The sequence below is a fragment of the Odocoileus virginianus genome, chromosome 23, assembly GCF_023699985.2.
Source record: "Odocoileus virginianus isolate 20LAN1187 ecotype Illinois chromosome 23, Ovbor_1.2, whole genome shotgun sequence".
In the NCBI taxonomy this organism is placed as follows: domain Eukaryota; kingdom Metazoa; phylum Chordata; class Mammalia; order Artiodactyla; family Cervidae; genus Odocoileus; species Odocoileus virginianus.
In genome coordinates this window covers 29,553,873-29,810,949 of record NC_069696.1, presented here as the reverse complement: position 1 = coordinate 29,810,949, position 257,077 = coordinate 29,553,873, and the positions used below count along the sequence as shown (strand labels likewise).

Below are 257,077 nucleotides of genomic sequence, written 5' to 3'. Positions count from 1 at the left end.
AGATAGGTGTTAGCTCTTCTCTAAATTTTTGGTAGAATTCAGCTGTGAAGCCATCTGGTCCTGGGCTTTTGTTTGCTGGAAGATTTCTGATTACAGTTTCGATTTCCTTGCTTGTGATCGTTTTGTTAAGATCTTCTATTTCTTCCTGGTTCAGTTTTGGAAAGTTATACTTCTCTAAGAACTTGTCCATTTCTTCCAAGTTGTCCATTTTATTGGCATAGAGCTGCTGGTAGTAGTCTCTTATGATCCTTTGTATTTCAGTGTTGTCTGTTGTGATCTCTCCATTTTCATTTCTAATTTTGTTAATTTGGTTCTTCTCCCTTTGTTTCTTAATGAGTCTTGCTAATGGTTTGTCAATTTTGTTTATTTTTTCAAAAAACCAGCTTTTAGCTTTGTTGATTTTTGCTATGATCTCTTTAGTTTCTTTTGCATTTATTTCTGCCCTAATTTTTAAGATTTCTTTCCTTCTACTAACCCTGGGGTTTTTCATTTCTTCCTCCTCTAGTTGCTTTAGGTGTAGAGTTAGGTTATTTATTTGACTTTTTTCTTGTTTCTTGAGGTAGGCCTGTAATGCTATGAACCTTGCCCTTTCCACTGCTTTTACAGTGTCCCATAGGTTTTGGGTTGTTATGTTTTCATTTTCATTTGTTTCTATGCATATTTTGATTTCTTTTTTGATTTCTTCTATGATTTGTTGGTTATTCAGAAGCGTGTTGTTTAGCCTCCATATGTTTGAATTTTTAATAATTTTTTTCCTGTAATTGAGATCTAATCTTACTGCACTGTGGTCAGAAAAGATGACTGGAATGATTTCAATCTTTTTGAATTTACCAAGACTAGATTTATGGCCCAGGATGTGATCTATTCTGGAGAAGGTTCCGTGTGCACTTGAGAAAAAGGTGAATTTGATTGTTTTGGGGTGAAACGTCCTATAGATGTCAATTAGGTCTAGCTGGTCCATTGTGTCCATTAAAGTTTGTGTTTCCTTGTTTATTTTCTGTTTAGTTGATCTATCCATAGTTGTGAGTGGGGTATTAAAGTCTCCTACTATTATTGTGTTACTATTAATTTCCTCTTTCATACTCGTTAGCGTTTGCCTTACATATTGCAGTGCTCCTATGTTGGGTGCATATATATTTATAATTGTTATATCTTCTTCTTGGATTGATCCTTTGATCATTATGTAGTGTCCATCTTTGTCTCTTTTCACAGACTTAATTTGAAAGTCTATTTTATCTGATATGAGTATTGCGACTCCTGCTTTCTTTTGGTCTCCGTTTGCGTGGAATATTTTTTTCCAGCCCTTCACTTTTAGTCTGTATGTGTCCCTTGCTTTGAGGTGGGTCTCTTGTAGACAGCATATATAGGGGTCTTGCTTTTGTATCCATTCAGCCAGCCTTTGTCTTTTGGTTGGGGCATTCAACCCATTTACATTTAAGGTAATTATTGATAGGTATGGTCCATTGCCATTTATTTTGTTGTTTGGGGTTCACGTTTATACCACCTTTCTGTGTTTCCTGTCTAGAGAAGATCCTTTAGCATTTGTTGAAGAGCTGGTTTGGTGGTGCTGAATTCTCTCAGCTGTCTGTAAAGCTTTTGAGTTCTCCTTCATATCTGAATGAGATCCTTGCTGGGTAGAGTAATCTAGGTTGTAGGTTATTCTCTTTCATTACTTTAAGTATGTCCTGCCATTCCCTTCTGGCCTGAAGGGTTTCTATTGATAGATCAGCTGTTATCCTTATGGGAATCCCTTTGTGTGTTATTTGTGGTTTCTCCCTTGCTGCTTTTAATATTTGTTCTTTGTGTTTGATCTTTGTTAATTTGATTAACATGTATTTTGGGGTGTTTCACCTTGGATTTCTCCTGTTTGGGACTCTCTGGGTTTCTTGGACCTGTGTAACTATTTCCCTCCCCATTTTAGGGGAGTTTTCAGTTATTATCTCCTCGAGTATTTTCTCATGGCCTTTCTTTTTGTCTTCTTCTTCTGGGACTCCTATGATTCGAATGTTGGGGCGTTTCACATTGTCCCAGAGGTCCCTGAAGTTGTCCTCAATTCTTTTGATTCTTTTTTCTTTTTTCCTCTCTGCTTCATTTATTTCCACCATTTTATCTTCTACCTCACTTATCCTATCTTCTGTCTCTGTTATTCTACTGTTGGTTCCACTGTCGCTTCCTTCTCCCCATGCCCTCAATCTTTCCCAGCATCAGAGTCTTTTCCAGTGAGTTGACTCTTTGCATCAGGTGGCCAAAGTATCAGAGTTTCAACTTTATTGTGGAGGTTTCACCCAGTGGGTGAGGTTGGATGATTGGCTTGTCAAGGTTTCCTGCTTAGGGAAACTTGCATTGGTGTTCTAGTGCGCGGAACTGGATTTCTTCTCTCTGGAGTGCAATGGAGTGTCCAGTAGTGAGTTTTGAGGTGGGTCTATGTGTTAGGTGTGACTTTGGGCAGCCTGTATGTTGACACTCAGGGCTATGCTCCTGCATTGCTAGAGAATTTGCGTGGTATGTCTTGTTCTGGAACTTACTGGCTCTTGGGTGGTGGTTGGTTTCAGTGTAGGTATGGAGGCTTTTGGATGATGTCTTATTACTTAATGTTCCCTGTAGTCAGGAGTTTTCTGGTGTTCTCAGGTTTTGGGCTTAAGTCTCCTGCCTCTGGATTTCAGTCTTATTCTTCCAGTAGTCTCAAGACTTCTCCAACTATACAGCACTGATAATAAAACTTCTAGGTTAATGGTGAAAAGATTCTCCACCGTGAGGGACTCCCAGAGAGGTTCACAGAGTTACATGAAGAAGAGGAGAGGGAGGAAGGAGATAGAGATGAGCAGGAGAAAAAGGGGACTCAAGAGGAGAGAGACAGATCTACCCAGTTATCTGTTCCCTAAGTGTTCTCCGTAGCCCAGACACCCACAGAGATTCACAGAATTGGATTGGGAAGAGAAGGGGGAGGGAGGAAATAGAGGTGATCTGAGGGAGAAAACAGAGAGTCAAAAGTGGGAGAGAGTAATCAACACACTCCTGAGTAAAAATGGTACTGAATATTGGATTCTTAAATGTCCAATATTGATATCAAATACTGAAAAACAAAGATTAAAAATCTATAGAAGAGGTTAGACTCTTAAAAATACAATATTAAAAACAAAAACAAAAAAACTTTTAGAAATATATATGAAGTTTGGTTTAAAAATGGGGCCCCCCTTTTTTTTTTTGCAAGGCTATAGTGAAATGAAAATGAAAATTAAGGAGTAATAGAGGACTTTAAAAGAAAATAAGAGAAAAGAATAAAAAAAGAAAAAAACTGTTTTCCTAATTAAATAAATAGTAAAAATATATGAAAATGAAAGTTGAGGAGTAATAGGGAATTTTAAAAGAAAAAAAGAGAAAAAATAAAAAATGAAAAGAAAAAAAATTTTTTAATTAAAAAAAAAAAGTAAAAATATATCTAGGAATTTCTCTGGAGTTGTTGCTGTCAGTGTGGGTTCAGTTCAGTTTCAGATAGCTCCTCATTCCAGCTTACACTTCTAGATATCTATAGGCCCCTTCGGGTGTAGTCGGTGTTACCTACAGGGATTTTAATCTGTTGCACTGGTCACTTCTGAAGCGGTTCCCTTTGTTTATTTGGCTTCTGTTTGCCGGTCTCTTCAGTGTCTAATTTCCGCCCTGACACAGGCGGGCTGAGGTGGTCTCTTGTTCAGGTTCGCTTGTTCAGTGGTGCTGCGGGGAGGGAGGGCGCTGCAGACAAATGTCACTGGCGTGTGTGGGGAGCACTCACAGTGTTCCGGCCACACTGGGTTTGCCCCGCTCACGGGTGTGTGCTTTCCCTGTCTACACTGCTCAGGCTCCCGGCTGCTCTATAGGGGGCAGGCCCTGCGTTGCGTGCGGTTCCAGTTTTCGGGTCATCCACAAAAGCATGGACTCGGTTGGGCCTGCATTTTGTGCCTTCCGCACCCGAGCAGCTCAGGCAGCCAGGAGCTTCCGGGGTGCACTCTCCCGGGTGCAGTGCGCCTTCTCCCCTCCGCGGTCCCAGCCTCAGTTCCTGCGCGCCAGTCGAGTGCGTGCGCCTTATGTCTGTTCTGGGGAGCTGGCCTCTAGCCGCAACCCTCCAGGCGAAGGTTGACCATCCAGAATCTCAGGAATTCTTTGGTTAGAGACTGGTAGCCTTTTTGCAGTTTGGTAGGGGTGCTGTCTCTGGGGCTAAGTTTGCCTCTTTCCCCTCCCCCCTGCCTCCTGCCTCTGGCAGGGATGGGCCGGTCTGACGCCGGCTAGCTCTTCTCTGGGATCGATCAGTCCCTGTGTTCTGCCGGCAGTGTGTTCGGGCAGGTTAATTTTCTCTCTCTCTCTTGCTATCCCACAGTTTAAGTTGCTGTCTCACTTTAGCTCCCTCTGATTGCCCTCAGGGCATTCAGGCCCCGTCCTTACCCTAAGCAAAGCACTTGCTGATGGTGGATGCGGGCGTCTGGGGTACTTTTCTGCTGGGAGTTGCTTTTAGGCATGTAATCTGTGGGTTTTATTTATTTTTCCTCCCAGTTACGTTGCCCTCCGAGATTCGAAAACTTCCCCCAGACCCGCCAGTGGGAGGGTTTCCTGGTGTTTGGAAACTTCCTCTATTACAACTTCCTTCCCGGGACGGGTCTCCATCCCTAGCTCTTTGTCTCTCTTTTTATCTTTTATATTTTGTCCTACCTCCTTTTGAAGACGATGAGCTGCTTTTCTAGGCGCCTGATGTCTCCTGCTAGCAGTCAAAAGTTGTTTTGTGAAGTTTGCTCAGCGTTCAAATGTTCTTTTGATGAATTTGTAGGGGAGAAAGTGGTCTCCGGTCCTATTCCTTCGCCATCTTAGCTCCTCCGCCCCGGCTTTTGCAGTTTATGCTTTGGAAGTCTCAGATGTCCAAGTGGACTCGCCTGCCAGGATCAACTCACCTGCCTTAGAGGTGCACCTCCAGGGCTGCTTACACCCAGTCATGTGTCAAAAGAATTTTCCCTCTGCTGACTCTCTTCCTCAGATTCCTTTTTGTTTCACTTCCGTGTATTTATTTCTTTTCTTGGACAAATCAATTCATCTGTCCACATTCTAACTTGTGATTTGGGCCATTTCTCTTTCCATTCCTGTGTCCAGGAACTAGTGGATAAAGGACAGTGGTGTGCTGGTAAAAATGTTTAACAGCTGGCTCATCCAGTGGCACAGTGGCTGATTTTCAGCATCTACTAACTTCTGTGGTATAAATATGTGAATATGGCCAATGATGAGCTACCAGTGTAGACTCCCGACTGCAAAAGGCCCTGGTGAGCGAATGGAGTGGCCACAACACACAGCTGGTCCTGGACCGAGACGCAGGTCTCGGCTTTGTAAGTGAAAGAACACTCTGTGTATTCCTGGGTCCTTAGGAAAGAGTGGTTGGGCCACATTTTTTCTACACTGTGGTCCAGGAAGTCATGTGTAATGGGCTTTCAGGTGTCACTTCCGCAGAATGCACATAGTGGATGATTTACTCCTCACCGGTGGCAGCAATAATTGCAATAACTGAGAATCCGACTCCGTTTTCTGCTCCCTTGGTGATCTCGGAGAATGATGAGGACCAATCTTCCATTGGATGAAGATGACATTGGATGACCGACAAGGTCCATCTAGTCAATGCTATGGTTTTTCCAGTAATCATGTATGGATGTGAGAGTTGGACTATAAAGAAAGCTGAGCACCAAAGAATTGATGCTTTTGAAGTGTGGTGTTGGAGAAGACTCTTGAGAGTCCCTTGGACTGCAAGGAGATCCAACCAGTCCATCCTAAAGGAGATCAGTCCTGGGTGTTCATTGGTAGGACTGATGTTGAAGCTGAAGCTCCAGTACTTTGGCCACCTGATGTGAAGAGCTGACTCATTTGAAAAGCCCCTGATGCTGGGAAAGATTGAGGGCAGGAGAAGGGGATGACAGAGGATGAGATAGTTGGATGGCATCACTGACTCAATGGACATGGGTTTGGGTGGACTCCGGGAGTTGGTGATGGACAGGTGTGCTGCAGTTCATGGGACTGCAAAGAGTCGGACACGATTTTGAGTGACGGAACTGAATTGACAGACAAAGAATATGGCCTACTAGGCTTTGTTGTTTCTGTATTTGCCTATTTGTGAGCACAAGTCAATTAAGACAATATTTTGTGCTCACTGGGAAGGAGAACAGCTCTTTAAGATATGACCAGAGAGCTTTTGTGTTTCTGTATTGACTTTTGATCTGTGAATGAGAACTGAAGTTACAAATTCTCTGATACCTGTGTGTCTGTCATTAAGAACAGCTTTTACCTCTTTTGACAGAAGGCAAAATACTAGTAAACTAGATTTTAAATAACTAATACATTAAATTACAGTGTCTTTAAAAAGGAATATGGAGCAATTCTGTGAAAGACTAAATCTGCCAAAACTCACACTTGGAAAAAAAAGAAACCAATATGAAAAGTTCTGTATCTATTAAAGAAACTGAATAAATAATAATCTTCCAAAATAGAAAATGATATATCCAGATGGGATCATTGGTTAATTCTTCCATACATTTAAGGAAAAAAATATACCAATTCTCTACAAGCTTCTTCAATGTAAAAACAGAGAGAATACTTCCTAACTCATTCTATGAGGCCTGATTATCTTAATACCAAAACCAGACAAAGATATTACAAGAAAAGAAATTCTCAGGCCAGTATCTCTCATGAAATAGATGCAAAAGCCCTCAACAAAATCAAATCCAAAAAAAGTATAGAAAGAATTACATACCACAACCAAGTAGTATTCAGCCTGATAAAAACTGACTGATACAACATTTGAAAATCAATTAATATGATCCATTACATCAATAAACTAAGGAATAAAAATCACATTATCATACCAATAGATGCAGAAAACATATTTGAAAACATTCAATAACTATTCATGAGGAAAAAAAAACCTCTCAGTAAACTAGGGAGAGAGGAAGAGAGGTGACCTTTCTCAACTTGATAAAGACTATCCACAAAATATCTCAAGATAGCATTGTACTTAACCATGAGAAACATGAATCTGATTAAATAAAATCTATATTTTAAGGCAAAACAAGAAAAACATTAAACATAAAATTTCCTATCTTTGTTTGCTTGGGCCTCCTCCCTCTCTAATATACAGTATACATATTATATATATTACACATTAACCAGAGCTCCTCAACATTGGGAGAGACTGCTCAACCATAAAGATCAACGTTTTTTCTTTCTTCTGACGCTAGAAATGTAACTTCTTAAAAGAACAGTATTCTTTACCAGATCTTAAGGGGTCATGGTGATTTGCTGCTTGCTTTGTACTGCTTATCTGAACAATGTATCCTTGGTAAACTATCTGTACATCATTTTGATATACTATCATTTGTCTCAAAAACCGATATAACTGTGCCTTTGACTTCTAACAGGAGAACAGTTCTCAGAGCTTTGAGCATTTGCTTCCAGGATTATAATCCTTAGCTTGATTTGAATAAAAATCCTTTTTCTTTTTCTCCTTAACTTGATGGCTAACTGAATTTTTGTTGACAAAACTTTCCCAGATACAAAGCAAGAACCCCCTCTCACCACTCCTTTCCAACATATTACTAGAAGCCCTTGATAATGCAATGTGTCAAGAAAAGGAAATAGAAAGCATACAGATTGGGAAGGAAGACATAAAATGGTCTTTGTTTGCAGATGACATGATCGTCTACATAGAAAAAAAAAAAAAATACACCACCTCCCCCTCCCCCCAAATTCCTGGAACAAATAAATATTCTAGCAAGATTTCAGGACATAAGGTTAATATAAAAAAAGTAAATAGCTTTCCTATATACAACAATAAACAAATTAAATTTGGAATTTAACCATGATACTATTTATATTGATACCATACCAAAATGAAGTACTTAGGTATAAATCTAACAGGAGATAGACAAGATCTATATAAGAAGGACTATAAAACTCTGATGAATAAAATCAAAGAACTAAGGGATTTCCTCAGTGGTCCAGAGGTTAAGACTCTGCTCTTCCAATGTCGGGGATGAGGTTTCAATCCTCAGTCTGGGGACTAAGATCCTGCATGCTGCATAGTGCAGCCACACACACACACACACAAAATCAAATAACTAAATAAATAGGGATAGATTCTATGTTCTTGGATCTGAAGTTTCAGTACTTCAGATCTGTTCTTCCCAACCTGATCTATAGATTGGATGCAATCCTAACCAAAACACCAGCAAGTTATTTTATTTATATTGACAACATGATTCTAAAGATCATATGGAGAAGCATAAGACTTAGAATAGCCAAGGCAACACTGAAGGAGAAGATTGAAGATGGAGGATTAACACTACCTGACTTTAAGACTTACTATAAAGCTACAGTAATCAAGATAGTGTGATACTGGCAAAAGGATAGATTGGTGGAGCAGAATAGATAGCCCAGAAATAGACCCCCACAAATACAGTCAGTTGATCTTCAACAAAAGAACAAAGGCAATACAATGGAGCAAAGACAGTCTCTTCAACAATGGTGATGGAACACTGCATACACATGTAAACAATATGAATCTAGACACAGATCTTGTATTTTTCATGAAAATTAACTCAAAATGGATCATAGACCTGAATGTAAAACACAAAACTATAAAAACTCCTAGAAGAAAAGGTAGGAGAAACGTTAGACTTATATTTCGGTATGGTGATGACGTTTTCAATACAATACCAAAGGCACAAACTGTGAGAGAAGAAATTGATAAACTCAGTTCATTTCAGTCTCTCAGTCATGTCTGACTGTTTGTGACCCAATGAACTGCAACACACCAGGCTTCCCTGTCTATCACCAACTCCCGGAGTTTACCCAAACTCATGTCCACTGTGTCAGTGATGCCATCCAACCATCTCATCCTCTGTCATCCCCTTCTCCTCCTGCCCTCAATCTTTCCCAGCATCAGGGGCTTTTCAAACGAGTCAGTTTTTCACATCAGTTGGCCAAAGTACTGGAGTTTCAGCTTCAACATCAGTCCTTCCAATGAACACCCAGGACTGATCTCCTTTAGGATGGACTGATTGGAGCTCCTTGCAGTCCAAGGGACTCTCAAGAGTCTTCTCCAACACCACACTTCAAAAGCATCAATTCTTTGGTGCTCAGCTTTCTTTATAGTCCAACTCTCACATCCATACATGATTACTGGAAAAACCACAGCCTTGACCAGACAGACCTTTGTTGACAAAGTAATGTCTCTGCTTTTTAATATGCTGTCTAGGTTTGTCATAGCTTTCCTTCCAAGGAGCAAGTGTCTTTTAATTTCATGGCTACAATCACCATCCGCAGTGATTTTGGAGCCCAAAAAAATGAAGTCTGACAGTTTCCACTGTCTTCTCATCTATTTCCCATGAGGTGATGGGACCAGATGCCATGATCTTAGTTTTCTGAATGTTAAGCTTTAAGCCAACTTTTTCACTCTCCTCTTTCACTTTCATCAAGAGGCTCTTTAGTTGTTCTTCACTTTCTGCCATAAGGGTGGTGTCATCTGCATATCTGAGGTTATTGATATTTCTCCCAGCAATCTTGATTCCAGTTTGTGCTTCTTCCAGCCCAGAGTTTCTCATGATGTACTCTGCATATAAGTTAAATAAACAGGGTGACAATATACGGCTTTGACATACTCTTCCTATGTGGAACCAGTCTGTTGTACCATGTCCAGTTCTAACTGTTGCTTCCTGACCTGCGTACAGGTTTCTCAAGAGGCAGGTCAGGTGGTCTGGTATTCCCATATCATTCAGAATTTTCCACAGTTTATTGTGATCCACACAGTCAAAGGCTTTGGCATAGTCAGTAAAGCAGAAATAGATATTTTTTTGGAACTCTCTTGCTTTTTCGATGATCCAGCAGATGTTGGCAATTTGATCTCTGGTTCCTCTGCCTTTTCTAAAACCAGATTGAACATTGATAAACTGGACTTCATGAAAATTAAAAGCTTTTGCTCTATGAAAGACACAGTCAAGAAAATGAGAAGACAGATCACAGACTAGGAGAAAATGTTTGCAAAAGACACAGTTTGATAAGGGGCATATCCAAAATACACAGAGAACCCGTAAAACTCAACAATAGAAACCAACAACCTAATTAATAAATGGGCTTCCCTGACGGCTCAGTGGATAAAGGAATCCTCCTGTAATGCGGGAGACCTGGGTTCGATCCCTGGGTTAGGAAGTTTCCCTAGAGGAGGGCATGGCAACCCACTCTAGTATTCTTGCCTGGAGAATCCCCATGGACAGAGGAGGCTGGCAGGCTGCAGTCCATGGGGTCACAAAGAGTTGGACACAACTGAGCGACTAAGCACACAGCAATTAATAAATGATCAAAGACCTTAACAGACTCTTCATCTAAAAAGATGCTCCACATTATATGTCATCATATAGCTCTAAACATGTGATCCAGTAATTGCTCTCCTTGGTATTTATCCAAAGGAGATGAAAACTTATATCTACACAGAAATCTGCACATGGATTTTTATTAGCATCTTTTTTCAGAATTGCCAAAACTTGGAAGCAATCACAATGTCTTCAGTGGGTGAATGGATAAACTGTGGGACATTCAGAAGGGCTTCCCTAAATTGGTCAACAGGTAAAGAATCTGCCTCTATGCAGAAGACACGGGAGATGAGAGTTCAATCCCTGGGTCGAGAAGCTCTCCTGGAGGAGGAAACAGCAACCCACTCCTGTATTCTTGACTGGAGAATCCCATGGACAGAGGAGCCTGGCAGGCTACAGTCCCTGGGGTCACAAAGAGTCGGACATGATTGAGCATGCATGCAACAACAACATTCAAATAATGGAATATTATTCAGTGCTAAAAACAAATGGGCGCTTCCCAGGTGCAAGAGACACAGAAGACATGGGTTTGATCTCTAGGTCAGGAAGATCCCATGCAAAAGGAAATGGCAACCCACTTCAGTATTCTTGCCTGGAGAATCCCATGGACAGAGGAGCCTGGCAGGCTACAGTCCATGGGGTCACAAAGAGTCAGACAGGACAGAAATGACTGAGCACACCCAAAAACAAATGAGCTATCAAATCATGAAAAGAAATAGGGAAATCTTAAATACATGTTACCAAGTGAAAGAAATCAGTCTGAAAAGGCTTCATAATATATGATTGCAACTCTGTGGCATTTGGGAAAAGGCAAGGAGATGGAGACAAAAAAGAGATCAGAGGTCTGGTGAGGAGAGAAGGAAAATCAAGTGGAGGAGGCAGGGAGATACAAATAAGCAGAGGACAGATGATTTTTAGGGCAGTGACAATATTCTGTGTGATATGATAATGATGTATATATGTCATTATTCGTTTGTCTAAACGGATAGAATGAATAAAACCATAACTGAACCCTTGGATAAACTATGGACTTATGAACACTGGGTGGTTATTATGTGTCAATGTAGGTTTGAAAGTGAAAGTGAAAGTTGCTAAGTTGTATCCGACTCTTTGTGACCCCATGGACTACACAGACCAGGGAATTCTCCAGGCCAGAATACTGGAGTGGGTAGCCATTCCCTGCTCCAGGGAATCTTCCCAACCCAGGCATCAAACCCAGGTCTCCCGCATCGCAGGCGGATTCTTCACCAGCTGAGCCACAAGGGAAGCCCAACTGTAATTTTATCATTTGTTCAAATAAAAAAAGCACAATTCCAATAATTGATGTCGATAAGGGGGAGGTTATGTATACAAAGGGGAAGTGGATATAAGGAGAGCTCTGTACCTTCTCAATTTTATTGTAAACCAAAAACTTCTCTGAGGAAATAAAGTTTTTCAAAATTCCGAGACCTGTTTTTGTTGGCTTTCAGAGAATAGAAAGGGCTAATATATGTCTAATATCCCCAAACTTTCTTGAAAATAAAAAAATGGAACTTTTAATGCAGTGCTCTGTGAGTGCCAATTTTTCAGGAAAAAAAGAAACTCTCATAGAAAGTTCTGCTCTGAAACATTTTGATACAAGAAGCCAAATTCAAAACATCATGTGAATCCTTGGACAGGTCTAGTTTAATCATTTTGGTTTAAAAATAACATTAATGACATTGTGACCAAAATAGCAGAGTAGGAAGACTCTAGGCTTACCCCCTCCCACAGGTATACCAGAATTATAGCTATTTACGGAGCAACTAGTGACGAGAAAGACTGGAAGACTAGGAAACAAGATCTGCCACTAAAGACATAAAGAAGGAACCACAGTGAGAGGGTAGGAGGTACAGAGATGCCACTTAGTCAAGACCCACACCCGTGTGGGCAATCCACAAATAAGGGGATGATTACTATTGCAGAGTTTCTCCCCAAAGAACAAGGGCTGGAGCTCCACACTGGCTCCCCAGCCTGGGCGTCCTGCAGTGAGATGAGCCCCCAGAACACTTGGCTTTGATGCCAGCAAGGCTTACTTTGGGGAGAGCCAGAGGGCTGTGGAAAATACAGACTGCACTCTTAAAAGGTGTACACAAAATCTCACACGCCCTGGAACACAGGGCAGAGCAGTAATTTGAAAGGAGCCTTGATCAGACTTACCTGCTGATCTTGAGGAGTCTTTTGGAGAGGCAGGAGGCAACTGGAGCTCACCTGGGGAACAAGGATACTAGTAGCAGCTATTTGGGAGCTCATTCTACCGGGAGGATACTGGTGCTGGCAAGCATCCTTCCCCTGCTCAATCGCGCTGGGACTCAGCCCCGCCCAGCAGCCTGTCTACACCACTACTGCAACATGTCAGGCCATGCAACTAGCTAGGCAGGGACACTGGTCAATGGATGAACAGGCTGGCCCCCTTAAGACCCCCGGCACCCATAGCTTCCCCAGAACCCAGCGCTTTACTCGAGAGAGCCCGGACCTGTCTGCACACACTAGTGTGCATGTGCTAAGTCACTTCAGTCATGTTGGACTCTTTGAAAACTTATGGACTGCAGCCCACCAGGCTCCTCTGTCCAGGGGTATTCTCTAGGCAAGAATACTGGAGTGCGTTGCCATGCCCTCCTTCAGGGGATCTTTGCTACCCAGGGATCAAACTTGAGTCTCCTGCATTGCAGGTGGATTCTTTACTGCTGGGCCACTTGGGAAGCCCCCACAGACCAGGGGGTGAGCGCTAAGCCTGAGTCCAACCTCACCCAGCAGAGGGAAGGCCCCAGCTCCAGGACACCTTGGGCTCTGCAGCGAGAGACCCCAGGGCTTGCCTCTACCCATCAGCAGGCAGACACCAGTACCCAGAACCCTTGAACCCTTCAACTACACACCCCAGGATCTAGCATCGCTCATCAGTGGGCTGACTGCAGCAATGGGATGCACATCACTAATCATCAAATGCAAATAAAAAACCACAATGAGATATCACCTCACGCCTGTCAGAATGGCTTTTATCAAAGAGGTAACAAATAAGTGTTGGTGAGGATGTGGAAAAAAGGGAATCCTTTAGTACTGCTTGTGGAAAAGTAAATTGACATGGCCAGTCTCTGAAACACAGTATAGAGATTCCTCAATTATTAAAAACAGAAATACCATATGATCCAGCAATCCCACTCCTGGGTATTTATCTGAAGAAAACAAAAACACTGATTCAAAAAAAAATATGCAGCCTCATGTGTATTGCTACATCATTTACAATAGCCAAGATATAGATATAACCTAAATGCTCACTACAGATGAATGGATAAAGAAGTTATGGTTTATTAACCATATGGTTTAATTATGGTTTATTTTATTTAAGTTATAGTTTATTAAAAAGTGGAATATTAGCCATTAAAAAAAATGAAATCTTGCCATTTGCAACAACATGGGTGGACCTAGAGGACATTATGCGAAATAAGTAAAGCAGAGAAAAACAAATACTGCATGATTTCACTTATATGGAACCTAAAAAAGAATACAAATGAGCAAACATAAAAATATAGAAACAAAGCTATTAGATGCAGAGAGAAAAACAGGTGGTTGCCATGGGGGATTGCTTTGTGGGGAGGAAATTGGTAGTTGAGATTAATAGGTACAAACTTCCAATTGCAAAATAAATGAGTCACAGGTATGAAATGCACAGTGTGGGGAATATAGTCAGTCACTATGTAATATCTTTGTATGGTGGCACACGGTAATTAGACTTCATGATGTTACCATTTTGAAATGTGCATGCTGTGCTATGCTTAGTCGCTGAGTTGTGTCCAACTCTTTGCGACCCCATGGACTGTAGCTCTCCAGGCTTTTCTGTTCATGGGATTCTCTAGGCAAGAATACTGGAGTGGGTTGCCATGCCCTCCTCCAGGGGATCTTCCCAACCCAGGGATCAAACCCAGGTCTCCTGCATTGCAGGCAGATTGTTTACTGTCTGAGCCACCAGGGGAGCCCAAGATTGGAGTGGGTAGCCTATCCCTTCTCCAGGCATCTTCCAGACCCAGGAATGGAACTGGGGTCTCCTGCATTGCAGGCAGATTCTTTACCAGCTGAGCAACCAGGGAAGCCCTTTGAAATATATAAAAACATCAAATCACTATGTTGTGAACAGGAACTACCATAATGCTGAAGGTTGGTTATACTTCAAAAGCAAACAAAAGCAAAGAAACCTGGTGGTCCAGTGGTTAAGAATCTGTCTTGCAATGCAGGGGATACAAGTTCAATCCCTGGTGTGGGAACTAGGATTCCACATGTCACAGAGCAACTAAACCCCTGCACCACAACTACTGAAGCTCATGCAGTTTGGAGCCCGCAAGTCACAGCTAGAGAGTCTGAGTGCCACACGAAAGATCCCGCATGCTGCAGCTAAGACCTGGCATAGCCAAATAGATAAATATTTAAACAGACAAACCCGTAAAAGAGACCAGACTTGTAGTTATCAGAGGCAGAGGTTGGGGGGAGGGGAGGGGGAGAATTGGATGAAGGCAAAGTGTACAAACTTTCAGATATAAGATAAATCAGTATTTGGGATGCAATATATATAATGATACATGTAATGAACACTGCTGTATGTTATGTATGAAAGTTGTTAAGAAAGGAAATCCCAAGAGTTCTCATCACAAGGAAAAAAATTGTTTCCTATATCTTATTTTTGTATCTATAGGACATGATGATGTTCACTAAATTTATTATGATAATCATTTCATTTTTTATGTAAGTCAAATTATTATATGGTACACCTTAAACGTATAGAATGTTATATCAATTATACCTCAATAAAACTGGAAGATAAATAAATAAAAGTAATAATATGTCTTTTCTCCAATTTTACCAGTGTGGGGTGTAACACAAGTGTCTAATTTTTATAAAAGCAAGATTGACTTTCTAATAGTTAATCTAAGCTTCCTAAAATTCTTGTACTATTTACAGATTAGGTAGATTAACTTTATTCTTACGTAATGCTTACAACCACTGAAAATACAAAATAATGTGATCAGTGATATTGAGTTATAATACCAAGAAACACTTTCATATCAATAGCAGTTATATTTTGTAATGTGTTAGAATAAGCATAATATCCAAAATTCTTAGTTAACATAACATTTAAACTAATATTAAATTGAGTTAACTAATGTATAATCTTTGGACAGCTGGACAATTTCTAAGTAAAATAAAATATTGAAATATTGATCACAAAATATAATTTTGGAAAGCAACACTTACTATTGCATCTTATTTTCACATGAGGTAGAATGACTATAACTTTCCATTCAGTGCACTTCAGTCACTCAGTCATGTCTAATTCTGTGCGACCCCATGGACTGCAGGACGCCAGGATTCCCAACACATCACCAACTCCCAGAGCTTGCTCAAACTCATGTCCATCGAATTGGTGATGCCATCCAACCATTTCATTCTCTGTCATCCACTTCTCCTTCCGCCTTCCATTTTTCCCAGCATCAGGGTCTTTTCCAACGAGTCAACTCTTTGCATCAAGTGGCCAAAGTATTGGAGTTTCAGCTTCAGCATCAGTCCTTCCAATGAACATTCAGGACTGATTTCCCTTAGGATTTAGGAGAAGGGAGAGGGAATGGCAAGCGGCTTCAGTATTCTTGCCTTGAGAACCTCATGAACAGTAACTTTGCATTATGTTCATGTAGGTGTGCTCAAGTTTTAAAAAAGTATAAAAGCACTATGTCTGATGATATGGAGTCATATTATGTGTGCTCATGAGCTTTGTTTTAATACTAAAATGTTTATTTATGACAAGTAATTCTAAATTACCTTTTCCCTACTACCAGTTCTTTCTGTAAAGGAAGAAGATGGAGTAAGAGGACCGGATTAACCCTCCTGTCTTAAATAACTAAAACACTGGGAAAATTTGTATGTAACAGTGGTTTTCAGGCATTGAACAGTAGAGGGTATGCTGTGGGTTTGCAGTGGGTTCCTCCCCTCTGTTCAGCAAACGTTCTAAAATGGGAAAGACTAAAGATCTCTTCAAGAAAATTGGAGCTATCAAGAGAATACTTTGCACAAAGGTGGGCATGAAAAAGAACAGAAACCAGAAGGACCTAACAGAAGCAGAAGATATTAAGAAGAGGTAGCAAGAAAACATGGAAAAACTATGCAGAAAAGGTCTAAATGACCCAGATAATCATAATTCTGTGGTCACTCACCTGGAGTCAGACATCCTGGAGAGTGAAGCTAAGTGGGACTTAGGAAGTATTAATATGAACAAAGCCAGTGAAGGTGACGGAATTTCAGCTGAGATATATCAAATCCTAAAAGATGGTGCTGTTAAAGTGCTGTACTCAACATGTCAGCAAATTTGAATAGCTCACAGTGGCCATAGGAATGGAAAAGATCAGTTTTTATTTTAATTCCAAAGGAGGGCAATGCCGAAGAATGTTCAAACTACTGTATAATTGCACTCATTTCACATGGTAGCAAGATTATGCTCAAAACTCTTCAAGCTAGGCTTCAGCAGTATGTGAACCAAGAATTTCTATATGTGTAAGTTGGGTTTCAAAGAGGTAGAGGAACTAGAGATAAAATTGCCAACATTAGTTGAATCATGGAGAAAGCAAGGGAATTCCAGAAAAACATCTACTTCTGCTTCATTGACTACACTAAAGCCTTTGAGTGTGTGAGTCACAACAAACTGTGGAAAATTTTTCAAGAGATGGGAATACCAGACCACCTTACTTGTCTCCTGAGAAAACTGTATGTGGTTCAGGAAGCAATTGTTAGAACCAGACATGACAACTGATTGGTTCAAAACTGGAAAAGGAGTACAAAGCTGTATATATTGTCACTCTGCTTATTTAACTTATGTGCAGAGTACATCATATGAAATGCCAGGTTGGATAAATCACAAGCTGGAATCAAGATTGCAAGGAGAAATATCAACAACCTCAGATATGCAGATGATAACACTCTAAATGGCAGAAAATGAAGTGGAACCAAAGAGCTTCTTGATGAAGGTAAAAGGAGAGAGAAAACACTAGCTTAAAACTCAACATTCAAAAAACTGAAATCATGGCATCTGGTCCCATCACTTCATGACAAATAGAAGGGGAAAAAGTGGAAGCAGTAACAGATTTATTTTCTTGGGCTCCAGAATCACTGCAGATAGTTACTGCAGCCATGAAATTAAAAGATGCTTGTTCTTGCAAGGGAAGCTATGACAAAACTAGACAGCATATTAAAAAGCAGGGACATCACTTTGCTGAAAAAGTCTGTATAGTCAAAGCCATGGTTTTTCCAGTAGTCATGTATGGATGTGAGAGATGGACCATAAAGAAGGCTAAGCATCAAAGAATTTATGCCTTCAAATTGTGGTGCTGGAGAAGACTCCTAAGAGTCCCTTGGATCGAAAGGAGATCAAACCCGTCAATCTTACAGGAAATCAACCCTAAATATTCAATGGAAGGACTGATGCTGAAGCTGACTCATTGGAAAAGACCCTGATGCTAGGAAAGACTGAAGGCAAAAGCAGAAAGGGGTGGCAGAGGATGAGATGGTTAGATAGCATCACTAATTCAATGGACATGAATTTGAGCAAAGTCTGTGAGATAGTGGAGGACAGGGGAGCCTGGCGTGCTACAGTCCATGGGGTCACAAAGAATCAGACACAACTGGCAACTGAACAACAACAACAACAGCAGCATCACACCTGTATAAGGAGACTACTCAAAGCTGGGGAAGAATCATCCGACATGAGTAGGCAGGACGAGCAGGGAACATCATACAGAGCCTAGAAGAGCTGTCATTCCCTCCAGCCAGAGTGGAAAACCTTGTAATACATGGGACGTTACATATAGTACTCAGAAGAATATTGCCTCATAGTGGGAAAAAAATCAGCCTTCCTTAAATTCTTTTCTGGTGCCATATCACAAAGATTTAGAAATACAAAACAACATTGTCTAAGCAGGCATAATTGATATGTTGTGAAGACATACAAGAATGACTTGAACCTAAGTTGACGTTCTCTAAGCAAGATCTTTAGAACTGCCAATAAATTTGTTTGCCTGAAGTAGAAAGCATTTGGGTAGTGGTGAGTTAGTGAAAAGTGCTTTATGTTACAGGAAAACACACCACAGAATATATATTTTTAAAAAATGAAGAAAGTTAGAAGAAATTAAAGGCAATAATCATAGTTAATATTTATTGTTTACTATGTGGTAAGTACTAGTCTAATTTGTATCAGCTTTTTTATTCCTTGTGAAAGCCATGGAGTTTTTAATTACCATTTTATAGGTAAGGAAAATAAGGTCAAGATATGTTAATATATTTAAATGTCACCCAGTTAAGAAGGTAATATCCAGCTAAGAGATGATGAGGGTTTGAAATAAGGCAGTCTAAAGAGTATGAAGAGCAAAAGACAAATTTGAGAAATAATAAATAGAAAAGTTTATAAAATTATAAATAATTAAATTGGCAGAGAGTGAAGGAAAAGTAGGATCTGAAGCTGACTTGGCTATCATTTGGGTTACTAATTAAAGAGTACTGCGATAAGAAAGATAGGCTATACAATGGGACTTCCCTGGTGGTCTAGTGGCTAAGACTCCACACTTCCAATGGAGGGGGCGAGAGTTCAATCTCTGATTGAGGAACTGAGATCCCACATGCCTTGAAGTATAGCCAAAAAGTAAAAATTTAAAGAAAAGAAAGAGACATAGGAAATATGAGAGGAGCCTACAAAGCATGCATCATATGGGAAACGTGTATATGTGCTTGAGAAAAGGATTTTATTGAGAAAAGGATTTGAGAGAAAATATAAGTTCATGATACATAAAATAAAAATTTCTTACGGAGTTGGAGAGGAGATACCTTTGGTTCAAACACATGGGAATGAATGTACATCCAAAATATGAGTACAGTTCTTGAGTCAGGTGGTACTGAAGTATAGGTGTTATTGAAGCCAAGAAATGCTTTCAAGAGTAGTAATAAAATACTTGACTAATAGAGGCAAAGCAAAAAAGATATGTAATTATCTCACATAACAAAAAATTTGAAGGTAGGTGATTCCACCTTTGGCAAGGTGGTTCAACGATGTTATCCACAGCCCAGTATTTGCTGTCTCTCTCTGCCTTCCCATCCTCAATTTATTAGTTTCGGACTTTGGGCTTGTCACTCATGCTTGCAGGATGGCTGTTGGCAGCTCCCTGAAACATGATATATAAATGGCATTTAAAACAGGAAAAGAACAGAGTGACACCAGCAAGGACTTCTTGCCTGATTTTTTTTTCCCAATCAGAAGGTGAGCCCTTTAGAAGCCCCTCCAATAACTTCCCCTTAAGTCTCGTTGGTTAGAACTTGATTCCCTGGGCATCCCTAGCTCAAGAGAGTGTGGGGAAACGGGTCTATAGCAAAATAATATGAGATCATCATTACTCCCTGAGATTAATTATCATCCACTCCCCCCAAGACTAGGCATATTATGTACCACCACCCTAGTTAGAAGAAGAAAGGGAAGAGAAGTGACCTCTTGGCAGATAACCTAGCAATATCAGTTAAAGGGTAGATGAACTCACCCATGGAGCAGCTTTAAAATGAATGAGAAGCAGGACTTCCCTGGTGATCCAGTGATTTAGACTTCGCCTTCCAATGGAGGGGTGCGGGTTCGATCCCTGGGTGGGGAGCTCAGATCCCACATGCCTCTCTGTCAAAAAAAACCACAAAACATAAAACAGAAGCAATATTGCAACAAATTTGATAAAGATTTTTAAAAGTCTGAATTTTAAAAAAAGTCTTAAAAAAAATAAAATAAGAAGGTCCAGTAGTTAAAAAAAATTGTCCAGTGGTTAAGACTCTGAGCTTCCAATGCAGGGGCCACTGGGTTCCATTCCTGGTCAGGAAACTAAGATCCTACATGCTGTGCAGCATGGCCAAAAATACAAATAAACAAACTTAAACAAAATGAATGAGAAAAGCATTGAGGAGAGAGGATAAAACCCAGAGGGAGGACAGTATCTGAAAACCTTTTAAGAGGTAGAAGAGAACAGAAAGGGGTTGAGAAGGAGCAGTCTGAAAGGTAGTCACCGGGCTAACACCATGCTAGCCAATTAGCCATCACAGAGGTGATGGCTCACTGTCTTCTCGTGATGTGCCCTAGGCTGGGGGGCTGTCCTGTGTATTGTAAGATGTTTGGCAGCAGCCCTGGTCTGTGCCATTAGCTTCCAGTAGCAATTCTCCTCACAGCCCCCATTCCCCATCTCTGCTTTCAGTTGAGAACCACTAGTCTACACAGCAAGAACACACTTCAGGAAAGACTACAAAGGGACAATTAAAATGGATCTTGAAAACTGGATATCATTTAGATAAATTTGTCTGTGGTGGGGGAGAATTTCAAGTAACACTGTGCAAGCACAGTGATGGAAGATTTCAGGTGTCCTTGCCACACAGCACATATTCTTGTCTGGCACATATGAGAGCACGTGAGTGCAAGTTACATTCTTCAGAGTAGGGAAAAATCTCATCAGAACCAAGGGTTAAGAAGATTCTTTGCCTTCTGTGCATTTGGTGGATTGTAGCAGAGAGATTAAAGCTAGGAATAACAGTAATGCAAGGTGAAGGCATAATAAACAACAAAATAATGGCAATGAGAGTGGGAACAGAAGGAGGAGGGCTATGAGAGGTCTTGTAAAAATAGAACTGGGAAGACTTAGTGATAACTGGATGTGAGAGGCTTGTGTCTTTCCTTCCTACTTTAAATGTTATCGGTGAAGACATGAAGGGCTTCTTTGGTGGTTCAGCAATAAAGAATCTACCAGACAATGCAGGAGAATCGGATTCGATCCCTGGGTTGGGAAGATCCCTTAGAGGAGGAAATGGCAACTCACCCCAGTATCTTGCCTGGGAAATCCCATGGAGACAGCCGAACCTGGAGGGCTACGTTTCCTGGGGTCACAAAGAATTGGACTTGACTTAGTGACAAAACAATAACAACATGAAGATGTGAATTATATTGAAATTTGCAGCCTGGATGACTGGGAGAGTGTTGATGGCTTCGGTGGAGAGAAGGAAGACAGCAGGACAAACAAGTTTAAGAAGGAGGATTGTGTGCTTGGCTTTGGACCAACTGGGCTTGAAATAATAGTGATGAACCAGCTATGGTGGTGGGTTAGTTGCTAAGTTGTACCCAACTCTTGCGACCCCATGGACTGTAGCCTGCCAGGCACCTCTGTCCATAGGTTTCTCCAGGCAAGAATACTGGAGTGGGTTGCCATTTCCTTCTCTGCTGGGAGCCAGCACACGAAATCCCTGAAGTCCTGAACTGCCTTGCTTGTCAGGTCCTCTCTTCATGACCTTGTCATGGGTGGGATCTCGTGTGTGTGGGGTCCAGTCTCAGCAGGATCCAGGGGTACCCTCAGGATGAACGGCGCTGGCGAGAGAGAGAGAGAGAGAGAGAGAGAGAGAGAGAGAGAGAGAGAGAGAGAGAGAGAAAGAGAGAGAGAGAGAGAGAGAGAGAGAGAGAGAGATCAGAATGGGGATGTGCAGCAGAGTCTGATAAATCTTTATTTTTTACCGTAGCTTTTATATTCTAAGTTAGTACATTTTTAAGGGGAAGATAGTTTAATGTTACATCAGCTTGTCCTACACAAAACCAGGGTGTTTTCTGCATACTTCTTTGTGAGAGTCTCGTACTTTATCTTCTGGCCTTGGGGCCGATTGACATTTTATGACCTAGGTGAATGCAAAGCTGTTTTACGTAATCTATTCTTTGTTGAACACAAAGGTCAGTCCTTTTGCAGAAGTTATCAGTTAAATTTATCTAAAAGGTTTACCACACAAAGACTCTGCAGCTCTGGTGAGGCAGCCCCTGTTTAGCATTCCTGGTTAAAATGAACAATTCTAAACTCTTATTTTTCTAAATCTTTAACTATAACCACTTATAGAATAATATTTTTGTGTTCTCTAATAGGGCTTCCTCACCCCCCGAAGGGCTCTGTGCCTATTAGGGCCTTTATGTGATCAGGTTCTTTATGCTGTTTTATGATTAGGGTATTATGAGCAGTCATGCATATTAGTACCGAGGGCATAAACCTATTTGCCAAACAAACTAAAATGCCAGCAAAGGACTTTAAATTGAAACACTCCTTTTATCCTGGATAATCTTATAGGATACCGCCGTCCAGGGGACATATTGATTAAAGTTCTAAGTTGATTCTGTTTGGAAAGAGATCTGGCAAGGCTGTCTACCTGTGTCACAGAAATTAGGGAGTAGTCTAATATAGCAAGCATCAGAAAGACAGATGTCATCTTTAAGGTGAGCACCGGGGCAGCTTTTCGAAATCCGTGAAGTCCTGATCTGTCTTGCTTGTCAGGTCTTCTCCTCATGACCTTGTCATGGTTGGGATCTCGTGTGCTGGCTCCTGGCACTTCTCCAGGGGATCTTCCTGACCCAGGAATTGAACCCAGACTGAGCTATGAGGGAAACTATGGGCTTTTGGAAATAAAGTCTGGAGATCAGGAGAGAATCTGAGAATTTGAGGCATAGTTTTGGAGATGATCAGACTAGAAGTGACAATTGAGACACCTAGGAAGAGGGTGTCAGGGCCAAGTTAAGGTGGGATAGCTATCTTGCCTACATCTAGAAGGCAGGAGAAGAAAGAAGTATTATCATAATTGGGGGGAAAGGACCTGCTGGAGAGACTGGAGAGGGTCCAGGGTAGCCTACTATCTTGGAAGGAAAGAGTTTCAAGGGAAAAGTAGCCAATTTTGTGAGTCAGGGTGAGAAGCGCCCTGAGACATGATAGAAAGCTAACAGAAAGATTTACAACATCCTTTCAAGACAGATGGGTGTTAGCTTATTTTTAAAGGATTCAGAAGAAGGATTCCATAAATTCCCTCTTGGTATTCTTTTCTTGGTTAAGATACTACTTTAAGATTCTAGAATTTCTTTTCTTGCACCTTCAGTCCGTATTCTTCACTTATTCCTTATGGGAAATGATTGGCTATTACTTACTCTAAGTGATTGGGATTGAAGGAGTCACAGGAGATCTGTGGAGCAAACAGAGTGGGCCTCCAGTGATGGGCACTGTACATGTAATAACTCATTTCTCTCTTAAAACATACCTCCAAGGTGGGTACTCCTTTTTTTGTATTAGTGATGTTAAAAAATGAAATTGAGTTTCCACGAGATTAAATAACTTCATGAACAGTTATACATTACAAATTAGTGAAGCTGGGGATACAAATTCAGATCTGGTTCTAAAGCCAGTGCTTTTCCCTAATTTGTGTTGGGCTTCCCTGATAGTTGAGTTGGTAAAGAATCCGCTTTCTATGCAAGAGACGGTTCAATCCCTGGGTTGGGAAGATCCCCTGGAGAAGGGAAAGGCTACCCACTCCAGTATTCTGGCTTGGACAATTCCCTGGACTGTATAGTCCATGGGGTTGCAAAGAGTTGGACACAACTTAGCAGCTTTCACTTTGTTTGATAACTATTCATGAAAAAGTGCCTTTTGTTGTTCACTTGCTAAGTTGTGTCTGACTCTTTGTGACCCCATGAACTGAAGCCTGCTAGGCTCCTCTGTCCTTGGGATTTACCAAGGAAAGAAACTGGAGTGGGTTGCCATTTCCTTCTCCAGAGGATCTTCCCAACCCAGGGATCGAACCCACATCTCCTGCATTGCAGGCAAGCCATCAGGGAAGCCTTCTCTTAACTTAGTTTAGAGATACAGAGTTAGGCTTGAGTCTGTTTGCTCCATGAGGGACAAGAATAAAGAATCAGATCAAGGGGCTTCCCTGGTGGTCCAGTGGCTAAGACTTCTCTCTCCCAAAGCAGGGGGCCTGGTTTCCATCCCTGGTCAGGGAATTAGATCTCACATGCTACAACTAAAGATCCTGCAAGCTGCAACTAAATTCCAGCACAGCCAAATAAATAAATATTTTAAAAAGTAAGCTAACTTATTAAAGAAGAAGAATCAGATCAAAAGAAAGTGTAAAGGAGTTGTAAAACTCTATCTTGTCCTGGGACAGTTGACCCGCAGAGTATTAATTTATTTAGGAACAGCTGGGGTTACTACATCTTCCATGTTGAATAAGAAATCCTCATTGAGCCCTATCTGTCTTTGGTTATCAATACCCGTGGGCACACATCATCTAACTTGGTACCCCTCCTTCAATTTTGATTGGGCTGGCCAATACTCTCTGATACAATGAGTCTAATTTCGCATGGAATTTAGATTCTAGCATGTGTGGTGGCTCAGTCTGTAGAGAATCTGCTTGCAATGCACAAGACCTGTGTTCGTTCCCTGATCTGGGAGAATTCCATAGAACAGAGGAGCCTGGCAGGCTACAGTCCATGAGGTTGCAAGGAGTTGAACACAGCTGAGCAACTAACACTTTCACTTTCATGTATATAAAAAAGTAAAAGTAGGCACTTCCCTGGTGACGCAGTGATAAAGAATCCACCTGCCAGTGCAGGAGACACAGGCTCAATCCCTGATCAGGGAGGATCCGAGATCTTAGTTGTCTTGGAGCAACTAAGCCTGTGTGCCACAACTTACGGACCCTGTTCTCTAGAGCCCAAGAATCCCAATGACTGAGCCCATTCACCACAACTATTGAAGCCCACTCATCCTAGAAGCCTGTGCTCTGTAACGAGAGAAGCCATTGAAGTGAGGACCTGCACACTGCACCTAGAGAGTAGCCTACACTCACCATAACTAGCGAAAACCCCAGCGCAGCCATGAAGAGTCAGCATAGCCAAAAATAAATAAATAAATAAAATGTTTTATTAAAAAAAAATTGAAGAAGACTAAAAGTAAATCCATTGAGTTCAATTTTTCCTGGAAAATTTCTTAAACTTCCCATGAAGTATAGTATAAATGAATTTTTGAGTATTAAATTTAGTGTAGGTATACACATATTATATATATATATATATTTTTTTTTTTTTTTTCCAGTAGTCATGTATGAATGTGAGAGTTGGACTATAAAGAAAGCTGAGTGCCGAAGAATTGATGCTTTTGAACTGTGGTGGAGAAGACTCTTGAGAGTCCCTTGGACTGCAAGGAGATTCAACCAGTCCATCCTAAAGGAGATCAGTCCTGGGTGTTCATTGGAAGGACTGACATTGAAGCTGAAGCTCCAATACTTTGGCCATCCGATTCAAAGAGCTGACTCATTGGAAAAGACCCTGATGCTGGGAAAGATTGAAGGTGGGAGGAGAAGGGGTTGACAGAAGGGGAGATGGTTGGATGGCATCACCGACTCAATGGACGTGAGTTTGAGTAAGCTCCAGGAGTTGGTGATGGACAAGGAGGCCTGGTGTACTGCATTCCATGGGGTTACAGAGTGTCCTATAAGACTGAGTGACTGAACTGACTGACTGACTGATACACATATAATAGTTGCAGGTATTAGAGGGAATATAAAAAAAGATAAAACCTTGTAGTAACTTTCATTTTGAAAACTAGAGGAGTCTTTTTCTGAATTTGTAGAGTAGAATTCTAGAGTAGATGTGCTTCTACTTTTTTTTTAAAATACTTATTTATTGATCTTATTTTACTTGGGAAGATCTTATGCACTGCAGGCTTCTCTCTATTTGTGGCTCACTGGCTCCAGAGCACTTGGGCTCAGTAGTTTTAGCAGTCAGGCTTAGTTGCTCTGCGGCATGTGGGATCTTAGTTCCATGACCAGAGTTTGAAACCCTGCATTGCAAAGTGGATTCTTAACCACTGGACCACCAAGGAAGTCCCCCTCTATTCTTTATGACAGAAAGCATCATTATTTTCGCTAGTTCTTCTGAACCACATCCCAGAAATTGAGAAAATGTGACTTTTCTTTCCTCTAAAGAAGATTTAGTAAGATACATGAGAGAAATTCTGCAGATACATAGCTGGCATGTAATCTTCATAACAAATTCAATAGTAGATTTTTTAATAACACTGATGACAAAATGGAGCTGGGTTTCTGGGACTCTGAAGTCCCCTTCAAAGTTAGCATCTTTGGAGACTGCTAGAAATTCTATCTCTTCTTCAAGTTCAGCAAAAACAAAAATAAACCAAAAAAAAAAACCACTGTCTATGAATACAGATATGGACTACATTAAGTTTGAAGAATCCAACTTCCTTCGATATCTTTTAACTGTAACTTTCTTGAGTCACTGACAGAATGACAGTCTTGGCTGATGATGACATTCTTCATTAGAGAACAGAAATTTTGGTGTCCGGGAGGGAAGTTTGGGAAACGTGTGCATGTTACAGTGAGGGAGATCTGTGGGACCCTCCTCTCAACCCCAGAGGGAAACGGGAGAACAAACACAGCCACAGCCGGATGGTTCTCAGGTCCTTCCGTGGATGTTAATTCCCCCAATTCCTCTTTCGCTTTACTTCTAGCTTCCCTTTGCCTTTATACCACCTTCTCTCTTCCTTCATTGCTGAAAGAATCCTTTCATGGGAAAGTCATTGGATCTAGATGTCATTGCCAGGCATGGTTCAGAATCTGCTTGTTAATTCGTTCAGGTCTGTCACCCCATCACTCTCTACCACCTTCCCATGCTTTATTTCTTCTCATAAAGTTTTCTCCTAGCTACCTGATTTCTTAAAAAATACCTTCATTGAGATGTAATTCACCTCACACAATTTACCTTTTTAAAGAGTATAGTAGTAGTGTTAGTTGCTCAGTTGTGTCCGACTCTTTGCGATCCCATACACTGTAGCCCGCTAGGCTCCTCTGTCCATGGGATTCTCCAGGCAAGAATACTGGAGTGGATTGCCATTCCCTTCTCTAGAGGATCTTCCCAACCCAGGGATCGAACCCAGATCTCCTGCGTTACAGGCAGATTCTTGACCATTTGAGCTACAGGGAAGACCTACTTAAAGAGTATAATTCTATTTTATTATATTCACAGAGTGGTACAACCCTCACCACAATATAATTTTAGAGCATTTTCATCATCACCACAAAATACTCAATACCCATTAGCCGTGACTCTCTATTTCCCCATCCTTTCACCCCAGATTAGCAATAATCGTCTATTTTCTGTCCTATTCCAGATATTTCAGACAAATGGAATCACGATTGGTGATCATTTGTGACTGGCTTCCTTCACTTTGTGTAATGTTTCCAAGGTTAAATGCAGCATGCATCAGTAGTTCATTTGTTTTTATTACCAAATAATATTCTGTTGTGTGAATATACCACATTTTATTTATCCATTCAGCAGTTGATGGACATTTTGCTACTTGATTTATGTTCATACAATTTAATCATTCATTCACCTAACCAAATTTAGCTAAGCATCCACACACACATTTGTGTTGAACACCCCCTCTCCAGGGTGATCGATATGATCTCGGGTGGCCTCGGCCTGCGATGGCTTGGAGTGGGGCTTGGGTTCCCAGCTGTAGATTGAGGCGGGGTTGCAGCGGGGAGAGCACCAGATCCTAGCCACTAGACCAGTGGTTAGTGACAAGGGCCCTGACTCTTTGGCTTTGCAGAAAAGAATTCCCACAAAGATGGAAAGTAATGAACCAAATAGAGGGGAAAAAAAGTAAAATACTTGTGGATAGCCACACAGGTGGACACCAAGAGTGTTGCTGAGTCGCATCCTTGTGGCAGTTTGAATTACTTTTATGTGGTACTTCTTCTGGGTTTCCTTTGGCCAATCATTCTGATTTGCCTGGTTCACAGTCTACATTTGGTATATCTCAGGATCCTCCCATGTGTGCAGACGCATCTCTTAGCCAAAATGGATTTTACTGAAAAGGCATATGTGTAGAACATCCCTTGACATACTCCCCCTTTGACCTTCAAGGAACCTTTTCTGTACTTGTGTGGTTGGGGAGATCTCCTGACTTCGAGAAAAGAAATATGTGGTGGTCTGGGCAGGGCCCAGCCTCCTCCCTAAATTGTCCTGCTCATTCTAGAGTTTCAGTTCATGGGGGGTAAATCTTCAGTTGCTTGATGCTGTGGGGTGGGGAGGTATCTGCTTCCTGCCTCACATTAGCTTTAGGAGATGACTACCACAAAGGATCCACCCTCAGGAATCTCATAATCTAATGATGTAACACCGTGTATGCATGCTCAGTCGCTATCCTGTCCCGACTCTTTGCCACCCCGCGGACGGCAGCCTGCCAGGCTCCACTGTCCATGGGATTTCCCAGACAAGAACATCCATGCAAACAAATAATTAAAATAAGGGATATGGACAAAGCGCGGTGCACAGACAAGGGCTCAATTCTGCCTGAGAGATTCAGCTTTGATTTCATAGTAAAGACTTCAGCTGATCGTTACAAAAACGGGAAGTTGCCTGATTGACAGAGTGAGTTGCGGTCAACGAGAAGGGCATTTAAGCAAAAATCCTGGAGCCTGACCTGAGAGCTGGAGAAGTAGCAATGCTGGAGCTTTCCTATAGAAGACAAGAGAGGACCCAGAGAGGATGAACTGGTCAAGCAGGCAATGTTCAAATCAGAAAGAATTTCACATGTTCAGTCAATCAATTAAAATGATTTTCCCAGGTACAAAAGAAATTGACCAAAAATAAAAAAGCTTGAGCAGGGACTGTGGGACTAGAGGAAGGGGGTGGGAGAAATAGAGATTGGGCAAACTCTCAAAAACCATGCATGTGCTACTTACTATGCAAAAAACAACATATAAATTTTTCTGTTTTAGATGTCGGGGATCCACTGTATAAGTTTGGGCAGGAAAGTTGCTCTGGGGAGAGTCGGAAGTCAGGTGGGCAGGCGGCTCAGGAGGGAACGGCAATCAAGGTCTGTGATCTGTTTTGTTTTGTTTCCTCCTCCTTGACATGCTACATTTTCACATCAAAGATACACACACGCCCAGGCACTAATCCAAGGGTAATGTGTTTGAAACGCTAGCATCTTCCTCTAACCCCAGGGGTGAGCTGAGCGTTGGATAAGGGTCTGAGCTGGGTGCCGGGGAGGAATTTTCGTGTTGGGAGAAACGCTACCCTCTGGGGGCAGTGTGGGGGAAACACAGCCTCAAGACTCTTCCTGCTGATGCAATCTGCAGGAGAGCCAGCAGACTCCGCTGCCCGGGCCAGTCTGCGACGCGCCCGCCACGTGTGCCCGCCGCCACCCCGGCCGCCTCCCCAGACCCGCGCTGCCCGGAGCGCCCGGGACGCAGCGCCTCTGCCTCGGCTCACCTCTAGCTGCTGTGTTCGAGCTCTGGCCCCACGATGAAGGTAACCGCTTATGATTTCTGACTGTACTTGTACAACGAATTGAGCCCGCGATTCCTCAGACTGAGTTGGCAGACAGGGGATGGAGGAAGAACTGCCTGGGTTGTTGCCATGCAAACGCTTGCAGCATCTTCCTTATCAGTGAAGCTCGGACCGGACCTTCCCTTCATTTTTCTCTTCAGGTTTCGGCTCAACCCCTCACAGGATGTGCCGCCTCAAGGTTTTTCACAGCTTATTTGTGAACCGAGATGAAAGGCAGCACGCAGCTCCATCCCCTGCCTGTTTTGAAGTCCGGAAAGGGAGAGGAAGCTCTTGTCAATTTCTGAGATGCACAGGAGGTGGGGGATTTTGAAGAGGTCTGGGGGTGTCACTGGCAGTACATGGCGGTTTCTTGCTGGCTGTAAGTTAAAAAGGTTCAGAACTAGGTGACAGTGGGAGATGGAAGGAAGCTGTTCCATCTCTATTAAAAACAGAAGTCTCCTCTTATTCTGTTCCTTGTGGAAATTCAAGCTTCTAGAAGTTACAAATCATCAAATAAGCCTAAGGGCATTATTTTTTTCATTCAAGAGCACCCTAGTGACTTTTATTCTTATGCTAATCAAGGATAAAGCACCTAGTTGCTTATTACTTAGGAAGGTGTAGAAATGAACCCTTTTAAGAGTTCTGTTTTCCCACGTTGGAAAACTGCAATTATTTTTAAAACTGAAGAGTAGCTTTTTTTTTTTTTTAAAGAAAAGCAAAGCATGGGCAAGTACTATTGCTATCCAATATCCTGGAAGTAGGCAAGTCCTATATACAGTCTGAACTTTGAGGAGAAAAAAGGCCACAGTTCAGAGTTTCCTAGGAGAGCGTTAAGTACAGTTGCTAACTGGGCTTATCCACAACCCATCCCAGTCTACAACTGTGCTTACAAGAAAGGATGTATCAATGGTGTCTTTTCACCGAACAAAAATCTCCACTATGATCAAGCAGTAAATGAATGGAAAATGTAGTTCTGTATTAAAAGGGATCATGCAAATGTGCTGTGTCAAAAAAAGTCTCTAGAGATTTCTGACTTGCTCATGTCTGTCAATTTCAGATGAAAAATATACTGAGTATCGAATTAGTGAGTAAAAGGAGAAAATTATGAGGATAAACAGTCTTGCTTTTCAGCTTTCCCCTATCCCAGGTGGAATTTAGTGGATTATGCATTTTTGTAAGTTCATGGGTGCTTTAGCATGAATACAAAACCCTCGGCCCTTTACACAGGAAACTGGAGGATCTCTTCAAGTAGTCTCATCTCTGTTTTCTTACATTTTACTAAGATTAAGAAAGAAATGATTATGTGTCCTAGGCGTGGTCTAAGGCGTATGTAAGTTTCCTTTAAGTTGTTTTGATTATTTCAAAAACCTTTCTACTCACCTTTTCCCTCAGTGTTTCTATCATAATCATCCTTTAAAAAAATGTGATTTGCACATGGCACCATGATAAGATCTGCAGTGCTTCTGCAGCTGCTTAATCACTCAGTCGTGTCCGACTCTTTGCCACCCCATGGACTGTAGCCCACCAGACTCCTCAGTCCATGGGATTTGCCAGTCAAGAACACTGGAGTGGGTTGTCATTTCCTTCTCCAGGGGATCGTCCCAACCCAGGGATAGAACCCGTATCTCCTGTTTGGCAGGCGAATTCTTTACCACGGAGCCACCTGGGAAGCCCTTGATAAGTTCTGTCCTCAGATAATTTTCCAGACAGAGTCTTGCCTGGGAGCTGTTATTTTAAGATGGACACATATAGAACAAGCAACTGAGAAAAACTGCACATACATCGAATAAGATGTGTATAAAAGTGGGAAGTACCTATTATAATTTACTGAATGAAAGTGGAGATGACGCGTATCTAAAAGGACAGAGACAAGAAGTTTTTGTCAGGGGTGCATAATTAAGTGAAGGAAGAGGGCTGTTTGTGTGTGTGCAGGGGGCCAAACAAGAGGCCTGGCAGGGAGTGGGTGGGGATTCACATTCCAGACACAGGATGTGGCCCCTCAGGCCAGGCTCAGAGAAGTGCAGCTAGTTAAGCAGCCTAACAAAAGGGCCTTGGTAGAACCTGAGGTGGTGAGAAAAAAAGAAAAAGCAAGAACAAAGGATGAGGGTTTCATTTTGGCCAGTATTTCATTTAGTGAGTCTCTGTAATAAATAATTTCTTCTGATTTTAGAACTATAGAGAGAAAGGAAGGTGAGTTAAAACTTCCATTTGTCAGGTGAACATAGAGGGATCGGGTGGAGAGGGAGGTGGGAGGGGGGATCGGGATGGGAATACATGTAAATCCATGGCTTATTCATGTCAATGTATGACAAAAACCACTACAATATTGTAAAGTAATTAGCCTCCAACTAATGAAAATAAATGGGAAAAAAAACTTCCATTTGTAATGCAAGAATTTCTCTTGCTTGTTGGGTCATTGAATCTAAGAAGGTCTAAATATTTGAAATGGGCTTAAAATCTTGTGAAAGAAAGCTGAAAATAGTTGATTATTACAGAGATTTATGCGAAGAATTAAAATCAAGTTATGGTTTCTTTCAGTAATTGTGTATCTCCCAATTATTTTCATAATTTCAGATGTTACCTCTTAGTTCAGGTCAGGACTTTTAGCTCTATAGAGGAGGAAAAATAATTCTCCCTCTATACTTCTCAATTCTTGGCTGAACTGTTGTTTAGTCACTGAGTTGTGTCCGACTTTTTTGAGACCCCATGGACTGTAGCCCACCAGGCTCCTCCATCCCTGAGATTTCCCAGGCAAGAATACTGAAGTGGGTTGTCCTTTCCTCCTCTAGATCTTCCCAGCCCAGGGATTGAACCAGTATCTCCTGCTTTGGCAGGCGGATTCTTTACCACAGAGCCACCAGAGAAGCCCTCTTGGCTGAAACATCCCCATAATAAAACACAGATTAATGGGGGAGGCGTCAGGGGGAGCAAGTTTAATAACATGTATACCTCCTGTGTACATCGAAGATATCCAGGAAAACTTGAGTAACTCCTTGAAATGATCCAAGCTACCACTTTAAATATCATCTTCAGCTAAAGACTAAAGAAAGATATTGAGGTTTGGGGCAAGCTAGTTATGGGAGGTTATCAAACAATGCACAGAAAACAGGAATAAACTGCATGTTTAAGTCAGTACCTTCTCCTTGTTAAGAGTTCCTAGAGATTTTATTATCCTTCCTTTCCTGATACAGAGAGGGAGACACCCTTCCAAATGGAGATTTCCCTTATAAATGCAACTTCTACTCTGTTTTCAGATATTCTTTTGTATCTACAGCTTTTCAAAAATGATCAGCTCAAAATCGCCCTTATGCTAAAGCGGCATATTTTGGAGGTGATCTATTCTGCTCCCCTTAAGTGCATTATTTCTGATGTCAAGATAATAGACCAGGGAAGGGTTGACCTAAAACAAATAGACTGCAGCAAATATTTCTCTGACACAGATGGGTTTATTTGGAGGTCAGCAGAGAATTAAAATTTGGGGTCTCAGCAATCCCACTCCTGGGCATACACACCGAGGAAGCCAGATCTGAAAGAGACACATGCACCCCAATGTTCATCGCAGCACTGTTTATAATAGCCAGGACATGGAAGCAACCTAGATGCCCATCAGCAGATGAATGGATAAGGAAGTTATGGTACATATACACTATGGAATATTACTCAGCCATTAAAAAGAATTCATTTGAATCAGTTCTAATGAGATGGATGAATCTGGAGCCCATTATACAGAGTGAAGTAAGCCAGAAAGATAAAGACCAATACAGTATACTAACGCATATATATGGAATTTAAAAAGATGCTAACGATAACCCTATATACAAAACAGAAGAAGAGACACAGATGTACAGAACAGACTCTGGGACTCTGTGGGAGAAGGGGAGGGTGGGATATTCTGAGAGAATAGCATTGAAACAATTATACTATCAAGGGTGAAACAGATCACCAGCCCAGGTTGGATGCATGAGACAAGTGCTCAGGGCTGGTGCACTGGGAAGACCCAGAGGGATGGGATGGAGAAGGAGGTGGGAGGGGGGATCGGGATGGGGAACACATGTAAATCCATGGCTGATTCATGTCAATGTATGTCAAAAACCATTACAATATTGTAAAGTAATTAGCCTCCAACTAATAAAAATAAATGAAAAAATAAATAAATAAAAACCACACTGAGATACTATCCCTCAGAGAAATGCTTTTTCACGGGAGTAAATATGCTTGAAAGGCACTTTTGTTAGGGCTATTATTTTAACTTCTTTAATAGGCATTTCTGTAATAAATTGCATGTTTGAATGCTCATTCAAAAGAAAAGAAAAGAAAAGAAAATTTGGGGTCTGTAAGGCTATGGTTTTTCCAGTGGTCTTGTATGGATGTGAGGGTTAGACTGTGGAGAAAGCTGAGCGCCGAAAAATTGATACTTTTGAACTATGGTGTTGAAGACTCTTGAGAGTCCCTTGGAATGCAAGGAGATCCAACCAGTCCATCCTAAAGGAGATCAGTCCTGGGTGTTCATTGGAAGGACTGATCCTGAAGCTGAAACTCCAGTACTTTGGCCACCTCATGCGAAGAGTTGATTCATTGGAAAAGACCCTGATGCTGGGAGGGATTGGAGGCAGGAGGAGAAGGGGATGACAGAGGATGAGATGGCTGGATGGCATCACCAACTTGATGGGCATGAGTTTGAGTAAACTCCGGGAGTTGGTGATGGACAGGGAGGCCCCGTGCTGTGATTCATGGGGTCGCAAAGAGTCAGACATGACTGAGTGCGGACACGACTGAGTGACTGAACTGAACTGAACTGAACCAAGGCCAGGCACACACAGCAAGTCTCTGCATATCAAGGGGAGAAGTCTTTACAGAGAGGAAGTGGACATTGGGAGGGCCATAATAAACAGAGTCTGGCTTTTCAGTGAGTTGTTGCTGGAGTCTTTCTTCCTCTCTTTGGACTCTGCCGATCGTGGGTCTGGGGCTACAGAATTCCCTTTTCTGTTCTCCTGGATCATTTAGTTAAAGTTTTAAATATTTTTAAAGAAGGGCACATCTGGATAGTATAAACTGGGAGGTCTAGGGTTATGAGTAAGCTATTTCTGTGCATAAATGAAGAATTATTTCTAAACTGTGGGTACCTCGCATGTTTGGTTTAGTTATATCTCTGGGGGTTTCAGGTTGTCTGATTCTCAGTGGGGGTAAGGAGATGAAAATGAAGGGCTTTCTCTAGCTTATTTTAGGCTTGGCAACTGTTATGTCTCTTACAGATGCCACTCTAGACAAACCTAGTGGAATGGTCAGCCTTATAATGCCCGAGGGGATTTGGTTACCATATTAGAATGAGAATCTGGTAACTTCCAAGATGGACGTTATTATCCCAGGCATCTTCTACTTTCTATATAATACTATCATTCTTTCTGAGCACAGGAGGAAACTGTGGCCAATCTGCTCATTTTACAGTTGTATACATGGCAGTCTTTGTGTCGTAACTTTATCCCCTTAACAGCTGTCCAAATGCTCTAAACATTTAAAGTGACATATGGTAAAAATTGCTACTGATGGGCTTTCCTGAGCCTCTGTAGCCCATTTGGTAATACATGTCAGTGGCCATTCAACTAAAATTGGACACTGTATGACATCAACTTAAGGTGCAACATGCTTTAAATGTTTTAAAATGGAGTATTGGGGATGCTCTGATTCTTAAACCTAACTTTGCAATTGCAAACATTCTTATCAGAAGATCTAGTCTATGACTGACAGTATCAACGGTGAGTATGAAGCCAAAGCAGAAAGTCTTTTCTATCACACACAATGGTTTATGTGTCAACTGCACCTGTGCTTCTCATTTGTCTTTCAAGTCTACAGGCTGAATTACCTCTAGGAATTGAGTATTTATATCCTTAAAATAACTTAGAAATTAGATCAGTTTATTAATATAGCATAGCATATACATATTTTCCTATTGTCATATATAGGCCATGCCCTTTTTGTAGGAAAAACCATTTTGCAAAATATTTCTCTCATGTTCAGTGATTAATGGGAGAAAGAAAATGTTAAAGAAAGAGATAATTATACCCTGGAAATATAGGGAAAAGGTCAAGAAGAGAGGAAAAAGGAAGACAAGTTAAAAAAAAAATAGAGGAAATTACATTGCAATAAGCAAAGGTCTGGAAGAGTTGTACTGAAAACATGTGATTCTTTGTGGTTGAAAAATTGTGAAATATTTGTAAAATTTGGCTAGTTATATTAACAGCTCTATTTTTCATCTGAAAAAACTAATTCATTGGTTTTTTTTATTTTGCTATGTGGATCTGAATATGTGACCAATTGCATATAGAGTCTAACCCCTTGTCTGAGAAATGATTTTGCTATTTTGACTGGAAATGGTTAAGAATTCTAGGACATGAAAGTTCAAATTCTGACTCCTTATAAATCTTGATAGAAGGGGCACCTGTTGGGATGTTCTAGGCCAAACATGTCATGAATGTCTCTTACGTGACCAACAAAAACCTTCATGGAATTTGGATGTAAGGCCAAGTATAGATTTGCACACGGGGCTCACTCAGCAGTTGTTAACATTCCATCACTATGGTAAAGCAGTTTTGCCCAGTACCTTTCATTTCATTTTAGCTGACTTAGATTCGGAGTTGTATTGTTTGGATTTTAGTGCTAGATATTAGTGCAGGAATCTGTAATGACAATGAATGTTTCTTTGAACTTTGAACATAAAAGATAGAGTTAAAATGGAGTTGCAAGGTCTGCTTGGGAAAGCATAATAATGCATTATGGGGAATTTCATGGTTGGTGAATGGTCTGTATACTTGCAAGGTTAGTTTTGATGTTTATAGAGGAAACACATCCAGGTTTTGAGAAGGACTTCTTTGCTTAACAAACGTAGAGATGCTTTATATTTCTGAATGCTATATAAGTTACATAACATTGAATTATAACCTCAAAATCTTCATATGAGGAAAGCATGACAATTATATTGTTAACTCCTACTTCACAGATAAGGAAAATGAAGATCAGAAAACTTACTTAAATTGTTTAAGACCATAAATAGCACAACATGATGAGGAACTAGATATTTTGACTCCTAGTCCAGTGTGCTGTCTCCTTCACTGGTGTTCTAATCCTCGGGTCTCACACCACTTTATAAATCTTAGAAGAATGTACAATCTCTCACAACAAAAAGTACAAATATATATAGGCACAAAACTTTATATTTAAATTATTTGTTGTTAAAATCAGGACAGTGTAGTCCATATAGCATGGGAGACTGGTGGAAAATGCTGAAATAGCCTAGTTTTTACAGCAGTGGAGAGCTATTGGCTCTTGCTCCTGTAATCAGCTAGAAATATAAGCAAGAGCTCCATACTGCTCTTTGAATATCAAACGTATCTGCCTCTAGGGACGTCCCTGGTGGTCCAGTGGCTAAGAGTCTGAGCTCCCAATACATGGGTCCCAGGTTCCATCCCTGGTCAGGGAACTAGATCCCACATGCTGCAGCTAAGTGTTTGATGTCACAACTAAAAGATCTTGCATGCTGCAACGAAGATGAAAGATCTTGGATGCCACAATTAAGACCTGGCAAAGCCAAATAAATAAATCAATTTTTCTTAAAAAGGAAAATGTCTGCCTTTAGACCAAACAGAAAGACAACCAATATTTTCTTTGTTTTTTAACCGTACATGTTATCAGTTTCTGCTTTCTCTTTTATTTCATAAAAGCCCAAGGTGTAGAGTGTAGGAGAGGAAAACACATTTTCTTCTATCTTTTAGGTTCATTTCTTGGTGTTTTGCAAATGAGGCTGACAAAAGACAGTGTTAAGAAGAGGAGAACCGTTGATTATCTCTGCAGCTTGCATACATACAGGAGAAACTCAGTGATGACTAACTCACAGGGTGGTCAGAATGTGGGCTTACATAACATCCTAAGAACGAAAAACACCTTTGTAGAGAACTGATGAGACAAAGGAAAACGTTTTAGATTTCCAAAGGCAGCCATCTGTGGGGAGGTAAATATACAAGGGATGCTAATGGGGGTAAGATTTGTTTGTTCAGGTCCATCTCAGTACTGACTTTCTGACTCTTTTGTGGCTGTAAAGCTTCAGCAGGAGAGGAGACTTTGGGCAGTCCTCATTTCTCAGAAGTTTCTACTTTTAGTCAGTGAAAGGGAGGCTCCAGGGAGGCTTCCTGCTGTGTCTGTTGGCTCTCTTGTGCCTTCAGCTTAAAATACCGCTTATCCCAAAGTGGCATATTTTGGGATGTCATATTTTGATCCGCTACAATGGTCAAGAGCAAAACTTAATTCATGGAAGCTACACCCTAATTTATTTGATCTTCATCTCATTTTGAAGTGTATACATGGCCATTTTATTAAACAGGGCTAATACATAATTTCTTAGTAGAGTTCAGTAGTTTGGGGTGCTTAGGTTTCCCATTTCATTAATACCTTCCTGCCCAAAGGGAACATGGCTGTGTTGCTACCAGATGACCCCTGCCTTAGCATATTTGGCCCAAGTCCAACCATCTTTCATTTCTTTCTTATTCTCTCATCCCCCTCACCCCGTTACATTCCAATCAGATACCATATTCTACAGATTCTATTTTATTTGTTTCTATATGTTCGCTCTTTCCCACTGCTGGTGTAACAACGATTTATGCTCTCATTATTTCCTGCTTAAATTATTTCGAAAGTCTTTCAGTTGGTCTCAAGATTAATTTTTAAAAATTTTCCTAAGGCATTGTTTTGATTATGTCACTCCCTCACTCAAAATACCTCTATGACTTTCCCACTGTCTATGGAATTTAACTTAGTGCATGAAGTCTTTTTCTAATCTGTCCTCTCTTTTATGTGTACGTGCTCCTCCAGTCATAGTGGAAGATTCACTATTCTTCAAGATGAGCTTTCACATTTCCATATATTCAGGTCTAACTCCTTCCTTCCTGGACTTTGCTGGTGGTCCAGTGGTTAAGAGTCTGCCTGCCAATGCAGGAGACACTGGTTTGATCCCTGGTCTGGGAAGATTCCACATGCAGAGCAGCTAAGCCCATGCACCACAACTACTCAGCCTTGCTCTAGAGCCCAGAAGCCACAACTACTGAACCTGAGTGCTCTAGAGCCTTATCCCAAAGTGGCATATTTTGGGATACCATATTTTGATCCTCTACAATAGTCAAGAGCAGAACTTAATTCATGGAAGCTGCACCCTAATTTATTTGATCTTCATCTCATTTTGAAGTGTATACATGGCCATTTCATTAAACAGGGTTAGTACATAATTTCTTAGTAGAGTTTAGTAGTTTGGGGTGCTTAGGTTTCCCATTTCATTAATAACTTCCTGCCCAAAGTGAACATCTAGTGTGTCTCCACAACTAGAGACACCACTGCAATGAAAAGCAAGTGTACCACAACTAGAGCATAGCCCCCACTCACCTCAACTAGAGAAAGCCCGTGCACAGAAATAAAGATCCAGTGGAGAAAGAAATGGCAACCCACTCCAGTACTCTCGCCAGGAGGAGCCTGGTGGGCTACAGTCCGTGAGGTTGCAAAGAGTCGGACACAACTGAGTGACTTCAGTTTCACCACCCCAGTATTCTTGCCTGGAGAATCCCAGGGACAGAGAAGCCTGGTGGGCTGCAGTCCATGGGGTCGCACAGTCGGACATGACTGCAGTGACTTAGCATCAGCAGCAGCCAAAATTAAAGTAAATAATTTTCAAAAAAAATTCCTTCCTTCCCATTTATACCTTCTTCCCATCTGTCCCCTCCATGATGCCACCCATCATGTGGCTCACCCCCATGTTCTCATGTGACTTGTTTTACAGTGGAGTGTAAAACAGTGACTTGTTTTACAGTGGAATAAGAACATGACAGATGGGAAGGTTAAGAGTAGAGTCTCCTTTTGGAGTCAGGAAATAAGATATTGATCATATCCTACAATCTCTGCACTCACCTTTGCTCTCTTGCGTGAACCCTGTACCATCAGTGGTGCTTTTACAGATACTGGTTGAGCTAAATCAACATCCTCTTTCTGGACTTCCTAGATTCAGATTCATTGATTCTGTTTTATATTTCTTTGTTTTCAAACTGTAGATACATTTTTTCCACATCAGAATTTATTTGATGTCAGAACTGTAATTGACTACCAAAATATAGAGGGTTATAAAAACACAGACAACAGTAAACTCATGTTTTAATGCCTATTGTCAGATTCATTTCATACAGCTACTGAATGTTTTTAGACTGTCAGTGGTGAAACTGAACACAGATTGTAAGCATACATTGAAAACATTTCTGGAAAAGTTCATTCAAAAAGATGCTACATAACAATGTGAACTGGACCCACGAAAATCATAAGAAACAAACTCAATAATGCCAGTTCACTAAAGCACTACTGCCTTCAGATTTAGGCAGTATGTAAAGAGAAAGGGTCCCTGCCACACCCCAAGGAACTGACTTAGAATTTAGAACAAAGTCATGTGTCTAGGAATGTTAACTAGTTCCAGTACTGTTTAACATGGGGATTTTTTGTTGTTGCAAACAAAGCAGTTTTTAAGCAAACTAATTAATGCATACGCTGGCAAACAAATCCAACAAAAGAGGCAGTTAGAGGCAGTGTTCATTGAACACTGGAATTTTGAAAGAAAAAAACCTCTTAGGTCATCTTAGGCATTTACTTCTGCTAAATAAGGACTGTTTTAAGTTTATTTTTCGAGCTTTCAATTCTGTTCCACGCAAATACCTCAAGAACCAAGACTTCTCAAATCTTGTGTGAACAATTTTGCCACTTACTATAGTCACCATTTAAAAGTTTCCTGAAAATAAATAAATAAATAAATAAAAGTTTCCTGAAAATTAACTTATTTTTCTTTTCTTTTGGGTCTGTATTCTATTTGCTCTAAGTAGTAGTGTAAGTAATTTAATGAATATGTGGATATTGTACGTCAATAATGTTTATGCTACTTTAATTATTTCATGCTTGCCTCTTACATTAACATTGTATCTGAAAACAAAACAAAAAAACATTGTGTCTGCTAGTCCACCAGGCAACCAACTACCTTTCCTCCTCTTGATGATGTTCTTAGAACATTTATTCACAGTAGCCTATTGGTCTACAATTTGATGTTAAAAGAAAACATTTTGATGCTGGGAATGAGGGGTCCTTTGCAACCACATGAACTTAACTACACACTGAGATAGATTTAATAGTTCAACATCATTGTTAATGTTTAATTAGAAGTGACTTGTATTTACTTGTACCTGTGTGAAATGACATCCAAACCAGAGAATTTACTGCAGCACTGTTTGTAATAACAAAAGATTGGCAGTCACCCACATATCCAACAGATGTAAAAAAGAATGAGGTTTAAAAAAAAAAACAAACACAAAAACTAGTGGAGGGAAGAATGAGTAAGCTCTCTATATACAGATTAAAGGAAAATCTCCATGATCCTTTTAACTGTGTACATTTCTATATTTGAAAAAGTCTGATCAGAGATGTCAAGGGAGGATTTACAGTGGAGGTGATGTTTGAGCAGAAGCAGGAGAGAAGGCCAGCCGAACAAGGAAGTAGGAGCATTTTAGGCACATACATGGTCGACTTCCCACCCAACCCCAGACTTCTGGACCTAGATTCAATCACCCATTCCTTTGCTGTAAAAGACCATGAGGAAATGTGTGCCTGGCCTCTCTTCCAGACCACTGGTAAATACAGGGCCCCATGTACCCAACATTCTCAAGGAATGAACTATGAGAACTCACAACACTGGCAACCCAGGGACTAGTTAAATTCACCACATCACACTTTGCTCACAGTGTCTCCATTCTTCACTATCCCCTGATGCTCTCGGTTTTCTCTCGTCTCAACCCTCACTAGAACCTCCCACCCAAACTTGTCCACAGGACCCTTTACAGCTCAGTATTAGCACCGCCCCCCGGCTCCTTCCTTAAATGCTTCCACCCCTCCAGCCCTCAGGTGAGGTCACTTCCGTCACCTGCGGAGGGGGCTCACTTTCTGTACTCTCTTCTCTCTCGAGTTAGAAGGGGTTGATCTCCTTCACCCTGCCCATTCTGTCCCCACATCAGACTTCTCCTAAAATACTCTCTCCACTGCTCAGTCCAGCAATCTGTGCCATCTCTTTCTGCCTCTTAACTATCACATGCTCTCAAACTTAGCCACTGAAGATTTTAGCAATCGCTCCTGATTCTCTCTTCCATCCTAACTCCTGTTTTCTCATATTATTTCAAGGTTCATGGATGGCCCATTCCCTTTTCTTGCATCTCATTTCCATTAATACACAATATTCCTCATAATCCACCCATACCTATGGTCATATCCCAGACTTTTAAATGACATTTAATTATACCAAGTCCCATCAATTATTTTTGGTTCAAGATACATCTTACATCTCTGCAGTTCTCTCCATTTTAGCTGCCATGTGCCCAGTTCAAGCCACTCTCTCTAGTCAATGGGCTTATATTATATGGGTATATAATATATGTGGGTATATATATATAATAAATGGATATTAAGTGGGTAAATACTAATAGGTTTCTATTTCTGTTCACCTCTAGCTTATCCACACCCCCACCCCAGTCTGTTCTCCACCAAGCCAAGTGATCACAACTGTCATTGGCTTAAAAAGCTCCTCAACTCTTCCTCTTATGCTTTGACTAAAAGTCAAAGTCTCCCCCATGCTCTAGAAGGCACCAGAAGTTCTGATCCCTCTTACCTCTGCAGCCTTACTTCATCTTTCCAGCTTCCTTCACCGCCACCCCCCCCCCCCCCAAACTTTTCTTCAGGGCTGATCCTTTTGCCTTGGAGTCCTTCCCCCTGCTCCCCATCAAGCTAGCTCCTTACCACCCTGCCAGCCTCAGACTGAATGTCACTACCTCACAGCTGATCTTATGATCCTCTGTGATTCCAAGTCCTTTAGAGCACTAATTGCAATTTACAGTTATTTATGGGTGTGATTGGGCTTCTCAGGTGGCTCAGTGGGTAAAGAATCTGCCTGCAATGCAGGAGATGCAGGAGACTCAGGTGTGGAAAGATCCCCTGGAGGAGGGCATGGCAACCCACTCCAGTATTCTCACCTGGAGAATCCCATGAACAGAGTAGCCTGACTGGCTAAAGTCCGTAGGATCTCAAAGAGTTGGACATGCCTGAAGCAACTGAGCACGCATACACCCGTGCATGCGTGTGATTATCTGTTAGGTTTGGGGATTGATCTCTGATGTACTCTCCCACTAGATCGTACATTCCTTCAGGACAGCATATCCAGTTTTTTGCCACTGTGCAAACACATGTTATCCAATACTTGGCCTAGGATAGGTGGTTGATAAGTGTGGTGGGCTGAATAATGGACTCTCAGTGATGCCCATGGCTTAATCCCCGGAAACTTTTATGGTAAAGGAAATTTTGTGACTAAGTTATAGATTTTGAGATGGAGAGCTTATCTTTGATTTTCTGGCTCAGATCAATTTAATTGCAAAGGTCTTTACAAGAAGAAGGCAGGAGACTCACAGGAAGAGATGAGACAATGGAAGCAGAGGTTAGGGGGAAAGAGGGACAAGGGAGGGAGAGAGAAAGAGTGAGATTTGAAGATGCTAGACTGCTTGCTCTGAAGATGGAAAAGGGGCCTTGAGCCAAGGAATATAGGCGGCTTCTAGAAGGTTGAAAAGCAAGGAAACAAATTCTGTACCTTAACTTGGAGGGGCTTCCCTGGTAGCTCAGCTGGTAAAGAATCTGCCTACAATGCAGGAGACCCTGGTTCGATTCCTGGGTCAGGAAGAGGCACTGGAGAAGGGCTAAGTTACCCACTCCAGTATTCTTGGGCTCCCCTGGTGGCTCGAATAGTAAAGAATCTGCCTGCAATGCAGGAGACCTGGGTTTGATATCTGGGTTGGGAATATCCCCTGGAGAATTTGACTAGTATCTAAATTCTGGAGAAGGGAAAAGCTGCCCACACCAGTATTCTGGCCTTGAGAATTCCATGGACTCTATAGTCCATGGGGTCACAAAGAGTTGGACAGAACTGAGCAACTTTCACTTCATTTCACTTCACTTAACTTGGAACTCTGACCTCCAGAATTCTTCGATAATAAAGTTCTGTTATTTTTAAGCCACAAACTTCATGGTAATTTGTTACAGCAACAACAGAAAATGAATATGAATTTTGGTACTGACTGTAACAAATACCTGAAAATAAGGAAGTGGCTTTGAATTGGGCATTGGACAGAGGATGGAAGAAATCCGAGGATCACAGAAAGAAAAGCCTAGATTGTCTTGAACCGATTATTGTTGGAAATATGGATGTTAAAAGCACTACTGATGAGGGCTCTGAGAGTATTGGGGAAGACATTCAAGGAAACTAGAGGAAATCCTTATGATATAGCAGAAGAAAGCTTAGTGGACTTGTGGGTTATAGCTATATGAAAACAGAACTTGGAAGTGGTTTAACTGAGATTTAGTTGAGATTTCTAAGCAACGGTCTGAAGGTTTCTTCTTTCTGATTATAAATAATAAAATGCAAGAGGAAAGAGAAAAGTTGAGGGGGAAACTGTTAAGCCCCAAGGAGGCAGCTTTTGATTGTTTAGAAAGTTATCAGACTCTCCAGATTATAAAGTAAGATGCTCACACGAGGAGATTCACCATTAGGAAAGCCTGCTTTGGTGAGGCAGCTGAGGCTGAGTTACGAGATTACAGCAACATGCAAGGAGAGGTGATGATGCTTGGATTATTGGGAGTGGTGGTGGTGTGAGGTGTGAAAAAAGACGGGATGAGTTGATTTTATTGGGACTTTGTTTAGGGTCCATTTGGACCTTAAGTGGAAACGGATGCTATACTCTTATGGTGCTCCCTTTCCTGGCCACCTGAACTGTCTGGCCTCTCTGTAAACCCTCTCTGGAATGTTCTGTCTTAGTGTCGCTTGGGACCAAATTATCATTTTTTGCTTGTATGCACTCTGGATTTCTCCTTGGATTAAAGGTCCAGTGAAGAGTGATCTCTAGCTTCTTGTTCTTCCCCTGCCACTCCACCAATGAGTCTTCTGGGTGCCCTTTAGGGAACTCACTGGATCCACTTGGCCCAAGACACAGTCACCATCACCCCCATTTCACCCTGGGCTCAGACCAGAGGATGAGGCCACCTTGTCCTCAGTCCTTGTGTAGCAGATGAGTTAATACCGACTTAACAGGATTAGACAAAACAATGGAAACAGTGACAGACTTTATTTTCTTGGGCTCCAAAATCACTGCAGATGGTGACTGCAAGCCATTAAATTAAGACACTTACTCCTTAGAAAAAAACCTATGACCAACCTAGACAGCATATCAAAAAGCAAAGACATTACTTTGCCAACAAAGATCCATCTAGTCAAAGCTTTGGTTTTTCCAGTAGTCATATATGGATGTGAGAATTGGATCGTAAAGAAAGCTGAACACTGAAGAATTGACGCTTTTTGAACTGTGGGGTTGGAGAGGACTCTTAAGAGTCCCTTGTACTACAAGCAAATCAAACCAGTTAATCCTAAAAGAAATCAGTCCTGTATGTTCATTGGAAGGACTGATGCTGAACCTGAAGCTCCAATACTTTGGCCACCTGATGTGAAGAACTGACTCACTGGAAAAGACCCTGATGCTGGGAAAGACTGAAGGTGGGAAGAGAAGGGGATGACAGAGGATAAGATGGTTGGATGGCATCACCAACTTGATGGACATGAGTTTGAGCAAGCTCCAGGAGTTGGTGATGTGTTGGGAAGTCTGGCGTGCTGCAGTCCATAGGGTCATAGAGTCAGACATGACTGAGCAACTGAACTGAACTAACAGGATTAGAGAGAAAGGAGAGATAGTAATAAAGTGATGGAGCCACCAAATGACCCAAAGTCTGTCAGGAAGAAAGAAATCCCTTGAGCAAGAGGTCCGAAACTTAGAAGAACCAGAAACCATTGGTGCTGAAAGGAAAACAAAGTTGAGATGTGGGCAGTATCTATTTATCTGTCAGTCCTTTTTTGTTTTTCCTGGACTCCTTTTTTTCTGCCTCTCTTTTTGTTCTTGTTTCAGTCTGTGTTGGTTTCTCTACAGGCCAGCTGTAAAACTCTTTTGAAGACTTCTACTTGGCATCCTGTATCCTCTGTGTAAGGTCCCAAGATTTCTGAATCTTGTGGCTTCCTCTTTCTTCGTTTACTTCCTCGTTTGGGTGGAACATATCCCTCAGTAGTGGCCAATTGAACAGTATATGAGAGATAATGTTTTGATTCCTTGCATGCCTGAAAATGCTTTTGTTCTACTATTGCGCTAGAGTGATATTTGGTTGAGAACAGCTTTCTGAATTAGAAATGACTTTTGCATCCAAATTTTAAGGGAATTACAATATTATGTTCTAGTTTCCTGTGGCACAAAGGAGAAGTCAAGGGGCACTCTTATTTCAGATCCTTTTTATATGCAACCTCTTTTTGTTCTTTACAGAAGCATTAAGGATCTCTTATTAACTTTATGATAGGAGAAGGAAATGGCAACCCACTCCAGTATTCTTGCCTGGAAAAGTCCATGGACAGAGGAGCCTGGCGGGCTGCAGTCCATAGGGTTACATGACTGAGCATGTGTGCACGAGGGTGGAGGGAGATGGGTTGGTAGCAATAAACTGATAGAACAAAAAAAAAAAAAAACCCACAAAACTTTATGATAACATGAATCCTTATTCATCCTAGGATATTTTCTGGTCATTTATCTTTTGATAATTTCTTCTCTTCCTCTCCCTCTGTTTTACTTTCCTTAAATTCCTATCAATTTATTGTTAGCCCGCCTTGATTGATTCTCTAATTAAAAAATTTCTCCCCAAATGTCCAGTTTTAGGAGGGGGATATTTTATCAATGTTATCTCCCAAGCTTTTCCTTGAATTTTAAAATTTTAGTCTTCATATTTCTAAGATCTTTAAAGATTCTCTAATTATTAATATAATATCATGTTATTTCATGGATGAAATATCTTTTCTTTATTTCTGAGGAAATCAATTATATTTAAGCCATTTTTCTTCTACTCTCTGTATCAGCCCTCCCCCACACCTCTTATTTCTGTATTTTAGGGCAGGGGCCAAGCAGGTTGCCTTTCACGTAGGAGGCTTTCCTCAAATATTTGTTGACCAGTGGCGCCTCATTTACGTTTAATACTTAGGGCAGTAAGAAACCTCTAGGAAGCTCTGTGTACATGTTTAGGGCCTTCTCTGGTCCACTTCAAAGTTTTATGACCATGCGGGAGTGACTAGGCTATTTCATTGGAGGATTCCCAACTAGTCTTAATTCTAGCTCTGTTTTCATAGTCTTGTGTAGTTTTTTGCAGGAAGAATTATCCAACTTGCATAGGACTTCATGCCTATGTTGGGCTTCCTCGGTGACTCAGATAGTAAAGGATCCGCCTGCGATGCAGGAGACTCTGGTTTGATCTTTGGATCAGGAAGATCCCCTGGAGAAGGGAATGGCAACTCACTCCAGTATTATTGCCTGGAGAATTCCACAGACAGAGGAGCCTGGTGGGCTACAGTCCATGGGGTCGCAAAGAGTCAGACATGACTGAACGATTAACACTACATTCATAGGGAACTAAAGGTTCCATCATTTAGTGTGTGAATTTTCACATATTTTCCCAGAAAAGCGTTTAGATTCCTTCAAGCCTGAATCGCTTATGTCCCATTTCTCCAGAGAATAAATCTCTCATTTCCTACTACAATTAGGAAGTAGTTACCTGGCTGTGCTAGGTGGGTGTGGAGACCCAGAGGTAAGAGTATATGAATCTTATATGGGTGAGCTCTTACATACCAGAGCCAGAGTGTGACTCTCCCTTGGGATAACTTGGCTGACTGGTGCTGCCTGTGATGGGAGAGTCGAGAGAGGAGTCTTCAGAGGATGCAGTTTATAATTCCAGTGTTTCCTGAGGCAAAGATGCCACAGGCTATGTGGACTCTTAGGAAAACAGCCATATTAGAATCACCTGGAAAGGACCTGCTTTATACCACCTGCTTAGAGGGTGTAATGCTGGAGTCAGAGCTGCGGGGGTCCTTTCGGAGGTGAGGCAGAACATGCAGGGCAAAGATCTCCTTTGGTGATGGGGCGCGAGAAGACAGGTGTGAGAAGTATCCATAAATGCACTGTGATTTTATAAAGAGCCAGCATTTGACCATTTGCCCTGGGGGATGGGGGTGGGAGGCAATAGTAACAGTTCTAGCAAGTCTGTTCCTGTTTCCTCTTGTTCCTGGTACACATGACCCTGGGGGTTGTAGAAACAGCAGCAGGGGAGTGGAGAGAAGATAGAACAAGGAAGGTGGTAAAACAAAACAAAACAAAACAAAACAAAACGTAAAAGGCTGCATTCCACCTCCTGAGGTTGAGGTGGGGCCTGCTCAGAGAGAAACAGCTATCAATGTGATGTGAAAGTTTCATTTCAGTTCTTTCTGGGTCTTTTAAATACTTGAAAACAAGCTTGAACTCATACTTATATGTGACTGGAACACAATAGCCTGGTCATCTCCAGATGGGGAGGTAGGTTTAAGTGAGATTGAGGGTGGTGGTGAGAGAAAAATGAACTGCTTGCTGATTGTACTCTCCTGGGTTAATGCCATTGCAGTAATGGTTATGCAAATTTTTATCACAACTCCCTACTTCGGCCTCACGTTTAAAAGTCCCTGGTGCCTTTGTTCTGAGTCTTCCTGAGCTACGGGGGAAATCAGGTTTTCATTAGTGTCTCCTTTGGGCACTGTGGTTTTAGCTCTTCCTAAGTTGCAGAATTGGTAATTTCTCCACTCTTGGCTTTCTGCCTTCCAGAACAGGTTTACATCACTCAGTACTATTGCTTTGTCTCCCATGCTGTTTGCTCTGTGGATTGTACTTTAAAAAACATCTTTGAGGAACTTGCCTTGTGATCCAGTGGTTAAGACTCCGTGCTTCCACTGCGGAGATTGCAGGTTCAATCCCTGGTTGAGGAACTAAGATTCCACATGCCACACAGCGTGGCCGAAAAAACAAAAAGGACTGTTGCCTCAGTGAGTTTCTGGAAGGACTGTGCAAAAATGGTCATATGTTCCACCATGTTTAATTGGAATCTCAAGCAAATATTTTCAGGATAAATATTAATAATAACATACTCAGTTTTCCCAGTACTGCTACATAAAGCTTGTGTATATAAATCACCTTGAATTCCCCTCTTATCCCTCTATCCCCCATAACTGGATTTTTGGTCATTTCCTCATCACCAAAGAGCTGAAGCTTTTTTCAATTTGTTTTGATTTTTTTTACCTTTTTTCTTTTTTTCAGCTGTGTCACACAGCTTGCAGGATCTTAGTTGCCCAACCAGGGATTGAACCTAGGCCACAACAGTGAAAGCACTGAGTCCTAAACCACTGGACCGTCAGGAAATTCCCTATTCCTTTTTAATTCAAATTTAATCTGTGACCTGATTCTTTGAGACTGTGAATATCTCATTCTCCAGTCACTTTTATCTGATGACTTTAGCATCCCTTGAATGATCTAATTATATCACTCTCAGCTTGGGTTAGCTAGCATTCTCTTGTGAAGGAGGTTTCCTTTTCTCTCCATCTCTCTCATTGTTATTTTGAGTTATTAAGAATTGCAATATTTTTTAGGTGGGATTGAAGGCAGGAGGAGAAGGGGACGACAGAGGATGAGATGGTTGGATGGCATCACTGACTCAATGGACATGAGTTTGAATAAACTCCATGAGTTGGTGATGGACAGGGAGGCCTGGTGCCCTGCAGGCCATGGGGTAACAAAGAGTCGGACACGACTGAGCGACTGAACTGAACTGAATATTTTTTAATAAATTAAGGGCAATTTCCCCAGTCTAGGAAAGGGAGGAAATGAGACAGTAAGTTACAATATACCTGATTGAAAATAATCATGCCAACAGGTAGACCAAAAAGCCACCTATTCAAAATCAACTTGTATTTTTGTGTTTGTTTTATAATAAAATCTGACAGTGAATGAGTAAAAATTAAACAAATTGATTGGGATCCCCAGTAATTGCAGAGATGGGCATGGGCTACATAGACTGCTTTCTACTTTTGTTACCAGTCAGGTTTCCAGTAGTCATGTATGGATGTGAGAGTTGGACCAAAAAGAAGGCTGAATACTGAAGAATTGATGCTTTTGAACTGTTGTGCTGGAGAAGATTCTTTAGAGTCCCTCGGACAGCAAGGAGATCAAACCAGTCAATCCTAAAGGAAACCAGCCTTAAATATTTACTGGAAGGACTGATGCTAAAGTTGAAACTCAGAGGAGGAGCTAAGATGGCGGAGGAATAGGACGGGGAGACCACTTTCTCCCCTACAAATTCATTAAAAGAACATTTGAATGCTGAGCAAACTTCACAAAACAACTTCTGACCGCTAGCAGAAGACATCAGGCGCCCAGAAAAGCAGCCCATCATCTTCAAAAAGAGGTAGGACAAAATATAAAAGATAAAAAGAGAGACAAAAGAGCTAGGGAGAGACCCGTCCCGAAAGGGAGTCGTAATAGAGGAAGTTTCCAAACACCAGGAAACCCTCGCACTGGCGGGTCTGGGGGAAGTTTTCGAATCTCGGAGGGCAACCTAACTGAGAAGAAAAATAAATAAAACCCACAGATTACATGCCTAAAAGCAACTCCCAGCAGAAAAGTACCCCAGACGCCCACATCCACCACCAGCAAGTGGGGGCGGCATGGAGACAAGAGGGCGGCATTGCTCAGGGTAAGGACCGGGCCCCAATGCCCTGAGGGCAATCAGAGGGAGCTAATGTGAGATAGCAACTTAAACTGTGGGATAGCAAGAAAGAGAGAGAAAATTAACTGGCCCGAACACACTGCCTGCCGTTCGCAGAACAAAGGGACTGAGCAATTCCAGAGAAGAGCTAGCCGGCCCATCCCCCGCCAGAGGCAGGAGGCAGGGGGGAGGGGAAAGGGGCAAACTCGGCCCCAAAGACAGCACCCCTACCAAACTGCAAACAGGCTCCCAGTTTATAACCAAAGACTTCCTGAGATTCTGGATGGTTGACATCCGCTGTGAGGGTCGCAGCTAGAGACCAGCTCCTGAGAACAGACACAAGGCGCACGCACCCTACTGGCGCGCGCGGAAACTGAGGCTGGGACCGCGGAGGGGAGAAGGCGCACCGCACCCGGGGAGAGTGCGCGCGGCAAGCTCCTGGCTGCCTGAGCTGTTCTGGCCGGGGAAGGCACAAAACGCAGGCTCAACCGAGCCTGAGCTTTTGTGTAGGACCAAAAACTGGAACCGCACGCAACGCAGGACCCACTCCCTATAGAGCAGCCTGGAGCCTGAGCAGTGTAGACGGGGAAAGCACACACCCGTGAGCGGGGCAAACCCAGTGTGGCCAGAACACTGCGGGTCCTCCCCACACAGGCCGGTGACATTTGTCTGCAGTGCCCGTCCCTCCCCACAGCACGACTGAACAAGCGAACCTGAACAAGAGACCACCTCCGCCCGCCTGTGTCAGGGCGGAAATTAGACACTGAAGAGACCGGCAATCAGAAGCCAAACAAACAAAGGGAACCGCGTCGGAAGTGACCAGTGCAACAGATTAAAATCCCTGTAGGTAACACCGACTACACCGGAAGGGGCCTATAGATATCGAGAAGTGTAAGCTGGAATGGGAAGGTATCTGAAACTGAACCGAACCCACACTGACCACAACAGCTCCAGAGAAATTCCTAGATATAGTTTTACTTTTTTAAAAAAAATTTAAAAAAAATTCTTTTTTCTTATTTTTTCTCTTTTATTTTCTTTTAAACTTCCCTATTACTCCTCCATTACTCCTTAACTTTCATTTTCATATATTTTTACTATTTTTTTAATTAGAAAAAAATTTTTTTTCTTTTTTCTTTTTTTTCCTCTTATTTCCTTTTAAAGTCCTCTATTACTCCTCTATTACTCCTTAATTTTCATTTTCATTTCACTATAACCTTGCAAAAAAAAAAAAGGCCCTATTTTTAAACTGAACTTCATATATATTTCTAAAATTTTTTGTGTTTTTGTTTTTAATATTGTATTTTTAAGAGTCTAACCTCTACTCTAGATTTTTAATCTTTGTTTTTCAGTATTTGATATCAATTTTGGACATTTAAGAATCCAATATTCAGTACCCATTTTTACTCAGGAGTGTGTTTATTACTCTCCCACTTTTGACTCTCCGTTTTCTCCCTCAGATCACCTCTATTTCCTCCCTCCCCCTTCTCTTTCCAATCCAATTCTGTGAATCTCTGTGGGGGTCTGGGCTTCGGAGAACACTTTGGGAACAGAGAACTGTGTAGGTCTGTCTCTCTCCTCTTGAGTCCCCTTTTTCTCCTCCTGCTCATCTCTATCTCCCTCCTCCCTCTCCTGTTCTTCATGTAACTCTGTGAACCTCTCTGGGTGTCCCTCATGATGGAGAATCTTTTCACCATTAACCTAGAAGTTTTATTATCAGTGCTGTATAGTTGAAGAAGTCTTGAGACTACTGGAAGAAAAAGACTGAAATCCAGAGGCAGGAGACATAAGCCCAAAACCTGAGAACACCAGAAAACTCCTGACTACAAGGAACATTAAGTGATAAGAGACCATCCAAAAGCCTCCATACCTACACTGAAACCAACCACCACCCAAGAGCCAATAAGTTCCAGAGCAAGACATACCACGCAAATTCTCTAGCAACGCAGGAGCATAGCCCTGAGCGTCAACATACAGGCTGCTCAAAGTACACACATAGACCCATCTCAAAACTCACTACTGGACACTCTGTTGCACTCCAGAGAGAAGAAGTCCAGTTCCATGCATCAGAACACTGATGCAAGCTTCCCTAAGCAGGAAACCTTGACAAGCCAATCGTCCAACCCCATCCACTGGGTGAAACCTCCACAATAAAGTTGAAATTCTGATACTTTGGCCACCTGATGCGAAGAGCCACCTCACTGGAAAAGACTGATGCTGGGAAAGATTGAGGGCATGGGGAGAAGGAAGCGACAGTGGATGAGATGGTTGGATGGCATCACCGACTCAATGGACACGAGTTTGAGTAAACTCCGGGAGTTGGTGAAGGACAGGGAGGCCTGGCATGCTGCAGTCCATGGGGTCACAAAGAGCCAGACACTACTTATTGACTAAACGACAATGACAATCAGTCAGGTGCTCTGTGTGGTCTGAAGACCTGGGTTCTAGTACCAGCACTGCCCCTTTATAGATGTGACTTTGATCAGGGCAGTCAACCTTCCTGAGTGCAGTTCGGTTATCTCTAAAGTGAACATGAGAACTTTACTTGGATGCTTCATGCCCTTTGTCCTCAGTGACAACCTCTCTACAATTGATCAAGTCAAAAAGCATTAACAAAGTAAGCCTGGGATGGCTCATCTTGGAAAGATGTGCTGGCAAGGCTGGCCCTTGTCTTGTGTCTGGGAACTTGAATTTTCAGAGACTTATCACAATTCCCAGATCCGAGTGGGTCATTGTGCCCAAACTATTTGTACAAGCAATGTGTTTTCTGCCAAACATCTATTTCTTTCTAAGAGTCTGAAATTTGTTATGCTGGTAGAGGGTGCCTATATGGCCAGCCCCCAATACAAACCTCTGGCACTGTGTCTCTGATGAGCTTCCCTGGTGGATAAATTTCACACGGGTTGTTGCAACGTGTTGCTGGTGGAATGAAATGCATCTTGTGTGACTCTGCTGGGAGAGGACTCTTGGAAGCTTGTGCCTGGTTTTCTCTGGGCTTTGTCCCCTGTGTCTTTTCCCTTTGCGGATCATCCTGTAATAAATCACAGCTGTGAGTACTGAGTCCTGCACATCATCCTAGCTAATCATCTCACAGTTTCCAATTTTCTCATCTGTAAAATGGAAATTATAATAACAATAATATCTACCTTATAGTGTTGTTGTATGAAACATGAGTGAAATTAAGGGCCTGATGTAGGATGTATCTGATAGAGGGTGGTTGGTATTATGCAGTATGTTCATTGTTTACAGAAGGAACATCTTGTGTTTTGTGTGTGTTCATGGCTTTTTGTCAAAGTAACACTGACACACCCACTCACGTAAATTAACTCTCAAATATTAGATGACTCATTTGATGAGAACAACAGGTTCACATGCCAGCTTATAAAGACACCTGCTTCTTTCACTAAAATGTATGTGTGCATGTGGGTGTGTTTTATCACCTAACAAATGTGAAATAATTTGCGGGTTTTTTATGATCTGAATGTGTCTCCCCCCACCCCCACCCTCCAAGCATTCACATGTTGAATCCTAACTCCTAAAGGTGATAGTATTAGGAAGTGTGTCCTTTGGAAGGGGATGGAACTCTCACACTTGGTTAGTACTTTGGAAAAGAGACAGATCCCTTTCCCCTTCTGCTACATGGGACAGGACAAAAAGTCTGCATCCCCAAAGAAGGGCCTCACCAGCCATGTTGGTACCATGACTTTGGACTTCCTGCCTCCAGAACTGTGAGAAATAAATGTTTCTTGTTTATTAACTGCCCGGGCTGTGTTTTGTTGCTTTGTTAGAGCAGCCCAAATGAACTAAGACAATTTTTCTTTCCTATTCTTTCTTTTTTTCTCATGCTTTCTTTTGATGTGCCCCTGGCGATCTGTATTGTGAGCACGCATTGTGTATTCTAACAATAGAAAGTTACAGAAGTGAGGAAGGGGCATGGAATGGATTTAGAGAAGAGCTTTAGTTTATTGTGCATTATATGCTCACTCAGTCATGTCTGACTCTTTGCGACCTCATGAACTGTACCCCATCAGGCTGCTCTGTCCAAGGGATTTTCCAGGCAGAAATACTGGAGTTGCCATTTCCTCCTCCAGGAGATCTCCCAGATCCAGAGATCAGACCTGTGTCCCCACATCTCCTCCATTGCAGGCAGATCCTTTCACCACTGCGCCACCTGGGCAGCCGCTTACAGTTGACTAAGTTGTGACTAATGGAAACTATGAAAACAAAATGTACTAAGGATACATCATCAATCTCCACTCCCTCTACAACTACAGCTATTACAGAGTTTGTGCTTTGGTTGCCTTGAAGTGAAGGAGATGCTGCTGATGTCTCATTAAATAATCTGGAGACCTCCAAGGTGTGTTATATCTCTTACAATCAAGAGAGCAAACCACGGAGAACGCATCCCAGCTGGTATGTGACGTGCCTCAACACCACAAACACCCACCACACTGCATGAAAGCTGACTTTTGGGAAAAACACAAATCACACTCATTAAAGGCAGGATTCCAGAATAGTATTGGCTCTTAGCTCTTTAACTTCAGATTGAGAATGGTCTCATATTGAACATCCATCCTTGAGAACTGTTCCTTAATGCTTTGTATTTAAAACATGGTAGGGGAATTCCCTGATTGTCCAGTGGTTAGGACTCCAAGCTTTCACTGCCAAAGATGTGGGTTCAGTCCCTGGTCAGGGAACTAAGATCCTTCAAGCTTCATGGAACAGCCAGGAAAAAAATAAAATTATGTCATGCAGAAAACACATTTCACAAAATAAATAAAGAAATGAAACACGATGGGGAAATAAAACATGATGGACTTTAGAGTGAAAACTGTTTTTCTTCCTCCCTGGTCTGTCATCCAGTCAGTTTTCGTTCTGCAGACTCCAGAATTTCTACCATTGATCGTCTGTACCTTTTTTCTGGGTTAGGCCCCAGATGGTGGAATACACTCCCCAAAGAGCTCCCCTCTTTCAGTTCCTCCTGCTTCAAACCACTCTATACATGGTTGGGAGAATGATATCCCATGTAGCGGTATCACCTCACACCTTTCAGAAGGGCTGTTATCAAAAAGACATCAACTAACAAGTGTTGGTGAGAATGTGGAGAAAGGGAACCCTCATGAACCATTGGTTGGAATGCAAATCAGTGCAACAAATAGGGAAAAGATTATGGAGGCTCCTTTAAAAAAATTAAAAAATAGAACTACAATATGATCCAGCAATTGTACTTCTAGATCTTTATCTGAAAAAAATGAAAACACTAATTTGAAAAGATTTATGTACCTCTATGTTCACTGTTAGACTTCCCTGCTGGCTCAGATGGTAAAGCGTCTGTCTACAATGACAGAGACCTGGGTTCGATCCCTGGGTGGGGAAGATCTCCTGGAGAAGGAAATGGCACCCCACTCCAGTACTCTTGCCTGGAAAATCCCATGGATGGTGGAACCTGGTGGGCTGTAGTCCATGGGGTCGCTAAGTGTCGGACACGACTGAGTGACTTCCGTTTCACTTTTCACTTTCATGCATTGGAGAAGGAAATGGCAACCTACTCCAGTGTTCTTGCCTGGAGAATCCCAGGGACGGGGGAGCCTGGTGGGCTGATGTCTGTGCTGTCGCACAGAGTCGGACACGGCTGAAGCGACTTAGCAGCAGCAGCATGTTCACTGTAGCACTCTTTACAATAGCCAAGACATGGAAGCAACCTAAGTGTCCATCAGCAGAATGGATAAAGAAATTGTAGTATGTGCAGATACATATGCAATGGAATATTATTCAGCCAAAAGAAAAAAAAATGTTTCCATTTGCAACAACATGGATGGACCTTGAAGGCATTATGCAATGTAAAATTGAGTCAGACAGTGAAAGACATATACTGTATAATCTCACTCATATATGTAGAATCTAAAAACAAAGAAAGAACGAAACAAAACCAAGCTCATAGATGCAGAGAACAGATTGGTAGTTGCCAGAGATGGGTTGGCGGCTGGGCAAAATGGGTGAAGGGAGTCAAAAGGTACAATCGTCCAGTTATAAAACTAACTGTAGATATAATGTACAGCGTGATGGCTGTGGTCAACAACACTCTACTGCATAGTTGAAAGTTGCTAGGAGAGCAGATCTTGAAAGTTCTCATCAGAAGAAAAAAAATTCTGTAACTATGTATGGTGACAGATGTTAAGTAGACTGGATGCTCATTTCACACTATATGCAAATATAGAATCATTATGTTGTGCACTTGAAGCTAATATGTTATCTGTCAATTATACCTCAATTTAAAAAATATGTAAGTATAAAATACATGTGCTCACACTTTTAAAACCATCTATTTCTATGGCAGAAGGCAGAGTGGTGTGAGAAGTGCAATTCTTTACTGTTGAGCCTATTTTTATACAGTAGATGGGTGCATTATTGTAAAGTTATATTTTGTAAACTAATCATACTCAAATGCACACAGTAAATTGCTACTTAAAAGCCATCTGTGGTAAAAGTTTGCATTGTAGAAAGCCTATAATATATCTGTTTTGTAAATTGAGACTATCATATATTGGACTTACTTTAGTGGGAAAAATGTATACTGTCATCATTAGTGCAAAAGAGCTTCCATACCAATTTTTAAAAGCAGAGAAAAAACTTAACCAGACTTTTTGAAGCAAGTTTTAATCTACTTGAGAATTGCACCAAATCCAAGCATTGAAGCAGTAATGGAAAACTGGTCTTTTGCTCCAATAATCTGAGGGAAGGCTAAAAAGCCAGTGGACCTCTTAGTACAATGGTAGAAGTGCTGACCACTTAGGGTGGTCAGTTTGCCAAGAGGATTTAAGGGGCATTTGAGGTGAAACTCCCACTTCTCAGCCAAACAGCAGGACTGAGTAAAGACCACAAGTCTATTTGTAGCAAGGTGAAAGTCCTATGGTTCCTTTCATCTCTCTAAAATTAGAAATAATTTCAGTTTCACAGAGGCCAAATTTTCTCAAATATGAAGATTTAATATGAGTTGTCACCACAATAATTATAACCAACAGTGAGGGCTTACTGCGTGCCAACACAGGCCTTACATGAATTACCTCATTTAGTCCTCATGAAAACTCTATTTATTAGCATTTCACAAGTGGAAAAACTGAGACACAGAAAGGTTAAGCAACTAGACCACGCTTGCAGAGCCACTGAATCTGGCTGGCAAAGTTACTCGAGTCTTGCTTGCCTTCTGACTGCGTTATAGGGTCTGTCTATAAACTTGATAACTTTATGTTCGGAAAAAAAACAGCTCCAATATTGTCTGTTCATAAGTTTGCAAAATGCTTTAACTTATTTCCTTTTTACCTCTGTAGAGAAAGTAGCTGAGATTCAGAAATTCATGTGAGGTATACTAGAGCCTGTTATACAAAGTCAGGAAGAGAAAAACAAATATCATATATTAAAGTATATATATGGAATCTAGAAAAATGGTACTGATGAACCTATTTGCAGGGAAGAATGGGGACTCAGATATAGAGAACAGACTTGTGGACACAGTGGGGGAGGGAGAGAGTGAGGCGAATGGAGGAAGTAGTGTTGACGTGTGTGTTTTACTGTCCTGTGTAAAATAGATGGCTGGTGAGAAGTTGCTTTGTAACACAGGGAGCCCAGCCTGGCGGGCGCTCTGTGATGATCTAGAGGGGTGGGTTGGGGAAAGGGGAGGGAGGAAGAAGAGGGAGGGGATCTATGTGTAATTATGACTGATTTGCATGGTTGAACAGCAGAAACCAACACAATATTGTAAAGCAATTTTTCCCCAGTTAAAAATAAATTAAAAAAAATAAATTAATGTGAGGTTAAGAGATATTGGGTGATTTGCCCAAGGTTACAGATCTCCTAGATAAGGGAGCTAGAGGTTGAAACAAAATCCTATAATGGACTTGGAACTCATGACTTAGATTCAGAAAAAGTTCCAAGGGACATTCCTATTCAGAAATGTGTGGAAGTTAGGAGACATAGGCAAAATATCTTGTAAACAGGTAAAGGTTTACAAGGTTCATTATATCTATGACAGGGAGCTTTAACAAACAGCCTCTTTAAAATCTTTTTTTTCTTTAATGCCTAACACAATTGAGTTTACTTAGGTATCTGTATTCTACTTTTTTCTCCCCTCCTTATATGCATGTTTGTGTAAAACATATCAGCTTATTTGTCCATTATTTTTGATTGTCACAGTAAGTTTTGTTAACATCCATTATATCATTTTTAAAATTTAAACAAAAACCTGGTGGATTTATACATTTAATCAGTTTATTCAGAAGATATTTTTTGAGGTTCACATAGTTGTCTGGCTGTGCACTAATCACTGGAAATCCAAAAGAGAGCGAAGTCACTGCCCAGACGAGAGAAAACTGGTGAAGTGTCATACGTCTCTAATAAATGTAGGTTAAACTAGCATCTTCCAACTGGGGGCCCAGGAAGACTTTCCAAAACAGCACCAGAGACAATTAACTTTCAGATCCTCAGCCTTTATTTAAGTCTTTCCCAAGTTCTGCCTGAAGGAACAGGAATTGCCTGCACCTGAGGAGCAAGCAGCTTGTTGGTTCTCTTTTTCCACCTCCCTTCTCACAACAGCCCTTCTCCCATGCTACAAAAGAAAAGCTTTTCTTTCGTTCACTCCAAATCACCCAGCAAACCACAGGAGCATGAAGAAGTGGACAGTTCAGATGATTGTGTCAATAAAGCCATTTAAACTTAAGTCACCATAAACCTACTGCAGGGCTTCACTTCTTTGTCTTATTGCTGTTTTTCACTCTGAATGGAGAATGGCATCAGAAGCAGGAAGTTTTGGAACTTACCTGGTAGCTCAGCGGTTAAGACTTTGCATGTTCAATGCAAGGGACGTGGGTTCAATTCCTCGTTGGGGAACTAGGTTCCTGTTGCATGTCGGAAACAAAAAAAGGGAGCAGGAAGTTTTGGTGTGTGTAGTGATAGTCTGAATTTGGACCATGTTTAAGACCGGGAGTTTGTGATGGACAGGGAGGCCTGGCGTGCTGCAATTCATGGGGTTGCAAAGAGTCGGACACGACTGGGCGACTGAACTGGACTGAACTGAACTAAGATCGAGGCAGCAGAAGCAATGACAACGTTGAAAGGGCTTGCCTCTTCCATCCCCTGACTCTGTTTACTGAATCATCTGGGCTGGCGAGGAACAATTGAAGAAAGTAGGCCACTGTTTTTCCAGGTGACAGACACACATGTCTGTCTTTTAATCTCTCCACTTTAAAATTAGAGGATTTGAGGTTTATAAAAAGCCTGCTGTAAATGACAGATGTCCAAGGCGCGCCCTTGGCCTTTTCACCTTGAGAAAGCTTGACAGCCTCACATTCCACTTGTTTGCATTTCTCTTGTATACTCGAATGATCTCAAAGAGCAGGTGGTGATAAGTGCCCTGTTGACAGTTCTGAGAGGGAAAGGCACTTCTTAGAGTAAAAGGGACATATCTGAAAGAAGCTAGTATTTTGTATTTTCTTGAACATATGTTATACTCACAGGAAAGGTACTTTCATTTACTTTTTCCAAGCATTCACTGTATTCCAAAATATCTAATTTTCCTCTGCTTTGTATCTTTTGCTTAGGTCAATCATCAACCACTTCTCATTTTTTCCTATTTACCTATGTATTTATTAAAAGTAGTTTATCTTAATGGGAGTATGTTGTGGATTCTACTGTAATTAGTACTTAAGAATCATGACTAAAACTTAATACATCTACCTTGGTCGTGATCCAAGCAAGGCCTTTTCTTTCTGCTGTTAATTTCCTCAAGGTAGATTAACTTGTGCTCTTAAAAAAGGGAGCAGCTGCTTTTGGTGGAAAACAAAATGTTCTCTAAAACAATCCAGGATATAATACCTTGGATTTTAACAAGCAAACCTCATTTATTTAGGATTAATTTCTCCGTCTCAGAAGTTGATGTGTGGTGCTATTTCTGTAAAATGCAAAATGATAAGCGTAATTGTTTCCAAACATGAAATGAAATTTCTAATCTTTCTGCCTGGAATCTTTAGGTGTCTGTTTCTCCATCCACCTGTCGCTCCTTTTTTATAGTATGTGGAGGTGACCCTATTTGCCATGCTAGGGGTTTCTTCTGTGTATCAAGGAAAGTGAAAAGAGCCAGTGAGAGTGAGGGGAAGGGCAGGAAGGGTGAGAAAGCAAGAACTTCAGGATATGCAGAACCCACTGAGGGGTCTGCACTCTGTCTGCAAGCCCAGTGATGGTCAAGTGGGTGTGCACACCCACAATGTGGACAGAGACAAGTAGGGTGTCAGAAGCATTGATTATGTTTTCTCTAACATCTAGGAAAAAGTGAAATTGTACTAACATTTAATCCACATGGATTGACATGGGCACCCTCTATTCTGTCCATCAGATGGTCATACTGTCACCAACTTTGAGCAGTGAGTGTCCTGAGGGAAGGGGGAGAGACTCGTGTGTAGCCTCAAGGATTCACCCTCTTTCAGCAGAGTGGGTTGTAACTGGCAATTTATATGAGCTGGGTTAAGGGGTTTTGCTGTGTGGATCATAACAAACTGTGGAAAAATCTTAAAGAAATGGGAATGCCAGACCACCTGACCTGCCTCCTGAGAAACCTGCACATAAGTCAAGAAGCAACAGTTAGAACTGGACATGGAACAAAGGATTGGTTCCAAATTGCAAAAGGAGTACATCAAGGCTATTTGTTGTCACTCTGCTTATTTAACTTATATGCAGAGTATATCATGCAAAATGCTGGGGGGTGGGGGGGGGATGAAGCACAAACTGGAATCAAGATTGTCAGGAGAAATAGCAATAACCTCAGATATGCAGATGACACCACTCTTATGGCAGAAAGCGAAGAAGAACTGAAGAGCCTCTTGATGAAAGTGAAAGAGGAGAGTGAAAAAGCTGGCTAAAAACTCAACATTCAAAAAACGAAGAACATGGCATCTGGTCCCATTACTTCATGGCAAATAAATGGGGAAACAGTGGAAATGGTGGCTGACTTTATTTTCTTGGGCTCCAAAACACTGCAGATGGTGACTGCAGCCATGAAATTAAAAGATGCTTGCTCCTTGGAAGAAAAGCTATGACCAACCTAGAGAGCATATTAAAAAGCAGAGACATTACTTTGCCAACAAAGGTCCATCTAGTCAAAGCTTTGGTTTTTCCAGTAGTTATGTATGGATGTAACAGTTGGACCATAAAGAAAGCTGAGCACCAAAGAATTGATGATTTTGAACTGTGGTGTTGGAGAAGACTCTTGAGAGTCCCTTGGAGTGCAAGGAGATCCAACCCATCAATCCTAAAGGAAATCAGTCCTGAATGTTCATTGGAAGGACTGATGCTGAAGCTGAAGCTCCAATTCTTTGGCCACCTGATGTGAAGAACTGATTCATTGGAAAAGACCCTGATGCTGGGAAGGATTGAAAGCAGGAGGAGAAGGGGATGACAGAGGACGAGATGGTTGGATGGTATCACCAACTAGATGGACATGAGTTTGGGCAAGCTCCAGGAGTTGGTAAGGACAGGGAAGCCTGGTGTGCTTCAGTCCATGGGGTTGCAAAGAGTCGGACACACTGAGCGACTGAACTGAACTGAACTGAAGGGGCTGTGCAGACAGACTATGTCAGCCAGTGTTCATTGAAGATCCTTGAGAAAGGGACAACGAACTTGAAAAGATTTCTGCAAACAGAAGAAAACAAACACAAACAAAAGTCAATGCATATATCATAAAAGAGCCTACAAATAATAAATTCTGGAGAGGATGTGGAGAGAAGGGAATGCTCCCACACTGTTGATGGGAATGTATGGAGCTTCCATAAGATACTGAAAATAGATTTACATTTGATCCAGCAACCTCATCCTGCATATATCCAAAAGAGATTTAAAAAAATAATAATTTGAAAAGATATATGCACCCCAGTGTTTATAACAGTACTATTTACAATAGCTAAGACATGGAAACAACTCAAGTGCCCATCAACAGACAATTGGTTTAAAAAGATGTGGATATATATATATATATATATAGATACATATATATACACACACAATGGAATATTACTCAGTCATAAAAAGAACAAAAGCTTGTCATTTGCAGCAACATGGATGAATCTAGAGATTTTCTTACTAAATGAAGTAAGACAGAGAAAGACAAAGATTATATAATATCACTTATATATGGAATCTAAAAAATAATCAAATACTTATTTACAAAACAGAAACTGACTCACAGACATAGAAATCAAACTTATGGCTACCAAAGGGGAAAAGGAAGGGGCAGGGATAAATTAGGATTACAGAATTAACAGATATACCCCACCATATATAAAATAAACAACAAAGATTTACTGTACAGCATAGAAACTATATTCAATATCTTGATATAATTTATAAGGGAAAATAATCTGAAACTGTATACCTGAATCTAACACAATATTTTAATAAATCAACTCAGATGGTAAAAAATCTGCCTGCAATGAAGGAGACTCAGTTTCGATCCCTGGGTCAGGAAAATGCCCTGGAGTAGGAAAGGCAACCCACTTCTGTATGCTTGCCTGGAGAATTCTGTGGACAGAGGAGCCTGGCGGGCCACAGTACATGGGGTCACAAAGAGTCAGACACGACTGAGTGACTAACACTAACTACCATAGTTAAATTTAGAAAAATAATAAAGTATTAGTGATATAAAAATAAGGAAATAGCAAAATCAAAACAGCACTATTTTTCCAATTCTTATTACAACTTCTCCATTATCCATATTCCAAGATAGAAATATTGATGATTTAATCAGAATTAACAAACAGTGGAGCACAGAATTGTGGTATCATCAAGAAGACTATTTGAAAGGGAATTCTATCAACTGTCATTATTGATTACTTAGCCTTTCTGTATATTTGGCCTTTAACCAAGGATAGTAGAAGAAAACAACCATAGTTCAGAAAACATTTTAAAATGCTAATTATTTCATGTTTATCTCATCTTTTTTATCCCTATTTTTGTGTATGACATTATGTATTAAGTTATTTTCATAAATAACTATATAAATATATGTTAGGCTCGCATGCTGTTTTGGTTAACACTGTTATATAACCAATTACCCCACAACTCTGTTGCTTAAAATAATGTTTTACCATCTCTCACAGTCTGTAAATTATCTGGGCTCAGTAGAGTAAGGCTTTTTTTTTTTTTTTTAACTTTTATTTTATATTGTAGTTGATTAACAATATATTCATTTCAGATGTACAACAAAGTGATTCACTTATATATATACATGTATATGTATATACACATACATTTGAACTCTTCAAATTCTTTTCCCATTTAGGTTGTTACATAATATTGAGTAGAGTTCCCTGTGCTATACAATCCATCCTTGTTGGTTGTCCATTTTAAACATAGCAGCGTGTACCTGTCAATCTCAAACTCTCTAACTATCCCTCCCTTCAACCCTTCTCCCCTAGTAAGCATAAGTTTGTTCTCTAAGTCTGCAGCAGCAGAGCAGTTTGCAAAGGGTGTGTGCAGCAGCCTCAAAATGTAGTGTGGTTGGCTTTTATGGGTTGGGTAATTTCATAGGCTAATAAAAGACTAAGAATTTCATAGGAGGATTATTCCAATGATTTTGGGGAAGGGATGGAGATTTCCAGGAACTGGGCCACCACCCACTTTCTGATCTTTTGACATGCCTTGAAACTGTCTCTCTGGGTGTGTCATTTAGCTTGCTGATTGAGGATCAAGTCAAGTTGACTTGTCTGCCATCTTGGATCCATTTGATTCTAATCAGTTTATGTTGTGTCCTTGAGCTATGTCATTCTTTCAAAAGTTAGACCCTGCCCTCTTTCCTCCTGTTTCATCCCTCCCTCAGAGATTTTACTCCCATATTCTTATGGGAACCTGAAGGATGATGGTCCATCATCTATAATTGCTTCAAGAAGAGCAGAGTAGTTTTAACCTGAGGTTTCTCATGTGGTTTGAGTCATCTGAATGCTCAACAGGGCTGGATGCTCCAGATGATGATCCCACAGCTGACAGCTGATGCTGGATGCTGGCTGGGAGCTCATCTGGGACTGTTGATTAGTGAGCCTTACAGCATGGTGGCTGGGTTCCAGGTGCGGGAGTCCCAAGCACCTTCCAAGAGGAAGATGCAGAAGATTCCAGGCCAGTTACAGTACATGCCTAAAACAGGAGCAGCATCATTTCTCTATTTCTGTCCTATTCTATTGGTTAAAAACAATCACAGATTCAAAAGGGTGGAGGGGGGGGTGGAATTCCGCTGCTTGATGGGGTTGAGCAGAAGAGCATATACATGGGAGAAAATGTTGTGGCTAATATTTGGAAAACATAACCTACCACACATGCTGCAATTTTTACTGATGCGTTTATGGTCATGAAACCTAGAGCCACTGGAACAAGACACAGTTGTAGGTGAGATCACAACCTTGTGGACAAATTGACTTAACTAACAGCTGTTTCATCCTGGGAAACTTAAGTAATGTCTCTGAATCACTAAAAATCCAGAAAGTAGAACCTATGGTGGTGTGTGGGGGAGAGGGGTGAAGGGGGCTCTTTGGAATATTAGATGAGAAAATGTGTACCCAAAGTATTCCAGAACCACACTTGGGTCCACTGGCCCATGTATGGTACAGTCAGTCTACTGACACCAGGTTGTGGTGAAGGAAAGTTCAATGTTTATTGCAGGGCACCAAGCAAGGAGTCCAGGACAGCTAGTGCTCAAAGCACCCAAGTTCCCTGGTGGGTTTCAGCAAAGCCTTTCTAAAGTCCAGGTCAGGGAGAGATGTTCAAGGCTATGTGATCAGCTGGTGCACAATAATGATGGATTGATAGTGAAGTAATAGGGGTTCACAGCATCAATCTTTAGGAACCGACAGGTCTGGGAACTACATGCTCATGATTGTCAATTATTAACTTCTCCTATTTGGTGGTGGCTTTAGCCTCTGTAAAACAACTTGACATATGCGTTAGATACGATTATCTAGGTACTTCAGAGAGGAGCTAAAGCAGAGAATATGGGGGAGGGGTCTCTCTCGGGAAGGCCCCAGCAGGTCTTCATTGGGTTACAAAGTACCCAGAACATTGTAACTGGCTCAACCGGCAGCAGATATCATTATGGTTTTGAATTGGGGAGTGACTGATTTAGAAAAAGCTTTTCAGAGCGAGCACTTTGATGACAGCATGGTGGATGTAGGAAAGCAGGAGGAGATGGGAGGTCAAAAATGGAGGGGGTGGGGGTACCTCTTGTGAGACTGTGGCCAGAAGAGAGGGGCAGCGATGAAGGAGAGAAGCTGGGGGAGAAGAGTAATATGCAACCCAATGAAGAGCATCCTCCACTTGTTGAAAATGGAGAATAGTCCATGCACAGCAATGAAGACCCAGTGTTCCTAAAAATAAATTTTAAAAGAAAAAGGATAGTTTTTTAAAAAAATAGCTCTTTTCAGACTCGAAAGAGGTTAGTCATTTGCTCAAGATCATAGAGCTGATAAGTGATAAAGCCAGGATACCAACCCTCAGCTATGATCAAACGTTTACAATGCTCCCAAACTGCACTAAGACCAGAGCCACACATGGCTATTTAAATGAAATGCAAATGAATGAAAATTAAGCAAAATTAAAACTTCAATTTCTTAGGCACACTAACCACATTTCAACTGTTCAATATCCACACATGACTTGGCACAGAGACAGAATGTTTCCATCATCACATTGGAAAGCATTGATCCAATCCCTTAATAATCATAATACGTTGAAAGCCCATAGGATGGCTGGTTAAGAGAAGAGATGAAATAGTGGAAGAGAAGAGAGGAAAAGGAAGGAGAAAGAATTTAGAACAGTTTTATGGAGAAAGAAGCCTAGATCTATCGATAGAGTAGCCCTGTTACATTTGTAAACTTTAGTAGTTAAAATTTCAAAATATATTAAAGACACACTTTTAAAAAATTTGAGAGCTGCAATTCAACAGATAGTAAAGTCTCATTTGTGTGCCTGGTATTGGTTGAGGGGAGATTGCTAGGCAAACAAAATGGACACACTTTCCCATCATCAAAAGTAGAGTAACTTTAATCAAATAATTAGAATAAAGCATGACAGTTATTTTGTAGTAGAAAGAATTCTGTAGAAATAAATAGCCAGGGGCTCATGTAGCCTAGATAGGGCTCAAGGATCTTTCCCCAAGGAAGTGCTAATAAGTAATTTGAGAAAGGAAATGTTTCAGGGAAGAGAGTGGGGTGTGAGAGGATGGTCACTTCCCGGGTCACATCTGAGTGCCTCAGATGGCTGCCAAGTCTGAGTTCTTGGCTTCACACAGGAAAGAACTCAAGAGTGAGCTATAGTAAAGTGAAAGAAGGTTTATACAGGGAAGAAACACACTGTATAGACAGAGTGTGGGCCAACTCAGGAGGCTAGAGAGGTGCCAGGGTATAGGGTTATCAGGTTTTATAGGGGTGGTTAACTCCATTTTCTTGGGCTCCAAAATCACTGTGCATGGTGACTGCAGCCTTGAAATTAAAAGACACTTGCTCCTTGGAAGGAAAACTATGGCAAAACTAGACAGCATATTAAAAAGCAGAGCCATCACTTTGATGACAAAGGTCTGTGTAGTCAAAGCCATGGTTTTTCCAGTAGTCATGTACAGATGTGAGAGTTGGACCATAAAGAAGTCTGAGTGTTGAAGAATTGATGCTTTTGAACTGTGATGCTGAAGAAGACTCTTGAGAGTCCCTTGGAGACCAAGGAGATCAAACCAGTCAATCCTAAAGGAAATCAGTCCTGAATATTCATTGGAAGGACTGAAGCTGAAGCTCCAATGCTTTGGTTACCTGATGCGAAGAGCCAACTCATTGGAAAAGGACCCTGATGCTGGGAAAGATTGAGGGCAGGAGGAGAAGGGGAACACAGAGGATGAGATGGTTGGATCACATCATCAACTCAATGGACTTGAGTTTGAGCAAACTCCAGGAGATCGTGAAGGACAGGGACTCCTTGTGCCCTGCAGTCCATGGGGTCACAAAGAGTTGGACACGACTTAGCAACTGAACAACAATAAAAATTTCATAGGCTAATGAGTGGGAGGAGTAATTCCAGCTTTTTTTGGGAAGGGGTGAGGATTTCCAGGAATGGGACCACCATCCACTTTTGATGTTTATGGTCATTGTACCTGTGGGTGTGTCATTTAGCATACTAATGTGTTACAATGATCCAGATAACCCGATGTTGTGATCACTCACTTCCAGCCAGACACCCTGGAATGCAAAGTCAAGTGGGCCTTAGGAAGCATCACTATGAATAAAGCTAGTGGAGGAGATGGAATTCCAGTCGAGCTATTTCAAATCCTAAAAGATGATACTGTTAAAGTGCTGCACTCAATATGCCAGCAAATTTGGAAAACTCAGCAGTGGCCACAGGACTGGAAAAGGTCAGTTTTCATTCTAATCCCAAAGAAGGGCAATGCCAAAGAATGTTCAAATTACTGGACAATGGCACTCATCTCACACGCTAGCAAAGTAATGCTCAAAATTCTCCAAGCCAGGCTTCAACAGTACATGAACTATGAACTTCCAGATGTTCAAGCTGGATTTAGAAGAGCCAGAGGAACCAGAGATCAAATTGCCAATATCCGCTGGTGGTGATAGTTTAGTTGCTAAGTCATGTCTGACTCTTGTGACCCCATGGACTATAGCCTGCCAGGTCCCTCTGTCCATGGGATTCTCCAGGCAAGAATACTGGAGTGGGTTGCCATTTCCTTCTCCAGGGGATCTTCCTGACCCAGGAATCGAACCTGGCACTCCTGCACTGCAGGCAAATTCTTACCAACTGAGCTATGAGGAAAGCCCATTGTCCGTTAGATCATTGAAAAAGCAAGAGAGTTCCAAAAAAACATCTGCTTTAATGAGTACGCCAAAGTCTTTGACTGTGTGGATCACAACAAACTATGGAAAATTCTTAAAGAGATGGGAATACCAGACTACCTTACTTGCCTCCTGAGAAATCTGTATGTAGGTTAAGAAGCAACAGTTAGAACTGGACATGGAACAACAGACTATTTCCAAATAGTACATCAAGGCTGTATATTGTCACCCTGCTTATTTAACTTATATGCAGAGTACATCATGAGAAATGCAGGGCTGAATGAAGCACAAGCTAGAATCAAGATTGCCAGGAGAAATTTCAGTAACCTCAGATATGCAGATGACACCACTGTTATGGCAGAAAGCGATGAAGAACTAAAGAGCCTCTTGATGAAAGTGAAAGAGGAGAGTGAAAAAGTTGGCTTAAAACTCAACATAATGGCATCTGGTCCCATCACTTCATGGCAAACATGGAAGATGTTTGCCATGGGGAAACAATGGAAACAGTGAGAGACTTTATTTTTGGGGGCTCCAAAATCACTGCAGATGGTGACTGCAGCCATGAAATTAAAAGATGCTTGCTCCTTGGTTATGACCAACCTAAACAGCATATTAAAAAGCAGAGACATTATTTTGCCACCACAGGTCTGTCTAGTCAAAGCTATGGTTTTTCCAGCAGTCATGTATAGATGTTAGAGTTGGACTATAAAGAAAGCTGAGTGCCAAAGAATTGATGCTTTTAAACTGTGGTGTTGGAGAAGACTCTTGAGAGTCCCTTCGACAGCAAAGAGATCCAACCAGTCCATCCTGAAGGAAATCAGTCCTGAATATTCATTGAAAGGACTGATGTTGAAGCTGAAACTCCAATACTTTGGCCACCTGATGTGAAGAGCTGACTCATTTGAAAAGACCCTGATGCTGGGAAAGATTGAAGGTGGGAAGAGAAGGAGATGACAGGAGGAGATGTTTGGATAGCATCACCAACTCAATGGACATGAGTTTGAGTAAACTCCAGGAATTGGTGATGGACAGGGAAGCCTGGCGTGCTGCAGTCCACGGGGTTGCAAAGAGTCGGACACAACTGAGTGACTGAACTTAACTGAACTGAGAGCCCCTTGGACATTTAGGGGATCAAGCCAGTCAATCTTAGGGAAATCAACCCTGAATACGCATTGGAAGGACTGATGCTGAAGCTGAGACTCCAGTATTTTGGTCATCTGATAATGAGCACCTGACTCATTGGAAAAGTCCCTGATGTTGGGAAAGATTGAGGGCAGAAGGAGAAGTGGGCATCAGAGGATGAGATGGCTGGATTGCATCACCCATGCAATGGGCATGAACTTGGACAAACTTCGGGAGATGGTGAGGGACAGAGAGGCCTGGTATGCTACAGTCCATGGGCTCACAAAGAGTTGGACACGACTAGGCAACTGAACAACAACAAACTCTCTAAGGCACTACCAATGGCCGCTCCCTGGTTGGCTTTTTGCCTACCCTCCCAGGCTCACCTTAGCTGGATCACCCTCCTTGGGTGTCTCCTTCAGCCCTCATCTTTTTTTTTTTTAATTTTATTTATTTATTTTTGGCTATGCTGGATCTTCATTGCTGAAAGGGCTTTTTTCTAGTTGCAGAGGCTACTCTTTGGTTGCTGTGCTTGAGTTTCTCACTGTGGTGGCTTCTCTTGTGGAACATGGGCTCTAAACCACAGGCTCAGTAATTGTGGCAGGCAGGCTTAGTTGCTCTGAGGCATGTGCTATCTTCTCAGATTGGGGACTGAACCAGTATCTATCTCCTGCATTGGCAGGAGAATTCTTTCTGGCTGAGCCTCCAGGGAAGCCCACCCTCTTTTGTAAGCTCCACATTCCTTCCCATTTTAGAGATGTCTTTTCTGCCTGGAACTCACTTTCATCCCTGACCGTTCTTCATCCTTTCTTCCTGTAGTTGAATTTTTTTATCTTTCCTTAAGGATTCCTTGCTGGACCTTTCTAAGTCAGTTACATCTCATTATTAGAGGCTCTTAAGCACAGGTTGCACTAGCCACATATGCAATTTCACATTTGCAGGGATTAGTTAATACTTTTAAATACAGGTAACATTTTTCTATTTGGCTGGGGACAATGCTAGATTACAGGATGGAGGTGTGCTCACACTGCATCTCCAGCACTTAGCCCAGGGCAGGCACAAATGTTACACACTTAATGAATATTTTAGACTTTTGATTGTAAGCACATTACTGATCACGAGAGAGTCAGACTGAAAAAAATTGTATTTAGAAGTCATCAGCATATAGGTGGAGCCATAAAAATGCTCATGAAGCAAAACCATTGGGTTGAGCAAAATGAAGGCTACTAGGAACCTTGCTTAGGTGGAATAATTGAAGAGAAGTCAAATTATAGTCACTTGAAAAGGAAGGAAGTAGCAGCAGTTAATACAGATGGTGATTGCCCACCAGAGTCTGGCTCTGAACGGGAGGAAAGAGGAAAGGTCAGGGGGGCCCTGTAGTAATTCTTTAATAACATCATTCTTGTATGATACAGGCTATCTTGGATGAATAGGGAGGATTTACAGGTCACTTAAAGGTCACTTACAGGTCATTGCTTAAAATGGCAAGGAAATCGGAGCTGTTTAGTATCTACCTATAAAACAGTAATAACAGGCTTTGAATGAATAGTAAGGTATAGACATTTGTGCTCAGTTGCTCAGTGGTGTCCAACTCCTTGTGACCCTATGGACTGTAGCCTGCCAGGCTCCTATGTCCATGGGATTCTCCAGGCAAGGATACTGGAGTGGGTTGCCATTTCCTTCTCCAGGGGATCTTCCCCATCTTTGGACCCAGGAATAGAATCTGGTCTCCTGTGGTTCCTGCATTGGCAGGCAGATTCTTTACTGCTCAGCCACCTGGGAATCCCCATACACATTTAAACCAGACTTTTGAATGCAAATAATTTGTAACTCTTTCAACTAAGCATTTCATATTTTTCTGCTTGGGGTAGGAGTACACTTAATTTATATTTTCTTTCAATAGTTCAACAGTATCCTTGAGTATACTTAACCTATATTTTCTTTTAATTGTCAAAAGTATACTTGAGTATACTTAATCTGTATTTTCTTTCAATTGTTCAATTTTACATCTGTTTAACAAGAGACTGTGGTTGCCAGTGACATGTGACCTGTTAGGGCTCCACCCCAGCATAAGAGGCTTTTCTATGTCTAGTACCAAGGGGAGAGAGGAAGGGAGAAGTGTATGTAATTTCTGGGCGATAAGATTACAGCCATATTGACTTCAGGGCTGTATAAAATCAATTCTAAAACCAGACTGGGTTTAACCACCCTCCCACGTTCTAAGATCAAATCAGCGCAAGTCACCACTTCCTATTCCTTTAAAAGCCCAGAAAGGCTCATAATTTAGTCTGACATTGCTCCAGGAGCACACGGCAGACCATAGCCATTACATTCGTCCGTTTCCTTTTCCGATGTCACTTTTCCAGCTCCGTTTCTAAATGTTTTTTATCACACGCCAACATCAAAAAACTGTCAAAGCCGCTTGGTTAGGAGCTCGTGGTCTACTTTGCCTGAAACCGATGGATGGGGGGTGGAGGGGTGGTTAAGTGGGTCTAAGTGGCCTTGAGGTCTTTGGGCAGAAAAAGGTCTTAGGGGCTGTGAGCCTAGCAGCCCTTTAACACCCCAAGTTTGCAAATCCGACTTGGAGTTTGCAAACCGGACTTGGTTGGTGGTGAAAAGAAATCTAAAGCCCGGATTCACGTTCTCCTTCAGTTTGCGCGTTGGGGGTCAGTGGCAGATAACTGCCCAGGAATAACGGGCAATCCCAGTTGTTAGCTCCCCGGGCAGGAGGGGTGGAGGGAAGCAGAAACTGCCTTTTGTGGGGTTGTGAAAGGAAAATCTGTCCTAAAGAAAATTAATTTCCCAGAGGTGGCTTCCCCCGGGCAGAGGGGCGTTTCCAGGCCCACCGTGCGGTTGTTTGGTAAATAAGAATGTTTGCTCAGTGCCGGCTCCCGGAGAGGCGTTCCTGCACTCTCTTGCCCAGGGGGCTGGGACTAGGGCTTGGAGATTCCCCTCTGGAGGATCAGACAGTTTCTCCCCCAGGCATGATGGAGGGGCTGCGCTGTTCCCTGCGCCTGGTGGCCGGGGCACCCGGGCGGTGGCGGCCGGTTCCGCGCGGTGAGTGCGCTGGGGCTTGGCCGCGCCGCCCGCTTTCTCGTGGAGCCGGGTGCAGCGTGTCGCCGCCGCTCTCTGCTGCCGCGCGCCCCGGGAGGCTCCCGATGGCCAGCCCGCCCCCCGCCGCCGCGGCCCTCGCCCCTCAGGTACCCAGACCACAGGCTTTCTCGGGGGTGGGAGTAGGAATAGGGGTGGGGCAGACTGGACCCCAGGCTCTCGGAGGTCCACGGGCCTGGTCGGGCGCGCAGCTGCTGTTGCCCGCACCATCCTGCCTCGCCTTGCACCACCATTCTGTCTCCATCCGGGAGTCTCCTCTTTCCCCATCCCTTCCCCAAATCTAGAGTCCCAGTCTGCGAACGCCTCGGAGAGGCCCCCGCCAGCCAGATCTGAAAGTCCCGCCGGTGACCTGCTCCGGAGCGAGGCGCGGACGGCCACCGGGAACGTGAGGGTCGCCATGGAATCCGCTTTGGTGGAAGAGGTGGGGGCTGGGTGGGGGGAGCAGAGGGAACGGAATTTTTGGGCTGCCAGAACTGACAGCCACGTCCTGCGTGCCTTCGCCACCCGAAAATATTTTGTCCGTAGCTTTTTGCCTCCCTGAATCCTTTTCTTCCTCCTCTTTCCCCTAGTGATGTAGCAGATTAGGTTTTTTTTTTTTTGAAGGTCAGTACCTTTTCCTGTTTGACCTGTTTCCATTGCGTCCTTAAGTGTTTTTAAAATTTTACGCCCTCATTCCATGAGTTCTGTCCTTAACGGGTGTCCTTGCGCCTGCATTGGAGGACCCTACCCGTGGAGGAAATGGTTCACTCTGGTCCCCATCGCTTTTCCAGGCTTGCTATTGTGCGCCCATGATCGACAAGACCACGAGGCTGAGTGCGCCCAGGAGATTTCTCTGTTAATGGCTTTAAGCCCTAATCTAGACTATTTCCTCGGATAATAGGGAGACGATTACTTTCTTGTTCTTTGCTGGTGAACCCTGGCGCAGCAGGGCGAATCTGGAATTTAACCAGTCTGCTCGAAGCCAGCGGTGAAGGAAAAAAACAGCCGCGACCTCCGACAGGGCAGAAAGAGAAGGACAGCTCTCGCAGGACGCTCTCCTTTGGGGCTAGTGCCTGGGTGTTTGATCCTCTTTTTCCTGTTTGCTTGGGGACCAGACCCGAGCGCAGCCAAGGGTGTGATGGTGAGTGATATTGATTACCCCAGACCCCAGTGAGACACCTAGTTTTACTTAATGGATTTAATTCTTCTTTAAGGACTGCAATAATGGATGCTCCGCAGAAGGTACTGGAGAAGGCGGATCCAAAGAGGCGGTGGAGACTTTCAAGGTAAGTTACTTGCCAGAGGCTAAGTGAAACGGCAGTCCAGTTGAATACAGCCATTTCTTGTTGAGATTTGGGGCAGTTTTCTCAGCACAGGTTTATACAATAATTTAAATAACCTTCCATGCTTTTTAAATTCCACTCTTCTGGGGAAAAAGTCGTATGGGGAGCAGTGTAGGACAGTCGTATAAAATTACCGGGCAGTTAATTGCTTATTTCATGAATTATAAAAGTTTTCTTGGAAAATAACCAGTTCATGACTTTCACCTTGAGGTTTATCTGATTATATAATACTTTTAACCCTTCACCCTATTTGTGGAAAAAGCTAAACTCATTTGTTTCCTCTTTAAGCAGCAGCTAATATTTTACAGTAAAAATAAAAATGGTTGTATTTCCTTCATTTCTCTCTAAATTCTGGGGTTTATATATATTAAATAACCTCCTCACAGAGGAATAGTGAGAAGCAAGAGAGAAAGAATCCTGTAAAGTATTTTTAAAAATCATAAGAACATAAAGGTAAGGTTTATTATCATTTTCTCCTTAATTCATTATCTCCACCTGCTCTATTCCTCCAGGCCATGGAGATTTTTTCCTCCATGACTTTTCTTTTTTCCTCCTTCTGTTCTTCTGCTGCCTGTTTCAGTCACTGTCAATTGTCATCCATAGCACAGAATGTCCTAATGATCTCACATCCTGGCAGGGTTCAGAGACGGATGAGACTTGCTCATCAATTTCAAACATACCCAGCTCTTACTATGTGCCGGGGACTGTGCTAGGCATTGGAAATTCAAAGATAAATTTAATGTAAGATCCCCACTCTCAGGTTTTTTTAAAAATCAAAATATGATATAGTTATTTCCTTACTAAAATGTTTGTGAATTTTATTTGTTTGTGTTATTCTTTGTCCTTTAAAGATAGTGTCCTCTAACCCAACAGTCGATATACTCTGCTAGTCTATGAAAACTAAGTTCTCATACATTTTAGAGATGTAGATGTTGAGTTATGGATCCTTGAAAGAATGAAATAAAAAGGATTCCTACTTGATAATCTCTAAAGGTCATCTTATATAGTAAATTCTTCACAGGCTATAGATAAATGAAAAAATTTCCCAAAAAACTTTTATACTTTTATCCATAGAAGAAGTGTTTGTAAAGTGAAGGGTTAATTCATCATGTAAATAATCTCTTTGTTAATTTAAATTTCTATATTTTAGATTATAGTTAAGGAGAGTGTATTGATATTCTCCAGGCCAGAATACTGGAGTGGGTAGCCTTTCTCTTCTCCAGGGGATATTCCCAACCCAGGAATCCAACCAGGGTCTCCTGCATTGCATGCAGATTATTTACCAACTGAGCTATCAGGGAAGCCCATTGATATTCTATACTTATGTGTTTGCATATCAAAACATCAGTGGTAATGGTGGTTGGATTCACAGTGCAATGTGATGAGGCAAATGAAAAATGAAACGTAATTTGTGGGGGAAAAAAATAGTGGATTTTACAGTACTCTGATGACTTTGGACTTTTTCTATCTCCTTCTTGATCACCTCATTTATAACTTTAAATTGCCTTGATCTCTCATGGATAGTTTTCATATTGTATCCCTTCTCCCATTTTGATACAGTCATTTTATTTTATTTATTTTTAAAATTTTTATCTTATATTGGAGTATAGCTGATTAACAATGCTGTGATAGTTTCAGGTGGACTGCAGAAGGACTCATTCATACATATACATGTTGATCCAGTAATTTTAAAGTAAGGAAACCATTTTCCGAGAGTCCGGTAATGAGGTGCCTTATTACTGGGAAGTCCTAGGGAATCTTTCTGTGGACTCCAGGGTCATCTTCATTTCAAGGAGGTCAACTGTCTGTTTCCTTCCCGTCCCTCTGCTTCCACAGCCCAAATTCTCTCCACAGCCCTAACTCTCCCATCCGCACAACTTCCTTATTAGATTTTTTAAAAGTGTCTCTCCTCCTCCTAAGTTGCTTCAGTTGTGTCTCTAAATGATAACAAATGTAGCACCCATGGCTTTCTAAGAAAAGCAAGACAGATGCCCTTGTTTTAAAGTTATGCAATTTCTAAGGGCTTCCCAGGTAGCACAATGATAAAGAATCTACCTGCCAATACAGGAGACGCAAGAGACACAGGTTTGATACCTGGGTCAGGAAGATCCGCTGGAGGAAGAAATGGCAACACATTCTAGTATTCTTGCCTGGAAAGTCCTGACAGGTGTAATCCAGAGATAGCCTTTGAAAGTTTAAGTGCCAACTCAGAGAAGTACTGATGGCAATTGGATGTTGCTTGAATTCAGAGCTAATAATAGCCCTCAGGGGCTCTTAACCTAGTTGCACTAGCCTGGTGCATGCTTCCCCATCCCGGAGCAAATGGTTCCCTAACTACACATTTTGCATCAAAATGTTTTTTAATATGCTCTATTTTTGTCATATTTCATGTCGTTTCACAGCCCAGTCATTGTGGCCTTCCAGATTTTTCCACAAGCATATGGTTTGAGACATCCTGACTTTGAAATCATTGGAGAACATTGGAGCATTAGGAAGAGACATAATAATCATGAAGGAGAAAATAATGGGTTACAAATATTGTTATCCTATCCATCTTTAGAAGGGAACTATAGGACAAAGATGGCTTCTAAAGAACCCTGATAAAAATTGTGCATAAAGTTAGTTTCTTTTACATGAGTGCTCTTTTCCTCTTTGATCTGTACTTCACATCTACTCAAACCAGTCACACACCTGCATATTGCCTGCTTACTTTTTAAAAAAATTTTTTAATTTTTTCCATTTATTTTTATTAGTTGGAGGCTAATTACTTTACAATATTGTAGTGGCTTTTGTCATACATTGAAATGAATCAGCTATGGATTTACATGTATTCCTCATCCTGATCCCCCCTTACCTCCCTCTCTACCCGATCCCTCTGGGTCTTCCCAGTGCACCAGGCCCGAGCACTTGTCTCATGCATCCAGCCTGGGCTGGTGATCTGTTTCACCCTAGATAGCATACATGTTTCGATGCTGTCCTTTCGAAACATCCCACCCTCGCCTTCTCCCACAGAGTCCAAAAGTCTGTTCTGTACATCTGTGTCTCTTTTTCTGTTGTGCATATAGGGTTATCGTTACCATCTTTCTAAATTCCATATATATGTGTTAGTATACTGTATTGGTCTTTATCTTTCTGGCTTACTTCGCTCTGTATAATGGGCTCCAGATTCATCCATCTCATTAGAACTGATTCAAATGAATTCTTTTTAATGGCTGAGCAATATTCCATGGTGTGTATGTACCATAGCTTCCTTATCCATTCGTCTGCTGATGGTCATCTAGGTTGCTTCCATGTCCTGGCTATTATAAACAGTGCTGTAATGAACATTGGGGTGCACGTGTCTCTTTCAGATCAGGTTTCCTTGGTGTCTATGCCCAGAAGTGGGATTGCTGGGTCATATGGCAGTTCTATTTCCAGTATTTTAAGAAATCTCCACACTATTCTCCATAGCGCTGTACTAGTTTGCATTCCCACCAACAGTGTAAGAGGGTTCCCTTTTCTCCACACCCTCTCCAGCATTTATTGCTTGTAGACTTTTGGATAGCAGCCATCCTGATTGGCGTGTAATGGTACCTCATTGTGGTTTTGATTTGCATTTCTCTGATAATGAGTGATGTTGAGCATCTTTTCATGTGTTTTTTAGCCATGTGTATGTCTTCTTCGGAGAAATGTCTGTTTAGTCCTTTGGCCCATTTTTTGATTGGGTCATTTATTTTTCTGGAATTGAGCTGGAGGAGTTGCTTGTATATTTTTTGAGATTAATCTTTTGTTGCTTCATTTGCTATTATTTTCTCCCAATCTGAGGGCTGTCTTTTCACCTTGCTTATAGTTTTCTTTGTTGTGCAAAAGCTTTTAAGTTTCATTAGGTCCCATTTGTTTATTTTTGCTTTTATTTCGTATATTCTGGGAGGTGGATCATAGAGGATCCTGCTGTGATTTATGTTGGAGAGTGTTTTGCCTATGTTCTCCTCTAGGCGTTTTATAGTTTCTGGTCTTACCTTTAGATCTTTAATCCATTTTGAGTTTATTTTTTGTGTATGGTGTTAGAAAGTGTTCTAGTTTCATTCTTTTACAAGTGGTTGACCAGTTTTCCCAGCACCACTTGTTAAAGAGGTTGTCTTTTTTCCATTGTATATCCTTGCCTCCTTTGTCGAAGATAAGGTGTCCATAGGTTCGTGGATTCATCTCTGGGCTTTCTATTCTGTTCCATTGATCTATATTTCTGTCTTTGTGCCATCACCATACTGTCTTGATGACTGTGGCTTTGTAGTATAGTCTGAAGTCAGGCAGGTTGATTCCTCCAGTTCCATTCTTCTTTCTCAAGATTACTTTGGCTATTCGAGGTTTTTTGTATTTCCATACAAATTGTGAAATTATTTGTTCTAGTTCTGTGAAAAATACCGTTGGTACTTGATAGGGATTGCATTGAATCTATAGATTGCTTTGGGTAGTATAGCCATTTTGACAATATTGATTCTTCCAATCCATGAACATGGTATATTTCTCCATCTGTTTGTGTCCTCTTTGATTTCTTTCATCAGTGTTTGATAGTTTTCTATGTATAGGTCTTTTGTTTCTTTAGGTAGATATACTCCTAAGTATTTTATTCTTTTTGTTGCAATGGTGAGTGGAATTGTTTCCTTAATTTCTCTTTCTGTTTTCTCATTGTTAGTGTATAGGAATGCAAGGGATTTCTGTGTGTTAATTTTATATCCTGCAACTTTACTATATTCGTTCGTTAGCTCTAGTAATTTTCTGGTAGTCTTTAGGGTTTTCTATGTAGAGGATCATGTCATCTGCAAACAGCAAGAGTTTCATGTCTTCTTTTCCTATCTGGATTCCTTTTGCTTCTTTTTCTGCTCTGATTGCTGTGGCCAAAACTTCCAAAACTATGTTGAATAGTAGTGGTGAGAATGGGCACCCTTGTCTTGTCCTGATTTTATGGGAAATGCTTTCAATTTTTCACCATTGAGGGTAATGCTTGCTGTGGGTCTGTCATATACAGCTTTTATTATGCTGAGGTATGTTCCTTCTATTCCTGCTTTCTGGAGAGTTTTATTTATTTATTTATTTATTTTTGTGTGAGTAATAAAGTTTTATTAAAGTATAAAGGAGATAGAGAAGGCTTCTGACATAAGCATCAGAAGGGGGCAAAAGAGTACCCCATTTGCTACTGTTAGCAATAGAGTTATATACTCTCCAATGAACCCAAAGAATATCTCGAGGTTGTAAAGACCTCACCAGACCTACTCCCATAATTTACATTTTAAGATAACAGAGTTGGCCAGAAGGTTTAATCCAAAGATTGTCCTCAGTCAGGATACATCCTTGTAAAGACCAGACCTACTCCCATAATTTACATTTTAAGATAACAGAATTAGCCAGAGGGTTTAATCCAAAGACTGTCCTCAGGCAGGATACATTATTGTTATATAATCCTAAGAAATGTAGAGGAAAAAAAGTAAAAACGTTTGTCCTTTCTTCCTCCTTGAATATCCCGGACCTCTCTCTCCTTGGGGACCCCTAGACTTCTTATCAACCTGCCTAGGAAATGACTCTCATTCCCCCTTTTCTTTTAGGGGAATTATGTTGCCTAGGGAAAAGGGGTGTCATTCTCATTCCATAACTGCTTCCGAGCTGACAAGGGGCGTTGTCCCTAAATTGGTGAGGCAACATATTCTCCCAATCCTCATAGTGAGGATGTCTGATCCAGGGGCCCCATGTAATAGTCAGAGGAGGCTGTGGCACTCATAGGAGCTCGGACAACTATTTTGTAAATTAAAAGCTTTTAGACGGTTAGAAAACCCCATTATACAGTTATAGATGTAAGGCAAAATAGTCATTAAACCAAGTTAAAATCAAAAGTCACATTATGTCCATAGTTACATCAGTGTATTTTAAGGTTGTTAAATGTCATCAGTTTAAGAAGAGGCATCACATGTGATTGTTGAAGGTATTTGCAGACTTGGAGAAAGTCCTTTCCTTGAAGTGGAGATGTCCACCATGGGATGCCTTTCACGATGAAGAAGGGAGTGGTCCACAGACCCAGCAGTTAGACTGTGGAATGCAGCATAGGAGTGAGCCCAGGACAGGAAGGCATTGTCTTGAGGATCAAACGGCAGACTCAGGATTTCTGGAGTCAGCAGAAGTAGGCTCACATAGATTATCAGGCCCATCTTGTCCTGAAGGATCCCGGACGAGCCCCCAAGATGAAAGGTTGTTGCTGAACGATGAGATGCGGGATTCTTGGCCTCTGGAGGAGATGAATTCAATCCAGGGACAGAGACAAGGCTGGATCGCTCAGAGCTTTTGTGTAATAAAGTTTTATTAAAGTATAAAGGAGATAGAGAAGGCTTCTGACATAGGCATCAGAAGGGGGCAAAAGAGTATCCCTGGAAAGTTTTAACCATAAATGGATGTTGAATTTTGTCAAAGACTTTTTCTGTACCTATTGAGATAACCATATGGTTTTTATCTTTCAATTTGTTAATGTGGTGTATTACATTGATTGATTTGCGGATATTAAAGAATCCTTGCATTCCTGGGATAAAGCCCACTTGGTCATGATGTATGATTTTTTTAATACGTTGTTGGATTCTGTTTGCTAGAATTTTGTTAAGGATTTTTGCATCTATGTTCATCAGTGATATTGGACTGTATTTTTTTTTGTGGCATCTTTGTCTGGCTTTGGAATTAGGGTGATGGCCTCATAGAATGAGTTTGGAAGTTTCCCTTCTTCTGCAATTTTCTGGAAGAGTTTGAGTAAGATAGGTGTTAGCTCTTCTCTAAATTTTTGGTAGAATTCAGCTGTGAAGCCATCTGGTCCTGGGCTTTTGTTTGCTGGAAGATTTCTGATTACAGTTTCGATTTCCTTGCTTGTGATGGGTCTGTTAAGATCTTCTATTTCTTTCTGGTTCGGTTTTGGAAAGTTATACTTTTCTAAGAATTTGTTCATTTCTTCCAAGTTGTCTGTTTTATTGGCATAGAGCTGCTGGTAGTAGTCTCTTATGATCCTTTTTATTTCAGTGTTGTCTGTTGTGATCTCTCCATTTTCATTTCGAATTTTGTTAATTTGGTTCTTCTCCCTTTGTTTCTTAATGAGTCTTCCTAACGGTTTGTCAATTTTGTTTAGTTTTTCAAAAAACCAGCTTTTAGCTTTGTTGATTTTTGCTATGGTCTCTTTAGTTTCTTTTGCATTTATTTCTGCCCTAATTTTTAAGATTTCTTTCCTTCTACTCACCCTGGGGTTTTTCATTTCTTCCTTCTCTAGTTGCTTTAGGTGTAGAGTTAGGTTATTTGTTTGACTTTTTTCTTGTTTCTTGAGATGAGCCTGTAATGCTATGAATCTTCCCCTTCGCACTGCTTTTACAGTGTCCCATAGGTTTTGGGTTGTTGTGTTTTCATTTTCATTCATTTCTATGAATATTTTGATTTCTTTTTTGATTTCTTCTAAGATTTGTTGGTTATTCAGAAGCGTGTTATTTAGCCTCCATATGTTTGAATTTTTAATAATTTTTTTCCTGTAATTGAGATCTAATCTTACTGCACTGTAGTCAGAAAAGATGACTGGAATGATTTCAGTTTTTCTGAATTTCCCAAGGCTAGGTTTATGGCCCAGGATGTGATCTATTCTGGAGAAGGTTCTGTGTGCACTTGAGAAAAAGGTGAAGTTGATTGCTTTGGGGTGAAATGTCCTATAGATATCAATTAGGTCTAGCTGGTCCATTGTGTCATTTAAAGTTTGTGTTTCCTTGTTAATTTTCTGTTTAGTTGATCTATCCATAGGTGTGAGTGGGGTATTAAAGTCTCCCACTATTATTGTGTTACTATTAATTTCCTCTTTCATACTCATTAGCGTTTGCCTTACATATTGCGGTGCTCCTATGTTGGGTGCACATATATTTATAATTGTTATATCTTCTTGGATTGATCTTTTGATCATTATGTAGTGTCCTTCTTTGTCTCTTTTCACAGCCTTTATTTTAAAGTCTATTTTATCTGATATGAGTATTGTGACTCCTGCTTTCTTTTGGTCTCCGTTTGCATGAAATATTTTTTTCCAGCCCTTCACTTTTAGTCTGTATGTGTCTCTTGTTTTGAGGTGGGTCTCTTCTGGACAGCATATATAGGGGTCTTGTTTTTGTATCCATTCAGCCAGTCTTTGTCTTTTGGTTGGGGCATTCAACCCATTTACATTTAAGGTAATTATTGATAGGTGTGGTCCCGTTGCCATTTATTTTGTTGTTTGGGGTTCACGTTTATACCACCTTTCTGTGTTTCCTGTCTAGAGAAGATCCTTTAGTATTTGTTGAAGAGCTGGTTTGGTGGTGCTGAATTCTCTCAGCTTTTGCTTGTCTGTAAAGCTTTTGAGTTCTCCTTCATATCTGAATGAGATCCTTGCTGGGTAGAGTAATCTAGGTTGTAGGTTATTCTCTTTCATTACTTTAAGTATGGCCTGCCATTCCCTTCTGGCCTGTAGGGTTTCTGTTGATAGATCAGCTGTTATCCTTATGGGAATCCCTTTGTGTGTTATTTGTTGTTTCTCCCTTGCTGCTTTTAATATTTGTTTTTTGTGTTTGATCTTTGTTAATTTGATTAATATGTATCTTGGGGTGTTTCACCTTGGGTTTATCCTGTTGGGACTCTCTGGGTTTCTTGAACCTGTGTAACTATTTCCTTCCCCATTTTAGGGAAATTTTCAGCTACTACCTCCTGGAGTATTTTCTCATGGCCTTTCTTTTTGTCTTCTTCTTCTGGGACTCCTATGATTCGAATGTTTTGGGGCGTTTCACATTGTCCCAGAGGCCCCTGAGGTTGTCCTCATTTCTTTTGATTCTTTTTTCTTTTTTCCTCTGTGCTTCATTTATTTCCACCATTTTATCTTCTACCTCACTTATCCTATCTTCTGTGTGTGTTATTCTACTGTTGGTTTCCTCCAGAGTGTTTTTGATCTCATTTATTGCATTATTCATTTTTAATTGACTCTTTTTTATTTCTTCTAGGTCCTTATTAAACATCTCTTGCATCTTCTCAATCTTTGTCTCCAGGCTATTTATCTGTAACTCCATTTTGTTTTCAAGATTTTGGATCATTTTTATTATCATTATTCTAAATTCTTTTTCAGGTAGATTCCCTATCTCCTCCTCTTTTGTTTGACTTGGTAGGCATTTTTCATGTTCCTTTACCTGCTGGGTATTTCTCTGCCTTTTCATCTTGTTTAGATGGCTGTGTCTGGAGTGGCCTTTCTGTTTTCTGGTGGTCTGTGGTTCCTTTTTATTCTGAGGTTTCACCCAGTGGGTGGGGTTGGATGATTGGCTTGTCACGGTTTCCTGGTTAGGGGAGCTTGCGTCGGTGTTCTGGTGCATGGAACTGGATTTCTTCTCTCTGGAGTGCAATGGAGTGTCCAGTAATGAGTTTTGAGATGGGTCTATGTGTTAGGTGTGACTTTGGGCAGCCTGTATATTGATGCTCAGGGCTATGTTCATGCGTTGCTGGAGAATTTGGGTGGTATGTCTTGCTCTGGAACTTACTGGCTCTTGGGTGGTGATTGGTTTCAGTGCAGGTATGGAGGCTTTTGGATGGTCTCTTATCACTCACTGTTCCCTGTAGTCAGGAGTTTTCTGGTGTTCTCAGGTTTTGGGCTTAAGTCTCCTGCCTCTGGATTTCAGTTTTATTCTTCCAGTAGTCTCAAGACTTTCCCAACTATACAGCACTGATAATAAAACTTCTAGGTTAATGGTGAAAAGATTCTCCACTGTGAGGGACTCCCAGAGGTTCACAGAGTTACATGAAGAACAGGAGAGGGAGGAGGGAGATAGAGATGAGCAGGAGGAGAAATAGGGGGACTCACGAGGAGAGAGACAGATCTACGCAGTTGTCTGTTCCCAAAGTGTTCTCCATAGCTCAGACACCCACAAAGATTCACAGAATAGGAAAGGGAAGAGAAGGGGAAAGGAGGAAATAGAGGTGTTCTGAGGTAGAAAACGGAGATTCAAAAGTGGGAGAGAGTAATATATACACTCCTGAATAAAAATGGGTACTGAATATTGGATTCTTAACTGTCCAAAATTGATATCAAATACTGAAAAACAAAGATTAAAAATCTAGAGTAGAGTAGACTCTTAAAAATACAATATTAAAAATAAAGACAAAAACACAAAAAATTTTCAACAAGCTGCGGGCCAAGAGCCGTGACATCGGCGCCAAGGGCTTGAATGAAGAGTAGCCGCGCCACATCTTCTTGTTCTGCCCCATCCTGAGGGTGCAACGAAGCTCCCAGTCCTGGAGCCTGGAGAGCTGCCCCTTTGGAAGAAGCAGAATAAAGCAATTTTCCTTGAAGTGAGAAAAAAAAAAAAAAACACATAAATTTTAGAAATATATATGAAGTTCAATTTAAAAATAGTGCTTCTTCTTTTTTTGGGGGGGAACGTTATATTGAAATGAAAATGAAAATTAACGAGTAATAGAGGAGTAACAGAGGACTTTAAAAGAAAATCGGAGAAAAAAAAATTTTTTTTTCTAATTAGAAAAAATAGTAAAAATATATGAAAATGAAAGTTAAGGAGTAATGGGGAAGTAATAGTAGGGAAGTTTAAAAGAAAATAAAAGAGAAAAAATAAAGAAAGAAAAGAAAAAAAAGTAAAAATGTATCTAGGTATTTTCTGGAGCTGTCGCGGGTAGTGTGGGTTCGGTTCAGTTTCAGATAGCTCCTCGTTCCAGCTTACACTTCTTGATATCTATAGGCCCCTTCTGGTGTAGTCGGTGTTACCTACAGGGATTTTAATCTGTTGCGCTGGTCACTTCTGAAGTGGTTCCCTTTGTTTATTTCGCTTCTGTTTCCCAGTCTCTTCAGTGTCTAATTTCCGCCCTGACACACATGGGTGGAGGTGGTCTCTTGTTCAGGTTCGCTTGTTCAGTGGTGCTGTGAGGAGGGAGGGCGCTGCAGACAAATGTCACCGGCCTGTGTGGGGGGAGGACCCGCAGTGTTCTGGCCACACTGGGTTTGCCCCGCTCACGGGTGTGTGCTTTCCCCGTCTACACTGCTCAGGCTCCAGGCTGCTCTATATGGAGCGGGCCCTGAGTTGCGTGTGGTTCCAGTTTTCGGGTCCTCCACAAAAGTGCAGACTCGGTTGGGCCTGCGTTTTGTGCCTTCCCCGCCCGAGCAGCTCAGGCAGCCAGGAGCTTGCCGGGCACACTCTCCCCGGGTGCGGTGCGCCTTCTCCCCTCCGTGGTCCCAGCCTCAGTTTCCGCGCGCCAGTCGGGTGCATGCACCTTGTGTCTGTTCTCCGGAGCTGGCCTCTAGCCGCGACCCTCCCTGGCCTCCCGAACCTGCAGAATCTCAGGGAGTCTTTGGTTATAAACTGGGAGCCTGTTTGCAGTTTGGTGGGGGTGCCGTCTCTGGGGCCGAGTTTGCCCCTTTCCCCTTCCCGCTGCCTCCTGCCTCCAGCGGGGATGGGCCGGTCCGGCGCCGCCTAGCTCTTCTCCGGAATTGCTCAGTCTCTTTGTTCTGCGAACTGCCGGCAGTGTGCTCACGCAGGTTAATTTTCTCTCTTTCTCTTGCTATCCCACAGTTTAAGTTGCTGTCTCACGTTAGCTCCCTCCGATTGCTCTCAGGATATTCAAGCCCGGTCCTTTCCCTAAGCCCTAAGCAATGCGGCCCGCTCCTCTCCTCTCGCCTCCCCACTTGCTGGTGGCGGATGCGGGTGTCTGGGGTACTTTTCTGCTGGGAGTTGCTTTTAGGCATGTAATCTGTGGGTTTTATTTATTTTTCCTCCCAGTTAGGTTGCCCTCTGAGATTCAAAAACTTCCCCCAAACCCGCCAGTGCAAGGGTTTCCTGGTGTTTGGAAACTTCCTCTATAACGACTCCCTTCCGGGATGGGTCTCCGTCCCTAGCTCTTTTGTCTCTTTTTATCTTTTATATTTTGTCCTCCTCTTTTCGAAGATGATGGGCTGCTTTTCTGGGCGCCTGATGTCTTCTGCTAGTGGTCAGAAGTTGTTTTGTGAAGTTTGCTCAGCGTTCAAATATTCTTTTGATGAATTTGTAGGGAAGAAAGTGGTCTCCCGTCCTATTCCTCCGCCATCTTGGCTCCTTCTGCCTGCTTACTTTTGAATTTCATTCAACTGTGTCACCTCGTTGTTTAGATTTAGCTTTCTTGTTATTTTTAGTTTCCAGAATTGCAGGAATTTTTGTCAATAAAGGAAAATTGGAGTTCTTGATGAAATTCTGAAGGCACCTATTAGTGTGCTGGTTTACAAAGCTGCATGTAGGAGCAATCCTCATGTACAAATCAGAATGTTAGAGAATTGTAATTCACTTCATTAACAAATTACACGTCTTACAAGAAGATGCAGTCGTTTACTGAAAGGAAACTAATACCTGGCAATATAATCATTTATTTTTTATTTCTAGCAACTTAACTAGTATTAGCAAGTTATTACAGTAGTATTAGTTGAACTTAAAAACATAAAAAAGGCTTTGCCATTAACAGTGAGTCTCACCCATTTTGGGTGGTCTTAGAAGTATTTTGAAGAGAGGATTCAGAAGAGTATATACCAGGCCCAGATTATTATTCAAGTTGACTCTATAAGGGTTTGAAATCACGACAACAAAAAAGTCTTTTATGATGTATAGTAAGTACAGGTTTTTGTTTTTACTCTAGCAGTGTATTATGTTGAGATATCTAAAACCATGAAGATCAATCCAGGTTTAGGGAGGTTTAGAACTGAATTAGTCAAACCTATTTGATGTGATACTGTGCTAAATGAGAGGCCAATGTGATCAAGAGAAATGACTCTCTTTCCCAATTGTTTAAATCAATCCAAGGGACTTTACAGAGGAAACCAAGCATTTGGGAGAGTGAACTGTCTATATGAAGGGTTTGCATGGGTAAGGCAACTGATTGGTGGTTGGAAAGCAGAGGATACCCCAGACTACTGGGTTGGGTAGGGGTTCTAGTTTCCGCACCTACCGCTGGAGAAAAAGGGAGGGAGTTGAGACAAACTGCAGGTGCCTTATGTTCAATTTTACATGTGGAAGAAATAATGGAAAAAAAGAGGTGAGAGTGGGAAGGCATCTGTAGCCGAGTTTTATTCCTTCTGTCTCTTCCCATGTTAGACAAAGAATATACACAAGAATTCCTAAGTGCTGAGCCACTGGGCTAAGGTGTACACCCAATACAGCCCTAGAAGTGCTCAGTTGCTAAGTTGTTTCTGAATCTTTTGCAGCCCCATGGACTGTAGCCTGACAGGCTCCTCTGTCCATGGGATCTCTCCAGGCAAGAATACTGGAGTGGATTGCCTATGCCCTCCTCCAGGGGATCTTTCTGAGCCAGGGATCGAACCTGTGTCTCATGCATCTCTGTGTCTCCTGCATTGGCAACACATTCCACTGAGCCACCTGAGAAGCCTCATATACAGCCCCAGATACATTCCTTATTAACAGAACTCTGGTTTTGTTTGCAGTTCTCTGACCAACCCTGAGTGACAGACCTGCATTTCAACCTCCCCTGCAACTAAAGATATCAGTGTGATACATTTCTAACCAATAAGACATAAGGGAATTTCTGAGAATTTTTGCTTTTGCAATCAAAGGGTACAAATTTGTCTGGTATTGTCCTTTTCCTCCCCTTTCTTTGGACTTTGATTAGATCCTTGGGCTTCCCAGGTGACACTAGTGGTTAAGAGTACGCCTGCCAATGCAGGAGATGTGGGTTCAATCTCTGGGTTGGAAAGATCTCCTGGAGGAGGGGATGGCAACTCACTCCAAGATTCTTGCCTGGAGAATTCCATGGACAGAGAAACGAGGTGGGCTACAGTCCATGGGGCTGCAAAGAGTCCGACACAGCTGAAGCGACTTAGCACGCACACAATGAATTTGCTAGCAGAGGTCATCTCTGGAAAGTGTAAATGTGATTGCCAGGTAAAGGTTAGAGATTTTTACTTTTCATTTTTCTTTCCTTCTTTTAGTAGAATTTTTTGAATAAATTAAGGATGGAGAAGTCAGGAAGTAGAAAGCAATATGAATATCGGACACAGGTATCCAATTTTGAAGGAAATATTATGTGTTCCATTTTGGACATATTCACTTTGAGATGACCGAGTTCATATGATTGTGAGAGATTACGTGATTTTCTGTAAGAATTCACAGATCCATGAGATCTAAATCTCTGTTGCTGGTTCTCAGTCTTTCCTGTGACTAGCCTCTCCTGGAGAGTTTTAAACTAAAACTGATGTGGAGCCCCACTCTTGATCTCTTTTTCACTGATCTTATGGTAGGCCTTGGGCATTGGTATTTTTCTTTAAAAAAAAAAAAAAAAAAATCTTCCCAGGTAAATCAACTCAGTAGCCGATGCTGGGAACCATTGCTATTTAAGTTGATGAAATTTTCAGGAGAAATGTTATGGTATGTTTCTCAGCCCTGACTGTAGTTAGAATCCACTTGGGTACCTTAAACAAACAAACACAGTCCTGTTCCATCCCTCTGGGATTCTAGAATGGTGTCCAGCTTTGTGTTTTTAAAAATGTCCACAATTGAGTCCAACGTTTTTTCAGGATTGAGAATCTCTGATGCCAAAGGGGAAGTGTAGAGGCTCAAAGAAAAAGCTCAACATCACCCAGATTCTCTTATTTTACCAGTGAAACTCTCCTCCTCCTTTCAACTTTGCTTCTTCATGCTTCATAAAAACAGAAGGAAATTAAAACATGGTAGCCATGCCTTAATGGCTCCTTTAAATTACCAGGAATGGAGAGATAAACTCAGGTTACCTCAACTGCCAGGAATGTCTATGGTAAAGGTCCTGGGGAAATAAGAAAGATGGGGTACAATCTTGGTTGCATAGAGGCAGATATATGGAGAACTGAAATGTCAATCAGTATACAATGGGGTGGGCTTCCCAGGTGCGCTAGTGGTGAAGAACCTGCCTGCCAATGCAGGAGACTCTAGAGACACGGGTTCGATCCTTCAGGAAGATCCCCTGGAGGAGGGCATGACAACTCACTCCAGTGTCCTTGTCTGGAGAATCCCACGGACCGAGGAGCCTGGCGGGCTACAGTCTGTAGGGTCACTGAGAGTCAGACATGACTGGTGTGACTTAGCGCACATGCGCGCGCACACACACACACACACACACACACACACGATGGGGTAGTTGGTTCTCTTGGCCCCTCCCTTCCCCTACTCCGGAAGTCACAGTGCCTCTAAGGTTTTCCTGTCAATTCACTTCCCTTGCATCCTTGTCACACTGACTCTTTGCTGCTTCCTGTACCTACCATGTGCATTCCCACCTCAGGGCCTTTGCACTTGTTTCCTCTGCCTGAAGTACTTTGCCCCCAAATCTCTACATGACCTACTGTCTTCATTCAAGTCTCTGCTCAAATGTCACCTCATCAGGGAGGCCTTCCCTACCGCTTCCGTGTAAAATGAGCATTCTCTTTCCCACTCTATCCCTTTAAACTTTCCTTTTTTTCGTAGTACTGATCACTTCTTGACATCTATTTATTCCCTTACTCTTTTTTGTTTGCTTTTGCGATTGTGGTTGATTTTATTTTTTTTTTCTTTATAATTCTTTAGTCTTTTTCAAATATTTGACAAGTAACACATACTGCATTTATAATGAGGGGAAAAAGTGCCATTTGGGAAGGGATTTTACAAAAACAGTAGAAAAACATCACAAGGTAATTATGCCAGCTCTGAATTTTCCAGGTATGTTATCTATTAGCATAATAAGCCTGCCTTCTTTTTTTTTTAATGTTAAAAATCTTTTTTTTAAGTTTAGTTTAATTTTTTTAATACCAAAAACATTTTGTGTTTGATTATAGCCATTTAACAGTACTGTGATAGTTTCAGGTGAATAGCAGGACTCAGCCATACATATACATGTATCTGTTCTCCCCCAAACCCCCTCCTATCGAGACTGGCACATCCCCCTGGCCCAAATCACTTATTCTTTATACTGTTTTTCCCCTCACTAAGAGAAGAGGACTTATTTCATTCCCTGAGTTTCTTTGTGCCTGGCTCAATACAGGTACATAGTAGCTCAAAAATTGTTAGGTTAACTTGGTACTGAATTGGTTGAATGGACCTATGTTAGGGTTCTACTCTGGGCCAAGACCCCTGTGTCTGCCAGGGAGGTTCTTTTTCTGGTCAAATTTGTGCAGCCAGTAACAAAACTGAAGCTGAGCCTGGAACAGCACAAGCTTTATTCAGTGGTGACATGGGAACCCTCACAGATCAACTTTTCAACCCCAATCAGGCAAAGACACCAAATGTATAAGAGGATTGAAGTATAAGGGAGGAAACTGGAAAGGGTGGGAATTATAACATCCATGCATTTTCTGAGAATAGGAGTGTGGTTTGGACCCAGAACTGATGCAGCTCTGCTTTCCAGTTCCCGTATGTGGCTCTTCTGGCTGTTGTCATGGCAACTGTCAGCTGTCACGGCGCTACATGTCATTTAGCTAATGTATTACAATGTGTGTACAGTGAGGCCCAAGGTCTAGTGGAAGTCAAATCTTCTGCCATCTTGGTCCTAGTTAGTTTTAACCAGTTCTGCTTTTTTCCTCTTTGTAGCTTCCTCCTGAAACGTAGATAAGTTTCTGTTGGTTTCTGTTTAACAGAGGGGCAGGGGGATGATTTTGGGTAACAACCTTGGTAACTGAATGAGTAACACTTGCTCACAGAGGCTACCACTTGTCCTTGACTGGCAGCGAGTGTGGCAGAGAAGGAAGACTGAACCCTTGCCTCTTGGTATCTCCTGTGCTTGCTTAGTGCAGTGCCCACTAAGTGAGTGAATAAAAAGGCAAAATACTAAGAATAATAAAGCAGATAAGGAAGAAACAAGAGTAAGGGAAGGAAAAGAAATCACCCTACAGTTTGATATGCGGCAAAGCCATAGTCTTGTTTTTAAAAGTTTCTATGCAGATTGTTGTTGAAATACTAATGGGAGTGTTAGTTGCCCAGTCTTGTCCAACTCTTTTCTGATGGACTATAGCCCGCCAAGCTCCTCTATTCATGGAATTCTCCAGGCAAGAATACTGGAGTGGGTAGCCATTCCCTTCTCCAGGGGATCATTCTGACCAGGAATCAAACTTGGTCTCCTGCATTGTAGTTTGTTGGAAGAAAATTGTATATATTCCATTGCCTGTTGGTTTCATGGCAGGTAGGGTTACTGGAAAAACCTAGAAATCCCAAAAGGTAGAAAGACCCTGTGTGATTGGCTTCTTGTTGATTATTAACTAATGATAGAATTGATACCTAATATTAGAAATAGTAGATAGGAAGTCGAACTTCGTTTTACTTTTTTAAAAAATTAAATTGCTTTATTAAAACCACACAATTTAGAATTTTTCCTTAGTCATTTTACTTTTGAAGAACCATGCGAATCATTGGTTTTGTCTTCGAAAAAAAGAAAAAGCCGATGTCTGTTGCCTTTGCAGTGTTTAAGATGTATCCTGAAATCACGGATTAAAAACTCACCCCTTCTACTCACAGTATCTCCACCCCATTTTCATCTACTTTCATCTTTCTGTTTTTGTTGTGTATCTTACTACTCTCCCCTGTTATTAAGAAACTTTTGTTAATGGTGTTAATAAGTGAAAATTTGCATTGAGTTTGTCTTCTTGTATTGCTACAGTTCCAGGTATTTCTTAGCCCAGGATCCCCCTAGCTGCTAAAAAAAAAAAAAAAAGCTAACTAAAGCAAAAGCACAAGTGCTTCATTGTACAAGAATACTGTGAAACCATTCATGTAATAAAAAGTGTATGTTAGGATTTCATTCACTTTAAATCCTGGCCATCTTCTGGGAATGAGTCTGTCATTCATTATGGAGTGCAGCTGAAATCAACCAAATGTTATTTTCAGCATTTAAGAAAACCTTTACTGTTGTGTGTGCCAGGCACTATGCTGGGGCTGAACATTTAACTGCAAGTACTCTAGCTAGAGTTCTTATCTAAACAGTCTCAATGGACTGGCAAACTTCTTTTTTTTTTTCTAAATTTCTTTTTAATTGAAGGATGATTGGTTTACATATTGGTTTGATTTCTGCCATACATCAACATGAATTAGCCATAGGTATACATATGTTGGAGTGGTAAAGAAGACACGGGTTCGATCCCTGAGCCAGAAAGATCCCCTGGAGGGAGGGCATGGCAACCCACTCTAGTATTCTTGCCTGGAGAATCCCACGGACAAAGGAGACTGGCAGGCTACAGTCCATGGAGTCTCAAGAGTCAGACATGACTTAGCGACCAAACCACCACCACCACAGGTGATAACTGAAGCTATGGAAGTGAAAGAGACCGCCTGGCAGGCTACAGTCCAGAGGGTTACAAAGAGTCGACTCACTGAAGCGATTTAGCACCTACACATGCTGTCCTTTATGCTTTATGCTTCTTTGTAATGGAAGCTTTCTAATTGTTTTACAATAAATAATATTTTGGACCTAAATGTTACTCTAAACTTAACTGATTTTTTATTATTCATAATATATCAAACTACAAAGGTGGCTGCAAAGCAGTGAATTAACCAGATGTAACTAGGTCATTCAAAGAATAATGAGAAGAGGTGATGTTCCAAAGTGGGGGGGAATGACGACTTTGTGTGTTGAAAGAAATGAAGTCTGACCTTCCTAACAGCCTGATCACAGCCTGAACTTGTCCTTGGTTCATTTTGTGCTTAAGTCGTCTGAGTGCTCCTTCCCCTGTGGCTTGTGTCAGCTGTTCCACAGTTATGGTAAAGTTAGTGATGCTATTGTCTGGGTTCTGGATGCTTGTGTGGTGGTCATTTGTAATGGGCAAGCCGGCTGTGGAGAGCTGGTGCGACGGGGCTGTGTGAAGTTGTTTCCTATTACTCTTATTTATCTTTCTTTGCATAAGGGGTCCTTTGTTCACTGTTTCCTCAACACAGAATAGAGGATTTATATCTTAGTGTTCAATCTCCATTTCTGTTTTCAACGAGGAAAACATTTGCTTCACTCTGCTGCCTGTCTCCTACCGTGTACCCAGAGGGTTTTGGAAGCTGCTGCCAAGAATTCTTTGGGGGAGCTGGAGTATAACCATCCCAAGAGGTTCCGTTCTTAGTGACATTCTTTTTAGTTTAATAAGTCATTGTGAGTACTGCTGTTTTGATTCTGAGACCCGCCTGTCTTCTTTCCAGAATGTTCTACACAGGTCTGATGATGGAAGTGAGGAAGAGTATGTTCTTTTAGGATGATTTCACTCCATCTACTATTTCATCCCAGTTTCTAAACGTCGCTGAAAATTTTTAGTTCTGATATTTGTTTGGTAGTATACATTGCAAAGAATTGTCTTTTTTTTTGTTTTTTGGTTGCACCTTGCAGCTTCTGGGATCTTAGCTCCCAACCTAACCTCTGGACTGCCAGGGAATTCCCTACTTTGTAGAGATTTGAAACAACAGATTCTGAATGGAGGCATGGTTTTGCTTGGCTCACCAGTGTTGTTAAGTTTCTGAGTTAGTTGCCAACACTTAAACGTCAAATGATTTCACTTTTTAATGGCCAGTGACTTAAATAAATTCTTTTTACTCTCTGCTTCCTCTTTCTAGTGGATGTTCAGTTACTTTTCTTTAATGGTGCTGACTTTTTTCCCCAGGCTGAAGATCTTATAATCACACGAGCCACCGTTTTAAAGGAAAAACCAGACCCCAGTACTCTGGTTTTTGGAACGGTTTTTACGGATCATATGCTAACAGTGGAGTGGTCCTTGGAGCTTGGATGGGAGAAACCACGCATCAAACCTCTTCAAAACCTCTCACTGCATCCGGGTTCATCAGCTTTCCACTATGCTGTGGAAGTAAGTGCTTGGAAATTAATGATGGGGACATATTGGTCTTCTCTGTGTTACTAAGTAGCTTCCCCTGCTCAAAGAGCTCTAGGGCAGTGTGGGCTTTACCATATTAACTAGAGGCAATCATAAGTGTCTATAAACAGTTGGACTGAAGGTGAGTCTTAACTAATTTTTCAGATAATCTTGAATTTTTAAAATGTCAATTGGTTAGGGTGTAGAGAATAGAAATATAATGTTTTGCACATGAAACTTCTAACATTGACTTATAATATTATCAGAAAATTATTTGGAGCAAATGGGAAGGACAGTTGACAAGAAAATTAGCCATCAAAAAGCCTGTACTGTTAATAGCTCACTAAGTCACTGCTCTTAGATCTTCTAATGATTGAGAATGGATCATTAGGTACAGTATTATATTTTAATGCTAACTGCATGGTTTTATGACAGCAATAACTTGTTATGCATGTTAAGGGACATTTAATTAAATATCAGCCTTCAAGCATGAATGGAATAATTATAAGCGTTAAATATTAAACAGAAGATGCTTTCTGTGGTCCTTCTTAGGATTCACACTTAGCCAGATATACAATATACTTCCTGTTCCCTGTGTGGCTTCCCTGGTGGCTCAGTGGTAAAGAATCTGCCTGCAATATAGGAGACCCAGGTTTGATCCCTGAGTAGGTAAGATCCCCTGGAGAAGGAAATGGCAACCCACTCCAGTATTCTTGTCTGGGAAATCCATGTACAGAGACCACTGCAGACTGCTGCACTCATTTTTAATGTTTTGGGTATCTTTCCTAGAATATTGGGATTCAAGAATCAAGCAACGGTCTATTATTTAAGGGGCTGAAAGATGGAAACAGTAAATATTCATATTGATATTGATAAAATAACTATTTTTGTTTATTGAAATCCTGCAATATACCCTCTACTGGGAACCTTATATGGGTCAGCTCTTCTAATTGTTTTAAGTGAGAAAAATGTAGTTTATCATTCAGATTCTGGAGTTAAACATCCTGGGTTCAGACCCTGTCTAGAGTCATTATTTTGACCCACAAATCAACATGCATATCATCTCCTTGGACATCTTTCTCCTCCACTTATCAGCCCCATTTTTTTTTTTTTGTTTGTTTTTAGAGCTAAAACTACATGTGGTTTTCTTGATTCAAACATATATTTTGATTAAAAAAAGTGAAAATGAAAGTTGCTCAGTCATTTCTGACTCTTTGCAACCCCATGGACTATACAGTGAATTCTCTAGGCCAGAACACTAGAGTGAGTACCCTTCCCCTTCTCCCAGGGATCTTCCCAACCCATGGATCGAACCCAGGTTTCCCGCATTGCAGGCGATTCTTTATCAGTTGACCCACAAGGGAAGCTCAAGAATACTGGAGTGGGTAGCCTATCTCTTCTCCAGTGGATCTTCCCGACCGTAAATAGTGACACTTTCACATAGTAAAGGAGAGAAATGGAAGTGTGAGTAGGGAATCTGGATGAAAGAAAATGAAATTTTACAACATGTACTTCATTTTTGGGTTGAGATAAATATTTAGTGACATAACACATAATTTGAAAAAGTGGACAGCATACTATTTAATGAATTCTTATAAAGGAGTGCCCAAATAGCTACCATCCAGGCGAGGAAATGGACAGCTTGAGTATCCCAGAAGCCTTCTTTGTGCTCCTTCTATGTCATAAACCCTTCATTTTCTGGCACGTGTTATTCTTACTTTTATGATGATTTTTCTTTGCTTTTCACTTGGATTATGTGTACCTCTAACATTAAAGTTTTGCCTCTTTTTGAACTTTGTATAAGTGGAATTATATAAACATATATATTGCGTGTGTGTGCACATGCACACATATCTATTATTTGAGCTCAATATTATGTGAGATCTATCCATCCAGGACCAATCCTAATGTCTGTGGGGTCTGGGACAAAAGTAAAAACAGAGACATCCCATAGTCCACCCTGTCTGTCTATTTCAATCCTGGATATCCTGGACCACATGGGGCCTTTTGCACATGCACATAGATGCCCACTCCACCTGCAAACAGATGACCCTTGGCCATCCCTTGGACTTAGATGCAAGCACCCTAGTGATCCTGTCTGTTTTTAAGAGGATGAACCTATGGAGGCCCATTCAGACCCTGAAAATAGAATCAGGGCCATTTGGGCAGGGAATTCAGGGAATCCCTAGAACTGAATATTTGGAGTCTGTCTGGAAAAGGGTCCAGTCAACTTCTTGCTCCAAGGAGGTCACAACTGGGGGAAGATAGAGGTGAGAGGCCTTCAAAAGTGTGAAACTCAGGGCAGAGACCTGTGTTATCTGAGTCTCAGGGCGGTAGGTACCGCATCATGTGTTCCTTGTAGCAGTAGTGTTATATTATGTGAATATATTCAGTCTGTTGTTGACTTGGCACTTGTTTAGTTTCCTTCTTTGAACATTCTTGAAAATTTGTTTACATGTTTCTTTAAGTCAGCAGTTCTCCAAGTGGGGTCCATAGACCCCCTAGGCTACCCTTTGAAGAGATTGCCTAAGGTAAAACTCTTCACAGTAATACCAAGGTATTATTTTTCTTCCTCATTGTGTTGACATTTGTACCAGATAATGCTTTGCCACCCAACCTCTGTTAGTCATTATATTGTTTATTGCCGTGCATTGCAGTATAAAAAGAATGTCAGCTTTACTTAATGTTCTCAATGAAGCATAATAATGATTGAGTTTATTAAATCTTGACTCTTACATAAACATTTTATTCCGTGTGAGAAAACATCCATTTCACATGAAGCACTCTGTTGTTCTGAAATGCTATGGTTGCCTCAAGGAAAAGCCAACCGCATGATTGTTTTTGTGTTGTGAACTCAACTGGCTGCTTTCTCTACCTGGCGCCATTGTTCCTGGAAAGAACAAAGTTGTTTAAACTTCTGTGTGTTTTTTTGAAAATGAATGAAATAAGCCTGTCACTTCAAGTAAAACAATGGACTATATTTATTGGCAGTGATAAAATTCTAGCTCTCAAGTGAAAATTGGAATTTTTGGAAAATTTGTATCCACCACCCTTTCCTCCTGTTAAAGCAGCCTTATTTTGTATTATATTGGTGGTTACCAATGTTTTAATGATATTGGTGGTTTTAAAAGGAGTTACCTTTTGAAAGATCTGTGTAACTCAGGCAACCAGTATTTTTCCAAATGAGTGTTCCATGATATTACAAATTTATGTATGAGTAAAATTCATTCAAAGTGCAGGATTTCCCTGGTAGCCCAGTGGTTAAGACTCCATGCTTCCACTGCAGTGGGCGCAGGTTCGATCCCTGGTCAGCGAACTGAATCCTGCTTGCTGCAGCCATAAAATTAAAAAATAAACAATTAAAAAACAAAAATCCCTGAAGTACATTTTAAAAGGAAAAAAAAGAAAATTCAAGTGCAAGATCGGACTTTTGATGTGTCAGTTTGGTTATGTAAACTGAGGTCCCTAAAATTCCATTTTTCATTCTTTGGGGATGGACTGCAAGGACATTCTGTTGTGAGCCTTGGAGGACTTTGGGAGGCAGTGATCATTTTGTGTGTGCCTTCTTCTAGTCGTTCAATCCACACTAATCTGGGTGGAGTTTTTAGGAATTTTGCAGATGTGGTTAAAGTCCCTGATTGGTTGATTTGAAGTTATCCAGAGGGAGATTCCTGTGGGTGAGCCTGACCTCAGGACATCTGTGTAGGTCTGGCTGCTCACATGCACTCACTGTCTTGCTCTGCCTCTCCCTTCCTGAGTCAGTTGGGGATGGGCTGCAGCGCACATCTCCTGGTCCAGCCTGCTTGTGACCTTCTGTTTTTCGGTGCTTATCCTGCAGATTTTGGACTTTGCTTAGCCAGTCTCCACAGATGCTTTGGGCACTTTCTTCCAATAGATCTGTAAATGTTGTATATATTTCTCCTGCTTCTGTTTCTTCTCAGTGGAACCCTGACTGAGACCATTGGCTTTTAAGAAATTAACGGAATATAAAAACCTCATTGATGGGCTTTCAGATTCTGCGGTGCAGCTAAGCTGTAAGGGACCAGCAGTTGTCAAGTTTTAGAGGAGTATCGGAGATTAATAGCCACGATTATCTGAAAAAGTTATCAGAAGTACTTTCTTCCTCAACTGTATATCAGTATGAGACTGGATTTTCTTTGTGTACTTCACCCAAAATTTTTATTGCAGGAGACTGAATGCAGAGGCAGATAGGAGAATCCAGTTGTCTTTTGTTAAGCCAAATGTTAAAGATTGGCAATAATGTAAAACAGGACCACATTTGATATTAATCCTCTTGGAAAATACAGATAATGTGAATGAAAATATTTTAATGTCATAGTCTATTATTGTTAATGAATACAGTTTCTCACTATGGCTATGATAAATATTGATAGAATACTTTTAAAATAAAAGCTCTTTGAGATCTTTATAATTTTTAAGGGTGTGAAGGCACCTGATACCAAAAAACTTTGAGAAATACTACTTGAGGGTATATCTAGGAATGTGCTGCTGGTATTGAATATATCTTAAATTTTATGAGAAAAGAGAAACTTTTCCATAGTGACTTTACCATTTTTTTATACCCACTAGCCATGAATTAGCAAATACGTTCAATCACAACTCATCAACTTTGCCAGTTCTTATAGCCTGACTTTAAATTTTTAGCTTATTAATAAAATTGCATGTTATTGTGATATTAATTGCCACTTCTGAAGAGGTTGATCACATTTTCAAATGTTTGTCAATTGGATTTCATTTTATTTGAAGTGCCTGCTTATTTCCATCTTTTGCTCACTCTATTGTGTTGTCTTTTTGATTTGTAGAAGTACTTTATATATTTTGAGTATGGGTCCTATGTCATTTATATGTGTTTTAAATATCTTCTTCCACACTCTGACTTTTTATTCTCCCCATAAATTTTTGATGACAAGAAATAAATTTCACTTTTTGGAGAGGTGCGGGCTATGCCATGCAATTTGTGGATTATTAGTTTCCCAATCAGGGATTGAACCCAGGCCAAGGCAGTGAAACCCCAGAATTCTAACCACTAGGCCACCAGGGAACTCCACATTTCAATTTTTAAAAGTTGAATTTATCAATCTTTGCTTTAGGTTTGGTTTTGTGTCTTGTTTAAAGAGTCTTTTTCTACTCCTAGATTATGAAGACATCTTCCTGTATTATTTATTTTATCTGTGATAGTTAGGTCTTTAATTTCAGAAGTTGATTTTTGTATGAAGGAGGGGTCCAATTTTTCTTTTTTTTAAAAAATTTTTTATTTTGTTCATTTATTTTTATTAGTTGAAGGCTAATTACTTTACAATATTGTAGTGGTTTTTGCCATACATTGTCATGAATCAGCCATGGATTTACATGTGTTCCCCATCCTGATCCCCCCTCCCGCCTCCCTCCCCATCCTATCCCTCTGGGTCATCCCAGTGCACCAGCCCCGAGCACTTGTCTCATGCATCCAACCTGGGCTGGTGACCTGTTTCACTTTTTGTTTGTTTTGTTTCCCTATGGATACCCAATTGTCCCAGCACCATTAAAGAAGACTTTTTTCCTTCCAATACATCAGAGCACATCTTAGCCTGTACGTGAAGTTCTGCTTCTAGATCTCCATTTGTCTTCCATTGTCTTGTCTATCTGGATCTCTTTTGTTTCATTGTTTTGCTTATCTATCTGGGCAAAAGCCACACTGTCTTTATCTCCAAATCACTATAAGGAGGCTTTTTTTTTTTTTTTTTAAATAAGGAGTCTTAATGTCTACTAGGACAGGTCCTTCTGTTTCACTCTTCAAGAGTGCCTTGCATATTTCTTGTTCTTTTGCTTTTTCTTATAACTTAGATTCGGTTTATCATGTCAGTCAAATTTTTGTGATTCAGTTTGTTGCAAGAAAAATAAATGTCCTGACATGATTTTCATTTGGATTGCATTACATTTTATGAGTCAGTTGTGGGAGAATCGGCATCTTTATATGTATATGTATTTTAATCCTAAAGCGTTTTATTTTTTTAAACTTTTGATTTTGATTAGAGTATAGTCGATTACCAACATTGAGATAGTTTCAAGTGGGCAACTGAAGACTCAGCCCTCTCTCTCTATATATCCGTTCTCCCTTGAACTCTCCTCCCATTTGGGTTGCTGCATAACACAGAGCAACCTTACCTGCACTGTACATCAGTGCAGTCTTTATAATATTGAATCTTTCAGTCTATGACTATGAGATTGCTTTCTGCTTTAGTTAGGTCTTTAATGACTTGATAAGTTTTATATTTTCCTTATGTCATTCACTTATGTTACATTTTCCCTACCTAGGAATTGGTTTTAATTCTACCTTAAGTAGTGTTTTTATTTTTTAACTGCTGCTGTTACATGGGAATATAGTTTCTTATCTGGTTACCTTGCCTAAACAGGTAATTTCAAAAGATTATGTCAGTTTTTCTGGATTTTCTACATTTAATCTTTTCTGTGTCTCAAGATCTATGACAGTTTTTTTTCTTCTCCTAACTTTATATTTCTATTTCAGGGTTTCTCAGGTGGTGCTAGTGGTAAAGAACCCTCCTGCCAATGCAGGAGACATAAGACACGTGGGTTTGATACCTGGGTCAGAGAGATCCCCTAGAGTTATTTCATGACCCTTGCTTTTTTTTATTGGTAATATAGTATTGATTTAAAGTATTTGTAGTTACAACAGGCAATGTGTGATGGCCTCAATCTGAAAGAAAAGCTTTAAATTTTATCACTTTAATAGATAAACAACAAGGACCTACTATATAGGACAGGAAACTATATTCAATATCTTGTGATAACCTATAATGGAAAAGAGTCTGAACAAGAATATATATATATGTATATATAAAACTGAATCACTTTGCTGCATATCTAAAACTAATGCATTGTAAATCAACGATACTTTCTACAAAATTGCCATTTTGAATATATTTGTTGCCAATTTATTGAAGAAAGCCTTTATCACTTAAGGAAGATTATATTTTTCCTTAGTTATTGAGGAAATTTTATTTTTAAGTCATAAATGAATGTTCAGTTTTATCAGATGCATTTATTATATCAGTGAGATGATATATAGTTTTTTTTCACATAAGCTATTAATATAATAATCATATAATGTAATATATGATTTTCATATATTTTCTAATGTTAAACCAATGTCTATTCTTGTGATAAATCCAGCTTAGTTAGACCATTATCCTTTGTATATTTTGCATATGCATTATTCAATGACATTATCATATAACCTTTATGTAAATTTGAACCTATATCAAATGTGTACAATTTTTAAACTGAAATAAATTGAACTTTATAAAGTTACTTACCTTGTTTATTTCCGGCAGTGCTTCTTGTCTGAAAGTTTGTTTTATTATATATTTAGCAATATAACCTCACCAGCTTCATTTTTAAAAGTGTTTATATGACATTACTTTTTATGCTTTTTTGTTTCAGTTGTTACCAGCTGAATTAATCTGACAACCATATCTTTTAACCAAAGCTCTAGTCTTATTACAGTTAATAAATTAGCCACATATTTGCATTTCAACAAAACATCTCATTTTGTGCTTTTTAATTGTGCTCCAGAATTTGTATTTCTTTTCTCTGGTAAGCTTTGAGGCTCTAAGCATCTGAAGGCTCTATTTTTCATTCTCATTCAGCTTAGCATGTTTTCTAATTTCCATTATTTTTCTTCTTTAACTCACACTTAATATTAGGTAATGGGTTTCTTTTTTTCCAAAATGTGTATATCTTATGGTTATATTTTTGCTTTTGATATCTAGCTTATCTTAAACATGTGCAAAGATCATGCCTTCTGCAGGTGGCATGTGCAGGGCCTTGTGTCCACTAGGTTAGTTTGTTGTTCCTGTTGTTCAAATCATCCATATCTTTACTTTGTTTTAACCTGTTTGTTGTAGCAATCACTTAGAGAACCTGTGGTAGAAATTTCCCTTTTTAAAAAAATTTTTATTGTAGTATAGTTGATTTAAAATGTGGAGTTAGACTTTGGTCTACAACATCATGATTCAGCTATACATATACATACATTCATCCTTTTTAGATTCTCAGATAGTTTATCACACAAAAAAATTCCTATTAAAATGTTCGATTTTTCCTCTTTTCTATATATTTACCAATATGCACTGACTTCAAAAGTCTTTTCATATTTTTTTTGTGGCCTCACCCTAAGAAGGTGGCATTGCCCTAACAAGAGTCCTGAGCTGCTTGATTTCTGTGATTTGGGAGGCTGACCCACCTCCAGTCACATCTAGATATCCACTCTTCAGAGTTCATAGGAGCCAGATAAAATGAAAAGATCCTTGGGTATTTTGGGATGGATTGGGGGCTGGGTACTGTGGGGTCTTTGATTCCATTTCTGTTTTTTTGTAGGCAGTCAGTCCACGTTGTGTAGACATGTTTTCTTCCAGCCTCTACTGATGTGTTATTTAACCAACCAGCTCTGTAGTTGGAATAACTCTGAATTCCCTCCAGATCTTGGTGATAAAGGGACTTCCTTTTTATCCTAGTGACTAAACTAGTCTGTCTGGCTTTTCTAGATTTAGGGTCTGTGTCAATCAGTAGCTTTACATGGTGAAGGTGATAAGAGCCATAGAAAAGTCAGTCTTCAGAACATGGGGATTGTTTTCATTCATTTACCTTCTAACAAATATTTTTCTTTTATCTTCAGTTATTTGAAGGATTGAAGGCATTTCGGGGAGTAGATAATAAAATTCGTCTGTTTCGGCCAAACCTCAACATGGATAGGATGTACCGATCTGCTATGAGGGCCACTCTGCCGGTATGTAAATTTGGGAATTTCTCTTGTAATGGGTCACTGAATTCCACCAAATGAAACATTACTGAGTATTTAGGTCAGTATTTACTATAAACCGTATGAGCACTGAAGTTATTTCTGGTCAGTTTTTTAATCAGTGAGGTAAAAATGCAAGGACGGAACCATCTGGCAATTCCACAATCTATTTCTTTGTGAGTGTCTGTGAGGATTTAATGTGTATGTGGGACATAACAGGATAAGGAAGAAAAATATGCCTCAAACTGAAATAATAAAATTTAAAGACTATATGAAATTGTAGTATGAAATATGGTGTACTACGCAGATAATTAAGGAGTGTTTTCCCTAATTGCTTAAGATACTACTAATAAGTATACAGTGATTTAATTAGTTGTTTTGATATTTTACCCCAAGTTTTATTAACTTTTTTTAAAAAAAGGATGTAAAAATGTTTTCTCATAGCCCCTGGGTCCTGACTATACCATTGTTTGTTATGGAGCAGAATTCATTCTGAGGTGGGTTGGAAGACCCTAAGGTTCATGCCTAGGTAGGAGGTAACTTAGATTACTTTCATTCCCCGAGACTTGAACAGGCTGCCTTTCTAAACTGAAAGAAGTCTTTTCTCCATTGAGGTATTTCATTTGTCCCTGACCTTCACCTGAAGAAACCCAGGTGATGACTCTTTCAGCCAGACTCTTCTCCTTCCTTTTTATTTTATTTTGGCTGTGCGGATTCTTCGTTGTGGCATGCAGGCTTAGTTGCCACAGTGTGTGGGATCTTAGTACCCCTACCAGGGATTGAACCCACGCCTCCTGCATTGGAAGGTGGATTCTTAACCACTGGACCACCAGCGAAGCTCTTCCTTCTTCTTCCTTTTGGAACCCATGCTTCACCCACTTTCTTCAGAGGCCATAGTATAGTAGCAGAAGAAACATTCAGGTAATTTCTTTTGATTAGTCCTAGTTCTACTCTTTACCCGTTACAGACAAATCACTGGGAAATCCTTTTAAAATGGGGACAGAAGGAAAGGGAAGTAACATTTATTGGACATCAACTCTGCCACAAACTGCATTATATGGTTTTACATCCTTTGCATTTTTAGTCGTAGCAGTGAGCCACTGTCAAGAAGGTATGCCTTGTAAATTTTAGCGGCACCTTTTTACAGATTAAAAAGCTTAAGCCCAGAAATTCGTGGTGACTCAGACGGTAAAAAGCTTAAGCCCAGAGAGGTGAGATGACTTGCCTAAGCTCACACAGAGTAAAGGGACAGGGTAAGAACTTGGATGTAAGTTTTTAAATCCCTAGTCAAGTTCTTGCCACTAAATCTTACCTCTAGACAGGAGTAACAGAAACCCTGTACTTGACACAGGGAGATTGGCAGTCCTGATTTCTGTAACACTGCTACGCTGTGATTGCTATTACAAGTTAGTACTTCAGTAGCCAAACCCTGATGTCATGAACTCTATTCATGTGTGTTTCTGACTCATGTCTACCTTGAATAACCCATCCCATCTCTCTGAAAGTATGTTTCTTTCAGAAGTATGCCCTGCCAAGTAAGTAGAAACTACTTATTTTACAAGCTATCACCTATTTAGTATGTAAAACCCTTTTTCAACTTCATGAAATAAATTACTCTTTGCTTTCGCCCATTTTCTTATTGTTTCATTTGTCTCTTACTGATTTTCAGATTATCTTAACATTTTCCAGTTACTATCCTTTGTTGGTTATACTACCAAAAAACTTCATCCAGTGTGTCCCTTGTTTTATCTTTTGAAGAATATACAGTCTTAAGTTTGTTTGTTTTTTTTAAATGTTGGGACCACTGCTGTTATTTAAAAGTTTTATGTTGTTTAAATACACTTGGGAAAGGTGCAAAGAATTCTTCATATGTCATTAATTTTTTATACCAATTCAGTTTTTGCACATAGGAATTAAATACTGGAATTTTATATTGGAAGGAATAAAAAACATCAAATATTTGAAGTCCTGATTTTGATTATTAAGCATTACATTAAATGTATTACAGAATTTAATCCAAGAGTTCATTAATATTAATGATAATGAGGGAAGATAAGCCCTTAACATTTACTTAAGTCTGAGGCTTAACTGAAAAATATAAATGCCCTTTATCTGAATATAAGCATGCTTTCTTTTTTAACACATTTTGAACATAACTGTTCAGCTCTATTAAAACTAATATTCTAAGACATTTCAACTTTATTAGACTGAAGATTTAGAAACCTAATCAAATGAATTAAAGATATTCACACATAACTCTTATTTTAATAAAATCTACCCATCACCTATATCCCAGGCCATAGTATCTTTCTGGCAACTTAATGCCATTTGATGGGATCAATACTGGATTATAGTCACTTCAATTACATACTTTATAAAAAGCACGTTGTATTTTGCTTTACAACTGATTAGTTTTGTTTTTAGATCAAATAATTTCCATGCTTGGATGGCCTTAAGTTTTAAATAGTCAAATTTTGTCCATTTTTTTCCCTTAATGATTTATGCTTTATGTCTTTTATTTAAGAATTCTGCTTTAAGGTGACACTGATGCTTTGTATTTTTTTTTAATAGAAATCTTAATGTTTTCTCACATTTAAGTACATCATCAACTACAGTTAGTATTTGGGTTTGGTAAGAGGTAGGGAACCACTTATTTATCTTCCTTATGTGACTAACCTATCATTCCACCACAATTTGAGGGGGAAAAGTCACAGAAAAAAGTTGCTTGGTTTTATTATTATTAGTTATAAATTTTTATTTATTTATTTGCTTACTTATTTGGTACTTTTTTTTTTTTGCCCATACTATGTGGCTTTGCACGATCTTAGTTCCCTGACCAGGGATTGAACCTGGGTCACTGCAGTGAAAGCACCAAGTCCTAACCACTGGACCTCCAGGGATTTGCTTCTTAGTACTTTTTTAACCGTCAAAGCTCTCATGAGGATCATTTCTTACTGCTGCAGTGGAAAAACGTTGTATTATTCATTGTGTTTTTCATTCCTTCAGGCGTTTGACAAGAAAGAGCTTTTAGAGTGTATTCGGCAGCTTGTGAAATTGGATGAGGAGTGGGTCCCCTACTCAACATCTGCGAGTCTGTATATTCGTCCTACGTTCATTGGAACTGAGGTGCAGACTGACTTCCTATTTTGGGGTACTGTGGTGGGCGATATCATTGTTTATGCTTGTGTGAAACTTCTAGTAGGTAGTTTGAAATAACCCCCCAGTAGCATCACTAATGCTCCTTTCCCTTGATCATTAAGGCTGTAAACATTTTCTTTAAAGGGCCAGATAGTCAGTATTTTAAGCTTTGTGAGCCATATGGTTTCTGACACTACTCAGCGTCACTATGTGGTACAAACACAGTCACAGCCACCAACATAAATGAGTAAAGCAAGGACTGAGGCTGTTTGCCTTTCCCTAAGACTAACTGCATCTCCTCAGTTTACTGGTGTAATGCCTCCTATCTGGGTAGTTCTCCTCCAAGGTAAGAATGGTAATGGTTTTGAAATTTGGAGGAGAGAGAGCTCCTGTTTTTTAATCTTCATTTTCTTGAAGTCTTGTGATTACTTGGTAAGGAATGGGAGTGAAGGACCTTCTTCTCCCATAGAAAATGTTGAAAATAAAGTTCACAGTGGGTATTAGGGAAATACTTGAGAGCTAGAGAGACAGGTTTAAACAACATGGCTATAAGATCTCCCAGTAGTTCAGTCTATTGGTTGGTGACCTTTCAAAAGAAGGACATACTTTAAGTGACCACGGCCATCTGTGTGGGTGAGTATGTGATATAAAATATAAAAACTTTGTCCCTGTCTCCTTCCTCTACTGAGCAGGGTTAGCCCTATGGAGAATGGGTGATGTGAGGGGGGAGATTGATTGTAGATGGTGCATGAGGAAGGTGTGGCATATGGAAAATGGGACAGAGTATTTGCTATAGTATAATTTGCTCTCTCTGGGGCAATTGTATAGTTACCAGGTTTTCCACTGCGTCATATGAATTTAAGCAATAGAGAAATATATAAGGCCAGAGGATAAGTACCTAAGTGGTTCTTTGGCATCCTTTTAATGCCTTTTGAAAGACTTAAGCATCTGGATAATGAATTTCATAAATTGCAGTCTTCCTAATAACTGTTAAAGAATTGGAACAATTTAAAGAGTTATCTTCTCCTTAAGTTTCTGATATTTGAATATTATTGAGTTTTAAAATATTATTATTTAACTTTAGGAAGAAGCAGTTTTTAAATTTTCAAAGCACTACCTTCTAGTGATCTGGGGTGCTTTCCCATTCTAAGACCTGATTCTTCCAGTCTTAGTTTGTTGAGAGTTTTTGTCATAAATGGAGGCTGGGTTTCGTTGAGTGCTTTTTCTAAATGTCTTGACATGATAATGTGATTTTTGTCCTTCATTCTATTATAATGTATTATATTAACTCATCTTTATATGTTAAAACAAACTTGTATTCTTGGGCTAAATCCTGCTTGATTATGGTGAATAATTCACATTATATTTTGCTGTATGCATTTTGCAAATATTTTGTTAAGGACTTTTGTGTCAGTGCTTATGAAAGTTATTGGCCTTTAGTTTTCTAGTTCTGTGATTTAGTCAAGTCTTTAAGCTCCTGAAATTCTGTAATGTAATGTAGAGTTAAACAAGCTTTTAAGTCTGATTTTATAGTCTGACTGATACTCCCAATAATTTACTTTATTGATGGTCTTCAAATCTTTTCTTATGAATTACCCAGATAGTGTTTAAAATACACATATTTATACCAATCCCAAGATATTCCAGTTGAATATTCTGTTGCTCAACCAAATTTAAGAACTTCAGTGACAAAAATCCTGCCAAGTAGTCCCCTCCCATGGCACTCTATCAGCTTATATATTTGATCATACTTTGGATCTCAGAATCAAGAATTTTTAAATATCTGCTTTCCAAGTAGTAAGCTAAGAATTGAAAGAAAATTCTGATACCATTTGATGTCAACATTGTTTATATTTGGTTGCTATGTTTATATCAACTGCTGCTGCTGCCAAGTCACTTCAGTCGTGTCCGACTCTGTGTGACCCCATAGACGGCAGCCCACCAGGCTCCCCCATCCCTGGGAATTCTCAACTAGAATCTTCTAATTCATGGTACAGGCAGAAAAAAAAAATCACCAGGCATTCAGAATGAGCATGTTACAAATAGCATTCAGTAAAGCATGTAGATTTAAACATTTGCACACCACACAAATGTTGTATAGTTCAGTCTGGTAATTATCATACATTGCATTTCTGTGGTATCTACATTTGATACATGAGATAAAGGCTGGAGGATTGGTTGGTGTCCATGGGTTCCAGATCAGTGGGATTCTTCATTCTGTATTCTTCAATAGACATATTTCTGCTGGGCCCCAACTCAACCCGAATAATCTAAATCCGTGGATCCAAGATCAAACACTCTGCTTTTAAATAAAGTCTCCATAGATTTTTTAAAAACTTGCAATAGAATCACCATCCCAAGTCTTGTGAAAGAATTAAAAGTATGTCTAGCAGTCTTTAACACTTTATTTCCTCCAGGAACTAGTACCAAGGTGGAAATATTTTTATCTTTGAAAATTTCACTTCATCCTAAGGGCAGAAGTGTTTTCACTTTCCTGAGGTGTGACATGACAGTCTGTTATTAATTACTGCTTCTCACACTCAGGAAGGCTTAGTAGCTGCCATATAATCTGAGAGTAACTCTGACACCAATTTATGGATTTCATTACATTTTTGAAGTTACTGTGCTTCTTTCTGTGTCTTATAATCAACAGCTTCTTCATTTTTTAAGTTATTTTATGTAAGTCTGACTCTTTGTGACCCCACTGACTGTAGCCTGCCAGGGTCTTCTGTCCCTGGGATTTTCCAGGCAGGAATACTGGCGTGGGGAGCCATTCCCTTCTCCTGAGGATCTTTCTGACCCAGGGATCGAACTTGGGTCTCCTGTATTGCAGGCAGATTCTTTACCATCTGAGCTACGGGGAAGTCCTAGTACCTATGTACCGATGTTTGTGTGTAATTCTTCATGTCTTCTGGCCTTCTTTGATAATAATTGGATTCATTACTAAAATCCTTTGAGATTTAGGATGGTAATAAACAGAGGAGTATTTATTGGGACATGTATTAATAACTAATTAACTAATTAAATAGCCAGTGAGTAGAGAGTGTTGAAAAAAAATTTTTTTTCTAAAGTTTATGTTATTAAACAAAATACTGAACAGTATTACATAAGCTTTTTGTAAAATATAGAGATTAAGATCATTCATTTTCCCAAACATATTCTGATATTAAAAGAGAATTTTGGTGGCTCGGTGGTAAAAATATCCACCTGCCAATGCAGGAAGCCTGGATTCAATCCCTGATCTGGGAAGATCCCAAAGCCTGTGCACCACAACTATTGAGCCCGTGCTCTGGAGCCCAGGAACCACGACTGCTGAACCCTTGTGCTGCACCTGCTGAGGCCCATGCACCCTAGAGCCCGTATTGCACAACGGGCTCTGCACCACAACGAAGCCTGCACACCATACCTAGAGAGGAAGCCCTGCTTGTCACGACTAGAGAGAAGTCCGCGTGGCAATGCAGACCCAGCATAACCAAAAATAAACATAAAATAAGAGATAATTTCAGCATGGATCTTCTGAAATATTTACAGGTAGTTAAAACTTCGGAGAAGGCAATGGCACCCCACTCCAGTACTCTTGCCTGGAAAATCCCATGGATGGAGGAGCCTGGTAGGCTACAGTCCATGGGGTCTCTTGAGTCAGACACGACTGAGTGACTTCACTTTCACTTTTCACTTTCATGCATTGGAGAAGGAAATGGCAACCCACTCCAGTGTTCTTGCCTGGAGAATCCCAGGGACGGGGGAGCCTGGTGGGCTGCCGTCTATGGGGTCGCACAGAGTCGGACACGACTGAAGCGACTTAGCAGCAGCAGCAGTTAAAAACTTAGAAATTAAAAGCTGGAGTGTTTCAAACTGCTGCTGATTGTTAATTAGAAATTAGATAAAACCTGAAATCATATTTAAATTAAAAAAATTCGTAGACCTGTCATTCTTTTCCTTTTATCACCTTGTAAAGTCTTTATATGCCATATATAATTTTACCTATAGTCATAACAATTTCCATGAAAAGAATTCCCTTTATTCATAGCCCTTGTTTATTTATGCTTATAAATCTTATCATCTTTTAGCCTCTAAATGAAAGAATCTGAACAGATTTGAAAACTGGTTATCAGAGCAGCAATTTGTCATCATTCACTTGGGTTTTGTCCATACTTTTAATGTATTCTTTTGCAGTCCTTTTTGAGATTATATGTGTATCTCATTCTGCTGCTATAAACCATCTTAAAATCTTACTTGCATAACTGTTAACATGTTTCATATTAATAGCCCCCTTTTTTGTATCTTTAAATCTCAATTATCTGTTTTTAGAGATACAACTTGTTTGCATTGATTTTGGTCTGTGATGATCAGCTTGCTGTTATCAGGCCACTCCCCCACATCCTCTTGAGGCTGTTCTTGTTCAACATTATCATGGATAATAGTTATTTGTTATTCTCTTTATTTTTACTTTGAAGTGTTGGTGCACTTAGTTAATAATGATACCCCTCAGTTCATGCCACTTACCATTTTGGGGCAGAATGTGACCATCTCTTTGGGTTTTTTATTCCCTTTTCCATCCCTTCTTTCAGTCTCTGGAAATCATTCTCATGTATTGAATGAACATTCTTTTGGTTTATATGTGTTTTAAGTGTCTCTTATTATCCCCATAATTAAAATTTATATAAATGGTTTCATCCCACACACCTCACTGTGTCTCTTAATGTTTTCCCTCCATGCTGTGTTTCTCGTTTCTATCCAGGTTATTATGTGTAGGTCCAGTCCACCATCTTTTTTTTTTAATGTTTTATTTTGTATTGGGCTATAGCCGATTAACAAACAATGTTGTGTTAGTTTTAGGTGAACAGCAAAGGGACTCAGCCATATATATACATGTATCCATTCTCCCCCAAACTCCCCTCCCATCTAGGATGCCACATAACCTTGAGCAGAGTTCCATGTGCTATACAGTAGGTCACTGTTGGTTATCCATTTAAAATATAGCAGTGTGTAGATGTCCATCCCAAACTCCCTAGCTGTCCCTTTCTCCCATCTTCCCCCCAGCAACCCGAAGTTCATTCTCAAAAGTCTGTGAATCTGTTTCTGTTTTGAAAGTAGGTTCATTTATATCACTTCTTTTCAGGTTTCACATAATAAGGATCTTATATGATATTTCTCCTTCTGTCTGACTTAGTTCATTCAGAATGATACTCTCTGGATCCATCCATGTTGCTGCAAATTTCTTTCTTATACACACACACACACACACACACACACACACACACACATCTTTATCCATTCCTCTGTCTTTTATCCATTCCATGGGCATTTAGGTTGCTTCCATGTCTTGGTTATTATAAGCAGTGCTACAATGAACATTGGGGTGCATGTATATTTTTGGGTCATGTTTCTCTCTGGATATATGCCCTGGAGTGTGATTTCAGGTTCATATGGTGAGTCTTTTTTTATTTCTTTAAGGAGCTTCCATTCTCTTCTCCCTAGTGGCTGTACCAATTTACATTCCCACCAAAAGTGGAGAAGGGTTCCCTTCTCTCCACACCCATTCCAGCATTATTTGTGGATTTTTTGATGATAGCCATTGTGGCTGGTGTAAGGTAATATCTCATTTTAGTTTTGATTTGTATTTCTCAAATAATTAGCAATGTTGAACATCTTTTCACGTACCTATTGGCCATCTGTATGTCTTCTTTGGAGAAATGTCTATTTAGGTCTTCTGCCCAGTTGTCAATTGGGTTGTTTGTTTTGGTGCTGTTAAGCGTCATGAGCTGTTTGTAAATTTTGGAAACTAATCCCTTATTGGTCATATCATTTGCAAATATTTTCTCCCAGTCTGTGGGTTGTCTTTTTGTTTTGTGTTTCCTTTGCTGTGCATAAGCTTTTGTGTTTAAGTAGGTCCCTTTTGTTTATTTTTTATTTTATTTCCATTATTCTGGAAGAGACAGTCCGTGACTTCTAACTGCTATACAGTTCCCCATGCTGGACATGTACTATACTTTGTCCTAGTTCTCTTACTGGGCTTCTGTTTCCCTGTCCCCTTATATGATACTGCAATGAGCAGTTTGAAAATACGTAACTTAGGGAATTGTTGAAAGAGTTACTATTTCCCTGAAAGATACCCCAGGCTCATCTTACTTTTCAGTCTCAAGAAAGTCCTGCCTCCTTTCATTCAGGGAAATCCTGGTTCTCTTTGATGAAACACAGTGGTCCAGTCTGCTGTTGCACCCATCACCTGACATTATGAAGCTCTCCTGAGTGCTGGGCGCTACGCGTAGGGCTCTCCCTGCAGAAATTGACAGCCGTCCCGTGAGGAGGTGCCGTTGGCATCACTTGAGAGACGGGAAACTTAGCCTACAGAGGTGAAATCAGAACCCCTTTTCTCTTGCCTCTGTTCTGCAGCATCCCTTACGTGCTGGTCTTGGAATGCAATGCTAGGCAAAAGCACCTCCCTGCCATCGTGGAAATCAGTGTCTCATGGAGCTTGTGGAGTGTCAGATCCATGAATGAATGTATTGGTAGATGGAGGTCACTTTTGTGAAGAAATGGGTGCGTGGTTCAATAAGAGTGCTTATGGAAATGCAACTCAGATGGGACTAATAATTTCTTTCCTATTTTTTTTTCTTTTTTATGGTAACTTATTTTGACAAGCATGTCAATGCACTCCATTGGGGTAAAGTCTAATCTTTTTTAAAATTAATTTTTATTGCAGTATGGTTGATGTATGATGTGTTAGTTCTGCTGTACAGTAAAGTGAATCAGTTATACATGAACATGTGTATGCTTAAGGAGCTCAGTCGTGTCCGACTCTTTGTGACCCCATGACTATAGCCTAGCAGGCTCCTCTGTCTATGCAGTTCTTTAGGCAAGAATACTGGAGTGGGTTGCCATTCCCTTCTCCAGGAAATCTTCCTGACCTAGGGATTGAACTTGGGTCTCCTGCATTGCAGGCAGATTCTTTACCCCTGACCCACCAGGGAAACCACCAGGTAAGTGGATACATGTATATATATCTCCACTCTTTTTTAGATTCTGTTCCCACATACGCCATTACAGAGTATTAAGTATAGTTTCCTGTGCTCTATATACAGTAGGTCTTTATTAGTTTATTTTATTTTATATATAGTAGGGTGTGTATATCAATCCGAATCTCCAGTTTAACCCTCTACCCCATCTTTTTTTTTTTTAATTTATTTATTTTTGGCTGTCCTTGGTCTTTGTTGCTTCATGGGCTTTTCTTTAGTTGCAGTGCACAGGCTTCTCATTGCCTTGGCTTCTCAAACTGCAGAGAACGGCTCTGGAGCTCAGGCTCAATAGTTATGGCACATGGGCTTAGCTGCTCCGAGGCATGTGGGATTTTCCTGGATCAGGGGTTGAACCTGTGTCCTGTGTTGGCAGACAGGTGCTTTACCACTGAACCACCAGGGAAGCGTCCCCCTGCTCCCCATCTTGTAATAGTGTTAAGTCTGCCTTTGTGTCTGTTTCGTTTCCTTCCCTGAGCTATCCGCTTTCTTGCTCTCGATTATATTTGACAATAATCGCTGCAGATTTTTCTATATTGTACTGTGTATTTTACAATATGTAACATGTATCCATTAACACACATGTACAGTCACACTAAGTCTAAAGTTCATTCACAATGCTTCTGAGTTTAAGAATATCAATTTACACATGCAACTTGCCAGTGTATTTCTGGAATTTTAAGCAGGGAGGGATTTGAGGGAAGGAAAAGCTTGGTAAACATGAAAATAGTACCAAAAGCATACAATGAAAAGAAAGTTTCCTTCCTACTCTCATTCTGATCCAGAGTCCACTGTTCATCTTCTTCTAAGCAATTCCTATTGCCAGTTTTCTCATATCCTTCTAGAGATATATATTGATAAATATACACACCCATACCTGCTTACATGTGTTTGTAGGTTAAGTATTAGCCTTCCTTTTTACAAAATGACAGTAATTGTTTGTTCAATTTTTGCCAGTAATCAAGATTTTTAAAAACTACACGAAACACACCTACTCCCACCCACCCTGCCCCCACCCCCACACACGCAAGGTTTTAAAGGATAAAAATGAAAATCTGTGGACCCAACACCCTGTTAAGATTAGATATGGCTAGGACACTTGACACTCTTTTATATCCTTTCCTGTCACCTCTCCTCCCCTCCCCAGTACAGTCACGCACCCAGCCCTCCTCCCCGGGGCCAAATGTCTACAAATGGACATTTGAGTTATTTCCAACTGTTCTAACTAAAGCCGTTGTGCACATCTTTGCATGTATCTTATGGTGGACTTACATACATACTTCTCTTTAGTGTTAAGCTCGTAGATGAATTGCTGGGCCAGAGGTGATATCATGCACATATATATAGAAATTATATATGATATATAAAAATATATCTTTACTAAATACTGCCAGTTTTTTAAAGTGTTTGTACCATTTCACTCTCACCAGCAATGTATGAACGTTCCATTTGCCTCATATTCATGCTAACATTGGTGTTATCTTATTAATTTTGCCCATTTTGCCTTATCTCTTTGTGGTTTTAATTTTCTCTTCTCTGAGGCCAAATTATATTGAGTACCTTTTCACATACTGACTGTCAGAAATCCTTCTGTGAAGTGCCTTTACGAGTCTTTTACCATTAAAACATCAATTTGTCCACTTTTTGCTCTTGTTTTCCTAACTAAGCTATTTCATTGTACATTATGCCATGCTTAGTTGAATACAGGATGCCATAAATTATGAGGCAGCATTGTTTTATGCACTGATATGGAAAGACATTGCCAATTACACCATGACACAGCACTTTTCTAGATAGTTCTGAGTGACTTGTGAATGAGTCATACCTGTCTTTTATTTTTTGAAATGCATATTTTTTTCTGAGAAAATCTGTAGTTTCTTCTGCCATCAGATGCACTACTCCACTTGTGACAGGCATATTTATTTTTACATGTATCTTAATAACAAAAGCTAACAACATTATCTTATGGGTTTCTGCTGACCATAGGTCCCATTAGATGACTTGGTTATTGCTTTGCAAGAAAATATTGAATTGCACTTGTTTAATATTAATACATATTTTTGTTTCACTAGTAACAAATACATGTCCCATTCCTGTTTTTACTTTTTTCTTTGTAGTAATTTTTTGGTGCTAAATCAGAATGTAGTTTTTTGAAGACATTCTATATGGCCTATTCAACATTTGTAGCCTCACCAATGCCCATAGACTATTGGAACTGCCATCAGTATGAACAGCTATTTCTAAGTCTGAGCAACTTTCCCATGATTGCTGCTTAGCCAATAGCAATTATAAAATGCTGAGCCCAGATTTTGGACACGTTAAATATGAAAAAGTAGACATCTTAGAATCTGTGAAAGAGTGGTGTAATTTATATAACCAGTCTCCTGTTGATCAACCATTATATTGTCAATATAACAGACATAAGAACTGTAATTAATATAGTGTGTAGTGTAGGAAAAATTGAATTTGGATCTTTAAAAAATGCAGACTTTCTTTACAGCGTTTATGCTATAGACATATCCCCGAGTGCACATAAAGACAGACATTCAAGGCTATTTATTACAGCTCACAAAATTTGCTTAGATCTTTATGAGAGTAAGAGGAAAGATGTCTAGTTTTGCTTTGGAGTCATTACTGCTGGTTAGTGACCATTTGTTGGGATGGGGGAAAGTGAAGGAGAGGGTTTTATTTGTTGGAGTGACGATGGGTAGAATGAAGAGTTCAGTCTTGTGGGAATTTTGGCCAGTGATATCAAGTTGGTGGGTGGATACACCAGACTGGAATTCAGGAGAGATTTGGGAGTTTAAGTGCTACATTCCTGTCTTTAGTATAAAATGCCTTTATAGTCTGGGACTTTGATGAGGTTATCAAGGAGATGGCTATAGAGAGAGATGAAAGGAAGGCAAGGAATGAGATCTGAGGCAGGCCAGCGTGTAGAGAAAGGGAGAGGAAGAGGAGTCAGCTAAGGGGTCTGAGAAGTAGCAACCTGGAAGGTAGAAAGAAAAACAAGAGGGCTTGGTGTCCTGGAAGCCAAATGGAGAACATGGAGACGCAATGAACTGTGGCAAGTCCCACCCATAGGACCAGTGCCATGAAGCCCAAGACCTGATTATTGGATTTGACAACGTGGAGTCCTTGGTGATCTGAAACTTCAGTAGTGGGACTGAGAGCCTGAATGTCATGGACTCAGTAGAGGATGAGAGGAGGGAGGTTGTGATTGCGAGTATGCATTAATCTTGTGAGGAATTCTGCTCTGCAGTGGAACAGAGAGATGGGTGAGTACTTGGAGTGGGGCGGGTGATAAAGGGAGAATGGTTTTTTGAGACTGGAGGTGTTATGGCGTGTTTCTAAGCTGATGTCAATGGTCTAGAAGGAAGAGGAAACTAATCAGAGTCACAAGATTTCCCAAATTCTACTTCTATCATGCATCTACTTCTGAAGGTGACAATGTCAGCAGGCAGTGACATGTACGGGATGGAGGGACATCCAGGTACCCCCGCCCTGCTCCTTGGCCTGTGGTTCTCCGCCTGACATTCATGGCACTGAGAGGGCTCTTCTGTGAGTGTAGCATCCTTCCCCCTCCGTCAGCCAGCTCACAGGCTGAGACTACTGCAGTTGCCAGCTCCCTCTGTTGGTCTTACCTGTTGCTCTCCTCCAAGCCCGGTGGCTTGCTTGGCCCAGTCCATTGAACCAATCTGGATGGAATCCCGCAGTCCAGGTCTGAGCACTGAGGCTAGGTCAGGGAGGAGACCCTGGTCCTGAGATGATACCAGCCTGTGGCATTTTCCTGGCATCCAGAGGAAGGGCTGGCAGACATTTTCTGTTAAGGGCCAGGTGTGTGTGTACATGCTGAGTGTCTTCAGTTGTGTCCAATTCTTTGTGACCCTGTGGACCGTGACCGGCCAGGTTCCTCTATGGGATTCTGCAGGCAAGGATACTGGCTTACCACGCTCTTCTCCAGATCTTCCTGACCCAGAGCTTGAACCCACGTCTCTTGATGTCTCCTGCATTGGTGGGTGGGTTCTTTACCACTAGCGCCACCTGGGAGGCCAGGTAGTTAAATATTTTTGGCTTTGCGTCCCTTGCAACTCTTCACCTCTGCCTTTGTTGCACAAAAACAGTAATAGGCCACACGTGAATGAAAGAATGTGTTCCAGTGAAACTTAAAAACAAAACTGGCAGCAGGCTGAAATTTGCTGACCCTTGATCCTGTGTTACTTTAGAAGGGAAATGAAGCATGGCTTTCCTGAGAGTGATTCATTTTGGCTCTCCCTGGGTGCTTCCTCATCCCATATTCTTAGCCATTTGCTTAATAATTCATGCTGAAATTTCTATTTATGTTTCACATTTACCAAACTATATGTTCCACATCATCAGTACAGGAATCCTTGTCTTTTTTCCAAGGACCAGTGCGTTCTCCACAGTTCCAACACTGAGTGTTGACCAGTTCTACAATCATTTTAATGTCATCTGAATGTCCTGTAAATTGGTACATGTTGAATTTATTTACCATTATTACTATTATCAGGTATTATTTATTTAAAAATAGTAAAAATTGGTATTTATTGGATGCATAAAAAAGATCAGACCCTGGGAACTTTCACCAGCTATCTAGTCCTTATTCTAACCCAGTGAACTATTAGTATATTATCACTGCCTTTACATAATATTAGACTATAAAGTGTTCTTTTAGTCTTTCTCATCTGAGCTTTATTTTCTTTTAACTGTGTTTTTCTTTTTTAAATTTTAACATCATTTTTATTGAAAAATTTTAAAAAAAAGAGCTAAGTGGTTAGCCTTTCTGTCTAATGTTAAATGTATAGTCTTTCTCTTTGAACAGGACTGAGAAACAAACTCAGCCCTGTCACCTACCTGTTTTATAGCAGGTCTCGGAAAATGCTTGACTTTTGTTTTCCCCATGATATTCTTTCAGTGTCTATATATTAACTACCCATTAGTCTGAAGGCTAGCACTAAAGGAAATGAAGCAGGAGACAGGAACATTTTCTTTATGGCATCAACTCAACAGATAAGGATTAACATCAGCTTTTTTTTAAATGAAATAATTCAAATTTGCTAAGTAGTTATTTAAGTTGGTTTCATAGCCGTTTTCCATAAATGTCTTTTTAAGATGGCCAACAGTTCAACTGATGTCTGATCAGTACCTGGTATATCAAACAACAGAGGATGCTTTGTGCAGGAGGCAAAGGTCCTGTACTTCATGGAGTGCACAGACGACTGAGTGGTAGAGAATTAAATAAGCAGTAGTAAGAAAGCATGATGGGTATTTTATCTACATTTGAGGAAGTGCTGGATGCTATAATACTGTGTAACACAGCACCTAGGCTTGTAACTGGAGCGCATTTCCTGAAGTGACAGTTAGATGACATATAAATAGAGATTTAAGGGTTTGTATTACCTAGAGAGAGGGGACGTTTTAATTGGTTTGTGTTGCCACAGAAGGTGAAAGTGTTAGTCGTCCAGTTCTTTGCAATCCCCTGGACTGTAGTCCGCCAGGCTCCTCTGTCCATGGAATTCTCCAGGCAAGAATACTGGTGGAGCGGGTTGCCATTTCCTCCTCCAGGGGATCTTCCCAACTCAGGGATTGAACCCACATCTCTTGCATCGTGGGCAGATTCTTTACTACCTGAGTCAGCAGGGAAGCCTGGTGCCACAACAGAATTTCAAAGATGAGGCACTCGCGATCTTAGTTTCCCAACCAGGTATCAAATACTTGCCCCCTGCAGTGGAAGTGCAGAGTCTTAATCAGTGGACCACCACGGAAGTCCCAAAGATTAGGTGCCTTAAACACCAGAGTTCATTTTCTCAGTTTTGGAGGCTGGAAGTCCATAGTCAAAGTGCGAACAGGGCTGGTCTCTGGTGATGCCTCACTTCCTTGCTTCCAGGGGTCCACTTTGTCACTCTGTAGTGGGAGGTCGCAGGGCACATATGCTCTGGTGTCTGTTCTTGGAAGGATAACAGGACAACCCACGTGGCTCAGTGGTAAAGAATCCACGTGCCAGAGCAGGAGACACAAGAGACTCGGGTATGATCTGCGGGTCAAGGACATCCCCTGGGGGAGAAAATGGCAACCCGCTCCTGTATTCTTGCCTGGAAAATTCCATGGACAGAGGAGCCTGGAGAGCTACAGTTTATGGGGTGGCAAAGAGTCTTACATGACCGAACACACATAGAGTCCCACAGTCCCAACAGGATTGGGACTATGCTGCCAGCCTTTTGACCTCATTTAACTTTACCTCCTTTAAAGCTTTATCTCCAGATACATTCACATCAGGGGTTAGGCCTTCTACTTATATATTTTGAGTAGGAAAACAAGGAGGAATCTGAAAGGATCCCATATGGTTTGAGCAGAGGGTGCATAGAATATGAGACTGTGGTGAAGGCTGAGGGTGGAAGGAAGGTCTGGTTTGCATTCTCTTCACATTAGGAAATCTTGAGAATTTCACTGATTTTTTTTTTCTTTTCCCCTCTCTCAAATTTTGATATCAGAAAAAGCTCTGGACTAAAAGTAGAAGGATGTCCAGAACTTAATAATGAAAACTCTGGGTGAATCATTTGAGCCTCAGTTTCTTTAACTTAGAAATAGGAATTACAACTCTTAACTTCCCAGATTGTTGGATTTTCTGAGATAGTGGCTATGGAATGTCTTGGAAACCTGAAAGTACCGTGTAATTATTGAGGGTTGCTAATTATTTTTTTAATCTTAAATCAGACCAACTAGTTTTTCCTATAAACACATTCCATGAATTTGGTGTCCCTCCCCTATGTGACTCACACTGAAATGCTACATGGGTCACTGGTCAGTCCTGTGTTTCTTACAGCATCTCCTTAGTTCATTGTTCTTGTTTTTTTTTTTTAAAGATAGAAACAACTAAAAAAACATTAATTAACCAACTTGGCTAACCTGTCTTAGTCGAGGCCGATTGGTGGCAGATGGACTCTCTAGTTGGGGTGTGAGGGTTTAGTTGCCCCACAGCATCTGGGATCTTAGTTCCCCAATCAGGGACCCAACCCGCGTTCCCTGCATTGCAAAGCGGATTCTTTTTTTTTTTTTTTCCATTTATTTTTATTAGTTGGAGGCTAATTACTTTACAATATTGAAGTGGTTTTTGCCACACATTGACATGAATCAGCCATGAATTTACATGTGTTCCCCATCCCGATCCCTCCTCCCGACTCCCTCCCCATCCCATCCCTCTGGGTCTTCCCAGTGCACCAGCCCTGAGCACTTGTCTCATGCATCCAACCTGGGCTGGTGATCTGTTTCACCCTTGATAGTATATTTGTTTCAATGGTATTCTCTCAGAACATCCCACCCTTGCCTTCTCCCACAGAGTCCCAGCAAAGTGGATTCTTAACCACCTGCCTACTAGGGAAGTCCCAGTTCAGTATTCTTTGTCAATTGTCCCCTTTAACTAATCTTTTCTAAGAACTGACAGAATTTTTTTTTTCTAAATTAGTCTACTCTTTGGATCAAAAAAATAATTTGGGGCACCCTAAAAATTTCCTTTTGAAAAATGTTCCCCAATCATTTCTAATTATATTTTTGCTTCTGTCCCTTAATTGCCTTGCCTGGCAGAATCGTTCTCAAGCCTTTACATGGCTGCGGTGCTTCTCTGCATTCCAGGCCAAAACATGGATTATTAAGTAGTACATTTCTCAGTCTGCTGAATGCCCGCTGCAGATGGATCACCCTAGAAGACCTGCCTTTCTATAAAGTAATTTTCTAAGTGACCCAGAAGTGGTCATTTCCACTGTGAAATGTGTCTTTATTTTCCATCACACTCAATTGTCTTGTTATTTTGTGTAAAATGTACCCACATTTAATGCTCATATATATATTTATTTGTTATTCGTGGAGTGTAACTTAAAGGAGTATATTTTTTAACATATCAAAATTTCAACTTCAAAGTCAATGTGGTCCCTTGAGACATTATAAACTTTGCATCTAAAATTTTGTATTTCTCATTTTCCAAGGGATTTCTTAGAAGCCCCTTTCAGTTCTTTATGTATTGAAATAATCCAAGAAACTAGTAGAGAAGAATTTTTAAAAATCAATCAAAATAAGACATTGAAAGTGGTCTACATAACTTATCAGCTGTTACTATCCATATTTTTTTAATGTGTGTGGCTTTTATTTTATTTCAACCAGACTCCTGATCTTGTGATCATAGAATGTTGTTTATTGCCATTTGATTATTATTATGCTATCATAAACTACTCTTTACTGTAGGGGTAGTGCAGAATTTAAATTGCTTTCCGGGAAAGAAGGGAGAACTGTGGAACAATTGTTGGTTTCAGAGGGGAGAAACAGATCCAATCACCAGGTTCCCTTCCTGATCCAAAAAGTTACATTTTATTTACTCTCACTTATGAAACAGTGTGATCATTTTCAGTAAAGTCATAGTTCTTTTCATAGAAAGATATTTGACATAAATAATTATTTAAGGATGAAGGTGACTGAGCTATGATTAACACCAGCACTTAAAGTGCTTGCAAAATAAGAGTTGACCTTGCTTAAATTAAAAAGTTAGTACACATAAACACATTTTCTCTCAGCACTGAAAAATTCTAGTCTATAATCTACCTGCTTGCTAAGAATGGTGGTCATGGTTTAATCCCTTAGTCATGTCTGATTCTTTGCAACCTTATGGACTGTATAGCCCACTAGGCTTCTCTGTCCATGGGATTTCCCAGGCAAGAATACTGGAAGGGGTTGCCATTTCCTCCTCGAGGGGATCTTGGGATAAAGATATTGTTTAAAGATTTTCATCAGGATCTCCTTCTCTGGAAATAGATTTAGTTACTCTGTTTTCCATCTGTTTTCTCTCTACTGCCATCTAGTGGATTAAATGCAAGTTTACCTGTTAATTAAAATCAAGGGAAGGAAATGAATAACATGAAATTTATCCGTGATGATGAGTTATTGTTACTTTTTTTTTTTTAGTAGAGTGTAGGTTGCAAAAAATACAAGAGTGAAAAAAGTCCAGGCATTCATGTGATGTCAGTAATAAAATGCTTATCAGCTTATCCATAAATAAGGTATTTTATTTAGAACATTAGAAGCTAGATACATTATTGATACTGTGTCCTGCATATTGTATTTCTAAATTATGTTGAGAAGCTTAACTCCTTATTACAATGATCAATAATTTTTTTTAATGTAAAGCTTCAAAGCCCCCCTGATGTGAAGTGTACTTACTTAACTGACAAGTAGATAAAAGTGCAGAGATAAGATAGTCAATTTTTATCAAAGTTGGGAAGAAAGGCAGATGTGTGTGTTATTCTGGGAATTTCTTTTTCCAAATAATGAAACCAATAAAAGCAAATGGAGTTTAAGTCTCCTCATTCTTTGTAGAGGTGTCCTCTTCAGCCCCCACTAAAGAGCAAACCCAAATGAGCAAAAAAACCAAAACCTGTTGTTGCTTGCTGGCTGTTTTGCTGAGAGTTTTCACTTTTGTCTCAGGTCCAGAGGATTTGTTAACAAAATAAGCCACTCGTTATATACAAATAAGCAATCCAAATATTTCTTAGAGAACTGTTGCAGGAAGGGGGACCCTTTCCAGGGCCCGAAACTGTGCTCTTATCTAAGTATCCGAGGAGACACATGTGCTGACAAAGAAAGAGATTTTATTGGGGAAGCGAGCCCGGGTGGAGAGCAGGAGGGTGAGGGAACCCAGGAGAACTGCTCTGCCACATGGCTTGAAGTCTTGGGTTTTATGGTGATGGGATTAGTTTCCGGGTGGTCTTTGGCCAATCATTCTAATTCAGAGTCTTTCCTGGTGGCCCACGCATCGCTCAGCCAAGATGGATGCTAGTGAGAGGGATTCTGGGAAGTGGACGGGCATGCAGTGTCTCCTTTTGACCTTTCCCGAACTCTTCCGGTTGGTGGTGGCTTATTTGGTGGTGACTTACTAGTTCCGTATTCCTTATCAGGATCTCCTGTCATAAAACAACTCATGCAAATGGTTACTATGGTACCTGGCCAGGGTGGGCAGTTTCAACCAGTGTGCTTCCCCTAACAGAACTATCTAGTCTACTTTCAATATTCTAACATAAAAGAAAAAAGAAATAGAAACAGCAGAGGGGAGCAATAGTACCTACATCGCCAAATTGGATTTGCCAACACCCGGACTTAAACAGCACTGGGATGTCTCATGTGACAGCAGTCTGGAGTTCCAACTAGGCAAAGGTCCCAGGCAGCGCATCCGCTTTGTGGGTGAGACTTCAAAGATTGCATTTCTCCCACTTATAATCCCAGGATGCAAGTTGATATATCATCATCAGTTCAGTTCAGTTCAGTTGCTCAGTCGTGTCCGACTCTTAAAGACACCATGGACTGCAGTACCCCAGGCTTCCCTGTCCATCGCCAATTCCCAGAGCTTGCTCAGACTCATGTTTATCGAGTCAGTGATGCCATCCAACCATCTAATCCTCTGTCATCCCCTCCTCCAGCCTCCAGTCTTTCCCAGCATCAGGGTCTTTTCCAGTGAGTCAGTTCTTCACATCAGGTGGCCAAAGTATTGGAGTTTCAGCTTCAGCATCAGTCCTACCAGTGAACATTCAGGATTGATTTCCTTTAGGATTGACTGGTTGGATCTCCTTGCAATCCAAAGGACTCTCAAGAATCTTTTCCAACACCACAGTTCAAAAGCATCAATTCTTCGGCGCTCAGCTTGCTTTATGATCCAGCTCTCACATCCATACATGACTACTAGAAAAGCCATACCTTTGACTAGACGGACCTTTGTCAGCAAAGTAATGTCTCTGCTTTTTAATATGCTGTCTAGGTTGGTCATAACTTTCCTCCCAAGGAGTAAGCGTCTTTTAACTTCATGGCTGCAGTCACCATCTGAGGTGATTTTGGAGCCCAAGAAAATAAAGTCTGTCACTGTTCCCATTGTTTCTCCATCTATTTGCCATGAAGTGATGGGACCAGATGCCATGATCTTAGTTTTCTAAATGTTGAGTTTTAAGCCAGCTTTTTCACTCTTCTCTTTCACTTTCATCAAGAGACTCTTTAGTTCTTCTTCACTTTCTGCCATAAGGGTGGTGTCATCTGCATATCTGAGGTTATTGATATATCATCATCAATCTGTCAGCAAAACTGCAGCTCTGGTATTATGTTATTTTTTTACAATGCTGTTTCCTTTTTTGGAGAAAGAATTGGCAACCCACTCCAGTCGGCTTGCCTGGAGAATCCCCTGGACAAAGGAACCTGGTGGGCTACAGAGGCTGAAAGGACTGAGCAACTAACCCTTGCTTTGTCACGCAAATCTTGGAATGTTACTAAGTCCTAGGAGTGGTAGGCCGCCTCCTCAAGGGACTTGACAAACTCCAAGATCTGCTGCCTCTCTATCTATTGTGTTTCTCTTCTCACACTCACAGCAGGTGTGGCTGACACCCACTGCAGTAGTCAGGGCTGTATCCTTGTAGGTCAGAAGCAAGGTCGGAGGCCTGCTCTGCTTTGTCTCTGAAGCCTAAACAAGACTTTAATTTCCCTACCACTGGCTCGTTTCTGTATCTTTTTCTTTAATTTGAACTTTTAATTTTGCATTGGAGTATAGCCTATTAGCAATGTTGTGACAGTTTCAGATGGACTGCAGAGGGACTCAGCCATACATATACATGTGTCCATTGTGCCCCGAACTCTGCTCCCATCCAGGCTGCCACATCACATTGAGCAGAGTTCCCTGTGCTATACTTCAGATCCTTGTTGAATACAGTTGCGTGTTCTTGTCAATCCTAAACATGCAAACTATCCTTTCACCCCATCCTCCCCCCCTGGCAACCATAAGTTTATTCTCTAAGTCTGTGAACTGACTCATTTCTTTAACTTGGTACCTGTCACTCTTTATCCGTTTCCTTTGGGGCCAACCAAGCCCTGTGTGACCCTCAGGTTCACATGCTGTGTGAATGGACTGTTTCCCGTTTCCTAAGCCTCTTATACAAACACATTGTATCATGCTCACACATCTTTTACCTACCTCATTCTTCACCTGGGCGTAAGTAGTGGGTGAGGCCTCATGGGCTAAAAGGTAGCAGAGGAGATTTAATTGAAATTCAGAAAAAAAAATACAGCCCCAGGTCCACTTTTAGCCAGTTTCATTAAATATTACAAAAGTCACGAATTAGCTGAATTTGAGTCTCTTCTCATTATTTTCACACCAGATTGCTACCCCATCCAGGCAGACTAGGCTTCTTTTTTGAAGACTCAACATATGTATTTTATTGCCCATGACTTAATATAATAGTCTTAATTTGTTTTCTTACCTGCGTGGCCTGAAACTGTACAGGATAGCCCAGCAACCTTTAATGCCTTTAGGATATGTAACCCTCAAAACTTTTTAGTCTCTCAATTTTCCTCTTTAAAAAGCAACTGAGAGTAACTGCTTTTGTGCTGAAGGAATTTATGATTGCATTGTTGGCTTGTGATTTTCTCAGTGTTTGTGGGGAAGGCCATTTTCTTTCCTTGTCATTCCTAATATGAATTCCTGAGTCCTTCGTCCTCTGTCTTTTGGTGGGCGGGGGCCCGGGTGGCGGGGATTTGTCTTGTCTGATATCTTTGCTTCTAGTGAAGTTACACTCTTGGTGTCTGTTATCTGTCACCGTTGGATGTGCTAATGGCACGTTCCCCAGCCCAAGTCTGCTGGCACCAGAGTGTTTTGAACAAAGTAGAAGGGCAAGTTAGAGAAGCAAATATTAGGTTTCAAACCCAAAGACTGAAATCATGTCTAGGTTCTTTGCTTTTTCAGTTCCCAATGACTGCAATCCTGAAAGGTGTTATATGGCTAGTTGTCAAAAATATATGGCTAGTTGACAATGTACTGGTCTTCCCAGGTGGCTCAGTGGTAGAGAATCCACTGCCAATGCAGGTGCCCCAGGAGACGTGGGTTCGATCCCTGGGTCAGGAAGATTCCCTGGAAGAGGAAATGGCAACCCTCTCCTGTATTCTTGCGGGATAATCCCATGTACAGAGGAGCCTGGTGGGCTACCGTCCATGAGGTCACAAAGAGTCAGACAGGACCCAGCAACTGAGCACGCACAAAAATCCTACCAATAAAACAATAGACAAATTTGCCTTTCCTTTAAAATCATAACTCTGAAAGCAAAATGGAACTAAGTCTTGGTGTTTTCTTCTCAGAAGACCGTCAGGCTTTGTGTAACTCAGCTTCAAGAGGAACAGCTGTCATTTGATGGCTTCTGGGAGATGTTACCGATCTGTTCTAGACTTTGAGACTGGCATCTGCGTTTTAGATTAACAGTTGTGTGTACTTTTACTATATTCCAGCCTTCTCTGGGAGTCAAGAAGCCGACTAAAGCCCTGCTCTTTGTAATCTTGAGCCCAGTGGGACCTTATTTTTCCAGTGGAAGCTTTAATCCTGTGTCCCTGTGGGCCAACCCGAAGTATGTAAGAGCCTGGAAAGGTGGGACCGGAGACTGCAAGATGGGAGGGTAAGTTGGTCTATGTTTCTGTCCAAAGGATAGAGTCCCTTGTGGCCATTTCACTTCAATACAAATATACATATTAGTATTCACACTGGAATGTTCATTTTTATTTTGTGTTTAGTCTTCAGTGATTTGAATGTGCTAGTTGTTTGAAGGATAACCTCTGTGGCCCTTTGTAAGGGAGAAACATTGACCGTTACACATAAGCAAGAACTAAAGTAACTGCACCAGGAATGAAATCAGCACTTTGGATGAACTGCCCGGGATGCTGGTCCCTGGCTGCGGGCTGACAGTTGGCATTCGAGAGCATCTGGTGTCGGGGCCCACGCTCTCAGTCGGCTCCAAGGAGTCCTGTCTGGAGAAGGTGCCTGCTTCACTGAAGTGCTGTCTTCATTCCCGCAGATTGCAGCCCGATCTGCTGCCAACTGGCTGTGGGACAGCCCTGTTTTGGCTCGGTCAGGCCAGTCTCATAGGCCATATGTAGCTGGCTGGAAATAAAAGAGCATTTGAAAGCGTTAGACGATTTCAGGGGTGGACTTGGCCGTGAATCGGGAATGCCCCGACGGGTGAACAAGGATAGCCGGGTTACCCAGTGTGGCTCTTCCTTTGGAAGAGCACCAGCTGGCCTGCAAGCTGACTCAGTGGCAGTCTTCTGGGCCCTGGTGCAAACTGTAGAGTCTCAAGCCCTGGGAGAGAGGAAGGATGTGGTGCTGACATGCCAGAGAGATCTTGACAGCTGGCTTTGAACCCTCCATAGACTTTCTCTATTTCTCACTTTTCTACCCCCCAAAAGGCATGGTGGTAAAATGCTATGTCCTGTGATCCCTTCTGGCATTCACTCACTAACTGCAGTCCCTCATCGGGTCAGAAAAATCCTGATGGTGGTGGCTTAGTCGCTAGGTTGTGTCCGACTCTTGCAACCCCATGGACTGTAGCATGCCAGGCTCTTCTGTCCATGGAATTTTCCAGGCAAGAATACTAGAATAGGTTGCCATTTCCTCCTCCACAGGATCTTCCCAACCCAGGGATGAAACCCAGGTATCCTGCATTGCAGGCAGATTCTTTACTGACTGAGCTATGAGGGAAGCCCAGAAAAAAAAAATTCTGATGGAGTTCATTAAATAAACTAAGTCCCTTTTTTCCCTGTTAGATCTCCTTCCTAAGTCCTAGCTTAGCCAGATCAAAAACTTTTTTGTTTGCTCTCTTGATGGCTTTTTTACTTTTTCAGACTTATTCACAGAGCATATCTGTATTACTCTATTAAAACTTCTTTCAGAGTACACTTTGCACTAAAGCAACAGTCTTGATGAAGAGATAACTTAAAATTTTTTCTTCTTTGAATCTTACTCGGTTTTTTTTTTTTTTCATTTATTTTTATTAGTTGGAGGCTAATTACTTTACAATATTGTAGTGGTTTTTGCCATACATTGACATGACTCAGCCATGGATTTACATGTGTTCCCCATCCTGAACCCCCCTCCCACCTCCCTCCTCATCACATCCCTCTGGGTCTTCCCAGTGCACCAGCCCTGAGTACTTGTCTCATACATCCAACCTGGACTGGTGATCTGTTTCACACTTGATAAAAAAAAAAAAAAGATGCCAACCATTAAAAAAAAAAGGAAAAAAAAAAATCTTACTCTCTAGCTCCCCCTACCTGCCTAGGGAAAAGATAATATGGGGACGAAGAAATTGCAGGGAATCCTTTAGTTTGGCGTCTAGGCAGATGGTTATTTGTCACAAAGAGGATATTGAGGCAGTCTCATAGAATATACAATCATTAAAAAACAGTTAAAAATCAATACTTTCTGTACAACGCAAAGACTGAACTCTGGTGTTACTATGAACAACAAGTATTTCAATATTGTCTCATCAGTTATAACAAGTATACCCCACTAGTGTGAGATGTTAGTAAGAAGGGAAATAGAAATTGAGGAATAAGAGTTATAGAAACTCTGTTTTTTGCTCAGGTTTTCTGTAATCTGAAACTTCTCTAAGAAATAAAGCGAACTATAAAATAAATTACTAGTTTGACTCATTAGTCTCACGTGGACCAGAATCAGTGGACTTGAAATTTCTTAGAGAAGAGAATATTGGGCCTCATACATAAAAACAAAATTGACAAGAGGGCAGGCATGAAGCAGAGGGTGGATTTGTCACACACTCGCCTGTTGTTTCCAAGAGTTTCAAACCCTCTGCTCCTGTGCTCCCAACCTGGAGGATCACAGGGAAACAAATGATTTTCTATCTACCGTCATTCAGTTTAGTTAACAAAGGCGTTTGGCGGTGACCTTAGTTTTATGTATTATTGTTCTTTAGACCTAACTTATTCAATGCTGTGCTATGCCTAGTTGCTCAGTCATGTCTGACTCTTTGCAACCCCATGGACGGTAGCCCGCCAGGCTCCTCTGTCCATGGGGATTCTCCAGGCAAGAATGCTGAAGTGGGTTGCCATGCCCTCCTCCAACTTATTCAATAGTTACCTTCTAATCTTTTTTTAGTATCCCTGTAGTCAATTTGTAGTTATTAAATGTCTATTGACTTTCACAAGCTCAAGAATTTTCTGCTTTCTGTCTAAGTGAATCTGAGGAAGAGAGAGAATATATGTTTTTTTTTAAATTCTAAAATTAAATTTTTTAATCTTAGAACTTTTAAACTTAGATTAGTTTAAATTCTGAGCCTTAGTTTGCTCATTGATAAAGTGAGAGTAATAATGCCCACTTTACCCGTGAGGATGAAGGAGGACAGTGTGAAGCGCCTAGGATCCTGGCTGGCACTTAGGGAGTTCTCAGCAAGTATGGAGCCAGAACCTAGCAGTTTCCAGCGTGGACTTGGGAATCAGAGACACCCACGAATCGTGCACATATCTGCATGATCTTATGCAATTAAGTCCTTTCTCCCTACAAGTCCTCAAAAGTGTAATAACATCTAGGGTTGTGTTAAGACAATTTGTTGAATAATGGGGTTCAGAACCTAGTACCCTGCCTGGTAGGTGGTACTGTCTCAACAAATAGTTTATATTATGAGGCTCTCTTTCTTTCTGGTTTTACCTCCTGGACTCTCTCCTGGGAACAATCAGTTAGATTGCACACAGTAGGATTTACTCTTTTGGAGGGATGTATTCAATATTCCTAGTCTCCCAGATTCTACGTTAAAATTATATATAGATAGTTTTCCCACTTTTTCATTTTCCTCTTTCCTCCAAGGACATGTGTTTTCCTTCTTAATATTAGCAGCATGTGGAAGGAAGCCCAAGTATATTACCAAAGTATCAATAACCCAGCGGACATCACCTGAGAGAGAATTTTGATACACATTTGTATTCAGGGAAAAACACAGCTATAAATGGGCTTCTGTGGGCTCAGTGGTAAAGAATCCACTTGTCAGTGAAGCAGATGCAGGTTCAGTGCCTGGGTCAGGAAGATCCCCTGGAGGAGATGGCAACCCACTCCAGTATTCTTGCCTGGGAAGTCCCATGGACAGAGGAGGCAGGTAGACTATAGTCCATGGTGTCACAAAAGAGTCGCACATAACTTAGCAACTAAATAACAAGAAATAGATGTTAAAGAGCTGCATCTGGGCCTATTGGCTCCAAAGCCATGCTCTGCCTACCAAACTCTCCCTGCAGGCTGGTTTATACTCCTTAAAAAGTATTCGTAATTGAACCCAGTAACTGCATATTTGCCATTAGTTCTGAATATGGGTGGTCTGACGTTTTATGGTCATTAAAAATGAAAGCCTCCTGAATATTAGAATTGTGTCATCTCCAGACTGACTAGTAATTTACATTTCCTTGCCTGTGTTTTGAAGCATACATGTTGAGGGTCTTTTAAAGGAATCTGAACACCTTGGTGTAAGTAAATCTCATCATTCCCCAGATTGTATGATATCTATTTCCCATAGCTTTCTAGAATACTTCAGTTATTAGTCACTAGTCTTTGAGTTACAGGTCAGAAGACTAGCTCAATCCATCTTGAGCAGAGAAGGGATTGACTGGCTCATGTTAGTAGGATGGTAGCTGTGGACCAATAAGAGCTCGAATCATTGTCACCAGGTTGCTTTGCCCTTGCATATGTCCTGTTCATGCTACTTCCACCCCAGTCTCTCTCTTCCCTCCTTTTCCCTCTCTTTCCATCCTTCCCCCATCTCTTGTCAAAGCTTCTGGCTAGCTTCTGTTAGCTGAAGGCTCTCCTGCTTCAGGTGTCTTCTCCTTTGAAGGCTGGTGATCATGGATACAAGAGACCCAGCATCATAGCAGATAAGCTACCACCATTCTCAAAAGGAGAAAATACATCTCTCAAAGGGTTTTTTTTTTTTTTTTTTTGTACATTGAAATGAACGAGTGAGTAAACTCAAAGAAGAACTTATGAGCAACTTGGTTACTTGCCCACCCTGGACTTCTGTGTCCTTCACTGTCTCCGAGAATTTGCTCAGATTCACGCCCGTTGAGTCAGTAATGTTATCCAACCAGCTCATCCTCTGTTGCCCTCTTCTTCTTTTGCCTTAAATCTTTCCCAGCATCATGGTCTTTTCCAGTGAAAAGAACTAGATAGAACCTTGGAACAAGGGAAAAAGTAGCACGCCTACAAAATGAAATAATTCACGTAAAATTGATTGGCATGTGACAAAGATACTCAATAACTGGCTCTTCACTTGTGTTCTCTCTTTTCAACTTAGAATTGCAGCAGTTTTTCTTTGCTCTCTCTCTCTCAAATGAATGCAGTTAGACCATGTTGATTCTCAAATGTGTGTCCTTTAATATTATGCAGTTAACTGGGGAGGATATATAATTAAGAACCTAGTACATTGACTACATCCACGCTTGAATTAAAGACTTGCTGGGAGGTAGGGACTGAAGTGTATTCATAATCATGTGTTTCCTCTTTCTTAAAAGGAATTATGGCTCATCTCTTTTTGCCCAATGCGAAGCAGTGGAAAATGCATGTCAGCAGGTTCTGTGGCTCTATGGAGAAGATAATCAAATAACTGAAGTTGGAACTATGAATCTTTTTCTTTATTGGATAAATGAAGATGGAGGTAATCCACTCAGATTTCAGCTCTCTGCTATTTTTCAATCATTTTCAGTGGGATTGGAGAGAAAAGAACTAAAACCTTAGAACAAGAGAATGAGTAGCATACTTCCAAGATCTTAAGATTTTCTGTGCTTTCACTGTCCAGGTATACATGAGTTTAAGTTTACAGTATTTACAAAGATTTTGGGCTTTGTTTTTTGGCTTTAAATGTACTTACTTTTGAGTTGTCAACTTAAGGAATTTAAATCTCCACTATTTGAAAATGTGCTGCCTTATCCTTTTTATTATCTTATCATTTTTCCTATCTGATTATTTCAGTGGTCATTTACCACGCATGCATGCATGCTCAGTTGCTTCAGCCGTGTCTGACTCTTTGTGACTTCATGGATTGTAGCCTGCTGACTTCTCTGCCCATGGCATTTCCCAGGCAAGAATACTGGAGTGGGTTACCATGTTCTCCTCCAGGGACTCTTCCCAACCCAGGGACTGAACCCACCTCTCCTCCATGGCAGGTGGATTCTTTATGTCTGGGCCACTGGGGAAGCCTGTGGTCATTTACCGTATACTATATGCATATGTATACATATATGTATACATGTGTATACAGTATAAGACACTGTAGTGTTAAACATAGTCTACTGTTTCTACTGATATGAAATTTAGGACACTCTCTTGCTGTAATTCATTTCACAATCATTGCCCTTTCTACATATTTTGATAATACATTAGAAGCCTTCCAGATTTACACTGGAGCTCTATTTGAGTAAAAGACACCGTTTTTAGGACAAATTGGTCTTATTTGGGGATTGTGTTTAGATTGTGGTTCATTTAAGACCATTAACATATATCTACTACAAAAATCAGTACTTCTTTATTACCTTTAATATCCTTCCTGAATGCTCACTTTCCTTCTTTGCAGTTCTTTTTTTTAAATTAGTTGGCAGAAACCACAGACTAGAAATGTAAAATGATAAGTTTCCAAATGTGGCTCCTCTGTCTATGGGATTCTCCAGGCAAGAATACTGGAGTGGGTATCCATTCCCTTCTCCAGGGGATCTTCCCAAGCCAGAGATCAAACCCAAGTCTCCTGCATTGCAGGTAGATTCTTTACAGTCTGTGCCACCAGGGAAAGCCCAAATGTAAAATAAGTTTCCAAAGATTGAGTTGAGTTTGAACAATTTTTTGGCCACCCAGTACTGCTGAAATCTTGGTATTGGTTTTAATTCAGATTTTAAATGAAATTTTAATTTTAAAGCAGATATAATAGCCTCTATTGCTCTTTTGTTATTTGGCTACAACTAGAGGGAAATGGTGATTCAGATGTGGCTGACTTCAGAGCTAATTTGAGCATTGCTTTCAGAGAATTACAAGATGAGCCTTATATTCCAGTCACAGTGAGAATAAACAGAAGGTGTGGTGAGTGAGTACACCATGTTCTGGGATTGATCCTTGGTAACTCTTGGCATATGAAAAGCCAGATATAGATTATGTTTGTCCTTCCATACCTGGCTGTATGTAGTTGACACTCTTGAAAAACAAAATTTGTACTGGAATATTTGTGATTTCTAATTTAGAGTTTTGCATATGACATATATCAAAAGCTGTGCCTGAAAGTTGACAGCCACTGTTGAACTCTGTACATAGGAGATAATAAATTGATTCAGCTCATTCTTTCCATCTACCCACTGCCATCCCCATCGCCAAGAAAACCCACGCAACCCCAAACAAAACCAGTGACATCATACAGACAGAAGTGGCACCATCCTTATTTATGGATGGGAGATGTCAGAATTTAAGCACAGTCTGAATCAGAGCTACATGATTTAACCAGAAACACCAGAAACTGTCCTGGTGAAAAATGACCCCTTATGCAAACAATAATCATGAACCATTTCCATGACTTTTAAAGGTCAGAAGAGAATTGAATGAATTTGTCTTCTGGCTCTTCTAAAATATACAAGACCTTGAGAGTTCCTATTCAGGTTATGAGATAAGTATAGTTTTAACGTGAAGATGCTCCTTCAGTTTGAGGGTGTTCACTGACAGATCAGATAAAATTTAAAGTAAGGAGAAAGGAAATGGAACAAATGTTTGAGCAGTGCTCTGAGAGAAGTGAGGGAAATGTCAGGAATAAGCTTTGGGCTTAAAAAGAAAACAGACATTGCAGCAACTCTAGTAACTTTGATTTATACTGTGTGGCTTTAGGAAAAGACAAAGAATAATGTGTTGAAAATCAGCAAAATACTGAGTTTTTTCCCCAAAAAGCTTTCCAATTAGAGTTACAAGCAGAGTTCTTTCCATGAGCGCCCACTCTCACCGTTCCTTTGGGCCAAGGTAGCTGCCACAGTGCTGTGCCCTGTTTTGTGGCATTTGGCTTGGAACTCGTGGGGTTTTTTGGTTTTGTTTTTAAACTGACGTATAGTTGATTTACAAGGTTGTGTTAGTTTCAGGTGTATATCAAAGTGATTCAGTGTGTGTGTATGTTTATATTCTTTTTAAAATTCTTTTCCCTTATAGGTTATCACAACGCTGAGTAGAGTTCCTTGTGTATACAGTAGGTCCTTTTTGAGTGTCTTTTCATGTGGGTTTTGATTCCATAACCACAGCCCTGATTGTAAGATCACATGGCCCCCAGTTCTTCTTTATTTCTTTGATGAGTCATATGACATACACATTTGCTGTTCACTGTTGAGAAAGCAGTATTATCTAATATTAGACACTGGAACTACTGAGAAAGTAAGATGGGATTGTCGTGGTTGAGTTTCAGAGTGAGTTTGGGATGCATTTACACCAGATCTGCTCAGAGTACTTTGGCTGGGTGGCTGCTTACTCACCTCTTTCAAGTCTTTGCCACACACCCCATTCTCAGTAAGGCTTTTCTTGGATACCTTAATAGAAATCTTAAACTCTCTCCCAACACTCCCCATCACCTTCTTTTTTCCCCCTTTCATCACCTAACATGCTATTTAATATAATTGATTGCCTCTGCTCATTAGAAAGTGAGCAAGGAGTTACACCGATTTTGTTCACTGCTGTGTCCCTCATACTTAGAATGGCCAACAGCACTGATGCTGACACTGATACTGATAGATGCTCAGTCTGTATTGTTGAATGAATGAATGATTGTGCTGTTGGTGTTTGGGTCATTAACAGAAACCCACATTCCTGGTTCCCATTAGTGCTTGAATTTGGGAAGTCAGATGAATCCTGCTGTTACTGCTTCTAAACTCTTCATCTCCCCCAAATGATTTCTCTGTCAAAAACAAGCTGTGTTCGTAGGCTCTGTTTTCCTCCTGTTGAGCAATCTGGAGCTCATTCTGGCTCCTGTAAGCTTGTTTGTGGTTGCAGAGGAAAATGAATATTTCTCACCCAAATGTTGTCATGTCATCATCTCTGTCTGGCAACCAGAGAAGCAGATGTTCTGTTCCTTGACCTCAGGCTAGTGGTTACAGATTTGGGTGTTACATATGTTTCACAAAACTGCATTTGCACAGGCGGGGCCACTGTTTTCATTGAACTTTATGCAGTCTTAGGAGGAGGGCACGGCAACCCATTCCAGTATTCTTGCCTGGAGAATACCATGGACAAAGGAGCCTGGTGGGCTACAGTCCATGAGGTCACAAAGAGTTGGATACAACTGAAGTGACTTAGCACATGCAGTCTTAGAGCCCAGGAAGCTTTAGGGGAGGTCCAGTATGGGGCACTAGAAGTGTTTGTTTATATGTGAGGGGTGTGTGTGTGCATGCACATATAGATCTGTACATCCGTGTATCCAGCTTGCTTGCTATTGCAAAACACGTGTTTATCTTGAGATCAAAGTAGCCCCCAAAACATTGCCAAGAACAAATTTACTTTTGAAACAGTGGTTTTCAGCAGATGATTTTTTGATTCAAAATTAGAAGAAATCATACTGCTATACCCTAGCAAAGAGGGTTTTTTTTTTTAAACTCCAAAACATTGAGTATGTATTACATACTCATTACAGTGGTATGTATTACATACCACTCCGGGCCAGGCATGTTGCTGAGTTTTGGGGACATAGGAATAAACATAGAGTCTTGGCATTCCAGAGAGCTGTGTTGTTGGGGACGTCTCACATGGCCACAGTGGAGTGGATGAGTCCAGAGCACAGTCTACAAAAGGAAAGGGCGGTGGCCACAGTGTTGAGAGACTTGAGTGCTGACAGTGTTCCCCAGTGTCACCAACCTTGGGAAGCCACATGTTTCTTCAGCCTCAGTTTCTCCTTCTGTAAAACAGGACTGTGCTAGGTGATCTCTAAAGTCCTTTTAGGCTGCATCAAGTGGCTCTGGAGCTCAAAGACTGATTTCTACCCAACTTTTGCTACCCAGCGATCCTTTCTAGCATCCCTTGTGAAGTCCTGCAGACACATGACAAGCAACATATCTGTTCTAAGGTTCAACATCTATATAAAGTGATGGTTTAAGGCTCGAATTTCTCACTAGATTCAGCTTGCTGGGTGCCAGAGGTGAGGAGGAATGTTGAGTCCCAGAGGCACCCTTCTGTAAGGAGACTGTGTGGCTGGTATGCTACTTTTTTTTTTTTTGTAAGATTTATTTATTTGTGGGTGTACTGGGTCTTTGTTGCTGCAGCGGGGGTTGTTTGTTGCAGTGTGCAGGCTTCTCGCAGGGGATGACTTCTCTTGTTGTGGAGCACGGGCTCTAGGTGCACGAGCTTCAGTGGTTATGGCAGGACTCAGCGGTCATGGCATATAGGCTTAGTTTAATTGTCCCATTGCTTGTGGGATCTTCCCCAGCCAGGGATTGAACCTATGTTCCCTGCATTGGCAGGCAAATTCTCAACTGCTAGACCCCCAGGGAAGCCCCACACCGAGTCTAGTAGACCGGTCATCATGCCAACTTGCACTGTGGTTGGGAGTGTCTGCAGTCATTCTCTTAGTAGACCAATGTCTTGGCTTTGGCCCTGTGGGTCACCCCTGGAGTGTTATTTTGTTGTTTGGATTTCTTTTTGTCTTCTTTCTTTATGTTTTCTTTGTTAGGCATATACATGCTTGAGCCCACCCCGAATGCATTACATTCGAATTTCAGAGGGTGAAGTCAACATCTCCATACTTGATGTGATGCTCCTCCACAGTTGAATGTCACCCTGGATAGACTTGTCAATGCCAGTGTGGGCGCGGTGACACCCTGAGTGGGCATGCATACCTCTTAGGACAGGGTTACCCCACAGTACTCTTAGAAGGTTTGGTAATGCCCAGTGTTTCTGGATAAGAGTCCACCTACATTTTCCTAATCACGACCAGCTTTAATCTTTTGACTTTGTAATGTTTTTTGACTTTTGGATGTTCCTCTTTGGTTGGAATGTTTTTTGACTTTTGGAATGTTGCTCTTTGGAGTATTTTATAAGTCTTATTGTTTGTTAGTGGGAAACCATCTCATTTTTCACTGGTTAAGGATAAATTGAAGGTGGTAGGATGACTGATTGGGCTTCCCTGATGGCTTAGTGATAAAGAATCCACCTGACAATGTAGGAGACACGGGTTCAACCTCTGGGCAGGAAGATCCCCTGGAGAAGGAAATGGCAACCCACTCAGTATTCTTCCTGAAAAATCCCATGGACCTTGAGGAGCCTGGCGGGCTATAGTCCATGGTGTTGCAAAAGTCAGACACAGCTTAGTGACTAAACAGCAGGATGACTGATTTTCTTTCATTTTCTTTTCTCTGCTTTTTTTTTCCCAAAGAAAACATAGGGATCTACCTGAAGTATGAATTGATTTGGAAATTTTGACAGTACAGAACAGTGGCCCCCTTTTCGTGTTTGTTACTAGAAAAATAACAAGAAGTGTTTTTAAAAATAACAAGAAGTGTTTGTTGTTTAAAAAAAGCATCTAATAAAGTTTGAAACTATTCCAATTTCTAATTGATAGAAGAAGAACTGGCAACTCCTCCGCTAGATGGCATCATTCTTCCAGGAGTGACAAGGCAGAGCATCCTCGACTTGGCACACAAGTGGGTGGGTACCTTCGGCATGAACCCCTTTTATAAAAGCATGAAATAAAAAAGGAGTCAGAATAAGTCCAGCTTAGTGTTGAAATAATATCCTGTAGTTCCAACCAACATTATCTTATCTTTAAATCATAACTTGAGTGAAAAAAAACTCTTCTAGGACTGTTTGGCAAGACTGTCAAATAAGTACTGTTTATAGGGAAGGGCAGTCAGAAACCAGTTTAGCAAGTTGTCCTAGTAAAGAAGTATTCTAGTACTAGACTCAAGCTTTATGCCAGGTGTTTCCTATCAATTCACCTGGTTTATCCTCCGTGTACTTTCTTTTCACCAGCCTTTTAAAATCTGAACACTCAAGTAAATGTAAAGTTGTTTTCAGTAGCCCTTCTGATTCACATGACACAGGCAAGTCTGTTAAACCATTCGGTATTGGAAATGACTTCGCATATTCAAGATGAATATTGAATGAGTTGGTTAATCTGGGAAAGATTCTTGGATGGGACTTTTGACCCATGTGTTGAAATGGTCTCCAGGGGACAAGAAAAGGCTTTGAACATACTGTGGTCAAACAGTGTTAATAGGACAAATGTTTAGAAATACACATATCTAGGAGAGTACAGTTTCTTTGGAAAAGGCTTTGGAAGTAGAGAAAATGTGCTATAAATAATTCTACAAAACCCTGAAGTAGACAAGACCCAACTGCCACATGCTGGCTGGCACATTGGGCATGACATTTACAAACTGTTGGTATAATTTCAAACAGCTTGCCCTGTCCTAAATATGTTTGCAGTTGGAAAGATGTATTTTCCAAGCTCAGTAATTTTTGTTTCATTAAAGAGAAAAATCAACCAAGTACAGAAGGTTTGATGACAAGTTGCAAGTGGAAATGCTTTCCCACACTAATGATTTGCTCGCATGAAAAATAGGTTATTATGGAGGAAGTTTTTTCTTGACTCCTTAGCTATAATTTATTTTTAAAACTGTGAGACATACACGCCAAGAGGCATGTGGGGGGTTACCAGTATTTGCCAGACAGGGGGAAATTGTCCAAAGATAAAGGAGGGTGAGGAGAGGAAAAACAATTCTGTTTATTTACAGGAGATTTTTTTTTTTTTTTCTTTTCCAGAACACAGAACTCAGCTTTAACTTGGCTGATTTTCTGGAGTTTATTTATTTATTTATTTACTTACCTTTGTATGACTTAATTGCAGTTGCAGACTGAGATACGTTGAAACTTACAAAAAGCCAAATTTCTATTGCAGGCATATTTTTTCTTATCTTTCCAAATATACTTATAGCATGAAGCGGTCTTCTTCTAATGCTTTGAATCTTGCCAAGGGCTGTGATTTCCATTTGTATCTGTCGTGGGCTTGTACATTAAAAAAAAAATACTCTCTTCTTACTTGAAGCATTCATGCTTTGCTGCCCTTAATTCAAATAGCCTCTTGACCAGCTTTTTTTTTTTTAGCTTCAACTACTAACAAAGAATGAGAATTAAACAGATTAAAGAATCAGTATGAAACAGTTAGTTTAAACACAGCTTAAACGCATCAGGTGTTTTTTTTTTTTCCCACTTCCTATCCTTGAGCAGATGTTCAAATAATTCAGAGGAAGTTGATGAGAGGGTATACCAGTAATTCTGTGATGAAACTCAACCTAAAATGGCATCAGAGAAAAAGAAGAGGATTACTGCTGTAAAGTCAACTGAATCAGTGATATTAGGGGAAGAAAAACACACAGTGTAATTTCTCAAATATGCTATCTATGTATGTTTTAAAATAATGAAGTATTTCAAATATTTAAACTCAGCCCTGTTTCTACTCTGTAAAAGACACAGTAGGAAGAGGACTAGATTTGGAGTCAGTCCAATCAGACCTGAGTTCAAATCCAATTTCTGCCATGACCTAGCTGTGAGGTCTCAGGGATGTCATTCAATGTCCTTGAACCTTAATTTTCTCATCTGTAAAGGAGGGTGATAGTACCCACCTTAAAAATTAGAGGACGTGGTGTGTAACTGATGCTCACTAAATAGTGGCTCTAATTACTAATATTAGATAATAATGTACTTTGTCTTATGATAAAGAGGGTTTGGAACACACATTAAGTAACACTGGAGTGCATCAGCTTGTGAAACTTTGCCCATGATAACAAAGGCAGAAAAGAAAGCAAGTGTTAAAATAACAAAAGGCAGAAAATAACAAAATAAGATAACAAAAGGCAGAAAAGAAAGCAAGTGTTAAAATATACCGTGTACTTTATCATGCTCATCTTATATTTTATATTCCGGTCATCTCATTTAGAGATGCTGTGACCTTGGAGTAGGTTTCTTAGCATCTTGGTATGTTTCCCAAAAGATGATGTCACTCTTTCCAGCTTTTCTTCTAAATATGATTATGACATTGTTTCAGTTCAGTCAGAAGGTAAAGTAGAAAGGTCTGTACCTCAGGGCATTTTTTGCATGTCTTTTTCCTTAAATATATATATGTGTGTGTATATATATATATGTTTGTGTGTATATATATATGTATGTATATATAAAATCTATTTTTTAATTGAAGGATAATTGCTTTACAGAATTTCGCTGTTTTTTTCTGCCAAATAACATGAATCAGCCCTAGGTGTACATCTGTCCCCTCCCTCTTGAATTACATTTGTTTTTATTTCTATTCCAAACAGGGTGAATTTAAGGTATCCGAGAGATACCTCACCATGGCTGACTTGACCACAGCTGTGGAGGAGAACCGCGTGAGGGAGATGTTTGGTTCCGGTACCGCCTGTATTGTTTGCCCCGTTTCGACTATACTGTACAAGGGTGAGGTAAGACATTGTTTCTTCACTTCCTGTCATTTTCAAACACTTGCCTATAACTTAACTCTTTGGATACATATATGGACAAAATGCTAGTTGGCCTCAGCATGCAAAGGATTTTTAAAATAACTTGATATTCTGTTAACTGAGGCAGTTGTCTTTATGAACCTGTGTTAGCAAATGACTTAGTCATCTTTCCAGTGGTCTTCAGAAAGCTCCAGCAGTTCCATCCTTGGTTATCATACCTGCCTTAAGTATGCCAGTAGGCTGACACTCATCTAGCATCTCGCTAAGGAAGGTCTTCTTGTTCAGTCGCTAAGTTGGGTCTGATTCTGCTACCCCATGGGCTGTAGCCTGCCAAGCTCCTCTGTCCATGGGATTCTCCAGGCAAGAATACTAGAGTGGGTTGCCATATCCTTCTCCAGGGAATCTTCCCAGACTAGGTGTCAAACATGAGTCTCCTGCATTAGCAGGTTCATCTTTACCACTGGGTCACCAGGGAAGCCACAGGAGAGGACTTAATAAGTAGTCGCTTTCAGTCTCTGGTTTCCAAAGGTGCTTCCTAACTGCTGGAGGAGGAATAGCAAATTGTTAAGGAAAACTCATTTGAATGATGAGTGAGTGTTTTTCATCTTCATCATCATCATTAATTAAACCACTTCATAAAAAACCTTCATTTGACAAACATGATGCATTTACTTCCAGAAGCCTTTAGTTGGAAGACATTTTCTCCTATTAAAGTAATCTTGTTTATATATGCTGTATTTCCATTTCTTGTCAGTGTTTTTTTTGTTGTTTTTTCTTTCTTCTTTATAACAACATAGCTCCATCCTCATCTAACTTCATAATTCAGAGGCATAGGTGCATTGTTTTTATAATATAATTGGCTTAAATTATTCATAATAGTAAATGCAAATTCTATTGGTTTTTAAATTCAACATTATAATTATGTTTCCTCAATTGGGTGAACTGATTTTTTTTCTGCTGATTTAAATGATGGTTGCTTCATTGCTTGGGATTTTCAAAAACTTGACATAATTGCATGAACAGATAGATGATTTCAAGGGAAAAGGATTATTTTATTATATATGGATACTTGTACTGATTATAAAGCTATTGTTTCACATTTTGCTGTGGTAATAACTAGATAATATATTATTGGTCTACACTTAAATGAACTAAAGTTGTCGTTAGGTCAGTTTTGTTTAAAGCACATGTTTCTTTTAATATTTATTTATTTACTTGGCTGTATGGGGTCTTCGCGGCATCACGCAGGATCTTTCCTTGCGGCATACAGAGTCTCTCTAGCTGTGACACACAGGCTTAGTCACTCCACAGCATGTGAGATCTTGGTTCCCTGACCAGGGATCGAACCCACTTCCCCTGCCCTGCAAGGTGGATTCTTGGTCACTGGACCATCAGGGATGTCCCTGGGTCAGATTTTTAAAGTCCAGTTGTTAGTTCATCTCTGCTGCTGCTGCTAAGTCGCTTCAGTCATGTCTGACTCTGTGTGACCCCATAGACAGCAGCCCACCAGGCTCCCCCGTCCCTGGGATTCTCCAGGCAAGAACACTGGAGTGGGTTGCCATTTCCTTCTCCAAGGCATGAAAGTGAAAAGTGAAAGTGAAGTCGCTCAGTCCTGTCTGACTCTTAGCGACCCCATGGACTGCAGCCCACCAGGCTCCTCCGTCCATGGGATTTCCCAGGCAAGAGTACTGGAGTGGGGTGCCATTGCCTTCTCCGTACTTCATCTTTAGAAGTAAGTTTATAAAGTTTAACACATTTTGTGGTCTTGTTTTAGGGGAGCAGTCAGAGCCAAAAGGCATATATAATTATCTTGTCATCCTAAAGAGTATAATAAGAAAAGTAGGAGTATAGACTGTCTACTAAAATCAAACTATCAAAAGCCTGAAGCCCAGCAAGGCATGAGTAGGCATGACTCGAAATACAGATTAGGGTCATAAAATCTCTTTGCCCTGACTTTAGCCATCTGTGCAACTTTGTGGAATTTGTGGCCCTTGGAAGCTTGGCTTAGAACCGACAGATTTAGTAACCCCTTTTGTGAAGACATAGACTTGTTTGCATTTACGTTACTGATAGACTTCCGTGGTGATCTGGTGGTTAAGGCTCCATGCTTCCATTGCAGGGGGCACAGGTTCGATCCCTGGTCAGGGAACTAAGATCCTGCATGCCGTACAACAAGGCCAGAAAACAAACAACAACAACAAAAACAACTTATGTCCCTGAAATGGCTTGCTTTAATTCATGGCAGAATATCTTTTGAGTTCTCATTCCCTGCCAAAAGGGTTAGATGTGGAGGCTAATATCTCACCTTTGTAGATTCTCAGGATGCTGGAGGAAGTAGGGTTCTTTAAGTTTAGCCACTGTTCTAGGTACCCCTGGCTTCTCACTGGTCCTTCAGATCAACCTGGAGATTGGCATATAAACCATTGTGCCCTGAAATCAGCTGGTAGGAGATGAACAGCCTAGCATTGACTAGATTGTGTTTATTCAAGTTAAGAATAAGAAAGAATCTTTGGCATAGAAGTTAGCATATTTAACAAGGTTATCATAGTGTCATTCCCTATTTTGGTAAAATTGCTTAGTTTCTTACTTGTTGTCACTGTGTACATGAATATCCTCAAATTAGTTCATGTCTGGTTTTCTTTTATAGACTATACACATTCCAACTATGGAGAATGGTCCTAAGCTTGCAAGCCGCATCTTAGAAAAACTGACTGATATTCAGGTAAGAGCATTTATTTTTAAGATGTTATTTATTTCTTTCAAAGCCTAGAACCAGATCTTACCTCTGTGGAGAGAAGAGTAAGTACTGTCATTTGAGGTCAACAAACTAAATTTAAGGAAGATGTTCCTGTATGTGTGGGCATGATAAAAGTGGAAATGAGAAAAAAGATGCATATTTTTTAAAAAAAAAGGAAGGAAGGAAAGAAGGGGGAAAAAGATACACACACACACACACACACACACACACACACACATACACAGAGAGTCAGAGACTCAATTACTTAACATTAAAAAATAAATATATCCAGTAAATTTTGATAACACTTAAAAAATCATTGAAAAGTGTAACATACTTTTATAAAAGAAAAAAATCTTTAAAGTGGAAGAAAGCACAGAAAAATAATATTACCTGTGATTCTATCAAGGATAAAAACACTGTTAATATTTGATATCTTTTTTTTTCTTTTTTTACCCAGAGTGCAAGTGAATTTTTGATATCTTGATTTTCAATATTTTGTAAGCATTTATATATCTTTAGATAGATGTTTTTCTAACAATGGGATCACATATAATTTTGTTAACCTGCTTTTTTAAATTAATAAATCATTTGCTTTTTGATATCAGTAAATTTTAAAATTTCATGTATAAAGTTTAATTGAACTCCACTATGTTGCTGGAGAATAATTTTTAAAGAAAACTTATTGTTGAACATTTATGTTGTTGGGAATTCTTTCACTGTTATGAACAGTGTATTTTTAATTTTTTTCTTTAAGATAAATTCCTGAAATTGTAATTATCGTGTCAAAGAGCATGCGCACCTGTTTTTTAGTGCTGCTAACTTTGTTTTGTCTCTTTCTTTCTGAGCAACAATTTGCAGTAATATCATCAGGCAGTTAAGCCTCTTTCTAGTTAGGCAGATAATATACTTGGTAAACCTGGCTCACCTGTAAAAGATATTTTTCCAAAATTTGGGGAGCCTAGATGCCATCATTGCCAGTTGGTGAAAAGGGAGCCGAGATTCAGAGTGAAATGTAAAATCAAGTTTAATTATGGGTGACATCAAGTGGTGTGGAGTCTTAAAAACTAAGCAAATAATTAAAGTTGATTGGGAAAGCAACAGGTCCCCACAGAGCAATTGAAGACTTTGGAAAAAAAACTATGTTATTTTTTGAAGACTTAGCAACTCTTGTGCAAAATTTATAACAATAAAAGAAAGATTGTGGGTTTTGAATTTATGAGTTGTCTTACTTCTACTCTTCAATAGAAGTTGTCTATAGGAATTTTCTATAACCTTAAAGGAATATCTTAATATTAGAGGACTTAAAACTTAGAGTTGTTTTCTACTTTTGTATGTAAAAGCAGTCAAAAGTAATTTGAAGAAATTCAATAAAACTTTTCAGGTATTTCTCTTTTAGTGAGTCTTTTTTTAAATTGATGTATGGTTGATTCATGATGTTTCAGGTGGATAGCAAAGTGATTCTGCTTTGTATATATATCAGTTCAGTTCAATTCAGTCACTAAGTCATGTCCAACTCTTTGTGACCCCATGGACTGCAGCATGCCAGGCCTCCCTATCAATCACCAACTCCTGGAGTTTACCCAAACTCAAGTCTGTTGAGTGAGTGATGGCATCCAACCATCTCATGCTCTGTTGTCCCCTTCTCCTCTCACCCTTAATCTTTCCCGGCATCAGGGTCTTTTCCAATGAGTCAGTTCTTTGCATCAGGTGGCCAAAGTATTGGAGCTTCAGCTTCAGCATCAGTCCTTCCAATGAACACTCAGGACTGATCTCCTTTAGGATGGACTGGTTAGATCTCCTTGCAGTCCAAGGGACTCTCAAAAGTCTTCTCCAACACCACACTTCAAAAACATCAATTCTTCAGTGCTCAGCTTTCTTTATAGTCCAACCCTCACATCCATACATGACTACTGGAAAAACCATAGCCTTGACTAGATGGACCTTTGTTGGCAAAGTAATGTCTCTGCTTTTTAATATACTGTCTAGGTTGGTCATAACTTTTCTTCCAAGGAGCAAGCGTCTTTTAATTTCATGGCTGCAGTTACCGTCTGCAGTGGTTTTGGAGTCCCCAAAAATTAAGTCTGCCACTATTTCCACCATTTCCCCATCTGTTTCCCGTGAAGTGATGGGACCAGATGCTATGATCTTAGTTTTCTGAATGTTGAGCTTTCAGTTCAGTTCAGTTCAGTCTCTCAGTCGTGTCCGACTCTTTGTGACCCCATGAATCACAGCACACCAGGCCTCCCTGTCCATCACAAACTCCTGGAGTTTATTCAAACTCATGTCCATCGAGTCAGTGATGCCATCCAGCCATCTCATCCTCTGTTGCCCCCTTCTCCTGCCCCCAATCCCTCCCAGCATCAGGGTCTTTTCAAATGAGTCAACTCGTCCCATGAGGTGGCCAAAGTACTGGAGTTTCAGCTTCAGCATCAGTCCTTCCAATGAACACCCAGGACTGATCTCCTTCAGGATGGACTGGTTGGATCTCCTTGCAGTCTAAGGGACTCTCAAGAGTCTTCTCCAACACCACACTTCAATAGCATCAATTTTTCAGCGCTCAGCTTTCTTCACAATCCAACTCTCACATCTATACATGACCACTGGAAAAACCATGGCCTTGACTAGATGGACCTTTGTTGGCAAAGTAATGTCTCTGCTTTTTAATATGCTGTCTAGGTTGGTCATAACTTTCCTCTCAGGGAGTAAGTGTCTGTTAATTTCATGGTTTCAATCACCATCTGCAGTGATTTTGGAGCCCCAAAAGATAAAGTCTGACACTGCTTCCACTGTTTCCCCATCTATTTCCCATGGAGTGATGGGACCTGATGCCATGATCTTAGTTTTCTGAATGTTGAGCTGTAAGCCAACGTTTTCATTCTCCTCGTTCACTTTCATCAAGAGGCTCTTTCGTTCTTCACTTTCTGCCATAAGGGCGGTGTCATCTGCATATCTGAGGTTCTTGATATTTCTCCCGGCAATCTCTTGATTCCAGCTTGTGGTTCATCCAGTCTGGCATTTCTCATGATGTATCCTGCATATAAGTTAAATAAGCATGGTAACAATATACAACCTTGACGTACTCCTTTTCCTATTTGGAACCAGTCTGTTTTTCCATGTCCAGTTCTAACAGTTCTAACTGTTCCTGACCTGCATACAGGTTTCTCAAGAGGCAGATCAGGTAGTCTGGTATTCCCATCTTTTTCAGAGTTTTCCACAGTTCGTGGTGATCCACACAGTCAAAGACTTTGGCATAGTCAATAAAGCAGAAAATAGATGCCTTTCTCAAATTTTTTTTTCCAAGTTAGGTTGTTATAGTGGAAGTGAAAGTGTTAGTGACTCAGTCATGTGATTGTTTGTGATTCTATGGACTGTAGTTCACCAGTCTTCTTTGTCCATGGAATTCTCCAGGCAAGAATACTGGAATGGGTAGCCATTTCCTACTCCAGGGGATCTTTCTGACCCTGGAATCGAACCCAGGTCTCCTGCATTGCAGGCAGATTGTTTACCATCTGAGCCGCTAGGGAAGCCCCCAGGTTATTATAAGATATTGAGTACGTTAGTAGTTGCTTATGCTATACCGTGGGTCCTTGTTGTTTATCAGTTTTATATATAGTGGTGTGTATTAATGTTAATCCCAAATTCCTAGTTTTTCCAGCCCTCTGCTAGAATAGTTTTATATTTTTGTTTTTTAGAGTTGTCTGAGTAAATCTGATGAAGGTAGATAAGTTATTAGTGTTTGCTCAAGTAAAAAGCATAAATTGAACAAAAAAAATATATAATTGAGTTGTGAAAGCCTTTATCCAAGACAGAACTTAGAAGATTTTTAAGAGGGGAAGAAGTGTGGCTCCAGTGATAAGGAAAGATTACTTTGGAGAATTTTCTTGAACAAATTGTACAGAAGAGCACGTTTCAGTCTATAGCAGTTAACACACAAAATAGATTCCAGTGCTACCACTTAGAAATGATATGAAGTAAGAAAATTTAAACTGATTGGATTTGGTTGTAAAATGTTAGAAGAAAAAGTAGTCAAAAAGGCTGAGGGAAAATTAAATTCTATTAAATATGAATCAGAAGAAAAAGCTAAGTAGCGGTGTTCAGCCAGCATTATCATGAAACTTTGGAAGGCAAAAGCAGAAATGAGTATCATCTCCATTGAGATGGTGACTGCATATATGCCCCAAAACCCTAAGGTATGAATAAAAGAAGTCCAGAACTTCCCTGGTAATCCAGCGGTTAAGAATCCGCCTCCTTATGGAGGGGATATGGGTTCATTCCCTGGTCAGGGAACTGAGACCCAAGGTGCCAAGGGGCACTCACTTAAGCCTGCAGATCATAACTAAGAAGTCCAGAGGCAACTTTGCGACAAGATGGGAAGCCATTGCAAAAGGTCTCAGAAAGAGCATTTTTATTTCTTTATTTATTGGAGGATAATTGCTTTACAAAGTTGTGTCGGTTTCTGCCATACAACAATGCATATCAGCCGTGTGTGTGTGTGTGTGTGTGTATTTGTGTGTGTGTGTATGTATCCCCTCACTTTTGTTCCTCCCTCCAACCCCAGCCCTCTAAGTCACCACGGAGGACTGGGCTGGACACCCTGTTGTTGCTCATTTGCTAAGTTGTGTCCAACTCTTTGCAACTCTGTGAACTGCAGCATGCCAGGCTTCCCTGTCCTTTGTTATCTCCCGGAGTTTACTCAGACTCATGTCCATTGAGTCGGTGATGCCATCCAACCATCTCATCCTCTGTCATACCCTCCTCCTGCCCTCAGTCTTTCCCAGCATCAAGGTCTTTTCCAATGAGTCAACTCTTCTCATCAGGTGGCCAAAGCACTAGAGCTTCAGCTTCAGCATCAGTCATTCCTAAAGGAAACCCTGAATATTCACTGGAAGGACTCCCTCTGTTATTTAGCAACTTCCCACTAACTGTCTATTTTACCCTTGGTGGTGTATCTATGTCAAATCTTTATGTTGGAGTATAGCCAATTAACAATATTGTGATAGAATCAGGTGGATTGCAGAGAGACACAACCATACTTGTATCCATTTTCCTCCAAACGCAGTCCCTTTCAGACTGCCACATAAAATTGAGCAGAGTTCCCTGTGAGAAAGAGCATATTTAGAAGTAAGATTGCAGAACACAGGAATGTAGGTGACAGAAGTGAATGGTTTTGATTCATTCATTCAACAATTATATTGAGCACACACTGTATACATAGGCTGTTCCAGATGCCTGGGAATAGAGGAGTGGAAAAAGTGACCAGGAAATTGGAGAAGTCAGAGCAAACTGATAAAGCAGGACAGATTTATTCAATTTAAATTTGAGACCATATCAAAAGGTTTAAAAATAAAAGTTAATGTGAAGTAGAATAGGAGGAGAAATAGAATATTTTTCTCTTACCTGTATGTATTCTCTTTATAACTTGGCTAAGAAGTTAGTAATTTCTCTTTTTACTTAGGTAGTAAAGTATAATGGTAATAACACTAAAAAACTAATGAAGAGTTCAAGAGCTCTGTAGTGAACAAAGAAACAAAGGGATGCAAGCATGCATTTGATCAGTCATGTCAACTCTTTGCGACCCCATGGACTATAGCCTGACAGGCCCCTCTGTCCATGGAGTTGTCCAGGCAAGAATACTGGAGTGGATTGCCATGCCCTCCTCCAGGGGATCTTCCTGACCCAGGGATCGAATCTTTTCTCTTGCTTTTCCTGGCAGGCAGATTCTTTACCACTTGAGCCACCTTGGAAGCCCAGGGATACATGAGATTCTGAATTAAACCACAAACCAAGCACCAAATCTGCTCCAAATTGTTAAGTAACCCAGGACCATCCCTTTGGAATCCAAGAACACCTCTTTCTTCTTCAATTATTTTGTGCCTGTGGGCATAAACCTACAGTTTCAAAATTATTCTCTTACAAGATGGCAAATTGATGCTGTCAGCCAAGCTACTAAATTGTCTCTCTCCAAGAAAAATAATTTAAGGAATTACTGAGGAAAAAGCATAGAATTGCACCATGTTTTACATTTGATCTCTTTGACTTACATGGAAACATGACATTTCCTCCCAAGTTCTCTGAAATTGAAAAGGAGCGGCAGTAGCAACCAAAGAATCCTCAAGGTTCTTGCCAGTTCTTTCTCTGGGGGGAGAATTCCTTCTTAACCACAGATCTGATTTTCATTTAACTTGTATATTTCTGTACATCAGCAAGAATCTCTGAGGCTGAGTGTTCATCCCATTTGGCTAATTAGACATATAGTTCCCTGGGTCTTATTGCTCTACAAATTACCTCTTGGGGGGAAACTTTTCAAATGACAAGGTTTTAGAGTTTTCCCCTTTTTTATTTTCCAATTTTTTAAATCAGTGAATGCAGGCTGATTTTGTGATTTTTTTTTTTTTTTTTTCAGTATTTATTTGAATATGTTGGGTCTTAGTTGTGGCACGTGGGATCTTCATTGCCATTCGGGATCTTGCATTGCACATGGACTGTCTAGTTCTAGCCTGTGGGCTTAGTTGCTCCTTGGCATGTAGGACGTTAGTTCCCTGACCAAGGATTGAACCATTGTGTAGATTGTTAACCATAGGACCAACGGGGAAGTCCCTTCCTCTTCTTTTTCTTTTTTTAATAATGTTAAAAAAAAAAAAAAAAAACACTTCTGTGTTCATACTTAACCAGACTTGAACTTGGAGAACATCACCTTGCTGTCCATATCCCTCGTTCTCCCATTGCTCTTTGCTGTTCCTGTTACCATCATATCAGCTTCTGCCATCTGGGGGTCTTCTCTGTCCTCCAATACTCTCTGCTCTATTTGCGTCCTTCCTGCCTTCCTGTATCTTCTACAGTTTGCCTGTTTGATAAGATGTTGGTTGTTTCTTCAAGATGCATCTCCTTGAAGAATCTTTTAAATCTCTGGAATAATATCCCCTTTCCTCAGTACAAACATGTATTCACCCACTTAACTGCTGCTTCTTCCCCATTTTCCATAGCCTCTGGATGATCACGTAGGACTTTTAAAGTCTGTTCTGATTAGTCACACACTTACCTTTGTTCCATGGTTGTTTGAGTGTGGGTGTTCTTTTATTCTCTTTTTGTAATTCCAATATTCTTACAGCGTCTGTGCCATAGTACATACTTAGTAATGTTTCTTTCTTTTTTTTTTTAAATTTTTTTACCCTGACTCCTGCTAATATTTTCTCTTTGTACTATATTCTTCCATTTAAAAAATTAATTCATTAATTAAATTTTTTTAATTAATTCATTTTTGGCTGTGATGGTGCTTCATTGTGCCATGGGGGCTTCCTCCGGTTGTGGTACATGCAGGCTCCTCTTGTGGCACACGGCCTCAGTAAGTGCAACACGTGGCCTTCTCTAGTTGTGTCGTGTGAGTTTAGTTGCCCCATGACTTGTGGGATCTTAAATCCATGATCAGGGATTGGACCCAGGTCCCCTCCGCTTGAAGGCAGATTCTTAACCACTGGACCACCAGGCAAGAACCTCAGTAATATTGAAAAAGGAATGAATGGGTGAGTGATACACCAAGCAAGTACTGAAGAACAGAAACGCATTGCTCTTGTGTATTAACACATTCTGAGAAGAGATTAAAAATGTAAAATTATTTTACGAAAAGAAAAAAAAAACTCAAGAGAATCTGATTTAGATTTTTTCAAAGTGAGATATACATCAAAACTGCTGTCAGGATCAGATAAAAGCTGCAGTCCAAGTTGTAAATATCGGGGTAGCATATTTGAGTAACTAGCCATGCTGCTATTGCCATTTCAGAAAGTGGGAGGAGTGATTGTCAAGACCCAGAGGTGGACATCTTCAGTAGTTTAGAATAAGGGAAGCTGAGTGGATCAAAGCGTGATCCGTATTGATAGCCCATCACCAGATAGAATTTTAAAAATCTCTTTTCCCACCTGTGACTGCAGCTTTGTGAGAATAAACAACCGTTCTTTCCCTGGAGAAGTCCTGAGCTATTCTGTGTGTGTGTGCAGACTTGGTGAACATTCTAGATTGCTTTGATGGTGCAGTCCCTTGCTCAGCTTCCCAGCCCCTCCGTGTTCCCTCATTCACGCTTCACCCATTGTTTTCGGATCACAGCTTTGCTTGGCCATTGAATATGACCTACAACCAGGATGATGAAGTGTTAACTGGTGGGCAGCACTGGTTCTATTTTTATTGGCCTTGTTGAGAGTTAAGTGCCTAACTTGCAGCTTGGCCTTTTTATGTTTTAGAATTTTCTGCCAAATATAAAAGGCACGTTTTAGCAAAGGCCTTGTAAAATTATTTGCCAAATGTGCATTGAATGCAAGTAATAAGCTTGTCATTATTAGTCATGTTTTAGTTCACTGTTCTAATTGGAATTGATGAAAAGTTGAAAAATTCTGCACATCACGCTGAGCCTTCCGCATGGTCTCAAAGTACCACCCCACAGGCTGGATTTGATTTACTGCATTGCAAACATTGAAGGCTGTCACTATGGTAGTGTTAAGGATGCATTTTTGTTGTTTAGTCACTAAGTCATGTCCGACTCTTTGCAACCTTATGGACTGTAGCCTGCCAGGCTCCTCTCCATGGGATTTCCCAGGCAAGAATGTTGGAGTTGCCGTTTCCTCCTCCAGGGGATATTCTCGACCCATGGATCAAATCCTCCTCTCCTGCATTGGCAGGCAGATTCTTTTACCACTGTGCCACCAGGGAAGCCCGTTAAAAGCACTGACAGCAATATAAGGACAGTCTGGTCCATGCAGACAAGTGTGTTCTTTCCCCGTCTTCTCTGGATACCTTTTAAAGGAAGTGTATTTCTGTTCCTGCTAAAATCTGTCATCTCTACTTTGAATTATTTCACCTTGGAAAATTAAAGTACATTATTCATTATTGAAATGAAAGGTGATAATCACCTAAGTCTAGATATTATGAATTAGCTGTATTATCACATCCCTTGAATAACATCTCAAGATACTATGATTTTACATGAAAGCATGAGGTGCAGGACAAGAGAGAAAAACCTTGATACATATTCTGTAGGTTCCTCGAATTACACAGCCTATGACTGTCACTGTATTCAAAACTGATCTTGATAAAACTAAAATGGGTAACTGAAAGCAAATTCATTTTAACTGGTGAGATTCATGATGAAATTATAGTCATGAATCATAAGTTTGTAAATCTGCTAAAATGTCAATAGGGCTTCCCAGATGGCACTAGTGGTAAAGAACCCAGCTGCCAGTATAGGAGACGCAAGAGATGCGGGTTTGATTCCTGGTTCCGGAAGATCCCCTGGAGAAGGAAATGGCAACCCACTCCAGAATTCTTGCCTGGAGAATCCCATGGACAGAGGAGCCTGGCAGGCTACAGTCCATAGGGTCGCAAAGAGTTGGACACAACTGAAGCAATTTAGTATACAAGCATACACATACCCAATGGGAAATGTGGAAACCCACTTAGCATACAAAATATCAGTAGGCTGACACTCAATTATTACTAATGGCTAAAGTGTCTGATGTATTAACGGAAATTCAAATACGAAAAATAAAATGTGTATTTCTCTCTATATATAAATCAGGCAGAATTTGGGAATGTTTTGTCTGGCGTTCATTGTGAAATCAACAGTGTGAACAGTGGGAAGCTATACTCTGTAGGCAACACTTTCTGATGTGGATTAAGTAAGTCACTTAGTGACATTGGCTTCCTTCATTCTCCTTTTCATGTAAACCAGAAGGTTATAGGGGGACCCATTCTTGGCTTCTAGTATTTGTACCAATTTGATAGATTCTGCTTTCTGAAGTCTTTAAAGCTCATTACGAGGCACCCAGGACACAGACAGTGTGATGGAGGAGGAATAACATTGCACAGATACAGAACTGGGCTGTAGTTAAGAGGTTCCTAGAAGAGGCCAGATTTATGGTTGCCAAGGGGGATGGGAATGGAGGAGGGATGGATTAGGACATTGGGATTAGCAGAAGTAAACTATATAGAAAATGTATAAACAACAGAACCTATTGTATAGGACAGGTAAATGTATGCAGTATTCTGTGATAAACCATAATTGAAAAGAATATGGAAACATATACGTGTATGTATTTACATATATATATGTGCTGTGCAATGCTTAATTGTTCAGTTGTGTCCAACTCTTTGCGAATCCATGGACTGTAGCCTGCCAGGCTCCTCTGTCCATGGGATTTTACAGACAAGAATACTGGAGTTGGTTGCCATGCCGTCCTCCAGAGGATCTTCACAACCCAAGGACTGAACCCAGGTCTCCAGCATTGCAGGCAGATACTTTATCTTCTGAGCCACCCAGGAAGCCCAAGAATACTGGAGTGGGTAGCCTATTCCTTCTCTCGGGGAACTTCCTGACCCAGGAATCAAACCAGGGTCTCCTACATTGCAAGCCGATTCTTTACCAGCTGAGCTCTCAGGGAAGCCTATATACATAGGCCCTTCTGATGAATATGAAGGGCTGAGGCTAAAGCTGAAGCTCTAGTACTTGGACTTCCTGATGCACAGAACCAACTCACTGGAAAAGACTGTGAGAAGGGGGGCGACAGGATGAGATGGTCGGATGGCATCACCAGGTCAATGGACATGAGTCTGAGCAAACTCCAGGAGATAGTAAAGGACAGGGAAACCTGGAGTGTTGCAGTCCATGGGGGTAGCGAAGAGTAGAACATGACTTAGCAACTGAACAACAGCATGTATATATAGACATGTATATGTGTGTATATATATGCACATATGTATATATAGACATGTATATGAGTATATATATGCACACATATGTATATATGTATGCATATGCATGTATGAATCACTTTATATAGCAGAACTTAACATTACATTGTAAATCAACTATACTTCAATAAAAGAAAATTTTAAAAACAGAGTTTGCTAGAGCCTTAGTGTCCTTAAATGAGAAGCTGGACTTAAAAGTTTATTGCTCTTCACACTTGATTTTTTAAGCCTTAGAACTTTCTGCAAAAGAGACCTTTCCTGGAATCCCAGTATATGAAACCAGTAGAAGTGGAACTACTCTGAAGTGAAATCCAGAGCCACACTTATTTGGCTCATTCCTTGAAGACTAGACAATATGTAATGTTCTTTCCAATTCAGGAATTCTAATGTTTTGTATTCATTTCAACTGAAGTTATATTAGTACTAAAGAGGCGATTCAAGCGAAAATGGTACATGATCTGAGAAACTAAATACAGGATAGCAGTGAAGAGGCATATGTAAGGAACCTATACTAGCTATAAATTTGAGCTCAACTATAATTATAAAATCTGTGATTCTTCCCAGGTATTTGACTGGTTCTTTATACATAGTCTTATTTTCAATATGGACCTGCTTTTAATGTACAAAACAGAAGTGAACCTTTTGTTCAATGTTGGTTATATCATTAAGTTTATTTATAAGCTGTTCCCGTGCTTCAGCTTTACCACTGAAACATGTTTTCTTGCTTTTCTTGTAGTATGGAAGAGAGGAGAGCGACTGGACAATCACAGTAGCCTGAATGGAAAAGAACAGGATATCATTTGTGTGCGCTTGGGACAGACTGTTGCATTTGGATTATGAGAAATGTCTTTGGCTGCCTGATTTTAGTTGTGCATCTTGTTGTTTGTATTATCTGTGTTCCCAGGGCGATTGTTTCCTCATGCCAGAGAAGATGAATCACAATCATCCAATGGTAGTTTCTAAATTTGCCCCTAGAAGCTTTCCTTACCTTCTCTAGAGAGTGGATTATGGAAGCCATGTAAGTCTAGAATTTTCCTCCATAATCTTAGTGCCTCCTTTAGGGCTTCACTCAGATTTTTAAAAAATTCTTTATTCTTTAGCATAAGTTATGTCCTGCTTCTCAACCAGTGAGTGTCTTTGTGTTTGAAAGCTGATCTGAGTACATTTCATAGGTACCATTGCCCGGGCCACATCTCCATCCTCAGAAAAGTGTGTTGTTGTTTATAAATCAAGACTTAGAGAAACTGGATTTCTTTCCCGGCCCCCTAAGTCCATCTTAGGGAGAATCTCTCCTCCTTCCTGACATCACAGTCTGCACCAGGCTCCACTGGTACATCAACAAGACTACCCCTGCTGTCTCCACACTGTGTTGTAATTCGTGGGCAGGCTTCACTACGGGACTGAGGGTCTTGTGCCTTATAGATCTTTGCATCCCCCAGCCTGGCCCATAGTAAGGAATGAATGAACATTTAGCTTCTATAGAAGTGTACCTTCTTTGTTTCTATATTATGAAACCTCTTTATTAGAATTTGTGATTGGTTCTGACTTTCTCTATATTTACCTCATGTTTCTTTAGCTTCCATGGACTGCCAAGTCATTAGAGATACTCTGATCGTAGTTTGTTGGAGGAATGATTTATTTGAAGACTGTCTTGGAATTAAAGTAATAATTCTAGAAAGATGGTGATATCATACCAGCCAAATGGAAATGACATGTTATATGTTAAATACATAAATGTTTAAGTGTTAAATACAAAATAAATCATATTTAGTTTTTTGGTAGAAAGAGAGGAATATACTGTGGATTTTATACTCTGGTTTTATAGGTGCTCTTTCCTGTTGAGGGGATTAGATAAGCACATGGTTAGGGTATAGAGAGAGTGATTGTAGATGATATTTTCCTTGTTCGGGAGCCGTGAGTTAAAATTATAGTATCCTGGTTTATCTAGGGGAAAGTCAAATCTTGATAGAAAACATTTACCCTTGGAAGGTCAACTCTCAGACATTTTATTTTGGTTTCCTTCAGTCCTAATAACTTTCATCTTGCTGATCATATTTCATTCTCTTTTCAGAGCAAGGAAAAAAATTCTAAAAGTTTGACGTGCTGGAAAAATTTCCTTAAGGCATTTAGCAGCACATAGCAAATGGGGCTTTGATTCTTTTCCAAGACTTTTGGCCATAGGGTCTTTTTAGATAGGAATGGTAAAATGAAAATGAGGAAAGTAGAAGATGAAAAGGAATGGTAAAAATATCTTTTTTAGGGGGCTCTTAATTGGCAATCTGAAGTCTTGGGAGAGTCTGTTCTTTTCAGGTCTGACATGCTTTAACTGTCCTTCATGCACGTTGTTCACCAAGTAGCATTCTGAGGCTATGCATTTGCCTTTGCTAAACCTTGTGACCTCGCTCTCAATGTTGTAGTCTAGAAATGACCTAAGGTAATTCTAACCTGTCAAGTAGCACATAATAACTACACTCAACATTCCTATGAGAAATGGAAGTCATTTGTTTGCCACAAATACATTTTATACTTTGCATCTCTAAATTTAGTATGGCTAGACATGTTCCTCGTAAAAGTTGGAGAACAATATGTCTTGACATTATGTCTGTGTGATTTCTTTCATCAAACCTTAAGAGCATTTTAAGCCCTTAAAAACCAGACTTCATGAAGACGAAGGATATACATTTAAAGGAACCAAGTCTCCTAAAACAGCGAACACAATCTGCCATTCTCATTTAAGTAACAAGACAGGAAATTGACCTTGACACTAACTTGTTAAATAGATTTAAAAGGAACATCTGCATGTCTTTTTTCCTTGTGCACTGTTTGTTTAATTGCAGTGGATTAATACAGCAAGAGTGACACATTATAACTAGGCAATTATCCATTCTTCAAGACTTAGTTATCGTAACACTAATTGATCATTTAAGGCGTAAGATAGTCTAGCATTAGGAACATGTGAGGCTAATCTGCTCAAAAAGATCAACAAATTAATATTGTTGCTGATATTTGCATAATTGGCTGCAATTATTTAATGTTTAATTGGGTTGATCAAATGAGATTCAGCAATTCACATGTGCATGATTATAAACAGAACTGGTGGCACTTAAAATGATAATGATTAACTTATTTTGCATGTTCTCTTCCTTCCATTTTTTTTCCCCTATTTTTACATTTTAGACCGAGTTCATCAGCCTTTTTCAAAACAAAATCAGTAGAAACAAAGATCTTAAAACAAAGTGTTCAGGCATTAGAAATGACCAGAACATTTCCTAAAGCTGTTTGCTTTTAGGAATTTCTCTGTTGCAGTCATTTATCAAGGAGTCAGCTCACAATACACCAAAAGATTAGTCCATTTCAGGGACAGGTACTGTGCTTCCCAGAACTTGCAGGAATGAATACGTTCATAATAAAACCTTTACTTCCAAAAGTACAGAGGAAAAATAAAAGGGAAAAAGGAATAAATGTCTGGGAAACATTGTTCAAGAATCTCTTTTTTTTTTTCCTACCTAGTAAACCCCCTTTATTCTTTTCTTAAAAGATTGTCACTAGGGAGAAAAAAAAAAGATCTGCAGTAGCTACAAGAAAGTGCAGTGTCACACTGATTATATGACTCGGCAGTGTTAGCCTTCTGAAGATCTGAGAAACTTATGTTATATACCCTGGATGAGAACTCTTCATCATATCAGTTTTGTTGCTTGAGACAGCTGTACCCAAACAAGTGGTCTCAGTTCAGTTCAGATCAGTCTCGTGTCCGACTCTTTGTGACCCCATGGACTGCAGTACGCCAGGCCTCCCTGTCCATCACCAACTGCTGGAACTTGCTCAAACTCACGTCCATCGAGTCGGTGATGCCATCCAACCATCTCATCCTCTGTCATCCCCTCCTCCTTCTGCCTTCAGTCTTTCCCGGCATCTGGGTCTTTTCCAATGAGTCAGTTCTTCGCATCAGGTGGCCAAAGTATTAGAGTCTGGCATTCCTCAAATCAGAACACTTTGGGGCACTTGTTCAGTTTCTCTGTCATGTCCAACTCTCTGTGACCCGATGGACTGCAGCATGTGAGGTTCCTCTGTCCTCTGCTAACTCCCAGAGTTTGCTCCGATTCATGTCCATTGAGTTGGTGATGCCATCTATCTAACCGTGTCCTCCTCTGCTGCCCCCTTCTCCTATTACCTTCAGTTTTTCCCAGCATCAGGTTTTTTTCCTGAGTCAGCTCTTCCCATTGGGTGCCCACTTGAAGGCAATTAATGAATATATCTTGGTCAAAAGAATTGTAGGAACCTTTTATTAAAGCTGCAGTTTCAGCTCTGTTTTAGGGAGTTGGTGCTATAAAATCAGTTGCTGACATAAGCTTATTTATTTTCCCCATTCCCACACAATCACTGTATTCTTTTTCCTTAAAAAGTACCTTTTTAAAATTATATGTTCAGTTTACCCTTATGATTGGGAAAAGAATATTTTAAGCAGAAAACAATGTTTGTTTACTTTCAGTGAGTGATAGTTTTTATAATATTGAGAGCAATAAATATTCGTGGGGTGCACTTAAGCTTAGACAGGGGTTAGAGAGACGTTGGGTTTCCCTGATAGCTCAGCTGGTAAAGAATCCATCTGCAATGCACGAGACCCTGGTTCAATTCCTGGGTCGGGAAGATCCCCTGGAGAAGGGATAGGCTCCCCACTCTAGTATTCTTGGGCTTCCCTTGTGGCTCAGATGGCAAAGAATCTGCCTGCAATGAGGGAGACCTGGGTTCAGTCCTTGGGTTGGGAAGATCCCTGGAGGAGAGCATGGCAACTCACTTCATTATTCTTGCCTGGAGAATCCCCATGGACAGAAGAGCCTGAGGTCCTATAGTCTATAGGGTCCAAAGAGTCAGACCTGACTGAGCGACTAAGCACAGTACACAGCCCAGAGAAACATTATAAGGAGGATCCCTGATATTCCTGGAATGTGGGTTTCTTCTGTGAATATGTGATAACTAAATTGTAAATAGTAATCCTGGCAAGTAATTTTAGTAGATATAACACCTGTCCGGCTTCCCTGGTGGCTGAGCAGTAAAGAATCCTGCCAGCGCAGGAGACACTGGTTTGATCCTTGGATTGGCAAGATCCTTGATACAGGAGAAGGAAATGTCAGCCCACTCCAGTATTCTTGCCTGGGAAATCCTATGGACAGAGGAGCCTAGCGGGTTACAGTCCATGGAGTCACAAAGAATTGGACATGACTTAGTGACTAAACAACGACAATAACACCTAACATTTTGTTTTGCCACAGGTAGAATTTGTTCAGGTGTCTGTTTTCTAAATAACCTCACCACAAAAGGAGTCACTCTTTCAATAAGCTTATATATTGACTGATAAAGATCACAAAAGCTTATAGTTAATTTGATGATGAGTTCATTTGGCGATTAATGTGCCTAACAACTCACAGTAGGGATTAGAAAATAAGTAGTATATAGACATTAGCCTCATGGCATTTGTACTGTCCTATTTAAAGTTTTAGGTATAAAAGTAGTATTTATTAATAATACAGTTAGATAATGAGGCAAAGGCCAGAGCACATCTGTTATCAAGAAATCACAATGAACATTTTCATCTCATTTTTAGAAGAAATATGTCCTATTTTTCCATTCCTTTCTTTCCTCTCATGGGAAACTGTATAGTAGATTAGTACTTAGCAGTTACTGGTAGGAACTGGTAGTAAACCTCCTGGTTTACTGCTTACTGGGCTATCCAGGTGACTGAAGAATCTGCCAAGAGTTCGATCCTTGGGTGGAAGATCCCCTGAGATGGCAACCCACTCCAATATTCTTGCCTGGAAAATTCCACAGACAAAGAAGCCTGGTGAGCTAGAGTCTATTGAGGTCTCAAAGAGTCAGACGTGACCAAGCACACACACAAATCTGCATACTGCATATTGGTATAATTGTTGCACCAACTTGGTATATTTGTTAACTGCATTCCTTTGGAGCAATGTTAAGCTGTTGTGGTACATCTAGCAAAAGAACACTTCAAAGTACAGCATCCTTGCTGATCATCTTAAAATCAGGTATTATTGAAATAAACAAAATGTTTCTAGAGTGAGTTTTTCTGGAAAATGTCAATTATGAAACAAATTGTTTAGACTTAGCTTGAAAATGATGGATTACAGCTACTCGGAAAATAGCAGGCGAAAGACTTAACACAACAGTTTTTCACAGCTTGAGGTTTTAAAAGAAAGGCCATTTAAAATATTGCAAAGAGAGTTTTTTATTTTTTAAAAAGTCGTTGCCAGAAAGCTGTTTTAAAAACACAAAGGTAGGGAATCCCTGGCTGTCCAATGGTTTGAACTTGGTGCAGTGAACTGCAGGGGTTGGAGTTTGGTCCCTGGTTGGGAAGCTAAGATCCTGAAAGTTGTACAGACAAAAAAGAAAAAAAATTTAAAAATGAAAGAAGAAAGTGATTTATTTTCCATCTTCAGCATACGTACCAGATATTCATCTGAGGATATGATAATGAAGAGTTTGGAGTAAATAATTCAGATACATGTAAATATATTTGCTTTAGTGAATGATAAAGGCATGAAGTTGTCTTAGCAAATGAGTCTGCTGGATTCAAGTATTGATGTTTCAGGTAAGTAAGTATAGTTTCCATACCACAGTAGGCCCAATTAATAAGGTTTAAAACTTGAGTTACATCATGTTTACCTATGGAATCCACTGTTGGGATGGTAAAAATTGTGAACTGTGATATGAGAATGAATTTAAATGTATTTTCACTGACAGATTTCTCACGCTCACTATTGCAATGGCTAGATTCCTTGTTACACATCACTGAATGGAGACAATTTTAGTTAGAGATATTAGAGGAAGAAAGATTGTAGAAAAAGAAAGGAAAATCTCAAACTTGAGTCTGTGCTGTCCAAAACAGCTTTTATTTCTTGCGCCAGCCATAGGGATCTCCAGCTTTCAATATAGGTGCCAAGTAAAAGCATTGCCAGCTAGGAGATAACTAGATGTAGTGGTCAGCTTATCAGATACTAGAATTTTGCCATGACCTTGAGGTCATGTTACATGGAAATCTAACATTCATGTTCCAATGGGAACCACTTCAAATTACTACCAATTTGGTTAAGAGTTCATAATTGCATATCTATAAGATCTATTATGTCTTTTCTTCAACTGTTTTAAGATTTGTGAATCATCTTGAGACAAATAGGTAGCAAGGAGTGAATCATGACTTCTTTTTCCGCTTGGGAATACTATTTGCCACCATCTCCCCTTTCCTTGGTGAAGGTTAACTGACTTAGAAAATAGTTGAATATTATCATTTTGTTTTTAACTAAACTGTACAACATGCCGTGCTGTCCTCAAGCTAATTTCATAGTGGTTGTTAAAGTCATTCTCAGGGTCGAGAAAGGATTGCAAATACCTGCCTCAATTTCTACTTCATTGATAAGTTTTTGAAGAGTGTTAGTGTTCTCTCAAGAGTATGGCTGTGAGTAGATTTTGAATGAAGTCTTTAAGATAAGCTGCTAATTTGTATGCATTCATAAATTATGCAGATAGTCCCCTATTGATGAATAAGAATGAATGACCCCACGAATTGCTCAATCAGCCTACACACGGAACCTAACTCCCTATTCTGAAGAATTTGTGCTTGCTTGGTGGCTGAGAGAAAATCGGAGTGTGAGGAAGTAGTGTTTTGTTTTGGGGTTTTTTTGTGGACATAGTTTTAAAATCAGTGTTTATGGATAGAAATGGGAGAATACCAGCTTAATGATGGAACTTTTAGAACTTGTTCTCTTGCATCTGATTGTAATGAAAAAGCCCCCACCATTGCTTGTCTCAAAATTTTCCAGTTATGTAGTGATTCTTGAAATTCTATTTAAGAATAATCAAGTAGAAAGAAATACTTTATAAATAAGGCTTGGCTCTTATGAATAATTATTTAAAGGTCATGTTTAAAGGATTTAAGCTCACTAAAAGTGTAACAATGGTAATGTGGAAGATATGGTGGGTAAAGGAAACTACCTCATTCTTCGAAGGTTTTGTCGAAGCACAATTAAGCATTCTAAAATGGCTTTGTTACATGTGAACCATCTGGTGTGAAAGAACTATATTTGTAATGTCTAAAGGATTTGGAGTAATTGTATTTTGCTGGCAATAGTCACATTCTTTATTGTTTGCAGGTTCCTCATCAAATCTTTAATTATACACTGTTTTTGTCAACAATAAAGCAATTTCAAGGATTCCTGTTTGCATAGTCTCTTGAAATCGGCATTATTGAATGCACAAAATAATCATGCTTAGTTACCGTTTTATAATGTTCCAAGGTTTTTGGTCATGATGTAAATGTAGTGTGATGTTTTTAAACCAAAATGACATTAAGAAAGAAGGGATTGAGCACATTCCCCTGGATAGAGTCTAGATTGTCTCATATTTTCAAACGTGGATTAAAAAATACAATGGGCATTTAAGAATTGTCCTTTCCCCTGGGTATGGCTCCATCTTTAGCAAAATTTACCTTTGTTTTTGCATTTTGAACATAAGGGGAATGAATTGCTTCTTCCCATTCACTGTCACAGTGAATCTCTCACTGATAAAACAACACATGCCCTAAAGCGCATAATATAAAGGAAAAGGCATTCGATTTAAACTTAGAGAATGTCAACAATGTGTCCTTCTTGTCAAACAATGATGTGTATAATTGCCCTCATATGCACATATCTTTGAGAGAATAAAGCCAATGCAGTATCTCTGAGGGTCACATATTCATTTTCTTGTGATTCGTCCCAGCAATTCCAAGTGCAGCAAAACTTAAGGTTTCTCACAGAGTACCGTAAACTGAACTTAAAAGTGTCAAAGTCCTCAGTGACCCTCTTCTCCTGACCCTGTCAACCTGTGAAAATACTGTCCTTTATCACCATCTTTATCAAGAAGTTACGTGCAGAGTTTGAAAGGTCCAGGTGAAGGTTATTAGTCAAGTTCTCTGACAGTGTCAGTGCTCAAATCCCACAAGGGTGACAAAGATAGACCTGTCACTCCTAAGGGTGATGACATACATTCGCTGGAGCTTATATGATTTATCAGATGTGACAGCAGTCTCCTTCAGGGTACAAAGTGTCTCTTCTACATCTGTTTACTAACAGAAGAAAAAAAAAATTAGGGGAGAATTTTCAGCCTTTGTAATTTATTTTTCTGTTACACTGATTCAATTTGATCTTAAGCATATTTTTTGAATCAAGAATTGATTCCACATATAAAACCTCTCATAGTTGCTTGACACCATATCTTCAGATGAAATATTCTATTATAGCCTGACTTTACTTAAAGTAGTGACAACTTAGGATCACATTCCTGCAACCAAAAAACCCACAGTGAAGATATAGACTCTTCTGTGTATGTTTGTTTTCTAATTATGTCTGTAGGCAGAAAGGATAGTGTTGATTGAAACTATGGTTCATTCTCTTCAAAGGTCTTCATTCATCACTAAGGATTTTTGAAAAATCTATGAGATTCACTTACAGAAACACTTTAGAGTTTCGGGATTCAGGTTGATTGTATTCTGAATGCAATATATCTATTTTTAAACAGAACTGGTTAAAAAGAGATTAAGCTGCATTTGTTTTCAAAGATAGTTACAATAATCTAGTAAACATTTTTCATCAATATCCATGATAATGGTACACAGTGGGAGAAGGGGATGACAGAAGATGAGATGGTTGGATGGCATCACTGACTTGATGGACATGAGTTTGAGCAAGCTCCGAGAATTGGTGAAGGACAGGGAAGCATGGCATGCTGCAGTCCATGGGGTCTCAAAGAGTCGGGCACAACCGAGTGACTGAACTGATACATAACACACATGGCTTCCCAGGTGGTTCAGTGGTAAAGAATCTCCAATGCAGGAGTCACTGGTGATGCCGGTTCGATCCCTGGGTCAGGAATATTCCCTGGAGAAGAGAATGTAATCCACTCCAATATTCTTGTCTGGAAAATCCCACAGACAGACAAAAATCCCACTGGAAGGCTACAGTCCAGGGGGTTGCAAAGAGTTGGACACGACTTAGCATGCATTGTCTATAAGTACCACATAGATGGTAAGTATATTAGTTCTGTTTCTCTGTAGAACCCTGACTAGTACAATAATAAACAATATTCTTAACACTCTTCTGGTTCCCTCTTCTAGAGAAGAAAATCATGTACTATTCAGTAAGTCCCCTACATATGAACCTTCAAGTTGCAATCTTTCAAAGATGTGAATGTGTGTTCCATCACCATCAGGGTCAGGGGTGAGTGAAGTTGTCACTTGCCCTCCATCTCCTATTGCTGATGATCCTCAGCTCTACCACCTCCCATCTCTTCTCCCTGCTCCAGTCAGTGACTCTTCTTGCCTGATCACTTGATGACAGCCCTTCTAAGCCAGCTGTTGTACTATACTACTGTACCTTTCAAGGTATTGCACTGTAATGTTAAAAATGTTTTCTTTCTTTTTTATGTGCTTTTCTTTTATATATTACTTATGTAAAGAGTATTATAAATCTATTACAGTACAGTACTAGAAAGCCAGTGGTGTTAGTTGGGTACTAGGCTAACTTTGTTGAACAAATTAAACTTAAAAACGAACTCTTGGAATGAAATATGTTTGTATATAGGGGACTTACTGTATTATTTTCTTTTGACTCAAGTGTCTAACCTAAGGCATGCCTAGCTTTCAGAAAATTGTTCATTGCATAAAGAACTGGCAATAGTTTTTTAAGAATTTCAAGACTAGTTATGTTATACAACCCAAACTGACTAAATGAAGACAAACATCACCAGTGAAATTTCAGGCATCAGTGAGGAAACTATTTTTTTAGTAGTGGGTCATTAAATACCCCATAAACTACTGTTACCTTAGTGTTTTTGACCTGAATCAATGCCCTGAGAAAGCAATGTGGCCAAAAGTAGATGGTAAGAACTCCCTTTTTGGTATAATTAAGTGATGGGGTTATTTTGTTAGGTAAGCAACCACCCTAATGATAAAAATCAGTTTCACAGATTCTCTAGGCTATGATGAACATCACAGAGTCACCTGGACCCTGCTGACCTTACACAGCATGACAACCAGGTTCAACCCCATACTTACTGATGCTTTCACTACCATGCTCAATTTAAGAATCATCTTTGTAGTCATTTGGACTTTTATTTACCAAGATAGGAAGGAAGATACCCCATATATTAAAGTTATATTTTGCAAGAGAGTCTTTGTAAATTCCTGAGTAAAGAGAATCAGTGGGTCTGCTTCTCCAGTGAACTTTGACAAGGCAATTTAAAAGGCAATAAGAAGTTGAATGAGGTTAAGTGATAGGGACAGAGAACTTCTAAAAGAACTCATCAGTTTGGTTTTTCACATAGGAAAAGGTAATTTCATGTTTCCTATGATAAGAAACAGTATTTTTCTTGGCCTGGCTTTTGTCATAATGACAAGGTAAATGTTTGCATCTTCTGCAAGAGTTTTCCCCTACCCTAGTTTAATGCAACCTCTCTTTAATGTCAGTAATTCTCCTGACTCAATTCAACAATTATTCTTCTTGCTAGTCACTGATTTTTTAAAAAATTTACTTATTTTTTTAATTTACTTAGTTTTTATCATTAATTTATTTGGCTGCGCCAAGTCTTTAGTTGGGTCATGTAAACTCTTAGTTGCAGCATGTGGGATCTAGTTCCCTGATCAGGAATGGAACTTGGGCCCCCTGCATTGGGAGCTTGGAGTCTTAGCCACTGGACACCCAGGGAAGTCTTGTAATTACTGATTCGAATGGCTACTATTCAGCTGAGCATATGAAGGCCACACACACCTTCTCTCTCAACCCTCCCCTTTCATCTAGGTGATCATGAGAACTTACTTGCGTCAAAGTTCCCACTTCCACTCAACCAGTAACTCCAAAGAATTGCATCTTCCTCATTCTTTTATCTTCCCAGAGCAAAATTCTTTAATCATATAAAAGTAGTGGGTCCAGTGTTCATCACAGCACTGTTTATAATAGCCAGGACATGGAAGCAACCTAGATGTCCATCAGCAGATGAATGGATAAGGAAGCTGTGGTACATACACACCATGGAATATTACTCAGCCATTAAAAAGAATTCGTTTGAGTTCTAATGAGATGGATGAAACTGGAACCCATTATACAGAGTGAAGTAAGCCAGAAAGATAAAGACCAATACAGTATACTAACGCATATATATGGAATTTAGAAAGATGGTAGCAATAACCCTATATGTAAAACAGAAAAAGAGACACAGATGTACAGAGCAGACTTTTGGACTCTGTGGGAGAAGACGAGGGTGGGATGTTTCGAGAGAACAGCATCGAAACATATATTATCAAGGGTGAAACAGATCACCAACCCAGGTTGGATGCATGAGACAAGTGCTCGGGGCTGGTGCACTGGGAAGACCCAGAGGGATGGGGTGGGGAGGGGGATGGGAGGGGGGATCGGGATGGGGAACACATGTAAATCCATGGCTAATTCATGTCAATGTATGGCAAAAACCACTACAATATTGTAAAGTAATTAGCCTCCAACTAATAAAAATAAATGGAAAAATAAATAAATAAATAAATAAAAGTAGTAGGTCTTAACATTCTATGTAGTGTTCAGAATCTAGGAGGTATACCATATCTGGCAGCTCCCACTTTTTCTTGAAACACCACTTACCTCCAAGCATTGAAGACATCTCATCTAATTTTCTGTTCAGTTCAGTCTCTCAGTGGTGTCTGACTCTTTGCAACCCCATGGACTGTAGCACGTCACACTTCCCTGTCCATTACCAACTCCCAGGGCTTGCTCAAACTCATGTCCATCAAGTCAGTGATGCCATCCAACCATCTCATCCTCTGCTGTCCCCTTCTCCTGCCTTCAGTCTTTCCCAGCAGTAGGGTCTTTTCAAATGTCAGTTCTTCTCATCAAGTGGCCACAGTATTGGAGCTTCAACTTCAGCAACAGTCCTTCCAATGAATATTCAGCACTGATTGCCTTTAGGATTGACTGGTTTGATCTTCTTGCAGTCCAAGGGACTCTCAAGAGTCTTCTCCAACATCACAGTTCAAAAGCATCAATTAATTTAATCTCATCTAATTCATGAGTTAATTGGAAACAGGTCTCAAAGTGCATTTAAGATCTGAAATTCAGGGGCATGAAATTAACTTTGCTGTCCTAATCCTAGCATCTGGTGTCTCTTGGATGACCCCCTGGATCCAACCGTGCTTTCTCCCTAACCCTCAACGCGCATGTCAACTCTTCCTGATTGACTGGACTTCTACGCTGGTACACTTCTTTGGGGGAGTCACTGTGCTCACAGCCACAGCCCATCTAACTGAGGTTCAGCCACCTTCGTAAGCTCTTCCAATCGATACATAGATGAATCTATTTTCCATCCAGATTGACACCTTTGGAACAAAATCACTGCCTCTTGCTCCATTATGATTATTGCTGGACCCCATCAATCAGACTGTAACCATTCATTTTGAAAACGACCTTGATGAGACCTGAGTTTGCCTTAACCCATGGACATGGTGATTCCAGCTAAGCCTTACTTCCCAATCAGGTGGCATCTTGCTTGGCACTGCTTTTGTCTACCAGCTTGCTCTTGATCTCAACTCACAAAAGTTTCTTCTTGGTCCAAAGAGACATGAGCCTTTGTCATTGAAACTCACCCTAGTTTCCAGTTGTTAACTTATTATTTTCAGAAAGTGTCTTTTAAAATCTAAAACAGCAACTGTTGGGTGAATTTAGAGGTTACCTAAAACCTAGACCAGCACCATGGGCATCTCCTAGGCACTCGCTAGAAATGCAGAATCTGGGACTTTCCTGGTAGTCCAGTGGTAAGACACCACGCTTCCACTGCAGTGGGCACGAGTTCATCCCTAGTTGGTGAACTAAGATCCCACATATGACTCACAGTGTGGCCAAAAAAAAAAAAAAAAAAAAGAGCAGAATCTCAGGCCCATCCCCTTGAAATGCAGAATCTCAGATCCTGTTGCTGTTATTCAGTCACTAGGTCGTGTCTGACTTTTTGTGACCCCATGAACTGCAGCATGCCAGGTTTCCCTGTCCTTTACTGTCTCCTGGAGTTTGCTCAAACTCATGTTCTTTGAGTCAGTGATGTCATCCAACCATCTCATTCTCTGTCTACTGAAGCAGAATCTGCATTTTAACCCGATAATTCATTTGCACATTCACATTTGAAAGTGGTGATCAAAACATTTCTCAGTAAACATCAAATAGAGGTGCATACTACTGAGAAACTACTGCGGGGTTAGAAAAAGATTTCATTTGTTTAGGTTGGTTTTTTTTTTTAATATTTGCTGCTGGTTTTATATATATATTATTTATTTTGTTTATATTGTATCTCTTTCTTCCCTCTGATATTATTATTTGTTTGTTGGCTGCATCACACCACTTGTGGGATCTTAGTTTCTCCACCAGGAATTGAACCCAGGCCCTTAGCAGTTAAAGCCTAGAGTGCTAACCACCAGACCATCAAGGAGTGTCCGGAAAAAGATTCATGTGAAAGGCATAATCAATTTTATCAACAAAGGCATTTGTTCTGAAGTTGAAGTGATTTTATATCACTGTGCTCCAGCTAGTCTTGAGTCTGCTTGAAACCCAACATGTGCAGGTTTGATTATGAAATTGATGCACTTCCTGAATTGTTCATTCCTTCTGAGTTTTCTCCTGGCACTTCATTTCTGTCTCAGCCTCATGAGAGAAAATTATCATGGTGGTCTCCATAAAAATTACCACACAGGAAACAAAAGGAGACTCTTGATTACTGGATTCCCACACACCATTTATTCTTTATATTAGAGCCATCATAGAGCCTCGGGGCTTATATGCACAATTAAAGAGATAAACAAGATAAACAAGATTCTCAGTCAAGTTGCAGCTGTTCTGAAGTTTCTTGGAACACCAACCTGATTAAGTTCTTCCTTTTATATCAAAGTAAGTTCTCTGCCAGTGACAGTTGGCTGTCTGATAACCTGAGGAACTCGAGTATTCTTGGGGGGCAGTGGAGATGCAGTGCTGACCCCAAGTGATCCCAATGAGTTTTCCTTCCCCAGTGCTGAGGGTGGTAGGTTTCTTAGAACCAGAGACTAGGGTGCTGGGAGGCAAAGTCAGTTGGGTTGGGCTCCTACCAGAAACGTGTTCCTTGCTCTACTGTGTATGTGTCAGTCACTCAGTCATGTCCCACACTCTGCGAACTCATAGACTGTAGCCGGCCAGGCTCTTGTGCCCATGGGATTATCCAGGCAAGAATACTGGAATGGGCTGCCATTGCCTTCTCCAGGGGATCTTCCTGACTCAGGGATCGAACCCCGGTCTCTCTCCCTGCAGGCAGATTCTTTACCATGTGAGCCACCTGGAAAAACCTACTGTGGACCAAAAGGGTCCCTTGTCATCCTTGTTTAAAATACTTTCTCCAGTTTGCCGTTAAATAACAAGTCTACGTCTAACTTCCAGATAGTAGTTGTGTCACTAAAATGAAATTTGGTGTCAACAGTGATAAAACAAAGAGAAAATCCCAGGCAGTTGTGGTGCAATTCTCGGACAACAGCCTGAAGTCAGGAGTTCTTGACTTGAAGCTCTGACTGCCTGTTTCCTCCACTAGCTCCACCAACTGGTCCCATAACCGTGAACAGATTAGCTACTCTAAAAAGAAGGGCTTCCTTTAAGTCAACTGTTTAAGTCTCACCTCTAAGCTTCTTCAAGTCTGAGAAATCTCTCATCAGTGGACTCAGTCTTTCCCATAGCCCTTTCCATCTGTCCCCTCTTTAATTTTTCTGTTTTAAGAGCTAACTTGCTTGGTTTCAAGATTTGGCAAAGTACTGACCTCAACCACCACAAGGGCCTGAACTTCTGCCTCCAAAGTTTCTTCCTGTCATGGGTCCGAAATTTGAAGACTGATTGTTGTAATTGCCAAAATCATTGTAGATTCTGCCACTTTGAACATTGCCTCCATCATCACCAAATCCATCATAGCTTTCCCCACTGCCACCACATCCATCATCACCATGGCTGCCACCAATGCCACCTTCACCACTGAAGTTTCCGCCATAACCAAAGTTGCCATTCCCACAGAAACCACCTCCACAACCACCACCAAAATTTCCAGAATCTCTTTCACCTCTTCGGCCAGATGAAACACTAGCCAGCTCTTGTTTGGATGGGGCTTTCTTTACTTCACCATTGTGGCCATTCACAGGATGGAATTTCTGAATGACAGTCTTGTCTATGGAGTCATGGTATCAAAGGTTGCAAAAACAAAGCCTCTCTCTTTGCCACTGGCTCAGTCAGTCATGATTTCAAACACGTCAGTTTCCTCATGTGGTTCAAAATAATCTCTCAGGTAATGTTTTTCAGTGTCTTCTTTAGTACTACCCATAAAAATCTTTCACAGTTAAGTGGGCACCAGGTCTTTGAGAACCTTCTCCTGAGATGGCCCTTGGGCTCCACAACTCTTCATCACCTTGCGTGGCCTTACCTTCATGAGTGCATCCACCTTCTCCACATGACAACCCCGAAGCTTCTGGAGAGCTTGCTGTTCGAAGCCCTCGTCACCACACAGTCTGTGAGCATTCCCCATTGCTCAAAATGGCTCCTCAGACTCTCATCGGTTGTTACAAAGCTCAGACGTCTGAAGAAAAGTTTTGTAGCTGCTTGAGTTCTTTGGGAGACTCTGACTTTGACATGACAGCACTGGAGGTGGGGAGACTTCAGCGATGCTTCTCACTTTTTTCATATATGAATTTTGTGCCTTTTCTTTTTAAGTAATTCATGGAAATATCCCTCATCTGTGGTTTCAAATCATTGCCACAGTGATTCCTATTGCATGGTAAATTGGGAATTTCATTACAGTATTGGTTTGAAAGAGAATCTTGACATTTTCAAATCCTTTTAAAAAAACTTAGAGCACCTGCACTAGCAGTGTCTTTGGGAAGCTAGCGTAGATTTTTTTTTTTAAAGCTTTTAACTTTGAGATAGTTACAGATTCACATGCACTTGTAAGAAACAACTCACAGGAACCCTGTGTATCCTTTGCACAGTTGCCCCCAGTAGCAGCATCTTGCATTACTGTAGTGCATGTGTGGTTAGTCACTTCAGTCGTGTCTGACTATTTGTGACCCTATTAGCCCACCAGGCTCCTCTGTCCAAAGGATTCTCTAGGCAAGAATGCTGGAGTGGGTTGCCATGCCCTCCTCCAGGGGATCTTTCCCACCCAAGGATCGAACCCACGTCTCTTTACATCTTCTTTGACAGGAGGGTTCTTACCCCTAGCACCAACTGGAAAGCCCATTACTATAGTACAACATCACCACCAGGAAAGCTATTGTTTTTAACAAAATGACAAGTTTTTTTTTTTATTCCCCCAACTTCCAATTCTTTGTTCATTCTCCATCTCTCACAAAAGGGCTTGAGGTAGTTTATCTAAAGGACAAATATAATACCATTGTTTTACAATTAATTACAACGGAGGAAACAAGGTTAAAAGCAGATCAGAAAATAGGTTAACTCTTGGGGCTAATTCAAAGCTCATAATCTAGTTCTCTGCAGAATCAACAGATTCTAATTAATTTCCAACTGGAAACATGCCAACTTGTCAATGGAAGACAAAGCTTTTGTTAGTTCCTCGAACAATAAAAAGTTCTCATAAGGGACAACTAAGTATGCTTATAAGAGATACAGTTTTTATCACCTTTCTTGAATTACAGCGAATGTGACAAGTGGAGGACCACAAAGCTAACTTATTAGTTAAATAGCTTTCTCCCACAAGACACTAGATCTTATCACAGACCTTCAGGCTCCACTCTCATAGAGTCACACACTCAATGCTAAATTCTCAAACCACACTGTATCATTAAACTCCCATGAGTCAGTCACAGGTAATAGGCAATATGATAATAATGAGACCAACTCACAAATATTCTAGTTTTCCTCCTTCTGGGTCCTTGTTAAGATTGTAATTTCCTGCCCTCTTAAAGTTAAGCGTGGCTGGTGACTTGCCTTCAGCCAATAAAATATGAGAGGAAGTGACATGTGCCACTTCTAAGAGGAAGCATTTAGTTGGTGGTACCGACTGCACATTTCTTTTTCCTGCTTCAGAGATGATAAGTAAGTACGTGTTAGTCGCTCAGTCGTGCCCGACTCTTTGCGACCCCATGAACTGCAGCCCACCAGGCTCCTCTGTCCATGAGATTTTCCAGGCAAGGATACTGAAGTGGGTTGCCTTTTCCTTCTCCAGGGGATCTTCCCAACCCAGGGATTGAACCCAGGTCTCCTGCACTGCAGGCAGATTCTTTACCAACTGAGCTACAAGGGAAGCCTCAGAGACGGTGGGATCACGAATTAGCATGAAGTCTCTATTGCCCTGGGACCTGGGAGACTAAATGAAGTGGAGACTCTGTTGATCCATGCTGGACACATTTCATGAAGGAGAAATAAACTTGGATGGAGTCATGGAGATTTGAGGGTTGTTCATTATCATAGGTTAACTTGATAGCCCATCCTGGTTGTTACAGGAAACAAAAGTCCCTTAAAATATATTTATTTGATTGTTCTCTCAAGTCAGGTTCCTTTTCTTGAGGCTAACTATGCCCATTTCCTTCCATGGATGAGTGTGGAAAAGGTTGATTGTAGTATTAAATGGATCTCTCTGCCAATTTAGCTGTAAGTATGATCTGCTCCTCATTTGCTCTGAAAATAATCTGTCCATGACATTCTACATAAAAATGACTCTAGCAACATACTGAAAGTTCAGGAACATCTCATGACTAGTCCCCTAAGAACTAGTAAAGGAGACGAATTGATCATTAGAACCTCAACCTAGAGGGTCAAGTGACAAAGTGAGATGGGAGAGGACTTCTCTGATGGTCAAGTGATTAAGACTCCAAGTTCCCAATGCAGGTGGCCCAGGTTCAATATCTGGTCAGGGAACTAGATCCCACATGTTATAACAAAAAATCCTGCATGCTGCAATGAAGATGGAAGATTACTGCATGCCACAAATAAAAGCCAGTGCAGCCAAATAAACAAATATTTTTTACAGACTTCCCTGGTGATCCATTGGTTAAGACTCCGAGTTTCCAATGTAGAGAGTGTGGGTTCGATCCCTGGTCAGGGAACTAAGATCCCACATGCCATATGGCACAGCCAAAAATTAAAAAAAATTGAAAAAAAAAGATATTTTTAAAAAAGTGAGACGGGACGAAGTTGGCTGTTTGTTTTTGATACCTTTGCTATCTGCCATGGCTGTGACCGCTTCCTGCCCTTCACCCTATGGGCTCTGCTCACTCTTTGGTGACGAAAGGAAGAGGGAAGAGGTCCTCACACAAAGCATTTTTAATAACTTGTTAATTGGATGAAATGGCAATTAAGGTGCCTAAGGGCTCTATGCATATTCATAGCTTGTCTTCAAAGGGTACAATTACCAAAGCCAATGAAAAAGATTATGAGTTAATATTGGATTGTGATTTGGGGCAGAGGAGGGTGAGGTATGTTCCGATATCTTCCTCCAAATAGCTGCTAAGATTAATCTGTGTCTCAGGTTTTATATGATAATGTGTGGAGGTACAGTTTGCCTGGGGCACAGCATGCTTGTCAAAGGAACAAGTTCCACAGTGGGTAGTCACTGGCCATCCTCCTGGCTGGTCAGGGTGCACAATACTCCAGAGGTACAAAGTGGATTTCCCACTCAATATAAAAGCTTACATAATATTTTCCATGATATCCATGTCTAGTATTATTTCCATTAGAAATAAGTATTTCTTCTTGTGGTAAAGATTAAATATAATATCCCCTTCGTGAATTTCCACAGGAACATAAAAACAGTATTTTTGAGAATAGGAGCAACATTTTCTTTCAGAGCTGCCAAAAAGTGTATGGAAAAGAGATTTTGGCATACCATGTTGAAGTCCTTTCTCTGCCTTGAAGAACATCTTGACAGTTAAGATTGAATGTTCAAGTGACAATGCAGTAAGCATAAGTTCAGATTCCACAGGGCTCAGGAATGGATGGGAATTACAGACACTTTACTCTGCCTGCCCTCATTCTGCTCGGCCACTGAGGTCCATGCGGGGAAAGATGTGGAAGCGGAAAAAGGCCGCACATATCCCCAGGGTACCCTCTAAGTGCCTGAGTTTTTGTCGCTCTTTTCCTGCCACTTCAGATCATCCAAGATAGCTCACGAAATATAAATGCTCGGTGACCACAGTTGGGAGATTTCCAAAGATAAAAGCAGTTTCAGTTACTTTGTGGTTAGGTCCATCTGAAAGAGCCACTGACTCTTTAAAAACTTTTTTAAATGAATAGATTATTATTTTTAAAAATTTAATTAAATACAGTCGATTTGCAATCTTGTGTTAGTTTCAGGTGTAAGTAAAGTGATTCAGTTATATATATATACACATATATATATATATATTCAGTATATATATATACACACTTATATATATGTGTATGTGTATATTTCTGTATGTATATATATATATATATACATGTGTGTGTATGTGTATGTATATATATATATATATATATATATATATATATATATATATGTTTCTTAAATTCTTTTCCATCACAACTTATTACAGATATTGAGTATGGTTCCCTGGGCTATACAGTAGGTTCTACAGTAGGCTATCTATTCTATGTTTAGTAGTGTGTATAATTTAATCCCAGATTCCTAATTTATTCCTCCTTCCCTTTCCCTTCTGGTAACCATAGGATACTGGGTGGCATGCAATGGACATGAACTTGGGCAAACTTCCGGAGGTGGTAAGGGACAGAGAATCCTGGTCTGCTTCCGTCCATGGGGTCCCAGAATCGGACACGACTGGGTGACTGAACAACACATAAGTTTGTTTCCTGTTTCTGAGTCTATTCCTATTTTGTAAATTAAGAGACTATTTTTTTTTTAATTTTTTTTTTCATTTATTTTTATTAGTTGGAGGCTAATTACTTTACATCATTACAGTAGTTTTTGTCATACATTGAAATGAATTAGCCATGGATTTACATGTATTCCCCATCCCAGTCCCCCCTCCCACCTCCCTCTCCACCCGATCCCTCTGGGTCTTCCCAGTGCACCAGGCCCGAGCACTTGAAGAGACTATTTTTTTAGAGCTACTTTAGGTTTACAGAAAAACTGAGCAAAGCTATAGAGCTCCCATTTGCTTCCTTCCCTCTTTAATAACATTTTGCAATAGTGTGGTATATTTGTTACAATTGATGAACCAATATTGATACGTTATTATTTACTAAAGCCCATGCTTCACTTAGGGTTCACTTTTTCTGTTCTACAGTGTTATGGGTTTGGACAGATGCATAAGTTCTTACACTTACCATTAGGGTTTCAGTTAGAATAATTTCGCTGTCCTAAGAATCCTCTGTGAGAGACACTGACTTTTATTTTCATAGGTAAGAAATGAAGTTATTTAGGTTCGGATGCTCAGACTCTACAGAGCGTGGGCCATCGCAGAGAGCGACTGTGACGGACACTGACTTTTAGAACTAGTTCAGAGCATGTTCCTGGCCTCATGCCCTCTGAACACGGTCTGGTTCTACAGGCTGAACACTGTAGCTGAAAGGGGCTCTGCAGTAACGGGAGACGTGTGGCCTGGTGGTAAAGTGAACAGGCCCTGATTTGCAGCTACCACGTCATTTAGACTCTCTCATCTGTAAAACACGTCTAGGTGAAAAGTGAAAGTGTTAGTCGCTCAGTCCTGTACGATTCTTTGTGGCCCCATGGTCTGTAGCCAGCCAGGTTTCTCTGTCCAGGGAATTCTCCAGGCAAGAATACTGGAGTGGGGAACCATTTCCTTCAGGGAACCTTCTCAACCCAGGGATCAAACTCTGGTCTCCTGCATTGCAGGCAGATGCTTTACCATCTGAGTCAAGAGGTCAGCCCAGTATAGTACGTAATCCATGAGTAATAGATAAGATTATACACATAAAGAAGTTAGAACAGTGCCAGGCAGATAGCAAGTACTCCATTTATTATAGGTAAAATTATTATTCAAAAATGAACACAAGCGCAGAACTAAACACATGCACACAAACATGCATACAAATTAAACTAGGAAAATCTGAATAAGCTCAGTGGCTTGTAGTGATGTCAGTATCCTGGGTGTGACAGAATCCTATGGTATTATAAAATATTACTTATCACTGGGGAGACTGGGCAAAGTTTATCTCTGTATTGTCTCTTAGAAGTGGCATGTGAATCTCCAATGGTCTCAATAATAATTTCAATTATTCAAGGACTTCCCTGATGGTCCAATGGTTAGGAATTTGCCTGCCAATGCAGAGACGTGGGTTCAATCCCTGGTCTGGGAAGATTCAACCTGTCGCAGGGCAACTAAACCTGTGCCTTACAACTACTGAAAGTCATGCTCCCTAGAACCTATACTCTGCAACAGGAGAAGCCCCTGCAGTGAGAAACCTGTGCACCACAACTAGGGAGTAACCCCTGCTCAATGGAACTAGAGAAAAGCCAACACACTGTAATGAAGACCCAGTGAAGCCAAAAATAATAAATAAATTTTAGAAAAGAGAAAAACATGGAGGAAGTGTCAATGCATATTAGTAAGTGAAAGAAGCCAATCTGAAATGGCTACATAATGTATGATTCCACCTGGATGATATTCTGGAAAAGACAAAAAAAAAAAAAAAATTCAAGCAGGGAATGAGGGGCAGGGTTACAAGGGTTGCCTGTTAGAGATGGAGCAACATCTCAACGGCTCAATTTGTGAGCCAAAATTGGCTGTTAAGGCCTTTGGGGAAAGTTGGGAGAAATTTGGATATGGAATGAGCATTAAGTGTTTTTATTTTTATTAGAATTGGCCTAGGTTTTATGGTTATAGGGCTTCCCTGGTGGCTCAGAAGGTAAAGAATCTGCCTGCAATGCAGGAGACCTGGGTTCCATCCCTGGATTAGAAAAATCCCCTGAAGAAGGGAATGGCAACCCCCTCCTGTATTCTTGCCTGTAGAATCCCCATGGACAGAGGAGCCTGCCAGGCTATAGTCCATGGGGTCACAAAGAGTCAGACACGACTTCACCTTCACTTTTTTCATTGTGGTTATAGAAAGAAGAAAAAATAAATTGAGTGCCTCAACTCTCCAGGGCCTGAACTTGCAAGGCTGTGACAAGCTGATTATTAGAAAACCTCCCTACATGACTCCTTGCTTGAGTTATAATCACCGCCACACTTTCAATGTCTGCTCAAAATTTCTTGGAGAGAAACTCAATAAGCCACAGCAGGCCATTATTTTGCCCAAGACCTAAGACCTGGTGGCTCAAGTGGTAGATAATCTGCCTGCAAAGTGGGAGACCCAAGTTCAATCCCTGGGTCAGGAAAATCCCCTGGAGAAGCAAATGGCAACCCACTCCAGTGTTCTTGCCTGGAGAATCCCATGGACAGAGGAGCCTGACAGGCTACAGTCCTTGTGGTCGCAAAGAGTCAGACATGACTGAATGACTAACACTTTCACTTTCGCTAAGCCTCTAGGTACTGCAAACCAAAAGTCTTTCTTTAAGAGGGACACTAGCTCTACAAGACATATACTCAACAAAGGGGTATGAATCGTACATTATATGCTGGCTTCTTCTCAAAACGGCTCTACTGAGGATTCAGCTTCTTTGAATTTAAATGCTGCAGATGTATTTCCAGCAAGAAAAATGAATGAGTAATTATTACTCAGCACAGTGATAGACTGTATGTTTTAGACAGTGTCCTTTCAGTTTAGCAGAGGCGTTTAATGTCCCTGTTTGTAAAACACTTTGTTCCCATAAACAGCTAGATCTTGGAAATTTCCTCATTGTCTAACTTTCTAGTTCTTGAAACTGATTGATGCAATTCTAAGTATGAAAGTTTGGAGAATGCCTTTTCACTTACTGAAGATATTCACATTGCTTAGAAGCTTTAGATAAAGAACTGTTCTATCTCAGCTTCAAAGAATTATAATAACACATGCATCTTTTCCCCCTCTCCAGATCTTTCGTAGACCAGGCTTCTCTCTTTCTTATCCTTTCTGATAGAAAGTTACCAATATGAACATGCTTGTGTTATTCTTGGAACTGTTACGTTAAACCAGATTTTTAAAGGGATTTTGGATTCAAATATGAGAAAAAGCTTCTGTGGGGAATTTTTACTGAGTATAGGCATATGTATTTCTATTCCTATTTTTTTAAATTATAAAACATGTCTTTAGCTATAAGCTTCACAGATCGGATACTTAGAACAGGTACCATCCCGTGAATGCTCCTGGAATTAATTTTAATAGACTAAATATTAATGGAGCAGTCGATCCCTGGGTCAGAAAGATCCCCTAGAGAAGGGAATAGTCACCCACTCCAGTATTATTGCCTGGAGAATCCCATGGACAGAGGAGCTTGGCAGGCTACAGTCCATAGGGTAACAAAGAGTCAGACATGACTGAGCAACTAATACTGACACTTAATCACATACGAGAAACCTGGGCTATCAAATTTAGCTTTTCTCTTGCTTAGTATTATTTCTTTCAGAAGCTTTGTGCGAAGTTGCTTCAGTCTTGTTCAACTCTTTGTGAACCCATGGACGGTAGCCAGCCAGGCTCCTCTGTCCCTGGGATTTCCCAGGCAAGAATATTGGAGTGGGTTGTCAGCAGCTTAACCCATAAATTATGGATTACTTCTCATTTGTTCACAATGGAGATACTGTGTCATGCATTAAAGTGTTTTGTTTTTGTGGTTTTTTAAAATTCTGAAAATGGAGAAGTGTTTGTTTAGGTGATGATTTAGACACCACAATTTTCTCTCTTGCAAAAAAAGGGGGGGGGGGGGGCGTAAGAATTGCTAACAAGTAGTTTCCCTTCAGATTCCATATCCTATGATTCCAGTCATTATTAGCTCAGAAGAATACCCACAAAGATGTGACATCTAATATTTGTTTTAAAAAGATAATTTTCTATCTTCTCAACTACTCTTCTCAACTTGAAATGTCCCAGTTGATTTAGCTTTTCCCAGATTTTTCTCCTGGCACAAAATCAGAGCTATTTTGGTAAATTTTAGCTTACTTTGCCTTCAAACGCATTGAAGCTGATAAATAAAGTTATTTTTTCTCTGAGTGAATGGACATGAGACATTACTCTGAGAGATGGAAAGAGTGAAATTTACAACTATACTATGTTGAAGTTTTTGATAAATTGTCTAGTGAAGGCAACAGCATTAGGTATACGAAGAAAAATATTGCTCTTTAAGGCAAATCTATCTTTGGAAGAAGGAAGTAAGTAGAACAAGTATAGTTTTCTCTTAGATTCTCTCATTTAGGGCATTAATTTGAGTGCCTTCCTTACACACACACACACACACACACACACACACACTCACACACACTCACACACTCCTTCTGTAGTATCACTTAGAAACTACATACCTGGATTAAAATGAATCTCTGCATAGATAGATAAGAAGATAGATAGGTAAATATAACCTAGGCAGAAAGTCATTTATAGTTTTTAAAATATGGACCATGCTAACTATACCTTAATATAAATAAACAAATGAACAACCTTGTCTCTCCAAAGCCTTTTATGACTTTAATTGGACGGCTTGATCTTATTTAGCCTTTAGTTGTCATAGCTATATGGCAGTTAATTATACATGAGCACGCACTGGCACTTCCTGGGTGGCGCTAAAGGGAAAAAACCTGCTTGGTAATGCAGGAGATATAAGAGACACGGGTTCAGTCCCTGAATCAGGGAGATCCCCTGGAAGAGGAAATGGCAACCCACTCCAGTATTCTTGCCTGGAGAATTCCACGGACAGATGGTTCTGTGGCTATAGTCCATGGGGTTGCAAAAAATCAGATAGACTGAAGTGACTTAGCATGCACCACACATGTGTGAGTACTCATTATTAGGTAGATTTTAGTTTTTTTCCCATTGTGTCATTTTTACTAGATTCATTTAATTTGGTTTTGAATATAAGCAACTAAAAGCTTGCACTTAAAGCAGTGTAATAAACCACACTTGGTACAGCTGAAAGTTATCTCACAGATCATTATTTTGAGCTTTTTCAAGGTAAACAAGTAATATTGTTCTCCTCAAAGAGCAAAATCTCTCTCTTCATACAAAGTCAGTCCTTTAGCAGAGAACTTTGCATTCTTTAACATGGGAAAAATGAGTACTTTTTAAAATGGTGAGTACTTTTCTGGATTACAGTTGCTCTACTCCATAAGAGTTTAAACTAACTGCAAGTTTAAACTAACATTATGTTCTCCAACCTTTCTAGGTAACCCCTGTTCTTTTCACTTTTATCTTGTCCTTATTTTGGTTTTCCTAAAATAATCTCATTTCCATGGTTCGTGTAACTTGACCATACATTTCCTGATAAAAGTAACTTTACAACCCTTATTCCTTTCACTTAACACTTAAAACATGTCTTGTCTCCAGTGATTGGAGGTCTTTGTTGATTTATGTTGCCAGAGGCACCCCAGATTATTCTTCACATCAGACTTTATTTAGGTTTCATTTCATTGAACACAATTAATGCTTTTATTTTCCAACAGCTATGCAGGCCTATTCTTCCTTTTTTAAATTAGCTTGGAGGTCTGATCTGTTTCTATCCAACACAAAGGAATATTGCTTCTGCTGGATATATTCACACCTGCTAATCAGTGACTTTCCTGAAAGGTCTTTCTGTATCTTTCAAGTCTGGTCCTTGACTACCAGTCCCTGAGAATTCTTAGAGTCTAGTCACAGGAAATTATGTCCTTTTCTCAGGAAATTTGATTACTTAGTATGGGGAAGATGGAAGAAGGTATCAAATATTACCTTAGCTTGTTAGGAGAGAGTAGGATTAAGTTAGGGCTTCTTAATTTAGAATTTAACAGGAATTAATAATCAATCAATCAATAATTAATTAATAATGAATAATCCAATTATAATTTTAATTTAGATTTGATAATTAGATAGTTTAGTAAGAACCAGTTAATAATTAATTGATTAGATTTAGAATTAATTTGGAAATGCATCTAGCATTATGCAGATTTACAGCTGCAGTCTAGGAGTATAACTGAATGGATAATTTCCCTGAGATTTCTGACTTCCTCAAAATATTTGAAGACTTGTTGAGCTTATTTCTTATATTTATCGATATTGACTTTACAAACTTAATATGGTGCGGGAGATAATTGACATGATTCTGGTTAGTGGATTGGATGTGGGGACCTTCTAATTTAAAGTATATCCATATTTTTCCTGCTAGAAATGCACAGAAGTTCAGAGATCCAGTTTTATCAATGTGATTTAGTAGTTTCATGTTAGTTGAAATGAATTCCCTTGCTTCTAAGGTTTGAATGAGAGGTGATTAAGACAGAAAGGAACCGAACATCTGAGCAACATGTGTTCACCTGAAATTCTCAACAGTAAACCAGGGAACACAAGGGGTGTCATATGCAACACACATAGGTGGTGCAAAGTGATGAGACGATGCCAGAACGGGCAAAGCAGAAATGAAACAAGGGAAGAAGGAGGCAGGGCCGTGTGTGAAAAGACTCTTTCAAAAAGGTGGTTGAGGGATTTCAAAGGGAAGACACTTTTATTTTTCCTTAGTTTGGCTAAGTTTAGATGTGCACTTAATTACTGTGTACTTGCATGCAAAATAAGAGAGCGAGTTCTTATACAGGATGTTTGGCTAATGCCCATAAATCACAAGTTTTGGTGAGAAATACTTCAATGCAGAAGCATTATCTCTAATGGGTCTTCAGTGAAAGCCTGTTTGAGATATATAGGGGTCTACTTATGGAGATTAAAAATATTCTCTCCTTAGCGTTTTTCTTTTTCCTGCATCTTCTGGTTTAGTTCAGTTGCTCAGTTGTGCCTGACTCTTTGCAACCCCATGGACTGCAGCACGCCAGGCTTCCCTGTCCATCACCAACTCCCGGGCAGTTCTATTTCCTTTGCTTGCTTTCTAACTTGAATACCACATATTGAACAAGCCCAAAGATTATAACTATATAACTTCTATCATCAAATGGCCCTCATTTTGCCTTAATTTTTTAATGAGTAATTGGATCATGTGTGAATTTTAGAAATATTCCACTAAAAGCCAGGAGCATTGATTAATTTCGGGAGGTTGATAAAAACAAAATCCATTTGATTATTTTTATTAAGGAAGTATTAGAGATTCCTTTTTGGTTTTGAAGAAATGTAAATTTTGTTCATTGCTGTGTAATAGCCATTACCCCAGTTGATGGAGAAATAAAAGGGAATTTATTCAAAATTGAAATACTGTATCATAGAAATGATTTTACTTATAAGATTCAATATTTGACTATTTTTGAAGTAAATTTTGATGATATTATATATACCAAGTTGCATAACCTCACTACACCTGTAAGAATATAGGGGAAAAAAGAAAATTTGAAAAGAGTATAATTATACCTCTCAAGTGATTTAATAAAGTTTAACCTTTGGGATGGAAACAAGAATAACTTGACCAAAGAAAATGTCATTGCCAATCTCCTTGAAGCAAGCAATGATTAAATGCAAAGAAGCAGTATTTCTTAAGTTGATTGAAGAGTGCTGAAATTTTTCTTATTTTAAAAAGTTAAACATTTAAAAATTAGCATATACACTCTGTTGCTCACAAGTAAGAATTATATCTTCTGAATCCTTCTCTTACTAGCTATGTTTCAAGAGACGTGTGTCCCCTTTTATTGTTTCATTATGCAGCCTTTGAATCATTTTAAATTTCTTAAATGTTTTTAGTTAGATGTAGCACTTTGAAGCATCTCATATGACATTATAACGTTTTTTTAGTAGTTTTAGTTCCCAGGATCCACATGTACATGACTCTAGAAGTGCCTTCTATTTTTCCAATATTTAGAGGAAAAGTTTAGAAAGAAATATATCTTAGAATTTTTTCACATGGGCACTTTGTGCATTTAGGTTCATGAGTACAGTTGGCTTTCCATATTCGTGAGTTCTGCTTATGTGTGGCATGGAAAACCCACTGTACTAGCCATTTTACACAGGGGACTTGAGTATTCAATGTTTCTGGTATCCAGGGAGATTCTGGCTCCAGTCCCCAAGGAAACTGAAAGATGACTGTGATTTTGAAACTCTTTTTAATACTGGTATGTTTTGGTTTATCTATTTGTTGTGTCTATACTCTAAAATATCTATAGGGAATTTATTTCCCACCAGGACTTAATTGCCAACTAACTACCTAAGTAAAAATTGAACATGACTTTATGAGTTCCTGCATGTATTTCTAGAATGTACTTACATAGCACTCTATGTCAGCAAGGAATTCCTTGGTGGCTCCAACGGTAAAGAATCTGCCTGCAATGCAGAAGACCCAGTCTCGATCCCTGGGTGGGGAAGATCCTCTGGAGAAGGGAATGGACCTACAGTTCATGGCATCACAAAGAATCGGACATAACTGAGCAACTAACACTTTCACTTTCATTATGTCAGCAAGCCCAGTGATCATCTTCCAAAAGGCATGGGATGTCAATGTAGCCACATGGATACTTAACAATATTGTACAATTATAATATTTGATAATTGTTAGTTACTGGAGGAAAAAAAAAAGCTTGCTTTACACCTTTTTGCTTTTAGGGAAGACCTGTATCAGTCTCTGTTTTTGCTAATGGCCAAATCCATTAGCTAAATCCAAAGAGGATTTCCACTTTTTAAAAAAAGGCAGAAAGTGAAAACAGTAATCATCATTTGTTTTGCAGAGAGTTGTTATAGAGGCATCTCGGGTCTAGTAGCTTGAGTGGCTTGGCCAAGCTCCTTCCCCAAGAAATACATGCAACATCTCAGCATCAAGCCACCATAGCTTTGAACTGTGTCTGTGAGCATCTGTACTGTATCTCAATTTATTTTGCTCATCCATTAGCTAGATGTGTTCTAAGGTAATTGCTTCTTTACTTTACACCATTTTGACTTAGGAAAGCTTTCACAGGAAGAATCTAATACTTTCAGGTAGTGGGGAAACCTAAAGCTCCATTTTATTTTAGGATATGGATAATGTACCTCTCCACCCCCAGCTTCCCTGATGGTTCAGATGGTACAGGATCTGCCTGCAATGCAGGTTTGATCCCTGGGTCAGGGAATATCCCCTGGAGAAGAGGATGGCTACCCATTCCAGTATGCTTGCCCAAGAAATCCCACGCACACAGGAGCCTGGTGGGCTCTAGTCCATGGGGTCACAGAGAGTCCCAGAGGACTGAGTGACTAACGCTTCCACTTATTTTCAATGCACTCCCCCCAGCCCCAACACATACAAGCACACAAATCAGGATCTGAACTTTTTTTTTTTTTACAAAAAAAAAACCTTGAAAATAATGAGTTTTATTTATTTATTTTTGGCTGTGCTGGGTCTTCTTGGATGTCTGGGATTTTCTCCAGCTGTGGTGAGCAGGTGCTACTCTCTGGTTGTGGTGTGTGGGCTTCTCATTTCACTGGCTTCTCTTGTTTCAGAGCACTGACTTTCGGGTGCATGGGCTTCAGTAGTTGGAGCTCCCGGGCTCCAGGGCACAGGCTCAATAGCTGCGGTGCACAGGCTTAGTTGATCCAAAGCGTGTGGGATCTTCCTGGATTGAACCCGTGAACCCCGCACAGGCAGCCAGATTGTTAATTCCTGAGCCACCAGGGAAGCCCCAGAATCTGGACTTTAATTAACCATATGGAATAATGATGTAATAATGTCTGTTTCATTTCCAAATATGACTGCTTTGGTGTGTATCAATATTTGTGCAATAATAGGCTAGGTATGTAGGGCGTGAAGGAGTGAGTTAAAGTTAGCACCAATTACACATGGTCAAGGAACCACAAACACATATTTCAAGTGGTCCAAGACATTGCTGTTATAACAATTTTCTCAAAATTGACTTCTCTTTGCCTGAGAAGAGTAACAACGTATAGTGTAAGTTAGCTCAGAAAATTAAGTTGTGCCATGAGCCCTGAAAGAAATCAGGTCATCTTCACAGAAATCTGTGAAGTAAGCCCTTATAAAACAGTGTGTATGTTATCTCTTGCTTTCAGCTGTATTCTTGCCAGACCTTTGTGGCATTCTATTTGTGGTAGGCAATGTGTGAACACCTGACTGGCAAATTCTGGCCTCCTAATAGCCTGGGAGGAACCAGCAAGAAAGAACACGGTGGATAATCGAGCAATGTGAGAAGACCCTGAAACATGGGAGATAGACATGGATATATTGGGTTGTGTGTTAACTCAGCTTCACCCATGTTCCCTTAATCATTCTCCCCCTGCAAGGAAGGACTCCAGTTTTCAGGATCTCTCTCCAACATATTTATTTTTTTAAAAAATATTTATTTATTTATTTGACTGTGTCGGGCCTTAACTGCTACACTCAGAATCTTTCGTTGCTTTTGTCTAGTCGTAGCACACTGGTTTAGTTGCCGCGTGGCATGTGGGATCTTACTTCCCCAACCAGGAATGGAACCTGTGTCCCCTGCATTGGAAGGTGGATTCTTAACCACTGGACCACCAGGGAAGTCCCTCTAAATATGTTTCTTGACTCACTTCTGCTAAATGGTAGACATTTCCATGAGTTTTGGAAGGGGCATGAAGGGAGCAACATTATTTTCTCCATGGGCAGCTGGGATTATCCATGGTGGTGCCCTTTGCCTTCTGGGGTCCTCCTAGGAGTTACCCACTGCGGTGCCACCTTCAGGTGGCTGAAGGTCTCCAGTGGAAGCTTTCCTGTGATCCCTGTGTTTCCTGATTCAATAACTTGGTCAAGGTCAAATAGCTAAGTGAAAAAGCCTGAATTCAAGCTCAGGAATTGAACTCCAGAGCCGATGCTTTTAGCCACTCTCCCTAGTGTCTGCTGCAGAGTGGAGATGGGATGCTATTCTGCTGTCTTCAAGTGCTCTTGTATTTTCTTTTCATCTTTGACAAATCCTCAGGCCAAGCTTTGACCATCTCTTGAAACTGTATAGCTCTAACCATTTCCATTGCTTCCATTATTCTGTTAAGGCCAAAGAGAGCAACAGAATAGAGCAATAGAGTCTATCCTTTTTGCCAGCCTCATCAACCTATAACATGGCTCTATTTTGTTAAAAGCCTGGAGAGGTAGCTTACTTGTAGGATTTATGTAATAGTCTTCGCTTAGAGAGATTGCACTGGGGAAGCTTTATTATTAATAGCACTTTCCAGACCTGGTTGTACACCCCAGTCTCTAGGAAGACATTTCAGTAACAAGCACCCCTGTGTCCCACATCTGGCCTCCCGCATCAGAATTCAGGAGGTTGGGACCCCAAGATCTGCATTTCTAATAAGCATCCACAGGTGATTATCATGCATTCAGGTAGGTGCTGATTCCCAGCCTGTGTTCTGAAGATACTCAGGTGTCAGAGGAGAGGTTTATCTCAGCAGAGAGGTTTATCTCAGCAGAGGAGAGGTTTATCGGAGGAGGTTCTACATACCCTGCTCCAAACAGAGCAAATCCATTTTTAGCTTGTTTACATTTTGGGGTTCCACTGGGTTTTATTTGCTAAAAGAGTTCTACTACTTTTTTTTTTTTTTTTTTTTTACTACTACCCTTCTGTCAAGTGAATAGCTCTCCTCAACTCTATATGTTTTCCTGTTTAATTCCTCAGCAGTCACACAAAGTTCCAAATGCTTTCCCAGCTCACCGGAACACTTCTTTCCATTTTGCATTCTATCTCATTCCGATTCTCATAGACAATTGGAATTGAGCTGAAAATATCCCCAGTTAGAAACACAGTTCTTTACTTTTCTCCCAGGAATGAGATCATTGCATACATATGATTACACAATGGAAATCCTGAGGAAAGCTCCTTGGTTTTTCTTTGGACAGATTTCCATCTATCTATGTGAACTTCTTTCTGCTTGTCAGTACATTAATACATTTTGAAAGCAAAAGGAGTATTTAATTTGCTTGACATAATATTCAAAATCTGAATCAGGTGTACTTAAAAGCCCAGATCACTGTGTTAAAGTAATGGTTTCTGTTATTAAATGAAACTATTAGCTTCTTTCCCCATGTTTTGTTTTTTAATTTTGGCTGTATTGGGCTTCATTGCAGCTCGTGGGTTTTCTCTAGTTGAGCTTCATGGGCTCTAAAATATGCAGGTTCAGTAGTTGCAGCACAGTTGGGCTCAGTTGCCCCACATTGTGTGGGACCTTGGGGCCTGCCTGGTGGCTCAGAGGTAAAGAATCTGTCTGCAGCACAGGATACGCAGGAGACATGAGTTCGATCCCTGGGTCAGGAAGATCCCCTGGAGGAGGTCATGGCAACCCACTCCAGTAATCTCGCCGGGAGAACCCCATGGACAGAGAAACTTGGTAGACTACAGTCCAGAGGGTCGCAGAGAATTGTGCTTGACTGAAGTGACTTAAGCAGGCATGCAGGCATGCGGGATCTTAGTTTCTTGACCAGGCATCAGACCTCATCTCCTGCATTTGGAAGGTGGATTCCTAACCACTGGACCACCAGGGAAGTCCCTCCCCATGTTTAATGACTATAGACCATAGGCTCCAAACATGTTTAAGTCGACAGAATTAGAGAAAGAGGGTGAACAATACCAAGTACAAAGCCGATGATGGCTAGAGATGGATTTCAAAGCACACACCAACCATATCACATTCACATACAGAGCACAGGGTATTTCAGAATTTTTGCCTGATGAGAATGACATGAATTTGAAATAAGATATATACTATTTAAATTTTTAATATGCATTTATGTCACTCTCGTATATATTTATATGTCTCAGAGAAAACTGCAGACACCCTGAAGTGTTTTAAGTTCTTAACTGTTGCAACCACCATTGCCACCTTCCCTTCTCTGAGTGTGAAACCCTGCACCTTTTACCCATTATTTGTGAAACATCAGGCAAAACACTCTATGTGAATCATCTCAAACTATCTCAATGTAATGACAGGATGTAGCTATCATATATTATTCCATTGTACAGATTGGGAAGCTGAGGCCTAGAGATGTTAGCAAACTTTCCCAAGGTTCTATTGCTAGGGCCAGAGGAAGCTGGATGTAGATCCTAGCAGCCAAGTGCCTACCATGATGCTGTTTTGCCCAGTTCTCCAGTGAAATGAATGTCAAATGTCAGCTTACCAATCATTAGCCAAATCTCTTCTGTCCTCTGCCTTTTCCTACTTCCTTCTTTCAGGGTTCATGAGGTAACATGCCCTAGTGGGATAGGCACTGCCCCTGTCACTCTGGCAAATACATGAACTTCTCAGATGTATTGATTATTTCAACCCTATGAGCTTCAGTTCTTCTGAAATATGGGCATGTCAACCCTATAGGGGCTTCCCTGGTGACTCAGATGGTAAAGAATCTGCTTGCAATGCAGGAGACCTGAGTTTGATCCCTGGGTCTGGAAGATCCCCTAGAGAAGAGAATGGCAATTCACTCCAGTATTCTTGCCTGGAGAATTCCATAGACAGAGGAGCCTAGCAGGCTATAGTCCATGGGGTTGCAAACAGTTGGGCACAACTGAGTGACTAACATACACACAGCCCTATAGGGTTGCTGTGAAGATGAAATAATTTGTATAAATGTGCTCTGCCCACAGCCTGGTCAGTGGGTGTTTGATGAAAAAAACAGAAAAAAGTAAGCAAGAAGACAAGCTGGCATTTATCAAACACCCTCTTTTTAGCTTTGTTATGAGTTCCACAGAAACAAAGAGACCTAAGTTGCTTTTTATTCTATGTTCTTTGAGTCCCCATAATTGAAGGTGTTCAAGGGGAAAAAAGTAAATGACTCCTTGATGGAATGCTGTGGCTGGAATTCAGGCCACAGTTACCCAGGGTAACTGTTTCACCAACCCTTAACTCTCCAGTTCCTATGACGCCATGGCAAATCACTGGTCAGAATGTATCATTTTATTTTTAAAAGATTTAGTTACAGGTGACTCCCCTCTCCCCCACTGCCTTTTTTTGGTTACCTTTTACAGTCTCAAAAACTGAATGACCCCAGCTCAGCCACACAAAGGCCATAGTCAAGTGAAAGTTAGTGCGTTCATTTAACAGCCTGCTATTAAAACTGATGATTATAAAGTAGAATGGAAGCACATACTTTTATATCTCTTCTGATTTGGCTGCTGCCCAGATTGTGATCAATAAGTCATTCAAAGAAAGTCTGTGCTGCAAGAAAGTCACTTAAGCTCCTTTAACAAATTTCTCTATTATTGGACATCTAAATTTTATGTTAAAGTCGTCTCTAATTCTGTGTCCTAAAATTTTGGTAAAAACTTATTTTTGCTCACATGAACCATAATGTCCCTGGTAAGGGATGGTCTTCCATATTTCAGGAAAGGACCCCAGTCTCGTTTCTCTAGGAGTGTTAATATCATCTTGGACTTTGAGATTCTTCACTGGGTTTTTGGTATCTCACCAACATAAGGAAAAGAGAGCTTGAAACATCACTCCAAAGATTTTGAATATTTAGGGACAAGAACTTTAAGCTGTTTGTATCACTTCTTTTTTTTAATTTAATTTTTAATTCTGTATTGGAGTCTAATTGACTTACAATATTGTGTTAGTGTCGGGGTACAGCAAAGTGATTTGGCTATACACATACATATAGGAATTCTTTTTCAGACCCTTTCCCCATATAGGTTATTACAGAATATTGAGTGGTATCACTTCTGCCCACACTCCATTGCCTAGAACATAGTCTTATGATCATCTCTGCCAGCAGGAGAGCCTGGGAAATGTAACCCAGCCGTGAGTCCAGGAAATAGATTTTGCTTAATATCCAGCAGTTTCTGCCATAGATTCTTTCCAATTTATTGCTATCATAAACAGCTCTGAGATGAACACGACTTTATTTCAATCTTCGGTCACATTCTTAGACTTTTCCTTAGGATACATTATTTACAGTGGAGACTTTGCCAAAGACTTACTTTAAAACACATTTTTGAGTTTTGATATAGTCAACTGCCCTGCTGAAAAGTTGGATCAGTTTACCGCACATTAGAATTACCCAGGGAACTCTTAAAAATCCCAACGGCCAGGTTACACTGTGGATGAGCCAGATCAGAACATCGGGGGGTGAAGCCAGACATCAGTATTTTTAAACTTTTTTTTGGCCTCACCGAGCAGCACATGTGCAGGATCATAGCTGCCCGACCAGGGACCGAACCTGTGCCCCCTACACTGGGAGCTTGGCGTCTTAACCACTGGACCATCAGAGAGGTCCCCAGACATCACTGTTTTTTTAAACATCTTCAAGTGATCCAATGTGCAGCAGAGTTTGGGAACCGCTGCCTTTAGGATTCCAGGGCAGAACACTGAAGGAGCCTCTGTTACTGACGGCACAGCAGTCCAGAACTACCTGTCACAGCGTCATCACATGTCAGAGAAATAGACTTCCGACCTGTGCAATTCTGTTATTGGGAGTCTCAGTTGTAGCCATGGAACCATGGAATAAAAGTGGGTCACTGTCATTAAAACTGACTGACCTTAACAGAGAAGGAGAAATATCATATGGCACCCCTTATATGTGGAATAAAAAGAAATGATACAAATGGATTTACTTAAAGAACAGATTCACAGATTTAGAGAATGAACTTAGTTTACCAGAGGGGAGGATGGGGGAAGGGACAGTTAGGGGGTTTGGGATGGACATGTACACTGTACTATGTTTAAAATGGATAACCAACAAGGGCCTCCTGTATAGCACATGGAACTCTGCTCAGTGTTATGCAGCCTGGATGGGAGGGGTGTCTGGGGGAGAATGGACACATGTATATGTATGACTGTCCTTTTGCTGCCACCTGCAACTATCACAATATTATTCATTGGCTATACCCTGATACAAAATAAAAAGGTTTTAAGAGATGCTTTTTAAAAAACTGACAAGCTATTTCATGGAGAAAAAAATAAGTCTTTTCTGCTAGCATGATGTAATGGTAATCATTTTTCCATACTTGTGCTAACAAGTATGCTCTTTGAGAATCCTAGTCAACTAGAAATGAGCGTTCATTTCTTCACTTGTAAAGTGATGTCTATCCCTTAGGGTTGGTGTCATTATCAAGTTAGATGATTGGGAACACGATTTATAAAACTTAATCTCTGTATAGACTCTAGTTATTTTGAAATGATGTTCTGGTAGACCTTGAATGGCTACCTTCATTTTCAAGTCCTTTCAAAAATGAATTGCCTTTCTTTCATTACCAAATTGAGAAATTATCTTAAAAGGCTGTTATTTTCCAAAAGGTCCATTCTCCCCACCCTGAAGTGAGAAGCATCAAACATATGCGGGAGTAAATGAGGCCAGAGAAAACTATTTTCTAGGTATTTCCTCTCCCCAAGAGATCTTAAAGTGATGGTCACAGGTCAGAAGTCAACAAGGACACAAACAGTGTTGTCAGCCAACAGACAGTTCTTTTTACAACTGCCACCAGCGTCTCTGGTCAAAAACAGAGTGGGTTTGGATGGAATGAGTCTGTTGCATATTCTTCTAGTTCCTGCCCTTCACCTTTACCTTTTCATTTATTTATTTACAGCTGTCCTGGGTCTTAGCTGCTGCTCCTGGGTTTTCCCTAATTGCTACACTCTAGTTGTGGTGTGCTGGCTTCTCTTTGCAGTGGCCTCCCTCATGGAGCACAGGTTCCAGAGTGTGTGAGCTTCAGTAGTTGTGGCTCATGGACTCAGCAGTTCTGGCACATGGGGTTAATTGTCTCACAGCTGAATTCTTAACCACTGGACCACCAGTGAAGTCCCTTTTGCCTTTTCTTCTAGATTAGTCATAAAGTGCTAGCAGAGTGCTAAGCCTCCATAGCTCATGCTCTGTATTGCTGTTATAAATACAACAGAACTGGGTGTTGAGTACTGATCCTCAAAGTTGTCCATCTCTAACCTACCAATAGCATTTCTACAGAAAAGAAATAATAGTAACTAACATAAATGGCATTTCAATATTGTAATGTGGGTGGGAAAGTAATCTATATATTTTAAAAGAGGCATTCAAGGTGAAATCCCACCATAGAACAGAGAGTAACTTTAGAAAATAATGACATTTATTGAATGCACTGCTATCCGTAGGGGTTTGTATGCCTCTTTGTACACGTACATGCACTGGTGACCAGGTTCAATGGTTGAATGGGGTGAGGGACAAAGGTTGGATGTTGGAATGTAAGAATAAATAAGGACTGACTCTTCCTCCAAAGAATATTAAACTTAGTTGGAGATTTAGTAAGAGATGGCCATTTTAAGAATGCTTATCTAATATGCATTAGACTTTCCTCGTGCCTCAGATGGTAAAGAAACCTGCCTGCAAGGTAGGAGACCCAGGTTCAATTCCTGGGTTGGGAAGATCCCCTGGAGAAGGAAATGGCAACCCACTCCAGTATTCTTGCCTAGAGAATCCCAAGGACAGAGGAGTCTGGTGGGCTATAATCATTGGAGTCACAGAGTCGGACATGACTGAGGGACTAACACTCACTTTTCACTTTTTTTCCCCATGTATTAGTTAGAGAAAATTAACAAATTGTACATTGAGTCCATAAGAACTAAAATGATAAAAATAAAAAAAATGTTGCTAACACTAGAATGCACTTTTCTCTACCCTGCCTCCAAGACAAACGATAATAAACCTCTGCCAACATGTTGACACCACCAAAAGTCAAGGATTTAAATCTTGGATGTTTGCTCAAGGTTTATAAGTAATGCTCTAGCTTATAGACCCTGCAGTAAGCAGAATAATTGCTCCCCAAAGATGTCTGGGTCCTAATCCATGGAATCTGTGAATATGTTACTTTACATGGAAAAAAAGGAATTTACAGATCTCATTAAGGAACTTGAAATGGGGAGGTTATTCTGGATAGATTGGGTGGGGTGACCAGCCTAATCACATGAGTCCTTAAAAGCAGATGACTTTTCCCAGCTGTGATCAGAAGCAGAGGGAGATATAACCATGTAAGATTAGTGGGAAGAATGCAATATGGCTGGTTTTGAAGATGAAGGAAGGGGACTGTGAGCCAAGGAATTAGAGCAGCTGCTAAAAGCTGTGTCCACTACAAGCTAGAAGATGCAAGAATTCTTGAGGAGGGAACGCTGTCCCGCTGACACCTTGATTTTAGCCTGGTGAGCCCTGTTGCCTACTTCTAACTTCCAGAACACAAAGGTAATAAATTTGTGTTCTTTTGAGTCAGTGAGTGTGTAATAACTTGTTACAGCAGTAATAGAAAAAAAAATCCTCTCTTTAAAAGTCCTTCCTTAAAAATGATTTCCCCCTTTAGTTCTCATACAGTTGTTTTGTTCTTGAACAATAGATGGTGCTAAGCATCCATGTTTCTCATATTGTCAGCCAACTCCTCCAGTTTGAAATAATTGGGACCATATGACAACAGTTGAAAACAGTTATTCATGGAAATCCACAAATCACATAGTTTGGGATTCAGAAAATCTTCATCAGAGCAGTGATGAACACCAGCATGTTGGAGATTGGGTTGCTATAATTCAAAAGTAACTACTTATTTAAAACTCGAAGAACAATAAAATACATGTTCTTTTTGCTATATCGAATGGCGAAATATTAAAACATGAACTGCAAACCCCCCTTCAGAAACACGGAACACCCTGAGGCCACACAGTATATGAAAGTGAATTGGAGATTAGAAACTACAGGGAAAAGATGCCTGCAGAAGAAGTTATGCGGCTGTTGCTGTCTTTTTCACATGTGGTGTGATACAACATTTAAGAAAGGCAGCGGCAGTCAGGTTTTTCTTGCAAACTGTTCCCTATACATTTTCTTATTAGTGCTGACTTTAAACAAATGCAACATTGTTTATATTTAGTTCCTAGGGGGCATTTATCAGTTTGACTATTTTTTAATAGTCTAAAATATCTATAAAGTAGATTTTTACCAGAATTGTTGATAATATATTGTATAATATAATAAAAATATATTTTATAGTATTTTTGATAATATATTTGATTGTAATTTTAAAAATTGATCTGGGCTACAATAATACTTTCAACCACAGTTCTGTATTCAATCCTCTTCAGTCTAATTTAATAATATGGGTGGTTGGCATCTTAGATTTGATGACTAGTGTTGTATAGTGTATCATTTTGGGTCTCAAGTAAACCCTCCTATAGTAAGAGGGGGAAAGTATGCATTCAGAGGCCTTTGGGGAGCTACACGTATGGAAAGATTTAGGAGCAGTCAATGATCTCAATATCAGTACAATCACTGCTTCCATCCCTTTCCTTTTCTCAATAGTAAATGAAAGAGACTCATTTTCTGAATAGAAGCAAAAACATCCTGAAGGATGAATATCTTTCAACTGAGAGTGAAGGCAGTCAATATATACCCACTTAGAAAAACCACGAACTCGTGGGAACTGAACGATGAATGCGCTGAAATTCTGAGACCATTGACTGGAAACATAGATAATGACAGAAATGTCAAGGGGACAGCATATAATGTCAAGGAGACATCTCATTTCTGTTTAGGTAAATAACTTCTTAATCTCCTCTAAGCACAACTCAAGACTTTATCTATTTGAAAGCCTCTTCCATCACTCAAGGGCCAGTCCCTGGAAGACTCTGCTCCTATGCATTTAAGAATCAGGAGCTGAGAGAGACAGTACTTATGCATACTGACTGCCCCATGCCACTATGTATTCTGAGTACAATTGTATTCAGCTTGAGCTATTGAATTACTGAAATTAAAGAAATGTTTAAAGGGACTAAATTAGGTGACTAAAAAGAAAGACTAGCCATCAAGGGCCACACACATGAAGAAAGATATTTTTATTTATTTATTTGGCCATGCTGGGTCTTCAGCTGCAGTATGTGGGATCTAGTTCTCTGACCAGGGATTGAACCCATGACTCCTGCATTGGGAGTGCAGAGTCTTAGCCACTGAGCCACCAGGGAAGTCCCCAAAAAGCTATTTTTAAAAATTAAAATCAATTTCTAAAGTCTGTTTCAGTAAAGAAGAAGCAAGAGCTATGATTTTCAATTGAGGGGAAGGGAACTGGCAATCGTTTTAATTTTTAGTAGTATCCCAAAACATGTGAATATTTTATTGTAAAATCTAATGCCGTGAGCATTCACAGCCTAATACTGGGAATTTATAAAATGCTTAGCAGTGTATTTATATACTTGATAGGAATGGGGTGAGAAATTGTGTGTGGCAAGGGGCGTGAGTGGCACAGAGTGGGTGGAATTGAAGACACAGAGGTAAGAGGGGTGCATATGGATGAGGCTGAGACAGGTGACAAAAAATCAGTCTCATTTAAAACTGACTTAAACGACCACCAGAGGGACTCCAAAGTTCACTCATCAATATTGTACTTCAAGCAAGAAATGTTTGGAATATTTAGATTTATGAATACACCATGCTAAATCATTAAAATATGGATAAAATACAGCAATAGGTGTTAGTCATTAATTCAGAGGAAGAAACTCAAATGCTTAAAATTGAGAGTTTTCAAGGACCACCAGTGGGGATAGAAAAGACTGTAATAATTGATATGAGAAATTTGTTAAATAGCTACGTTTAGTCTGGATTTAAGATGCTGTTTTATTTCACTCAGTTTCCAGTGTCTCTGTTTTGCCAGAAGGTGTTGCTATAATCTAGCTGGGCTTGGAGGACAAAGTCACGTGGAATGAAATGTGGTTAGACTGGATAAAAATGTAAACCATATAAGTATATAGAATTCAGGCACAAAGATATCCATTATATGGGGAAAAGAGGGCTTTACTGTAGTATGTGTCCTGCTATAAATAGTTCAGCAAAATGTAAACATGAAATATTTCCCCAGTGATATTTGCAGCCGTAGAAACAGTAGCCCTACTTTTCTTTTCATTAACTCTCATTTCTTAATAAAGGGACTTCTGTAGGGTGAAATTTGGGCAAAAATAGCAATGATCTGTAACTTTTTTATAACAGGGTATAGCATACATGGAGTAAAAACTAGAATTTAAAACCAGCAGATTTTTTTTGTTGTTTTTTTTACAAACAGAGCTTTGCTTTAATGTATTAAGTCCCGTATGTTATAGAAAGCACAGTGGGTGCACAAAGGAAGAAAAACTAACAAAGAATTGAAGAAATTGGAATTTAGTCCTCTTTTTTATTTTTTTAAGTTGGGATTTCTTCCAATATTGGCAAACAAAACACAAACTGAATACTTCTCTAATAATCTCACACTGTCAGTCAAGAGTTTTTAAAATGACCATTAAAAGGAATGTCTTTTCACTGAGTTAAAAATGTATTTTCATTCAGCCTTAATGCAGAATACACTGGAAATTTTACTCTCAAAATTCAGACCAAGTCACCTCATTTTTTTAAATGAAGAAGATCCTCTGGAGGAGGGCATGGCAACCCACTCCAGTGTTCTTGCCTGGAGAATCCCATGGACAGAGGAGCCCCGGCGGGCTACAGTCCATAGGGTCACAAAGAGTCAGACACTACTAAAGAGTGAGACATAGCTGAAGCGACTTAGCACATAGCACGCACATGCCATGCAAGGCAACGTAGATCAAGCCCTCAAAGTGTGGGACCACAGCTGACCCCAAGTTGGCTCAGCACAGGTGAACAAACCGAAGATAAACTAAGGCACGTAGGTAATACAGCCTCCTTGGAAATACTGTCTCAACGCTCCCCCTCTCCGATTTTATTTTAAATCACATTGGTAAAAATGGGTCATGGGAGTTTGAGGACGCCCTTTACACCTTGTTTTGCCCCGTTTTCACTTTGCTCGTGTCGAAAATTTGGCCCAGGTGTGATTTTGTTCAGAAAGTTTTCTCTGCATCAAGGCCTGGGCAAGGGCTCCTTGTGCATATTACAGAGCACTCTGAACCAGGTCACATCATCACAGGACTGTGCTAAAGGAAGGCCAAGCCTTACCGGTCTAATGCTTAGCACCCTATCTGCAAGTTGGATAAATATCTGTAGGACTGAACTGAATTGAAACTAATTAAGACTAGGTAATTCAAAAATTGCTCTTCGGCAGTCAGTTTGGGGTTTCCTTCAACTCCCGATTATGATGACCTCTATAGAGCTTTGTGGAAAATTGAGAACCCTGCTTCTTTAAAAATAAAAAAGAAGCAGCAGCAGCAAGACAGAGCCCTGCTAGGATAGGCCTGTTTTAGGAGGCTTGAACCCAGATTGTTGGAATGTTGTCCTGTGGACCACGTGGCTTCAGAAGAGGGCAGCAAGGTTGTGTCTAGGGTTTGAGATCTCTTTGTGGATTTCTTCTTTAAGAAAGAATAAAAAAGGGGGAAGTATCTGGACTAATGACCAAATCCCAGTGTTCTGAGAGTTCCACAAAGGAAGAACTTTGGAATATTATAAAATACACTTTGAGAATAATTTTTTTTTATTCTTAGATATGTGAATGACAAGAGATATCAGGACATACTCATATTGTGAACTCATTAAGAATGTTAAGCAGAAACTCCATTAAATTACCATAAGAGTTTTTGTAGATGTTGTAAGCAAAAAGAATTATGAGAATCAATGAAATAGCTTTTCAAATCAAAGTCAGAGATATAATTTATTATGTCAAATGCTTTTACTTTTTCCCATCTTTTTATTTGTCTAAGGTACACTATTTTTTCCCTCTGTCATGATTATATTTGAGCACCTTGAAATGTAATTGAGATGTAACATTATGTTAGTTTCAGGTGTATAACATAGTGACTCAATATAGGTAAATCTAATGAAATGAGTAAGTTGAGCACTCTTGCTTTTATTATCACCTCTGAAGTGCATGGAAAGCTTCTTGATTAATTCAGTGAAATTCTAGTCCAATTACTTAGTCATAAAATGTTTTAAAAGGAAATATTTTTGTTTCTAGTTCATAAGTTAAATGTTAGTTGCTCAGTTGTGTCCGACTCTTTATGATTCCATGAACGGTAGCCCACTAGTCTCTTCTGTCCATGGAATTCTCCAGGCAAGAATATTCTAGGCATCCAAGTAGTGGTGAACCAATAATCTGAACAATAAACAAGCAATATTTCCCTCAATGGAGAGATTGGATCTTTAAACCGAGGGCGCAGCCAGTGGAACAGTTCTCTATATAAAAGAAATATTAATAAATGACTAAATGTATGTGATATAAAGTGAGATGGAGTTTTAGACCTTATATACTTATATTCAAGAGAGAACCATATGCAGTAATCAAGATTGTAACGTGATTTGGCGGCATTCTATGCACTAATCAGATTAGATGCATGCTTGTCTGTGCATGCGCAATTGCTCAGCTGTGTCTGACTCTTTGCAACCCCGTGGACTGTAGCCTGCCAGGCTCCTCTGTCCCTGAAGTTTTCCATGCAAGAATACTGGAGTGAGTTGCCATTTCCTTCTCCAGTGGCTCTTCCCCACGCGGGGGTTGATCCCGCATCTCCTGCATCGGCAGGTGAATTCTTTACCACTGCACCACATGGGAAGCCCTAATGAGATTAAGTGAAAACCAGGCAAATCTACAAGTAACTTTATGCCAGGTAGGCATGGACCATTCATTTAACAAGTATCTATCGGATGCTTCCTCTGTAGAAGGGAATGGCAACCCACTCCAGTATTCTTGCCTGGAAAAATCCCATGAACAGAGGAGCCTGGCAGGCTACAGTCCATGGGGGTTGCAAAGAGTTGGACATGACTGATCACACTCACACACACACTTTGGATGCTTACTATGGGCCAGGCACTGTTCCAGACCCATGGGACTCACGAGTGAACCAAAGATCCCTGCCTATCTGGGGCTCACTTTCTAGCCAAGGATTCAGGGGATAGAAGCGCATACAGTAAGGGCTGGGTCACAGAGGGGAGGGGAAGGAAAACAAGGTCAAAGGGGCTGGGTGGGGCAGGTTATCTGGGCCTCATGGGCCAGTGTGAGGACTCTTCTTTAACGCAGAGCAAGATGAGAGGCCCTGGAGAGTTTTGAGCAGAGAAGTGATTCGGTCTGGCTTATTTTTGAAAACAGTCCTTCTGGTTGCTGCGTTGGGTATAGCCTGTAGCAGCAGGAAGGGCATTAGCAGGATGTTAGTCATCCAGGTGAGAGAGGATGGTGGCTTAGACAAGGGTGATAACTGTGGGATAGCAAGAATGTTTTGGAACCTGGATATACGTTGAGGGTAGAGCTAATAGGATTTCCTGCTAAATTATATAGGGGCTGTGTATGTATGTGAGGGAGAGACAGACAGTGGGACAGAGAGAGAAGGGTGATGCCAAGGGTTACCTGGGCTGCCCCGGTGGCTCAGATGATAAAGAATCTGCTTGCAGTGCAGGAGACCTGGGTTCGATCCCTGGGTTGGGAAGATCCCCTGGAGAAGGGAACAGCTACCCACTCCAGTATTCTTGCCTGGAGAATTCCATGGAGAGAGGAGTCTGGCAGGCTGCAGCCCATGAGGTCGCAAAGGGTCAGACACAACTGAGTAATTTTCAGTTACTTACCCCTCTTTAAGGTTTACCTGATCAGCTGAAATATGGAAAATAGGAAGAAAAACTTGGCAACAAAAAGCATAAAAAACTTTTTCAGACAGTGTTTGTAAAGAGAACATCAAAGAAATGGCATACCAATAACAGGAGACAAGGGGTCAGGAGAACATTCTTTTAGGTGGGAGAAAGAGCATGTTAATGTTGATTAACATTTCATTAGAGAGGGAAAATTTAATGATGCAGGAGGGAGAGGCGGATTTCTCCAGTGATGTCTTTAGAGGCTAGAGGAACTGGGATCCAGGGTCCAAGTGGAGGTTCAGGCTTTAATAGGAGAGGAGACAACTCACCTATGGTAACCAGCAAGAAGGTAGCCTATGGAACTGTGGCAGGACTGGAACTCAAATGAAAGTCTGTTGGACTCAGAGCTCAAGCTCTATCTTCTGTGCATAGGGAAGAAAGAAATGAAGCTACTCATGGCGTTAAGCCACCCACCTAGATAATCCATGTACCCTTCCTAATCAGGGAAACTCAGAGAGGCACCAAAATGTGATGGAAAGCATGGACATTTAAAAAATTTTTTTAGTTGCCGCATGCAGGATCTTTAGTTGTGGCATGCAAACTCTTAGTTGCCACAAATGGGATCTAGTTCCCTGACTGGCGATCAAACCCAGGCCCCTTGCATTGGGAGCACAGAGTCTTAACCACTGGACCACTAGGGAAGTCTCAAAGCAGAGGCATCTTAGGACCCTCTCTGATCCTCCACTGGGTGTGACACATCATAGTTAAGGTGAGAAAAAAAATTATCCGTGTGCCCTTATTCCAGGGTTCTTGTGAAGATCAAATGGAACCATGCACTTGGAAGTGCTCCAAGTTATGAAGAACTATATGCAACATGCTCTAATAATCAAGAGTATTAACTCCCTCAAGTCCTTTGTACTTCTTGTCCCCTCTGCCCGGAATAATTTGACCCTCGTTCTTTGCACATCGCCCTTCAGTTTATCATTCTTGAATGAGCACAGGGAAGTCTTCTTTGACCACACAAACGTGATCCCCACGCCCCACACTGACTCTGTCATGCTCTGTCTGCTTGCTATATTTTAGTATCTTCTTGGCACTTATACATATTTGAAATCATCTTACATAATTATTTGTTTATTTATACAATGATCATCTTTCCTGATGAAACAGACTCCATATAGAAGTGCAATTTTTTTTTTAACTTTTTATTTTATGTTGGCGGATAGCCAATTAACAATGTTGTGATAGTTTCAGGTGAACTGAAAAGGGACTCCGCCATATGTATACATGTGTGCATTCTCCCCCAAACTCCCCTCTCATCCAGGCTGCCACATTACATTGAGCAGAGTTCCTTATGCTATAGAGCAGGACCTTGTTGATTATCCATTTTAAATATAGAAGTGTGTATATGTCAACCCCAAACTCTCTATCTAGAAGGCCAGTCTTGTCCCCTATTTTCCCACAGAACCTAGAACAATACCTTGCACATAGTGGGTTCTCAATAAATATCTATACATTTTATTATTATCTTAATTACCCTCCAGATAGCTTTCCAAAAATAAAATACCAATTTAAGGGAAATACTGAAAAAAATCTTACCATGATTTAATGGCACAGCAACAGTAAATGACTTCAATTTAGTGGGAGCTTCCAAAATAGTTTCCTAACAATCCTCCTTTCCTGTGATTTCCCTCCAGGAGGAAAATCTTATTTGATGTCCTTAAACACTGTATTAATTCATCACTGTGACAAACGTGAGAGAGTTGTAGCAAATTGCATGTCTTAGGAAACATTCAATCAATATTAAGCCAAAAAAGGAGACTTGTCTCTTGTTTTAATGGAGCAAGAATCTCGCTTCTTACAGCGTGTTAATGACCTTTTATTGTTTTGCTTGACTATAGTCAAGAAAAGTTATGGTGCAAAAGAATGTGTAAGAAAGGAGGTGTACTCAGAGTCTGGGCCCAAGACACAGTGGACTGTTCTCCCTTTTGAAAGGGCTTGCAGAGATAGTTTTTGGATCTCCTTGATTCTTACCAGGAGTTCCTGTGATTATCTGTGACCTCCACCATTCATGCGAACTGTGCTCTCCAGAATGGGAGAATCATAGGCTGTGATCATTCGGCTTTTGCTTTCAAAGACTCAGTCATTTTCCGTTGGGGCTAGTATACCCCGTGTGATGGAGTTGGTCATAGGAAAATGAAAAGTTATGGGACAGACATGATTGATGACCTGCACTGAATTCTGTTATATAAGATAATAACATGTATCTTGCTTATGGGATAGACAAAGCATGAATCAACTCAGTATATTTAACAATAGCCAGGGGGGAAGGAGAAAGAGGGATAAACTGGGAGACTGGAATTGGCATGTATACACTATTATTATATGTAAGTAGATAAATAATAAGAACCTACCGTATAGCACAGGGAACTGTACTCAGTACACTGTAGTGGCTTATATGAGAAAAGACTCTAAAAAGGAGTGGGTATATGCTTATATAAAACGGATTCACTTTGATGTACACCTGAAACTAATATGACATTGTAAATCAACCATACCCTGATAAAAATTTGAAAAACAAATAACGGTCCAGTGATTAAGTCAGTTTACTTGGGCTAGACTTTATCCCCCAATCTTTCTTTTCTTTCTGTGTTAATTGATGTTGTGTGATTCGTTACTTTTTGTAGCAGAAAAAAATCTCTTATAGCTCGTTCGTATGCCTTTATTTCTTCTCTCCTCTGGCCATCCCTCCTTCCCTCTCTCTCCTCCTTTACCCTGCGTCCCTCCCTTCCAGTCTTTCTCAAATGTTCTTTCTGCATAATGAATGTCTTTCAAAGAGCCTATAGTTCATCCTTCTTGGAGTTTGTCCCCAAAAGGAGAATAAATCGAAAGTTACAGAAAGCTCATCTAGCCCACATCACTTTTAGAAAGTGATTTCTCTCATCCCTTTGCTTCTGATGTGAGCATTCAGGTCCCGTGTGCAGCTACCGAGATAAGAACTGTGAGTTATGCTGCAGAGTTGACTTTGACCACAATGATGGCCCACCAAGCAGCCATGTGAGCAAAAATCGATCATTTTCGTCTTCTTCCCTACACTGAGGCCTCGGAGTCTAAAAAAGGTAGATTTTTTTTTTTATTAAATTTTCTTAATTTACTGCATAACAGCCAACAAGGCAGTGACACATTCCAGAAACAAAATTACCAAATTGCATGAAAACTTACCATTTTTAAACAGCTCTGTCAAGAGGAAAGTGTTTATGGTTAGGTGTATGTCAATATGAATGACATATTCTTGCACAAACGTCAGGCTTATGATGACTTCTCCTTCAGTTCAGAGAAGGAAAAGTCAAAGTGATTTGTATAATTCTTCCTGGACCAATTCGTGCCAAGGACACACGGTTTCTGGTGAAGGAGTCATACCATTAGAACGTAAGAGCGATGCAATTCAGCAGAGTTTATTGTGTCACCAATTTTATTACATCCCCCAGGTTTCAGAACAGTCATTGCTTGAACAGAGGATGAGATGGTTGGATGATATCATCAACTCAACGGACATGGGTTTGAGCAAACTCTGGGAGAGAGTGGAGGACAGGGAAGCCTGGTGTGCTGCAGTCCATGGGGTCACAAAGAGTCAGACATGACTGAGCGACTGAATAACAATAAAATTACTTGGACACTCCAGGAAATCAGGGTATATTGGAAGAAACTGATGGATGAATGACAGGTGTGGCCATGTTTACTTTAGTCATCAGATAAAAATGTTTGGGTCCAGTTTCTGTATTTTAAAGAGGAGAAGACAAAAACAATCTATCCCTAACTTACAACAAGCTCACAGAACACATACAATATGTCCATAACCAGACCATTAATTTTTAGCCTGATCTCTACAACAGGGGTTCAGTTTGACTTCACGACTAAGTCTTCCACATTCAGAGGATGCAAGGGTGCACACATCACTGGCCCTAAAAGGAATTAAAGTAATGATGTTAAATTTTTAAAAGAGAAACTATTGTAAACTGTGACTTCCTCATTGCTTTTGATAGAGGATTTTGTTTATTTGTCACTTCTTTCCAAACAAAACAAAATTAAAGCCAGTGAAGATGAGGATGGAAGTCTTGTACAAACAGTGCAGTTCTTCTTGAATTTCAGTGAAGCCAAAGCACCCTTGATGCCATGCCGAATTCAGCACTTGCATCTCTCTCATGAAACTTAGAGAAGACCCTAATTTGTGCAGTGTGGATTACAGAATTAAGTGGGGGATGGTGAATCAGAGCACAGGGCATCCTGAGGAATATCTTGATGGATATAAATTGAAGTTCTGTCACACAACGAAGAGTTAAATACCAGCCACTAATTTCCTTCTATTCATCTCTTTTCTTCAGTTTCAACTTGAAATAGCATCAATAATGCTTTCCCCAAGAGAAATGATCAATGAGGGAAAGTGTCCAAATATATACATGCTGTGCTGTGTTTTACTCAGCCGTGTCCAGCTCTTTGTGACCCCGTGGACTGTAGCCCGCCAGGCTCCTCTGTCCATGGGATTTCCCAGGCAAGAACACTGGAGTGGGTTGCCATTTCCTCCTCCAGGGGATCTTCCCGACCCAGGGATTGAAACTGTGTCTCCTGCATTGCAGGCAGATTCTTTATCATCTGAGCCGTGAGGGAAGCCCATAAATACATATGCAGTTGGGATGCAATGAATGTTTTTTATGTTTGGGTAGAGCCTTAATTGTGATTGTACTTTTTAAATCATGCACTAGTTCCTGAAATCCTCTAGGATCAAGCAGCAGCATGCCCTGTGTATACAGCTTTTGGGGCAGATTTGCAAGGAGGTTAACTTTATGATAATGTGGCTCATATAGCCACAGTTGCTCCAGCTACTGAATCAGCCATGCATTTTCTTATGCCTGGGAAACAGGGCAGAGTCTCCTTCTGACATGGTTCTCCTTCGGCCTCATAAGGAGTAAAGTAACAAGTGAACCAAATACTTAAACATCCCGAACCCCACCTGCTTAAATGCAATTTTGTAGACTTGGGAGTGGCATTCAGTTATAATCAACTCCTGACAGGTCATATGAATGGGGAATATTTTTAATTAAGATTAGAATTATCCTTATTTTTCCGCTCTAGATCCTTAATCAGAGAGAAGAATAGATTGCAGTTGAGAGCTTGGTTCAAAGTAGCTCAGATGTCAGATAAACTTTCTGATATCTTTTAAAATTTAATAGACAAAAATGTTGCTTTCCAGTCTATCATATATCTGTTGGCAGTTTGGTGTCCTCAAGCAATTATATCTCTTTGGTTTAAAGTGCTGGGCAAATGTAGCTCAAGTCCATTTTCCCAACCAGATGACTGCCCTTAAACTCAACAGCAGCGACTGAAACAGACTTGGTTACAGGTAGTTTATTTGGAAGGTGAAAGAATAGGAAGAGGGAGCAAGGAAGGAGGAAAGCCAAGCGAGACTGCATCTTGCTGCTTGCTGTTGCCAACAACTGGGATTCAAGCCTCTGCCAAACTATGTATTGAGTTGGTCAAAAAAAGTCACTCAGGTTTTCCCATGACATCTTATAGAAGAAACAGAATGAATCTTCTGGCCAACTCAATACACTGTGCCTCAGAACTGTTCCTCTGAAGGATAGAAGCTGGGACACTTACCCCTCATTAGTTGTAGATCCTGCCCAAGGACGGTAGCTCCCCTGCGTTTCTGGATTTCCCTGGTGGATAAGACTGTAATGAGTTTGTCTGCAATGCAGGAGACCCAGGTTCCATCCCTGGGTCAGGAAGATCCCCTGGAGAAGACAAAGGCTGCCCCTCCAGTACCACTGCCTGGAGATTTCCATGGACAGAGGAGCCTGATGCGCTACAGTCCTTGGGGTTGCAAAGAGTCAGACACCTCTGGGCAACTAACACACACTTCTGGGTCTGCCCTTCTGGCAGCTTGATTAAGCTCCAGAGGCATGGGGAAAGGGCTTGAGATAGAAAAATGAGAGATGGGATGGGAATTCAGGCTGTGATGCTGTGAACTTGGCTGAGAACGATCCTTCACTAGTGCAGATGAAACCCAAGGTGATGGAGAGAATACAGCGTGGAATGCCAGAGGCAGGCACTTCATTCTAAGGTGCAGCACTGTTGACCCATCTGGATCATTTATGACCCCGTGGATACATTTATTTTACACATTTTTCTCAATGAACATTCTGTTAAAACAGATGCTCTGGAGAGCATGTTCATCCTGAAATGTTGAGTGGCCCTGCATACCCATCCAAGAAGCCCAGAAACAAATGCTAATTTGGAAATCATAGTGGAAGATAAGCAACTAGTTGACAAGTTGTCCAGTATGGTGGGGATGACAGCACTCAGTGGTCCCAAGAGAAGAGAAGGGAGCTTCAAATTTATTTTTCATCTGTTCCCTTAGCTTCTCTGGATTTTATTAATTTCTCTTCTATCTCCTATTGTAGAATCAAGTCTTGGCTGGCTGCAGTGTGCTCACTCATGTCTGACTCTTTGTGACCCCATGTGAAGGTTTCTTTTTTTGAGGACTTCAGTAATTTGTGGTAAAAATGCCTCAAAACAAGTCAGTAGAGATAATTATGATAAATTAAGATTAATTTCTTCTTTAGTTTTTTCATTCTTATCAATATTTTCATTTTTCATCTCATGAAATGTAGGTTATCCTCCAAAACCTATTTTGTAGGTTTGCAGTCAAGAGAATCAAAATGATTGATTTTTGGTATTTTAAATGTTGAAGTTTTTAAAAAAATGTTTCTAAATCAAAACTTTGGAAATGTTTCTTTTGCCTATTTAATCTAGAGATTTTGGTATAAAGCTGCCTTCTTTATTTTTAAGGTTACTTAATACTGGTTTTGGAAGTTATTTTGGAACTCATTGGCTTTGGAAGTTACAGAAAAGTTTAACTTAGATTTTTAGGAGGAAATTCCTAAATTTTTGGTACTTTACTTTGCTACTGTTTAGATGGAGGAATTAAATAAGCAGGATTCATTTTATTGCACAAACATTAAGAAGCATTGTTCACAGTAGATCTCCTATCTAGAACAACAGTATATGTTCAGAGCAGTAGAATTCATCTTACATTTTCCAAAAAGTAAAAACCAAAAATGCAAAATTTTGAGAAAAGTCTTTGAGAATACTAGCAACAATCTAGAAGAGCGGAACTTAAAGCTTATTAAATAAGTAAATATAGTAGTAGCTTTGGCTGAATAGGGCTTCCCTGGTGGCTTAGCTGGTAAAGAATCTGCCTGCAATGCAGGAGACCTGGGTTCAATCCCTGGGTTGGGAAGATCCCCTGGAAAGGGAAAGGCTACCCACTCCAGTATTCTGGTGGAGAATTCCATAGATCGTACAGTCCATGGGGTCGCAAAGAGTTGGACACTAACTGAGCGACTTTCACTTTCACTTTTTCCAGGCAAGAATACTGGAGTGGATTGCCATTTCCTACTCGAGCTGTCTTCCTGACCCAGGAATCAAGCTCATGTCTCATGCGTCTCTTGCATTGTAGGCGGATTCTTTCTGGGAAGCTGAACCAAATCTTAGAGTTTCTTTATGCATTAATAGTTATCGCTGAGAACTGCTAGGTGTGTGAGACATGGCTGTGGATCACTCAGCTCATAGTAGAACAGAAACTTGGCCTGGGTTCTCTAATTCTAAGCCCAGTTAACCATGGCAACCGAAGAGAAACAAAAATCAGATGAAAGGTGGAAACATTATGTTCAGATGATGGTCTATTTTGTCAAAGAGTGTGTAATACATATTACAATCCATTCACAGTCTCGGGGAGCTATGTCAAGAATAAAGAATTTAGGAAATGAGTCTGAACAAGGGAGTTTGGGCCTGATTTCTATTACTTAGGGGCAGAGGAAAAACATTTCTGAGTACTTGCTTTAAGGCATATTAGCTTAAACATTTTATATACAGTTAACTCTTACCATTTGCTGTACTTACATTTTATAGCTGCTGTGGACACTGAATTATAGCTACCATGGACACTGAATTAGCCAATACTGCTCTTAGATTGAAACATAGTGTTAGGTTCCCACAAGCCTCTGGACACCACATTTTTCTCAACTGACAAATACATATTAATATTGTTTTATGTGTTTCTGTTTAAAGACATCTTAAATATGTATTGTTGAATCAGTAACGTGGAACTCATGGTTCTATACTCATAGCACATAACTCACGCCTCAACAAAGCTTAATGTAACACGTGGATCTAACCTTATCTAACCTTTCTCTATAAGGTTCATCAGAGCTGTTTTGTGCTTAGGAAACACAAGACAGTATTTCGGCACGAAGTTAGGGGGCACTGTCAACAGTGAAATTACCAAAAAAAACCCCACAAAAATGCAAAAACACACACACACGGCATTGAAAACACGGAAATGGCGTATTTGCCGTCTGAGAGCTGAATAAGAAGGCAGAGTGTGCCTTGTCAGATCTCACGTGTGTGTCAGTTTTTTGCTGTTTTGTGCTTGTCTATAAATGATCACAAAAACACTACAAATACTGACTTTGGAGTTACAAATAAATTGTAGCCAGTAGGGAAGTCACAAATAGTGAGGATCGATTATGCACATCTCATTTAATCGTCCCTAAAACTCTGGGCAATATATTGCATTTCCCCCAATTTATAGGAGAAGAAAGTAAGATAACTGGCCAGAGACACAAAGTTAATATGTGGAAAAGAATGGCGTATCTATTGTGTTTTCTTTTTTTTTTTTTTTTCAGTTCAACTGTAAATAATTCAGTGTGTGTCTTATAGTTAATATCTTTTAGAACCATAAACATAATAATACTGTTACCATATCTAAACTAATTAACATTTCCTTAATACACAAAAAAAACTCAATTTCTCCAACTGTTTTGTTTCTCCAATTGTTCATTTTTTACAGCTGGTTTGTCTGAGTCAGAATCCAATAGGGTACATGTTTTGCATTTGGATGATGTGTCTCTTAATTCTTTTAACCCTGTATGTCCTAACCTCTTTCCTTTTCATCCTCCCTTGGAATTTATTCATTGAAAGCCATTGTTTTTTTCTGTTTCCATTTTCTCTCTAATAGCTACAAAGCTCATCAAAGACTTGAGGCTCAACTTTAGTAATTATGCAAGATCTTTTTAGCATAGTTAACATACAGACCTGTTTTCTTTTTTTAAAAATTTATTTACTTTTTAACTGAAGGATAACTGTTTTAGAGAATCTTGTTTTTTCTGTCAAACATCAGCATGAATCAGCCAGAGGTATACATATGTTCCCTCCCTCTGGAACCTCCCTTCTATCTCCCTCTCCATCCCACCCCTCTAGGTGGATATCGAGTTCCCGTTTGAGTTCCCTGCAGACCTGTTTTCTAATTTGTAGTTTATTGTCATCTTTCCATTGTACTCCTATTGTCCCTTCATTGTTTCTTTCAATCCATTTGTATTTTCCTCCTATTGCATTACCTGTATTGTAAAACACCTCAATTTTTCTTTGCATGTGCAGGTATATTCTTGCAGATATAAAAATGCTGAAACAGGGACGTCCCTTAGGAGATGACCCCTAATCAAGGAACTAAGATCCCACATGCCACAGGGTAACTAAGCCCGTGCACCAGAACTATTGAGCCTATGTGCTCAAAAGCCTGTAAGCCACAAAAAGAGAGAAACCCTTGCACCACAATTAAAGGAATCCTGCCCAACACATCAAAGATCCAGTGTAACCAAAAATAAGTCAGCTTTTCTGAGATTTCTAATATATATATATACACACACACATATATATAAATATGTATATGTATGTACATATATATAAACAAACCTGAGTCAGTTTTCTATTATGCTTGTCTTCTACCTCTGGGCTTTATTTTCCCTCCAAACTCATCTGGCAAACAGGTATACTAATAATATTTACTCTCCTCTCAGAGCTGAATTTTGGAGAAAGCAGATGATATATGTGCCTGACACACATAATTAAATGGTAAATCTTGCTGTATGAGTGACCAAATGCATGATTAAATGGGAATGCTTCCCAAACCATAAAGATGCTGTATAAATGTTGTTTAAAATTCTAAATGACTGATGAAACAGTTTGAGTAAAGAAAAAAGAATTCTCTCCAAGGCTAAGACTTTTATTGCCCTGTTGTAAAGCTCACTGTAAAAAAAAAAAAAAGCTCACTGTATTAATGAAGCAGATTATTTAAGTCTTTGTGTTCTTCCCTTCCTTCTTCTATCACTCTGGCCATTTCTCTGCCAAGCAGGAGAAGATGAACAGAGAAAGGAGGTGAAAGGTAAACTTGTCTGGACTTTTTCTTTGAGGATCTGGAAGAGAGTCTTATCAAGAAAAAGGTAAACATTTACTGAGATTGTTACTCTCTTTCAACTATTTATCTTTGTTTCTGTCCTTCAGACTAAAATGTAAACTCCGTGAGGGCAGGAGTTTTTGCTATTTTGTTTACTGTTCTATTCTTTTACCTAAAATACAGTCTAATTAATACGTGCTCAATAAATCTTTGCTGAATGATTTCCTGCATATCACTGGTATGCTGGCTTAGTGATAAAGAATCAGCTTGCAATGTAGGAGATGCAGGTTTCATCTCTGGGTTGGGAAGATCCCCTGAAGGAGGGCATGGCAGCCCACTCCGGTATTCTTTCCTGGAGAATCCCATGGACAGAGGAACCTGGTGGGGTACAGTCCATGGGGTCACAAGGAGTCAGGCACAGTGGAAGAGGCTGAGTGCCTGGGTGTGCACATGTACACGCACACACACATAATGATATGTTAAGGAGACTTAGATTTGGCTCATGAATGGTGTCTTAGCTTCAGCTGCTGTAACAACATTACATAGACTAAATGGCTAAAACTAAAAGTATTAATTTCTTCCAGTTCTGGAGGCTAGAAAGTCCAAGATGAAGGTCTTCGCAGATCTGGTATCTATTGAGGAAATTCTTCCTGATTGCAGATGGTTGCTTTCTCTTTGCATCCTCACATGGCAGAGAGCAGAGAGAGGAACAAGCTCTCTGTCTCTTCTTACAAGGGCACTAATCCCATTCATGAGAGCTCCACCCTCCATGACCTAATTACCCCACAAAAACCCAATCTTCTAATACCATCTTGTTTAGGGTTAGGATTTCAATATATGAATTTGGAAAGGACACCAACGCTCAGTTCATAACAAACGCAATGGCAATGCTAGTCACAGTGCCAGCCAAGCCCACCTTCCATTCTAAAAAAAAACCAGTCAAACCTATAGTTTCCTCTACCAAGAAAGATGCTTTGAGCTTTTCTTAGGCAACTGGTCATATTTCGTACCTTAGAGCTCTCCTACCTTCCATTTAGACAGACCACAGATAGGTACCTGAATCAAAATTAGTCAAACTCATAGTACTGGAAGCCCAGTGACTCATGAGATGATCAGTTCAGTTGCTCAGTTGTGTCCGACTCTTTGTGACCCCATGGACTGCAGCATGCCACACTTCCCTGTCCATCACCAACTCACGGAGCTTACTCAAACTCATGTCCATCAAGTCAGTGATGCCATCCAACCATCTCATCCTCTGTTGTCCCCTTCTCCTCCCACCTTAATCTTTCCCAGCATCAGGGTCTTTCCCAAAGAGTCACTTCTTCACATCAGGTGGCCAAAGTATTGGAGTTTCAGCTTCAGCATTAGTCATTCCAATGAATATTCAGGACTGATTTCCTTTAAGATGGACTGGTTGGATCTCCTTGCAGTCCAAGGGACTCTCAAGAGTCTTCTCCAACACCACAGTTCAAAAGCATTAATTCTTCAGTGCTCAGCTTTCTTTGTAGTCCAACTCTCATATCTATACATGACTACTGGAAAAACTATAGCTTTGACAAGACAGACCTTTGTTGACAAAGTAATGTCTCTGCTTTTTAGTATGCTGTCTAAGTCGATCATAGCTTTTTTTCCAAGGAGCAAGCATCTTTTAATTTCATGGCTGCAGTCACCATCTGCAGTGATTTTGGAGCCCCCCAGTCTGTCATTGTTTCCATTGTTTCCCCATCTAATTGCCATGAAGTGATGGGACTGGATGCCATGATCTTTGTTTTCTGAATGGGGAGTTTTAAGCCAGCTTTTTCACTCTCTTCTTTCACTTTCATCAAGAGGCTCTTTAGTTCTTCTTTGCTTTCTGCCATAAAGGTGGTGTCATCAGCATATCTGAGGTTGTTGATATTTCTCCCGGCAATCTTGATTACAGCTTGTGCTTCATCCTGTCCAGCATTTCACTTGATACCCTCTGCATATAAGTTAAATAAGCAGGGTGACAATATACAGCTTTGACATACTCCTTTCCCTATTTGGAACCAGTCTGTTGTTCCATGTCTGGTTCTAACTATTGATTCTTGACCTGCGTACAGATTTCTCAAGAGGGAGATCAAGTGATCTGCTATTCCCATCTCTTTAAAAATTTTCCACAGTTTGTTGTTATCCACACAGTCAAAGGCTTTGGCATAGTTAATAAAGCAGAAGTAGATGTTTTTCTGGAACTCTCTCGCGTTTTTGATGATCCATTAGATGTTGGCAATTTGATCTCTGGTTCCTCTGCCTTTTCTAAATCCAGTGTGAATATCTGGAATTTCACAGTTCATGTACCGTTGAAGCCTGGCTTGGAGAATTTTGAGCATTACTTTACTAGCATGTGAGATGAGTGCAATTATGCAGTAGTTTGAACATTCTTTGGCATTGCCTTTCTCTGGGATTAGAATGAAAACTGACCTTTTCCAGTCCTGTGGCCGCTGCTGAGTTTTCCAAATTTGCTGGCATATTGGGTGCAGCACTTTAACAACATCATCTACTAGGATTTGAAATAGCTCAACTGGAACTCCATCACCTCCACTAGCTTTGTTTGTAGTGATGCTTCCTAAGGTGCACTTGACTTCACATTCCAGGATGTCTGGCTCTAGGTGAGTGATCACACCATCATGGTGATCTGGGTCATGAATATTTTTTTTGTATAGTTCTTCTGTGTATTCTTGTCACCTCTTCTTAATATCTTCTGCTTCTGTTAGGTCCATACCATTTCTGTCCTTTATCGTGTCCATCTTTGCCTGAATTGTTCCCTTGGTATCTCTAATTTTCTTGGAGAGATCTCTAGTCTTTACCATTCTATTGTTTTTATCTATTTCTTTGCATTGATCACTGGGGAAGGCTTTCTTATCTCTCCTTGCTATTCTTTGGAGCTCTGAATTCAAGTAGGTATATCTTTCCTTTTCTCCTTTGCCTTTAGCTTCTCTTGTTTTCTCAGATATTTGTAAGGCCTCCTCAGACAACTGTTGTGCCTTTTTGCATTTCTTTTTCTTGGAGATGGTCTTGATCATGGCCTCCTGTACAATGTCACTAACCTCCATCCATAGTTCTTCAGGCACTCTGTCTATCACATCTAATCCCTTGAATCTATTTCTCACTTCCACTGTATAATCATAAGGGATTTGATTTAGGTCATACCTGAATGACCTAAATGTATTTTTTCCTACTTTCTTCAATTTAAGTCTTAATTTGGCAATAAGGAGTTCATGATCCGAGCCACAGTCAGCTCTTGGTCTTGTTTTTGCTGACTGTATAGAGCCTCTCCATCTTTGGCTGCAAAGAATATAACCAATCTGATTTCAGTATTGACCATCTGGTAATGTCCATGTATAGTCTTCTCTTGTGTTGCTGGAAGAAGGTGTTTGCTATGGCCAGTGTGTTCTCTTGGCAAAAGTCTGTTAGCCTTTGCCCTGGTTCATTTTGTACTCCAAGGCCAAATTTGCCTTTTGCTCCAGGTGTCTCTTAACTTCCTACTTTTGCATCCAGTCCCCTATAATGAAAAGGACATCTTTTTTGAGTGTTACTTCTAGAAGGTCTTGTAGATCTTCATAGGACTGTTCAACTGATGGTCTGGCACAAAAACTCTGTCTAAAGGCCATTGAAACAGTGAAAGTCACTCAGTCATGTCTGACTCTTTGTGAACCCATGGACTGTAGAGTCCATGGAATTCTCCAGGCCAGAATACTGGAGTGGGTAGCTCTTCCCTTCTCCAGAGGATCTTCCCAACCCATAGATTGAACCCAGGTCTCCCACTTTGCAGGTGGATTCTTTACTGTATGAGGCACAAGGGAAGCCCCAAGGCAATTGGTAGTGGGTAAACCATGAAGCACCCCCAAGAGAAAACTAAAGCAGAGTCAACCAAATTTATGTGTATGCAGGAGCCATCCAAAATAGAAGCCATGAGACAGAAAAGGAAAGCCATTTGTTTGAGGGTGACAATATTGGTAATGATAAGAAGACAGAGAAGGGTTGAGTGACTTCTGGCAAAGTTTCTATGGACTTCTGTGCCTGAGTGGGGGATCTTAGATCAGGTTCCCAGGAAATAGACTGAGATGGAGATTTGTGTGCAGGAGTTTTAGTGGGGTCAGTTCTATGGAAAGTCAGTTGTGAGGGGGAAATAAAAGCAGTATTGGGCAAAGAGAGAGAGAGAGAGACAAGTCAGGTGCAGTGGCAACATGACATCATCTGATCCAGTGGGAGCTCTGGAGCTGGACCGGCACATCAACGTTTGGCTCAAGAGGGCAAGGGGCAGAGCCTTTGTACCCTCACATAGACCAGTCCTGGCATGAGGGTTGTGTGAGGATGAGTAGATGGCTCCCTTTCACCAAGGGGGATTCCTGGAGATGGGCCCAATTACCAGCCACCAGGGGCCAATGCACCCTGAAGAGTGATGAGAACTTCATTCCTACAGTGGGTGGGGGCAGTTAGGCAGTGAGCCCCAGTACCTACAACACGAAGTGACAGAATAACTAAATTTCTATGGCTATCTCACATACGTCTTGTTTTGTTTTTTAAAGCCTTTATTGAATTTGTTACAGTATTGCTTCTGTTGTTTATTTATCTGGCCAAAAGGTGTGTGGGATCTTAACTTCCCAACCAGAGATCAAACTCACACCCCCAGAATTGGAAGGTGAAGTCTTAACCACTAGACCATCAAGGAAGTACCTTCTATCTTATTTTTAAAGTACGCTTTCATTTCTGTGAAGCCCAGATAGATGTATAGCTACTCTTAGATGCCCTTCAAAATTCAGTTTTTGTGTGTACATAACACAATACATTATATGTATATAATATATTTTCTGTGTATAATATAATTATATATATATATATGTAATAACCTCTCCTCTTGTTTCTTGAGCTAGTTTGAATCTCATGAGGGGAGAATCCATTCCATTGATCATTAAGGAGGAGAGCATGAACATCAAAGGGCTATGAGAAGAATACAATTAATCATCTTTAATATTAATAGACCCACTAATCTTAAATCAATATTGAACCTTTCCATTTGTGAATCAGCTCACTGAAATCTGTCAGTCCTGCACCTCCATAATGGATATTGATTCTTTCTTTATGAGAATTTGAGTATGGAATATCCACGAGGGCAAGATTTGGATTAATTTCTATGAGTAAAAGAGAAAATTCTCAGAAGTTACCAAGTCCCTGAAGATACGAAATAATTCTAGATGTCTGTCCACACAACCTACTGACATAAGGATGGCCCTTGAATGGAAGAAGCCCCGGATGTGACTTCCATTTCTGCCATTGTTTCCTCGGGCAAAACTCTCAACTCCGCTGAAAATATGCATTCTTTTTCTTTAAAATTGAGGTGGCCACATATTAAAGAATTGCTGTGAGAACTAAATGAAATCATACATACATATCTCCTGTAGTAGAGCTCTCCATCTAGTAGCCAGTCTGTATACAGTATCCATTCCTTTATGTTTATTAGAGCCAGTTTTTACTGACCGAGTAATCTTGTTAGCAGTTGAATGTAATTAATACTCATGGTATCACTTCTCCCTTATCTTGCAACCAGATTCCAGGGAGCTTAGACCTGCTTTGGGAATATATATTAGGAATGGACTAGAATCCTTGCTTTAGCCAGAGCCTTCCTGTAAAACAGATGGTACCGGAATTTCCTTGCCTGGAGCATCTCCCCCAAGTGGATCAGACTGAGGGCTTCTGTCAGTGCTCAGCTCTAGAAGAATTGCTAATTGCTAATTTTTGATTAGCATCACTTACTGGCTATTGCAGCTATTCAATACACGGTGGATTTCCTTTTCCACCTTTGGTCCAGGTACATCTCTTGAACTCTTCAGAATCCCAGGAAGATTCCTTGAGATTTTACTGAACTGACAGGGAGTTCCTCAAACCAGTATGCCAATGATTAATGGACATTCTATAGATCATCAGCTTCTGGTTTCCCTGCTGCACCCTTCAGGTGCTAAATTATTACAGTCTCATAGTCAGAGTTGGATCCCAAGGAGCGAGAACTCCGGTCACAAGCTCAGCTCCAGGGAATAATATTTCTGGTTTTAGGTCAGTCCTGTAACAAAAACTGTAAAACCCCCCGCAGAATGTGGTGGCAAAAACACCTGCACCCTGGGGGACCGTTCTTGCTGCCTGCATTCAAGTCTGTAGTCTCCAAGCACAAAAAAATAATAGTGAATTCAACATGTTCTTATAATCTAGGGAAGGCCTTTAAAAAATGTTGGAACAAATAGTGTCCCAAATTGGTTCCATAATTAAGGTATGCAGAGCTCGGCTTCAAAGATCCCTTATGTCTGTTTTAAGGGATGCTGTTAGTGAGAAGATAATTGTATATAGTAGCTGTAGAGCCATTAGAGGAGCTTAATCTATACAGAAAGCTTGGATATTAGGTGCTTCTGGGACACTGCATCTACAGTAATGTCTCATCGGCAGATATTACCCCAAATGTGCACTTTTCTCCATTATATTTTATTTTTTTTTTAAGCCAGAGAGTTTGCATTTGGGTACAGTTTTGTAACAGGATGAATAGGTACTCCAAAGATATTTTGATTGCTGTAAAAGGTAAAAACATAATGAGAAAACTAATAAAGATCACAGGGATACAATTCTCATGACCTGTTAAACTTGTGTGTGGGGTGGAGAGACAGGCCCAGCATGGCCCCGGAGAGGCAATGCTGGATTTGCTTTAGAGTCAGCCGTGTGCCTAATGGCTTCCCATTCAGGCTTCTCAGGTGGCGCTGGTGGTAAAGAACCTATCTGCCAATGCAGGAGACATAAGAGACGTGGGTTCTACCCCTGGGTCAGGAAGATCCCTTGGAGGAGGGCGTGGCAACCCACTCCAGTATTCTTGCCTGGAAAATCCCCGTGGACACAGGAGCCTGGTGAATACAGTCCAAAGGGTCGCAAAGAGGCAGACACGACTGAAACGACTTGGCACAGCCTTGCGCTAGCATGGTTTGAGGCACTTTATTTTATCCTCAGTAAGTTAAGCTAGTAGGAGATGTGAAATTCAAATTCAGCTTGTTTGTTTTACTAAAAACCTCTGAATTGTACACTTTATTTTATTTTTTAAAAATAATTTTTATTGGAGTATAGTTAATTTACAGTGTTCTGTTAGCTTCTGCCATACAGGAAAGTGAATCAGTTAGATCTATACATATATATACTCTTTTTTAGTTTCTATTCCCCTGTCAGCCAATACAGAGTATTGAGTAGAGTTCCCTGTGCTATACAGTAGGCCCTTATTAGATACCTATTTTATATAGGTATGTGTGTGCTATGGTGCTTTAGTTGTGTCTGGTTCTGTGTGACCCTATGGACTGTAGACTGCCAGGCTCCTCTGTCCATGGAATTCTCCAGGCAAGAATACTGAAGTCGGTTGCCATGCCCTCCTCCAGGGTATCTTTCCCATCCAGGGATCAAACCCACGTCCCTTACATCTCCTACATTGGCAGGCAGGTTCTTTACCACTAGCACCACCTGGGAGGCCTGTTTTATATATAGTAGTGTCTATATGTCAATCCCAGTCTTCCAATTTACCCCTCCCCACCTTGTTGTTGTTTAGTCACTAAGTCGTGTCCGACTCTTTTCGACCCCATGGACTGTAGTCCGCCAGGCTCCTCAGTTCATAGGCTTTCTCAGGCAGGAATACTGGAGTGGGATGCCATTTCCTCCTCCACGGGCTCTTCCCAACCCAGGGGTTGAACCCATGTCTCCTGCATTGGCAAGGGGTTTCTTTACTAGTGAGTCACCAGGGGAGCCCCCATACCCCCTGGTAAATTCAGGAGTTTTGGGTTGCCTAGGGATTTTGGTGGATAACAGATGAAAATCCGGGAATGTGGCTAAGACAAAAATACTGAAGATAAGTATTCCTTCTGGAAATGCAACTTCTAGCTGGTACCAACCCCAAATCTCCTAGATTTGTAATAAATATGCTCTTAGAGTAATAACTCTTAAACAGCTGAACAGGAAAACCAAATCATCTCAAACAGTGACAGAGTTCATGAGAAAAACAATCAAAATTCTTTGCTCGGTCACTTTAAATAGTATAGGAATTATCGTTATTGTTATCATTGTTATTTTTTTTAGTGTCTACTCATACTCAATTCACCTCACCCGTCCCCACCACACACACACACACACTTTTAACTTTTATAGTCTAATCTCTTGCATAACCAACCACACAACAAAGGCTTGGTTAAAAAACCTCCTCCCAGCCTGTTGCAATATTTATAAAGCCCTGGTTTTTTAACACACTGGGAGAAGGGCTTAGTAAAACAAAGGGCATCATAATTTATTGTTTTAAGATTATTGATTCAATAAATTAACAATAATTTCCATGAAGGGTAGGAACCCTGGTGCCATAAAAGTTTATTTATTCCCACTTTAACTAGCATTGATTAGAGTATTCAAATTGTCCCAGTGCTCTATAATCACTCTTTATAGGTGAAATGCCCTCCGCTGTGCAGGAGACAGTAAAATAAACATTCTACCAGAAGTGACAATGGCTCCTTTAAAAACTAGAAATGCTAGATTTTTTTTTTTTTTCCAAGAGGGAAGAAATAGTTCAGATAGAGCTTTTAATATGTGCTGTGTGCACATTGGGCCCTGCTCTCTGATATAATGCAAGGACATAGTTTTAAGAGGCTATGTCCATTGTTAGCGAACAGGTAGAATCTAAATGGTGATATTTATACCCATACCTCAAACAAAGAGCTCTTTTTGTTGTTGCTTGGGTTTAAAGTATCACTGTATATTGCCTTTAAGAACCAGGTGAATTTTTTTTTTTTTTAATGCAAGTATTGTTTCAGTGCTTTTGTTCCTCAAGTGGTGACTAAACTTTCAAGGTGACTTGGGGAGGGCCTTTAAAAACTGTTAATAACTTGAACAAACAAGTACTGCTTTTTCTTCTGTAACCACAGGGCAGATTAGTTTGAACCATCTGAAAAGAGAACAATGGGCAAGCCAGTTCATTAGGCAACCCAGACCTGCACTTGGGTTTCTTCTGTCTTCAGGATCAATTCTCCTTTCCAGCGCACCAATACGAAAGGACATGCTTTCCTTCCTCACCCGTCCTGTTTCTCTCCTCTCTTGACATCTGGATAACGGGTTTTATTTGTTAGCTTTCATGCTGTATTTTCCAACGTGATTTCTTTTCTTTTCCACCGACAAGAAATCTCCACGCTGAAATATGATTTAGAACCAGGCATTGGCAGTAATTAATAAAATGAAATGAAATAAAATACAATAAACCTCTTAGTCACCCAAAGGCTTACAATTTACATAGGCTTGAAATGATTGTTGGTGTTAAGATTGTTTCTCAGAACGCAACTCAGGAATTTTAAGTTGTCAGATTAACTGCTGTATTTACTGGTCTGTTTGATTAGGTGAGCATAGTTTATATTCCCTCTTGGAGACCTAAATAGCAACCATTTCCTACCAAAACAGTGCTGAGAACAAAGGCCCCATTCACAAGGCAGTGGGCATTGCTCTATAGGCCTTTGTATCTGAAACAACATGGTTACTAAGCACCTCGAAAGGAAAAGGTGCAACTAATTTTTTAAATGTACACATAATAGGCAGAAAAGGAATCGCGTTACATACCAAACAATATATTCTATCAAAAGTGCACAGAGTGTTAGTTTGTATTGCTGGCTTTTCCAAGGCTGGAATAAAAATTGACTGTGGTCATTTTTAAGGACATCAAACAATAGAAAAGCAGTATTGGCAGGGACAACCTGGTCTCATCATTTTAACTGCTCACAAACACTCTCAGGATTGATTAGGATTCTTTTAGTCCATAACCATCTTTTTCAGAACCTTCCATAGGCTAGGCTCTGTACTGGGTGTTGGGGGCATAAAAGCCAATCAACCTCCTTCCTCGCCTGTTCCTTAGTCCTATGACTCACATTCCAGGGTTTAGATGGCACTGTGACACCGATTATTTCAAGGTTAAAGATGGAGCACAAAGAAAGGGTATCCTCTTCAAGAAGATGACCCCTGGGCTTTCCTGGTGGTCCAGTGGTAAAGAATCTGCCTGTCAATGCAGAGAACACAGGTTCAATCCCTGCCCGAGAAGATTCCACATGCCTCAGGGCAACTTAGCCTGTTTGCCACAACTATTGAGCCTGGACTCTAGACCCCATGTACCACAACAGCAGAAGCCACTGAAATACGAAGCCCGTGCACCGCAACTAGAAAGCTGCCCCCACTCACTGTAACCCAGCACAGCCTAAAATTAAATAAACAAACAAATAAAATTTAAAAAAAAAGATAATCCCTAAACTAGATCCTAAGGACAGGGGCTAAGGCAGCAACTCCAGATAGAGGTGATTGTACCAGCCAAGAGTGAGAATATCCGTTCAAGAATCCACAAGAGATTACTGATACTGAATCACAAGTGGAGGGTAGGACTGAACGATGATGAAGAGGAAGGAGGAAGCAGGGTCCACAGAGCACTTTCTGTGCCACGCTAAGTAGTTTGAACTTGACCTTGTAGGAGATGCAGAGCCTTTGAAGTCTGTCGAAGGGTAGGGAGGCAGATGAAACTGACAGGTCTGCGCAGTTCCAACTCCAAAGTGATGAATTGCTTAGTTGTGCTTTTGGGATCCTGAAGTGAATCTCATCATACTGGTAATATATATTTTCTTGACCTGCCTCTCCTCACTTCATTGTCTACACTGTTTGAATTCACAGATAGCCACTCAATATTTCACTTTTCTTAGAAAGTTAATGTATCATTCCTTGAGAGAAGTCATTTGTCACCCACGGAGACACACACCAATCATTTTATTGAAGGACTTGCAAAAAAATAAAATGTGATAATACCAGTTCCTTAGAGTCTGAGGAGTGGCAGTCCTGAGGAGTTTAAAGGAATCTCAGAAGCATCTCCCAGGGCCATGGGGTAATGTAAAAATTACACCATAAAAGTTTTCAAAATTGAGATCAACACGGTCTGGCTTTTTGCATCAGCCGCCATATTCTGGCAGTTGTTCTCTGTTTACAATGCACTAAGATGAAGGGGATATTTGAGTGAAGCAAATAGTTAAATAGATTGGAAAAACACATTTTCTTTACATATCTGGTATGTCATTCAGATGTAAAGGATTTAACTTTTGATCCCATACTGGTCACTTCATCTAGTATAGTTGTTGGCAGACAGCTGCGTGTGTTCGCCAAGACTCCCAGGTTTTAACCTCTCGAACTGAATGATCACTCTACAATGGGAGAACTACATACAGAGTGAAATGGGAAATTGCCATTAAAATTGAGGCTGGACTCTTATTTATCTCTACCTATAGTTTTTGCCACTTCTATGAGGATAAGAATTGTCCTGGGTTGCTTGTTAGGAGTGCGGATTACTAGACATGCCCTTGGTAATCTTTGCTTCAGGAGATCTGTTTTGGGTCCAGGGATCTTTGTCAAGGTCACCAGGTGTTCCTGACCTTCAGGGAACATTGCAAAAATGATTGAGTAAGTTGAGTTAAACAGCATTCTTTAATTTGTCATATATGTTGCATTAAGTTTTAAGAGAAACACTGTGAGAACTTACTAAACATTAAAATAATGAAGAAATAGTTGGGGTTACACATTCTATAATTTTGCAAGCTGCTTTAGTAGAGGGAATGAAAGTGATATAAAAAGCAACTGTGCCAAATTTTTTATTGGGTCTCCAGATTACTAAAATAAGTACTGCCAATTAGTTTGGGGTAAGAAAAAATTGTGGGTCAGGTGATATTTTCCTTTCATTACTAAGTGAAATAAATTTGTTATTGGTAATTCAGTTAAGAAAAATCAATCCTTTGTTTCTTCCAGATACAGTTGATTACATGCTCATATGACAACGAAGGTGATCTCTTGGGTCTGTGGCACTTGACATGCTGTCATTCTCCTCTATACCATTTCTCCATACAAGGTACTACAAATAAATTTCCTGGTAGCTCAGATGGTTAAGAATCTGCCTGCAATGCAGGAGACCTGGGTTCGATCCCTGGGTCAGCAAGATCCCCTGAAGAAGGAAATGGCTACCCACTTCAGCATTCTTGCCTGGAGAATTCCAGGGACAGGGGAGCTTGGCAGGCGACATACAGTTCATGGGATTGCAAAAAGTAGGACAAAACTAACACTTTCACTTTTCAAGGCAAAATCCTGCTTGCTAGCAATGGCTTTCAAACTATTTTTCTAGCAGCTGGACACTTTTTCTAAAACCCCAGTATATAAACAAGTAGGAGCAGCTATGTTTTCATCCAGGGCTAGAGTACAGGGGGAGGAAACAGGTCAGAGGGTCTTCCCAGCTCTAAATCAGCACCTTCCTAGTTCACCAGCCTCCCTGTGGTTGGAGAGTTCAAGGCATTAGGATAACAAAGAGTTGATGTTCAGTGAAAAATGGTGTTTTGCCAACTCCTAAAACACCTCCACAGACAGGGCAGAACAGAGTTGGAAAACTTCTGCTGGAGTTTTTCTTCAAGGATGATAGCCTGGTTCACTCATTCCACGTCTACCACATGCCAGCAATTCGCGGGTTTCTTTTAGGGCATTTTCATCACACGCTATCAGAGAAATTTTGAGTTTACATCCTTTTACAAGAAATGATTATGATTTTAATAAAGCACATAGGGCCTGCAGATGGAAATAGAAGAGAGAACATTTGGACTCAATTGATAATATGGGCATGCTCGTTTAGAATAACGTCCCACCAGTAAATGGTGATATCCTAACTTTGTGTGTGGGCAACCTCTGGGGTGCAGGGAGATGGGCTTGAATTAGAAGGCATGGCTCTTTCTGTTTAACTTGCTTTGCACAGAGCTGTCTGCAGGTGGGCACTCAACAGAAGCTGCCAGTCTTAGCATCCAGAGATGCAGTTGTGATCTGTCATGATATTATTAAATTATTCCTCTCATATTAAGTGGCCACAATTTCAACATAGGCTTCTCTTGACAGATGTACAATTCATATAGACGATGGGAACTATATTCAGGGCGTGCTGTGATTTCATTTGCCGTGCCACTCATAGTGGAAAAAATATGCCACACTTTTTTAAGCAAACAGGCTTCTTTTCACAGTGGACAGAGAATACCGTTAAACAGAGGAAACACAGTATCCCTTTTCATAGCAAGAGATCAAATGTCTGCAGAAGAGTTTAATTTATACTTCTGCATGTGCCAGAGCCCAGTCTGAGACATAGCAGCATTTCAGGACTTTCAATCAGGTCATAGTTTCCACCCTGGATGACTTCATCCCTTTTAAAATAGAATAAATGGAATTCCACATTATACTATGGGTAGGGATTATAGGAAATTAAAAGACGTATAGTGCTCAGCACACTAAATAATTGTGACATTGATCTGGGAAAATAACACTTAGACAGCAAGTTCTCATTGGGTATTATTTGTGAAAGAGATTTTGCTCCAGCTTTCTAGGAGAGTGGTAGAGAAGTGTTGCAATGTGGGCCAGAAAGTAAAATCTAGGCTGTGCTTGCTTTTCAAAATATATGTGAGTGTTAAGTTAGATCAGAGGTGTGACTTGATTTCATTGTCCACCAGCCCCGCTGTCAGACACTCTCTGGATTTAGTACTCTAGTTTTCGTGTGTTGGTGATGAGAGTTTTACAGGATGAAGTTCAGCCTCCTGCAGCTTGTTGGTCACTCAGTCCTGTTTGACTCTTTGCAACCCCATGGACTGTAGTTCACTAGGCTCCTCTTTCCATGTAATTCTCCAGGCAAAAATACTGGAGTGAGTAGCCATTCCCTTCTCCAGGCAATCTTCCTGAACCAGGGATCCTACCCAGGTCCTCTGCACTGCAGGCATATTCTTTACCGTCTAAGCTACCGGGAAGCCTGTCTGCAGCTTGAGTTGGATGCAATTAGAGAAGTTGAGAGAAATCATGTTCAGCCAAAAGAAGCATCTGAAGTTAAAATGTGAGAGATACTCTACTAAAGTCCTAAAATATAATCATCCCAACACGAGCTGAATTGTTTTAAAAAAAAAATAACAGAAGTTTTTGATTGGTCTGTGTAGAAATTGCCTAGAAGAGAAAGCTATCATGTCAAGTTAGAGGGAGTCAGAGTCTTCTCTGGGGGGCCTTTCTTTTACAAGCTACTTTTTGGCTGAAAAGAAGAAAGTGAAATTGTTCAGTTGTATCCGACTCTTTGCAACCGCATGAACTGCAGCCCGCCAGGCTCCTCCATCCATGGGATTTTCCAGGCAGGAGGTTACCATTACCTTCTCTAGGGGATCTTCCCTCCCCAGACATCGAACCCGGGTCTCCTGTGCTGTAGGCAGACTTTTTACTGTCTGGGTCAACAGGGAAGCACCACTTTTTGGCTGACTTTTGATCTTACTTTCCATAGTTTTGCACATGACGGGATTTGATATGTTTCTTGAACAAAAGAATATACACACTAGATCCTCCAGCAAGAGTGTATTAAACCTAAGCCTTCCTTCTGTCCAGGAGAAATGAAAAGACAATGCTTGCATTCTGTTGTGCCTTCTTTACAATCACATCCATTGGCATTAAATGGCCGCTGTGTTGAAATTTGCGCGCCTTTTAAAAAGAGGCAAGTATGCACGGCCTTCCCTTTAGGAAGATGACAACTGGAGAAACAGGGGTGGTGAGAGAGATTGAGTACAAATGCATTGCAGGTGAGCCAGCACACTTTAATCATATACTTATAAACCATCCCTAGGAATCCCTGTTTGCTTTGAATCTGCCTACCAGATAGGTCACAAGGAGGCAGAAATGGCTGACAGTGTTTCTAGGGCCTAGCGCTGGGCGTATGTTCTGTTTCTGTTCACACATAATCAACAAACAAAGGAGGAGGTGGCAGCTGCTCGAGAGAGCTCTCAGGAGGGAGACGTACAGGTGGGAGTTTTTAAATCTTGACACGCTGATAAGATTTCAGCATGGCTTCAAAGCTTACTCCAAAAAAATGACCCATGCCAGGATTTCTTTGAAAATTCTAATCTGTTGCTAAAACAGAGCAAACCAAGTTCTCCTTTGTGAACTTGAGTAAACACATTCCTCACCACCATCAAAGACTGTGGTGAGAAGAAGGAAGGACCTGCCTTTGTGATTCAAGAGTCCTCCACGAGTAGGCTGTGCATATTTGTAGGAACAGTCATATCTTTCAAAGAACAACACAAACCAAATACTTCTGGTAATCTCCAGTCTTTTAACGTGTGACAGAGCAGGGTGATGGGTGTGTTGTTCTGAGACTTTCTGTGACTGAAGGATCAGGTCAATAACCACACTTGCTCTTCAGGGGCACTCGCTTCTGGAAGGGGTTCCGAATATCGGAGAAAGAAGTGTTATGACAACAGATGGGAAAACTGAAACAATGAAGAATTCTTGACCTAGTCAAAGTCAATATGACTGGACAGGAGCAGATAACTTGCCTTGTCCAGCTGTCTGCTACCACATCATGTATGAAATCTGATGCCCTCAAGTTGGCGAGAAGGGCGATCAGGGTGAGCCTTGAAGTCACAGAATCTAGTGTGTTCCACCACGGAGAATAGTCTCTCCATGTACCCAAATTACAGTGAGTCTTACTCTTTGTGAAAGTTTAAAACAGGAAACATGACTAGCCCTAGATTGATTAATAGCTTCTATGGTACTACTAAAAATGGATAGCAAGACTTCCCTGGTGGTCCAGTGGTTAAGAATCCATCTGCCAATGCAGTAAATGTGGGTTTGATGCCTAATCTGGGAACTAAGATTCCATGAATTTGTTTTCTATGCCTGTGAGTCTATTTCTGTTTTGTAAATAAGTTCGTGTGTATCATTTTTTTTTAGATTCCACATGTAAGTGATATCATAAAGAAGATGTGGAATGCACACATGCGTGCACACACACACACACACACCGACATGTATACAATGGAATATTACTTGGCCATAAAATGGAATTAAATAATGTCATTTGCAGCAACATGGATGAACCTAGAGATTATCATACTATGTGAAATAAGTCAGACAGTGAGAGACCTACTTTAAACAACAGAAGGAAATAACAGAAGGTCAAGAAGGAAATCTCTGAGAAGGTGATACTTAGCTCCAAGCACAGAAGATGAGAGCATAAAGGCAGAGAAAATAGTCATTTGAAGCATTTTCAGAAAGAAGGATTTGAGACATTAAAAGAATAGAGACATTAAACAAAGAATAGAGATTTTTCTTTCACATACTGAGAGAAAGCAGGGGCATTGTACATTGAGACTAAAAAGGTGAACAGGACCTCACAGGCCGTGATAAGGGCTTTGGACTTCATTCTAAGATCTATGGGAAGACACTAAAGTAGTTGAGTGACATCAGAAAAATTTATATTTTAATAAGCTGATTATGGCTGTTATAATGACTTTGACTGGACAAGGGGTAAGAATGGAAGAGGTGAGATCAATTAACTCTAAAATACACCATGAAGTGAGATGACAGTGAATTATTCTATGGTGGAGACAGAAGAGATGTGGAAAAACAAACTGATTGAGATGTATTCTAGAGATTGATTTGATGAGACTTGCTATTATATGGATGTGGGGCAAGAGGAGAAGGAAAAACCAAGGATAAAACCCGTATTTCTCACTCGAGGAACTGAATGGTTGGTGGTGACATTTACTGAGAAAGGGAAGACTCGAGTTTCTGATGGTAAAACAGGTTTGAGGAGGAAATCAAGAATTCCATTTTGGAAATGCTGAGTTCAAAATGCTTGTATGGTATCTTATTTAAATAAGTGATATGGTACTTGAGTGTGGAGCTCGGAAATGAGGTAACGTTCTGGAGTCATCAAAATTTAAATGGTATTTAAACGCATGGGAATGATGAGATTTCTGAGTGGATTATTTAAAGAAGATAAGAGGCTTCCTATTTGAGCCTTGAGTTCTATTTAGAGATTAGTTATAGGAGAAGATTCCAGCAAAAGAGAATGTTAGAGAAATAAAAGGAAAGTCAAAACACTGTGTTTTTACAAAAGCCAAGGAAAGACATAATGTCAAGACAGAAGCAGTATTTACCTGCTTATTTACAGTAATCAGAATTTACAAATATACAGAAGCAGTATTTACAAATAGTGCTGTAAAATTGCATATATTTAGGCTAGCAAAGAGTCTATTGAACTGGGGATCATGAGGTCAGTGGTGATGTTGATAAGTACTCATATCCTCTGTTTGAGGGTTCTTGGAATTTGGCATTTGCTGGTGGACCAGTGGTTAAGACTCTGCTCTTCTACTGCAGGGGGCATGGATTCCTTCCCTGGTGGGGAACTAAGATGCCACAAGCATTGAGATAGAGCAAAAAAAAAAAAGAAAGAAAGAAAGAAAGTGCCTGGAGTAGAAATTAGAAATGTAGAAAATTCAAGTATAAATGGGAGATGAAGATAAGGAATCTATGTACATAGATCTTTCTTTTGAGAGATTCATATTCAGATACGAAGGTATATAGGATATCCTATATTCAGATAGGGTAATAGCAGGAGAGAGATGTGATATTACTAATGGGAGATGCCAGCTTCCCTGGTGGCTCAGATGGTAAAGAATCTGTCTGTAGTGCAGGAGACCCAGGTTTGATCCCTGGGTAGGGAAGATCTCCTGGAGGAGGGAATGGCTACCCACTCCAATATTCTTGCCTGGAGAATTCCATGGACAGAGGAGCCTGGCAGGGCTCCTACAGTCCATGGGGTCACAAAGGGCTGGACACAACTGAGAGACTAACACATAACGAGCATGTACATTTTCTGATAGCACTGACCTATGATTCATAAGAAAGTATAGCTGAAAGAACCAAGAAGTAACACTTGAGATGGAAGAAGAGAAAGAATCAAGAGTACACATGGATAAACTGAATGGTAGTATGTAACATGATTCACGTGGAAAAACCCTATAATAGACATTCTAAGATACACTTCTCTTTTTAACTCAAAGCCATTCTAAACAGATTGTTCAAGATTTAATAGAATAACTCAACCCATGAAATGACTTGATGTCATTGTAGGGTAATCTTTCAGGGAAATAGAGATCTTTACTGAGAAAATAATGCAACTATAGTATTTCTTAAAAAGAAAATGTAAATGTATCTTTAATTTCCTGATTCTTCCCTCCTGAATCAGGCATGCCCAGTAGATCTGCCTCAAGAGGCATAGATGGCAGAAAAGTCTCTCCCCACCCTCTGTAGAAACCAGCCCACTAGAACTTGCACTCAGGACCTCAGGCTCTTGTGATTTCATACCCTGATTTTAAAATACCCTATATTAATCAAAACTTTCATCTTCAAATTCAGTGCTCAATCATTAAGACTTTCTTAATTTGTTTAAAACTGAATTTGAGCCTTCATTTGGACAAAAGGCAAAAGACTTACTCTCAGTCAATTCAGGGCTGCTTCCATTTGCCTTAGGAATGCTTTCCTGAATTTTTTTTTTATTGAAATATAGTTGATTTACAATATTGTGTTAGTTTCTGATGTACAGTAAAGTGATTCAGCTTCACTTATATATATTCTTTCTCATATTCTTTCCCAATATAGATTATTACAAGTACTGAATATAGTTCTCTGTGCCAGAAGTAGGACCTTGTTGTTTATCTATTTCATATGTAGTAGTGTATATCTGTTAATCCTAAACTCTTAATTTATCCCTCCCCGTTCCTTTCCTCTTTGGTAACTATAGGTTTGTTTTCTATGTCTGTGAGTCTGTTTCTGTTTTGTAAATATGTTCATTTACATCACTATTTTAGATTCCACATATTAGTGATATTGCATGGTATTTGTCTTTCTCAGTCTGACTTACTTCACATAGTATGAGAAACTCTAGGCCCATCCATGTTTCTACAAATGATATTGTTTCATTCTTTTTAAGGCTGAGTAGTATTCCTTCACATATAGAGACTACATCTTTTTCCATTCATCCATTGATGGACATTTTGGTTGTTTCCATGTCTTGGCTATTTTAAATAGTGCTGCTATGAATATTGGAGTGCATGCATCTTTTCGAATTTGAGTTTTCTCCAAATATATGCCCAGGAGTAGAATTGCAGGGTCATATGGTAGGTCTAATTTTAATTTTTTAAGGAACTGCCATACTGTTTTCCATAGTGGCTATACCAGTTTACATTCCCACAAACAGTGTAGGAGCATTACATTTTCTCCACACCCTCTCCAGCATTTATTTATTTATTTGAAATTTGGAGGGATTATGTGCTGCTGACACTTGGGGCTGGAAGGGGACCTATGCTTCTCTCCTTTGCAATGTACCCACATTGTCACCTGCTGAGATGCCCTCGTTGTTATCTGATCTTTGGTCATTAGTCCACACAGATTATTGCTATAAATTTCTTGTCCCTTCAAACCCTGGGCTTTTTGCACAATGTCTGTGTTCTCTTGGATATTGGGAAACATTCCACAGATATCACAGAACTGTGGATTGCAGTAAACTCAGGGAGACTGTCTCATTGCCGACTGCCTGAACACCTCTGTAAGACTTTCTGCTGCGGAGTCTTGGATGACAAGGGAAAAAAAGCAGATTTCTCCCTGTTCTCACATTTCTCAAAGCTTTCTGGAAATTTCTATCCACTTCCTAAGAGTTGGCATGTGATTAGGGAGGTGGACACACCAGAAAGCCCCTCTCTGTAGCACTCTACATCATAAACCCTATTAATTCAAACTCCACCTGAGTTCGATCCCTGGGTGGGGAAGATCCCCTGGAGGAGGGCATGGCAACCCGCTCCAGTATTCTTGCCTGAAGAATCCCCATGGACAGTGGAATCTGCAGTCCATGGGGTCACAAAGAGTCAAACACAACTGAGCGACTAAGCATACCTCTTCTTTGAAGAGTCAGAAAAACCCTTTTGAATGTAGGGTAGCTTAATTCTTTCTCTTCTCTCAAATATGCGGTTTATGCCTGATCTAAACTTGTGACTTTTTAAGGAATGACTTTATTGAGATATAATTCTGATACCGTACAACTCATCCATATTCAGTGTACAATTCAATGCCTTTTAGTGTATCTGTAGAGTTATACAACTACCAGCAAATTTTTTAACCTAAGCATTTGAAACTTGCTAAAGCCAAAGTTTTAATTCCATGTTTTTTTCATTACCTTTCCTGATATATTGGAAAGGTTCCTGAATGAGGAAAAAAATAAGTGGTAAAAGAAAATGCATGTTGGGAAACTTTGATTAATACATCAAAATATTAACCTGCCACAATGTGGACCAGCTGGCTCTTCAATGCAATGAACTTCCTGTGTAACATGGATGTAGAATACTGTACAAAGCATGGTTTGGCTTGTTTGCAAAAGATCTCCATCTTTCTCTACTTTTACTCATCCCATCTGTAAGGTTACAGATATTTCTTTTACATTAATTATCAAAATTTAGAGAATGAAGCTGCATAGTGAATATAGGTCATTCATTTCATCTCATATTTCTTTAACGTTAGCCTCAGTTACATCTCGTATGATATTTGTTACAAATTCAAGTTTTAACTGCATTTTATTTTCCACCACATTAGAAGAGCAATCAGTGACTTCCCCGGTAGCACAGAGGTTGAGAATCCCCCTGACAATGCAGGGAACACTGGATTGATACCTGGTCTGGAAGATGCCCCATGCTGCGGGATGACTAAGCCCGGGTGCAGCAACTACTGAGCCTGCGTCCTAGAGCTCATGCTCCACAACAAGAGAAGCCACAGCAATGAGAAGCCCACACACTACAACTAGAGAAAGCCTGCATGCAGCAACGAAGACCCAGCAAAGCCAAAAATAAACTAACAAATAAAATTAAAGAAAAGGAGAAGAGCAATGGGGCTTGGGAGAAGTTTCACTTCTGTGATAAGGATCTGCGGAGGTACCACTGGTTCAGGGCATGGTAAGCTTTCAGGAGCCCACGAGGCACGAGCTCATCACACATGTTAAAAGATATGCCTGAAAAAGCAACGTGGTATTTTTCAGCTAAGCAATCTCATGCCAAGTCTCAATCATGAGAAGCCATAGCAAGAAATCATGACCTTACCTCTACAATCTGTTAATTTTCACAGATACAGGCAAATCTGAATATGGATCTAAATTACCTAGATTTCTTGATGATATAAAACTGAAGAACCATAACTTTGTCACAAAACCTTGCTGATCTACTCTTTCATCAATATGTGGCTAAAAAAAAAAAAAGAAAAAGAAAGGAAAAAGCAACTTTCTTTTTATGGAACTCTGGCATTTATAATTCCTATTTTCCTTGAGGAAGGGAAATGGAGAAAGAAGTGAAAAGAAATATTGGAAAACCTGCCAGCCTAGCGAGTAGCATTTTCTTGGATCCTAAGGAAACTTCTGGCCACATTCGGTTTTTTGTTTTTGTTTTGCTTTTGTCGAAGGTGAAGGCCAGCACTGCAGGTAAAATATTTTACTCTTTGTTTTGCCAATATTTATTCCTTGTGGCTGTTGTGCCTCTGTCATATCTCAGGATAGAAATTCCCTTCTGAGCAACATGATTAGAAATGCAATGAGGGCTATTAAATATATTTGAATACAGGCAGCAAAATTGCCATGCAATCCATCTCAAGAGACAGTCCAAAAGTATTATGTGTGCACACAAATGAATCCTGCCCATGCACCGTCCCTTCATCCGGTCCCATTTTGTCCTTCCTTTCATGGCTAATTCCTTTGGTGTCAGTTTAGCCTCCTGATATTGGAGTATGTTTAACTCATTAATGTATACCAACATCAGGCAGCAAGCCCAGATGGGAAAGGTGAAGGGGTAAGAGCAGAAAATGGGAAAGACCAAAAGGAACAAAATAAGAAACAAAGGGAAAACCGAGGTTTGAAAGGCTTTTTTCCTGTGGTCATTTTGGAGGCTGGCCTCTGGCACATGTAACCTCTGTGTCACAGTGGCTCTGAAACTGAGGGTTCAACTTTCACCCATGAAAAGAATTACCAGTGTACCTGTGGTTATTTGAAGATTATACATGATATTTGGTGACCTTCTAATATGAACAGCCACGATTCCATTTTTTAAAGAAACCCTGTGCTTTGGAAAAATTCAGATTTTAAGCAGCAAAGTTCTCAAGGGCAGTGACCTAATAGTAACAATGAGCTAACAGCTATTGAGTGCTCACTGTGCTTTGCACCAGAACATAATGACCTGCTGGCTCTATGATCTCATTTAACGCTCACACGAATCATTGGAGCCATGCTCTGTCATCCCCCACCCCCCAGTTTCACAGCTAAGACACTCAGGCTCAGAGTACAGCATGCTAACTATTACACAATAATGGATACATGCGTATGTATAACTGAGTCACTTGGCTGTACACCTGAAACTAACAGCATTAGAAATCAACTATAGTCCAACATGAAATGAAAATTTTAAAAAAGAGAATTCCCTGGCAGCCCAGTGCTTAGGACTCTGAGCTCTCACTGCCGGGTACCAGGGTTCAGGGTTCAATCCCCAGTTGGGAAACTAAGAACCCACAATCAGGGTGGAGAGGCCAGAAAAAAAAAGAAAAAAAAAAGAGAATACAAAATATACGTAAGTATGTATTCTGTATTAGAGAAGATAGTTTAATATCTTTGCATTTTCCAACCAACTAGATACACTATACATAATTGATATTTTTGATGCTAGTTAACTTCAGAAGTAAAAGCATCAATCATCTAATTAATAAAAAAACTTGCTTAATGAAACAAATGAAAAGAACCTAAGGCTCCCAGAGAACATAGCACTTTGCCTTAAGACACACAGTCGTCCAAAGGCTCTAATGCCTACACTCCTAACCACTCTCCCTCACCGCTCTGTCTTCATAGCTAGCTGCTTCTGACTCTGAAGAATCTTTTTCAAAGAGAAGCATTTGTCTCAGTTAAAAGCGCTTACAGAACAAGCAGTATCAACTCCTGGAATGAAATGTTTGTAAAAGTTCCCAATTAATTTTCCATTTATCAGACCCTTGAGTTCCAAGTGGAAACCTAAAAGAATGACCAACTCTAGCCCTCCCACCTATACCTGCCAACCCCGATGAGCACAGTACGGTCCCAGAGGAGCCTGTGGGCAGCCAGGGACCACGCCTTGGAAAGAGAAGCACGTTCCCCTCACATACTCAACACTCCTGTGACCTTCTCTGTGTTACTGCAACATAGCTTCCTTATTTATTTAAAAATTCCTCTCCACCGCCCCCCATGCCAGAAGAGTCCCAGACTTCAGTGGCTTTTGCATAGCTGAACAACCACTATGTGTCTCCAAAGATATTGTTAAAATGTGGGGAACTAGGGTTGGAATGTGCACACACGTACGTGCATCCTTGGCCTTATGAAAGTAATTTCTTAAAAGTTTCAAATGGTTACTGACTGAGAGAAACAGAAATGAGGAAGTATCCAGGTCAGATAGAAATGAGGTGATAACAACGGAAGCATATATATATATACATGCTGTATATATAAGCATTTATATATATATAGGGCTTCCCTGGTATCTCAGACAGTAAAGCGTCTTCCTGTAGTGCAGGAGACCTGGGTTCGATCCCTGGGTTGGGAAGATCCCCTGGAGAAGGTAATAGCAACCCACTTCAGTACTCTTGCCTGGAAAATTCCATGGACTGAGGAGCCTGGTAGGCTACAGTCCATGGGGTCGCAAAGAGTCGGACACGACTGAACGACTTTACTTTCACATGCATATATATATGTAAATAAAAAATTTAACAGATATACATACAAATATATATTATATATATGCTGTATCTATAAGCATACATATATGTTGTTGTTTAATCCCTAAGTTGTGTCCAGTTCTTTGGTGACCCCCGTGGACTGTAGCCCGCCAGGCTCCTCTGTCCATGGGATTTCCCAGGCAAGAATACTGGAGTGGGTTGCCAGTTCCTTCTCCAATATAAATATACATCTCTCTATATATATACATATATATATATGCACACACATATATATGTTTATTTATTTATTGAAAAATGTTCAGGTCATCTCAACATTGTAGTTTTCCTTTTTATATATATACATGCAAAAAAGTGCATGAATTCTGAATGTACAGCATGACAAATTTTCACAAAATCAACACACAAATGTAACAAGTAACCAGTTTAAGGAGGAAGACACTAGCAGAGCCATAAAAACTCATTTTTCCCCTCCCAGTCACTCCCTACCCTAAAGGTAATCACTCTCTTGACTTCTAACCCATAGGTTAGCTCTGTCCATTTCTTAATTCTACATTCATGGACTCATACAGTGTGTATTTTTTGCGTGCCTGTCTTCTTTGCATGTAGCAATAGTTTATTCGTTTTTGTTTTATGATATTTTATTTTGTAAACACACCTCAACTTATCAATTCTATTGTTGGTAGACCTTTGGATAGTTCAGTTTGAGGCCGTTATGAACAGGGTTGCTGTGAATGTTCTTGTACATGTCTCTTGGTAAACATATATTCTTCTTCTGAGGTTGTTGTTTCATTCACTAAGTCATGTCTGTCTCTTTTGCAACCCCAAGGACTGTAGCCCACCAGGCTCCATGGAACTCTCCAGGCAAGAATACTGTAGTGGGTTGCCATTTTTTTCTCTAGGAGATCTTCCCGATCCAAGGATCGAACTCACATCTCCGGCTTGTCAGGGGGATTATTTACCACTGAGCCACCGGGGAGGATCCTACTTCTGCTAAGATAACCATAAATGTTAAAAACAGATTTCTTACCTGTTTTATACTCTTCTGGGTGATATTTAGTCCATGCATTTCTGGCTCTATTATTAAAGCAATTCAATTGTCTTTCCTTTTTTAACCTTGCCTCCTTCTTTGGTTTTCCTCTTCCTGAACTTTCTTTCTTCCTAAAACAAAACTGACTTCAGACACTGGGAAAATTGAAAATGCATAGCTCCAAGCTCATCATCTGAGGATATAATAATGAGTGTGTTGTTTTAAATTACTTTCCATCATGTTCCATGCTGTCTTCAAAGGTCAGGCCTTCATCACTTTTGTGTTCTGTGGGAGGACTTGGTGCATGTGACCAAAAGTAGTTTCCAACAAAATTCAAAAAAACTTCTGGTTTTCTCACAAGTTTTGGGTTTTTTTTAAGGTGAAAGAATCTACATTTGATTCTCTGAATCTAGCTCATTTTAATATGAGCCATTTTTATATGCAAAGGACTGCTGACACCAGCAAGTTTTATAGTACTGATTACTATGGAAACATTTATCTATAAATATAAAATCCTTTAAAGCTTAGCCTTTTATCTTTATAGAAAAAGGCCTGTTTATGTCACTTCTAAGATTCCAGCTTTAATGTAGACATGAGCTATTCTAATGCCAAACAAGATAACCTCAGTGTTGGAGCTGTGAAAGCTTTGAAAAGTGGAATTTGTGCTAAAACTATTATTTTTTGATAAAATATTAATAATGAAATAAAAATATTTAAAGAGGCTCACTTAAGCCTGTAGCTCTGGCTTGTCAAATTCTTTTTATTGAATTTAATATTGTGACTATGTCTCCTTTTTTTTTCCTCTTCTAATTCATTCCATTCTTTGTTAAGTGTGTGTGTGTGTGTGTGTGTGTGTGTGTGTGTGTGTGCGTTAGTTGTAATGACAGTCAAAATGGAAGTAGTTCATTCATTAACCTTTTCTTTAGGCCTGTTTTATGATTTTTCTTTTTCAAAGTTCTTGTAAAAACAGATATGATGATGTAATATCTTTGTATTGTTATCACTTCCTTTCTTGTTTCTCTTTTACTAAAACATATCACTTTAAATAACTAGAGGTTTATGAGAGGAAATTATTGCAAAATAAGAGAGGAAAGATTGCTATATGGCCCAAAGGAGAGCACTTTATGATTTCCTGCTTCCTCCTGGGGATAAGTAAGTGAGTTGAGATGGAAGTGGGAAAGACCTGGGGCAGTAGGAGAGCACCTGAACAAGATAATTATTTTCCTCACTTTTTTCTATATAAATTGAAAAATCCGAGCATTATGGATCTTGCCCAAAATGAGCATCTCTTTCTATTTCTGCACAACCATCTAAATTTACCATGATTATTTCTCATATATTAATAGTCATGTCTCAACTCTGTCTCTAATCCAACAATTTCAAATTATGCTCCAATAATTATTCTGTGTAGTTTAAACCCACTGAGGACCTTCTACTCTGTTCACTAGCAGAACCACTCCCTCCATTCTTACAAGCTTATGATACAAAAATATGTATAGTTGTCAAGCGTTCAGTGTTTTATCAGTGCCGTTGTACACAACTCTAGAAATAAGGAGAAGAGGAGGAGAGTGATGCGCTACACAATGAAATCCAGGGGAGTTCTCATCATTACTGTTGAGGATGACAATGAGATGCCTAAAATGTGTTGCTGTCACAACTGACCTGTTTAACTTTTTAACTGCCACAACTGACCTGTTTAACTTTTTAACTGCCAAGTTCCTGCTTGTTTATCTTGGTGGTACATAAATAGAGGTTCAAAAAATATCTTTGAGACACCGTCCATTTTAGACAACATTTTAGATGTTGTCAGGACTGACCCAGATTACTAGATAAATCTTCAGTCTGAGGGAAGTAAAAGCCTATTGACAGGATACAGGGGGATTATTATGGCAACATAGAATTGTAGAATCTCAGAGTTGGAAGAAGGCCAGAAACTTAGCTATTCTGACCACCCAGGTCTTAGCCATAATTTTTTAGAAGCAGAGTGAAAGGACATACTTCATAGATATTAAACAATAAGGGTCACAGAGTCAAATCTCTTTTCAGTATTTGCCTTTGATCTGCTATTTTCTCATTCCTTTAAGCACCAGGAAAAGGGATTCAGCTATGGAATATTTGTCTAACGCTGCTGATAGCAGCCACACTTACGGGCTCTGCTTTGCTATTCAGTGGCATAGACAGGCCTGACTCTGAGCAGGTCGTGATGTGAGGAATGTTCGCCAGTACATTCCTACCTTCACTCTGACTTTCTGTCCTTTCTCTCCACGCATCACACCAACTCCCTTTTCCCTACTCCACACCTAGATGTGCTTCGCTCTCCAGCTTAACCCAAACTTGAATTCTTTACTTGTAGCAACACAGAAATAATAATTTTATGCACTTCACAGTGTTGAGAAGATTACAAAGTTAAATAATGTCTATGACGTCTTTAGTTTCATATCTAGCACACATTAAGGCCTCAATATTCAATGGTTCTTATTAGTTCTGCCAACTGCTAAGGATGTAACCCATCCAAGAATATTGAGAATGTAAAATAGTACCTGAAGATGGGAAAAACAAATAATGAATGGGATTGACATTTGAAAGCAGAGTGTTGCCTGTTCAACACCTATTTTTTTGGGCATCTCCTGTGAACCAAACTCTCTGCTTCAGGGCTGGAAATAGAAGACTTAAAAACACTCAGCTAGAGTTGAGCATTACAGTATACTAACACATATATATGGAATTTAGAAAGATGGTAACGATAACCCTATATGCAAAAAAGAAAAAGAGACTCAGATGTATAGAACAGACTTGTGGACTCTGGGAGAAGGCGAGGGTGGGATGTTTCAAGAGAACAGCATCGAAACATATATTATCTAGGGTGAAACAGATCACCAGCCCAGGTTGGGTGCATGAGACAAGTGCTCGGGCCTGGTGCACCGGGAAGACCCAGAGGGATCGGGTGGAGATGGAGGTGGGAGGGGGGACCGGGATGGGGAATACATGTAATTCCATGGCTAATTCATTTCAGTGTATGACAAAAACCACTGCAATGATGTAAAGTAATTAGCCTCCAACTAATAAAAATAAATGGAAAAAAAAAAAAAAAACCACTCAGTGTTCTTAACTTGATGGAACAAATTATCTAATGAAGGAAGCCAACTATGAGCATTAATCACCGAAGTATTTGTATAACCTCATTGTAGTTAGAGCAATGAAGGAAAATAAAGGGAGATATGAGCGTGCATAATGTGTGCGCTAAGTCACTTCAGTTGTGTCCGACTCTTTGCAACTGTATGGACCATAGCCCACCAGACTCCTCTGTCCGTTGGATTCTCCAGGCAAGAATACTGAAGTGGGTTGCCAGGCCCTCCTCCAGGGCATCTTCCCACCCCAGGGATTGAATCCTGGTCTCTTATGTCTCCTGCATTGGCAGCCTGGTTCTTTACCACTAGCACCACCTGGGAAGCCCATAATCAAATTTCAAAATCGAAGTTCTGGAAAGCTTGTCTGCAAAATGCCATTTGAGTTAGGCAAGGAGGAGATGGTGGAGTGGGAGGTGACTCTGGCTAGCAGCAGAAGTGGGTATGGTTCCTGGGACTGGCTGCAGGTAACACAGAAGGGATTTTAAAGAGAAGAAACTGGTCTGTGACCACCTTTCCTTATTCTCTACCCAACCCCCAGTGTCTATTGGCTCAGCTGTCAGTATCTCAAGTTTCAGGGGCTGAATTACAGAGGACTGGGGCCCCGCTTTTCCTCCTCATGAAGTAGACCACTGCTGCCCTTCCCATCCCATGCTTAAGAGGCAGTGAATAAAATTCAGCTTGCTGTCTCTTCATATGTGTCCATCCTGGTGAATCTACTGAGTCTCCAAGGCCAAGAGGTGCCTGAACACACCTTTCAATCGCAAACCATATGAAACTGCAAGGTTTGCTAAACCTGATATGAAAATGATGTTACTGTTATTTTTTAACTGAGCTGTGGACTGAATTTAAACCATTTCAAAGTAAACCTAGAGAACTTGTTTGAGCCAGACCTATGCTCACATGGTGTTTTTTTTAAACTAATAAACCAGAACTAAATCCGAACATTGAACCTAAACAATCATTTCATTTAGTTTGAGCATCCATCCTGAAGAAAGAATATTTATAAAGAGGCAATTGAAATATATTTATGTTTAGGTTAGTTGCAGTCAGAATCAGGCTTCAAGGTGTTTGGGAAATTTCAGAATTAGTTTCCATTTTTCTCAAGAAATTTTTGTCAAGGAGTATGTATTTTTTGCTGTTAGTCTGGGAATGTTACTACCCGCCCCCTCCCTGCAGTTTTCAAGGACCTCTAATCCCATAGGAACACCCAAATCAAGATTTACGTGAAAGTAAATAAAAATCAAAGGTTTGATTCCTTCTTGGTGCTCCTTCTTCCTTTCCATAATCATTGTGTTTTGTTTTAGAGCTGGTGAAGAAAAGAGGGATTTGGGAATGTTTTATTCCAAGTCAAATGATTCTTTTGTGTGAGGAGACATGGGAAAAACCAGATGAGATATGGCAATGTAGTGATATGCAAAAAATTTTGACTGAAAAGCATGGAGTCCATTAGAAAAAGCAGTAACTGACCTTTACAGCCCTTCTGGGTCTAGATACTTCAGTGAGTAGAATCTTTTCCCTTTGGTGCCAGTAAGAACTAGTTTTATGGGGTCAGCAATTTCCACTTAAGCCTTCATCACTGTGTGAGGCATTTCATAACTTGACTTTGGATTTTAGACACTGAGCCCTGGGTAAAAAGCACAGAATTTCCCCTTTATTTAAGCTCCAGTTGAACCAAACCACTGGCTTCATGATAGTCTCTCAATTAGTAATGCTACCAAAGAAAATTTCAAGTTGAGTTACTTTGCTTTTCTAATGATTTGAACTAGTTTTGGACTTTTGAACTAAGTGGAGTTCTGTGTAGGATCTTGCCCAGATAAGTTTGGATTCAGTTGCAAACAACAGAGCCAATCACAAAAACACAGCACTTCCAACCACTTCTTCCCTCACTCCCCCAGCCAACCTCCCTGCCCCCAGAACATCTCCTGTTTTGGAAGGAAAAATAGCATTTTTTTAGTCCATTAAGTTCCAAAAATGTCTCATATTTTGTCATTTGATCCTCATAATAAAGCTGTGACGTGAGTTTTTAGCGTGCCAGTTTTTCAGATCAGGAAACTGAATTTTCCTGGGGTACAATAACTCCATTTCATGTGGCCAGTAGGGGGCACAGTCAAGATTTGGCTTGTTTTTCTGATTTTGAAGTTTATTTTCCATGATGCCATGTGCACAAATAACACTAGATCAAAACAAATAGCATAGAAAGCCTTTTCTCAGAAGCTTAACACCGTCATAATTGGGTCCTCTCCATCTGCAGAATGCCATGGCCCCACACTCATTGTGTGGCATTCTTGGGGAATAACGTCAGGCTGGACTTAGGTTTCTTCTATCATTATCTTCTGGGGTAGAAGAATCAAACTGGAAAGGGTTTCTTCCGGAAAAGCATCCTTCTCAAACTCCTCAGTCCAGTTTAAACTCTTGAACCTGTGGCAGTGACACAAGAGGCAGATATTTGGATGGGAACATCAGTGTCCTGGAGTAGGAAACTTTGAGGCTTTTCTCTCTTTGTTCCCAAACATCTCTGAAATATGCCATCTGCTTATTGTCAGACCTGAATGAATCATCACATTCTGGTTCTCTTTGTCTCCACCTCTTAAATGAGGGCCATACTTCCTAGGTCTTCTTGTACCTAAGCTGTGGTGAGCTTTAATTAGCCAAAATCTATAAAGTCTTTGAAGATCTTAGGGGGAACAAAGTGTTAAATGAATCTAACATTTTATTAAAAAGTACTATTTCTCTAGGGAGTAGTTAAATGACATACTCTAATACAATAGTCTCATGGCAATCTTTGCTCACCTACATTAATGAATGAAGCATTTGTATAGATGATTAATATCAGCTTTGAAAACCCAGGGCTAAAAGACATTTAATGTTTGCATTTCTGGTTTTTGTTGTTTGTGTTTGTAAACTAAAAGTTATAGTGATTGGAATGTAAAGTTCCCAGCCTTAGTAACGTTTGGGTTAGATCTTTCTTCACAGACTGTAGAGTTACCACCTATTTGCTGTGAGTCCATTGGGAAGACAACTTATGCTTCTATGGGTTTGCAAGCTGAGACATTGACATTAGACCATCTAGAATTATTGTTCTGCATACATTAAGATGAAATGATGATCATTTCTCTCTTTAAGTAATTTAAATGCAGTGTTTAAACCATAACTCTGAGTCAACCAAGAGAAAGGGGCCACCCCACCACTCACACAAATACACAGAAATTCCATTGGAATATTGAGGAGGCAAGGGCTCATTATCTCAGTAAATGTAAGTAGCATAATATAAGTAATAGCATTGCCTTTCATTTGGGTTTGCCAAGTATTTTCCCAGTATCACAACCCCACTAGGAACTAGCCAGTCAAGAAAGTACAAAGAGTTTAGGTTTTAAGGACCAAATATAATCCTGAGCTCTAATTTACACACTCTGTCACCTCCCATTCAACTCACTTCTAAAGTTCAGAGATACAAGGTAATGAGACAGGAAAATTTAAAAGATAGTATACATATCGCAAACCCAATAAAAGTTTGTTGAATTAAATTAAATTGAATTAAACAATGACCTAACTAATCCAGATTAAGACATTCCATCCCTTAGCAGTTTCATTTTTGTTGTTGTTGATTTTGGATTCACTTCAGAGAAAAAGAACAAAGTATTCTTTTGGGAACTTATTTTTTTAAAGTCCATTTTGGTTTATTTTAAATTAAATGTGAAGCCTTAGAGGAGTTTGAAATTATGCTTCCATTGCCTTCAGCACAACAAATGACAAATCACCTGATGAGAAGTTTACCAAAACCACCAAAAAAAAATCCCCTTTCTTCATCATACTTCCTCTTTCCCCGTCTTTCCCCTTCACTGCAACATAGCACTTCTAGTCTTTATGGAAAAGACTTCTTTCTTTTGAAATAGGTTTACTAGTTTGGGCTTTCATCTTTAGTAGGAGAAGCATAAAGCATTGCATTGTTTCTAAGGCAATTATCTTAAAGAGATGAAAATTGAGTGGCCAACATCACTAGAATCAGCACTGGTAGAGAGTAAGAGATGAGGACTCAGGCCTCAGTTTCCTCATCTGTTAAATGAAGGAGTTAGAATAGAGTCTGTTCAAGCCTTAGTATTCACTGCAGTTAACTCAAGATTGTGAAATCCCAAAAGACTGAAGTTCAAAGGCCTCCTTGGGGAAAATTTTCCAGAGGAAATGCCACTTGGTATCCATGGCCACCACACTTCTAGAAGGAAATGCATTGAGGGTATTGTTTCTCATAAGAAAGAAGACTGTGGGACTTGAGAAATTCCAAAGAGATTTTCAGACATGTCTGCACACATAGCTTTTTTTTTCTTTTTTAAGTGTAGGGTAGCATTTTTTGGTTACTATGAGATTTTTTGTAGTGCCATTGACCAATGGTTCACTATGTAATAACTAATTTACGGTTTGGCTGAAATGTTCACATTTCAACTGATTAGATGACATTGTGTGGACATAACCTTAGACCTGGCTAATTAAGATTTGCTTTATACAAACAACTGAATTTTTTAGTTGTAAAACAACTTGTTTTATTATGTAAGAATCTTAGGCTGTAGGAAGTGGAGTACACCTTAGAGATTTAGTCTGCTCCCATCATTCTCTAGTTGAGGAAACTGTCAAGAAGAGGAAATAGAAGTTAGATTTTCTTTCATACCCATTTTATATTGACTTTGTAGGTGACTCTGGCAGCACATCTTAGGTTTCTGTGACTCTAATAGGCAATTCTTATATCCACAAAACTGTCAGATTTTTTTCAAGTCCTTACTTTAGAAAAATTCTCCATAGTGGGGTGTTTTAGTTGAAACTTCCTGATATTTAATTTTGATAATTCTATCTACCCATAGCATTTTGAAAGGTGAAATGGGATCACATTTTTAAGATGTCTAATAGTAAGCATGAGAGCTTCCCGGGTGGCTCAGTGATAAAGATTCCACCTCCTAATGCAGGAGACGTGAGTTTGACCCCTGGGTTGAGAAGATCCTTTGGAGAAGGAAATGGCAATCTATTCCAGTATTCTTGCCTGGGAAATCCCATGTACAGAGGAGCCTGGTGGACTACAGTCCATGGGGTCGCAAAGGAGTCAGACATGACTTAACAACTACAGCAACCTCAACATCCCTAGTAGACACAAACATACATTGAGGTCCCTCTTTCTTGCAGCCCACCCATGCCCTATAAAGTGCAAATGAGTGTGTTCTTTCCCTACCTTCAGTTGAAACCACAAGAGATCGTCTAGCTCTTAACATCAGCACAAAAACAGCAGCAAATGTTTAGAAAAATGTTGCAATGATAGTAGGCAGAGAAATGCATTTGTAAATTGATTGCATTTCTCAGATATCTTGGGGCTTCCTCTTGCCCTTTTTTGGTGTGTGTGCACTGATTATGGTTTGCACAAAATTTAGCATATGTTTTTTGACTCACGTGAAGTATGAGATAGTTAATAGAGGAATCTCAAAATGTTTATGGTAAACACTCAAAACATTTTTAATTTGTCAAACTACACCCTTCATTATACTATGGCAATTCTCCTTTTCTTGTCCCTGATAGCACCTTAGACATATTGTATGATATACCATTCAATTACAGTTGTTAAAAATGTGTCCAGACTTAATTAAAGTTTCAATCTCATATTCAATTCAATGCTCTTTCCATCTTCATCGCAGCCTAGATTTCTGAAGTAAAGAATCTGGAGTAGAGAAGAAGGCATGGCGTGGCACTGGGCAGCCTCTCCCTCTTCAAAGTTTAGTTCATTTGATTTGTCTACAGTAAAAAGGAAAACAGAAGGGGAAGAAGTAACTTCAGTACAATGCTCTCTCCATGAGGTTGACTGTCCCTACCCTCCTTTCATCTTCAGTCATTTTTTTATATCGACTCTGGGAGGAGAAGTTGTAGTGGCAATTGTTCATAAGAGGCCCAGTTTTGTCCCTACTAATACACCTGACTCTAACCGTCAGAACTTAATAGCAGCTATCTAGGGGCTGAAGTGTATGTTACAGTCTAAGCTTTGAGCCTCAGCTGCAATTGTGGATAACAAAAAGTCCTTCTCATACAATATCCTATTTGAGCAACAAAGTAATTCTTGGGACAAATTTGTATTTGTATATGTACCCTGTGTGTGTCTATGTGTGTTCGCAGCAGATTATCTGTAGGATTAAAGATTATAACTGAAAATTCTTGATGAGATTTTGTCCTATTGTGTAAGAAAGGAAGTATAAGAGCTGGACATTCATTGGGTTTCCCGAGCAGAGTATTTCCTATAGTTCTTAACCTTTGATGTTCAATCTGTCTCTGTCTGTCTTTGCCTCCCTTTCTCTCTCTCTCAAACATAAACACCAAAAATTCTTCCTTCCATAGTATTATGGAAAATAATACTACTATGCATTGTGAAAATAATACTACTATGCATTGTGAAAAGACCACAGCCACTGGTTTTCAAAGATGCAGCAGTAACATAAAGTTCATTGAATTTAGAGGGAATTCTGGGACCACATTTGGTAACTTCCCACTCTTCTCCCAATTTTGGCTACTTAAACTAGGTTGCTTTACCATAATGAATGAGAGGCTTAATACCCACCTCTTCGACTGAACTGAGCTGAACTGAACTTATCTTTGAATAGATATTTGCATTTTACATTTAAAACATGGGGCAGACAGACACTGAAAATCAAGAGAATAGCCATATTTAGTTACTGATGTGGCAGGCATCAAATTCACAACAATATTAAATGATCTTGGGCAACAAAATATTACTGATAGATTCAAGGAGAACATTGATTTAAGAAAATTTTTATGTTGTTTTATTTTAGGAGAGCAAAACATTCAAAGAAAGGTGTGTTTAAGAAGTAATTTGAACCTAGAACTTGATCTAACATATCCTCCTTTCTGCCATATTGAATTCAATTCAAACCAGCAAATATTTACTAAAGCCTACTATGTGCAAGGCTATGTTGTTTTAATCTCTGGGGAAAGTAAGTAAGTGAAGTAGCTTTGTCCTGTCCAACTCTTTGTGACCCCTTGGACTGCAGCCTACCAGGCTTCTCCATCCATGGGATTTTCCCAGCAAGAATACTGGAGTGGGCTGCCATTTCCTTCTCCAGGAGATTTTCCCGATCCAGGGATTGAACGTGGGTCTCCTGCATTGTAGGCAGATGCTTTTACAGTCTGAGCCACCAGGGAAAATGTTACTAAATTTAAAATATAATAATTTTACAGACTGTCTTTTTCAATTATCTGAAAGAAATATATTTTTGATACCACTCAGTTATAGAAAAAGTGATGATTTATATGACAGATCTGTAAACCTATTCCTTCCAGCAATATTTTTCAAAGTCTCTAAGCTATATTGTACTTCATTTCTACCCAGTTGAGGAAAAGTTAAGTGACTCTATTAGCAATTGTACTAATAGATTTCATTTCATGAAGTCTTAGGTATCTTAACTTCATAACAGTGTGGTTTCTTAAGATTGGTCTTTCGAATGAAAGCAGCAAATGTTTATTGAAACTTCTTAAAGTTGAACTCCTAGACTATGTCAGTACTTCAAAAGTGAAGTTGAAGGTGATAAAAAATGTTTGGACTGTCCAAATTTACAAATAACTCATCTACAAAACCTGGTCAAGAGTCTCTCTGAGGGTCATAGAAGAGAATGTAGTGGAGCAGTAAATTGCTGAAACTTTCAGCTGCTTTATATCTCTGATCTCTGCACAATCTCTGGGGGTGTGGAAGCAGTTTGTTTTTAGTGACTCTCCACTATCATTTTTGTCATGCTTTTTCTGGGCATTTTCCTCTAGTGTGTCTTATACTTAGACTTCATTCTAGCTGCCAAAAGCAGGTGGGATGGCACAGGTAAAATATTAGTCCAGTATTGCCTTTTCATTTCTTTTTCTTCTGCCTACTTTCATATATCCCTCTATAAACACATCAAATTATCACCATTTCTGGGTGATGATTCTAATTAGATGGCGAGAGGGAATTGTTTTGATTGCCCTGAATTGCAAATGACCACTAGTTGGCTAGTGTATTCCACCACCAGCAGCACTTATGTTTACAAGTCAAACTTTTAAACCTAAAATAGGGAGGCTCCATGGTGGATTCCTAGACAATAGAACAAGAGAAGCTTTAAATCAAACTTACTGTCATTTTCCCTCTTAACATTTTACTTACCTTCATGGAGTATTTCTTCTTATCTTAAATGGCTTTCTAGAAAACAGAAAACACACACATAAAGCATTCATCTATACAGATTCTTATATCATTTCAGGTTATAAATTTGCTGATGTCAAGAATTACAAAGAATCTGAGAGCTTATTTTACTTGCAAGCTAACAAATTGATGTCAGAGTTCCATAGATGCAAGTAGAAGACACAACACTCTAAGGTCAGAGACAAAGGACAGTTTAATACTCACAGCAACAAAAGAAGCCAGATCATCAGTATTTTTGTGTTGGTTCCTTGAGCCCCAATCCCTACAAAGTGATGCAAAGAGAACCAGGTCACACTTTCAGCTCAGTGGGTTGTATTACTGAAGAGGAATCTGCTATACAGAGAGACTTGGATCTTTCACTGTAGGCAATAAGTAATTATGCTCTTTGTTCGAGAGGGAGAATCTTTATTATGCTGAACTCATGGCTCCGCCAAACAAATTTCTCATGATTTTGCTATACCAAAGGCCCTGTGTTCAGTGACAAGTCCATCCTTCCCGATACCTTCTACTTAAACATAGGGAATCCCTTGACTCTGCAGCCACAGACATACTGTTTTCTAGCTGGAGGTGCAAGATTTGCTATCTCTGGGTAATTCAGGCTCGACCACACACAATCAACTTTTTTAGATCCATCTTACTCTGGGGAAACTGCTGGCTGTTACTAAGAAAAATCTTACATTCTTGCCCAGGTTCATTGTAAGGGTTAGCTGAAATTCTCCAGGGCAGCAATACTGACCACAAGAATTTATGTACATTTCTTTGGGTTAGTGTATCACTCTTTAGCGGGTCATCTTCAACAGTTATAAAGCCAATCAGGACAAAAAAATTCTTCCTGGAGCCTTTCTTAGGAGAACCCTCCCTTGAAAAGGCCAAAAATCCTTTTTATCAACCAGGACTGAACACACACAAACTTTGAGATATTTATTGTCTTCTCCAAATAGATTTAAGGTTGATGTGATGACAAAGTCTAAGTCATTTGATGGGTCAACAGTTGCCATTCTTCCTTAATAAGTATTATGCACCCTTCTCTCTTGAACCTGCTGGGCCAAGTTCTACCTGTATGGTCAGAATTTTCTCTTCTTTAATGTGCGAGGTAGGTGTTATGTCTCTGCAACTCTTGTCTGAAAGGGAGCATACTGGGATGAATCTGGTTATTTGTTATAATGTGGGGGCCCTGAGACTGCTTGCCAGATGGGAAATGAAGTCTTCCTTCCACCCCACCCCTGCCATTCCCACTCCTGACCTGGAGGAGAGTTAGCAACAGCCAGAGCAGCATTTAGGCAGCTATCTTTGAACAGCTTCCCACATTTAGCCTTCAACCACTTTCCAAATACCTTCTTCTGGCATGCATGCTCAGTCTTGTCCAACTCTTTGCAACCCCATGGACTGTAGCCCACCAGGCTCCTCTGTTCATGGAACTTTCTAGGCAAGAATACTGGAGTGGGTTGCCATTTCCTTCTCTGGGGGATCTTCCTGACACAGGAAGTAGGCAATAAAGAGGAGAAAAACTTGCTGCCCAATACATCATTTTGGGTTAGCCAAAACATCTGTTCAGGTTTTTCCATAAGATGTAATGGAAAAACCCGAATGAACTTTGGAACAAACTATTTGACCAGCACATTCACGACGAATATGGACTTTTTTTGTATGGACTCTTTCAAGTCCCTTTAATTTGCCTATGAGACCAGCACTCTTCCTTCTTCATGTTACCATGATCGGTCAGCTTCCTATCCTCGTCTCTCAAAACTGCCAGACTCTGTGAAGGGCATGAGATTTTACCCCACCTGCAAACAACAGTGTTAGCCTGCCATAGTACCAGAGATGCAGGTAGAAGGCACTGGACTCCTAGGTCAGAGACTAAGAACAATTTGTTACCCACAGCAGCAGAAGCAGTCAGTGTCAGCACCTTTGTGTTAGTTTCTCTAGTGTCAGTCTGCACAGTTGATGTAAAGAGGGCTGGAGGACACCTGCATACACAGTGGGTTACATTACAGGAGAGGAATTCAGAGCTTAGGGAACCAAAGTCTTTTATAATAGTCAGTAAGCATACCTGCCCTTTGTTCCAAGGGGAGACACTATTTCCATTTTCTAAAGCTTCTAAGCAAGCCTAATCTTTGCTCTGAAGCAAGGCACTGTCTCTGTATACAAAGCCTATTTGTGATACAAGCTTCCTTGAAAAGACAGTCTGGAACAAAGGTTAATCAATGCTTCTCTTTCAAGATGTGCAGAAATACAGTAGACCCATAGAGGATAGAAGATTGTTTCCCCATACTTGGAAGGAAGGGGAAATAGTCAAACTACAAGTAGCCTTTGTTTTATGATTGTAAGGACCCAATTGAAAACAATAGCACAGGAAAGTAAGTTTGGAAATATGAACAATTGAGCTTTTGTTTCTTTTTTGATAGTTGGAAAGTGCATTTCAGTGAGCAGTATACTTAGCAGTTTATCAAATGTTGTATTAAGCTTACAGGTTTATAAAAGATACACACTGGGGTTTCTTCTGAGAGTTCTCACATCACAGTCGTCCTGAACTGTTCTCCTAATGGGAGAGACAGAAGGGAATGTCTCTCAGTCGTGTCTGATTCTTTGAGACCCCATGGTCTGTAGCCTGTCCGGCTCCTCTGCCCATGGAATTCTCCAGGCAAGAATACTGGAGTGGGTAGCTATTCCCTTCTCCAGGGGACCTTCCCAAATCAGGTATCAAATCCTTGTCTCCTGCATTGCAGGCAGGTTCTTTACTGTCTGAGTTTCCAGGGAAGCCTGGGAATGACAAGGCCATTGCCTTTTAGTGGATGGGCCTGGACTCATCCCATTTTAGTGTATTCCTTAGGGTTCGGAGCCATAAAACTTGACAACAAAAGTGAAATGATAGATATTTGGCATTGGATGGATTTAATTGGGACTGTAGGGCAGTGGGGGCAATCTGGCTACTTAATTTTCCTCTTAGGAAATATGATAGGCTACAATTTTGTCAATTATAACTTAATAAAATTGAAAAAAATAAGAAAGAATTTTGACTTACTAATAAGATAGGCAACATCTTTTTCTCATCCTAAGCCTGCAAACATATATAAGCTTACATTCAGCAAGGTCTTATAGCTGGAACAGTTGTACGTGCATGCTAAGTCTATTCAGTCGTGTCTAACTCTTTGCTACTCTATGCACTGTACTCGCCAGGCTCCACTGTCCATAGGATCCTCCAGGCAAGAATACTGGAGTGGGTAGCCACGCTCTCCTCTAGGGAATCTTCCAAACTCAGAGATCGAACATGCCTCTCTTACATTTCTTGCATTAGCAGGTGGGGTCTTTACCACTAGCGCTAACAAACAGTTGTGCAAGATTTGGATAATGGCTAAGTGTAGAGCAATTGTTTGTTTGCCGTATAGGTGGATTTTGTGTCCATAGATTATAAGGAATTTTCCATTGCTGGGGTACACTGAGTCACTCTTACAATTCTAACTGGTTTGGGGTCTTTCAAATTCTTTTTTTTTTTCAAGTCTTTTATTTTATTTTATTTATTTGTTGGCTGCTCTGGGTCTTCATTGCTGTGAGTGGGCTTTCTTTAGTTGCTGCAGGTGGGAGTCACTCCAGGCGGAGTATCTTGGCTTCTCATTGCTGGGTCTCTAGGGCACGCAGACTCAGTTGCCTTGTGGCATGTGGGATCTCCCTGGACCAAAGATTGAATCCATGGCTCCTGCACTGGCAGGTGAATTCCTAACCACTGGACCACCAGGGAAGTCCTGAGTCTTTCAAATGTTGGCACTCCTGGCTACTTCGTAGACTTGAAGTTATATAATCCCTGAGCCATCTTGTTTTTTCTCTCTGTTAAAAAAAATAGGGAGAAAACTCACTTATGAGGTTTCCTGGCATAAAATTAAATATCTTTAAAAAAACCTTGAACATTGCATAGTACATAATAAGTCCTTAGTAAAAGTCTGCTCCCTCTTTTCTTATGTGGTTTGATTCCATATGGAGAGAAGGTCGTCATTCTTCATTTTCATGTTACTCGTTGCTCCATAGATTCCTCACTGATCCAGGAACAGAAATGAACCCTGCCTGAAGGACTTTACCTCTTTCTACTAGAGAACAAACCTCTCTGCTCACTGACTTCCTATTCTGTTGTTTGTCGTGGTCCCCAGATCACATCCATGTGGAATAATGAAGGCTCACTCTGCAGACACCAGACAAGTCCTGGGATTGATTCCATGTGAGAGCTCCTAACAGAGCGGAGTGTGTTAAAAAGCTAAAGAACAGATTTAAAAAAGCCTAAAATCCTTAGAATCTCAGCTTCAGATCCTGGCAGGATTGAATTAGCTTTTTTTTCCTCTGGAGTAGTTAAACTTAGTTTCGTGTGTTTTGTCTGAGTACTGCGTGTGGGAGTGGGAATGTATATCACTCAGATGGAAGCTTTCATCTGTTTCAAGCCTGTATGTATATTAAAACAGCCATGAAATTTTATATGTGCTCAAAGCCTAAAAATATCAGCACAGACCTTAAGAGAATCAGACAGTGGGCTGCAGAAAGATTTAATATTCAGTACTTCTCCTTTCTATTTCTTTTTGCATCATTTTAGTAAAAAGTTGGGTTGACAGGAGCTCCAAAAATGGACTCTGAAAACTGAGCAATTGTCCACTTTAATGCATTCTATTAAAATGACAATTACAAATACATTACAATAAAACAAAACCACAACCTTTTTCTCAATAGCAGGGATTTAGGGCTCAATTTGTCCAAATGAGAGCCTTAAATCTTTTTACTTAGTTTCTTGTTTTTGCTGTTTTTGTTTTTTTTTTTAAACAACTCCAGCAGTGTTGCCAACATAATCTTGAATTTCTTTAAAAAACAACAGAGAACAAGAGAAGGAAATAAGGATGCCTCAGGGGAATAAATGGCATCTGTGGATGGGAGTCTACCTTGAAAACGGATGTTTAAGGTCTTACATTGAGGTTATGTTCCTATATTTCAAAGTTCTATGTCATTGGTACTTTAAGTGATTTATCAAGCTCAAGGTGCCATTTTTTTTTTTTTTTTGCTAAAGAGCAGTGTGTCTGTCAATCTTCTAAAGCTATAAAATTGCTTTATCAAATAGAACTGACTGAATATTTTCACCAGAACAGGATTCCAATACACAGGAGAGCCGCTGTTTTCCCATCCAAGACATCCTAAAGTTATCTGTAAAGGAGACTTTGGCCCCAGGACAATGCCTCAACCACCAAAGGACCTGTAGGTATGCCATCGAATTCATCCATCCCTTTGCTCCACGATCCTGAAAAAAATGTGCTTCTGCTGTACTCAACCCCACGACCCTCACCTCTTCCCCTTCCATCCACTCCTCCACATGAAAGTAAGAGCTAGAACATATGAAGACCTATTTTTGGTAAATGTCATGGTTTTTCACATCACTGAGTAAGCATGAAAATTTCTCTCTAAATATTTGAATCACTTCATTTATAGTCAAAGACACTTTCTCAAAATGAACATTTTAAAGCCAACCAATTTGACTATACATCTGGGTTTGAACCTAAGAAAGGCAGAAAGACTATAGTTGATCAAACTAATTTGTATTACTATTCTTATCTGGTGGTCTCACTTTGAGGAAACCACAAAGAAGTCATTTTGGGAAGTCGCAGCTTTAGGGGTGGGGCTGAGTTAGAGGTGTTGGTCTTCTGGTGGTCACTGATTGTATAACACACAACATAAAATTGTGAAAAAGATTTTTAGTGCATTTTTCTTCTTAACACATTTGCTTTTTTCAGAGTAGTAATTTTGAATTATGACAATTTTGAAAGAATGAATGCAGTGTGACATCAAATGAAGAACAAACAACTAAATTTGAGAATTAAAATAAACTCAGACCAGGGCCTATGTATGCTGTTTTTTCAGTTTTGTTGCATTGTGCAAATTGCATAACAATATGGTGTCAATTCTTTCTCCATCAAATTAAGAATTGGTTTAGACCAGAATTCTCAAAATTTGTACTGTAGACTCATGAAATTTTCTGTAGAGGTAAAATTATAAAATAAAATAAATTGAGAATGCTACGTACTATACCCTCCAAACTTACATTAGCGTGGTAAAGGCTGTGGAAGATTCTGCAGTTAATGGTCCCAGCTATACTTTGTACAGTATTTTCCAAAAAATTTTTCTAGTGACACATCTTAAAACATTTTGGGAACAGAGTATAACAAATATCTTTAGGAAACTCTGAATTCAATAATCTCTGACAACCTTTCCAGCTAACGTTCAATTATACCAGTTACTCTGCTTTTGTTATTTTTTAATATTTTGCCAATAGGAGAGTGTTTCTTTGTTCATTGTTGGTAATTTCTCAGATAAAGAATAACAAGAGATGAAATAATTTAGTTGCCTAAGGATTCATTAGAATGAGTCATTGGTCCCTCTGCCTCATTTAAGGTACTTTCCAGTATTAAAGTTCATGATTCTAAGATTCTAATTTGAGATCAGGGACAGTTCTCCCTATAAGAAAAATTAATTATATTTTTTACTTTCTAGAAAGCCTTATGTTACTTCATACACCTATTAGAGTACACAAATGTTTACTCCCCCCCAGCCCAAATTATCATTTCAACACAAGAATAAGTTTATCTACAAGCAACAGGGACGTTTTGTCACCTTGTGGCTAGTACTTTCAATGTTTATGAAAAAGCCTTTTTCTTATTACATAATACCTTTAATTAAATTTTAAATTATATGTTGGTACAAATTTACACAGGCATTAAAATCTCTGGTTACTCTTCAGGAAATTATATCAAAATATAGGTGCTGTTGATTTTACTCATTTTTTGAACACTTTTTTGGGTCAAATAATCTATGTCTTTTGTTCAGAGAAAAGAGCAGGAAAGAGTGCATGCCTGAATCTTTAAATAGATGTTCAAGTTCATTTATAAAGAGGATAATCTTTGTTTTAAAATATTGATCCTCATCACTTACAGTTTCTTTCCTTCATCAAAGTAGTTCAAGATGTATTATTTTGGTTAAAAAAAAATGCTTCCAACAGTTCCAGCATCCAAAAAAAAAAACCCCAAAACGTACCTTGTGTTTTATTTACCATAAAAAAAAATTGTTGAAATATTTTCCAATTACTTCTTTTCTAGTTGATCACTCTTTCTTCAGTTTGACATGAAGGGTGGTAAAATACACCCAGTACCCACAAGGTGGCATGGCCTTCTTGTGTAATTCAGTTTCATTTGGTTTATTTCTACTTTAGCTGCTGCTCTATTATAGATTCTCTTTTATTAATGTTTTGAATTTCACTTTATAGTTTTATTTTTCCATGCTTTCAGCTCCTGTACAGAGCTTCAGTTTCTAGAGTAAGACATATTTTTCACAAATAGAGACATTCAAGTAAAACTCTTCAGTCTTTTCTAATTGTTTCAGTCCACTTTGGAGCTGAATTTAAATTATTTGGCTTTGTATAATGCTTAATGCTTATCATAATGCTAGTAATTGCTAGGCACTCAATGCTGTGGAATTTCATGACTTGCCTTATGGGGGAAAGTATTCAAATACTCAATATCAGCAGAATAATTCCTGGATACTTTTAAATATTTTACTTGCTGGTGAAAAAAATCTGCCCGATTGCCCAGTAAGTAACTGTTGTCTTATCGTATTACAAAAATAAGTTATGGATTAGGATGAAATTTCCATCCTATGTCAATTGTAAGCAAGGTCTGGTTAATCCAATTTATCTGTGTACTTTTTTCCCCAGTAAACATTTGTGGATGCTCTGTTTATACCCAACACTGAACTTACTGCTAAAGAACATGCGAGAATGCATAGGACGCAGATAAGTGGGTAAATACATAATTGCGATAGTGTAATAGTCATATAGTCATTTGTTCTTTCTACAAATATTTATTGAGCTTTACCTGTGTGTCTAGTGTTACGGATGATGAATAGTGATATAATAGAAATTTTACATGAGAGTGGGGAAGATAATGAACTAATAAGATGAGTGAAATACACAGTAACATTGAAAATAATAGGTGCTAGAGCTCAGCTCGGTGCTCTGTGATGACCTAGAGGTGTGGTTTGGGGGTGATGGGGTGGGAGAGGGGCTCAGAAGAGAGGGGATACGTGTATACATGTAGCTGATTCACACTGTGATACAGCAGAAACTAACCCCGCACTGTAAAGCAATTTTACTCCAATTTTTAGACATTTTAAAAGTACAGACAAAAGTAAAGCAGAGACAAGGCCAGGATTGGGAGGAAGGAGAGTGGCTAGCCTTTGTGTAGTCGGGGAAGGCCTCTCTAAGAAGACAGACTTTGCACAAGGGTTAGAGAAGGCACAGAAGTGAGCGGTGTAGTTATCTTGGGGAAGAACGCCTCGGCAGTAGGGACGGCAAATACAAAGGCTCTGACATGGGAGCGAGTCACTGCTGGAAGGTTGCGACCTCAGGGTCTCGTGTGAAATGAGATGGCAGCAAACTGGAGTGAGAGACCCCTTGGGGGAAGCTAATGAGGACTCTGCAGAAGAAGGGAAATTTCCACAGGACCAAGGGAAGACAGTGGCGCTCCTGCTTCAGAGAACAGCAGGAGCAAAGCCGTGGAGGCATAAAAGCTAATGATGTGCTTATCTAGAAGCAAAAAGAAAAAAAAAAAGAAATGGGGATTGGGACCCACATGCGATCACAGTCTTGTATGTACAAGTTCATTTTATATCTCTTTGGGAAAAACAAAAAAAAATGATTTTTCCAGATTCATTTTGTGGGGGAAAAAAAAGGCTCAGCATTTTAATTGAGGCAAATCATGAAAAAAATTTAACTGACCATATATGTGCAGTCATCTTAACCAGTAATATGATTCTGCTTTCCATTCCAGAGAAATATGTGATATTGGGAAACCCATAGCTTTGGGATTAGGAAACCTTGAGTTCAAAATGCCTAAGATGACAGATAGGAAAACTGAGCACCCTATATTTTCTGAATGCCGCTTCTGCTTTTGAGATAAGGCTCCCCGTCTGCAGTGTCTACCCTGGAATGTACAAAATTTTAGATACCAGAGATCCGGACAATGGATAGGGTAAGTCTCTTTTATGAGAGATTTCACCAGAGCTCATGAGATTCTACCTGATGACTTTTTCCAGGTTTTAAACCTTTAGTAGGGCTCAGTAATGGAAAACTGTCCCTTGATTGTTCTGGAAAATCAGAATCTGACACTCTCAACTGAAACTAAATGAACTTACACTTTTGTCACTACAGTTATCTTTTCCTTTTTTTTTAAGACAAAATGGTGGGTTTGGAGAACTATCATAATAACTTTAGGTGTGCAAGCTGCCTTTTATTTTTCTAGAATTCAATTTAATTTCTACTTTCAGACATCACTAGCATGACAGAAAACTTAACTCTGGGACTTTAAAAAAATTCATTGAAATTCAGTTGATGTACAATATTGATAATTTCTGCTGGATAGCAAAGTGACTCAGTTATACATACATATATTCTTTCTCATGTTCTTTTCCATTCTGGTTTATCACAAGACATTGAATATAGGTCCCTGTGCTATATAATAGGACCTTGTCATTTATCCAACTTCGGGACTTCTTTTTTTTTGATGGGGTGGGTATAGTTGCTTTACGATGCTGTGTTAGTTTCTGCCATACAACGCAGTGATTCAGCTCTATGGATCTCCCTCCTACTCACCCTCCCATCCCACCCCTCTAGGTCTTCACAGAGCACCAAGCTGAACTTCCTGTGCTATTCAGCGGCTTCCCACTAGCTATCTTTTTACATATGGCAGTGAGCATACATCAACCCCAGTCTCCCTTCATCCCACCCTCCTCCCGCCCCTGTGCCCACACATCCTTTCTCTAGGTCTGCATCTTTATTCCTGCCCCGTAAATAGGTTCACCTGTACCATTTTTCAAGATTCCACATATATGCGTTAACACTCAGTGTATGTTTTTCCCTTTCTGACTTACTTCACTTTGTATGACAGACTCTAGGCCCATCTCTCCATTGTAGAGACTCTTCTCTACAATGACCCAATTTTGTTCCTTTTAATGGCTGAATAATGGGACCCTTCCTTCCTGAAGTTGTGCCAAGTGTTCGCAAAGGTCAGGATGAAGTCCAAGGCCCTTTGGGGGGCGGAGTCTGCTCCATACAGACCCCCATGAGGACCCTGTCAACCCTCGGTCCTTGAGACACCCTGAGGCCCGTGGCTCCCCTGCTGGCTGGGTGACACTTTTGAGAGGCAGGAAGTAGCTGCTGCTTCCTTGGCTTGCTAAAGCCAGAAAAGTCCTGGCTGGGCCACCCTTTGTCCCATATGCCTGAATGCTAATTCCCTGCCCAGGTTCATGTTATCTCTCCCTGGCTCTGCCTTTTAACACAGTCTCAGCCACTCTCCCCCCAGGGCTAACTTGTCCCCTCTGTGTTTCCTCCCTACAATCCCAAAGAAACCCTTCCAAAGTCCTTCCAAAGTCTAGAAGGGAAATCTTTCTGCCACTGTGTTTTCTTCACCCGCTGACCTAATATCCTGATATCCTAATACAGTGATGGACAGGGAAGCCTGGCCTGCTGCAGTCCATGGAGTTGCAAAGAATTGCAGACGACTGAGTGACAGCTGAACTGAACTGAATACCCTAACATCCACCCACATACTCCTAGGAGCGGGGCTCTAGGATGATCAGAAGATGTTTTCTGTCCCCTTGTGTAGCCCTTCTGACCTAGGGCTCTGTGGTTTGTTTTCTGCTCTAACCACTGGAGGGAAAGGGAGAAAGATCAGAAGAGGAAAGAACTTACTACTTCATGAATGTTCACATAATTTCACACACATAAAAGCTGTGTCCAGACTCTGTCCTCGCTCATCTGTGTCTCTGGGTTATCTGTGGGAAGGCAAGGTGACAGGCCTCCACTGGGCAACTTCAGGCCCCTACTTTAACCTTATAGCACTAGTTTCTTGATATATAAACAGTGGACACTCAGCCTTCAATTCCTAACTGGGAGATGATTGTGAGGCTTAATTGAGGCAACTATATGGAGGTGGTTAATCGCTATGCACGTGACACATCTCTACAGTATCAAAAGCACTCTTCTGTTTTTAGTTCAAAATTCTGTTTTGAATTGCAAGAGGCCTGTGTTTTCAAAAGTAGTAAACCTAGTGAAGAAACAGAATTGTTAGACTTATGAGCTAAAGTGTCCGCTTGTGTTCTTTTTCCCAGGAAGAGTAGAATCTCACCCTTAGAGATTCCTCTCTTGGCCCACACCATAAATCTCTTCTGTTCTGCTCATTTCCTTCTTAACACCAGTGGTAGGTTGGGGTGAGCATAGTTTTGCCCACATCTCTGAGAATATTGTAGCATCCTCAGGGCTGATGGATGGGATAGTATGTGGAGGTTTCTGAGCCAGCTTTGGTTGAGAAGAGGAGACGGGGCTGGCAACTCTCGGCTTACATCTGCCTTGGGACTCAGCACAGCACTGAGTACAAGGCAACTTCCTCAAATAATAGGTCCCCGGAAGGTGGTGTCCTAGACGTCTGAACAGATGCCCACACGGTGGGACAGCAGGAGTCAGGCAGCAGAAGCAGGCCTGACATCCCCAGCAGGTCAGCTGCTGGCCCTTCCCTGTCTGCGGTCCACTTGTCCCCCAACAGATACACGAACACGAACACACACACACACGCACATACACACACACACACACACACACACACACACACAGGCCAAGTCCTGTGACCTGCAACAACAGATGAGCACTTTTGCAGACAACTAACCTCCACATATATGAACCTGTGATACTTATGGTACAATTTAATTCTAGTCTTATTCCTTTTTTTTTTTTTCGCTGCTATTTAATTACTTTTCCCTTCTATCATTTCTCTGAGTGAGAAAGACATTAGATAATAGTTGTGAGTTTCTCTGTGTAGAAAAAAAAATAATCTTTATTTATAATTATTATTTGGCAATATTATTTACACACTTATTGATGGAGCACTTACTGTTCGTTCAGTCTTGTGCTGAGCTTTTTACAGTCACTATGCCATTTGATTCTTGCAAAAGCCTCCGAGGTAAGATTGTCG

The 257,077-nt window shown here is 40.3% G+C and overlaps 1 protein-coding gene, 2 long non-coding RNA genes and 1 pseudogene across 8 annotated transcripts; 2 read left to right on the top strand and 2 right to left on the bottom strand.

Annotated features, from left to right (window-relative positions):
- Positions 1-13,592: 13,592 nt before the first annotated feature.
- On the bottom strand, positions 13,593-29,845 carry LOC139030613 (uncharacterized). Of its 3 annotated transcripts, none has more exons than XR_011483003.1 (4): positions 29,527-29,845; positions 21,251-21,792; positions 19,943-20,070; positions 13,593-19,573 (listed from the first exon to the last, which is right to left on the bottom strand). It is a non-coding gene; the product is annotated as an uncharacterized lncRNA (long non-coding RNA). The 3 variants fall into 3 exon arrangements; XR_011483004.1 differs by having other exon boundaries at positions 21,590-21,792; XR_011483002.1 differs by lacking the exon at positions 21,251-21,792.
- BCAT1 (branched chain amino acid transaminase 1) lies at positions 29,213-161,528 on the top strand. Of its 4 annotated transcripts, none has more exons than XM_020880114.2 (11): positions 29,213-29,565; positions 73,598-73,669; positions 93,333-93,533; positions 102,235-102,345; positions 105,364-105,483; positions 125,823-125,986; positions 130,875-131,017; positions 136,919-137,004; positions 139,671-139,811; positions 142,477-142,551; positions 154,040-161,528. In XM_020880114.2, the coding sequence occupies exons 1-11, from the start codon at positions 29,560-29,562 to the stop codon at positions 154,079-154,081; spliced, it is 1,161 nt and encodes a 386-aa protein (XP_020735773.2). In that variant the 5' UTR covers positions 29,213-29,559; the 3' UTR covers positions 154,082-161,528. The 4 variants fall into 4 exon arrangements, with proteins under 4 accessions (XP_020735773.2, XP_070309887.1, XP_020735768.2 ...); XM_070453786.1 differs by lacking the exon at positions 29,213-29,565 and adding an exon at positions 72,257-72,493; XM_020880109.2 differs by lacking the exon at positions 29,213-29,565 and adding an exon at positions 72,586-72,825.
- Positions 161,529-169,135: 7,607 nt separating this feature from the next.
- Positions 169,136-170,017, bottom strand: LOC110129037 (heterogeneous nuclear ribonucleoprotein A1-like; annotated as a pseudogene).
- Positions 170,018-201,708: 31,691 nt separating this feature from the next.
- LOC139030686 (uncharacterized) lies at positions 201,709-205,514 on the top strand. The gene is made up of 2 exons (XR_011483094.1): positions 201,709-201,857; positions 205,197-205,514. It is a non-coding gene; the product is annotated as an uncharacterized lncRNA (long non-coding RNA).
- The last annotated feature ends 51,563 nt before the right edge of the window (positions 205,515-257,077 follow it).

Excerpts from the sequence above, each read along its gene's own strand:
- BCAT1 (XM_070453786.1), top strand. The coding sequence starts at position 72,278 with ATGATGGAGGGGCTGCGCTGTTCCCTGCGCCTGGTGGCCGGGGCACCC. Across the intron at positions 102,346-105,363 it reads CTATGAGGGCCACTCTGCCG|GCGTTTGACAAGAAAGAGCT; the intron begins GTATGTAAATTT and ends TCATTCCTTCAG. Across the intron at positions 137,005-139,670 it reads TCGACTTGGCACACAAGTGG|GGTGAATTTAAGGTATCCGA; the intron begins GTGGGTACCTTC and ends TATTCCAAACAG.